At 40.2% G+C, this 242,500-nt stretch overlaps 3 protein-coding genes across 8 annotated transcripts in view; 2 read left to right on the top strand and 1 right to left on the bottom strand.

Annotated features, from left to right (window-relative positions):
* Positions 1-53,105: 53,105 nt before the first annotated feature.
* LOC108258843 (rho GTPase-activating protein 6) lies at positions 53,106-190,437 on the bottom strand. 3 transcript variants are annotated; one of them, XM_017457785.3, is made up of 13 exons: positions 189,690-190,437; positions 90,607-90,766; positions 81,502-81,573; positions 77,856-78,112; positions 73,145-73,340; positions 72,986-73,041; positions 67,864-68,014; positions 67,128-67,276; positions 64,575-64,754; positions 60,363-60,454; positions 58,993-59,273; positions 58,724-58,795; positions 53,106-57,127 (listed from the first exon to the last, which is right to left on the bottom strand). In XM_017457785.3, the coding sequence occupies exons 1-13, from the start codon at positions 190,161-190,163 to the stop codon at positions 56,631-56,633; spliced, it is 2,637 nt and encodes an 878-aa protein (XP_017313274.1). In that variant the 5' UTR covers positions 190,164-190,437; the 3' UTR covers positions 53,106-56,630. The 3 variants fall into 3 exon arrangements, with proteins under 3 accessions (XP_017313274.1, XP_017313273.1, XP_017313278.1); XM_017457784.3 differs by having other exon boundaries at positions 58,993-59,276; positions 189,690-190,436; XM_017457789.3 differs by lacking the exon at positions 189,690-190,437 and adding an exon at positions 129,567-130,019 and having other exon boundaries at positions 58,993-59,276.
* A 13,785-nt stretch (positions 190,438-204,222) lies between these two features.
* LOC108258842 (MSL complex subunit 3) lies at positions 204,223-237,510 on the top strand. Of its 4 annotated transcripts, XM_017457781.3 has the most exons (14): positions 204,229-204,262; positions 204,976-205,270; positions 206,601-206,683; positions 206,977-207,072; positions 207,597-207,694; positions 207,942-208,036; positions 210,635-210,763; positions 211,124-211,284; positions 212,288-212,446; positions 213,481-213,788; positions 214,447-214,556; positions 222,028-222,127; positions 222,732-222,816; positions 236,009-237,510. In XM_017457781.3, the coding sequence occupies exons 2-14, from the start codon at positions 205,172-205,174 to the stop codon at positions 236,106-236,108; spliced, it is 1,623 nt and encodes a 540-aa protein (XP_017313270.1). In that variant the 5' UTR covers positions 204,229-204,262; positions 204,976-205,171; the 3' UTR covers positions 236,109-237,510. The 4 variants fall into 4 exon arrangements, with proteins under 4 accessions (XP_053532307.1, XP_017313270.1, XP_047007260.1 ...); XM_047151304.2 differs by lacking the exons at positions 204,229-204,262; positions 204,976-205,270 and adding an exon at positions 206,266-206,490; XM_053676332.1 differs by lacking the exons at positions 222,028-222,127; positions 222,732-222,816; positions 236,009-237,510 and adding an exon at positions 221,759-222,005 and having other exon boundaries at positions 204,223-204,262.
* Positions 237,511-240,314: 2,804 nt separating this feature from the next.
* Positions 240,315-242,500, top strand: part of LOC108259089 (FERM and PDZ domain-containing protein 4) — a 77,685-nt gene continuing 75,499 nt past the window's right edge. The window contains exon 1 of the mRNA XM_053676327.1: positions 240,315-241,011. Coding sequence (XP_053532302.1) covers positions 240,932-241,011 — 80 coding nt within the window. The 5' untranslated portion in view covers positions 240,315-240,931. The remainder of the gene's footprint in view (positions 241,012-242,500) is intronic.

Below are 242,500 nucleotides of genomic sequence, written 5' to 3'. Positions count from 1 at the left end.
AGATGCCCATTATCTCAATATTGACTGGCTTAATTGTCTGCCATGTAGAGTTGGTTAGGGTTTGCTGTTCACACACATGGTATTTTTTGTGTATTTTTCTTGTTGAAGAGATGAAAGAAAGGAAATGTCTGTAGATAATGATATGAGTGGCCTACATGTGCTTGACCGCTTGTTTGGTTGCTGAAGAGCATTTGAGCTTATTAGTGTTTGGTGATCCATAACGACCATGGCGTGTAGAAGCAGCTAGAAAACATGATGCCAGATTGGAGTTCACGATAAATACTGTTGATGCTGTTCAGAGTCTATAAAAATTTGTATTTCATGATGGATTAGAGACAGACTATTGATTAAAATCTTGAAGTGCCCATTAGTGTTTATACAGGCTAAGAGGTAACTGGAGGCTAGTAATTAATGCTGCAGGAAAATCTTTTAAATAGACTTTTATGAAATCCAATATTCCATTTTATGTCTTCCAATTTTTCATTTTTCATTTTTACTGTGAGAGCGCATGTATTAATCAAAAGCTGTTGTACAAGTTGAGCTGACAAGGTTTGCTGAGCTGAGCATACAAAGACTATGGTGGTAACTAATAAGGTTATATATAATATTTAAAGGAAAATAATTGGAATATTGTTATGCCCTGAATTTAGCAGTTCAGATTGTCTTTGTTAGGAGGTTCTTGTTGTTGTTTTATATGTCGTTGGGATTACCTGGTGATTTTTGCTACCACATTATTCCTATTAGCCCCATACAACTAGCTACTAACCCATGTTAGTGGGTTACTGATGTGTGGGTGCTGGAAGCCTTGCCCACTGTGATGATACATATCTACACTAAGATACCTAATATTGCAGGATTTCTGTAAACAACAAAAGTCAATATTTCTGTATGCCATAATAACTAACTTCTCAAAATGTTAAGGGCATAAAATCCCGGCTCTTGTTATCTCAAAACTTCACGACCGCAACACACTAGGTCTCGGGTCTCCCAGCCAGATCCATCAAACCCCTTCAGATGATTCAGGATGCAGGAGCACACCTTGTTTTCAACCATCCCAAAAGGACCCATGTCAAACCCCTCTTCGTCTCCCTCCACTGGCTTCCTTCATTTGTCACATATACATTACAGCACAGTGAATTTTTGCATATCGAAATCCGTTGCATATCCCAGCTTGTTAGGAAGTTTGGGTCAGAGTGCAGGGTCAGCCATGATATGGCGCCCCTGGAGCAGAGAGATTTAAGGACCGTGTTGGGGCTTCAACCCCCGATCTTCTGATCAGTAACCCAGAGCCTTAACTGTGGAGCCATCACTGCCCAAATTCAAGGCACCCCCCTCCCTAATTCAACAGTCTCCTTGAGCTTTATGTTTTCTCATGCAACCTGCAATGCCTGGTAGTGCCTACTCAGCGAGGCATGAGGTCCCTTTATAACCTTCCAACCTCAATCTGAATAGCAGAATTCGTGACTATCTTAAAAAATGGCTAAAGACCTGCATCGTCCGTCAACACTTAACTAACCCCTAACTTGTCCCCTGGTCCACCCCTTTAAAAAAATCTGCACTTACACTGGCTTTTACACCTCTACTCTGTGCACTTTGCTCCTTTTGCATTCAGTTAAAAATCTTGTATGGTAGCACTACTTGTATTGTTTTCTGCTTGATATATCACATTGCTTGTATTTCATCATTTGTAAGTCACTTTAGATTAAAGCGTCTGCTAAATGAATAAATGTCAATGTAAATGCATAATGATTTTAGACATTGTCAATAAAAACAAACAGTGAACATGTTCCATGAACTGTATCACTGATAATATCCTTGTTCTCTTCTGCGGGAGGAACCATTAGGCACCAAGGTAGTAATCCAACCTGGAGGTGATAAAGGAATAGCCTAGTTACTCTAGATGAAGCAGTGTTACCTCTCTGTGCATCTAACAAATGAGCATAATGAACAGTTACACCAGTGGTCTTCAATGCTACGGCTACAGGCTTTCATTTAAATTGAAGTAGAGGAAAAATCCAAACAGAAGTCACACCTTATACAATAGACTAAATAAGTGGAATAATCTGCTTGGTTGGACTGAAAACTTGCACCCACCCCAGCCTGTTGCAAATAATATAGGATTACTCCAAAGTTTTTCATAGAAACTGATGATAAGCCAACTGAAAATCCACAGAGATTTAAGTTCTGTAATCAGAATTAAGTATGAGAACCTTGAGTTGCAACCAAACATTTATCTTTCGCTGGGCTCAGTGTTATGTCCACCCTGTTGACCCCTATGGTTAACCACACTCTATACACACCTGTGTGTGTGACTCTCCTGGCCTCACACTTTCCTTATTTGGGCATTGCAACTTGAATGGGCTCCTATGTTAATTAGTTTCAGAGTTTGGCTCTGTCCAAGCAGCAGTGGTTAACTTTAACAGAGAATGGTTTTCAGCAAGTATAGTGGAGATCTTGACCACCTAAAGGTGGTATCTTTGCCCGTGTTTGTATATGTATATAGTGCATGGAGTAAAAAGACCCTGTTTTGGAAAATATTAAGTGCTCATTAAGCTCTTGGAACTTGAATAAATTGGGACCTGACAAAGGAAGGCTCTTGTCCTTCTCCTTCTCTGGATCACAGTCAAGTCTTGTTCCGGTTTGATGTGTAGAATCGAACAATGTACCACATTATGTCTCAAACGGACCATAATAGCCAAAAACCAATGATGTTTATTGAAAAAAAGAACCTCTAATGGGCACAAAAGGATAAGCTCAACAGCTGAAAAGTGAGGAAAAAGAGTTGGGACAGGTTATTTTTGTATCATGTTAATGTATGGACGTGCTTATGGAGCTTATTTAGTGTTTTGTTTGGCTGTATGATGGTGTAGAGAATGTGATTTTTTTCTGGCACACATTAGTATCCCTGATATGCACTGAAGAATGCATGAATGGTATGTCTGATAATTGTATTCATCTCTTCATTTCTATAGTTGCTACACTTGGACAAACACTTCCAACATAATAATACACCATGTCACAAAGACCATTACAGTGAGATTTGTTTGCTTCAGTGGCCTGAAAAGTCATTTGCTCTCAGTACTGTTGAGTATTTTTTTATTTTTTTTAAGATGGTCAATCTGCAGCACATACATTATCTTGGTCTGTGAATTCCAAATGATCCCAGGAAAATGAAGCAAGAGGTAGAGAAATGCTTACAGAAATGCCTGAAATAGCTTCGCCATAGCTGTTAAGAGAAGATGGCCTTGGAACATAAACATTCAGCACACAGTTTGTGTGAATATTATTCTTTAAGTGCAACTAAAAGGTCATACATCTAACAATAATATTTATTTATGATGGCATTAAATGTAATGAATTTTCAAATGTCACTGTCAGTTTAATAGGCAGCGTTGGTTGTTTACACTATATCACAAATATATTTATTATGTATTTTATTATGCACAAATTCTAGATAATAAATGTTACATACTTTCATATTCCACTGATCAAACTGCTCCCAAACTTTCCAAAATAAGACATTATAATACACTAATCTATCCCCAGATCTCCCTGCTTTCGATGCATTATTGCAGCAAGCGTCCCTCTCTAAGTCCTGGAGATAAGAGAAAAGAGATAAGTCTTGATTTACCTCTGATGTCTTCTAAAGAAGTGCGCATGTGCTTTCCTCCGAAGCTAACAGACACTACCCATACAACTTTAGATGCTCTAAAGCTTCAGCACACACTCTCCCACTGCACCACTACAGACATCCCCAAAATGGGCAGAAGGTCATGGAGCACATGCCATATTTCTGTTTCTGCCTGAGACTATGCCAGCTGACAGCGACCTCATTTTAGCTGACCTCTAGATTGCTTTAGAATTAGTTGTGAATGGAAAAAAGCAGTGGGTTAGGTCAGCTGCATAAGCCTACAATGGGCAATGACCTGAAACAAACTAATGTTTTGTTGCTTGAGGGCTGTTGAGGGTGAGTAGGGGCAGATGAATCTTATTGCATAGTATAAGGCTCACTGTATTGTAGAGCCACTGAATGTGTCAAGAGAATGGTACAGGCTGTTGGTTTGAATTAATCTTGATATTTTTAATCGTTACTAATTTGATATAGCTGTTATAGTATATAGATTAAATAGCTTTACAATATACATCTAAAATATATTACAATCGATCCCGAGGCATGGTCATTACACAAATAACACCAGAAATACATCTGAGTAATCAGTACAATTAATGATTTTCAGAATTTGAATTGTTTTGAAGCCAGTTGGTAATTCAAGAGAAACATAACCATTCAAAATTCTTCACATTGATAGCCAGTGACTGAAGATCTAGCTACTAGACACAGCTAGTTAACATTGTTCCGTCACCATGGGATGCCAGCCTTGAGTCCAATATTGCACTATTTATTTCCAACACAAAATAACCTGGTTCTTTGCTAGTAGTCTGGAACTAAGAACAGGTCATGTCATAGGTCAAAGGCAAGCTAATGTTGTACTTGCACTTTGAACCTGATCAGAAATTCGGCTTGCATATACTACTTCAGACCATGCATCAAAACAACTGACTTCTCAACATGAGAATTTTGTTGAAATTTGTGTTGGAAACAGCTGATAAAAAATCACTTTAAATACAACATTACATAGAGTTATATTCTGCTCTATTGAGCTAAAATCGTCTCATCTTATTTGGACAGTTTGCACCTCTATGTGACACGACACTTAAAATTCTAAATTATGTATAATACCTTAGCACAAATTATTAATAATAATAATACGCCAAGAAAACTGTATCTGACACCTCCAATATCCGTGGCTAATATTGGAGGTAATATACTACCCATATGAATACCTCAAACCATCAGATTCATCCGCGCAGGGAAGCAGTGCCAAACAGAGATGTTTCAAACAGAGATGGCGATAGAGAGGCAAAAGTTCAGTATTGCAGCTTTAATATACTGTATAAAACTATATATATAAAAACCGATGGCTCTATTCTGCTGTTATGTTATGTGGGGGCATTTTTATTGGCATGGAGCTCACATATGAAGCTCATGGGACAAATAAAGGCCAAAATCATTAACATAGGACATGGACTTACATGGTGCCTCACAACATTTACCATGTTCATGCATTCATTTTCATTAACTGCTCAGGATTTATGGGGTTTATATTATTAATTTGGGAAATATTAGTTGGTTAGGGAACCATTAAGTTTGTTAGAAAATATCACAGGCAGGTGCAAACAAAAATAATTAGCAGTAAACAGTTCCAAACAAACCTCTAGTGTATGTTGACATAGTGCTCGGAAAAAAAAGGAAGGGGGTGCATTTACAGTACTGCCTTATCTCAACTATCAAGTGATTCTTCTGGCGTTATTGGAGTGTTCTGGGGACCGTCTTAAAAAGCAGCTTAAATGGCAAGAAAAGGCACATATTACTGTTGAATGGAAATTCACATTAACTGGGTTTAGGTGTGTTTTTGTAGAGGAATGAAACTAATTTAATTCAAGCCCTCACACTGAATGCATTCACACTAGTTACTAGAATGCAATAAGACTATAAAGGCAAGATAATGAGTCTACAGCTTTCCCTTTGCATTCCTTTTCATCCAGTGGCATGCTTTAGCTTGAGAAGTGATTAGTCCAAAGTGAAACTCATTTCGCGCCAACTTATTTCAAAAACACCAAGCCGGAGAAATATGCTCACAGAAGAGACTTATTTAGATTCTCAGTGCTACATATCAGTGGGTTCTGCTTGCAGCTCTATTGTGGAGAACTGGGTAATTTAATTACATGCTCAGCCTGCTGTGATAGGTTTCAAAACCAACACAAGTTTCAGGTTTTAAAAGTAATACACTTCTTCTTTCTTCTCAGTAATTAACTGCCATGCTTTGGTACAATGTTTATTGTGAATGTGAGATAATATTTTGTTTAGCAGCTACGAAAATGCAGCTCCTAAGTACTATAGGTGGATATGAAATTTGAATATAATTCAACGAAACTATATAAAGTAAATAAACATACAGTACCACTGAAACTACTGGAATGACAAGGCCAATTAATTTGTGCTATACACCCAACACATTTGAGTTTGAGATCAAAAGATGAATATGAGACAACAGTTTAAGATTGCAGATTTTATTTCCTGGTATTTACATCTAGATGTGTTAGACAACATAAAACATATAACCTTATTAAAGCAGACCACCCAATTCTTTTGGTGAAATGTTTTGAAGTAAATTAAAGTAAATAACACTTAATATTTGGTTGCATATCCTTTTCTTGCAATAACTGCATGAAGCCGGTGACTCATTGGCCTCACTGAATTGTTGTTCTCTTCTTTTCTGATACTTTTCCAGGCTTTTACAGCAGCCTCTTTCAGTTGTTGTTTGTTTCGGGAGGGTTTCTCCTTTCAGTCTCCTTGTCAGAAGGTGAAATGCTTGTCAACTGGGTTAAGGTCTGGTGATTGATTAAAACCTTCCACTTTTTCCATCTGAAAAAGTACTTTGTTGAGTTGGCAGTGTGTATTGGATCATTGTCTTGCTGCATGATGAAGTTCCCTTCCAATTAATTTTGATGCATTTCTCTGTACATTGGCAGACAACATGTTTCTGTAGATTTCTGAATTAATTCTGCTGCTACCATCATGAATTACATCATCAGTAAAGATTAGTGATCCTGTTCCAGAAGCAGCCATGCAAGCCCAAGCCATGACACTACCTCCACCATGTTTCACAGATGAGCTTGTATGTTTTGAATCATTAACAGATCCTTTCTTCTTCTATTCTTTGGCCTGTCTTGTGGTATGGCCTCTATATTTCTGCTCTCAAAGTCTTCTTCAAAACGGTGGATTAGGATACCTTCACCCCTGCCATGTGGAGGTTGTTGGTGATGTCACTTAGTGCTGTTTTCTTGTTTTGATGACAATGATTTGGTCATCGGCTGTTTTTGTTTTCTTTGGCTGACCCTTTTGTTGTTTTTTGCTCAGTACACCAGTGGGTTCTTTCTTTTTCAGGACATTCCAAATTGCTGTATTGGCTAAGCCCAATGTTTGAGCAATGCCTTTTCTCAATTTCAAAATGGTTTGCTTTTCTCCCATAGACAGCTCTCTGATCGTCATGTTGGCTTATCCTTTTTAAACAACAAATGCGGTCTTCGCATTTGAATCTGAAGGCATAAAAAAGAGTAGATGTACAGAGCTATTTATTGTTTAAATAATCAATCAAACAGGACACACCTGGGTAACAAGAAACCTCTGTCATTCAAATGTTCCAATATTTTTGCTCACCTACAAATTGGGTGGTCTGATACAAAATGTGCTATGTTCTATTTTGTTTACCACATTTACATCTAAAATTCTAAACTCTCTTCTCATATTCATCTTTTGATCTCAAACCCAAATGTCAAAAATGAATGAATTAGCTTTGCTGTTCCAGTAGTTTCAGAGGGGACTATAATATAATATGTGTTTGCCATTCCTTTCATTTAACTTAATGCCAGTGAACCAGAATAACCTTTCTCATCAGACTACTGTTATAAACCTAATGAAAAGCAATTATTTTTTAGCCACTAATTAATGAATAATAAAAAAGAGAAAATGAGTCATGTTCACTGAAGCTCAACAAAGACTTACTTCACTTTGCCCTTTTCTCATTGTGTGTGAACAGTTAAATGTCATATTTACAGTACATACATACAATAGAATAGTACACATAAAAAATAATGGTTAAATAAATATGGTTAAGAACTTTTTGACTAAAGAACAGTGATGTAAGTGCAATGCAAACATTTTAAAACAGGGTATGGTCACTTGACCTGAATCCAATTCAGCATGCATTTCACTTACTGAAGGCAAAACTGTTAATGCAATATTTTTGTTAAACCCCTTGAATTAAAGATGAAAGGCTACACTTCAATCACATCTTGGTGTATAGAGGCAAAATGATGAAAATTGTGTCACTGTCTAAATACTTAAATACTTATGAACCTGACTATATCTATCCAATCATTTTCTGTACCGCTTAACCTACAAAGGGTCGTGGTGAGCCTGGAGCCTGCCCCAGGGGACTACGGGCACAGGGCAGGGGACAGCATGGACGAGGTGCCAACCCATCACGGTGCATAATTGCACACACACACACACACACACACACACACACACACACACACACACACACACACACACACACACACACACACACACACACACACACACACACACACACTATGGACAATGTAGAGATGCCAATCAGCCTGCAATGCTTGTCTTTGGACTAGGGGAGGAAATAATTGTACCTGGAGGAAACCCCTAAAGAGTACAGAGGAATACATGCTCTGCACACACTTTTTTTTCCAGACATCATGGAGCTGCCATATCACACTGTGATGCAGTTGGTCAGGGTGCTCCCATTGGTATAGCAATAGAAACTTGTTAAGATTTAGGGAGACAGATTTCAGGGAGACAACTTTCTTCAGTCTCTTCAGGAATTAAAGACACTGTTTAATTTTCAACAAATAGTGATACTTGTTGCTGAAAATAAAAAGGTTCTTTTAGAAAGCCCCAAAACCCTGAGAGATCAGGAAATCTATTTGATTGACCTAGAAATGGTAGAAAACAACTAATGGCCACATGGCTCACCAATCACAAGCATTTCAACTGAATGAAAGAAGATGAGCATGGACATGAATTTACACATTAATTCTGATTTATTTAATACAAAATGACTTAACATGTGAAGCCGGGAGAAAAGAATAAATATAATATTAAACAGTTGTTAAACTCTTGTTCACTATATCAATGCAATAATGCTTAATAAGTTAACTGGTTTATCTGCAGCCATGTTCTTACCCTACCAGTGGAGAGGTCTACAGTAACACCAGGAAAAATGACAATAAACTACTCAATCCTTTAGTGAAATGTACACTGTCAAATCCTGTGCATTGCAAAACATATTCATCCACACTGTCAAGAACGCTGGCTAGGCAGAAGATGTAAAATTAGAAGAACAAGTTATTATTGTTTTTACCAACAGGGATTGTCAAAGCCCAAAGTTACAATTGGCCACTTTTCCCTGGCGGGGGTCAGATAAAGCTCACTACCAAATATTATAATAGAAAAAGGAAGCAATAGATGAAATTGAAGGAGAAATAGAAGAAGTGTCAAAATGGGATGCACTTGAAGGGGTCAAAAATGAAGAAAGAATAGATAAAGAAGGTGTGCTAGACCTAACATACCTTAATAATTACAGAATACTCTGGAAGGTTTAAACCACTTGTGTATTAAGCAGATAATGAGCACAAACACACATATAATACTGTAATGAGCCAATTTTAAAAAAGACATGAAACCCCTGATCAAGTCCATTGAGCTTACACAGGAGAATGAATGAAGTAGCAGGTTCAGCACTGCAAATTCAATCACCAACAGTTACAACCCAGCAGGGAGCAGGTGCAGTGAATGAGGGTCAAATACAGCAAGCCACAACAGCACAGAGAAGCATTCATGGTCAAAGCAGTTGGAGAAAGCATTTGTAATGCAGCAAATAGTAGAGCAGCAAAACTGGAAAGTAGGAGACCAGCCAAACAACCACCTACCAAACAGCAGTGCAAATCAGCGGATGATGGCCTCTACAAAGAAAAGAGAATGAGAAACCAATTGATCATTATAATTAGGAAACCATACCAGATCCAAGGCATCAGGCAGATATCACCTTGCACTTCTAGTGCCAATGCCACCCTTCTTGTAATGTTCCCATCCTGAGCATGGCATCATAAATTATTACATTTGAAATACTGATTGCATATACTAACTGATGTTTTGGGGTTTTTTATTGAATGAATAAACCCCATTTTTCTTCTATGAACCAACTGATCTTTCAGCAATGCCACATCTATTACCCCTTGGTCATCGCTACCCCTTTGAATTTCCACAGTTGGCATGATTGGAAGAGAGGGTAAAGGGGTAACCTAATAGGTAGTATCAGAGGGTGAGGTCTGACAACGTGATGGCCAGACACCGCTTCTCTGTCATGCTGTACTTACTCCCTGTTACCGAGAGCTTCTGCTGATGTTCTGCATGGGGTCCTCCTCCCCCTCCACCATCTGGGACAAAATAGTTCCCAGCCTTCTGCCTGATGGATATGTTCGCAGAACAAAAGAGGGGGAAACGATAGGAGAATGCAGCAATGGGCCCCCCACACAAAACCACTTTTACCCAGCAAAAAAACCCCTCACATGGCTCTGTCCACTGGACCAGAAGTGCCTCACCCACTTTGTGGTCTTATCAGTTTGGGGACGCACCTTCCCATGACCCAAATGGATGCCAAGACACTGTATTCTCAGCTGTTTAATTGAACAATTATTTGGGTGTGCTGTGAGGCCTACCTGTTTCAGGGTCTTAGGAAAGCTTGCAAATGTTGTAAATACCGTTGCCATTCTTTGTTATAAATGACTATATAATCTAAATACGCCATGGTATATGTGCTGTGTGCGCAGAGTAATCTGTACATTTACTTTAAAATGATTTTTAAACATTTCTGGGGTTCCAAACAAGGCAAGCAGAAGGGTGACCCAAATATTCCTTCGTTAAATCCAGTGTTGAATAAAAGCGAGCCATGCCGAACTGATTGAGCAGTTCATCAATGTGTGGAATTTTGTATGCGGCATCACGTTGACTTTTCTAAAGTCCACACAGAACCAGACCAACCTGTCAGCCTTGGCCACCAACCATCGTCAGAGCCACAGGATCCAACTCTCTATGGTTTAAGGAGATTAAGATGGTATTTGTAGTGCATCACCTCTATCTGTTTGCCTAACCTCATAAACGACTTCCCCAACTAGCCATGTGACCTCAAAGGGCCCTTGTCACTTTGTGAGTAATTTAGAGCTGAATATGGGAATTAGAACAAACACTTTATCTTGCAGTGCAAATTCTTGTAGCTGAGTTCCCTGACATACACTCGGGTATGCCATTTTTGGGCCTGATGCAAATTATTCTGTGTTTGGTGACTGTAGGTTAGGAGTTTTGCTCTCAAGTCCAGAACATACTGAATTTTGTTTTAACTTTTAGACGGTTCCTTCTCCAAATTTTCAGTAATAATATCTAAGATGCTGAGGGTCTTAGATATCCGTACAATAGTTAGAATGGGGAGAACAACCATGGAAGCTTGCAGGACTTCTCATATTGCAAATAACAGGGATTTGAGCCCAATTCTGAGTGAATTTAGGAATTTATGAAGCATAAAAAACATGCCTCAGTCAGTCAGGATCTCTTTCGGGATTCTGACTCAGTAGATAATTCGGAAGAGTGCCTTTGCAACACTGCGTGCTGAGATGTTGCGCAGAGCCACTGATTTTGGGTATCACGTTGCATAGTTCAATAACACAAACACAAAGCAATGTCCTTGCGCATTCCAGTCTAATGGTCCTATGAGAGTCATACTGTACCAATTCTGCCAAAGGGGATCAGTGTCCTGCATCAATAGATATAACACATCCTTGATAACTGGAAAATAACTGAAAATGGAGAAACACCAGGTCTAAGGTGTCAGTTTCAGGGCCTCAGCTTCCCGGGTGCTGGAACCAGGGGAGGAGAAGGGACAGGGGAGAGAGAGATGCTTGGACCAGGGATCGCCACTAGGTGATCCTCTGTCAGATGAACAGCTTTGTCCAAGGACATGTGCTGGCATCACTGGATCCACCCCACTGTACCTCTCGGGAGCCAAGCAACGAACTGCTCCAGTACCAACAGCCTTATGATCTGTTCGGCATTCCACTCAGAATTAGTTCAGATGCTGTGTGTAGGTGAAGGGGTGGCTGAGCTTGGTGAACTGCAGAGACTAGAAGCGTTGGCTGTGCTCCTCTGGTGTTTGGTCAACCCACTGCAGAACCTAACTCTTGACACTCAGATACATCAGCTGTATCCATGATGGCAGCTGCTGGGCAGCAAACTGGGCTTCCCCAATAGCAAGAGCCAATTCATCCCCCTGGCATCAACTGCATGCTTGAAAAACTCAATGAAGGCCTCTGATTCATCAGAGGAATCCATCTTGGTAAGCGTCACATGGGGGATGGTGGCAGTGGACACAGCTGGGGATGTGGTGAGCTGCAGCAGCTTCTGGAGTTACCTACTGGTTCAACCTGTCTCCTCTATATTTAGAGCTGATGCCCAGCCATGCCCCTGCTGCCACACAAATAATAGTAACTATTAGGTGGTTGGTTAAAGCTAGTCAGGTAGCTAAAATTAGCTAACTTGATGGAGCCATACAGTGGGTAAACTTTGTACACATGCTCGTTAAATTGAATATTAAAAAATTGTAATATATCGCTGTGCAACTTCCAACATTACACTGCTTTGGTAAGTTTCAAGTAGTAGTTAGTTAGATAGGTCATTATTATAATGTATACATATATGACTGTTAGTCAACTATTTTGTACAGAATAGCAAAATGCCATTTGATGAAATGCCATCACAGTTTTCACTGAGATATAAATAGTTAGATTTATAAATGGGGCTAGAGACTGACAGACTAAACTCAACCAGTCAGGAATATCAACTTCACATCAGCTCAGACAAACTGTTACTCCAAGAAAAACCCCTAAAAAATGCTAGCATGACATTCTTTTGTTTTCTTTTAGTTTTGCATTATAAAGGAACCGACTGACTACAGTGCCAACCCTGAATTTCCTTCCATATTCACCAGATCTCAAGCGGAGAGGTCATTATCCTCTTGTTGACATTTGGCCGTCTGGCATAACAGCATCCCATTCAAACACACTGCTGCTGTCGGTGGTTCAAATTCCTAACAAAGGGCAAAGGGCCACTCAGGGAGCTTCACATAAACACATCTGAAAATCTTCATAAAGCATCAATGTTCTTGCTAAACACCAGTGTGCAGCTTTTTTTTTTTTTTTTTTTTTTAGCTTGACTGTATTGCATGAGAACATTCTCCTGTTTGGCCCCACTGCAGATGGGTGAATGTCAGTGTGAGGAAACATGTCCAAAATACAGCAAATTAATACAATGTTCATAGCCAAATAGGGTTGGGTATTGTTTGAATTTTATTAATTCCAATTCCGCTTATACAGTATCTCACAAAAGTGAGTACATCCCTCACATTTTTGTAAATATTTGATTATATCTTTTCATGTGACAACACTGAAGAAATGACGCTTTGCTACAATGTAAAGTAGTGAGTGTACAGCTTGTGTAACAGTGTAAATTTGCTGTCCCCTCAAAATAACTCAACACACAGCCATTAATGTCTAAACCGCTATCAACAAAAGTGAGTACACCTCTAAGTGAAAATGACCAAATTGGGCCCAAAGTGTCAATATTTTGTGTGGCCACCATTATTTTCCAGCACTGCCTTAATCCTCTTGGGCATGGAGTTCACCAGAGCTTCACAGGTTTCACTAGAGTCCTCTTCCACTCCTCCATGACGACATCACGGAGCTGGTGGATGTTAGAGACCTTGTGCTCCTCCACCTTCCGTTTGAGGATGCCCCACAGATGCTCAATAGGGTTTAGGTCTGGAGACATGCTTGGCCAGTCCACCACATTCACCCTCAGCTTCTTTAGTGTGTTTTGGGTCGTTATCATGCTGGAATACTGCCCTGCGGCCCAGTCTCCGAAGGGAGGGGATCATGCTCTGCTTCAGTATGTCACAGTACATGCTGGCATTCATGGTTCCCTCAATGAACTGTAGCTCCCCAGTGCCGGCAGCATTCATGCAGCCCCAGACCATGACACTCCCACCACCATGCTTGACTGTAGGCAAGTCACATTTGTCTTTGTACTCCTCACCTGGTCGCCGCCACACACGCTGAATCAAATAAGTTTATCTTGGTCTCATCAGACCACAGGACATGGTTCCAGTAATCCATGTCCTTAGTCTGCTTGTCTTCAGTAAACTGTTTGTGGGCTTTCTTGTGCATCATCTTTAGAAGAGGCTTCCCTCTGGGATGACAGCCATGCAGACCAATTTGATGCAGTGTGCAGCTTATGGCCTGAGCACTGACAGGCTGACCCCCCACCCCTTCAACCTCTGCAGCAATGCTGGCAGCACTCATACGTCTATTTCCCAAAGACAACCTATGGATATGACGCTGAGCACGTGCACTCAACTTCTTTGGTCGACCATGGCGAGGCCTGTTCTAAGTGGAATCTGTCCTGTTAAACCGCTGTATGTTCTTGGCCACCGTGCTGCAGCTCAGTGTCAGGGTCTTGGCAATCTTCTTTTAGCCTAGACCATCTTTATGTAGAGCAACAATTCTTTTTTTCAGATCCTCAGAGAGGTCTTTTCCGTGAGGTGCCATGTTGAACTTCCAGTGACCAGTATGAGGGCGTGTGAGAGCGATGACACCAAATTTAACACACCTGCTCCCCATTCACACCTGAGACCCTGTAACACTAACAAGTCACATGACACCAGGGAGGGAAAATGGCTAATTGGGCCCAATTTGGACATTTTCACTTAGGGGTGTATTCACTTTTGTTGATAGCGGTTTAGACATTAATGGCTGTGTGTTGAGTTATTTTGAGGGGACAGCAAATTTACACTGTTACACAAGCTGTACACTCACTACTTTACATTGTAGCAAAGTGTCATTTCTTCAGTGTTGTCACATGAAAAGATATCATCAAATATTTACAAAAATGTGAGGGATGTACTCACTTTTGTGAGATACTGTAGATTCTGATTCTTATCGATTCCCAGTTTCGATTCCAAGGTGGTAAAAAAAATGAAGTCAAACATTTAGATATCAATCATATTTATTCTGTTTCTTTTTGCAATACATTTAGTTGCAGCTGAATGCCATGACCATAAATCAGCAGGTTACATAAAAACTGAGGACTCATTTAAGAGCTGTATGTGTGCAAAACTGTTAAATTAAAGTGATTTTAATACACAACACTTGTTGGCTGCAACCAAATAAAGGAAATGTTTAAATGTTTAAAAAAAAAAAAAAAAAATTTTGCTTCATTGTAACACCTACCTAAACAAGAGCAACTCAACGACTGAAAAGGGATGCAATCCGTTGACTATGAATTTTGTGATTGACCTGTGACACTCCTCAGTTTTTTCTTTTGGCAGCTTTCCATCCGAAGTGAGGGAGAAGAGAGTCTCACAGGTAGCATTTGGTGGAGTTGTCACCATACTAGTGCTGGCTAATGACAGGGCAGATGATGAAGCATGCGGCTATGCAAAGCATCAAACACCGTGCACCTTCTACATCTATACAGTGAATCAACCACAGATGCTTTGTCATATTGGTGGTGACACCTCTCTTGCATAATATTAGCTTATCACAAATATTACCCTTAGCATTTTCAGCTTCTGACTTCACAAAGTGTAGCCACACTTTCAAGCGCTTCCCGCGATTAGCAAGGAAGGAGGCCAGATTGACAGGTCGGGTCCTTACAGATGATGTACAAAAAAAAGATCCGGTCTATCTGAAAATGTGGACACAGGAATCGATAAGTAGATTCGAAATTGTAATTTCATACAGAATATTCGATTCCTGATATTAAGTATCCTATTCCAGAATTGTAATCGATTTTCTATTCCCAACCCTATAGAGAAATGATGAGTGTGATGATGGGCATTGGATTATGAGGGAATGCAGGTTCTCACTGGGAATAAATTTGCCTTGTCATTTCATTCTTCTGGTAGTTCAGGTGGAGTGACAACTGACTTATAGCCATGGCTGTAAAGAAATATGAGCATTTTTATGCCAGACATGCTCCATCCCCTGCTGCACAGACTCATTTTTCTGTGCTATTATTCATTTCAATATTTTACCATTTATTCCCTTGTTTTCTCTCGGTTTCACTGATCCTGCTCTTTCTAAATCATTATTACCCATTTATTATCCCTCAGGTGTTACTCAAACATGTTAAGTAAAAGACGCCAGTCAACCTTGATATTAGAAAGTGTTGTGTTAAGGAGTCCACACTCCCAGCATTCTTGGTAGTTAGTATGAGTCCCACATCTGTTTTTATGGGACCCATATGTGCCTTATATATGACCAGAGGGGTAGTCTGCACAGTATCACTACATGCTCTGGTCTGTGCACCATAAAACCTGATATTTTGAACTAGTTGAAGTTTCAGAGTATTTTTGAAAAATTTTTTGATATGCCGTTCTTGGTATTGGATTACCAAGCATTAAAAGCTCCTAATAATGATTTATTGAGGGTCACTGGCAATCATTTGAGTTGTTTCACTAAAACTAAAGTCTTTAAAGCTGTAGATAATTCTTAGATACAGGGTTCTTGCACAGACTTGGAATGCACTCATTTAGAAACTTTATAGATGTTCCATTATGATGTGTTCAAATGGAGCTCATGAATTGTTTATACACACATTATTCCATTGGGTAAGGTCATCTGAACTGTAGGCCTCATTTATTAATTTATTGGTAAAGTTGTCTGTAAATGTTTTCACTGGCTGGACCCAAAAAAAAAAAAATCTGCCAGATTTACAGATATTTTAGTTACACTGATGTTCATAAAACTTGTGTGCATATGTTGATAAATGTCAATTAATCAGCACAGCTAATTCACTTTTAGTGAAGAGCACAAAACTCCATAAAAGGTCAGTCTCACAGAGCTGAAAATGTCAAGAAGACTAAATGCTGAAAGAGTGCCTTGAAGTATGCCATGTGCTAAATCTTTCATTAATGCAGCTCAGCCATCGCAGCGTCAGCTACCATAGACAAACTCTAACACTTCCTTCTGTTATATGGAGTGGTATTTTTATTGTTGTCCTAATTAAAGCTTACTTTTATTTGTCTTCATTTATGGATTAGTTTAGGATGGCTTTCATTCAAGTCATTAATATGAAATAATGACTTTCACAAACTTTTAACTTAATCTTGGTGTGAAATTGAAAGAAAAAGCTATTTAAACTTGACAGTGGAATCTGTGTATATAATCACAGAAACCCATGCCAGTTATATGATTTGAAGCTGAACAATGGATATTTGCATTAGTGAGTCTCATACATACATTTGCACAAACTAACTGGGTTTCACATTTCTTGTAGCATTACAAATCATTTACAGATAAATTTGTTCACCTCCGGCTGAAGCGTTATGTCTTTACCGTTAAGTCTTAAGGCAGCATAAAGACATGGTGATGGGGTAAATGAAACAAAATCGTTGGGAATATCAATATTTACCTCAGATAAAGTGTGGTAAATTATTAAATGAAGACTGTTCTCTATATCTAAAATCACAATTGTATAATCGGTAATCAATTTACAGTACAATCCATATTGAGAAACATCGTCGTGTCAAAAGCTGTTAACTTTGAGTCATCAGAAAACAACTGAAGAGTTGCCCATTAATCTTAAAATTGAAAATTCTTTATGCAAATTTTGTATGAAATATTTGAATTTTAGGGACATTTTGTCAGGAATTAATGTGTGCAAAATTGAAGACATTTACTATATCCAACCACAACCTTTGGTCATTATGAAGTTCTCATGTGATTAAGTTGGGAATCCACTGTAAAAACAGTGAACATGACATGTTTAATTCTAAAGCCAGAGTCTTTAGACATTACTTTTATACTCTGTACAGATTCAAGTCTGGAGATATTACACAAACAAAAACCAAGAACACTAAAAATGCCCTGATAAATCTTGATTGGATTTATAAATACATGATGAATAACTATAAATATAAATATTTATATTACTTCTACAGAATTCTTTTTTTTTTTTTTTAAATCAGCATTTAAGATGTCATCATTACATACACAAACAAAAGTACACGGAGGAGAACATAACAAGCACAAGCAGCACTCACCATGCTCTGAACTTTACCAAACACTGAGGGGGGTTTCATGACAGGTAAAATATTTACATTGATTTTGTAGCTACCAGCTACACTTGTCTAAGTGTCAGGGTTATTTAACATCACAACTGGACAAAATGCAAAATACCTCTATTTCAAAGTGTGAAATGCACACAGACAGACTTCAGCAATCACAGCCAAGTCATATCAAGAAACATCATTTAATCCACCCAGATCCATGCAGCTTTCCGTTCAGTTCCTCATGAAGAAAAGGTTCACTGGTGAATATTTCAATATGTCAGGTAATGCTCAGCCAATTTTAGACAAAAGAGGAAATAACATTGCATCCACTTTTCTACATTCATCTTTTATAGACTCATATTTTCTAAATATGTGCTTTAAAAAAAAAGGCATATATTTTCAGATTTTCCTCATTCAGTAACAATGGTGTGGCAGCTTTTAAGATGCATTAGGAGTCAGAAAACTCCTGCCTCTCAGCGTGCCATGAAATCTTAAACACGGTCTTAGTACTTTTTATTGTTTTTCGAAACGCAGCTAAACTGGGAAGTGTTTTCTGTCTGCAAAGCCATGTGACACTCATAAAGATCCACATATGTTTTCAGTGTTAGTGCTACACATGACACACACATGCATTTGCAAGACCGCAAATGTGATGGAAGCATACAATGCATTGTTTGTTTTCACACATTTCATCATATACATGGGTGTTTGTAACTTGCCGGCTGATTATCCACCACACAACTCTCTGAAATTTGCTATATACCTAAGTAATTAGTAAAAACTATACACATATATATTTCCCCACACACCTGCCACTTGTGAGTTCTTTGCAGCACAAGACTTTTACAGTCTTACAGTTCGACAAATTGTAGGACAACCAAAAGACATCTGGAAAAAATAGAATATTTATAGCTTGACAGGATGAGACAACACAATAGTAGGCTGTTTAAGGGAAGAAGAAAAAAAACAGGTCAAATGAGCCATAAAAAAAAGACGTGAACGTGGAAACAAACTTTTCCTTGAAGCAAACCATCCTAAAACTAAAAGACAACAATAACATGAACAAAATTCAATCAAGTTGTAGAAACAGCTCAGGGATGATCAGGCAAAAAACCTGCAAGGATCACAGCTGGAGAAGTGCAGAAGTTAGTTGTGTCTTGGGGTCAGAAAGTCTCCAAAACTACAATCTGAAGTCACCTACATCACCACAAGTTGTTTAGAAGGGTTTAAAGAGAAAAGCCTCCACTCTCATCCAGAAACAACTCAAGTGTCTTCAGTTTGCCAGACACTACTGGAACTTCAAATGGGATCGGGTTCTATGGTCAGATGAAACCAAAATAGAGCTTTTTGGTAATAAACACAGAGCTGGTTTTGGTGCACACAGAGAGGTAGCCATATGGAAAAGTACCTCATGTCCACGGTTAAATATGGTGGTGGCTCTTTAATGTTTTAGGCTGTTTTTCTGGGAGAGGACCTGGACATTTTGTTAGGATACATGGCGTCATGGAGTCTATCAAATATCAAATATCAACAGATATTAAATGAAAACCTGACTGCCTCTTCCAGAAAGCTTAAAATGGGCCGTGTTTGGATCTTCCAGTAGGACAATGATCCAAAATATACATCAAAATCAACACAAAAATGGTTTACTGACCACAAAATCATTACTGGACCTCGAAATATGAAGGATCTGGAGAGATTCTGTAGGGAGGAATGATCTCAGATCCCTTGCCATGTATTCTCCAACTTCATCAGGCATTACAGGAGAAGACTCAGAGCTGTTATTTTGGCAAAGGGAGGGAACACAAATTATTGACTACAAGGGTGCCAATAATTGTTGCACATCTATACTTAACAAAAAAATATTTTTGGGATAAACCTGTGTTTTGTTTGCAATTGTTTGACATTCATGAGAGCAGAGTATTTTTTATTATGTATTTTTTTAAACAAAAGATCAAAATGTTAAACAATAATAAATAAATATGGCTCATATTTACCAAGGGTGCCAATATTAGTGGAGGGCGTATATACATATATATATATATATATATATATATATATATATATATATATATATATATATATATATATATATATGGTTTAGTTTGAGCTTGAGGGATGTTTTTAACTTTCAATACTTTCCTTACTATTTAAATTATTTATGAATGCTGAAGAAATCACTTTCTCTTCTATAAATATTGCATGGGATCAGAATGCTTTTGCAAATACATAGAATAAATACTGATTCAATTCTGTGTCATTGGAGCTCTCTCTACACCAAGTAACACACAGCAACTAACTTTTAATTTATTACTGAGGAAGATGCGGCATCCGAGTGGCCTTTCTCCTTAAACCAGAATAAAGTCATACACATTACTGATCTTACATTATAAATCTTCTAGTCTTGAGAAGGAAAGGATACGGAAAGGTACACCCATTCTCAGCTGTTTGTCCTTATTCACAGCACTCAGCCTGGTCTGGTCGGTGCATTTCCTACCGCCTTCTGCGACATTGGAGTTTATCTCAAATGGCAAATCACGAAACCCTTGAGAAGTGAGTCAGCATTTCATGCTGAGAAAACAAAATCTCACATGTCTTCCATTTGCAAATTCTGGTGTTTAGAATGGTTACAAGACCAGAAGGAATGATTCATGGAAAAGGTTGTGCATATTGCTGGCTTGATGAAATAAAGTTAATATAGTGCAGACATATGCAATATAATGGTGTTAACACCCTACAGTGCAGTTCTTCCCAATCCGGCAATCGCTTGTAACAGCATATACTTAGGAATGGCATTTTGAGATGTTAAACCAAGAGTGAATAGTAGGGGATCATTTTAAAAAGCTCAGAAAGAGAAAGAGAGCTTGGCAGGGAAGAAATTCAAAGTTTGAGTTAGCGTCTAGCCAGAAAATTGTGATGTCTGGTGAATTAAATGACATAAGTATTTACGTGTATTAGTGTTTCCTTAACTAACATTATCTACTGTATAAGTTAGCAATAATAAGCATGAACATCCGCATTAATATAGTGTAAGTAATGTTAAAGTATCATGGTTAATTGATGTTAAGACCTGCATTGAGTAATATTTATTCAATCCATGAGTACAAATAATGCCTCAGAAATGAAATGAAACTACAGCATGATGGAACTTGCTTTTCGGTCTCAGTTCTGAATTTTGCTCCAGACATGTTCATTCAAGTGTTGTTCATGTTGGGCATTGTGGACTTAATTCTACTCAGTGTTGCTATGAACATTGGTTAATGCAGGGGTTCGTTACTTAATGTTACTTTAATAACATTTAACGTTAATGTCACGTTAATGTTACTTACGGTTTGTTCATGTTAACTAATGTGTGAAATAATATATTTATATATATATACAATATTAATATTGTTTAGACAGAGAGTTCCTTCTATAAAGTCAAGCCTGCAACACAGTAGAAGATTATGTGCTTCTAACAACATTTGGTATATGCTCTTATCTAAAGACTTACAGAAGTGATTTGTAATTTCTGTCGAAAAACACATCTTTTTTCTAAGAAGGTCTAAGAATACTGTCAAGTACGGTCAAGTTTGCTATCAAGGGAAGAGATATTCAGGGAGTTAGTACAGCTACAAAAACAAAGTGTGTGTGTGTGTGTGTGTGTGTGTGTGTGTGTGTGTGTGTGTGTGTGTGTGTGTGTGTGTGTGTGTGTGTGTGTGGTTTTAGTGTTCAGGGAAGAGGTACAGTGTGTATAAAAAGTCTATGCACCCCTGCTAAAACGGCATTTTTTTGTGAATAAAACTAGAAATTAAACTAGAAATCATGTCAAAACCTTCAGTGTGAAATTACAACATAAAAATTAAGTGAAAAACAATTAGAGACATTTTACGGAAAAATGGGGGGGGGGGAGTTACAATAATCAATCTGATGTTCAAAAGTCATTATCATACAGCTATCATTAATGAAATTATCCTCAATATCCCCAAATAAAGACAAGCTGTTTCTGTAGGATCCTCTTAACATCTTCTTGGTTTCATCTGGTTGCTGAAGCCATTGTCTGCAAAGAGCTTACAAAGCAATCATGGTATCTCACTGCTGAAAAAACAGGAGAGGGGGATAAAAGAATTTCCAGAACATTGGATGTATCATGGAAGTGGAGAAAATGGAGCACCACAGTGACATTACCAAGAGCAGGAGATCCCTCCAAAATTTACAAAAGGACAAAACAAAAACTTACCAGGGAGGCTGCCAAGTGACCTACGGCAACATTAAAAGAGCTGCAGGAATATCTGACAAGTACTGATTGCTCTCTGCATGTGGCAACAATCTCTCGTATTCTTCACACGCCTGATCTATGGGGTAGGATGGCTGGATTGAAGCCCTTTCTCACAAGAAACATCCAACCTCAAATAAATCACCCCAAACCATGTGACAAAATGTGTTATGGTCTGAGGAGACCAATTCCAAAAGTTATAATAATTCCAAAAGGTATGTTTGCTGCTGCTGCAAAAAAAAAAAAAAAAAAAAAAAAAAAAAAAGCACATCACCAAAAGAACACCATACCCAGGGTGAAGTATGGTGGTGGCAGCATCATGCTTTAGGGCTGCTTTTCTTCAGCCAGAAATGGGGATTTTTTCTAAGTGGAGGGAAACATGAATAACTACAAATACCAGTCGATTTCAGTGCAAAACATTCAGGTGTCTGCTAGTAAGCTGAAACTGAAAAGGAATTTCGTCTTTCAGTACAACAATGACCCAAAGCATACATCTAAATCAACAAAGGAATGGCCTAACAAAAAGAAGATCAATGTTTTTGACTGGCCTAGCCAGAGCCCAGACCTGCATCCAACTAAAAATCCGTGGGGTGACCTGAAGCAGCTGTGTACAGGAGATGCCCTCACGATTTGATGGATCTACAATGTTTTTGCAAGAAAGTGTGGGAAAATATTGCCAAGTGCCACACTGATAGACTCTTACCACAAAAGACTGAGCGATGTAATAAAATCAAAAGGTGCTTCAAGAAAGTATTAGTTTAGGGGTGTGCACACTTTTGCAACCAGGTTATTGTAATTTATTTCTTATTTTTTATCCCCCCCCCCCCCCTCCCCTAAAAAAAAGTTTCTGATCATTTTTCACTTTATTTATGTACTTTGAAATTTCACATTAAAGGTGGGAAAAGATCTGACATGATTTATCTTAGTAGTTTTTTTTTTTACTTCACAAAAACTTGCTATTTTACCAGGGTTGTGTAGACTTTTTATATCCATTGAAGGTCTGTAGTGGTTTTGTTCGAAGACAGCATGTGACCCAGACAGTTCTTTCCACCACTTTGGTGCCGGGATGGCGGGTCGAGCTGAGCCGTGCTAGTGACTCAAAGGGAATATGATACAGAGCCAGATATAATAAGTGTCTTCTGGTAAAAGGAGGTAATGATTTATATTCTTAACTCTTGTAACTATAAAGTTTTCTTATTAGTTTCACTGTAGTTAATGAATAAATCCTAGCAGTTTACTTTAGGATGAAAAACTCAATAATTTATAGCATTACCTTCACAACAGCACAGCTAAATATTTGGGTACCTTATTGATCCCGGTTAGTGGACTGAACTAAACTTAGACACCCCTGCAATTCTTATTTCATTGATGAAATTATATGGACCAAAACATTGACTGAAATGCTTGACATTCTTGCCCAGATGACCCCTGATAAATTATTGCCATTCATAAAAGATACTGTGCTTCAGGGTAAGTGATATTCTGGTGGCCATTTAGATAAATGTCCCCCATTTTATATTGTAGGTACTGTTACGTTCTGAATTTTACACTTGAGCCCTTCGTCATAGGACTGACACAATTGTATAATTTCCAGTGAAATAATGTTGTCATGTTATATTTATTGTTAATTACGGGTGGCATGACAGCCTTTGGTATGGAGCAATGTTAACTCTCAAGGTACAGTATGTCATATAATAGATCTCATGACGGGTACTTTATAACAACTGGCAAAACATGTTGTAAATTATAATGAGAAAGGATTTGTTTGTGCCTAATTATATACTGTAAATGGAATATCATTATTAACAATTGTCATGACATCTGTCTTGTTTGATTACACTAGAACCTATTTGCAAACTAGCAACCTCTACTATATGGTACCTCTTTGTGTTATATTTTCTTGCTGAAAATTATGGTTCTATAATTGACCTATACATAGTTTCTCATTAAAGGTTATACATCCTTTAATATCACTATTGAATTTGCGATTCTGTTTGGTTAGTAGGTATTGATTCATTGTCTATAACAGCAGCTCTGACAATAGTGCTGACTGCAAGGCAAATTGCTTTCTATTAATTCACTGATTCTAATACAATATAATTTCTATAATAACTCCTAACACAGAGACATATATGGCAGGCTCTCCACATAAAAATATTATTGATATGGCGAACCTTTCTGTGAGGAAATGTTCATTTAGCATTTATGGAAGGAGTCTCCAGTGTCAGCATTTTGCAACAGTCAGAGATAAAGCTGTTTTTTAAAGCTTTCAGACAGTTGTACAGTTTCTCTGTAACCTGACAAGCTGCATTTGTGTCTCATTAATTTCAAGAGAGAGAAATAAGAGGCTGGTGTGAGAATGAATGTTTATTGCTGCGTAAATACACAAAATAATATTAAAAAATGTAATTGTTGGCAAAATGATGTGGTATAATAGGAAGAAAACATGATGAGGTTGGTTTCGTGCCACCAACCCATGCCCTGTTGTGTTATTCCTTACTTATGACAAGTAATTGACATGTCTCTGACAACATCCTGAATTGTCATAACCATATACTAACAAGATCATAGCATTAAACATTATTATACAGTAGCTATAGCTATCATAACAATAGCCCGTAATGAGCACATGATAATGTAAAATTTTTATGTATAATGCAGGGTTAAAGTAAAAGGTTATGTATTTTTAATAATTAATGTATGATGGATGAATAAAAATCTTCAGATACACTTCTCATATCCTCAGAGTATACCATGTCTTTAAGAGCAAATACTGCTTTTTTATTTAAATGCTGTCTAAATTGTATGAATGACTGATATATGACTAAAACTAATTTTTACAACTCTTTTTAAAAGCAAAACAGCGTGTCTGTTCCATTAGACAGAACTACAAATCATGGGCAAACATTCAGTGACACCCTTCACTTGGTTTAAAGCACTTTTATTACCATGTTTCGGTTACAATCGTGCGCTTTTATCTGCTGTAGAACCCCAAGAAACATTCCTGCATCACAGACTCTATAAACCAAACATAGACAGTTTTAATTATCTGTTTAATTATTACATCACTGACCTGTGATGAGTCAAAGCATCCAAACAATGATCCAGCCAAAGATAGGCATCATGTTGTAAATGGGATGGCAAAGATCCATTTAAACTTAAGGAAACAAGCTGAATTATTGTTGGGGTTGTGTTTGGAGGAGTGGAGAAATCTCAGTGCTGTTACTGAATGCTCGGTGTAGAGTAGGTGCCAAGACTTTGGTTTTTTACTAATATGTTTATTTGCATTTTTGCCATTTTTTTCAATTATCTTTTCACTTTTCCTAGTTTTTTTCTTGTCTTGCACTAAATACTGGACTGAAATGAGAAATAAATTCTCTTCTTGGCACCACAGCTGTTATGTTAAAATCAGGTTTTTTTTCCACCAACCATCAGCCATCTTACAACACTCTTCATGCATTTTTATAAAGTATATAATAGCTGGTGAATCAGCTGTAATTACTCCATTCTGTATCCTGTTCAGCAAATGTGAACAGACAACCACTGTTGTTCATGACCTTGAGCTTGCTGTGAGTCTAACCAGTGATGTTTATCATAGACTCAAAGTGTTACCATAAGCATGATGGTTCTTGTTGAGGGATATCCAAGGCTGTGCTGGTTCTGTAGGGGAACTCCCAGCACCATGGCTCTCTACTGACTCACACTTTCCAACACAGACCTTGGCTTTGAGTCACCTTGCTCCAGATCCATCAAGATCTCAGATATTTGAGACACTCAACTGAAAACTCTCGAGGTTATTGGCTTTTAAGTATTTACAACTCATGAATGGAACTGGAGTAAATAAGACCAACAAGGTTTGTTGGAATTTATGGCGTTGGGACACAGAGGCGATATTTAATAGATTCGTTTTTACTTATAACAGATGTTGATGGTGTGCAGTGTTCACACATAAGGAAGTCTATTTGAGATTATATTTAAGTCAAGTGTGTAAGAAATTTGGTATGCCAAATATCTGTTTTCTGTAGCGTGATTGAATTGTTGAAGTGTTGTATTTCCAGTGCAATTGTGGTATCAGTGAGGAAGATTGTGGTATCAGTGAGGAAGAAGCTTGCCCAGGAAGCCTCATGAAAACAATGCACTTGCTGTTTTATTGGCAAACTTGCAGCACAATACGGGCTTGGTGGTTAGCCACAGAGCTAAACTAGCCAGGGAAACCCACTAACAAAGCAAAACCTACTGATGGAAGAAAAAAAAATCCACTTGATGGAAGATTCCACGAACATAAAACAACCTGCTTGCATAGCACAAACACAGCACGTGCATACACTAACAATGAACACTTTGCATCCATCCATCTTCTATACCACTTATCCTTCCTTCAGGGTCAGGGGGAAACCTGGAGCCTATCCCAGGGAGCGTGGGGCACAAGGCGGGGTACACCCTGGACAGGGTGCCAATCCATCACAAGGCACAATCACATACACATTCACACACCCATTCATACACTACGGACACTTGGACATGCCAATCAGCCTACCATGCATGTCTTTGGACTGGGGGAGGAAACCGGAGTACCCGGCGGAAACCCCCGCAGCACGGGGAGAACATGCAAACTCCGCACACACAGGGCCACGGTGGGAATCGAACCCCCGACCCTGGAGGTGTGATGCGAACGTGCTAACCACTAAGCCCCAATGAACACTTTATCTATTAAAATAAAGACATTGAACGTCAATAGAACGTGCAACCATGGGGGCTCATGGGAACACAAATTATTGCCTGCGTAAGCAATATGTAGCAACGCTATATAATACATATTTAATGGTGTGATAATACATATTACTGGTGACATACCTTGTATATCTGCCCTTGTGTACTTATTTGGATATAAATGTATTCTCTGTGGTATAAATAACATAGATAAATAGTAAGTTGAGAAAAGCAGTCATGTTTGATGATAAACAGTCAGTGATTCAGTTACAGCTTCATTTCATATATTTAAAAAATGGATAGTCTTCTTCCCCTCCATTCTTCCCAAACAGTTTAATGTCTAAAAGGCTAAACATATCCATACTGCATAACAAAACAATAATGTAAGTCATCACTTATGCCACTAAGTTGTTTTTGGTTTTTTTATTTAATTATCATTATTTATAATGTTACAATGGACAGTTTTTATGAGCTCATGATGAATTCTTGGCAACAACATCATGCGTGAGGTTTTTACTTGATGAATATGCAATCTGCCATCTTTGAGCTGTGTAAACAATCGAGTACATAACATACTGTATTTCTTTTAAAAGTGGAATTGTTTACTCCTGATCCATCGTAATCTTGGCCTTCAGAAATATCTGTTTATGAAAGTTCATCTGCTACATTTCAGATCCATCAGATAGTGAAATTCATAGAATGCAAACTATTTAGCTGGAATAGGAATCAGATGCAACTTCTTGTGATTGTCCAGTATGTTTGGAACCTAATACAAGAGTGTTCATGAAAAAAAGATGATTTTTGCACAAAAAAGACTGAAGAGAAACCGTGATAAAAGTGAGCTCTTAAATTGAATACTGAATATATTATCCTCTGTAGTGGTAAAGTAATAGAATATATTATCCTCTGTAGTGGTAAAGTAATATCGGGGTCTTATGTAGCGAAATAAAAAAAGCCATAACACTATGTAGATCCCAGGACAGGACAGAATAACACACTATATGTACAGGAACTGTCACAAGACATTTATATGCAACCTTGAAACTCTCTGGACAGATGATGATGATGATGATGATGATGATGATGATGATGATGATATAAGCTGATCTGGGAACAGTTCCCTTGCCTCATTTTAACCGTGACAATGTTAAGTAAACTTCAAACATGACCTCAGATCAGTATCTACTGACACTCAAGTGAGACAGCCCAGTTAGAAACATGGTCTCAGAACACAAAGGACATTGTGAGGGTGGAACGAGCAGAGATTTGAAACATTAATGGGCAAAATGCCTTTCGCATTCTTTAAAAGGAATGAAATGAAGGCTATGAGGTTCACTAATTAACTAAAGCTACTGAATTCTTTATAACATGAATTGTCAAGGGTTATGAGATAGGTAAGGGTTTTCAGAAATAGTTCCTAAAATAGGTTTTAAAAAGGTTGCAATTCTGTCTGGTAGGGAAACACTCGCTAGTAGATGTTGTAGGATTATTCATAGAATCTTTTAAGGCTTCCTGCAGATGGACAAACATTTTTTTGTTGAAGACTATGCTTGTGGAAGGTTATAAATCATGTATGGTTGTAGAAGGTTATACAGCGTATATGACATGTTATTGTTATTCTCTGACAGCGTGATAAAGTACTTCTTATGGCATTTGTTGCAACATTTATTTTGACTATATGTGAAGATAGTGTCATGTGCCGAAACATTTCGGCTTTGAAAATACTGTAAATACTGACGCACTACGGTGCATTTTTGTACACAATGTCTTGGCAGCCTTTTATATGCTGTCAATTCATTTCAATTACATTTTTTTGTTTGTATAGCACTATGTATTGTACCATAGCAGCATTACAATCCACCTAGTTGACATTATCCACTGAAACAAGGGTGAAACATTAACAATTCTTAGATATCCATGTGATTACAACAGCAGGGTGTGAGTCACAAGTACAGCAGCTCCAAGCAGAAATAGAGCATCACAATGAATCAGGCAGGTCTGGAAGGCAAGAGGAGACATGGTAGTAGAAGTGTGCCAGAATCATGCACCGGCATCAATCAGTCTCTATGGGTACACAGGAATGTTTACAACTAAACAATAACTTTTCAAACTGAATACATTATTGATTAACACGTTAGTAGTAGCTAAACAGGGGTTTGCATTTGCAGAATATATAGCGTTAACATGAATAGTTATAATTAAATCATTAAAAGGTATGATCATGTTTACACACTCAAAAATACAAAATATTGAATATATTTAAAAGTGTCAACTTTAACCTTCACGGTTCTAGAGGGATAAAAAAAATAAATAAAATAAAAAAGTTTTTTTTAAAGACCAGCTACTGTTTATATAGACTTATGATTAATGCCCCCAGTAGGGTGGCCTGTCAGATTTTATTACTCACCACACAACATCACAACAGCATCTCTCTCTCTCTCTCTCTCTCTCTCTCTCTCTCACACACACAATGATGAAAATACTCTGGGGAGTTAGGCTGAGTTGACCTGCCTGACAACAGACAGCAGACAGTGCCTCTCTGCCTTGCTATGCCAGCACACTGTCACCACCCATCCACCCAAAGCTAGATTGGAAAGAGTTTGCATTATCACTGGAGAGAAATACTGTTTATCTAGATCTGAATAATTGTTTTAGTTTGACACATTCATCTAAACTCTTGCAGAAGGCAATAATACTGCGAGGCCAAGAGCGATCTGTCTAAAGGCATGTTTCGAATGTTTGGGGAAACTGCTTCTTTTGAGTCAGCTAATGTAGGCCAAGTGATAATCCATCACTTCATGGATGTGCCTTTTATTTGCTTTTATTTGCTTTTGCACAACAATGATTTTTTTTTTTCTCTTGTGGGCCTAGGTATATTGGAAAACTGCTTTGGAAGTACTCCAGTTGTGCAATCATGGCACAATGCGGTCCAAGACGTATGGTAAATGTATAGTAAACTTTATAATTTAAAATATGTCTTCATGATTCATTTGGCCTTGCAACTGCGGTGAGAAAATAAGAAAATAATCAATGACAGGGTAGACTAGAGTTACTCTTAGCATCCTTTAGCACATCCTGAAGTGTTTATTTCCTCTTACACCACAAAAAATTTATTCATTTTTATTAAATAAAGACTGACACTTTTTTTTTTTTTATCTGTTAAGCATTGTCTTTAATGTTGCAGAATTAGTTCTTATTAAATGGTGCACTTATATAGCACTTTTATCCAAAGACTTTACACTGTGTCTCACTCACACATATACACACACACACCAATGGTAGCAGAGCTGCCATGCAATGTGCTAACTTGCCATCGGTAGCAGCTTGGGGTTCAGTGTCTTGCCCAAGGACACTTCAGTATGTGGAGTCACACGGGCCAGGAATCAAACCGCCAACCCTACGATTAGTGGACAACCCGCTCTACCACCTGATCCACAGCCGCCCCATTATTAATGCAAGCATTCTAGCAGCTAATACTTTCCCTCACCAGCCTCTTTTTTCTCTCTCTTGAAGTTAATAAGACAAAAATTGTTTGTCATGTTAGTGAGAAACTGCACATCTGCCCTGAAGACGTTCCCAGTCGGAAATCTTTAAAGTTACCGCTTTACTTCTGAATGTTACAAAGCGCTGACACTGGAGACTCCTTCCAAAAATTCTAAATAATTATCTAATCGCAGTACACGTCACCATATCAACAATGAAATGTTTTTGTTTTTATTTGTTTATACAGAGATTCTTCCATATAATTCCCTGTATAAATTGCTACTGAAGAAACCACAATGTATTAGAAGGAGCAGTGATATAAATCCTGCAGCTGGAACTACTATCTAAGGCATGTTGGTATAATTAAATTAAATTAAAGAAAATGAATCGAGTTAATCTTCTAATCACTTTGAATTGAGAATGCAGCACTGTGGTATAAACTACTATTATGATTATTGTAAATATTATCTTTTGCTTGTGCATGTTAATAACGGGGCTTGTAATGTGAGCACTGTATTTATATTCTGTGCTTCATTCTACATCTTCCTCCATTATTATTATTATTATTATTATTATTATTATTATTATTATTATTATTATTATAATACCTAATATTAGCACTTTTATGAATTATTCAACCTTAACCAATCACAGTTGGATCTAGACTGTGTGATGTGAGAAATATTATCACCTGACTGCTCACACTGCATGACTCAGACCTCTTTATCTGCTGGTGAAAATCACATCACACACACAGTACAACCGTCCAAAGTAAATGCCTCTATACACCTCAGTCTGGAAATGCTGACATTAGCAGTCAGCACTCAGTTTGCAGCAGATTTAAGGCCAATGATAAAGACACAGAGGATGCTGTTGGGACTGTTAAATTAGTGCTGCTTGGGTGTTTTTGTGATCTTTTTATCTCTCTTTTTTGCCATTGAATTCAAACTTGTCAAAATAGCTGGACACTTGCTAAACTCAGCCTACAGAATGGAAATATGGTTACTGAGCAACCTCACTACACCGATGACTAACTGGGGGTGTTAAGTAAGAAATAAAGCATGCTGGGACATGCTGTTATATGCAGGCAGATGTGAAGCACAGTTGCTGTTACCAACCTGAAGTTGATTATTTTGCAATCATAGCACATCCTGAAGTGATTAAATTCGTATAAATGAAAGAACTACACATTGTACTTTTTTAAAATCAGTTTCTAGTAACATTTGATGTCCTGCTATGTAGGTGATACTAACTTGTTTCACAGATATTCCTGTTATCAGTAACATTATAACAGCTATAATTTAAAAAATAAATAAATAAATAAATAAATAAAAAAGGCATTACCCCATCAGTCTCTTTTCTCTCTGCAAAGTGCACTGTCCTGAAGACTTTCTTTTCCATGGCAGGAAACTGACTGACACTCTGTAAACTACACATTACACATAGTGTAATGTCAAATGAGCTGCCTGAGGCTGTCTGAATGGCCCTTCGAAACAACGGGGCATTTGACAATTTTACCCTTCTTTCAGCCAGTCCTCATCTTTCATCTCAAGTTCACCTTTCTCTGGTATAGTTATCCAGTGAAACATTGCTTTTTCAACCTTAACTCAACATGACATTGAACCCCCACTATAAAGCCTATTATGTCATCAAGATAAATCAAATAACAGCACTGGGCTCTTCTAACCTCCCATGGCACTCTGCCCACCGTTATTCCACACAGTCTCCACTTTCACTTGTACATACTGCATTTTTCATCACCAGAGTCACAAAAGGGTATTTTTGGTACTGCGGGTGAAAGGAAATGCCTTGTATCGCAATATGGGATTTCAGTGTCTTCTTAATGGACAACAAAGGGGAGAAATGGATGGTACAAGGGAAACTGTTAATTTACAATTGATTGAATCGCCCTTAAAAAAAATCTGATGTTTTATTATGTTTATGTTAACTATAAAATATACCATTCTTATATCTCCCCTTCTCCCCAGAATATTTAATAAGGTATGTCCTGGCTTATCAGCTTCAACTTTGGTAGATAAGGGTCTAGTTTAATAAATGATAGTCATATATATTTGATGTCCTTTATCATTACCTTCAAACAAGCAGTGTTGCATTCTGGTTATTCTAATCAAATATTCAGCAAGAATTGACCCTAACTTTAAACCACTTTGCTAATAAGCAATTTGAGAATGTAACTATACTACAAGAACATAAAGGAGTTACTGTAAAAGAAGTAGAGCATGCAGACTTTATTGATTCAGTCATCCTAAGTTAGAGGTTTATCCTGGTTTGGGTTGTAGTGGATCCAGAGCCCATCTCAGGATCTTTGGACATGATGCAAGCATAGACCCTGGATGGTACATCAGTGTATCACAGGACACCATTCACACACTCATTCACACCTGGGGGCAAGTTAATGCAGCCTGTCCATGTTTTAAGAGGTGGGATGAAACCATTGAACCCTGAGGAAACCTATGTAGGACTCCAACAAACCACATAGACGGTAACTCGAGCTCAGGATTGAGCCAGGGAACCATGAAGTGGCAATGTAGAGACATTTATTTTTTATATTTTGTAGTTATTAAGTTTTTTGGTACTTTTAAGGCATTTCTAATGGATCTTTAAGTAAGCACTTTAGAGTAAAGGGATTTTTATGTGAAAGGCTGATTTTTTATCAGAAAAGCTGAATACAATCCAACCATATCTAAGTTAAGGGTTAAAGGCTCAGTGGACTTTTCAGGTTTAACTACACTTTTGTCCTACTTTTGAAAAAATAAAATAAAATACCAGTCTTACAGGGGAGGGGTGGTTTAGTGGTTAAGGCTCTGGATTACTGATCAGAAGGTCGGGGGTTCAAGCCCCAGCACTGCCAGGCTGCCACTGTTGGACCCTTAAGCAAGGCCCTTAACCCTCTCTGTATCACGGCTGACCCTGCGCTCTGGCCGTAACCTCCTAACGTGCTGGGGTATGTGAAGAAAATAATTTCACTGTGCTGTAATGTACATGTGATCAATAATTGTTGATCACATTATCATTATTACCTTACATGACAAAATGTATTATCTAATGAATGGAGTGAATTTTAGGTAGGAAAGTAGTCTTACTTTGATAAACAATGGAATTACCAAATATGGCAAGTAGGATGAATCATGGGATGACTCATCTTACAGAGACATTGTTTATGTTCTAGCTGGTGTTATTTTTTGTGTACTACCTACTATTACTAGGAGGGTCTCTAAACGGTCCAGTCTCTGTCATGGTTGCTGTGCAGTGGTGTGTATGGAGAATCCAATGCCTGTGGGGCACATATGGTTTAGTGTCCAGCTAAAGGTCCAAACACCATTAAAGAGAAGAATTTATGGATACATATATTTAGAGCTCTTCAGAAATGTTGGTCAGCTTCTGTGGTGATCGCTAGTTTTTAATTAAGGGTTGCAACAAAATGGCTGGCCATGTAGAAAAATAACACACGTTAGAGACACACATTCTGCAATTAACCATTTCTTTCCCAATTGGGTTTTCTGATTTATGACCCTTGTGTCTTGGTCATAATGGTAAAAATCAATGTTATTCTATTTTCAGTTGCTCTCTTCCACAGTCTATAAAAACGTAATATTATAATATAAATCTAACTCTCCGGAGAATATAAAGTTAAGAATCTTGTCAGAGGTTTTGTATAGTTCTTTTTTTAATTTCTGGCCGCTTGCTTAAGGAATAACGATATGCCACATGAGAGGCGAAAACCAAAAGAATGTTCTGTTAAAATGCTCAGTTTCAGTGTTCAGTGCTGGTTCTCTGTGTCACTTGAGTTTAACGATCCAACGAACATTCTTATGACTCACATCCCCCTCTCCACCCACTCACCAAATCCTCTGATACTTTATCCAGCCACTGTGTGAACAACCCAACCCATAAAACTGGAGTGGCTGTCAAAAAGCCAAAACCAAGAATCGAATACTTAGACAGGGTTGGGAGTATTTCTATGGTGGCTTCGTGCAGTGTTCCCCCACTGTGCACCAAAACCAGAAACAAAAGCACTTTAAATATGTCTCCACAAAAATGTCCTGGTGGCCTCAAATCATCAAGTAGACATGGAAAAATTGTGATTACTGATTTTTTTTTTTTTCTTTTTAAAAAAATTTTTAGCTAGTGTTTTGAAAATGATACTGTGAAAACATTTACTCAGAAGGAATAATTTAGACCTCAAAGCCTGAAGAGTCCAGTCTTGGGAAATATTGAAGATAAGTGCATATTTGGTCCATCTGGATTTTTTTATACTTGGAAATGTTGGTGTCAAAGTCCACAAGGACTCCTATGAAGGAACAGACACTGGAGAATTTTATGGAAAAAGTATTTCAAGTGGTTTGGCTGTTCATGGCTAATGAGAGAGAGAGAGAGAGAGAGAGAGAGAGAGAGAGAGAGAGAGAGAGAAGGAAGAGAAAGAAGGAAGAGAAAGAACTCTCAAAGATCTTAGAGGAGCAATAAGACAAAAGGAATGTCATCCTAAGTGCCAAGTGATCTGCTTTCCAGGTTTCAGTCATCGGTCATCGTTTACAGTGAGAGTGCTCTCTCTCTCTCTCTCTCTCTCTTTCACCCCTTTTCTCTTGCACCACCTCGGTGGATAAGGATCTGTACTTTTCCTGCCTCAACACGTTTATTTCAACGATAAGACTGTTGGATTCATTTCGGACGAGAGCAAAATGTAAGCGTATGTGAGCTGATCTTTGAGTTTACATCTGAACAGGTTGAGTTCTTTAAAGGAACTGTTAGGAGTTTTTTTTTTGTTTACTAAATGGTAAAATCTGAATCTTTTCTCCTTATAAACTTTTCTCCTTATTACATACTGCATGCAGCATGAAATGCAACTACCCATGGCTGAAGTGATACTCCCAAACCAAATCTCTGTGGAAAGTATAATATGACTTTATACCAGGTCTGGATTTGGAGACTGGGATCTGATGGTTCTCTCAGCTACTGTAACAGAAAAGACTAGCATTTTTAAATGTACAGTAATCTCTATCTAATGTAGCATATGTGCAGTTATACCACAGCACTGCTGACTTCTCGAATCTGACTGCTCAGAAGATGTTGCTTCGTTTTCTTTAACATCAGCTCTGACAGTCGTTCTGGCTACACAGCAAATCACAGGTTTGTACTGATTCATGCACTAACAGGCAGTAACACGTTTATCATTTCTATTGTAGTTCACATGGACTGATAAGGCAGACGCGGTACATGATCTAAACTTAATTGCAGATGGATTACAAAATGTGGTGTACAAAGTATGATTGACAGTATGGTATAATGGGATAATCATCAATCAACAACAAGAGGGAATCATACTGTAGCATCCAGGGTAACCACGTGTATGCTCCAGATACAGTGGATAGAGATTAAGTTGATGAAATGCTGGAATATTTCCTTAATTGACCTGATTAATAAAAATTCATGTATGAAAGCGCTGACAAGAAATTGTCAACAAAGCTTTTTAGGATTATGGTGCAACTATAGTCACAATATAGCCATGAAATCCTGATGAATAGTGAGTCAATGAGGCAAAAATACTCTTTGAAACTAAGAGTTGTGATAACGGAAAACATAAGTCACCACTAGAACCACAGAAATATCCTAAGCAGATCCTTGTTAAACAACACAATTTCCTGTTCTTCTGGCTACAACACATAGGTTGTGGCTGAACCCACATCACCCCTGGCTTTGCTGGACCTACAAAGCCAGACTTATAAAGTGTGTGTGTGTGTGTGTGTGTGTGTGTGTGTGTGTGTGTGTGTGTGTGTGTGTGTGTGTGTGTGTGTGTGTGTGTGTGTGTGTGTGTGTGTGTGTGTGTTTGTGTGTGTGTGTATTTGTGAGTACATGTGGGCGTTAGCATGCGAGAACACATGCCCTTGAGAGTTTTCACAGCCTGTGATGTGCATGTGGGGAAACACTCTTGCATTCCATCAGTCTCCATTGACAGGATCTCTCATTCCTGTAAACATGGACAAGATAGAGCTCAGGAACACACTTCATACCTGTCAGATTAATTTCACACTCTCCCAATAAATTGTCCTAACAGTCATGAGCTGGAATCTGGTGGACCTACAAAGCTTTTGAATAAACATATAAATAAGTGATCAGTGATGTTCAACTAATATTTGCCAAAGCATTACTCACTGGTGCATTTGTGGTGGCTCAATGGACCACTGATCAGAAGGTTGTGAGCTCAAATTCAAGTGTCACTGTTTAATCATTGCCTTAATGCTTTAACTGCTCAAGTATATCCTATGTCAGTTCTATTTTTAATCAAATGTTTCAGGCAAAGTAATAAATGTGAATGATTATGCAGTTCAGTTCTTCATCTTAACAATCTTACTCTTATCTAGTTTATTAACCACATACCCTATCTCACACACACACACACACACACACACACATATATATATTTATATATATATATATATATGTGTGTGTGTGTGTGTGTGTGTGTGTGTGTGTGTGTGTGTGTGTGTGTGTATATATTATATATGTATGTATGTATATATGTATACATATATATATCAAATGCTGTTGTTTTTTTTGTTTTGTTTTTTTAAGTTACGTGCACTTGTTCTTCAATTGATGCCAAGTTTTATTCTTGGAATAATTATAATTATTTTGGGTAGGCATTAAGGGTGTAACTCTGCAACTGTATCTGTTTAAATATTCGTATCTGTATTTGTATCAGTATTTGGATATGAACTTGAAGTGGGTGTGACCTAAGCTGGAGGTTTTTAATGTTTTTAATGTTTTTTTGTTGTCGTTGTTTTTTTTTTTTTAAATGTACCCTACCATTGTGCCCCTAAGAACACGGGAAACACTGTTGGGAGTGTTTCCAGCAGTGTCAGAATGGTGTGTGAATTCCTCAACCTCAGCTAGAGATGTGCGGGTGACTGCTTTTAATCCCAGTTGTTATTTTTGTTCGTACCTGCCTCTGATATTTTCTAACATATTTAGTTAGTTTATTTACTTCATTGTATTTCCCAAAATATAAACAAGCTAGTAGCCTAATTTGAACCACCTGACCCTGAGTTAAAAAGGACTGGTGCGCTGTAATGTGCCAGTTATTTGAGCTCTATATCTGACAACTCACTTTCACTTGCATGGAAGTTAAAAAAAAAAAAAAGTTTGCAAGATCCCACTACAGATGCACACCTCTAGTTTTAAGCAGATGCTCTGTGAACCAACCTGAAAGGTTTTCTAAATAAAAAACAGTGCACCTCTTGTTCATATTTATATTTGTACCCATTTAAACACATTATCTTTTCATTCTGAGTAATGTCTTTATATGTTTCCCTACTAGGCAGAATGATATTTCAATTTTCTCACACACACACACACACACACACACACACACACACACACACACACACACACACACACACACACAAAACCCCCGAGCTTGAAAACTGACAAATTACTTCATCTCTTTTTGGAGATGGTTTCAAACTTGGGTCATTCCTTCTGGGGATCTTACTGGACAAGCCTGCATCAAAAGTGATTCACCCTTGGACAGCTGCTATTACTTTCAACCTTAAACATATTTCCAGTGAAAATCCTTTTTTTTTTTTAATCCCCCAACTGAATAAGGGTGTGTTTAAAATCTGCTCTCTGGCAACAATATAACTTTTATTCAGTGCGTCACCGCCTTGATATGATTTGGCTTTTTTCAGTCCCACTTACTGTACACATCAAGTTTTTGAGCTGGAAATAGGTATCCTATTGCTCACAAGGCAGCAAATTAGTGTCTGTTTAACCCCTATTGCTGACACCAGTTTTATACCAATAAGGTCTTTCCATAGAGACACAGAGATGGAGAGAGATCTATTGCATAAAACTCCTAAAGGACAGCTATAACACATGGTAGATTACTGATCTGAAGAATCTTATAGCTCTGAGAACTCATTACACAGCATGACATACTGTAAATCATGGACAGGCATCTGATCCTCACAGGACAACGCTGTGGAAATATAACTCCCATCATTTTGTTCACCTGGAATTTTCTTACAAATTCGTCTATGTGAAAATATTGCGTGCTATATCAAAGTGGTGTCCGAAACGACCTTCTTTCATTCATCTTCAAGAAGCACTTTATCCTGAGGATCTCAGGAACACTGAGCATGAGGCAGGAATACACTTGGACGGGATGCCAGTCCATCAAAGAGGAACATGCACACATTTACACAATCATTCAGTCCTGGTGGAAACTTAAAGTAGCCAGTCCGTCTACCAGCATGAACCCAGAGTGGTTCCCATGTGAAACTCTACAAAGACGGTATCCAAGCTCAAGCTCGAACCAGGGACCCTGGAGCTGTAAGGTGGCCATGCCCCCAAATTACCTTCTAAACAATTTCATTGATTGACCCTCATGGATGCCAAGATCATATCCAAAAATCTGATCTGCTTTTTAGTGTGTGTTTATTGGAATTTGGGTTTACAGGGATTAGTGTCCTCCTCCAAATAATTAGAAATGCTCCTTCATGCTTCACGAACAGTTGTTTGTTTTCTCTGCAAAATGCACGCTGAACTGGCCTCCACCCAAACCAAAAGGCAAACCTTTCCAAAAATACTTGCAAAAAAGATAGGGGGTCGATATCTGATTTAGAAAGCACAAGATCATGTGTTGGTCCCTGTTTCACTATGAATAATCTCGTGACATTTCCGGGGGACAACTGTATGGCCACTGACAGACTTTCTTTCTTTCTTTCTTTCTTTCTTTTTGTATGTGAACATTTTTTGGGCAAAGGAATACTTCCAACTACAGCCAGAATGTAGATGGGACATAGCGTACGTATGTTTTTGTTGGCTAACATCATGGGGCGATCTGCCATTTTCAAACCAGGAACATACAGAGTCTGGACTATACCTCCACACTTGTCTACTGGCCCAAGACCAACTTACTCTACATCTTAACCTTGACTATTGCAAATGAAACTGATCTCAGATAAGCATAATAGAAAAATCTGTGCCAACACCTTAAGACTCCTGCATGGAATTATTTTCTGGAAAGTAAATTGTGCTTTTATAAGATGCCATGAAGGGCACTGAAAATGTTTTCAAACGTTAAGGAATGATTTTTTTTTTTTTTTTTTTAATGGCGTGAGAGAAGCTGCCTTCCCTCGAGCAAGCAAGCTAGTTCCCTGTTTGGTGAAAGGAGCGATCCAAAAATGAGACATCAGGAGTCAAGAATGCAAGAAAAAGAAAACAGGACTCTACTCTCTCAGGAGGAACTCAGCTCATTTGCACAGATGTTCTCCCTTCCCTCCCAACAGTACAGTGAGCAGATCGTTATAGATTAGTGAACATGGGTTCTTTTTTTCCCCCACAAGTACCTGAAGTAAGACAGCAAGTTTTCAATGGAGCAGAGATGACCAAAAGAATGAGGACATCAGCACTCAGTAGACCTGAGAACCAAATATTACGGGTATTGTAGGAGGACTAACTAAACATAATACACGATGATTGATTCTTTCTTGAGAATTCAGTCCAGTCTCACAAAATTTGTAGGTATGAGAATGATTTTGTTCAATTTCATATGAAAGTAGAAAACTACAATTGCTGAAATCGCATTTTTCATTAACCTTATTGTTGAATTGCTGCAGTATATTCATACAATCATGCAACCTAGGAGTCTTCCTTAAAAATCATCAACAAAGTCTCACATTTGCCAGTGTATACCTATTCATATGACTTGGGTAAGTCATACAGAATCATCTGAAGTTTATGGATTAGGTTAGCATTCCTATCTTTTCTCAAAACTTTTTTGCCAATTCCAACATTTGTTCAAACATCTGCTTGAATTCCTACAATTTTAAAAGATCAGGTTGGATATAAGAAGCCAGTCATGCAACCAGCAGCAAGTTGCCATCCTTATATAAAAAATAATAAAAGCTACTTGTTTTTATAATAAAAGCTACTAAAATTTTGTTTTTCAATTCATATGAATGGAAGTAAGACATTACTGGTAGATAACATTCATTAGTGTCTACCAGTATTATTATTTCTTTTGGTAAATTGTTAAATAAATAGGTGCTTGGATCAAAGTTGATGTGAAATCACCTAAAACTAATGCATATTTTTCAGATGTGTTATGCATTCCAGTTCATTTCTGGACAGAACATTGTGAAATATTGTCTGTACTTGACACATGGGATGATGATGATCTTCCATCCATCTTCTATACCGCTTATCCTTCTTCAGGGTCACGGGGAAACCTGGAGCCTATCCCAGGGAGCATGGGACACAAGGCAGGGCAGGGTGCCAATCCATCGCAGGGCACAATCACATACACATTCACACTACCCATTCATACACTACACTACTAGGCTGATTGGAAATGCCAATCAGCCTACCATGCATGTCTTTGGGGGAGGAAACCGGAGTACCCGGAGGAAACTCCCGCAGCACGGGGAGAACATGCAAACTCCACACACACAGGGCCACGGTGGGAATCGAACACCCGACCCTGGAGGTGTGAGGCGAACGTGCTAACCACTAAGCCACCATGCACCCCCATCATGATGATTATTATTATTAGTAGTAGTAGTAGTAGTAGTAGTAGTAGTAGTAGTAGTAGTAGTAGTAGTAGTAGTAGTAGTAGTAGTAGTAGTAGTAGTAGTAGTAGTAGTAGTAGTAGTAGTAGTAGTAGTAGTAGTAGTAGTAGTAGTTAATTAATTTATTTGTTTATTTATTTATTTGGTGTTTTTTTATTAGTTATATTTTGGTTTGAGCCAGCCTTGTAGATCTGTAGCTTAAATAAATGTAGGTAATGTTCAGGTAATCATGCATGACACTTAAGACAGATGTTTAACCGATCAAACTCAACGTCTGGTGCAATCATTGTAAGTTTCAAACTAGACACATTCACTCCTGTGCACTGTAATTGTGTAGGCATGGATTTATGTTTTGACATGCTTTTCAGATAACTTCAACACTCCTGTCAGCCAAGAACAGGAATCTGAGGCTACAGTGGGCACAGGAACTCACTCACTGAAACTGGACAGTGGAAGTTTGGAAAAACATCGGCTGGTCCTTCTTGTCAGTTTGAACCAGTCTGGCCATTCTCCTCTGAACTCTCTCATTAACAAGATGTATTTTGTTTGTTTGTTTGTTTGTTTTTTGCACCTTGCTGTGTAAACAAATAGACTGTCGTACGTGAAAATCCAAGTAGATGAGCACTTTCTAAAATGCTAAACCAGCCCATCTGGCACCAACTACCATGCCACAGTTAAAGTCACAGAGATCACATCTTTTCTACATTCCGATAGTTGACGGCAAGATTAACTAAAGACCCTTAGACCTGTATCTTCACGATTTTATTCATTGTGCTGATGCCTCATAATTTTTTGACTGGATATTTCAATGACTAAGCAGAGGTACAGCTATTAATAAAAAATGCCTGGTGAGTGTCTACTATGATGATGGTAAATCTGAGATAAATGCTCATTTCAATATGATTTTGAATCGTAAGAGAAATCATTTTTTGAGTTATTGTGGGTTCCATATTTTTGTCTCCCTGAGAGCCAGCACCCACAGCTCAGAGCAAAAAAATAAAAAATAAATAAATCCCACATCTGACCAGCACAATCCAACCGCTTCCAGTACTCGTAATAGCTCTCCCCCGCATCACCAAACCACAAACATGATGCAGCTGCACCATAAGGGCAACAATCTGCCACATTGTGTAGTTCTTGTGTACTTGATTTGGGACCATCATTAGGACTTGCTGGAGGTCTTAATTGTTGTCGTCAGCTCATGTGGAAATAGTTAGCGGCTTTCTGCTCATCAGTTTGAGAATGGAGCTGCCAAGTGGAGGGCAGCATGGATGGTTAGCAGCTCCTGCCACATTGTTTCACTCCAAATTGAGGACTTTCAGAGTTGGCATGAGAGAGATATTATGTTAGGCACAGATGCAGAGCTGTTGTATGGATTTTCTAATGATCTGAGATTGATGATCTGTAATAATTAGATCAGGGATTCTTAGCCCTCATCCTACCAACATATTTAATATACAAGGACTACCGACTGGGGGACCCCAAGAATAAACTACTGTAATAAACAATCATCATAGAAAAAACTTACTTCTTCTTAAAACATTATTAGTGATGTAATGAATGTTCCATCCATCCATCCATCTTCTATACCGCTTATCCTTTTCAGGGTCACGGGGAACCTGGAGCCTATCCCAGGGCGCATTGGGCACAAGGCGGGGTACACCCTGGACAGGGTGCCAATGTAATGAATGTTGTCTGAGAAAAAAAATAAAGTTTATTACTATTTTAGGAAAGTTACAGTTAATTTGCATATTGTGTCAAATAAAAATATATACTTTTCTATAATACAAATTGCAGCTTTAATACAAATTGCAACAATCCACATTAGTACTTAAAAGCTTATTTACCATCTTTTGAATCTGGTATCATTTAGTTTTCAGTCATTTCAAGTAAACATTATTTGTGTTATATTTATATATGATGAAACCACCCCGGGACATCTTGAGCCCAGTATCAAATAATTTGCATACTGGCATGTGATAGGAGGAGCAAACATTTGCTACCTTCGTGTCTGTGCTTTTCCCCACACTCACACCAAGGCATGATCAGCTCTGACTGTATGTCAATCATATACATGACACACTATTTTACAGTGTTATCTTGTACAATAGAACATAAAAATTCAATCTGATGGTCATAAAACAATTTATTAAGAAATTATATATTGTATTTCTGACTTTGAACGTCATCTTACCTTAGCAAGAGAAGCATTTAGGGTCGTCATCAGAGCACATGTGTCAGCTGCACCTGTGTTGATCTCCTCCAGAATGACTGACAGAGTGCACCTACCCCCTCTGATAGTTTGTGATGCTTTAAATTATGATCCATGGGAAACATTAACTCAATAAATAGTTCCATTTATTAAAACTGCATAGGCGGAATTGAGTGATTTTGACTGGGGTCCCCCAGGACCTAATAAAAAAAAGCACTAATTAAAACAGAAACAATGAAAACAATGATATGAAGTCATTAGGAACACACTGATTGACAATGTCAAGAAAAAATGGAATGATAGAATAAAGCACCTGTGAGATAGGACAAAAAAGTACACCTCAGGGGTCTGCGGGTACCCCAGTCAGTTAGATGAGGGTTAAACTTTTTGTAGTTAGAGACACCTTCAAATTCATTGACCCCCTCAGTACAGATTTACTTTATGAACAATAACAATTGGAGGGAAAGTTAGTTGTAGTATCTCCATTATCTGTTCACACACACACACACACACACACACACACACACACACACACACACACACACACACACACACACACTCTCTCTCTCTCTCTCTCTCTCTCTCTCTCTCTCTCTCTCTCAAACAAGCCATACAATTGTGTAGATATAGCTGAAGCAAGCAATGCAGTTTGTTGTGATGACAATACGTAAGGGATTTTGCAAAGGATTGTTACGAAACTAACCTCCAACTGTGAACATGTTCATACTGCAGGCGTGTGGTGTTTTGCATTTTTAGGCTAACTGTAGGCTTCATCAACAACAAGATATCTGACCATCTTAATCCCCTCCTGCTGTGATTTCAAATGGACCAGCAATGTGTTGGTCAGATGGGCCTTAATTACTGCCGAGTTCTAAACAATCGCATAAACATGCACACAGAAGAAAGCTGTTTGACTTGCCTCTCTAAAAGTACAGTCATCTTTTTTTTGAAGCAACACAATAAGCGGGACATCTGTTTTGTGTACGCAACAAGAACTGGTGCGTGTGCAACAATGTAACATTGTGATGAAGGAAGGAGAAGAGCAACAGAGCTTGAGACAAAGCAGGAGCCATGTGACACGTCGCTCTGTTCTCTGCGATTTAGCCATAGGCATCCTAAACTAGGCCACAATCCAGACCCACACTGGTTTGGTTTATGGAAAGCCAATTCATTCTCCAGTTATGATTTCATTGGCTTGCTTGCTTTTACAGTCACGGCTTGGTATTTTCAAGCTATTATGATCGAATAAGGTGTCAATCATTTTGGAATAGGCAATGACTTTATTACTGAACATGCAGTAGGCATACCACTGGATTCCAATGGGCCAAATTATTGGCACACATGTCAAAACAATCTGTTTGTCCTATCAGTCAGTTAATTCAGTGACGAGTGGGAAGATTTATGGATTTGTCCATGGATTGATTACAGTGAAAGAGGATTTGTGGTAATAACTGCTGAAGGTTTATGGTCGATGTCATCTGCTACTACCCACAGAAATCAATGAGGGTCTTTGTTCCTTTCTCTCTCATTGCAAAATCATAAAGGCAAAGCTTTAGATACTTGCCATTGAAGGGAACTGGGTATCTGCTCCAGTGCCAAAGCCAAAATGGGAGGAACGATCTGTGGTTTATGCAGGGCATCCAGTTGTGACGGGAATTTCGAACTCAACCGCTACGTTCCAGCGAGCAACTCTAATGACATGGTTAAGCTTCCGTGGGATATTGTTAAAAGGGGAAATTCCATGCAGGAGAAAAACACTTCTTTTTTTTTTCAGAGGTAAGAGCCGGTCAAGTGTCTGCATTCACTTAATGGCAGTTTTAATTATTGTTCAGACTGCTTACATGCATGATTTGTTGCTTACAGTCTGAACAAGAGCTGGTTACAGAACAGCGTATTTGATAAGTACATTTTTAATTACGACCTAATCTGATACTTTATTTTTTTTTTTTTAGCAGTCTGTCATTAAAGCAGCATCTACGCCATATGTTCTACAGAACAGATTAATCTTGAGGATATACAGTATAAGTCAAATGTTTCCTCTCACATTTCAGTGATCCAAAATAATTCACTAAATTGCATGCACATGAATCTACCAGGGTATCCCAAAAGTCTCTATACATAGGGGTCCTCCAAAATTTTTCATACTTGGTTTATATTATATATTTTTTCAGATAGCTTTTAAGAATGCCTTTGATTCGCCTTGCAGACCAACTGAGAAGTGGATGTCCACAAACACACACTGACGAAGGCACGACCAATATGGTGGTGGCATACAGTCCCCTCCTATGTACGTATATATGGACTTTTGTGTCAGCTTTATTCTCCAACACATTACTTCAACTTATGCTTCAGTAAAATGACTAACTATGTTGATCAGTGCAGTATTTGATGCCATCTTGGGGCTGTTATATGAGGTACAAGTGATTTTTCGCGCGTGTGTGTGTGTGTGTGTGTGTTGGGGGGTTAGGTGCTGTGTGTAAATGTGCATGCATATGAATAAAAGTTTGAGCCTATGTCTTGTGATTAAACAGAATTTTCTAGATTCAATTGTATACCTGGAGGAGGCTGTAATTTTTCAGAATAATTTTAGCATGCACATGTCCAGGCATGTCCCCCGAAAGTAAACCAAAATTTTGGGAAAAACTCCCATCTGTTTTCTTGAGTAGACAAGACAACATCTCAAATATAGACACGCTATAGCAACTCCTCACCTATTCTCTAACAGATTCCTATTTCTCAGTTGTTTTGTATCAATCAATAATACTCACACTCACCAGTTAGTGGTATCTTGAACAAAATAGGAGAGGTCCTGTGACGTTTATGTTGACAAAGAAATAAAATAGTGAAGCTAAAATGGAGCTAAGGCAATGCACATCTGCCAGGCATTCGTTTATATATTCTTTTGAATTATTTTAATATCAGTCTAGTCACAGCTCTAGGGTTTGGTCTGAGCTCTGGTTAGGCTGGTCATATACTTCAAATGATGAAATACTTATCAGAAAAGAGCCTCCAGTTGATGTTATACATAAAAAAAAAAAAGCCTCTGTGTCTTTAAGCAGTATATGACGTTGAAAGACGCATACAGTGCTTTGATGTATTCACCCCCTTGAATATTTTTATATTTTGTAGTGCTGAAATCAGCACGTGAAATCAACTTAACTGGGATTTTTACCATTTGATTTACCCAATATATTGAGCTTTTGAAAGTTCTGAATATTTTTTATGTTAATTAAACAAAAATCAGACATTTGTCGGTAAGTATATGCATAAGTATTTACACCCCTGGTCAAACACCCTTGGCTGCGATTACAGCTGCAATTCTTCTGGGATACGGGTCTATCAGCTCTGCACATCTGGATCCTGCTATTTTCCCATTCGTCTTGGCAAAGTTGCTCAAACTCTGTCAGACTGGATGGAGACAATTGTTGAACAGCCCTTGAGCCAGGCCCTTAATCCTAAATTGCTCAGTTGTATAAAAAATGAGATAAATGTAAGTCACTCTGGATAAGGATGCCTGCCAAATGCCATAAATGTAAATGTAAATGTAAATTTGAATGTCTTGCCACAGGCTTTCAATTGGATTGAAGTCTGGGCTTTGACCGGATCGTTCTAACACATTCAGGTTCTTGGAACCACTAAAGTGTATCTTTGCTGGTATATTAAGGGTTGTTTTATTGAAGGTGAACCTCCCCACCAGTTTCAAGTCTCTTACAGACTGGAACAGGTTTTCTTCACCCTGTATTTTCCTCCATCCATCTAGTCCTCAACCCTGACCAGTTTCCCAGACTTCACTGATGAAAAACATCCCCTTAACATGATGCTTCGACATGCTTCACTCTGGTGACGGTGTACTCATTGTTGGGGTTCTTCCAACGCAATGCTTTGTGCCAAAGGCCAAAAAATTCAATTTTGGTCTTATCAGACCAGATAACTTGGTTCCACGTGTTTGCTGAATCATGAGTTTTGGCAAACTCCAAATGCTAATGGCTTTCTTCTCTCCTCTCTTCCATAAAGTCTATCTTTGTGGTGTGTCTTGGCTATGGTTTTACCATGAAGAGCTTCTCCCATCTGAGTTGTGGATCTCTTCAGCTCCTTCAAAGTTACCCTTGGTGTCTTGCCTGCTCCTCTGTCTAATGCCTTACTTACTCAGGCACTGGCTTGAAGTGGATGGCCTCCAGGAGTCGCAGTTCTGCCATGTTCTTAAATTTTTTTAATAATGGATTCGAGGGCACTCTAAAGGATGTTTAAAGTTTGGAATAATTTTTTTATAACCAAACCTTGACTAACAATCTTTCAAACTTTGTCCCGGATACTCATTGGTCTTAATGATACCATTTGTTTAGGTATGTTCTCTAACAAACACTAGGACCTTCCAGGAACAGGTGTATTTACGTTGAGGTCATATGACACTTTATTTGCACACTCCTTTCAACTAATTATAAGACTTCCAAACCAGGGCACCGTATGACGGGCAATTTAGCTGAACAATATATGATTTATGAAATCACTAGTAGCCAGTATAGATTAACCCTGAGATGGAACTGACATGCATAAACCTTTTAGCATTTGAACTAGCGCTTGCTGCTGCATTTTGGACTAACTGCAGAGTGTTGATGTATGTGGCATATTATCTAGCGCAATTCATGTTATTGTAATCTACAGTAATATCAGTCTGCTTTCCCTTCTGACAGTTTATTTTTAAGTAATTGTGGCTTGAGACTTTTTTGAATACCAGACAGTGTTTCCCCTCATAGTAAATGGGATTGAAGTAGAGCTGAAAGTTTAAATTATGCAATAGTATTTATGCATTATTTATCATGGATGCGCAAAAAAGCACTGAAAATTAAGTCCTAAATTAATAATAACAACATTTATTTAAGTCCTAAATTAATAATAAAATCTCATTTATGGTTTCTGTTCCTCACTGCCTATAGACATTGTTTTACGTTTGTTATTTTGATGGTACAGTATTAATTAGACATTACATATCTTATTTGCGCCACACTGTTTATCACCGCGTCTACACTGCGAGTGAGGAGCAATGTGGCCCGGTTACTAATAGATAATTTCCGTTATAATAAACAATAGAATTTACACCACAAGTGTGCAAATACAGCATATAATGACAATAAACTTGCTTTAAACTGAACCTCTTAAGAAACTCGCACCAGTTTCCCCAACCCCTTGCACACGGTGGAGCATTTTGGATATAAACATAAGTTTGTGCTCGTGCAGCACTGTCATGTGTCTGTGCGACACAAGCTCCACTTTGTAAAGTTTACAGGTTACACTCTTCTATGGTACATTTAATTTAAAATTCTCCCCTGCCTTAGAGCACTTGGGTCGCACACTTTTTCCCGCTGTCACTTGACGATTACGCCTCCGTCTGATGGTAACTGTGGTTATGAAAAATGAAAAATGGTAACATGTTGGGTATAAAAGTATCATTAACTCTGGGTATTCTGTTAAAGTTAGCGACATCGAATTATGTGCGATTGATGTCATTGGCCGTCGTCTGGGAAACGGCTTATACTTACAGTTAGTAAAAAAAACCTCGCTAGTTTTCCTTTTGAGACGATATTACCTTTCAAAAATTTATATACTAGACAGTAGAGTACATAATGCATAATGTAAGTGTATAGTAAGTCATTTGGGACACAACTTTAGTATTTACTCTCCGATGCGTGTTTGCGAAACAGAAGTAACGCAGTGAGTAAATGTAACCCGTGCCGCATGCAGACCAACTAACTGATAATGAGATTCGTTGACAAAAATGTTCATAATCCATTATTATCGGTAAATTGTTGCAGCTCTAGATTGAAAGTACTTTTAGACTAGGAATTGTACAAGGTAAAAGTATGTGTCCTATGCAGGAGTTTGAATACAGACGATGCCAAAACCATCTGTGGCCAGGAATCTAAGAGAGCATAATTGTTTGCTCTCTGGGTGGGAAAGATGGCATTCGCCTCTGTTTTGCAAATCACAGTGATGCTAAGCAATCACATGCATCTGTGAGCTCTTATACACAGATGACAGCAGTTAGCATTCTATAGCTAACATGTTCAGCTGCCCTGTACCTTTGTATTAATCATTTTAAATCATGTGGTGGCTTCAGATGTCTTGGCACAAACAACTGTTAGCTTTCACTCTCCCTGGTTGGTGATAGTCACACAGTCGGACAGACTAGCTAGTAGATAGCAATTGCCGAATTTGGAGAAAAAAAATGGAATAAAATAAAATAGGAAACTCATTCACTCTCTTTCAGTAACTGTCTTATCCTTTTCAGGATTGGGGTTGATTGGGTGTTAATTTAAGTAACCACAATCCATCCATGTGCTTCCAAATTTGTGATTCAAAACACAAACAGGTGTTAAAAAAATAACATCAAATAATAATAAATAAAGTAAATAAATAATCTTGTAGGAACTCGTCTGCTTGTTAGGATTTTGGACTATATAGACTTTGGACACTAGATGGCGGCATTCTGCCTTTGTGTTTTCTTCTAGGCTATTTATGCCCTCCCTTTTCTCTGTTCATTGCTCAGTCATTGTTTTCCTCATGTGTATACCTAGCCACCGCCTTTTTCCTTTGTTACTAAGTGCTTTATCTTTTGCGGCCTGCCTTGTTGTATTCATCTGAACCAGTGTTCCATCACCTTCTTGCTCCAGGCATGCATCTTCCCTTCTCACTGGTCAAAGACTGCATACATGATCCTCACCATGAACGCTCTATCCTGGGCCACAGCCATTTGGGAGGTGCAGGCTTTGGGGGTGTTGCTGAGTATGCCAATGCTTCCTAACCACTGAGCCAGTGGAACCAAGCACTGATTACGGCATTCCAGAATGGACTCTCAGACCCCATCAATGATACACAACACTTCAGGTCCACTTGCCCAGGGTTATTGGGAGTTTATCAAGTCCCTCCCCAGTACCATGACCTGAAGGAGGTGTTAAACACGAAGTTGATGCCGAGTCTCTCTCTTCACCACTCCTACAACTGCTCCATTGACCTGCTTGTGGGCACTAAACCCCCGACAGACTGGGTAGGCTATGTTCTTCAATAGATTTCAGTTTACCCACTCCTACTTTCCCGGTTCCAAGATCCTCAAACTGGCTGCCCTTGACAGGCTGTTTCAACCACCAGAGCTAACCCAAGACCCCGAGTTCATTGTCCTTAGTTGCAACATTGTAGCCCCAGTTAGCTGGTGAATTGGTGACACACGGCGACATACGGCGCATGTGGCAGGGCATTCAGGCAATCAGCAACTACAGGACATCACCCGCCTGTGACAGTGATACCTCCCTTCCAGATGCGCTGAACAACTTCTACACACGGTTTGAGGCACAGAATGACGTGGCAGCGAGGAAGACCACCCCTCCTCCCAACGATCAGGTGCTGTGTCTAACCACGGCTGATGTGAGGAAAACTGCAGAGTCAACCCAGGGAAGGCTGCTGGACCAGACAACATTCCTGGCAGAGTGCTCAGAGGATGTGCAGATCAGCTAGCAGATGTTTTCACTGACATCTTCAACATCTCCTTGAGCAGAGCCATTCGTTCCAACGTGCTTCAAGGCTACCACCATCGTCCCCGTGCTGAAGAAGTCTCCTGTGTCCTGCCTCAATGACTACCATCCCGTGGCACTCACATCCATCATCATGAAGTCCTTCGAGAGGCTCGTCATGAGGCACATCAAGACCCTGCTGCCCCACACACTGGACCTGCTGCAGTTTGCGCATCGGACCAACCGCTCAACAGATGATGCCATCGCCACCACCCTACATGTGGCCCTCACCCACCTGGACAAAAAGAACACCTAAGTTCGAATGCTGTTCATAGACTTCAGTTCAGCATTCAACACAATCATTCCTCAGCACTTGATTGGAAAGCTGAACCTACTGGCCCTGAACACTTCCCTCTGCAACTGGATCCTGGACTTCTTGACTGGGAGACCTCAATCAGTCCTGATCGGGAACATCTCCAGCACCACCACGCTGAGCACTGGCGCCCCCCAGGGCACTTGAAATTGAACTTGAACTTGAACTGATACGGTCGTTCAACAGGGTCAGTGGGGAGAGCCAGAACCAGGATGTCCTCCTAACCAACTTTTTGACCCTGCTTCAGGACGTGCCCAGGTACTGCAATGGGGTCATGCCTCGCTAGTCATCCAGATGCAACACGGACCTGGACTTCATCAAGAAGCACTTTTAGTAGCACAGCATAGAAACAGATACATAGGGTTTTGTTGCTGCTTGTACCACCTGTGCCCAGAGCAAAGATCCCCAACAACATCTTGAGGGAATACTCCATCCACTATCCATGCCCAAACGACCATGGTCCCACATATTGCTACACTTCATAACAAGACTATCCACCTTTCAAGGTCATTCTGTCATTCTAGTGATAATTGATAGATTCTCCAAGGCATTCCTGTCCAGGGTCATCAACCCTTACACTACCTCATATCACGGTGTACTGCACCTGTTTTTACCTTGAAATTTACTTTAAGACACAGGTTCTGTCAACCTTGTTTATAGGTTGTACACTGTTCAGCTATAACATTAAAACCACTGACAGGTGGGATGAATAGCATTGATTATCTCATTATAATGGCACCTGTAAAGGGGTGGGATATATTAGGCAGCAAGTGACAGTCAACAGTCAGTCTTGAAGTTGATGTTTTGGAAGCAGGAGAAATGGGCAAGCATAAGGAGCTGAGTGACTTTGACAAATTGTGATGGCTAGATGATTGGGTCAGAGCATCTCCAATATGGCAGGTCTTGTAGGGTGTTCCCAGTATGCAGTGGTAAGTACCTACCAAAATTTGTAAAAGGAAGGATAACTAGTGAGCCAGTGACAGGGTCATGGGCTGCCCAAGTCTCATTGATGGGTGTGGGGATCAAAGGCTAGTCCATCTGCTCCGATCCAACAGAAGAGCTACTGTAGCACAAATTGCTGAACAAATTAATGCTGGGTATGTAAGAAAGGTGTCAGTAGACAGTGCATTGTAACTTGTTGTGTATGAGGTTGCATAGCCACAGACCGGTCAAAGAGTGTCCACTGCTGAAAGTGCCTACAATGGGCATTTGAGCATCAGAACTGGACCATGGACCAACGGATGAAGTTGGCCTGGTCTGATGAATCACGTTTTCTTTTACATCACATGGGTGGCCAGGTGCATGTGCGTTGCTTACCGCTTTCAGTAATGGTTTAAATCACATGACAAAAAAGTTCAAGCTGTGGACTTTGATGCAAAAGGGGGACCTACACAATATGAGGCAGATGGTTTTAATACTATGGCTAATTGGAGTAAATGCAGGTAAAAATAAATAAATAAAAAACCCCCACAAAACTGGCAGTTGCTCATAGTGAAATCACACTGAACACTTGGTCTTAGGTCTCATATTTAATAATTTTGTTAAACTATTTTATTTTGAAAATTTTGAACTACTTTGTGTTCATGTTCTTATTGTAACCGCATGTTACAACAATGTGTTTCTGGTGCACCCCTCAAGCAAGTGTTTCGAGTGAATTCGGTCCCTCACTGCTGAGAGTTTATTGCTCTATAAAGCACAGTTTATATAGTAACGAGTGAGTGAAAGCACAGTTTCAAGCAGAGCTTTGGTTTCCTGTTTTCCACTTCCTGGTTTTCAACCGTTCCTGTTTCTTGTTTCTCTGCTTCATTTTTGCTTTGAACTCACCCCATTGAGTGTTGGTCACACCTCCCTCTGGTTATCAGTCTCGTTGTGTCTCATTAAAGCCCATTTGGCAAAATATTTACTTTTGCTTTTTTGTGTTGTGTTGGCTAAGTTTCACATGTATATATGTTGCGTCTAAATCTCATGCTTCCCTGGTGTTCAAGCTTCCAGTTTATTTCCTCCTTTTCTAGATGCTGTTTTCTGTTTCCTGGTTGTTGTTTTGCCATTTCCTTTCAGCCTATTTGGACAATAATGAATTTCCATACAATTACATTTTTTCTTGTATGTGATCTTATTCTTGCACAAGATGCATCCAACTGTATTAGTCACAGCATGGGACGAAATGAAAACTTGCATTCTCATTTATTTTTTATGAGACTTGCTGAAAAAAAAAAAATGAAAAAGACAAATAAAAAAAATAAAAAAATTACATAAAATACCAAGGCAAGCTTCACAGCAAATATCAGACCATACAAAAAGCATTTTCTGCGTGAAATACAAATGATTCCTTATTACAATCCTAATATTGAAATAAAAACATACCTCATATTTGGGTCATGGATTACAAAATCATGACGTGATTACTTACCAATTTAAAATCGCTAATTAAGATTTCTCCCATGATGATAACACTATTCGTAAAGCTCACAAATCAAATCAGCATGATAGCGCTGTGGTAGAAAGGCAAAGTGCGGTGACTAAAATTCTGACTGAATTTGCATTATGGCTAAAAACCTGTTTTTATCTTGTGACAGAATAAAAAATATGGTGTAAAATCAACCTTCAAAACAAATGGCAGGACCTTTGGAGTCTTCTCTCTCAAATAGTAACCGCTATTAACTCCCAAATGGATTAGAAGATATATAGAATGCAATGAAATTAAATGGGGGGGGGGGGGGGGGGGGGGGGGGGTTGGCATGTTAGTATTATGGTCAATTCACAGGCCTGATTAATAGGAGCAATTCCCAGGCCTGCTTAAGAGTTGGCTTAAGTCTAAGTTATGTCAAGTTATACTCTATTTCTACATGGTGAAAATTACTCATACTCCGGCTGGGGTTATGGAACTGCTTAAGTTGGTTTTCTGGGCTCCACACTTTATGAAGTTGGCACTTTATGAAGTTTATGAAGTTGGCGGATTCTTACAGCTCATATCGCGCAAGGAAACTCAAGGTCAGAATTGTTTGCTACTGTGACGTGACTGTTTTAGGCAAATTCGTGTGCAACTCTCTGAATAGCACTTAACTCCGTAGTTACCTCTGAGACCTGAATACTGTTGTGCTTAACTCAAATCTGAATACGGCAATTCATAAAAATAAATTTTTATTTAAGGTAATAAGAATGATGTTTAGCATCGAAACGGGAGCTGGATTGAGCTGAACAAAGTAAGCGGTTTAAACGTTTGAAGCAGTTATCCTAACCCATGCTAACATTTTTTTTCCCTTTTCATTGGAATTTTGTGTACGTCTAGATACATCACTGCTGACTTAAAACAAAAGGAACATCTCAAAGTGATTTACCTAAGCATGTCTGTATCTGGATACTACATTGTTCTGTTTATCTGTATCTGCTTAGCGTCAACAAGGTTTGTAAGGTCTAAGGGGGAAAAATGAGATGTGACGGCTTACTGTATAAAGAACAGTACAGTGTGCAAAATGGATCAATACAAATAAATAACGCTCATTTCACTCCACCAAGAGCCAATGACACTGCACTTGCTCACAATATACAATAATGGACAATTTGCTTTCAAATTGACTGATAAAAGACTGTACATACAGAGAAAGATCTAAAGGATCTAAAAAAAAAGAAAATGAGTAGGGAATTAAAAAGGAGTTCAGCTTTTCATTCTGGCTGAAATATGTGTAATGTAGTGAGTAGCAAATGAATTTGACACGGATGACACATGAAACGGATTTTAAAACGAGTGCTACAGTTTCAAGGGGTAAATTTTGGTCTGTGGGATTCATAGAAATTCTGATTAGTTTGAGTGATTTAGATTTTGTTGGATTAAATATGAATCGAAACATTTTCAAAAAATAAAATAAATAAAAACAGTGACTGCTAATCCCTTTCTCTCATCCATCACATTAAACAATGGACCAGACATTTTCATATGAATGAATTCCAGTCGATTTGCTATTGTGAAAGTTGTCATTTTTTGTACTCAAAAAACTGAAGTTTTTGAAATTTGTAAAATGTAATGAATCTGAGGTCCTAGTGCTATTTTTTTAGAGAGAGAGAGAGAGAGTGAGAGAGAGATTATAAAACATGACACCATTTTGTAACTATTTAAATAAACAAACAAACAAAAAAAGAGTAAGGGTGCAAGAGATGCCAAAGCATATCTAAATTGTGTTGAGCTTTTTCTCATCCTGAGCCACAGGATGCAACTGGAATCAACCTATAAAAGTTTATTACTATTATTCGAACATACTGCTGAATTCGCAAAATGTAGTTCTGCTCTTAGGCAGGTTGTAAGAGGCAGCTTGCAAAGACACAATTCATTTTAGAATGTTTTAAAACAAGCTTAAAAACAAATCCATCTGAGGAACATGTACCTTCTTTAAGTGCTGTGGAAATAAAAGGTGGATACCAAATGCTAGCATTTGACAAGAGTTCTTAGAGAATTTCTTCTCGAGAGTGACAGTCGCTGCAGAAACTTAAAAAAATCATGTAGTTTGGAACAGTGTACATAGAAAAACACAGGACAAAGTCATAACATTGCATCATCAGAGACTATTCAGTAGCTAGCTAACAGCCTGTGTGGTAGTCGGTTAATTAATGGTTAGCGTACAAGTCAACACACACACTACAAGCTTGGCAGAGGACAACTTTTATATGTTAAACTAATTTAAAATATAAAAAATAAATGTATGCTTTATTTAATTACACAATCATTGTAAACTTGCCATTAAAATTGTCGTACTCTTGCAGTGCATTATGGGAAAACACAGTTCGACAAATCTTGTAAGAATGGGTTCTATGTGTTCTCACATTTGAGATGTGAGAGTTCTAGTAAGCGCACGAATTAGACATATTTTAGCATTTGGGCCAGAGAGGAACATGTGGCCCAAATATTAATGGCCATTTTTGAAATGCTACTGAATTTCACTCATGCGTTATTCATTCAGAGGCTTACATGTCCTTAATTAATACAAAATGGCATTTCACTGTCCTGGTATCCTTATAGCGTTGGAGGTAAGAACAAATAATTTTGTATACATCTGATTTAGCAGCTTTTTTGGCAATATTCTTATGGTGTATATACAAAAAAGGAGCTGAGCCTGTAAAGTTTGACCCCATGTCATACCATTCAGTGCAAAAATTGAACAATTGTTTTTTTTTGTTGTTTTTTTTTTTTTTTTAAAGGAAAACTTGTAAGCAGACACACACAGCAGTTACGCAATAATTTGAGTATAGTGTATTGTTCAATTTGTCCGTATAAAAGTGTCAATGATTTAATGATCTGACAGTTTAGCTTTAGGTTTGTTTGGTAATTAATGTACCTGGTTTAGAGCCTATAATGCTGGATTCCCGTGTGAAGCTAAAAACAGAACGTGAGGAAAAGGCTCTGAGCCATTGGGTTTTAGAAGTGGATCTAGCAAGCAAACATTAATTTTTTTGGGAATGGAACCGATCCCACACCAATTGCACTGTCAGTTGATGATCTGTGGTTTGCTGACTGGAATCTTCCTCAGCTGGAGGAATACTTGCACCTCTTTTAGTTTCCACGGTGCCACTCGGTTCCCCCTACTGCCACAACTGCCTGCAGAGTATAATGAGGAGCTTAGCCCCAAAACCAGTCTGTACATAACACATATAAGGCAGTGGCTTCTGTATATAAACACACTGAACTGCTTAAGTTGGCATCACACCAGTGTCTCAGGTAGCGTATCAGCATTGTCTGAAGACAGCAGCTGCCAGATGTGCCATCTGTCCCTCTGCCAGTCTTGCCACTCTGGGCTCGTGGGCACCAGTGTGCCCGCTGGTGAGGATGAGTTCTGGTTGCCGGTCTTCCCGAGCTGCTGGGGGTGCTGCTGAGACTGTGACACGACAGAATTGGACGAAACTATTGAAGGTGTTAATCTTGAGTGTCTGTAAGGTGGTGGAGGAGGACGTGCTTCATTCTTGTTGGTCGGTTTGGGGCAAAGGGTGGGGCTAGGTGCGCTGTGGCGGCTGCTCACTGGAAGGTCCTCTGAGCTGCTGGATTCCAATTGGCCATTGGGTTTAAGGTTCAGGTTGAGGCATGCATGAGTCACTGTGGTGCCTTGTGGGAAATCCGGTTTACTTACAGTGGGTGGAGTCCGATCATCAATTCCATCCCTGGAGCTGCGGGAGCTTCCGTCTGATATGTTGCCACAGGAACCTGGAACAACAAACCAACAGCCATCTTTTTAAAAACCGTACTCAAATTCACTTCCGACATGTTTTCAATGTTGGACTTGATTCACTTCCAAACAAAAAAACCCCGTCCCAATCCTGAGCACACGCTTCGTCATCCGCGAGCATGTGAAGAGTTCTCATATGTAAATGTAAGGAATGGTACATGATGGGCTGTTCAGTTATTATCCCATTATTTTCCAATAGCACTGTGTTTTATTTGGATCAAAAACTGTTTCTTTATGTTTACACTTTTGTCTTATTGCCATTTGGCCACATGTTAATCTCTTTCATTCTTCTTCAGAAACCACTTTATCCTGCTCAGGGTTGTAGAGGTTCCAGAGTCTATCCCGGGAACACTGTGCGCATGGCAGAACTACACCCTGGATGGGATGCCTGTCCATCATACGCTATTTAAGTGATTCATCTTAAAGTGTTTTACTCAGTAATTACTGTGAATTCTTCAGTATCCACAGTAAAATGAATAGGAAAAGTATGTTGTTACGAGAGTGGGGAATGTCTGGACCACTCCAAGGAGTTTAGGGAATTAATAATCCTTTCAACTGTCCACAAACTCTCTCTAAATCTTAAAGGCTTTTTATGTAGTCTTTAGCAAGCTGTATTTTACATAGTGGCATAAACCATATGAGGCCACGCTTCTCAAAAAGTCTCTGCTGTCTGTGTCTGCAGTTCATGATCTCTTCACCAGTTTTATTTCATACTGAAATCATTTTTCCATCATTCAGTGTTTTCCATGGTCTAAACTTGGAAGATTCTTTTTCTTTGCTAAGTTTCATCTCAGGCTTTTTTTTTTCTTACAGTTCATCAAACTTGATTTTGACACTCCTAATGCTTTAGCTATGTTTCTGATCGATTTATTTTGGGTTTTCGGTTTCCAGAGAGCCGCCTTTAGTCCTTGTTTTGAGATGCAACAGGCTCCATATGCCACATCTGGGAATAATTCCTTTTTAGTCCTGAACATTAAATAATTATGCATTGGCTCACAGATACACAAGAAACAACTGAGCAGCCAACTGTCCAATTACGTCTGATTTCCTAAAATGGGAAAATGTGTAAGGCGCTGTACACTGCCATATATGAATGTATATAAGCATAAATTAAAGATAAAAGTTCTAATACAGTCGGACATCACCAAAAGTCAAATAAATTGGATTAATTATAAACAGTATTTTTACTATTAGAATGTTATCCTCAGTTAAATAAAGGTTGATCCTGAGGGCAGAGTTTCACATGTTCTGCCCCGTGTGTGTGGGTTTCCTTTGGGTTCTTCCATTTTCTCCTACATTCCAAAAACATGACGGGGGATTGGCAATGTTGAGCTGCCCCATATGTGAACGAGTGTGTGTGCCCTGAGATGGACTGGCGTCCAAGCCAGGGTGAATTCCCACATCTTGCTCAGTGTTCTGGAGATCCACTCCAACTCTGAGCAGGATAAAAAGCTTACTGAAGACTGAATGAAAGAAAGAGCCTGGGATAGAATCTTACCAGTGCTTCAGATTGTTATTATATTTAGCATAATCGATTTAGTATAATAGAACTGGAGTCATTTTTGGTATAGTACCTGTATAGGGTTGTTCTTGCAATCCTGGCTTCAGTGTTGTGTGCCACGCACCCCAAATGTTAGCATGCTCCTCTGAAATAAAGAATAATGTATTAAACATTATATCAGACGTGCCTTGTAATGGTTTCGGGGATTGATGTGTATATTTCAATACATATTTGTTCATATTGCTAACGATTCTTTTGAGGAAGAAAAAAAAAAAAAAAAGAAATCTAAAGAAATGTCCGGGGATGTTTTTGCTGAGGCTTTACAAAGCTATTTTATCTCACCCTTGGCTGGGGACCAGATATTTGAAACCGTGTCCCTGCTGCGTCCTGTCACTTGTCCCACCAGACTGTACTGTTCAGGGACGCAGAAAAGTCGCTCCGTGCTGAGGACTCGTCCGGAATGGACTTCGCTGTCTTTCGCCAGGTCTCCCCCTCTCCTCTCAGACAGCACGGGAGAGTTGTTGTCATAGGGAGAGACTTCACCACTGGACGCCTTGTTGGAGTCGCTGGACGATCTGCACTCACTCAGAGAGAGTGATGCCTCAGAATTTAACAAATCAGGACTTCTGAAGGAGAAAGATGCAAAGACGGTGTCACAATAATGTAGGTGGCACGAGCTAGGGCAGCTGTGGATCAGCTGGTAGAGCGGGTTGTCCACTAATCGTAGAGTTGGCGGTTCGATCCCCAGCCCATGTGACTCCACATACTGAAGTGTCCTTGGGCAAGACACTGAACCCCAAGTTGCTCCCGATGGCAAGCTAGCGCCTTGCATGGCAGATCAGCTACCACTGGTGTGTGAGTGTGAATGGGTGAATGAGACACAGTGTAAAGCGCTATATAAGTGCAGACCATTTCCATTTATGTAACTCATAACTGGAGTATAATGTCATAGTATGTACAGTATGTATGCAGCACCTGCATTGTTGAATCATTGTGAATCTTTTGCTTTACTTGAGAAAAACGTGCCATTTTGAAATACAGAAAAGATAACTAGAACAACGAACTCAAGGCATTTAATATGCCACTTTTCTATGCAATTTGCTGCAAGGATCTTTTATATCTTATGTTCAGTTGATTTTATTACTGCCAACTTGATCTTCATTTTATTTATTCTTTTGTATGTTTTCATTTCATATTGCTTACACATTTATGCAAATGTTCTCTTCCAAAAGCTACACTATAGAGAGTATGCAAACAAGTTGGAAGCAGTTAGAAAGGAAATTGGAAGGTAAAGGAAATGGAAAAACTTTTTGCTCCAATATCCGTTTGGTGTTAAATTCCAATATTTGTTCATGTTGCTACTAAATGTACTGTTGGTATATAATAAAAATTCTATGTCTTCTTTTGTCTTAATGTTATGGAAATTTTTGCCTGCAAATGTATACCCCGTTCTATAAATGAGACATCAGTAGGATTATTCCCTGTATAAAAAGGACTGAACGAGTAAATGAAAGCCTCCTGTAAGTAATTATAAGACAGCACTGATGAAGCCTGTTTATTATTTTGGCTGCAATGCTAGCTCTTGCCCAGCAGAGGGCGATACATAGCCATACACTTACATTCGCAATATGGATGTCACATGGTCCTTTCTAGTGAAAAATATGGCCAAGCTGTTTACATTTTCTCGTATTTTACGTTTCAGGATGACTTACTGTGAGGCCTTGCGTCGTAAGAGGTAGTCCACCACGTCAGGATCTGTCTCCAGCAAGCTCATCAGCACCTCATTCTGCAAGTCTGCAGACACCTGCACATAAACGCAACGTTTAACCTTTTAATATCCCGGCTTTTATTACTCAGTAGTAGTCAACATTATGAATTATTTTATGACTACAGGGAGGTAATAGCGTATGCAATTAGCAGGGTCAGAAATTTAATTGTAAAACCCTTGGAGTTTAGGTTTAATAAAGCTTTCCCAAAGCATTAATGCAAGCTATATGTACACACGCATATGTCCTACAGTTTCAGTGGAATGTGAATATATCTATAGGAAAAATGACATCCGGTTCTTCATCCCTTACATTCCACAAAAGTTCTTCTCAGCTTTAAAGAGCTGAATATGTAAAAGAGAGAACGGAGATTTAATCTTTAAAGCCTTCTGGCACCAGCTAAAACCCCCTACCATTTACAGGTGGCTCCTGCTGGGCCTTTCATTTAAATCTCTCCTTTCAGTATGAAATCAGGCCTGAAATTCATGCCAAACACACCCAACACTTCTACATGGCTCTTCTAGTGTCTCATAAAGGTTTTAAGCCGACTGGTTTCGATGGCCTGGGGTTCAAAACCCCATTAAAAAGATAGGAGGAATGAATGAAATAAGGTAACTGTGGGTAATAAACACTTGTGCAATGCATGTACAAAGAGTAACTTGAGAGTGTGTGAGCTCTGTGGTGTGTCTCAGTGTGTACAGTCTGTGCGTATAATCATCCATCTGTCTCATTTTATTCTGCTGCATTCAGAGTTGTCAGCTTAAGTGCTAAAGATAAATCAAAAGTTATGCTGGGAAATGTATCCGTATTCAGACTTGCGCTTGACTGAGTAGGGGTATACCCCCGGTGTCCTGGCGGAAATCCCCCATTGGTCCTTCTTTATCATGGCCCCCTAATAACCCCCCATCTCTGAATTGGCTACATCACTCTCTCCTCTCCACTAATAGTTGGTGTGTGGTGGTCGTTCTTGTGCACTATGGCTGACGTCGCATCATCCAGGTGGATGCTAGACACATGTGGTGGTTCAGGAGACCCCCCCCCCCCCCCCCCCCCCCCCCATACTATGTAAAGCGCTTTAAGTGTCCAGAAAAGCACTATATAAATGTAACTAACCATCTAACTAACTGTATTTTCTAGTTGGTCCAGATTGTTGTTTCAGCCTTAATAATGAACGTTTCCACCATAATAAATAAACGGTAACTATATGCATGCAGTTCACGCTGCCAAGGTTGTCGGGTTTTGTGTAGAGCGCTTTTAAGCAATTACTTTTGATAATGCACGGTGGCTTAGTGGTTAGCACGTTTGCCTCACACTTCCAGGGTTGGGGGTTCGACTCCCACCGTGGCCCTGTGTGTGCGGAGTTTGCATGTTCTCCCCGTGCTGTGGGGGTTTCCTCTGGGTACTCTGGTTTCCTCCCCCAGTCAAAAGACATGCATGGTAGGCTGATTGGCATGTCCGTAGTGTATGAATGGGTGTGTGAGTGTGTATGTGATTGTGCCCTGCGATGGATTGGCACCCTGTCCAGGGTGTACCCCGCCTTGTGCCCCACGCTCCCTGAGATAGGCTCCAGGTTCCCCCGCGACCCTGAAAAGGATAAGCGGTATAGAAGATGGATGGATGGAATAATGCACTGCAACACAATGCAGCACAAAACAAGACGAATAAAAAACAAATTCACACCATTCTATTGTAAAATGCTCCAGCGATGGCCTACAGAGCATCTGTTACTTTTTGCACACTTTTCTGGCCCCAAGCTTCAGAATCTTGTAAGCTATATGCGCACACAAGTGCACTTTCAAGCACTGTAATTTGCCGAGCTTTTCAGAGCAGAATTCACAGCATTCCCACCTTTACAAATAAAGTTTACTAGGAGTTTTGTTTAAAGCAGTTACTGGCAAGGAAACGTGTCTGCCAATTGGTCAAATGACAATTGAACATCGGATGCCATCACCTGATACCGCAGTAGTATACAGCAACCAAGAAAGGAAACTGTTTTGTATCGACAGCACCAGAAAGCTTCAAGCTTAGAGAGGTGGGGTCTTGCAGCATGTGTGTGCACCATTTCATCGCACATATGTATACATATGTATGTACATATTTAATATTGCTCACAAATGTTGTCTGTTGTGTAATTTATATTGCCCAATACATAAATGCCAAGGTGAAATACGGTGGTTATAATGTTGTCAGACAGTGGTGTTAGACTTAATACTTCTTCTTGGCAGAAATGGATATTGCGCAAAGAAAAAGCATTTAAGTACAGAGTCTAAATAGAGGATAACTGAGACATGCCTTCGTCTTGGATAAACTCCACCCTGTGTGTAACTGTCTGAGCAGCGTTTAAATCCATAAATAATTCTGAAGTATTACCTCCTAACTACATGCATTTACTGAATATGGCTTTTTACTCAGCGTTGTGCAAAGGTTTGGGAGGATCCTGACCCAACATTATATTTAAGTAACAAATATAATTTAACATGCAGTACCTACTGTATATGACCAACATTTTTCCATCCTCTACTTTTATTTCATAAGTACACTTCAATTACTCCCTGGATGTGAATAAAATAAACTGTTGGTGCAAAAGTTTGTGGCCCTATGGTTTATGAGGGAACAAATTGAAATTGCTCCTCTATTATAACACCACTCTTTTGCACTGTATAAGTAACGTTAAACTCCCCCTTCTCTCTCTTAATATACAGTCCCCTCCAAAAGGATTGGAACGGCAAGGCCCATTCATTTGTTTTTGCTATACACTGAAGATATTTGGGTTCGAGATCAAAAGATGGATATGAGACTACGGATCAGAATTTTCCAGCGCTTTCATTTCTTGACATTTACATCTAGATGCGTTAAACAACTTAAAATAAACATAAACTATGGCACTTTTTGTTTGAACCCACTCATTTTTCAAGTGATTGAAAATTTTGGAACATGATTTCATTGAGAAGTGCTTCTCGTTGCCCAGTTAGATTGATTGTTTAAACAATGAATAGCTCTGAATGTCTACTCTTGATTTGAGCCCTGTTTTTAACCTGTGAAGACTGCATTTGCTGTTAAAAAGGATAAACCAACATGAAGACCAAAAGACCTATGTGAGACAAGTAAGCCATTTTGAAGCTGAGAAAAGAGAGAGGAAAAAAATGTATCAGCGCCATTGCATAAGCATCGGGCATAGCCAATACAACAATTAGGAATGTCCTGAAAAAGAAAGAAACCACTGATGTACTAAAAGCCAGACATGGAACAGGATGGCCAAGAACAACAACAGCAGCTGACGACTAAAACACTGAGCTGGGAAGAAAAACCTAAAAAATAAATACATAAATAACACAAAACCATCACCAACATCCTCCACAGGGCAGGGGTGAAGGTATCACAACGCATCTCCCAAAGAAGACTTTGAGAGAGCAGAAATATTGATGCCATAGCACAAGATGCAGACCACTCACCAGCAGTAACAGTCAGAATGCCAGATTGGAATTCGCAAAGAAATACAGAGATGAGCCACAAAAGGTTCTGTAACCAAGAATAACCTCTACTAAAGTGATTGAAAGGTCAAAGTGTGAAGAAACAATGGATCTGCTCATGATCCGAAACATACAAGCTTGGTCAAGCACGGTGGAGTCATGTCATGTAACTCATGATAGCAGCAGAATAAATTCAGAAGTTTACTGAAACATCCTGTCTGCCAGTTTACAGACAAATGCATCCAATCTAATCGGGAGGAACTTCATCACACGGCAAGACAATGACCCTAAACACACTTCCAACTTAACAAAGGGCTTCATCAGGGGGGGAAAGTGGAAGGTTTTAGACTGGCCAAGTCAATCACCAGACCTTAACCCAGTTGAGCAGCATTTCACCTCCTGGAGAGGAGACTCAAGAGAGAAACCCCCCTAATCAAACGACAACTGTAAGACGCTGCCGTACAAGCCTGGAAAACAAGAATGCAACAGTTTGGTGATGTCAGTGGGTCACCATCTCAAGCAAGCAAGACTGATGCAACAGTGGTATGAAAAAACTCCCTGAGAGGAAGAAACCTTGAGAGGAACCAGACACCAGAGAGTACAATTACGAGTCATTATTCATTAAACACGGAACATTACAGAAACATTCACTGCTGTATTATTACATTTTGCCCATTTTGTTGCTCACCATAAAAAGCTCCTCGTAGCCGGTGATCATCCTCTGTACCACAGCGATGACGGCCGTGGACTCCTCGGCCCGGGCTGAGCTCTGCACGCTGAACTCTTTATCTGAGCTCTTCTGCTTGTGCAGCAGGTTTGGCCCAAAGATGGTAGCTAAGTTGATCGATGTCATCTTGTTCCCTGTAACCTGTGGACAAACAGTTTATTCTACATGTGTATAATCTTTAAATGTACACATCACGTGATGCGTTTTGGGAAGTGAAATTTAGATATATCCTTGTGTGAATGCATTTCGTTAAATATCGTATCGATCAATATCATTAAACTCCAGTTAAAGACTCAGGAATAAAGGGAGAGAATTACTGCATTTTACTTGTAAGATCACTACGATGTTGTGATCACATTATTAGAGGTTCCTCTGAAGCCACACAGGGATTAAGACTTTAACATTGTCACTACAACTTCATGTACACAGCAGGGTGGAGATTCAATTTTTCTCACAGCAGGACTCTGTAAAAAGAGGATTAACTGTGTGTGTGTGTGTGTGTGTGTGTGTGTGCGCGTTACAAACGTCAAAAAAAAATCTTACCATTCTAGGAAATGCAATAAATCTACCCATCACTTCTATACAAAAAAATACTTCCTTTATTTTACTCCAAGGATCCTAACTAACTAGCGCACTGCCCTGCTTCCTTTCCCCCAAATCTCTCACAGGGTCTCAGCGGGAACGCGAGTGCGATGAAAACGTTGATCAGTGTTCCCCTCCCGAGCGTGAAATGAGTCTGGTTTCCTGTGCAGATAGGCATGTGGGAAAGTACACTTAGAGCGCAGGCAGGAGTGAGAGTAGTTCGGAATGGGCCAAGCAGACCTCTGAGAGTCCACATCATGACGCCGGATTCTCTTTACAGATTAACAATGAACCCATGAAGACCTGCAGCATGGGTTTCTACTCGAGTACGGTGTGCGAACTGGGATTGAAGTTAACACCAAGCCCAGGTTATGATCCCCAAGACTGCACCCCAAGTTTAGTTTTGTGAACTGTAACATGGAAATAACATGGAAATATCTGTGGAACATAATGAAACATTAGATCAAACTATGGGATCAAAAAACGTCCACGCTAGACTCCTTGCTCCTATCGTTACTCTACCTTTACTGCCTAGCAGAGCAAATGTGGAATGTATATTTGGAATGAGGTGCTAAATGGCCACTGGATACAGCTGCTTTTGGGGGAGAAAAAAAAAAAAACACACTATATGACCAAAAGTTTGTGGACACCTGACCGTTACACACACCTGTGCTTATCGAACACCCCATTCCAGATTTAGTCCCTCATTTGCTGTTATAATAACCTCCACTCTTCTAATATTGTGAAAATCATAATATTTATCAAATAAGTTGGGACATGTACAGCATGCTGCCAAAAAAGCAGTACAATTGTTTTTATAGAACAATACAATATAAAAAGGAGAAAAAAAAAAACGAGGAACCAAACACAGTGTATGCATAGCAGTCGATGCTGTAAAAGCACAGAACCTTGATTAAGCTACTCTACTCGAATCATAATGCATCCTGACGGTCGGATTTAGAGCTTTGGCATTGGGCTGGTTACACTGACCACTGGGGTCATTTTTTGGGCTATTCTTGAATGGTTATTCTGGTTTGGTCATGAAGACCTAGTATTCCTTTTAAAACTTTCTACTTAGTTCAATATCAAACGAATAAAAAAATAATATAATAAAATAAGACATTTCCTTGACAATTTGACAACCATTCCTTCTCAGGAAAGTGCATCATGACATAACTGATGATACTGTATAAGAAAAATGAGCTTAAGTTCAGGGTCAGAATTGTATGTAACTGAGACACACCTCTTCTTTAGGCAAACTCCACCCCACGTGCGTGACTCCTACGTAGCTTCTGAATAGTGCTCAAGCCGGGAGTTACGTTATGAAATGAACTTATGATAGGAAATTCTCAAGCGCGCTTAACTCAACTCAAGTATGGCCCCATATGTCTAAAATAAACGGGCTAATTAAGAACCACTGGTCATTAGATAAAAACTAATATGTACCGAAGCCTGTTGAGAATATTTACATGAACGCACGATGATAAATTCAGGCCAGGTGGTTCAATTAGTGCTCATTTTGTCTCAAATGTAGGCTGACAGTTAAACTGGCCTCCACTGCAGACTGTGAGGATCGATTTCACACTGCCTACATAACTATGCACTGAGGACATATTACTAAATAGCCCTTAATCAGACTTTTATGCATTTTCCAGATGTTGGGAAAGCCAAGCTCTACTGATTGACCCACAGCGGTCTATGAAGTACAAAACTAGACAGTAATGTCGGCTCAATAACTATCGCTAATCTTCTTATTAGCTCTTAGCGACTGCCCTCAAAACTTGAAAGTATTGGGTTCACGCAGGTATTGCTGCAATCCCAAAAAAACTCACCAACACTCTAAGCACATGATCTGTGAAGGCTTTTAGTCATTCAGGTAGACAAATATATGAATAAGACCATTGTAATCACAATTTCAGGTCCACAGCTCACCTCCTGTCCATCTTTGCCATATCCATTTTGAGCGTGCCGAGCCACGATGTGCAGAAACTCCAGCAGCCGCTGCAGGGTGTCACTGTTACAAGGCGGCAGCAGGTACACGAGCAGCTGGGTGACTAACTGCTGGTCTTCTGAGTCCAGCACTGTTAAGAGTGGAATCCAGGGTTATAGGTCAAAGATGGCATAGGTTTCGTAATCCAGATCTGACCTACATAGCGAACTTATCGATAGCCTGGTGGTTGAGTACAAGTGACTGGAAGCTTGTTATTGCCAGAGAGCCACTGTTGGGTTTTTAGCCCACAACTGCTCAGCTTTCACTATGAGTTGCTTTGTATTAATACATACGCCAAAAGAATAAATTTATAAAAACTACTCTGTCTTTGATTCTTATTTCTTATAAGTATAAGATTACTGCATTGGTATTTCTAGGTCCACGAGTTCCCAGTGTTTTCATAAAAAAAAAAAAAAAAAAAAAAATACAATTTATTGGGAACTTGGCCAACATTTCCAGACAAACTTTTAACTCAAATTCTTATTTACTTCAGTGAATTTGATATTTGACATTTCACTCTGATTTACTTGACTCTTCCAGACGTTTTTACAAAACCTGATTCTAAACCGATGTGGGTTCAAGAATCTACAGGAGTCTGCATTGCGATTTAGCTTGGCTCAGTTCTCTCTTTGAATTAGCTGCTGAGGAAAAAAGACTTTAGTTGTGTACGTTTCTCACATGTGGTGTTAATGAACGCTGTGTAGAGCTCTTTGGTGAGCAGCGGGTCAGCCATGTCCCGGAGGAATTCCTTCAGAAGCGCGGCCACGTCGTGGACGCTGTGTTCCTCGTCCAGCTGCACGTCTACGCCGCGGTCAAACTCCTCCCGCAGCTGTGGCAAAGGAATGATATAACTTCAATTAAAAATGTTACAATTAAAAACCGGCTCAGGAGGGAAATAAATGGGGGGATTGACGCTGTCTTACTCCATCCGTCTACCAATTAAAGACTGTTTTGGTATTTTACTGGGTGTGTAGCAATGGAGAAAAGGTCTGGTGTTTCTGGGATTCCCCATCAGAGAACTTTTAGTTAAATCCTGTGTTTATATGTATCTTCTATTTGAAATAGTAAATACATTGTTATTAAGCTTTAAACCAGATCAGGGTTTTACCAGGGTTAATCTGTATCCTAACAGAATAATATCATTTAGCCCCTGAGTTCTGTATGCAGAGAAAATACATTAGCATTAAACAGTTTTTGATTGCTAACATTATGCTGGATACGACAGTTGATCTCAGAATGAAACTCAGTAGAATGAACTATAGTATGATTACTTTATAACTATACAAATTTGACCGGTCGAGCGGCATTCCAAACGTGCCTATTTCTCTTTAACCACACAGGGACGTTTCACTGATCGTATCACTATGCTCGTCCGTGTTCGCTTTGTAAAATTCCACGTCCTAGTTACCATAGAAACGTTCACTACGGTAGTGTCGGTGACATCATCAGCAAACATGGCAAACAGTGCTTTTGAGGAATATAACGTTTGGCTTAAAAAATGAAAGCTTAAAAAGTCAAATGAAGATTAAAAAAAAGAAAGAAGGGAAGCAAATTTCACCGGAAGCACGTTTAATGGGAATGTACAAATCAATGTGAGCTAACTAGCCAGCTAGCGACGTGCTATAAAGTGTGTGTGTGGCTTCTCCGGGATCTAGTTCCACTAGCGGAACAAAAATAAACAGGACATTTGACCATATCGTGTCTGGAATGTCAGGTACTAGATATACATTTTTTTGTTGATAGTACTGTTGTATAAAAGCAATATTGCACTCGCAATTGTGTGGTAATACTGAATATCGGTACGGCTGTGATTACCTACGGTAGTCGTTCCTGCGGCGTATCACAGCGGTGCTGATATTCAGTATATCCGCACTCTTGTTTAAATATAACAGAACAGCACATAATGACGTAGGCTATTTATTCCTCTTATTCCACAGTAATTTCCCAATGCTAATTTTTTAATAAGACGAAAAAATGCAGCTGAAACAAGCTTGGAAAACGATTATAAAAGAAAAACGCAACAGTTTGGTGATGTCAGAGGGGCACCGGCTTGATGCAGTTATTTCAAGCAAGGGATATGCAACCAAATATGAACTGTCATTCGCTTTAATTAACATTAAGAGCATCTGACCCAATACTTTTGCCCACCTAAACATTGGGTGGTCTGCCACCAAAAGTGCCATGTTCTAAGTTGTAAATATGAAGAAATGAAAGCTGAAATTCTGACCTCTGGTCCCATTCATCTTTTGATCTCAAACCCAAAATGTCTTCAGCGTATAGCAACAATAGAACTGGCCTTGCTGTTCCAATACTTTCAGAGCGGACTGTATTCGCTCTCATCGGTGGTATTAATACACGCATGATTTTGTAGCGTTCCTTGTCATCACATGGACACGTCTTCGTTAAACTGTTTCGTTGTCACTACACATGTACTTAGACACACTTGGAGCACAAGGAATTCCCTTTAAAGACTTTAATGGTTCACTAGAGTTGACTAGAGTTGTTCATGTCTTGCTTATCTAAGAATGTGTGTTAGTTTAGGAGTCCTGAAGAGTGAACACCCTGAAGCAGAACACGCTCTAGGGATCGCTGATGGAACGAGCAGGACACAGAGACCAGCAAAGTAAAACATGCAGGCAAAAAGGGACAAAAAGGAATACTGCCATTATGAAGGATGTATGATGAATGATAACCTGATTGTCCAGTTCTGGAAAATTGCTTTTGGCTTTACAGGCCACTTACATACACTCACACACTAAGACATGATTCAGTAAAACATAAGACAACAAACATCAAATAAAGGAGCTTCAATATCTTATCATAACGAGCAATGAGGAATTAGGTAGAAGAAAGAATACATTATTTAAAACCTGAATTAAATCTGAAATAAAATCTGAAACGTTAGGAATTCATCAGGGCAATAGCTGCGCTGTTAAACCGGATAAGTTCATTTAACTCAAAAAATCTGAGGAAACTAATTACCTCAAAATTTTTACGTTGATAAATCAATCTCTTTAAGCCAAATACACTTAAATAGAGCAAAAAAATTAACTCAATTAACTCTAAGTGTATTTGGCTTAAAGAGATTGATTTATCAACTTAAAAAATTTTGAGGTAATTAGTTTCCTCAAATCTTGTGAGTTAAATGAACGGTTTTACAGTGTGGTGAAATACAGTAAAAGACTTCCTGACAGGATTTTTTGTAGCTATAGGTAGCCTATACCACCTCCCAGAGGGAAGCTTATTGAATTCACTAAATAAAGGGATGGGATGGATCTCTGAAGATCTGCTCGGTGTGCTGCCTGTTAAAAACCACATGAAACTCGGGTCCCTGTGACTTCCCTATAATTTTCTCTTCCATACCCACATTCCTACAGTTCTTCCCCCTTATTCTCTACACAACGCCATACCAAGTAAAGATGCTGTCAATTAAACTTTCGCATACCAGCTCCAATGTATCTTTACTTAGAAAAAAAACCAAAAAACAACAACCACTATTTAGCTTCCTCAACAGATGCAATCGTTGCATAGGCGTTTTGAAAATATATTTCAAATTAGCTGTAAAATATTATCTGGTATCAAGTAGAATACCCTGCGATGGACTGGCACCCTGTCCTGGGTGTACCCCGCCTTGTGCCCGATGCTCCCTGGGATAGGATCCAGGTTCCCCGTGACCCTGAAGGAAGGATAAGCGCTATAGAAGATGGATGGATGGATGGATCAAGTAAAATAATTAAGTACTTAAAATCCTCCACAGTTTCCAGATATCGGTCATTAATTCTGTCTTGGCTTAAGGAGCATGAAATATTTTGTCGCTGGTTTGTAATTAACTCCTTGGTTTTACTTGTATTTATAACAAGAGAGCTACTTCATCACCTAAACCTTAACAGTCGTCGAGCAGGTAAAATGATCCTCACGGAATTTACAGTCTCAGTAAGCTCATTCACAAAACCTGCCACTTAGTACCTTTAAAATAATCTTACAGCTGATCCATGCTGCTTTCATTCCAAATTTTGATCAGTTTAATAACTGGTTTCGCTTGATTTACGTTTGCCTTAGATTTTGGGAGCAGATTTACAATATTATGATCCGATTTCCCCACTGGCAGATGACACAGCACTTTATATGCATCAGGAACGTTTACAAAACTTTACAAAAGTTTACAGGTGTTAAATTCACCCAGCACGAACACTGGTTGAGTTGGAGAGTGAAGAAGGGCATTGTTTTAGCTCTGCGCTGTACTTCCCACCACCTCAGTGTTATCAGGCCCACATACAGGCATTAAAATAACGGCGATCCGTCGAAATCGTCTTGGTCGATACAACTGTCCAAAGGAAACATGGGTACAAATACGTTTTCGCCTACATTACTGTGTTACTCAACAATTATCAACAAATACTTCTACTATATTGTACTAGAGTGTATTAAATATCATAGAGTGTACTGTTATGCATGTACTCTATGTATCCTTTGTTGTTTTTGCAATCGTATGATCAGCTTTCTGCTGTTTTTGTAGTGAGTAAAGCAAAAAAAATGCTTAACACTGTGTGACCCATGCTGCGGTGTCTCTCCCATCACTCATCCGGCAGGTTCTTCACACAGCGCTTTCCTGTTTCCTTTGCAATTTGATTCTGATGCGCACTGGGACCCGGTGATATTTGTTTACTTTAATGAAATAAGATCACTGTTTGCACCGGGGTGATGTTTTCTCCAGAGTACGGAGAGTGTACATCAAACAAAACATCACTGTATTCACCTACAAGAGGGTACATTTAGATTTAGGGCAAATTCACCACTATTTGAAAGGAAGAAAAATATATATATATATACCATTCATAACTGAGACCAGTTTGGCAACATTGTGAATGAAAGATAAATTCGGCTGTTGTCGGGATTGTGAATTTAGACAAAGACAGAGTTAAGGGGTGGTGTGTGTGTGTGTGTGTGGGGTGTCCATCAGCGGATCTTTTTCATCACGTGTTTCATCGGCAAAAAAAAAGAAAGAAAAAAAAACAGACATGGCACTGTCACCGGCGTCACCCTTCTCTATCTCCCACCGCATAAAACAGAACCTTGTGATTTAGAAATGATCAATTCCACTCTAGTTTAGCCAGATTATCGTGTAGGATTACTAAACTTCTAAGCATTTCATGAAACGAAGCCCTTCTCATATAAAAGACAGTCAAAAAATTAAGTTTACACACACACACACACACACACACACACACACAAAGAAAATCAGTGATCCAATAAAGCAGGTCTAAAAATCTAGTAACAGACAGATTTGTGCCTTAAACAACAATGGATGGAAACCTGCTTATAATTAAAGGTGCGGTTTGTAATGTTTAAAAGTGTTTCTAGAACTGTAATAATACTATAATCTTTAAGATACGTCACTAAAATGGCGATTTGTGATGTTACTCTATAACAGAGTTGGCTACTTTCTTCATTTCGGGCTTTGTTTTACATTTATTCTGTCCGGGTATGTAGCTCCACCCACAGCCAGAGCAGCATCATATAGCTCTTCCTGTAAAAGCCAACTCATGAGGTACATGCTGTGTTTGTTAGGAGAGGTCTCATTAGTATTTTTTCACTTCTACTGCAGTTCACTTTCTAGGCAGCAGAGGGCGATCTAAATGACACACCGTTGCTTTAAGAGCATCCGCAGTGAATTTGAATACTGAAAGCTTTTATTTACTGTTTGGACGTTAAGCACAATAACATAAATGCATGAAAACGCATGAGGGAGATATTATGAGTGTGACGTGTCGTGGTGTGGAGCAAGAATTGCGCTTCCTACCTGCCTCACTCTTTTCTTCGAGCTGCCCACTCTAAAGATCCCCACTGTCTGTAGACCTTAAAGAAAAATAAAAGAATAATTATGCAATCTGTACACAATTTGGATTTTTTTTTTTTTTTTAACATCATGCATAGGTGTGAAAGTTCATAGCATGCGTACCATACTTCTCAAGGTGCTGGCAGCAGCTGTCCAGCACACGTGGCACCTGCCTGTAGATGGGGTTCAGGCTCAGTCTCTTGTCCTGCTGCTTCTCCTTCTTGCTGGGCGTCCCGGCAGGCAGCGAGAGCTGCAGCGCCTCCAGCAGACGTGACTGGTTGTCGTCCAAATCCGTGATGGAGTCCACGGACATACCGCCCTAACAAAGACATTCAAATCATTATGTCTGTCTAGATTTTTTTTTTGCTTTGTGTTTTATTGCATTTCCCTGCCAAACCATATCAAACATCAGAATGAACAGAAAGCGTGATCCCTGTAAGTTTGATCGTGGCGTGGATGTTGGTGGTCAGAGTATTTCAGAAACTGCTGGGAATTTCATACACGACAGTTTCTAGAGTTTACACAGAACGGTTTGAAAAAAATAAAATAAAAAATAAACACTGAGTGAGCGGTCAGAGGAAAATGGCCAGACTGGTCTGAGCTGAAAGGAAATCTATAGTAACTAAAATAATCACTCTTTGCAACCATGGTGAGCAGAAAAGCAACTCATCATGCACAAAACATTGAACCTTGAGGTGGATGGGTTGCCATTCCATGGACTTTTTCTCATTTTCAGCTGTCCAGTTTGGGCGAGTCTGTACCCGCGATTGCCTCAGATTCTTGTTCTTGGCTGACGGTTGTAAAGAGTGATTATTTGAGTTACTATAGACTTCCTGTTAGCTCAGACCCGTCTGGTCATTCTCCTTTGAGCTCTCTCACCAACAAGGCGTTTCAGTCTGCAGACCCTCTGCTCACAGTCAGTACGTTTACATGGACAACAATAATCCGATATTAACCAGATTAAGACGATAGTCTGATTAAAGAAACTATCATGTAAACAGCGATTTTTGATGACCTTAATCCGACTAAAGTCATACTCGAAGTAAACACAAATGGAATTAAGACATATGGAGTATTCCTGTTTTAGTCTCATTATGGACGAGTATTACAGACATGTACACACCTTAATCACACTATTAACGTCGTGTGAGAGTTTTCACCGCATTTTGCGACAAGACACGTACACACACGGCAGCGCTCGACCGTTTTACGGCAAACAAGAGAGCACGGCTGTGTCCGGCACTGCGTACTTACCTGCTATATAGTAGGAGAAACACATGTATATAGTGGGCGAAATACATGTATCTCAGCTACTATATAGTAGAAGAAATATGTCTAGGTAAGTATGCGGTTTGAGACGCAGCCCACGGCTTCAAGCAGTCGTCTATTTGCACGTACAGCGTGACTAATAATCAACTATACATGAAGCTTTCGTAAAATTAAAAATAAAAAACATGCAGGACTGTATACGGTACCATAACGAAGAACAACTGTATGTTGATACGTGAAATTCTGGAGGGACGTCGGACGGCGTGGCGCGGGGACGTAATGACGTGTGCTGTTAATCGAACTATGTTCTATAACATGTAAAACAGGAACATTCTAAAAGCGACTCATGTAAACACCTTAATCACAATATTGTCTTATTCAGAATAAGGTCAATAATTAGATTACTGCTGTCCATGTAAACGTACTGAGTGTCACGATTGCAAGGTGGAGACGGATGCAAGTGCAGATTTACTTTTAACGGCAAAGAAAGACAACCGTAAGACAAAGAGTGCAGTACAAACTGTGGCTTTATACACATAGGTGCTCGTGTATAAAACATGACGTGATTCGGGTGCAGGTGGTCATGAGACCGTGATGCAGTGAGGTACAGTGGCTACTGGGAACTGTAGTTCAGAGTTCCTTCTCTGATATATATGACACGCAGGGTGTTTTTTGTTTTTCGCACCATTCTGTGTAAACTCTAAAGACTGCTGTGTGTGAAATTCCCAGGAGATCAGCAGTTTCTGAAATACTCAAACCAGCCCATCTGGCACAAACATCCACGCCAAGATTAAAGCCACAGAGATCTCACTTTTTCCCCATTCTGAAGTTTGATGTGAACATTAACTGAAGTGCTTGAGTTAACGCTTGCGTTACCAAAGCCCTTGTTTTTTTTTTTTGTTTTTTTTTACAAGTGGATCAATAATGTACATGGGGGTTTTTGGGGTTTTTTTTTTTTTTGCATTGTTTATTGCAAATAGATGTCACAAAATTTTTTTCATTTTTCTACATTAATTTCCATTTCATTTACTTCAAGTGTTCCAGTGCCTAAAGAGTATCTGGATTCGTCTTGAAACAAATTCGATTCAATTCAATTCTAAATGATGCTGCACTTATACTTTTGTTTTCATTTGACTCTCATATGATATATACAGGATACTAATCCATTCTGATTATGATGATTATGTGATTCATGTAGTACATATTCAAGTACAAAATAAATGTAAGAACCTGAGATGCAGCTTGGGAGCGCATGTATTAACACTTGAGTGAAATATATGTTTGTTGTCCTGTAACAACCCAGCTCTGGCTCTGGCCTGGCTTCCAACAACGAACCATTAGTCACACCTTTATTAACTTTGATTCATCGGTATTTTATTATTCTGTTGTTTGTCTAGTGTCTATGCAAAGAAACATGTTTGTCTAACAACTGCATGTACAAAGCGAAGGACAAAGTGCAGTTTTTCAAGCTTACACCACTTCCAAGATTGCACAATCTGCTTTTTCTACTTCCAAATTGTCCTGCTTATGAGTTTGCTGGGTCTCCTGAGGTTCGCAGGGGCCTTTGGAATGCATGTAAGTGAGCTATTGTGCTGTTAAAAGATGGAGGTAAATGATTTAAACTAGAATTCCACTGGTGCTGTCAAAATTGCCCTGTGTTTCACAAGGGCTCCGCGTCCAAGCTTCAGAACCTGGCTAATCCTTTGTGTTTTGAAACACTGCTTCCCTGATTATCTGGCTCTGGTTTCCAGGTGTGGTTTAGTTTCTAGCCCAAGAGATGCCGTAGTTGGCTAATAAGGTTTTTGACACTGTACCTCTTTCTGCTTTCTCTCTCATTTTATTTTCATGCACAGTCTATAGCTGGTTACACTCCTAACATCAATCCTGTCTTATCATCAAGCATGGTTCTGTGAGGTCAGAGGTCACGGATTTGGTCTGAGGTGACAGGAAGTCTACAGTAACTCAAATAACCACTCTTTACAATCGGGGTGAGCAGGAAAGCATCTCAGAACTCACAACACTCCAAATCTTCTAGCAGATGGTCTACAACAGCAGAGGACCGCAACGGGGGCTACTCTTATCAGCCAAGAACAGGATTCTGAAGCGACGATGGTCATAGACGCAACAAAACTGGACAGAACATCGCCTGGTCTTTTTCCAATCTTCAACTATCCAGTTTCCATAGAATATAGCATCAATATTGTACTCTGCATTGTTCCTAGACAGAAACCACGCCCTTGCTGCATGTGGTACGCAGAAATAGAACTCTAATGTAATATTATGTTTGGCGTGCAGCAACCACGCCACTGTGTCCTTACCACGTCTGGTGTAAAATGGGACGTATTCCCAGGCTCTGATCCTGATCCCAAAATCTGTTCCTGACCTCAGCTCCATCACTGGTCAAACTCTGCTGGTGTCCTCAGACTTTCCTCTGACTCTATAGTTTTCACCTGTGCATAGTTTAGTTCACCTGTGTCTTGCTTTCTTTTATCAGCATAAAAATATCCAAATGGTGTATAGTTTTCATTTAGTGTATTAGTCATTTTCACACATTTCTAACTCTAAGTTCTGAGCTGTTCTTTTTTTTCCATTAGCCCATGTTACATGTCCCAGTTTATGGTCTACTGTGTCCTGAGTTTTTATTTTCTTTTAATTTTTTTTTTACCTCGCGTTACAATTTAAATGCTACCGTGAATTCCAGGATTAGCCCCCACCCAAAAAAAACAAAGCACTGCATATACAGTGGGGTCCAAAAGTCTGGGACCACACTGAAAATACAGGATTTAAAATTTGGGATTTAAAATTTAAAACATATTTCTGGCATACGTAATATTCAAGATTCTGCACTATTTCCAGGTCCCTATTTAAAAGTAAGCAAATGCGCGATATTGACCATGTTAACTGCTTCGTACAAAAGGTCAGATTTTCCACATGCCTAATCTCTTCCATTGAAGCGTGTGATCAGGCGACACTCCGGTGGATTTGATCTAAAACGGATCGAAATGTTTTGCACAAACTTGTGGAGTCCATACCAGTTCGAGTAAAGAACAAATGGGACGTACCAAATACCAAGAAACTCTGAAATCCATGTCAATATTTTTTAAAATTCCACTTTTCACTCAAGTTGTTGTGAATAAAATAATTTGTAATGAAAATTGCTATATTAAATTAGAAAAGAATGCAAAATAGCGTTTTCACTAGTGCTCTCAGACTTCATCTTTATCTCTACAGTATGATAGAGGTCTGACAGGACATTGGAATGTTTTTAAATTTCACTTGAAGAGGTTTTCAATTGGCGGTAAATTCTCCGTTTCAAAAGTACTACTGAATAAAACCTGTCAAAACTTTGTGACAGTACAATACAGAGGAAAATATAGCGATATATGGAATGAGCTTACAACCATGTGTCTGTGTATACGACTATTCTGTCAGTTTAAAATATACGCTATTTCAAAAATCATTATTAGAACAGAACATGAGGGTTAAACTCATCAGTTCCACTGCTTTGAAAATAACCAAACACTTTTTTTTTTAATGATTAATGATGAAAGCTGGCTATCCTCACCCTCCTGCGAGCGCGGGGTGCCGCTTCAGGCGTGTTGGATGACGTGGACTCGTTGGCCGTCTCCGAGGTGGAGCTGAGTGATGAGTTGCTGCTGGAAAGCTCCTTGGTGGGTCGGCGCGTGGCAAACTGCAGGATGGAGGACACCAGGTCACTTGGGTCTCTCTGCTCCTCCCTCTGACCCTCTTGACGCTGACGCTGGGTTCGGTCGTTGGCGATCACCTGCGATAAGGAGATGCCGAACGCCTGCGGTGCGTGTTCTGAGGCGACAGGAGAAAGGTCGGGAAAAGCAGCTCAAATTTAGCATGGCAGATTTAGACATGAAACGATATAATGAAGTCGGGTTGCTTTATTTAAATAAGTAATAATAAAAAGCGTACAGAGAAATAAATCATACCAAGAAGTAAACATTAAGCAGAGAAAGTCTGCACCCCCCTTGAATTTTAAAGGGGTCATATGATGCTTTTTTATATTTTCCTCTTCCTTTCGTGTGTAATGTATCTGTTTGTGCATGTATAAGATCTGCCAAGTTACAAATCTCATAGTCTCCCACAAAGGGATTAATTCTATCTAACAGAGAACACTGCTCCAGACCTGCATAAAACGCCTCGATCCAAGTCCAGATATTACTTTTTAATGACTGATAATATCTGAAGTTATATATAATATTATCAGCATAATGCCTCCATAATGTTTTAATTAATAAAAAAAAAAATTAGACAGTATTTTATGTTGTCACTTCAGGACATAAAGTTGTTACAGTGAAGAAGACAAATGAAACCTTTATGACATCGCGTCTGAAAGCTACGAGAGTTACAAAATAAAAACTTACCACTGTGAAACGTTCTGCTCAAGTCGGGATTGCAAAGTTGGTTCCGATTGATTTCGAAGCGATACGGTAAAACCTACGACATTATTAACTGTGTTTATATTTGCTTTAGAAGCCTTGGAAGCTGAAGCTCATGATTATGGTAAGGGCCGTTACATTTCCACACGCACTTGAGGTTCTTTGGCCAATCATAACGCAATGGGTCAGCTGGCCAATCAGAGCACTCTGGGCTTTTCCGAAGGAGGGGCTTTGAAGAAACCGGAAGTCAATCGGAGCGTTTCAGGCAGCCTGAAATAGAGGTACTGCAAGTGTTTTGAACATTAAAGCATGTTAACCTATCCAACTACACCCAATATATATACACACCAAATAATGAACTCTTAAAACAGCATCATATGACCCCTTTAAATGAAAAAAGGAACGTGTACGTCATTTCATAATTTATCCATAGTTGAAGAACATTATAGTCTGAATGCAGTGAACACAGTTATATGGTATTTAGTATACATTATAAATGTCAAGCCATTCATTTCTTTCCTTGTAGAATCTTGGAATGAAAGTGTATCCGCTGTCACAGAGAGTGTGCTCAGTCCTTCCTGTAACAGCAGGTAATGTTTATTGTTTTGGTCAATCAGACAGGCATAACGGTATCAGGGCAGGGGTGGAAACATCAGTAGCCCAGGTGTTGGCAAGTAGTTTTCATGTACAGGCTATTTTATTTTTCCAGACTAGCAGGTTTAACAACCAAAAAATGAAGAAAAAAAAAAAAAAAACCTCTACTCCATATTGACATTTGATTACACTTGATATGTAGGCTATGTTGAAATATAATGTGCTTCACACTGCTGTGATGTCCCTCAAACTACAGCGTGTACTACTCCGTTATGATCTAGCTGACGGCAGGATGGTTTTCACTACTTTACTCGTGTGCATCTTTTCAGAATCAGGAACACGCAGGTTTGTGTAAATACTGACAAAACCCGAACAAAAGCATGTCGAGCGCAAACCTGTCATTTGGGCGAACTCTCCTGCTTACGACATGTAGTCACCTTGTGCTTAGAGCGAATACGGATGCTAGCCGGACTCAAATATTATACAGTATTTGAAGTGCTTAGAAAACCACAGTGTAGCTGAAACACTGGCCAATGACTTGCTGACTTCTTATCAAGGGCTCAAACACAGTGTACTTAACTACTGTGGCTAACTATCTCTCCATGTGTTATTCCGTTATACTAGCTACCAGTTTCCGCCTTCCTCAGTTAGCTTTCCAGGCAAAAACCTGGCGCTTCCTCTTGCCTTGTAGGGTTTAGCTAATACATTTAGGATTTGCCCACGCATTGTATTTTTACAAATTCAACAGGAGCTCGTCTATATAAACAAGGGAAATCCTTAAAACTTAATAATGCAAGAAGTCAAAGTTTTGGCATGAGGTAGAAGGCATCACATTCACAATGCGAGACACCCTTATACTGTATTAGTTTGACACATACTCTACTTAGCCACGGTTTGGTCTTCATTCTGTTTGTAGACAGGACTTTGCGCTCGACCGTACAACACCACTGTGCTGCATGCGTTAACACTATAGCTGCTTTTCCAAATAAAGACACGGTGTAGTTACGTGGAGTGACAGACCAGACTGTTTGTCTTTTCTGTGTGTTACAGTAAAGCAGAAACCTCAGAATGTTCCATAGTAGATGTGCTGTGCACGTAGTGTGTGTATGCATTTCGTTCTATAGTAGTATGAACAGCTGACCCCTGAATATAGCAGCTGGAACAAAGGCCATGTGCTGGCGATACAGACCAGCCGAGACCAACCGGTGTTTCAGACAAAATATACATGCTGGGAGAATGAGCGACTGTGTATGTGTGTGTGTGTGTGTGTGTGTGGGTGCGTGTGTGTGTGTTTTGACTACCAGACCTGCTACTCTCTAATAAGACAGACCATTTCAAAGGAGTACTGGCTTAGGACAAATAACCGTATGTAATTAAAGGAGCCTCTTGGGTATGCATTAGGATTATTACAGTGTGTGTTCTAACATGAAAAGTAAACATGTGCTTTAAAAAAAAACAAAAAAAAAAACCCTACTGTATGTGCTTTAAGAATATTTCCCTTGGCAGTGATTAATTGTACCAGATTCCTGTGCTAAATGCTAGTGTTTATGTTTAACGCTGAACTTTTTTTTTTTCACTGCCACAGTATTTTCCGAGACTTCATAGTCAGAGAATCGACGTCTAATAAAAACATCAACTTCAGACTGGGGTAAACATCTAAAAGTTTCAAGTCTTGTCCCTATTTGTTGACTTCACAACAGCTACGAGGAGTAGTTCAAATCAGGTTAGATAGTAAGGGTATAACACGTGGGCAAACCGTGGGACACGGTGGCTTTCCCGATGTCCCCATGTTTCAATTCTTTTCCCCTCAAAACTGCAAGCCTTGCCAAATATGCTGTGCAAGGTCAGCTAGCTCAGAGCCATGTCCCCTTACAAGGAGAACTTTACACTTCTCTAAATATATCCCAGTAGAAACTGCATCTGTGTGCCCCTGTTTTGTTTCATTTTTGTGGGTTTTTTTTTTTTTTTTTTTTTTTTTGGTCAGCCAGATTTTACACCTGGGATTTGACACAGTAGGAGAAGCCTTGTCTCGTGTGAAGTCTGGAAAAACGGACCACATCAGAGTAAAATAAACTGATGTATTTCTGTGGGAGATGGTTTTCACCATTTTCCCATCATCCTAACATCTAAGCAGCGTTTTTACAAAACATGGTCTGGATTTCCAAAATGTTCATATCAACCTGAGGGCATTGTTGAGATCTGTGTTACCTTTGTCTTTGTTCTTTTCCTTGGACAAGGAGTCCAGCTTCCTCCGTAGCGACTTCTTCCTCTTCTGGCAATCTGCAAACACATGTGCTACAATTTAGCACGTGTTAACGGTTAACCTGTGCTTCTGCACTACGGCAAGGCGCAACTCCTCATGCGGTCACACGTGGGGCGCCAATACTTCTTTCCACAGCGACCAGCTGTTCTATCCTATATGTGAGCGGGGTTCATCGGGTGCACGGTATCTAAAAGGTGAATGGAAGGGTGGAATCTGTGAACAACTGACCTCCCTTCGATTTCAAAACATGCTAAGCTTTCCTGTGGTTCAGGAATGCAGCCAGAGATTTCCTTTCAGCCACACTCGCTAAGATGATGTGGAGCAGAACATGAGATCGCTGAGGAGATGCATCGCACTTAAATCTTACAGTCATCTTGTTTAAAAAAAATGCCTGCTTTTATAGCTCATGATAAAAGGGGACCAATTCGAAAAGCAAAACTTACTACTTGACGTGTTGTGCGATGTGCTGTGCGTTTCTCCATATGACGGCTTCGAGTGGCGAGCCCATACCCATTGTTATTATGATTAAAATGAGTCAGGACTATTCAAAGTACGGGTGGGCAATATGATCAAAATATCACATCATGATACCTGAAGACATTTCTACTATATCGGGAAATACAGCTGGCAGCAAAACAGTGTTGCGTTTGAAAAAAAAAAACCCAAAAAGGTGAGTTTAATACAACTTATACTCATGTATACACAAACAACACTAAACATAAGAAAGTACAAAAAAAAATAGTCAAATCTTGGAGGGCACAGTGGTTTAGTGGTTATCACGTTTGCCTCACACCTCCAGGGTCGGGGGTTCGATTCCTTGTGTACACGGAGTTTGCATGATCTCCCAGTGCTTCAGGGGTTTCCTCCGGGAACGCAGATTTCCTCCCCAGGCCACAGCCATGATTGGCAGAGTGTGTTAATGGGTGTGTGAGTGTGTACATGAATGTGCCCTGCAATGAGTTGGCACCCTATCCAGGGTGTCCCCACCTTGTGCCCTGAGTTCCCTCTGATAGTCTCCAGACTCCCCGCGACCCTGTGTAGAATAAGTGGTACTGAAAATGGATGGATGGATAGTAAAAACGTAACATTTGACAATTTTAAAGCTGTAGTATGAAATTTTATCATTAAATCAGCTGCTTTCAGAGTCTGTAACTGTTATTACAATCAAACTTCCCACGATATCTCAATATCCATAATGACATTATTTGTCCGGATAATATTAGATCATCTTGTACCACAGCACTACGGAATTCTTGAATCTGACCGGACAGAAGTCGATGGATTTCTCACTATAATAGCCGCTCGGACAGCAGTGCCGGCTGTAAATCAAATCACAGGTCTATATTAATGCGCTCATTGTTTCGATAGGAACAGTGCATTTACGACTTGTATAGTGGGCTCTCCATATAATCCATGAGAAAATCTTATCCGGTGAAAATATCTGGTTTATAATGCTCATTCTATTTGCGGATCATTTAGCTTCTTTCTAGAAATAAATACTTAAAATGCTCAAAATGTCTGTTCTAAAAGAACAAGGTTGAAATTTCAAGCTTGAAATTAGTAACGTCCAGAAATAGATTCAATATCGTGTATTCTGTTGACTACAATCTTATACTAGGAAATACTAGATGCATTTGACTATATTAAAGACGCGCGCTAAGACAATGTCATTTCTTTGCCATGTAATAAGAAGAAGACTGAAAAACGTGTTGTTATTCAACAAAGAAAAAATGTACAGCTGTTGACATGGTGACGTTTGTTGAACATTTATGGAAGGAGTCTCTTGAATTAATATAAAAATGTCATCTTTGCCAAATTGCTGTGGTATAAGAGGGATAAATATCGCAAAAGAATCAACTTCAGGATGTTAATAGCAATTCTGCATCACACCACCAGGTCATCGATATATTTATTATTCCTGTTGTGTATTATTCCTTACTTATGTCATTTATGTTAGCCAGCTAGCTTGCACTTTCTGCTATGTGAGCTCTATTCTGATCCTTCCTAACTTTAGCTAGATGTATAACATATCTATGATGCCATATTGTGTGGACGGGCTGGGGGTCGCTGTAGTCCTTTTATACTCATTCGAATCTTTCAGCTTGTTTTTGACAATTTTCATCCCTAAATAAATATCGCTCGATAATGTGAACTGTATAGTTGTCTGATTTTAGCCAGGTCAAACATACACAGATGATTGTATTTTACAAGAATAAACTCAGAACATTCTCCATTTACCTTGAGAGAAAGACAAGGTGGGAAAATCAAGTCAAGATGAGCACCGGCCTAAAGATGGAGGGAATGGTGCAGGGCTTCCAGCGGTCAGTGAATATTGGAGAGTTCAAAACACCTACACAAGTACCATTCCAGATCCACATGTCGATTCGCTCATCTGCCGTTTTTATTGGGGTGGGGAAGGGGTGGGGAAGGGGGGGGGGGGGCAGCTCTTGGCATATTTTTAAGTTATAACTCATAACAGCATACTTTAACAGCAAACTGTGGAGCTCCTACGCGAAATGAGCAAAGTCTGAAAGCTCTGCACATGCCATACTGTAGGTGTTTGAAAACTGTAATAAATTAAATCAACAAATCACATGATCCCAGATGAGTCATAGTTCAGATAACCGCAGACTCCTTGCGAAAAGATTCAGATACCGTTTCAGAGTATCAAGACGAGAATAAGAGAACAGTTTCGTGTGTGAGATGGACTGATACTGTAGAGAAGGGGAAAGACAGAGCAAGAGGAAATGGCTGAAATTCTTCTAAGATGGAGTTTGCGTGGCTGAGTGGAAAACCCAGAAAGCTCTGATCCCCTCCTTTCGGCCCACCACCACATGTAATCATTCAGTGTTTTCTTTTCTCGGTTTTGTTTTTGAGGCTTTGTTTTCACCGAGTGTGTGCTAGACTCAAGATAATCACCCAAACCAACGCACACCTAACACCCACAAGAGCTCCCAATGCTCCAAGTGCAGCGATATATCACTAACACATGGGCACCCTGACTTCTGTGCTCTGGAGTTAATAGGAAACGCAGACCAGCATGTTAAATCATTTCGATGGAAGGGGAGATAGAACCTGTGCCGAGGAATGTGGAGTTTTTAGTGTGCGATTCTGACAGACGGCTTTTATACTGCGGGCTGGGAGCCCATCAACAACACCATGCTTTCTGTCTATATGAGCTTTGATTTTAAAACTGAAGCCGGGTAGTTCTGCTGGTCCTGCTGGACCACTGCTTCACACAACAGCAGCAACAGTTGAGGAACAAATGGCCAAAGATGTTCAGCCATGTCCAATCAGTGGGACTGCGCAATTCTGGTCCTGGAGGGATGGAGCCCACATAGTTGGACTACTCCTCAGTCCTAGCACTGCCACGTCACACCTCCAGTTCAATCCTGAGGTCGGGTTACTCTCCATGTTGAAGTTCACACATTCTCCCAGTGTCTGTGTGGGTTTCCTCCAGGGTTTTGCAGTTTTCATCCCATCTTCCAAAAAACATGCTGGTGGGTTGACTTGATATGCTTAATCGCTCGATAAGTGCATTAAACACATGCTTAAGTTCATACCATCTAGAGGGCATTCCCACCTTACGGCCAGCGCTCCTAGGAAAACCTCTAGATCAACCACGACCCAGGCCAGGATAAAGGAGTATAAATTCCCCTCAGTAATCCCTGCTCTCCATCTGGTCCTACATAAGAAATTAACCGATCTAGTCATGATGATGCAACCAAAATGACCCGCATTGTAACATAGTTTTCAAGCCCTGACGTTGTCACTGTCGGACAATTGGACAAATTGGACCACTAATGAATCTGAGAACCAATGGAGTTTACATACAGAAAAATTTGAATACAACACTGATAAGCTGGTGTAAATCTTGCACCTTGCTTGGTACATACCAATCAAACTTGACAAATGTTAGCACCAATAACTAAATGGTTTAGGTTGTTACAGGTAGGAACAAAATTTTAGGATGATCCACAATAAAATAATGTCATTAAAGAAGACTAAGCACTTATATCACCTCGATGAAGTTAGTTTTATTCTCGAATCGATTTTTGAATACTGTAGTAGAGTTACAGAGATGATGCGCGCCAACTGTGCTGCAATCCCAAAAGAAATTAAACACACCCCTCTGAATTAATAATGAAAGACAAAGACTGGCTCTTCCAACTCTACAAAAACATACTCAGATCGATGCACATACATTTGTTTTTATTTACATGGTGTAAATATTATGTTAAGAAATACTGTACTTTATCACCATAGTAATGATAATGAGTCTTTATTGGTCACATGTACAGTAGAGCACAGTGAAATTGTTTTCTTCGCATACCCCAGCCTGTCAGGAAGCTGGGGTCAGAGCGCAGGGTCAGCCATGATACGGCACCCTATGGAGCAGAGAGGGTTAAGGGCCTTGCTCAAGGGCCCAACAGTGGCAGCTTGGCAGTGCTGGGGCTTGAACCCCCGACCTTCCGATCAGTAACCCAGAGCCTTAATAACGAAGCCACCACTGCCCAAGTAAGCCTAGAAATGACGATAGAAAAGCCAGTGGATACAGCCATTAACAATTACAGCATTCTATTTCTAGTCACTCGTCTTCAGTAAGTGCTTTATCCTGGTCAGGGTTGCTGTGGACCCCGGGAACACTGGACGCAAGGCTGGAATACACCCTCGATGTGATGCCAGACCAGTATTTGAATGAAACCCAAACAGAACAATGGAGAATAACGTGCTGGAGAGCAATGCCACCGTTCCACGCAACAGTATTCTACGTTTTCTGTCTTAAAGAATATACTTGTAGGTGCCTTCCGAGTCCATCTCTATTAGAACAAACAGGAAAGCACACCCTGACAAATTCCTGACCAAGAAACACCCACGCGTGAAAACAATTGGGTGTGCTTTAAAAGCAAATGAACAGGATACAAATATCACAACAGACTCTAATATTCCACTGCACCCACTTAGCCTGCTGGTTGTTCTTATGAGATGAATGTCCAAGGAACAAACAAACAAAAAAACCCTCATCACCGCTGAAAGATTCAGATTCCACAGTGGGACGCAGTCAAAGGTAGGGACGGCAATAGCACAGTTTATTGCTTTACTGAATCTGATTACATTAGCGCAATAAGGACAGAATATAAGAATATAAGAAGTGTCTTCAGACTACAAGTAACCAAGTGTAGAGACTGCACATTAAAGAAAATGGAAGAAAAAGAGGCACGGATGCTAAGTGTACCCGCACAGAATTGACGTTAAATGCATTTGATAGCCCCCTTTACCACAGAATGCTTTGTTGAAACAATCGCTCAAACACGATATATGAACCATAGAAGTTGCGGCGAGGACTAGGTCACATTGCAGGAGTAAACGTCAAACAAAAACAATAAAATAAAAAAAATGGAGGGAAAAAAAAAGAGAAACACTTCAGGAAGCCCAAGAACATTATGTGATATGAATGAAACAGAAGATACTTCAGACAAATAGAGTCATGAGTCTGTTGAGAAGGAATGCGTAAATTTGATGCTGATCCCAGGCTTTGGTCTGACACAGTTGCTGGATTGAAAAGTGGTACAATCGCAAAGTGACACTAGAGCAGCTGTCAGAAGCAATCTACAAAAAGAAGCTGCTACAAATAGTGCCAAAAGGCTGCCAAGCTGACTCTGAGAACACACACACACACACACACACACACACACACACACACACACACACACACACACACACACACACACACACACACACACACACACACACACACACACACACACACACACACACACACACACACACACACACATTCTTGACTTTCCCAGACAGAGGATTTGGCATATTACACTGGAGCTCAAAAGCAGATAAAGTTATATAGTGGTGCTTGAAAGTCTGTGAACCCATTAGAATTTCCTATAGATTTGCATGAACACGTCCTTAAAGTAGACAAAGAGAACCCGATTAAACAAATGACACAAATAAATAATAAACACAAAGAAATAAATGATCAAGTACAAAATATTTTTGTCTCATTTGTTTAAGTGGCTTTTCCTTATCTACTTTTAGTACTTGATGTTTAAGGCTATATTTATATATAGAAATATAGAAAAAAGGGTTCACAAACTTTCAAGCACCACTGTATCTATACAGGAAAAGCATTTTTCTAGTGTTGTTATGGCACGCATGGATGTAAAAGATTAAGCAGAATTGTCAAGACGTGCACGTGGTTGCCAAACATGCAGTAAATCCCCCAAGCGTACGAAATGTGTTTACTGATGGGTTTAGTTGTATAAAGAACATGTGTTACGCCAGACAGTAAGCTGAAAGGCATGAAAGCAAGACCTGTTCCTTACACTATTAAACCTAAAGCCATACAAAAGCACTCTGAAGAAACAGCTATGCTGAAACCAGACAGTGTGAGTCAGTGGATTAGTCTTCATCATTAAGAAGGATGGCACAATTAGACTGTGTAGTGACTATCCTCTTTTCTTGCAGTTTCCTCCAGGAATTTAGCAAAACAGACTTGAGTCAGGTGAACAAAACACTGTAAAACACAGATACCAGAGGCCCCCTTTGGCTTCACATTGTCGCCTTCTTTGTTACAATATACATTGCACGTGCACACCATTTTGTCACGCAGGGTTTCACTCCACCTAACTGAAACGCAGAAAAAGTCCAACTATTTGACTGAAAATTAGGCACAGGCTCAAGAAGCTGGAGCTCCATTACATAAACACACACAGAATGGGGAAGAAAAAAAAGAACATGCTTTTCACAGTCTCAATATTGCACAATACCATGTAACTTTATACGCACACCACAGGGGTTATATGTACTACGGTCGCACTTGTCGAAGCAATCTGCTCTCTTGGATAAGCAGCGAATCTGGACCGTGAACATCTAAACTGTCCATATCATATATGTATTATTATTATTAGTAGGTCAGAAGAAATACTATACGCATGCTCTTTCGGGAAGCTGTTATAAAACTTTGCTCCAGAGACTGGCCTACGATCTTAGAAGAAACGTGTAGTAATCTAAACAGTCCGGTCCAAACGGCAGCGATACTCAGTGGTAACACAGCATTGCATCACACTCAGAACTACCGAGGTCCATTCGTTCATCCTCAATAGCCGCTTTATCCTGATTCTATAGATTATCCTGGGAAGACTAAGTGTGAGGCAGGAATACACCATGGATGTGACACCAGTCCATCACAGAGCCCCATAGACACACACATTCAGACAGTTTTTTTTACGCCAACGGGCAATTTAACATAGCCAATCCACATTCTGCTAAGTTTTTGGGAGGTGGGAGGAACCCGGAGAATAGAGACGTAACGGTATGGAAATTTCATATATCATTATCGTCACCAGAACTATCACGGTTATTAGTATTATCACGGTATTGTTAAAATGTGCTGATATTGTTAAAATGTGCTGTTAAAATCATTTAGTTCAGAGAGAGAATGGACGCTACACTTAAAAACTGCTCAATTCAGCATGTGCTGAACGAGTCAGAGTTGCAGCACGGATCAGCAGGAATCAGATTATATATATTACGTGACGAAATTGAGGCGAGCTGACTGACAGGAAAAGTGAGGCGAGCTGACTGACAGGAAGGGTGAGGCGGGCTGACCGACAGGAGGCGAGCTGACTGACAAGACGATGGTGGAAGATTTGGTTTTGTTGTATTTTTCATTAAGAATAATAATAATTATTCTAGCATCATTCAAGCAATTGCCGCCCCAGAATTGCCGCTAACTCGGAACCGAAAGTGAAAAGCGCACGGCCGCATGGGTGTTCATAAGTGATTTAAAAGCGAGGGGAAAAAGAGGGAAAAGCGCCAACGCCCCCTTTCGCAGCAACTTTCTTCTGGCAAGCTCTGCAGTTTCCCTCAGCATTTTTATAAAATCCAAAATTTGACCACGCTTCAGATTTGGTCCTCTTGGAAGGTTGGAAAATCTCCCGAGTGCTGTCACTGCCCTCCGACGTTTTTTCACGCTCAAAAAACAACAATGTTGCATGCTGCGTCAGACTCATGCTGGGTGTGCGTGGACAGCATTTACCACGAGATTTACAAATCATGATAATCGCACACGGTTTTAATGATAATTACATGTGACACGGTAATGCTACTGGGGCAGTGGTGGATTGACAGTTAAGGCTCTGGGTTATTGATCAGAAAGTCAGGGCTTCAAGCCCCAGCACTGCCAATCTGCCACTGTTGGGCCCTTGAGCAAGGCCCTTAACCCTCTCTGCTCCAGGGCCGCTGCATCATGGCTGACCCTGCGCTCTGACCCCAGCTTCCTGACAGGCTGGGGTATGCGAAGAAAACAAATTCACTGTGCTCTACTGTACATGTGACCAATAAAGACTCATTAACCATCAGGGAATTTCAGCGTGAAACCAGTAACTGTTGGATCCCTACTGGACAACCTGAAGGAAACCCATGTGGACACAGGGAGAAACTACCCGCTGCACCACTGTGAGACCCAGAATCCTATTATTGGCATCGACTTATCTTAACTTGCAAAGGAAATCAAATGCACTGCGTAGCTTACTGCAGATAAAATCAATGCAAATATTCCATGATAACACCGTATCTATATGTACAGCAAGATATTTGTAGCATGCAACTTACTTGGTTAAGAGTCAGGCGGGAGCCACAGACAAATGTAGACTACTGTAGATTACTACCTACCGATCCAGTTGACTAGCTTAGCGCATGATAGCAATGAACAAAACTTGGGTGCTAAGGTATATTTTTACAATTCTAACTTTTGTTATATAAATGATTGTGAATATCAATAAAAACCGAGACAGTGATATTAATCCCACAAGTGGCTACTGGAGATAAATGCTTGGAGTTTACTTGGACTTAACTAGCTGGCTAGTTATTAGGCATGGCAGAGGAACATAGCAACACTGGGATTTGCACATCAATCAAATACATTAATCCTGAAGCACACGAGTACTTTAAGTGCCTGACTCTGACAGCATGCAAGGTTTAAATTTTTAGCCATAATTAGTTTGTAATCATAATGTTAGCGTTGGTCATACCTTTAGGGATGGTGATCTGGCAGCCCAGGTCATAGTCCTGGTGGAGGCGGTTGTAGGCAACCTCCTGTAGTCTGGCTCTCTCCAGCTCGGACAGGCTCTGAATGGACACCGGTTTGAGACGCACACTCCTCCCAGACAGGCTATTCCACGTGAAATCACCCTACGGCAGAAAATTGAAGAATAATATATACTAAGCATATGGTTTACATGAGCGGTCAATCATATGGTGTTTTCCAAGCCATTTCCATTAACGGTAAACAAACTATGATGTGCAGTGTCCAATGTTACCTTTAAAGCATACACCTTTACAGGAAACATACACACACCATACAGAACTGTCAGCAAAATACGTGTTCATTTCTAAGACTTTATTTACTATCCTGGCCTAGTCATTGGTTCCTTCACCTGTTGCTAGCTTACTCTTATCACTTGTCATGTACGGTTCTGTGAAAAAGTATTTGATTTCTTCTGTTTTTGTGTTTCTGTTTCAACCACCATGTTCTTTTTGTGGAATTCGGTATTTGGTTTACGGCAGATGTAACGGGACTCCTGTCTTCCAAACATTTACACTTTCAACTCATCAGTCCACAGAACATTCTCCCAAAAGGTTTGAGGATCATCAAGGTGTGTTTTAGCAAAATTCAGACGAGTCTTAATGTTCTTCTGGGTTAGCAGTGGTTTTCACCTCACCACTCTCCCATGGATGCCATTTGTGCCCAGTGTCTTTCTGATAGTGGAGTCATGAACAGTGACCTTTATTGATGCAAGAGAGGCCAATAGGTCATTTGATGTCCTTGGCTCTTTTGTGACTTCCTGGATGAGTAGTTTCTGTTCTATTGGAGGAATTTTGGAAGGTCGACACTTCTGGGAAGGTTCACTACTGTGCAGAGTTTTTCCATTTGGAGATAGACTCTCTCTGTGGTTCTTTGGAGTCCCAGAGCCTTTGAAATAGCTTTGTAACCCTTCCCAGACTGATGTATTTCAATCACCTTCTTCCTCAGCATTTCTGGAATTTCTTTCAACTCTGGCATAGTGTGTTACTGAGTAAGACCTTTTAACCAACTTCCAGCTGTTGAAAAAGTTGTTTAAGTGCTGATTTGATGGAACAGGGTTTACAGTAATCAGGTCTGGTTGTGTCTAGTCCAGCTGAACCCCGTTACGAATGCAGTTTCATAGATTTGGGGGAATTAGTAACTACGGGGGGGGAAATACATTTTCACACAGGCCCAGTTGGTATTGGATAACTTTTTTTGCTTCAATAAATAGTATTATCATTTAAAAACTGTACTTTGTGTTTACTCGGGTTGCCTTTGTTTTATCGTAGATTTTGTTTTAATTTCTGAAACAATTTAGTACGAGATATACACAAAAACACGTTTTCACAGCACTTTATTTACAATTTTGAATAAAGACTTGCCATTTATTGTGTCATGTGATCTCAATAGAAATACACCTGTTTCTGGAAGGCTCCATGGTATCAATCAGGGTTTGGTAAAAAAAAAAAAAAAAAAAACTTTTATTATTATTATTATTATTATTATTATTATTACTAGACCAATTATTACAAAAGAAAGATGAACAGAGGCAAAAACAGGGCAAGCTAAAAGAAACCCTGTTCCTCTCTGAGACTTGAGACTAAGGTGGAACTTCACCTTTCAACAGGACTCAAATCCAACAACCCGAATGTGTTAAAACGGTCCAATCAAATCCCAGACCTGAATCAGATTGAAAATCTGCGGCGACTTTTTTAAAAAAAAAAAAAAAAAGGTCTCCATGCAATCTGACAAAGTGTGAGCAATTTTGCCAAGACGAATAAGTAAAGATATCAGGATCCAGATGTGCAAAGCTGATAGTGACACAACCCAGATGACCTGCAGCTGTATTTGCAGCCAAAGGTGGTTCTACCAAGCACTGACCTGCAGGGGTTAATACTTATGCAACCCGCAAATGTCTGCTGTTTCTCTCTAACTAAATAAATGAAATGTCCCATTTTAACGTTAGGTTAAATCAAATGATCCATTCCGATTCCAAGTTACAATACTACAAAACGTGGAGAAGTGAATACTCGTGCAAGGTGCTGTATAAATTGTCCATGTGTTTTGCAAAGCCCTCCACTCTTCACATCCTAATGCATGAAATGTACACGTCTTTAATCTTTTTTTCGTAATCGTCCACATTCCTAAAACACATATAGCAATTGTGCGTGTAAACCTTCCTTAAACCGTTTTTTTTCTTTCTCTCTCTTGGCTTGCCTGCACTCTTGGAAGAGTACGTCCTGGCGTACTACTAACTACTTGATGCTGAGTTGACAGTGCATAAAACCACAACAGACGCAGCGTTCAAAAACAGCTTCTAGGGTTAAGATGACGCAATGGCAGCATCCGGAGCCAAACGAGAGCAATGCTGAGCAGAACAACACAGCAACGAGGAAGAGAAAGAGAAAAGTGTGTGCAAATGTGAGCTAGCAAAACAACCGCAGGCACGTAAGCTGGGTTTTTGGGGGTTTTTTTTCTAACCCTACTGTGCTTTTCACCACGATGGACGTCCGACTGATTTTAAAGTATTTTAAAATACCTTATAGGCTATATTCTACGTGTTGATGAATATAGGCTTTGGGAATCTCTGGATGACAAGGTGTGTGTGTGCATTTTGTTTTAACCCTGGAGATAGCGAAATGGTAATTAATCAGCCCTTTTGTTCCTCACTAATCACATCACATCATGTACAAGGCAGGATGAACCACTAAGCTGAGCCACTCCACTGGTCTGAAACGTAGTGTCTACAGACTGCTTTATAAAAAGGAGAAGGATTTAAAGCAGTAGGAGGAACTCAGGCGCATCTGACAGAACCTCACGTCAAAAGCATCTGCACTTTCTCCTACATTCACCAAGTGCCACGCAGCCCTCGGGCTTAACCGTGATTAAAGGCTTTTTGGCCTCCGTACATAAAAGGCGAAAACACTGGTTTGAATTAAATGGTGAGATAATTCAGTTGAGCTTGCCGTAGCCTTCGACCTCATTCTGTTCTGCAACAGAAGTTGTTGGGGTTTTTTTTTTCTTCTTCTTCTCAAGGCATCACAAATTTGAACCCTATGACTGCTTTGGCAGTGCATCTGAAAGTGTAAAAGTGCTCCTAATGTGCAATGTTGTGCTTAGTTAACAAGGTAATGAACCTCATCTTGACTTTAGCTTGATTTCCATCCTAATGTTTCGCAAATTCCTGCAAATCAGCCAAAAGAACGGAAAATTCCTTCGTTTTCAAATCATATAGTGTTATGTCGAGCGTTCGGACGCGACGGCTGATCAAAAGAGCACAAGCAGTCGTAAAGAAACTGGAACACAGCGACGGGTTTTTGTAGATTTGTAGGTTTTTGTAAAACTATCATTAAGGACAGTTCTCACCCTGGCTTTGATCTGTTCAATCTGTTGCGCTCAGGGAGACGTTACAGGTGCATCAAAACAAGGACTAGTAGATTTAAGAATAGTTTCTTCCCGAAAGCTATTACCATGATAAACAAACACATGTACTGAGTCCACAGCATATGTATATAGTGTCTCAAAACTGTGCATTTCATAGTACCTCCCCCATCCACCCCAATATCTATCTATCTTGCATATCTATCCTGCATATATTGTATATCTTGTTTATTTATCTTGTTTATTTATCTTGTTTATTTATCTGTGTATTATCTGTTTATTCTTCTTGTGTATTGAATGTACATGTTTGCAGGGAACAAAAAAGGAGTGGCTCTTAATTTCATTGTACATATGTATAGTGACAATAAAAGGCATTCATTAGGCCTCGTTTAGAAAACTGGACATGAACGGATTTATTTTAGAAATCATACGCAGGAGCATTTACACTAAGAAATCCGTATCCTGGTCCTGCTTCTGGGTGTGTATACATTCAAGCATAAGGAGACTAATTGATATAAACCTCAACCGATTGGCTTCAGATGCTAAAAAAAAAAAAATCACGATGAGTTACTGCGCGTTAATATACGCCGTATTACGCCATCGAGTTTGAATAACGTGTATTTTCTTAGTCACGCGCAACTTTAAGGGGATGTTTGTGAAACCGTCATTTCGTATTAACGGTATTAAGTAAAGAGATATTAAATATGAAAAAAGTAGAGAAAACAAGCCAACGTAAATCAATAAGACCAGACATTCGGTTAAGAATGCCGCTGTATAAAAGGACGACCGTTCCGTTAGTCGCGGCGCGGCATCTTCTCTTAACGATGTGCGATACTTCACTCGAGCCAGCACTACGTGACCGATCGGGTATGTCTCAAGCTGCAAAGTGTTGCGTACTCCCTAGCGTTCTGCAGACCAGCCGTTTCCGGTGGACACATGCCCTTCGGCTTTTCTAACATGGCATTGTTTTATTAAACACTTTTTCCTTTACCGTACATCAATTATCTGTACCGCTTATTCTAGACAGGGTCGCGGGGGAACCTGGAGCCCATCCCAGGGGATTTGGGGCACAGGGCAAACTGAACACACACTTCGGACAATGTAGAGATGGCCAAATAAGCCTACAACGCATGTCTTTGGACTGGTGTTCCTGGAGGAAAGCAGTGAAGCGGAGGCGGGATTCGAACCCCCAACCCTGAGGTGCCTTTTGTCCTTTCAGATGTCGTTAGTCTGTTAAATTGTATGTATATATAGACTTTCTCAGACGTAGAAGCGAAAGTTATTTGGACTCTCTCACATCACAGCAATATAATTCAAAATAACTTTCGCTTCTACGTCGGAGAAAGTCTATTTCAGCCGTGTGAGCGTTGTCTTTAATGGAGTTTTGTGGGGTTCGCCGAATGCAAATAATCTGCTTGGTGTTTAGCTTTCATTAACGTACACACGCGAGTATGAAGAAAACCAGCATTTCGGAAACTTTCCCAAATCCGGCGGAATTTTTCAGTTCGTTTACGCACAGCTTTACTCGACGATTCGTGAATGAGAGGCCCGTTCTCTGTTTCCGATACTCCAATGTAATGTAACTTCGTCCGACTGTAACACTTTATCTTCAATACTCAAGTGTCCGGGGGGGGGGTTTTTCCAGTCGGCTTTTCTCATGCATTTAAATTTCACATCGCGCAACAAGATGGTCAGTGTGGAGTCACTAATCGGTTTACCGACTCCTCTTCCTCAGTTATTTTTTCCCCCCACTGAATAACTCGAAGAGCGCTGCATTCCTCCTAAGCTTCTTTCCGTCATACCTCTCCCTCTGTTTTGCCCCCTCACATAAGATTAATGAGCTGCAAGTCCATTCGCCTGAGGGCCTGAGAGGCCTCGGCCACGTGAGCCTCAGAAGTACAGACTATAGTCTGTACTACGTGCACTACTCAAACACTTCAAGTCTCTACGAATCCGTAAAAAAAAAAAAAAGACAGATCGAGACGAAATCATGAAACCTACAACGGAATCTAGTAACTAGTTTGAGCAAGATGCTGACCCCAAAAATCGGTTCGGTAACACGAAATAAATAAATAAATAAATAAATGAAAGCACTGCTGAAGATAATAGAACAAATATTTCGTGACCACATCATACTTTTGAGCTGTTTATAGTTACATTTAATCTCGTGTAGCATCCATGTAATGTAAGACCGGGTCCTGTTATCACAAGCCTCTCTCTTTAAGTCAGACAAAGATAATAATTGAAGCTTGTCATGACGGTAAGAAACGCACTCGCTGCAGAAAACTGCAAATCGCAAGAAACCGTCTTTAGCCGTCCTCGTGTTCGACGCACGTGAATCGAACAGGGCTTTGGCTGAACGGGAGTCGTGATGATGTCACGTGACGTGCCTTGGCGCAAACCTGTGGAAAATGTGTGGTAATGGTGAGAAATGGAAAGCTCCTCCAAATATCATGGCGTTCGCTTGATTTTACATGGAGAAAGCGTCACTGTATCGACGATTGTCCCTTTTCATTTGTTAAACAACAGCATGCTTTTACATTTCATTAGTCGCATCTAGCCTAGAAGTGAGCGAGTTGTCAGAGCTGGCATTCTAAAAAATGAATCGACACTTTCTGACCAATCAGAATCGAGAATACGACAGCGCTGAGGTGTAATATCTGATCTCGTTTCCCTATCTAGTCTGGCTGCCATGCCCAATCTGATGCGCAGGATTATGGGTATTAGGACGACAAAGGATGTGTATGTAAATGTGTTTCCTTTTTCCTTTTCCTGATGAAGCGATTGCGAAAGGCGGTACTGTATGCAAACGTTTGGTTCAGACATCACGAGATGACTTCCTGCTTAGGGGTTGTTGGGGTATTTCTTTTGGATTCAGATTGGAAATCTATTCCATCTCATCCGCTTTAACGGTATACAGTATTCTAGTCTCTAGTTTGCAGTAAACGTAGTGACAACATAACAAAATAGTATAACCAGTAACCGAATACACCCCAGTTCCGAAAAAGTTGGGACAGTATGGAAAATGAAACACGTCGGCTGTTTTGTCCAAAAACCATTTGGAATGTCGACTCGTCGGACCACGAAACACGATTCCACTGTGCTACTGTCCATCTCAAATAAGCGGGAGCCCAGAGAAGTCGGCGGCGCTTCTGGACAGTGTTGATGTATGACTTCTGCTTTGCAGAGTAAAGCCTTAACTCGCATGTGCGGATGCAGCGGCGAATGGTGTTGACCGACAAAGGTTTACCAAAGTATTCCCGAGCCCATGTCAGGATCTCCATTACAGACTCATGACGGTTTTTAAGACCGGGACGTCTGAGGGATCGGAAATCACGCGCATTCAAAAGTGGTTTTCGGCCTTTTGAGATTTGAGCGGATTCCTAGACGCTTTTATTTATACTGTACACCGTAGAAGGTGAAATGCCCAAAATCCTACCGACTTGTCTTTGGGGAATGTTGTTCTTAAAGTGTTGGATTATTCTTGACGGACTAGGCCTTTTTTGGAGGCTCCTTATATACTGTGATCAGACGATTGCCTCACCTGTTTCACATCACCTTCTTATTTCAACTTCTCACATCGCTATCAGTCTTAAACTGCCCCTGTCCCAACTTTTTTTGGTACGTGTTGCATGCATCAATTTAAAAAATCTATGCAGTTGATTAGGTAACACATCTAATAAAGCTCTATAACCGCTGCTGTGGTGAGCTCTTCATGTGAAAGACCGGAAACAGAAGACACGAGTCGCATTCTGCCTGAATAACTGAAATACTCCGTAAAACACTAAGCAGAGATCATAAAATCTATTCAGAAAATTAAAGAATGTCTTACACCTCTTCTACGTATCTCCTTAAAGATTCCACATGATTACCACCATGCACGCCACCTGCACTTACAGCATCTTACATCACCATATTACACTTTCTCCTTCATCACTTTAATATGAACTCACGTCAGTTCCGTGTTCCACGCTGCGTGAGTGTGGACGATGTGGGTCGGTTTTATCTTTTACAGCCAACAAGGACAAATCATGCAAAGCAAGACAAAAAGAGATGTGCGTTTCCATGGCTACGGATACACAGCCAAGTGTGTATGACGGGATCTCTACTAAGGTGTCCATGGTAACCACTTAGAGCTACAAAAACACTTAATTGTCCATCAGCAGTAAAGGACAGGTCACACAATGAGATCAGCGAGCTAAATTTGTACCAAGGAGCTAAAACATCTTTCTTCTTCTTCCCTTTTTTTGCTCCATTTGCAGTATATCTAAACGTTAAATTTGTTTATGCTGCTTGGTTACGTGGACACTTGTGGGGGTTGTGTTTGAAAAGTGAGGAAATGGAACTCACATGTGCTTGAGTCACAGGCTATTCTTAATTATCAGGCGCTCTTATGTATGAAGTTGGTGTCATAGCATGGATTCATCATTCATCAACAGACAGTGGCATATACAGTGGCACTTGAAAGTTTCAGCATAAATAGGGATGGACTACATATCTGTGAGGGGCAAAAGTATATGAACCTTTGCTTTCAGCAGCTGGTGTGACCCCCTTGTGCAGCAATAACTGCAACTAAACGTTTCCGGGAACTGTCGATCAGTCCTGCACATCGGCTTGGAGGAATTTTAGCCCGTTCCTCAGTACAGAACGGCTTCAGCTCTGGGATGTTGGTGGGTTTCCTCACATGAACTGCTTGCTTCAGGTCCTTCCACAACATTTCTACTGGATTAAGGTCAGGACTTTGACTGAATCTTGAGATTCAGTTCATAGACAGATGTCCTGACATGTTCCTTTAGAGTTCACTGGTATAATTCAGAATTGATTGTTCCATCAATGATGGAAAGTCGTCCAGGCCCTGATGCAGCAAAACAGGCCACGGGGACGATACTACCACCACCATGTTTCACAGAAAGTATAAGGTTCTTATGCTGGAATGCAGTGTTTTCCTTTCTCCAAACATAACGCTTCTCATTTAAACCAAAAGTTCTATTTTGGTCTCATCCATTCACAAAATATTTCTGGCTTGTCCACGTGATCTTTAGCAAACTGCTAGAGAGGGGCGGCAATGTTGTTTTTGGAGAGCAGTGGATTTCTCCTTGCAACCCTGCCATGCACACCATTACTGTTCGGAGTTCTCCTGATGCTGGACTCAATAACATTAGCCAATGTGAAAGAGGCCTTCAGTTGCTTAGAAGTTACCCTGGGTTCCTTTGTGCAAACGCATACTGTTACACGTCTTGCTCTTGGAGTGATCTTTGCTGGTCGATCACTCCTGAGGAAGGTAACAATGGTCTTGAATGTCCTCCGTTTGTACACAATCTTTCTGACTGTGGATTGGTGGAGTCCAAACTCTTTAGAGATGGTTTTGCATCCTTTTCCGACCTTTTCCTCGACAAATTGCTGAGGTGTTCAGAAATCTCCTTTGTTCGTGCCATGGTACACTTCCACAAACATGCGTTGTGAAGATCAGACTCTGATAGATCCCTGTTCTTTAAATAAAACCGGGCGCTCACTCACCCCTGATCATCATCCCACTGACTGAAAACACCTGACTCTAATTTCACCTTCAAATTAAACTGCTAATCCTAGACGTTCACATACTTTTGCCACTCAGATATGCAATATTGGATCTTTTTCCTCAATAAACAAATGGCCAAGTGCAATATTTTTGTCTCGTTTGTTTAATTGGATTCTCTCTGTCTACTTTTAGGACTGATAACGTTTTAGCTCATATTTATGCAGATTTATAGAAAATTCTAAAGGATTCACAAACTTTCAAGAATCACTGTACATAGCGTCGCACATTCATATATGAAACTGTAGTTATATAATAAATATGGCATTCTATCTATGGACCTATATATCATTTTATATATATATATATTTATTTTTTTTTAAATTCTCAACAAATGTTGTTTGTTAGAAAAAAAGTCTTTTAAATTCTAGCATTTGAGACACACCCTATTCACACAGTGGCGTGAAGCCAACTATAGCCAAATGAGAGCTACTTTAGAGAAGCACTTTCAAGCAATGATGTGAAACTTGCGCATTCTTTACATTCCCTTTTTATCTAGCTTGGGCCTACGCAGCACATGTCCAACACCCTGGCTGAAATACGAGCAGAACAACAGCTTGCGCTATGACGCAGAGGACATTTTTTTCTCCTCATAATTGAATTACAGCCCTGGCACGTCCACCACACACACACACACACACACACACATACACACACACACACACACACTCAGCTCTCCAAGACAGATCTCACATCTAAACCTGAGGAACACAGCATGAATCCAGCCTGACTGACGTTACCATGCCGGGGCTGGTGTAGTACGTGGACCATCGAACGTGACCTCTATCAGCTGTGAACGTGCAAGGGATCGATGAACCTGCATGGCTTTCAGACAAGGGCTCATATCACATCAGTACTGTATTTGATATCCATGATGTCATCATTTTTAGGTTTGGAAGAAAAGAAAAAAAAAAGCACTAGCAAAAAATTCTACCACATTTTCAAACTTATTATATATTTTGAGAAATTCAAAAGATTTAACAAGGAAACCGAGGGAAAAGAGGGACACACTTTCAATAAGGCACGCGATATTATTTAAGAAATAAAACACTACAGGGGTTTATTTTCCTCATATATCAGTCCATACAGGGTTTTTTGGTGATCGTTGCTTGATTTTGCTGTGGCTGTGTTAAAAATTTTGTGTTTTTTTTTTTTTTTTTGCGGAAACTTACTCGGATTGGTGAAATCGCAGTTGCGTTAAATTGTTACGCCGTGATGTTTGTTGGTATATGAGACCTTAAAGCGGTACGATGCACGTGAATTGAAGAGGGTTTTAGCTGAATGCGCGTTGTGATGATGTCACATCACACGTCTCTGCCCAAATCTACAGAAAATCTGCGGTAATTTTGAAAAATTGCAAGCTCCTCCGAATATCCTCAGAGTGTTGTATTCCTTGTATACCACAGCAATTTTCAATGAGTGCATTAAAAAAAAGAAAAAAAAACTTAAAGAATTAAAGAATGACACACCATACATTTGATCTATTTATGGTTACATTTAATGTCGTAGAACAAATTAGTTCCTATTATCAGTTATCACTTACATCATGACAGCTATAAATAAATCGCTTCCTTTTAGCCTTAATAAGAGAAGAAAAATGCAGCTTGTCGTGTTGCTGAGAGGTAAGGTCCTCTGTCCTAATGGTTCTCCTGTGGTGGAACTCTGAATACTTAACAGCTTAAAAGCGCTGACACTGGAGACTTCTTATGAAAATGGCAAATAAATGTCCCCTTCATCATGTTAACAGTTTGTTAAAATAACAACACTTTTTTTAAATGGGCTTACAGTTCATGGAAATCTAAAATCCAGTATCTTATAACATTAGAATAAAGAATTTATCATACAGAAATTAGCGAATTAACTCTAAACACCTGCAAAGGTTTCCTGAGGCTTTAATCTCTCAGTCTGGATCAGTACACAACCACAATCACGGGGAAGATGAGAGTAAATGTTGCATTTCATTTGGAAATCAAGGTCCCAGAGTCTGGAGGAAGAGTGGAGAGGAACAGAATCCAAGTTGCTTGAAGTCCAGTGTGAAGTTTCCACAGTCAGTGATGATTTGGGGTGCCATGTCATCTGCTGGTGTTGGTCCACTGTGTTTTCTCAAGTCGAGAGTCGATGCAGCGTCTACCAGGAGATTTTAGAGCACTTCATGCTTCCATCTGCTGACGAGCTTTATAGAAATGCTGATTTCCTTTTTCAGCAGGACTCAGCACCTGCCCACAGTGCCAAAACTACTAGTAACTGGTTTGCTGACCGCGGTGTTACTGTGTTTGATTGTCCAGCCAATTCTCCTGACCCGAACCCCATAGAGAGTCTACGAGAGACACCAGACCCGACAATACAGACGATCTGAAGACCGCTATCAAAGCGACCTGGGCTTCCAGAACACCTCAGCAGTGCCACAGACTGATCGCCTCCATGCCACGCCGCACTGATGCAGTAATTCATACAAAAGGATTAAAGCCCTGACCGAGTATCAGCGCATAAATTAACATACTTTTCAGAAGGTCGACATTTCTGTATTATAAATTCTTTATTCTAATATTTTGAGATACTGGATTTTCGATTTCCACGAGCTGTAAGCCGTAGTCGTCAAGATTAAAACAAAACAAACAAAAGGCTTGAAATATTTCACTTTATGTGTAATGAATCTACAATACATGAAAATCCCACTTTTTGAATTAAATTACGGAAAGAAATGAACTTTTTTTTAATTTTTCCATGATATTTATACTGTATAGTATGTTATCCCAAAAATGAAATCAGCTATGCAAACAAAGTTTCTCTGTATGTATAAGGGCGATATATAATATAATGGCGACATGAGAACGTCTGAAGCATTACATGTTAAAAGTAAAAGTAGTGAGCAAACGTGGCACGGCACACACATCAATGCTGAGATCATGTTCTTGAAATCATGTCACAGAAACATCTGCTCCGTGCACAAGCACGTCGGCTCACAGAATTCTCCGTGGAGGATATCGGACTCGCACATCTGTGCCTGTGAGGTAAGACGTAAGGAACTCAAAGAGGAGCTGGGAAAGGGGCCTCCAGGATACTGAGTAACCAATCTGTGCACGCTACAGAAGTTTAACAACATGCCTGACGCTCAATCTTCCTGTACCCCTTTATTAATATACACGCGGAATGAAGTATATGAAGTGCGTCCAGCTGGAACATCACTTAACAATTAACAGCAGACAATCATGAGGCTGACAGCACTCCCAGCCCAGATTAATGCTCCCTCCACCTGCTGCTGCCGACCCATAATTCCCTGTCTGCGTGTCATTGTTGGGAGGATGTGAAGGAGAAAAGCCATCTATATTAGATTACAAAAAAAACATGTTTTGCCCTGAGAAAGAGAGAAAAATTTCGCTAAATAAGGAACTGACTCAGATATCAGGCTCTTACTGCATTACTCACACGTTTAAAACGTCTAAAAGGGGATGACAAATCCAGTCCCAGCGTGCTACTGTCCTGCACAGTCTCAAGCTCTTCGAAAGCTCTTTGATCATTAGCTCGAGCCGCATCAGACCCGGTTTAAACTCAATAAAAGTGGACATGATCTTCCGACTTAATTAACCTGAACGAGATTACATAACATAACAGGAAATTAATACGTGCAGACATGGCAACCAAGTTTTCACTTTTTTGTGTATTAATAATAAATAATAAGCCAATTTAAAGACTAGGTGTGAAAAGATGGCTTGATGTAAAGTTTGAACACTTCCATTGCATCTGCGGGTCCTGCAAGGCCACACATGTCGCAACGATGTTCCTGTGACATAAACGCTTGCAGAGAAACGACACTCGAGTCCTGGAAAATGCATTTCAATCAGGCTTAAGTCATGGGGGTTTTTTTTTTGCTTGTGACTTCCTTGTTGTCAGGCTTACGTTCAGACTTTGACTCGGACTCTTCGACACATCAACACGAACTTGTGCGTTCGGTATTATAGAGTTCTAACTGGATGAAAAATGAATAGAAGATAGAATCTCGTAATATTTAAGTCATGAGTCATGAGAGTCATGAGCTGAAATGACTCGTGCTGCTGACTATGCAGCAGATTTTTTAGCAGTAATTATTTTGTCATAGGATCCATCCATCCATCCATCCTCTACCGCTTACTCCTTTTCAGGGTCACGGGAACCTGGAGCCTATCCCAGGGAGCATCGGGCACAAGGCGGGGTACACCCTGGACAGTATTTTGTCATAGGATGCTGTAAAAATGAGTCCTAAACCCCAGAAAGGCGTTCAAATTTTTGCACTTCCGATTCCATCGTCCCGAAGTCAACGGGTTTTCTGAATGGGTTTTTGGTTAAATGCCTGACATGAGGTCTGTGGTTAACACAAGCACAAGATATTTTCACGTTTTATCCTACGACATAAAATACATCAGTAATACCCCACTCGTGATTTTTAACATTTTTTTTTTACATGTCTTGAAAATGGCGGTCGCTAACAAGTGGCTAAATGGGACTACAGAGGATGTCGGGGACAAACGTCATCACGCCGAACAGGAAATCTCATCTACAACAGACTTGTTGTGTTTATACTCGTGCTCTTGCTAACTCGTCCTACACAAACTTTCAAAGTTGTAGATTTATCAATTTATAGTATTTTCAAATGGTAGTGTTATAAAGCTTCGTAGTGGTGATGCGATCGAGGTGGAGACTACAGTACCTTTAGCTTTTTTACTTCTGGTGATTGTATTTAGGCTTCAAAATTCATTTGTGAAGATTATCTCGATGAACATAAACTTGTGTTGGCCACAGAGCTTATTTTCTGCAATAATCCGAAAGTCAATGGAAAAATCCTATTGGCTTTTTCTCGAGGGAACCAGAGTGATGCTAACATTCGAGTTGGCCTACAAAAATACGTCATTTCTGCTGCACCCTATTAAGGCGGTCATTAGTGAAAATAATAACAATAATAATAATAATAATAATAATAATGTTTTAAAACCTTCGAATTAATGGTGGAAACTTCCCCACCTCGCCTTCACTCGTTCGGGACGTGACTTGGTTTCAACCTGAGTAGACGCTTAGGGACCTGAATCAGATATGAGAGTGAGGTGACTCAAAATGTTCTTGAGAACTGCTGACTTAAGATTTGGCTTGGACTTAAGAGAAAGTAACTGCATTGTTATGAATCATACTACAACAACCTCGTCTTGACTTAGAGCATTCACTACACTGAAAAAAAAAAAAAAAGAAGTGTTCAATGGATTTACTTAATTCGAACGCGTACACTGGTTCCATGTGATTGAGCCAGTACTGACACTCTTTCTGAGACTGGAACTTGGGTGACTCAGGTCAATTTAATCCTATAGACATCTATTCCTGTCAGTGCCGACGTCCTCTCAAGATTTCAGGATGTCATCGGTTTACGTTTGTGCTACGTGAAATGATCACGTCCGCGCGACATAATTCAATCTAGTAATTAAGAAATTTGTTCCAATTAAGTTTAGTATAAGCAGTGGCATCATGTTGTGATGAAATGTAATATTTTGGTGCGACTGTACGTAATACGTTCTCTTAAATCTGACCGACCACACGTTCCAATTTCTTCAGTGTCCTTTAGGACCAGAAGGAGACACTAACCACTCACGGCTTAACTAACAAAACCCTTCGTAATAACTTTTAAATAAAGATGACTTGCTGTCGATTTTGAATTATATTTCGCGTCCAAAAAAAAACCCCGAAATGTGTCACGGCGTTCCAAAACTTATGAAAACTGGCGTATAGTATTGTGCAGAAAAATGCAGTTGGGATTGGAGCCAGGTGGACCTTCAGGATTCTGACGCTTGTGGCCAAAAAAAAAAGGGTATAAAAGTTAGCATCAGGACCTTGAGCTCTTTTGGCGAGAAATAAGATATAGATAAAGATATAATCAATAAAGCCTGAATCATTCTACTAAAATAACTCTCAAGGAGCAGTGTTAATCGCAATATTGCATATTTTTATAATATTATATATATTTATATATACACACAATATAATATTGTATATGCAACAATAAGCCTACAATCTGGAAATCATTAATGAAGTTTAAAAAAGACTAAGCTAAATGACACGGCATCATTCTTCTAAATGAGCGGGAACAACTCACTTTACAGCAGAATTTATAGCCGCTCTGAAACTTCACAGTGAACCCGATGCGTTTCCTGTCTGATAAAAAAAAAAATATAAAAAAAAAAAGAAAAAACGCAAGCATTTTTCTACATCCTCTCCATCTGTATCCCTCTTCATCTTTCTCCAGCCCATCCCTCTCAATGTTTTTTCTCCTCACGCGTTCCTCCTGCGACCGCTCTCTCCACACTGACGGAATGTGTGCAATCTTAGCCTTGAGTGCCTGATGGTAAATCCTTCGCTTTGGAAATGCAGTGAGTTTACGAAGCTTGTTAATGATTACAACATACAGCATTAAAAAAAAAAAAAAAAGGTTTCAGGAGTTAGTCAGCAGGAAAGAATGGCAGAAACTCCGCTAGCTTTCCTGTCCGGTTCTTACCCCAGTCTCAGATACACATCGCGTCCTATTTTAACATGAGATTTTATTCAGAAATCTCTTTCCGTGTTTAACAAAGGGCAGGGCTGGCTTTCAGTTTGTGCAAGACCACGCAGGGTGATTTCAACAGCACGTAATAGCACCCATACAGTAGCTCTTACCAATTAGCCTTCAACAGAAATATCAGCCAAACAAGCAGAACTACCATTCCATTACATACAGGTCCTGACAAATTCTGAATCATTTGTAATGAGCCACTATTATGCTCAGAACGGAGGATGAAAGACTATCACCTTGTGCAATCCATTCGCGATGAGGCTTGTGTCACATTTAATAAACAGATAGTCTTTCCCCGATGTGGGAGGGAAAACACGGCTTACGAAAACCTGAGCCGTTGCCCCACACTGCAGGCAGCCTACCCAAACCAAATTGCTTAACAGCTGGAGTGTGGGGTTTTTTTTTCCATCTTGGAGTGAAATCCAACCCAAATCCTAATCCTGTTTACCACGGCTACAGCACTCGAGTACAGATGACTCTTTTTATTATTATTTTTTCAGCAATGCAGCTTTCGGGGTGCCTTTTTCTGCACTGTTAAACCTCTCAAATGATCAGCGTCTTATCCTTTACTACTAGGAATCATTTCATAACGACAGTGAATGACAGATGTGAGTATGGACCTAGTCTCGCATTTACATCTATTCGTACAGAAGACGCTTTTATCCGAACGAGCAAAGCGATATATCACGCGGAGAACAATACAAGTAGTGCTACGGTACCATGCAAGAGTTGTAATTGAGTTCTAGAGGAGCAAAGTGCACAGAGAAGAGGTGTAAGAGCCAGAGTACGTTTTTTTTGTTTAATACTGCAGGGTTGGCATTTTAGGGGTTAGTTACGTGCTCACGGAAGAGGTGGGAGAGCTGTTTTTCGAAGATGGGGAGAGATTCTGCGGTCCGGATTGAGGCTGGAAGTTCATTCCACCGCTGACGGACGGTTCGTTTGAAGGTTCTGGAAAGGGACCTTGAGCCACGCTGAGTTGGCTTCAGAAACTCCTCCCACAAGCTCAGCGTGTCTGATATCTTTTCTACACTTTTCTGGCCACGGGCTTCAGGAGCTTGAAGGTTGCTGATCTAATTTGCTTTCCACATTTTTGAACAGGTTTTCCAGAAAAACAAACAGCTACTGCATGGAACATCTCTATGGCATCATGTCTTCAAACGTTATCGGTTTTTGTTTAAAACAGTTAGCGGCGAGTAAATGAAATAATCTCACATTAATCACAGTTTTGCCCACAGACTACAGGTTGTTTGCCATATTTGGTGATAAAATGTAGTATTCCATGGAATGTATCTAAAATTAGTAAAATTCCTTGCTTACAAAAGGTCCAGATACGGAGTCAGCATGATGATAGCAACAACAGCTAGCTTTTAATGCTTAACCATCAGTGTTTAGTTCATAGCTACAGTATAAATAAAACACATCAGTTTCATTTGGTTACAGTTGAGGTCATATAGATCTTGCAGAATCTTGTGCAAGTCGTCCTGTTCAAAAGTTTACATCCCCCTTAATGTATCGTGTTGCCTTCTTGACCACCAGTGAACGTTTGCACCTTTTGTAATAGTCGTGTATGAGTCCCTCAGTCGTCCTCGGTGTGAAAAGATGGATCTGAACATCATATAGCCGCTGTTGGAAAGGACTCAAATATGCAGAATATGCTGGAAAAGTAAAGAATGTGCAGGACCTGGAGGATTTTTCTGAAGAACAGTGGGCAGTTTAACTGCTCAGGACAAAACAAGGGACTCGTGAACAACTCTCACAAAACATAAACACAGTCTCTGATCATCCAGGTAACGACACACAGTATTAAGAATCAAGCGCACGTAAACGTTTGAACTGGTTCATTTGTGTAAATTCAGTTATTATTGTGTCTTTTTAACTATATGTAAACATGTGTTATGTGAAATAGCTTATTCAGGGCAGGACTAAATAAACAACAAAATGCATTTTTTATGATCGCTTTTATTTTATTTCTTTTTTTTATCATTAACATTTCGCAGATTCTGCGAGGTGTACGTAAACTTATGACCTCAACTGTATGTTTTGTTTTTACAGTGGTGAGTCATGTAGGGCTGGGCGATATGGACTTAAAACTATAATCACGATATTTTGTGGTGTATAAATAAATACAATAATGTATTTATAAATAAGTACAATAAATAAGTACAATAAATAAATTTAAAAAATGAAACCTTGTCTCATATCCATCTTTTGATCTCAATGCCAAATGTCTTTGGTGCAACAAATGAACTGGCCTTGCAGATCCAATAGTTTCAGAGGGGACTGTACAGTATATGAAGTGCAAGGCTGTATATTTTGTGGCTGTATATACACAAACACTGATCTTAAAGTAAAACTGATTTTCTGAAACCAAACCAGTTCCAGATCGTAGAGGTGCAGTAGCTCCTCGTTTAGCGATGAACTCCTCCTCGGCTTCACGTCCGCCTTCCGCCGTACTCGTTTTCGCTCTGCACGTGAGCTGAGAATGGGTCGCAGAACGTCACACACGAATACATCATCGACTAGGCTTCGTCGTTATTATCGCAGGAGGACTAATTCTTATTGTGAGGAGAATTTCTACCGGTGTATCGCAAACGATAAGATCACCCATCCCTAGTGTCGTGTTCGATTTTTTCACTAGCACCAGGGAACTTGAAATGGAGAATCAATGTACTTCTCTGTAAACACTGTTTAAAAATGACCACCCCACTAATTCGATAAATGCTGCAGCGGATCATCTGCTACAAAGGCCGCAATGGTTTGTTTGGCTGAGAAAAACTGGAGTCACCGAATTTTTTCCATACGTTGATTGGATCTGCTGCAGCATTTCTTGAGTTCTCAGTTCAATCCATTGGAATACTTTCCAAGGGTCACATCCAGACCAGGTCCACCAATTGATGAGCCCTGTACTAGACTATAGCAATAAGGTTAAACCTTATATAGCTAAATGCATTGTAATTATATTACCTTTTTTAAAAACTCTTTTTATGATCATTCTCAGTTTGAATTGTTTCTTCACACATGATAGTGTACATGATGATGCTGCAGTAGAGTGACTTGGGACGAATCCGACCACTTACCATGATTAAGGAAGGATATTGTGGAGATAGCATTATGGTCTGGTTTAATGCTCAGCTTACAGAGAGAGAAAATGAACCTCTCTACTATGGGCAGAGGAAATCTGTACAGAAGCAAAGAATATTACACAGAAATATGCCCTACTGTAGATATGCAGAAAAGAGCCTATTAAGAACATGAGCAGAAAAGCAGGAAAAGCCAACCCTATCTCAAGCAATATTACAATAAAAGACAAAGAAGATTGATTTCAGTGACTGTTTTGTGCATTTACCAATAGCTTACTTGGAAAGAAAACCAAACAATCAAACTGCAAATCTAGTCAAATGAATGACCGACACTCACGCACAGCTCAGGAAAAAGAGCAAAGAGCACGCAAACCCGTAAAAAACCAAAAAGCCGGACAAAGACCAAAAACATCCAATAGCACGCTGGGATTCTGCTTTTCTCCGCTGTCTTACGTACTCTCTCACACGCATGCAGGCACGCATTAGTCTATCACGTTTCAAAGAAAACTCGCTTCTCCCACCTTTCCCATCCAACCTGAACCGAGATTAGAGATTGATTGTAGATGGCTTGAGCTTTTTCAGATCCTCCACAGCCGAATAAAAGGACTGCTTCTTTTCATCCTAACCTTTAATCATGACCAGCACACTCCCTAGCAGGAAACACAGTCCAATAACAACTCTTTTCCTTTCGGAGTGGACTTTCATTTGATTATTAAACACCGCGACACAGTAATAAAAATAAAAAAAAACCTCATGGTCATGGATTACTTCACTAAGTAAAAGGCTTGTAAATGGAAGCTGTTATCAGACGTACAAAAGCCTGGGGTCACTTTTTTCTTTTTTTTTAAAGCATGTATTCATGTCATAGCTTAAAGTTGCCATTACGACAAAATTTGTTAACACAGCACTTTCAGTACCTTTGGCGAGACTTACGTTTATGACGGTTACAGTTTCGGTGTATGGCTGGACGGTCACTTCACTGCTTTTTGTGGGTTTTTCCATCCATCCATCCATCTTCTATACCGCTTTATCCTTTTCAGGGTCACGGGGAAACCTGGAGCCTATCCCATGGAGCATCGGGTTGTTGGTTTTTATTTCAAAACATAAAATATCTACCTGTTCACTTTCTACCCATCAAGTTCCTTACTCCAGTGGTTCTCATCCCTTTTGTGTCTGGCTCCAATTCCCTAAAAATGTAGATTAGATTTCACAACCACCTCCCTCTGGACACCGTATGAATCAAACGGCAACCTCCGTTTCTCTGTGCAGGGGGTGTGGACTACACTGAAAATCGCTTGTGCAATCCGCTACTGTCGTAAAGATGTTGCTCTGCTAGCTCTGCTGAAAGCCCCGGCATGTTCGTAACACAGAGGCATTGCTGACCAGAGCTAAACAAAGCAAATGTCTAATTTTTGGTTAAACAGTGCTGCACACTGCTCTTAATGAACTTTCTTTTATTTTCACACTATCCGGTGTTACAGAGATGAGGACGGGTTCCCTTCTGAGCCTGGTTCCTCTCAAGGTTTCTTCCTCATATCATCACCACCGTCGCCACCGGCTCGCTCAATTGCGATTAATCCACACACTTAAAATCTGTATCCTGTGATTATATATTTCTGTAAAGTTGCTCTGAGACAATGTCCATTGTTAAAAGCTCTGTACAAATAAAATTGAATTGAACTGAATTTATTTATTTTTTTGCCTCAGTTTATGCAAACGATGTGATAAATACTGACGATGTAAGAGAACTGACAGAAATGACATTCTCAAAAATTAGAAAAAGAAAAGAAAAAACTATTCGGGGAGTTTGTTTGGTTTGCTTTTGTTTCACCTCTTACTTGTATATTTTTAAATGATTGATACCACGATACCCTGAAACGTGATATTTGTAGACTCGGTTAACATCCTGTGAAAATTTCAAACTGTAACACCTCTAGTGACATTACAGCTCAGCTAAACTGACACAATGGCTACGTTTACATGGACAGCAGTAATCTAATTATTGACCTTACTCTGAGTAAGATAATAATGTGATTAAGGTGTTTACACGAGTCGCTTTTAGAATACTCCTTTCATGTACCCGTTTTACATGTTATAGAACATAATCAGATTAACGGCACACGTCATTACGTCACCGCGCCACGCCGTCCGACGTCCCTCCAGAATTTCACGTATCGACATACAGTTCGTCTTCGTTATGGTACCGTATACAGTTTTGAGTGTTTTTATGTTAAATTTGTACGAACGCTTCAAGTGCAGTTAATTATTTGTCACGCCGTACGTGCAAATAGACGACTGCTTGAAGCCGTGGGCTGCGTCCCAAAATGCGTACTTACCGTCTATATAGTAGCCGAGATACATGTATTTCGCCTATAGTAAGTATGCGGTTTGGGACGCGGCCGTGCTCTCTCGTTTGCCGTAAAACGGTTGAGCGCTGCCGTGTGTGTACGTGACCAGTCGCACAATTCGACATTAATAGTGTGATTAAGGTGTGTACATGTCTGTAATACACGTCCATAATGTGACTAAAACAGGAAATACTCCACAGGTCTTAATTCCATTTGTGTTTACTTCGAGTGTGACCTTAATCGGATTAAGGTCATTAAAAATCGCTGTTCAGGGTAGCTTCTTAATCAGAATATTGTCTTAATCGGGTTAATATCGGATTATTGTTGTCCATGTAAACGTACTGAGTAAAACAAACCTTTTTAGCACAGAACATCTGGGCCTTCTAGCTAACTTAGCTAACGTTAGGATGGGATAACCAAACTTCTAATATAGTTGTATATTCTGACAAGTTACTTGCAAAAGTGTTGAAAATATAACAATGCAAATTAAGACCTCAATCTCACCCCTATAGTGGCCTAGCAAAGCTTAGATAATGTTACTAATGAATGATCTCTTGGCTATGATGGTAAAATTTGCCTAAATATACTGTTAAGTATATTGCTGATGATATGAGAATGTGAACTGAGAGCCGGATGCTAGCAGGCAAGATTGTGGCTAATGTTGTGCATTAACAAAATAGTTTTGATTACTGTTAAATTGCTCACTGAGAACATGCCTCTGCAAATCGAGACTCTGGTACTGAAATCCCACTCGTGTACCTATGCTAAACGGGAGTTCATTTACCAGAAGTTTGCTAGCTGGCTAGCTTACTTAGCCACAGTGAGTAGTGCTAGGCGTGCTTGGATGACCATACCAAAATTGCTTAGTCATGTTTATTTTAATTCATGTTCATTTAAAGGATTTTTGTGGTGTTTTAAGCTTGCCTAATATTAGACGTGTAACAGATCAGCTTTATTTCTCGTTTTAAAATCCTGTAGTACCTCAAATGTTGTGAGAACTTTTGCTTCTTTTTCTTTCTTGTGTTACACGCTACATTACATGATAATTACATTACTGGTCATTGGTTTCCTTCAAACTCACGGAGAATGATCTTAATCTAAAATAAGTCAATGTAAAAACAATGAATTGTGGGAAAGAAGCAGAAATAGGCTACGCTGGTAACTGATAACCGTTTTTCCACCTAATAAATGACAAAACTGGGTTTCGCATCACCGCTACGACCAAACAGCAGTACTATCACAAATGCTAGCAGGATATGTCGACCATTGAGAACGAGCTCCGCCCAGTACAAGCCTGAAAAAGGAAGAGGAACATGAAAAATAAAGTGAACAAAAGGGAGCATGTCTATCGTGAATGGCAGTAAGGAAAGAAGGTGCATCGGGCTATCAAGTCTTTCATCTTGTGGTAAAAATTCCTGCTCATATGTCTTGCACAAAATTTTACTTTCCGATAGCATCACATGCATTCAATCAGGTGCCTCAGTACCTAGACATGAGATATGATCAATATCGTTTCAAATAGCTGGCATACTTTGCAAATATTGTAAAACAGTAACTTTTTTTTTTTACCTTACATTATATAATAAGTAAGGATGCGGTTTTGATTTACAACACAGGATGTGTGGCATTATCCAAAAGGTATGTGTGAATCAGACGTCGATCTGATGATAAACCCTGCACACGGCTGAAATCTAAGCTGCACTCCCAAGAGGTACATTAAGCCACGCATATGTTTGCATAAATCTTTGTGTGAGAACCAGCGAGCTCAATTATGCTCCGTGCAAAACAATAAAGTGGAGAGTGTTGGCAAGTTAAAGATAAGGATACAGCCTGGTACTGCACTGCAGATCAACAGAATGTTATGCTGCTTTTCTCAACACTATAAAATCTCCAGGACTGAACTGGAATGAACTGGAATGTGTAACCCAGTTGTGACTGTAAATTTTTGTGCGGGCAAAAGGGCAACTTTTTGATAGGGGCTGGTCCCTTCCCATGTGTTGTTTTTCTGACCCGTTCCTTCGCTATTAGACCAAACCGAATTCTCCCACATGCGGCTGTCTATTAAGACTGCGCTACTTTCTTCTCTGCTCCATTTTCCGAGTACCAGCTATGATGGAAGTCGCAGATGAGCCAGCTGAATCTGTAATGATTACTTTACAACATGGCAGACTATTGAACCAGGCACATGGACCTCTGGTATTCTTCCTGTGACCTAACTGACAACGCGGTTGAATGGTCTATGCATACCGAGCAATCAGAAGTTCATAACCAAGGAATATCAATAGGACGGTTTCATGGCTTCATTTATGGAACTGAAACTTCTCTTAGCTTTTTCTACTTTTAATCAGAGGGGCTGCTAACTACCAGATAATGTTTGCCCATTGCAATTCTTCATTTGGTTTGTCAGATTCCCATTTATAATCGGAGTGACACAATTGTGTCGGTTGTAGTCCGCACAACAGGAAGTAGCCAATCTTGAGAGCTAATCTCATAGTTCATACAATTGCCTATGCTTAAGGCATTACTTCAGCACACCGAGTAGCAAGATTAATCAAAACTGATCTACGTGCACACGAGACGATTCAAACTGATTTACATCCGCTTGATTAAATCATAGTTGCGCGGTGGTGCAACAGTTCCATGAATCCTGGATTAAGCTTAAGCTTGAGTTACAGTCTCCTTGTGTCTGTCTGGATTCTCTGGTTTTCTCCCACCTCCAAAAAATAAAAAAAACATTGGACAGGGAATTGGCTGCACTAAATCGCTCTTAGGTTCTCAGAATAATGGTAATGGCATCCCATCCAGGGTGTAATCCTGCCTCGAGCCCATTCTTTCTATTGGAGCTACTGCGGGCCTGACCACGGTTAAAGTGGTTACTGAAGATGAATAAACCACGTCAGGATGTCTGAGACACATTTTAGCAACGTTACGCCAAAGTAAACGCATCAGCATCGCCAAGACTTAACGGACAACCCCAAATCCTCCTAAAACATTAAGCGCAAGATGTAAGATGATTGGGTGTTCTGAGCAGCTTTGCATATAACATCAATTGCATCAACGCAAGTGTTATTTCGCCACATCTGGGTGTTAAAACATTGTTAAAATACTTGTGATTATAGTATTATAAGCATACGATCATACATGAAAGCATGAAAGGAGCAAAAGTATGCAAAAGTAAGATTCCCACGACTTCCTCTTCTCAGTGTCCTCATGCAAGATGACGGTAGGAGACCGTCTTGATGAGACAGAACCCTATACATCACTTTGGAGCATCTGCACACTGTCACCAAACCCCATCCTGTCTTGCATCCCCTGTTGACCTTGGCAGGGGAAAGACTAAAGTGCTGAGCTCCAGTGCAATTCACCCCATATTTTCTTAGACAAAGCCCCTCCAAATCAAACTCGCCTCTTCCTGAAAGTCAGACGCAGTCCCCAAAAGTGAACTTCGCCTGGTAAGAATTCCCATGAAAGGCGTGAGAGGAAGAACTTCACGTCGCTCCGGAGAATTGTTTGGTCAGTGTCTTTAGTTCAAGCGCCATCATGAGCGGTGAGATAAGATATCATGAAGGCTTTTCACACCAGCATGAAGGCAAATAGGGGTTTTATTCATCGAACGTGTGTTCTCACAGCATTAAGTATCATGAATGGTTTAGTTAGGCGACCAGTCAATTTCTGCTCTCGGAAGATATTTCAATAATCAAAACTCACAGTAGAGGACTGCATTCCTGCGGTAATCCCACAGTGCCCATGGGACCACACTAAGGCTTTTGCAGTGCGGGAATAAATGTAAGAGTTCTGCACTAGACAATGCGCATACCGGCTATAATTATGCATGATCAAGAAAAGAAGAAGAAGAAAAAACAACTACAACAAAACAAAATGCATAAACTGCAGGAGAAGATTCCAAGCTTTATGGGAAAAATCAGTCCTGCACAGATGTCTAATGAACAGAATCAGACCTTTAACCAACTGCAGCGAAAACCTTGAGATTTTCTGGTAAAGTCCATCAACTCCATGATCTCTGCTAATCTTATTCGCATACAGTGACAAGGGCTCCTGCTTCGCAACTAGCTCATTAACTTATTACGTTTAAAAGTCTTTTAAAGTGACCCAATTGCTATAGTTCACTACAGGCACTCATGTTATAGCTAATTAAGAAGATAACTCGGTGGTGTTATCAGGTGGTTTCAAACAGTTGGTGGTGACCACGGTATTGTGGCAACAGTTTCAAACGGTTGTCCGCTTACTAAGTGAACTAGTTTCACATCGATGCATTTATTCACAGAAGGACGACGATAACGTCGCACGGTCAGAGAAACATTGATCCTTATCCTATACCAGAATATCAGAGTTAAGGTTAGATCGGATGTTGAGAGACAATAGCATGCTTCATGGTCTAGTGGACCCTCTTAGACTGGAGACAACTGTTCACATGAGATACACTAGAGATTGTGGAAGGATGGAAAGGGAAGCTTAGATAGGAAGACTAGCTCTCTGCATTATCTGTTGACCTGGGCCTGACCAACCTTATTGACTTGTGAGTCTCGGGGTGCAGTGGAAATAAGTGACGACATGTTCGACAGATGAATGCTGGACGTCCTACTCTGACTTTACAAAATGCAAAACTGCTGAATGATTTGCCTAGACATAGACCTTTCTTATAGATTCTGTAGTGGACCTTCTTCCTTTCCGTTGCGTATTTGTATCCAAACTTACGCGGATCCTCAAAAGGGAGAAAGACGGACCGTAACTGATACCGGAATTAAGAGTTTTGTGTAATTGTGTCTTTTTTTGTTTTTCTCCTGTGCCCTTTGAAAAGCCTCAAAATTGATAGCTGTTATAGTTTCAGAACTCCAGTTGCATGATCACCCAGTTTAGGGCCCTTTACGGTCATAGTTTTTGGCTTTGTTCTGTTTTGCAACAAGAACGTTGGAGATTCCATACAGTGCCTTGCATTGATTTTAACTCCCACATTTTGTAGTGTTACAACCTGGAACTAAAATGAATTTAAATAGGATTTATTATGATATGTCATCAATCTACACAACATTATTTACCGATGGGAAAAAAAAAACAACAACAACAACAACAAACATAAAGTATTTTGTATTACATAAGTATTCACCACATTGCATTCTGGGGCAAGCAGCTGCCATCAGATGTCACATAATTAGTTGAACAGAGTCCACCAGTGTACGCTTAAAGTGTCACATGATCTTAATATAAATACACGTGTTCCTGGAAGACCCCAGAAACCTTTTCAAACAAACAGCATTGTGAGAACTAAAGAGCTATCAAAACATGCCTGGGACAAAGTTCAAATTAGGGGAAAAGGACCAATCAGGGTTGGGTTATATATATAAAAAAAAAAAAAAAAAAACCTCTATCCCAACTTCCAACAGAACACCATTAGATCCATTATTAAAACTGGAAACGACAAGGCACGAGGAGGCTGTCCACCAAAGGTCAGTGTCCAGGTGAGGAAGACATTACTCAGAGAAGCAAACAAGTGGCCAAGCACAACTCAGAAGCAGCCTGAGACCCAGGAGGGTGGATACGATTGGTGGAACCAAAAGTCTAGCCTAAACCTTCAGAAGCAGACACTTGAGCAGTCCTCTCCCAGTCGAATACAGATCTCTTTCTGTGGTGAAAGGTTTTGTGCAAAGCCCAGCTTGCTCTCAACAACGGTGTTATAATTCATGCTTCTTACTGCAAATACAATATGCTGCCCATGAATGCACCAGTCCCTAGGACACACACGGACATACTGTATACGCACGGACAACGAGTAGAAAGTGCACCATTCCAGTACTCTATAACATACGCACACACATATGCAGGTTATTCAATAAATCATCCATATGCAAGCCTGCTCATGGAACAATTCGTGGGCATCCTGGCACCATTCCAGCCGCTAAGTGGTAAGACTGTTTTGTGTCATGTAATGCTGATCTACTTAACATGACAATGTTGAGCTAGAGAGGAGGTTTGGGGGGGTTTTTTTGCATATAATCTCACTTAAGGTCCTTCCTTACATGAAAAAAGGTCTGCGAGACAAGGAAGAAGGTTAACTATCTGCAGGGCTGTGTTTGATCTTCTTCATGGTCAGCACGAGGATGTGGTTTTAGTCGAAGGCTTTAACTGTTTATCATTAACTAAACAACTATTTGCGATATTCAACTCCACATTCGACTTGCGTTAAGCAGAACAGGCATTCCTTCTACATCCACTTCCCCATTCGTGTACGTTTACATCCAGAAATGTTACATTTATAATAACTCGTTAGACCACGAGATGTGCCAATGAGAGAGAAACGTCCTGCTCCGTGTTAAAACACGAGGCATGGCCGTATGGTATTTGACCCCGATGGACTTGGTATTTGACCTCTTGACACCAGGACGCTGGGCTTTCTATAATTAAAAAGCCACAGAAAGGCCTAATAAAACACTTCTTAAAGGTTAAGCATTGTAAATACACGGGTGGTTTAATCTCATCGCTGGTATTTGAATAACGAAGTCTGTCTTGCTTGTTAAAATATTTACAGAAAAGTCTATAAAAGCGCACGGCGTGCAGGTTTTACAGATGTGCTGAGAGCTCGCGGATGTTAAGCAGCTCTGGACGGTGCTAGGGCAAGACAGCAGATGTACAACCAGGTTCGAATGCGTAGCATCGGACCAATTAGGACGTGGCCGATGAACCAAAATTAAGGTTGTACTGATTTTCGGCATGCCAAAAAAAAAAAAAAAAAAAAAAAAAAAGAGTAGATGATATCTTTATAAATGTTGGATATTTTGGACAACAATCAAACGCACTGTTCACGTATATAAAGCGATTTCTGTGTGTTTATCGTGCAATTATGCTCTCTTGCATGAATGTGGTATCACTGAGATAACACTGCTGCAGTGAAACCTGAATAAACTCTGCCTTACATCTTAATACTGTTATATATATATATATATATATAATTTGGAGGACCGATTTAAACAACACTTTAATCAGGACCAAATTTTCCAAAGTCATCTTCAACTGGCATAGCGAGTTTCGCTCTGAAAGATCTCAAGAAGTTAAGATAATCTTAAAATCAGAGCCAGGACTGTTTCTCCCTTGTGATTGTGATCACAGTTACAGTACAAGGTGCCACTCATTGGAGTGTTTAGACTTTCCAAATGGTTGACGTGATACAATTAGAGCTAATGTTTCCAAGTGCTTTCGTACCTTGTTGCGCCGAACTCCGAGCCATTACGCGTAATGCGATTACATGTGAGTGCGAGCGTTTTAAGCTACATCAGACAAGCATTAGGGTTACTCTTATTCTCGATCACGGACATCTCAGCGCCTAACAAGGAAACATTCTTTCTGGCTTGGGTTGGCCTGTTTGCAGAATGAGCGGCAGAGAAAAGTAAACACCCTCAGGCACGGGGCGCGCGAGTCTTAAAGGTTGTAAAGACACGTGCTGTGATGTGCCGAAGATATTCGCAAACAGAAGAGATCCTAATTGAGCAAGAGAAGGAATTTGAGACTTGTCGTTGCTGGCAGACCTTTCGACCGGGGTGGCACATTGCTGAGGAGCATGTTTGAGCAGGAATGTCTCCCTTGTGTGGCTTTTACATCAATCAAGAGAATCTTTACACTGGAATATTCCAAAAAATACTGTTGGTTTAAAATCTCAACATGGATGATTAGGATGGATAACGTGCAGGCAGTACGGCTTTCTGTAAATTACAGTACGTTGCCTGCTCATGTTATTCCCAATATGCAGCCTCAACTAGGTAATATAGGAGGGAAAATGCAGCTCATACACTTGCATGTGTGATATGAGGGAAATATTGGTTAAACTTGGGCTACTGGTCAAATGTTTTAGAAATACGCTGACTAAGAGCCATTTGGTGGAAGTGGCCAGTGTCGCGCTTCCACGACGGGTCCATCTTGGCATTCCTCTTCCCTTCTAAGGCATTGCATGTATAAACTCTAACCAAATGTGAAATGGCAGCAGATAAAGTGGATAAAGTGGAGGCTAATCCGTTGAGATATCGAAGCTGAGGGAGATGGTATGTCTCTAACGTCATTGCAAGGGAAAAAAAACCCTGACTACAAGATGAATTCAAAGTTTATGCTCTGGCAACCTAAGAGCAAGCACGCACTTACTCACTACCCCCTCCTTCTTTTTCGCCGTCTCTGCCTCTTTCTGTCTCCCTCCGAGCGGTAACCAGGAATCCAGGGTATTTGCACAGCGTGATGCCAGAAAACTGACAAAATTAAGTATTTTGTTGACACAAGCCCAAGCTTATGTGAATATAATCCACTGATCAGAGAGAACTCCTGATGTCATGATCCAACGCTTAAGTGTAGCACCTGAAGGCACAGTCGGAATGCCGCAAAGTTCAGACATTTACACACGGCGATGATTCATTCATCATTCGTTCGTTCGTTCGTTCGTCTTCAGTAGGTCTGGGTTATAGTGGATCCTGAGCCTACCCCGGGAACACTGGGCTCGAGGTGGGAATACGTCCTGGATGGGATGTTCATTGCAGGACACCAAGCATCCACACACTCATTCACACAGAGGGGCAATTTTGAGTAGTCAGTCCACCTGTGGCATGTTTTTAGGAGGTAGGAGGAAAGCTAGGAATGCAGGAGGTAACCTACAGGGGCATGAAAAGGACATGCAAACCCTGGAGATGTGAGTCGACAACTCCACCCACTATGCCACCAAGGTAAATACGTCCACAATAAATTTTTGGACAAATGGGCAACAATGGTACATTCTGCATATCTCCGTATGTCGAAAATTCTGCTTGCTTTTCCTTATTATGAAATAAAGAAGAATTTGTCCCTCATTTGCATGTCAGTGGGTGGCGACTTTTCAACAGCTGATGCTCTTTAAATGCACCAATTGCATGGCAAGGTACCGCTGCAATATGTTCCTTACCCACAATTCATCTCGTCACTCATACAGTGGTGGTTCATGTCATTGTCATATACCGTATATATTATTCAAGTTGTGCCATTTTTAGGGTTTTGCTTCCTAATTATAGTCCCATCAAAATGTACGTTTGAATAGAATTACACGTATTTGTAACGCCCTTTAGTTTAATCAGATTAGTTCAGGTCATAACTACATCACCATGGTTAAATCTTGTACTGTTCAGGGATGTGACCGCACTTTGACCCCACCGTCTCTCACCACTGATCCGATGCAGCTTATAAAGAAAGCAGGAGGATACATCAACACGGCCAGTCTCAGCATGTGTGCCGGGCATTTTTCTCCAACTGATCAGAGATTAAAAAAAAAACAACAACAACTTTATTCATAATGCCAGAGAAGATAGCATGTCAAACACTTCTCAGACAAAAAGTCGACTGAATGGTGCAACATTATTTTTGCCATGTGCAGGATTATGTTTTAGCAGCTAAATTAATTCAAGCAAAAACAAACACAGGCTGGATTCCAAATGGCTCCCTACTCCCATTATAAGTGCACTACAATTACAACGAACGATGTCACATGGAAGCTGTATGAGATTTAGCCTTTGCATTTCCAGCTTGCATTTCCCACCACCACTGTTCCCATGGCAATGAAAACCGTGCTCAAGTTGTGGTTCTATTCCTGTCGTTGGTTTGTTACCCGATTGTGTTCACCTGTTTCGTGTTAGTCCTTGATTAGTTTTGACCCTCTTTTGTCACTGTTTATTGCAAAGTCTCATCATGCACTTAGTAATTTCACATCAAAACTATGCTTTGTGAGTTCTGAATATTGTCTTACTTCACGGTTTTGACCCTCACCTGTTTCTGATTATGGATTATCCCTATCGAACTTGTTTGTTTTGACCCTTACCTGTTTCTAATTATGGAATATCCCATAGGGTTTTGACCGCTCCTACAGACTCACTCGCACTGCACGTTACAGTGCGTTGCAATGCAGACAACAAAGCGCCTTTTCGGATAATCAGCACCTCTCTCGGGATTGACTTAGCGGGAGATTTACTCAGTTATCTGTGCTATTTCAGGACCTATGCTGATATGTGTTTGTGATGTCGCGTCAAACAGTTTCAACGTTAACTGCCCCTCTCTCTTTTTTGCGCCCGCCTACACATACACACACTTGGGGGAGCTTACTTTTTTCAAGTCTCCTGAAAGGGTGGAGACTAACAGAACTTAAGGGTGGACATAATCCTTGACATAATCCTGACTGGATCCTGGCCTGAGCTGCACCAATATGCTCCATTTTCCAGGTAATTTTAAAATGATGTCCACGTCCATTAAGATGAGTTACATGTAAAGACATGAATATTTTTAAGACGATACACAAGGGATACAACATGATGGATCATGCTGCTACAAGTAAAACAACATCACCATATGTACACCCTTTATATGGAGGATTATCCGTGCAACTCGTTGTGTAAATGGTTACTATAGAAGCAGTAACCTATTAGAACAAGCATGCTCATGTGTATAAACCTTGCAGCTTGGACTACAGTCAGGACTGCGGTTAATAATAAAATAAACGAAAACCTTCTGAACAGTCATAATCAAGTTTTCTGCAGAGCGAAATGTGGCTGAAGGTTATGCAATTGTTTATCTGTGAGAACTGCCTAAAATGCAGAACATGACCTTATAGAGTGTGATTAGAAACAAGTTATGAGTACAGTTAAGGGGTTTGGGACACTGCATTCGTTCAGCATGAGACACCAGCTTTCAAAATGTTCCGAAATGTGATGGAGAGGGGTGAAAGCATACACGATGTTCCTTTTCCTCCTCCCACAAGGCTCTGTGGCTCACTTGCACTGTCTTCCATATTCCTGCTTCTTTTTTTCTTTTTTTTTTTGAAGGATTTCAAACAAATACAAGGATTTTCCATGGATGTTGAAAATATATGAAAAAGCCTCGACTGCTGAAGCGCATCAGGTCGGAATTGCAGTAATTACAAACTTTTGATTCATGAAAAAAGAAAAAAAAAAAAGAACTGTTTTTCCAGTTGGGAACGGTGAATCTTCGGAAATTTTCTTGATTTTACAGAGGATGGTGTCATTTGAAAAAAATGGAACAATGACAGTGGCCTCCACAACTGAAGTAAGTAGTAGAGAGAATTTAACTCTTTATGTCTAGCACCAGGGAGGACACGGTGGCTTGCCCCGGACCTCCAGGGAAAGGGGTTCGAATCCCGTCTCATGTTCTCCACCTTCTTCGGGAGTTTCCTCTGGGTACTCTGGTTTCCTCCCCAGTCCAAAGACATGCACTGTAGGCTGATTGCCCTGCCCTGTGCCACCAGTTCTCTGGGACAGGCTCAATTCTCCCCCATATAAGCAGATACGCGGTATATAAAATGGATAGATGTCTGGATGGATGCCTAGCACCATTCCCATCGAGCAAGCCCTTTCCTTTAATCGTTTTCTTTCATTGGCCGCAGATTACCCCGTATAGCTCAGTTTACTACCTTAGCGTGTCGCGTGCGCTTCCACGGAAACGTCTCGTTTCCAAGTTTGACGGCATGAACAGCGCCGAGAAGACTCTCCAAGCCTTCATCTCATAATTACAGTAATTCTGTAATATGAAACGAACGCATTATAACCATTACACACCATCCATAACTTTACGTACAAGTCGGGTTTTCAACATGATGATGATTCCCGTACTTTGCTTCTGCGGGGAATAAATAAATAAATAAAATCCTAACGTGTACTACGTGAAGCCCTGCAAAAAAGCGTTTCTCTATCAGAGACCTCTTTCAAATGCTACGGATCTTGAATTATCCAACAGACCCTCGAGCGACCTTTTTAAACCCCGTAAGAGTGCCGTGTTGAAAAGCTTTTAAAACGCATGATCATTTCTGATCCACTGTTGACACCTTTCACTGAAACTACTTTTGGCCAATTGCTTGTGTGTTCCAACTTGAATCAAAACACTCATAATAATGCCAAATTATCAAAACAATCCAAAACAATGTTGTCAAGGACTTTGTTGACTCCAGCTCTCCAAGTGCATACCACTATGTTCTGCATCTTTTCAATAGCAGCCCTGACAGCGCTGTTGCATAACAACAACTTGTTATTACATTAAGCTACATCTGAAAACAGCCGAGAACTCGAGATGCACTGCAATTACAATTACACCCTTTCTTTCATGACCGACTGGAGCACCTCTGATGTGTTATCTCGTGTTGGAGGCCATGCTATCATGTTTTCTCTCCTGTGTGGTTGGTGTTGGACTTTCATAGTGGTGTCACAGGCCAGATCAGGTGGCATGGATAATGCTTCCCAATGCAGAAAAAAATTATAATAAAGCTCTGGAATGGACGTTCTCATGTTCGCTAACAGCTCCCGAACACGTAACACACATAAAAGTTACTGTGCACACAGGCTTGTGTGTTCAAACCCGCACTATTTATTTGTAACCTACTTTCCTTTCCATTTTCCTCCAAACAAAGATTTCAAACTCAGCAGAAAGACACAAAGTCCTTCAGCGATGACATCTAGATAGGAGAACACTGAGCAAGTCAAGCACAAGATCATAAACAAAGCAAGTCAACTCTATAAACATACTTGGATAGGGTTTGCGGATTATCAATTTGATTACAAAAGCTGTTTACTCAAGGTGACTCGGTGCACGATTTATCAGAAATATTATTTACCTTCCAGACTTAAAAAAAAAAAAAAAAAAAAAAAACACGCCGCGAGACTTAAAGAGCTCACATCTGTCTCGGTCCGAGTGCAGCGCGGCTTCAGACAGGAACTCCTCGTCGAGTGTTAAAGAGAAAAACAGCAGAATGGTCAACACTGAACCCGATATTACAATATGATACTCATGATGACTCACAGTCCCATAATCAAGTCAAACATTTTGCCTAATAATCCATGAAAATCTGTAAATCAAAGTTTAGAATATAATGTGGATTTAAAATGCACGGTGTGAATCGAAGTGTCTCTATATTAATCATTTAAACTGTTCAAATATGAAATATCAGATCATACACTAAGTACATTCAAAGAAACACGTCGCGTTGGTTTGATGTGGTTAACAAAATACCTCCACGGCTATTCAAAATGGCCGCTGAGAGAGATCAATGTTGATGTACAGCAAAGCATGAAAAAGTCCTATCTATAGACAAAACTGTATTCTTTCAAATAAATTAAGCATCATTCATGGTCCTTTTTTAGAGGAATCTAACCGCTTCAACAGCTTATTGTTTCTCATTTAAAAGGTACCATAAGACTGACATGAGCCCACATCACAGGAACAAGAGCTTCAGCAATAAAAAGAAACAAGGTTAATGTAAATAATCACCAGGTCACCAAGAAGGATCAAGGTTCAGACAGAAGTCTTGTATTTCTAGGTTCAGGATTTTTGAGTATACATTTGACATAACCGGTGTGGCTTTAAATATCAGGACTGCCAGAAAGCCACCACTGGGCACCAACATTTGCAGTAAGCAATTTAATATTATAGTTATGATCTCGATACTCGACTTAACATCGAGGGGTTCTTTAAACTCATTTGGCTGTCCCTTTTATCCAAAAACGTCTTAAAGTCGAGACAGGTGAAGGTTAAGGGCCTAGCTCAAGGGCTCAATTATCCTGGTGTCTTAATCACTGAGCCACCAATGTTTGTCCATCCACCCATTTTCCATACCGCTTATCCGACACTGGGTCACGGGAAGCCTGGAGCCTATCCCAGGAGACTAAGGTCACAAGGTGGGCGACACCCTGGACAGGATGCCAATCAGCCTACAATTGCCATACAATTGCCATGCATTTCCAAATTGTCCATAGTGTGAAAATGTGTGTGTGTGTCCTACGATGGGTTTGCACCCCATCCAAGGTGTTCACTGCCTTGTGCCCAGAGTCCCCTCGGATAGGCTCCAGGCTCCTCTGCAACCCTGTCTAGGATAAGTAGGATAAGGAAAATGGATGTATGGATGACCTTGCTCTGACCTTGACCCTTTTTGGATCAATTTCAAAATCTAATCAGTTGCTGGTTACAATGATAATTCCATATCAATCCAACAAACCTTCAACCACTCGTTCTTGAGCTATTGTGCTAAGGAATATCTTGCATCTCGGACGCACGCATGGGCAGACACACAGATAACTCGACATGGAGTTTCCTGAACATGAATGTGTAAGTAACATCTTTGTGTGACAAACAGGAAGGAAAGTATTTAAGAAAACGTCCGGTAGGAAGCAAAGGTTTCTGACAGCTACAAAGCACTGACACTGGAGACTCCTTCCATAAATGCTGAATAACAGAAACCTTAACCATATAATATAACTCATTAGAAACAATGCATTAATATTCAATTCAATTTGTTTTTTTAACAATGGACATTGTCCCAAAGCAGCTTTACAGAAATATATCAATTCAGGATATAGATTTAAAATGTGTGAATTTATCCCTAATGAGCGAGCCAGAGGCGACGGTGGTGAGGAAAAAATCCCTGAGACGCAATGAGGAAGAAACCTTGAGAGGAACCAGACTCAAAAGGAAACCCGTCCTCATCTGGGTGGCACCGTTTTTACTTGAAGTCTGAATATAAACTGAATCAGATTAATCAACACCTTCAATCCGATCAGATTCGAGAATTCAGATTCAAAATCCGACAGTGCTGTGGTATCAAGCTGATTACTGGCACATGCCTTGAGTGTGTGAGTGACTGGGACTGATAGAAGAAAAAGAAATCCTCAACTGTATGAAGTAATGACTGGAAAAGAGCGAGACAAGCAACAAGCACACCCAATCATTATTACTCATGAATTCCCTGAACTTAATCCCAAAACGAATCTATTTTAGTCAGACATTTGGTGATTTATCATCTAGCTTGGGAGGGGAGGCTGTGGGGCGACGACCACCTTTAGTCCTAAGATGCCAATGAACTAAACACACACTCTTGAAGAGTTTAAAAGGACTACACTGTTCTTCTTAACCTGCTTAATATGAAAACCTTCATGCTGTCAGTAATAATATTTATGAAGTATGGCTACATCATCGTTACACAACAGTGTACAGTAATGTTTACCTCAGGTATAACGGTGACGCCGCCTGAGGCACTGAAAACTAAACAAACAGAGTGAAAAGCTCAGGGTTTCATCACCGCTTACTTAAAAGTGGGGCATTCACTCCTACAGTGTTCACTGGGGTCCAGCTGGACTTCTAAAAACATGTGTACGAGAGCTACTCCAGGGATATCTAATCTTGCTGTCAGACCTTCTTTAGTTAAATCACAGGTCAGGTCGATCATAGAACACTTCAATGTCGATGGAATACAGACAAGTACTAAGCAACCATTCGAGGCTGTTGTTTGATGAATTGTTGTATGTGTGACAGTCAATTCCAAAAGAAAGAAAGAAAGAAAGAAAGAAAGAAAGAAAGAAAGTGATTAATTTCGGTTTCTCATTTATATCAGTAGCAGTGAGCTGGCACAAGTGCAACATGGTTATGTTCTCTAACCTGTGTAACTACCACGTCATTATATTGATAAACAACTCCATCACTTTTCCATGTCCTTTTGGAAAAAAAAAAAAAGAGAGCAACAACAAGATCTTTCCACTCTTGCTAGAGATATTTATGAAAATCCCATTTTGTTCCAAGTAAGTAAAAAATATATTTATATTATTTTTGTCTTCCGTGTTCAAAAATCTGTGCACCTGTGTACACTTCACTCTACACTAACTGCTACAGTTTACATGGTGTGTGCATGCTAAATCTGTGTGTGATTGCGAGAACGCATGGTTGCAACTACAACTGCAGTGCAGTTTCAGTGCAATTGTAACACCTGTTTTAATTGTACAGGTGGCAGCGCTGAGACAGAAAAGACACACCGACTACTAATTCCCGTGCTCGAAAGAATGAATTGCAGTTGATGCCGTTGGCATTGAGTATAACTAGTTTAATCATAGAATTATCGGTAAACCGTAATAACCATATAGCATACCATGGTCAATATCCATCCGTTCATTTTCCATACCACTTATCCTACACAGAGTCGAGCGGAGACAGGAGCCTATTCCAGGGGACTTGGGGCACAGGGCGGGGTACACCTTAGATGGGGTACCCTAATCGCACACCACGGACCATGGACAATTTTGAAATGCAAATCAACCTACAACTGTTTTTGGACTGGAGGAGGAAAGTGGAGTAAAAAAAATAATAAAAACTCCGAAGCACATGCAAACCATGCACTCATGGGGCGGAGACGGGACTCAAACCCCCAACGTCGGAGGTGTGAGACAAACATGTTAACCACTAAACCACCAGGCTCCCATAGCCAGCATGATATAACAAAAAACAGACGTTAAAAATGAAAAGAAAAAAAAAAAAAACAGATAATGTATACGCAGTCAATTACAATACATCTTTAAATGGGCTCTGTGAACGCTTCTGCACGTTCATCCAGTGATGTTTGGTAATAATGTAAAGAATACTTTCCAAGCTACCCTCAAAGGTATATCCCACAGCGTAATGAACATATGTTGGTTTAGCATAGATTTTTTGATGTGCATGCAACTTTTTTCTTGAGTGGTGTTACAGTTACATAGATAGATAGACAGATAGATAGAGATAGCTAAAGAGTACTTTATTGATCCCCCAAGAGGAAATTTTGACCCGTGCATAACGCAGGATTCCTTTTAGGTTTAGTGAATATTTACAGTACTCACTGACGTTATGGCAAACATGCAAACATAAACATGATGCTTTGTGGAAAGTACCATTCAATACCTTATCTCTAACCAAAGTTCTGGCCCTCCCGCTATACACATTATACATTTCCTATACAGATCGTATCAGATTGTCGTGGAAGCCAATCCTCTAAACATCAAAATTTTGGCAATGTGGACCAACAACGCAGGCGTGTCTACAGTGGCCACCAGACAGGGTTTCAAAACCACAACAAAGCCGCTGTAACTGATTCACTCGTACCAGCGCCACGCCTACGAACATACCACTACCTTATCAGAGTCAGTGATAGAATCGGGATCGTGAATCTGATGGATCAAAAATAAGACTCTGAGAGCCAAGTTCAGACACATTTCTCACAAACAAAATACACGGTTGCATCCTCAGTGTTGGATACACTGATAGAATCACAATCATTGTATTCGCCACATGCATGTGAACACGAATTTTTTCTTGGTGTCGCAAAAATGGTTTACAACACGCACATCACTGACAACACAAGTACCATCCTAAATATCCAAACACTGCGCCTTAGAAACAATAGAAAGCATCATTTGTAATGGTTTTAATGGGAATTGTATTGATTTTAATGGAAACTGTAATGGTCCCTGTGGGTCTCTAATGGCAATTTGTTGGCTTCTATTGGTGGCATGGTATGTCTAGTGGATACTATTGAGGACCATTAATGGTAATGGTAATGTTTTAAATTGTTAGCTGACGGTTTGTAATGGTATTTGTAGTGGAAACCGTTAGAATGTCTGTCACGGATATTATTGTTTTGTTTTGTTTGTTAGTACAAGGTTATATCACATAGGCCTAATGTGATGCACGTGCAACTTCGAATTTGTTTATTTTCAGGAAACGCTGGTACAGACATCAAAAAGATGACCCGAGTTGCTTCGACGTTTTCTGTTTTGTTCTGTTCACTTGTGTCGCTCTTTAGAAACTGTGCTAAATTTAAAAAATAAAAAAAATAATAATAAAAACAAAATTAAAAAAAAAAAAAACTATTTCCTCACAGGAAACGCGCTGAAGAGTTTTGTTTTGAAAAGCGCGCGACCCCGCGAGCTCCTCATTTCCACATTTCATATATATATATATATATATATATATATTTATATTTATGTATTTATGTGTCCACCTTTTTCAATATTTCACTTTTTTTAAAGGATCCAGCGGTGTATTAAGACGTATTTAAGTAAAGTCGAGAAGAACCAGAAGAGACCTGAAGCACAGCAGAAGAGCTTGTTTAAGGCTGAGTTTAACGCACGCGCGAGTTAACAGACAGGAATTGAGAATACTCACGAGATATGAGATGTGCCTGTCGACGAAAACCGAGTCCCCCATGTCTAAAAATCCACATAGAAGACGAGTCGAGAAAGAAAAGTGGAAGGTGGAGGGGGAAAAAATCAGCCAGTTGGATCAAACTCCAGTGGAGATGAGAGAGAAAGGAGAAAAATAAACGAGCTTATAATAAACGCTCAGGTGCGTCAACGCCTGGGCACGCGCACGTCAAGGAACCGACAGCGAGCAGAAGCGAGGTTGTAGTCGCTCGTCCATGTTTATTATTATTATTATTATTATTATTATTATTATTATTATTATTATTATATTCCGGTTTTTAAAGTTCTGTCCTGTTTTGCGACTTGTCTTGAGTATTGCTCTTCACTCCGGCAGTGCAGAGCTGAAGTTCCTCAGATGCAGAGGAAGCACTATAGGCGGAGCTCATCACTCAGGGGAGTGAAGTAAAACACACATGCACATGCACACGCACGCGCGCACACACACACACACGCACACACACACGCGCGCGCTCATCCAACCTGCTGACGAGCTGGCGAGGTTATTCCATTTCGTACGAAATAAAAATAAAAAAATTAAAAAGAAAAGAAAGCAAGAAATAACAGCCCTCTTTCTAATCTTTCCCTGCTGTTAAGCTTTATCAGGAGTCAGTGATGTGAATTCTTACAACTAGACTTTGCAAAATCTGACAGATCGAGTGCACTACCATTGAGGATATATACAGTGCTCTACACTAATACTGGCAGCCTTGGTAAATATGAGCAAAGGAGGCTGTGAAAAATTGTCTTTATTGTTTAATCTTTTGTTTAAAAAAAAAATTTGCACAAAAATACCATGCTCTCATGGATAACAAAGAGTTGCTAACACAACACGGGTTTATAAAAATAAAAAATAAAATAAAAAATCAGCTTTGTTAAATATAGGTGTGCAACAATTAATTCATATGAGGAAAATATATTGGAAGTATATTCCCATTAATATTTAAAAAATAATACTACTACTAATAATTGTACACCTGGGTGACTAGGAGTGGTAGCACAAAGTATCGAATAAAAGGATGCCGATAATTGTTGCACACCTATATTTAAGAAAGAGTTTTTTGGGGGGATAAACCTGTGTTTTGTTTGCAATTGTTTGATATCCATGAGAGCAGAGTATTTATTTAACAAAAGATCAAAAGGTTAAACAATAAAGACAATTTTTCACAGCCTTCTTTGCTCATATTTACCATATACACACAGTATCTGACAAAAGTGAGTACACCCCTCACATTTTTGTAAATATTTGATTCTATCTTTTCATGTGACAGCACTGAAGAAATGACACTTTGCTACAATGTAAAGTAGTGAGTGTACAGCTTGTGTAACAGTGTAAATTTGCTGTCCCCTCAAAATAACTCAACACACAGCCATTAATGTCTAAACCGCTGGCAACAAAAGTGAGTACACCCCTAAGTGAAAATGTCCAAATTGGGCCCAATTAGCCATTTTCCCTCCCCGGTGTCATGTGACTTGTTAGTGTTACAAGGTCTCAGGTGTGAATGGGGAGCAGGTGTGTTAAATTTGGTGTCATCGCTCTCACACGCCCTCATACTGGACACTGGAAGTTCAACATGGCACCTCATGGCAAAGAACTCTCTGAGGATCTGAAAAAAGAATTGTTGCTCTACATAAAGACGGCCTAGGCTATAAGAAGATTGCCAAGACCCTGACACTGAGCTGCAGCACGGTGGCCAAGGCCATACAGCGGTTTAACAGGACAGGTTCCACTCAGAACAGGCCATGGTCGACCAAAGAAGTTGAGTGCACGTTCTCAGCGTCATATCCAGAGGTTGTCTTTGGGAAATAGACGTATGAGTGCTGCCAGCATTGCTGCAGAGGTTGAAGGGGTGGGGGGTCAGCCTGTCAGTGCTCAGACCATACGCCACACACTGCATCAAATTGGTCTGCATGGCTGTCGTCCCAGAAGGAAGCCTCTTCTAAAGATGAGCCTCTTCCCACAAACAGTTTGCTGAAGACAAGCAGACTAAGGACATGGATTACTGGAACCATGTCCTGTGGTCTGATGAGACCAAGATAAACTTATTTGGTTCAGATGCTGTGAAGCGTGTGTGGCGGCAACCAGGTGAGGAGTACAAAGACAAGTGTGGCTTGCCTACAGTCAAGCATGGTGGTGGGAGTGTCATGGTCTGGGGCTGCATGAGTGCTGCCGGCACTGGGGAGCTACAGTTCATTGAGGGAACCATGAATGCCAACATGTACTGTGACGTATTGAAGAAGAACATGATCAGTATGCAGTATTCCAGCATGATAACGACCCCAAACACACCTCCAAGACGACCACTGCCTTGCTAAAGAAGCTGAGGGTGAAGGTGATGGACTGGCCAAGCATGTCTCCAGACCTAAACCCTATTGAGCATCTGTGGGGCATCCTCAAACGGAATGTGGAGGAGCACAAGGTCTCTAACATCCACCAGCTCCGTGATGTCGTCATGGAGGAGTGGAAGAGGACTCCAGTGGCAACCTGTGAAGCTCTGGTGAACTCCATGCCCAAGAGGGTTAAGGCAGTGCTGGAAAATAATGGTGGTCACACAAAATATTGACACTTTGGGCCCAATTTGGTCATTTTCATTTAGGGGTGTACTTACTTTTGATGCCAGCGGTTTAGACATTAATGGCTGTGTGTTGAGTTATTTTGAGGAGACAGTAAATTTACACTGTTACACAAGCTGTACACTCACTACTTTACATTGTAGCAAAGCGTCATTTCTTCAGTGTTGTCACATTAAAAGATATAATCAAATATTTACAAAAATGTGAGGGGTGTACTCACTTTTGTGAGATACTGTATATATATATAAATAAATATATATATATATATATATGTATATATATATATATATATATATGTGTGTGTGTGTGTGTGTGTGTGTATGTGTATGTACATATATATATATATATATATATATATATATATATATATATATATATATATATATATACACATATCTGTGTATGCACAGCACAACCTGCATCTACCTAACCATCACTGGAAATGGACCCAAATTATTAAAAGGAAAATACACTTCTTACATTTTGGTGTTTATCTGTGTTGTGTTTTCATCAGTTACAGTAATAGGAATAATTAAGGGATAACAGTCAGGTTTCACTTTTAGCTCCTAAAAACAAATTGTCAGTGGATTAAAGCTCTGCTGCATCGCTCTCGTTAAGTAAAGTCAGTGTTATATTAATGGGAAATCCATCGTAAATGTGGATTAAAGCTCTGCTGCATCTGTCTTTAAGTAGAGTTGGACTAAAGTAGGGCTTCGACTTGACCGCGCACTCGGCTTTCCTCGGAAGTGGAAAGTCGGAACTCGGAATTATTTCATCTTCGAAATCGTCTGTCCGTTCGAGTTAAAAAGTGCCGAAAAACCACGGACGCATCCATGTTCGTCATTTGTTAGCAACGCCAAAGCTAGCTAACTGTGATGGGTGATGGATATTCCGACCCTCAAAACAGTGAGCTGCATAGTCAGTTTGTTGATGGATCTAAAGCAATTATTTGTATACACAGTATAACACGTTTAAAAGTAAGAAGTGCTACTTTGTTTACTGTTCCATTGCTGTGAGCAGCCATGTTGATTTGGTGTCACTTGCTGAACTCGGGGTCGAGGAGACCGTCTGAAGTTGACGAGTAAGAGGTGTGGCGTCGTCTTTGGTTTTTCCCAGTCGGAGGTTGTAATTACCGTAGTTACGAGTTTTAGTCTAACGCGACGTCATGCGCTGCTGCATCGCTCTCAAACAGAGATAAAGCATGGACTAAATCGCACTGGTGCCACTATCAGCAGGTCCAATGGCATTGTGGGTTATGTTGGAAACCGTTAATCAAAGTGGAAATAGGCAGTAAATAATAGTATATGACAGTCAATTCCAAAAGAAAGAAAGAAAGAAAGAAAGAAGTGGAAATAATATTATAATGACTTTTAAGTTTTTGAAGAAAAAAAAAGTTCCATTACAAAATGAATGAAACATTTATAAAGATCACACGTTATTTATAAAGATGGATATGCAGGTCTTCCACGGAGGATTTTTCCTGTGACGCACACACGCTGGCATCAGAAATATTGTTATTGACTGTGATATTGAGAAATGTTCACTTTTCAGCCGATTTCACTGCCTACGGTTGTTCACGACATGTATTTTTCATAGATCTTTTAATAGAACACAAGGTGGGGAGTGAGAGGAGAAGTGAAGTGTGTGTGTGTGTGTGAGAGAGAGAGAGAGAGAGAGAGAGAGAGAGAGAGAGAGAGAGAGAGAGGAAATGTACTTAAATGTATCTTCACTATAACTTCAATAACTTCTGCAGCAGCCTCTTGAAAGTAGAAAATGCCTCGTCATATGTTGGAGATAGTTTTTGGTCAAATTCAGAAATAGGCACAGTATAAAAGCTGAAACTCTGATTTAAAAAAAAAACAGCAGTTTCTGCATCTTTTGAACTCAAAGTCAAACAACTCAAAGAATTCACAACGTCTGAATCAGTCGTATTGATATGATGTGAAATGAAACATTTGTGTTCTATTGATATTGTTATTTTTTTCAACCAACTCATCTAGCAGGTAACTCCCCTCTTGATTAAAAAGAATGAAATTAGGGGCATTCCATGAATTTCTGGACTTTTTTCCTGTCAGAATGGATTTTAAATAAAGCATTTCTCTACATAATGCCCTGAATATCACATCATGTGGCTGTCATTATGAGTTTTCTGTCAACTGTCAGATTATTTTTAGCTTTCTGCTTTGACTCAGGCTCACATTGAAAGATATGCTTCTTTCTTTTATCGACTAAAGATCTCGCTGTGTCGCAATACCGCCACCCCCAACGCTTATTTCAACTAAAGAAATACTGATATTTCATTTCCCGGGGTTGCCAAGTTTCATCATCTCGTTTCTTGTCAAATAATTAAGACATTATTTCACCTGACTTGGAATTAGCTGGCATCTGCAGTCAACCAGTGACTGGCTTACTGTTCAAGAAGCTCCCTGTTCTGAAGCACTCCTCTGTTTGTGCAACTCGGCTGGAGGGTTTAGCGATCTGGACAGCATTACCGGCAGAGAGAAGGAGAGAAAAGAACAACAAGGCTTCTAATAAACCCTCCGTAGAGTTTCCAGAGTTTCCAGATTCATATGTATGCAAGTTAATACAAAACATTTGCTGTGCTTTAGCGAGGGATGTGCGGGTTTAAGCTCTTACAAATTTGGGCCGGCTTAAAGTGTGACACTATCAAGAATGAATAAAAGTAATTAAGTAGTAATTAAAGTGGTACACTGTAGACGCAGGATATACAGCATCCAGTGCTGTGAAAAACTATTTAGTGTTTTATTCTATTTTGTGTATATCTCATTCTAAATAGTTTTAGATCTTCAAATGTACACACTATACAGTTTTTTTTAAGTGATTTATTTTATAGAAGTAAAGAAAGTTGTCTAACACCTATCACCCATATGAAAAACAAATTGCCGCCTTAAACTTAAAATCTGGTTGTGCCAACTTTTCCGATACTGGAGATCAGTCTTTCACTTACTTCTAGGACTAGGACTTACTCCTATGCTTTGGATCGTTGTCTTGCTGCATAATCCAGTTGTGGTAGAGTTTCAACTTACAGACTGAAGACCGGACGTTCTCCTTTAGGATTTTCTGGTAGAGAGCAGAATTCATGTTTCCCTCAATTATTGCAAGTTGCCCAGTCCCTGGAGCAGCAAAGCATCCCCACACCATCACACTTCCTCCACCATGCTTGACCGTAGCTATGATGTTTGGTTTACGGCAGATGTAACGGGACTCCTGTCTTCCAAACAGTTCCACTTTCGACTCATCAGTCCACAGAACATTCTCCCAAAAGCTTTGAAGATCATCAAGGTGTGTTTTGATAAAATTCACCCGAGTCTTAATGATCTTCAGGGTTAACAGTGATTTTCACCTCGCCACTCTTCCATGGATGCCATTTTCCCCCAGTGTCTTTCTGATAGTGGAGTCATGAACAGTGACCTTTATTGATGCAAGAGAGGCCTGTAGGTCCTTTGATGTTGTTCTTGGCTCTTTTGTGACTTGCTGGATGAGCAGTTGCTGTGCGCTTGGAGGAATTTTGGAAGGTCGACACTTCTGGGAAGGTTCAGTACTGTGCAGAGTTTTTCCATTTGGAGATAATGGCTCTCACTGTGGATCTTTAGAGTCCCAGAGACTTTGAAATAGCTTTGTAACCCTTCTTAGTCTGATGTATTTCAATCACCTTCTTCCTCAGCATTTCTGGAATTTCTTTCCATTTTTCCACTGTGTGTTACTGTGTTAGACCTTTTAACCAACTTCATGCTGTTGTAAAAGTTCTGTTTAAGTGTTGATGTGATTGAACAGGGTTTACAGTAGTCAGGTCTGGTTGTGTCTAGTCCAGCTGAACCCCATTATGTATGCAGTTTCATAGATTTGGGGGAATTAGTAACTACGGGGGGGAAATACATTTTCACACAGGCCCAGTTGGTATTGGATAACTTTTTTTTGCTTCGATAAATAGTATTATCATTTAAAAACTGCATTTTGTGTTTGTTCAGGTTGCCTTTGTTTTAATTTTTGAAGCAATGTGGTATGAGATATACACAAAAACACAAAAATAAATCAGTAAAAAATACTTTTTCACAGCACTGTACATATTGTGTATTTTTTAATAGAATTAAAAAAAAGAATAATGTTATTGCATTATTTATTTTAAAAAAATTAAATACTGTTATTGTTATGTATGAAATTATACAATTGAAGGTTTTTTTTGTTTTTTTTTACAACATAAAACACTGAGATTACTCAGAATATTTACAGTATACAGCACAGCAGTTATCACCCGTACGCCTGCTCAAATCTTGACAACAAAGGCGATACGAGACGTTTCCCAATCCTCCTGTCAAGGCTGATAAAACAAAAGATGGTGGTTTAAAACCCTGGAAGATATCAGGGCATTACACATGCACCCAACATTTAAGTGTACAAATGTACACGTTCCCTTTTGCAAGACAACGTGTGAAACGATGCTCATAAGGTTTAACCCTAATTATACGAGTGAGAAATCTATAAATAAACTGAAGAGCATCTACCATTCTGTCGTGCTAATTCATGATCAGCTTTTATGTATAAGGAAGGGATTTGGTGAGTAGAGGCTGGTCCTACGCTAGTGTTAAAGGAGGCCGCTGTCTCCTAAAATGGAGCTCAGGCTGCTGAGCCGAGTGACTGTATCTGACACAAACCCCTCTGCTCCTGGCTTGTGTATATACAGTTGAGAAGGAACTTTCCAGAGCACCAGATGTGCCGCATCACAACGGAGCCACTTATCTCAGGCGTATGAACACAGCCGCTTACAAGCAGTGATGAAGAATATGGGCCATAGATTATGAAGGAGAAGTGCAAATGTTTGGGTAGAGAAGGAATGTTACAGGCTTCACAGAGGAGTTTAGGAAACTTTTGTTTAGTGAAGTTAATCTTGTTCTGTCTTCTTAGTGTTGCATACCAACAACCTTGAACTATTATTCATTCGTTTCCATTTTAGGATGTGAAATAATAAAAAAAAAAAAATTGAACTACATTTACTTGTAACTTAACAACTTGAACATTCCAAGACTTAAACTTACATTTCTTACTCCTGTAACTACATGCACAGTTCTATTCATTTCACTGTAGTCACTGATTAACTCTTGGTTATTACACGGTACGTAGTAATAATTCCTAGTTACTATGTTGTTTTCCAGAGAAATAACTTAATAATGGGTGTTAAACTACAGTACACTCTTAAAAATAGTTTATCAGGGGTTCCTCAAGAACTTACACTAACAGTATTACTCTTTCTGAGAAGGTTGATTCTGCATTTCATTCTTCTGCTGGAATCCTCGAAGTTAAATAGTCACCTACAACCCAGTGCTCTATAAAGAGCCCTCGACTATCCAAAGAAATCTCGAGAAACCATGTTTTTTATTCTAAAAGTGTACACTATTAGAAAGAAAGGTCGATTCTAGAGGTTGCTTTGGGTTGTCCCTCTGGGTAAGCCAAATGTCCAAGTCAAGTTGAACCCCTTTAGGAAGTGTAGAACCCTCAGATTTGATTGGCCATGCAAGGAGTTCTGCCTGGAAACAAGTGAACTAATGCAGTGATTGGTAGATAATTGCAAAAGGCGGTCCTTTCCCTCTCATCTGTTGCTGGGACTGGTGTTGTGAAATTCAAGAGTTCATCATGAGTAGGCGCGACGACTCCGTGTGTGTTTACAAAGAAATCGTGCAGAGGATGATTTGTAAATAAAATGACTTTTTGCTAAATAAAAAAATGTGTTCATTTAAGTACACTTGAAATGAACACCAAGTTGAGTGAACTTAACGATTTAAGTACAGTCTACATGAGCACCAAGTTAAGTGGACTTAAACATACAAGTTTTGGGAGACCCCATTACTCAGTTAAATTGAGGGAACGAGTTTACTCAATCGTTTGAGTACAGCCAACTGGTTAGGGTTTTCATTGAACAACAGTGTTTTCTTATCAGTGAGAGTTCCAAGTGGAACTGATTTCGGACGTCTGAGTAAAGAGCCCCTAACATTTTTAAATAGTTTAGACCAGGGGTGCCCAATCTTATCGGCAAAGGGCCGGTGTGGGTGCAGGTTTTCTTTCCAACCAAGCGGGAGCCGAGAAAGTGAGCAGAACCCCTTTAGGAAGTGAAGAACCTTCAACTTTCCACAAAAACCCTAACATTCCAAAAGAGCAACCTTTTTTTTTTAAGCGTGCAGGGACAGTTATTTATCAGTTATTACAATGAATGCAATTTTGACTCATTCTAATACTTCCTTAAGATAACTGGAATAGGTTTATTATTTATTGAACACACTAGTGACAAATTAAGGAACAAAACAACACAAGGTGCACTATTATAAGAGAATAATCAGCTATGGGGTGTTGTGATAGACCGGAATGCGATGCAAAGTTACTGTCACTACCCTGAAGTTGATTCTTTTCTGAGAACACATCCGGAAGTGTTTGATTCCTCTTATACCGCTCTTATACGCATTATTACAAACTGCTAACACTGGAGACTCCTTCCACAGATGTTAAATAAACGTCTCCTTAGAGAAAACGTTACTATATCAACGCCTTAGACATTAGATAGACAGGTCTGGTCCAGTAATTTGATTGGACAAGAGGTGTTCCAAGAGTGCTGATATTTAGTATAACCGCACTGGTGTTGTATCACTCTGTTTGTCTGTGTTTTTACATAAACTTCCATTTCTAGCAATAGTTTGTTACACTGAAACCGCTACTACACTTACTACAGGCTGTCAGTCTACGTTGGCATGGCAACGCGCAACGCTCTGTTCAGCCGTGGCTTCTTTGGGAACTATTTTCATTGACGGAGCAATGAAGAAAGAATACAAATTGGCCATACTGTGTCTAAAATGTCAGTTACTCCATATTAATTTCTTGTTTACAGAACCGTTATATAAAACTCACAATCATGCTGTTGTACTGAATATCAGCACGGCTGTGATTACCCGCGAGTACCTGATATTCAGCACAACAGCACTCTTGCCTGTGTGATATTGCTTAAATAAAAAAAATCTGTTATTTGAAATACAGCCGGTAAAGTGCACAATGCTTAAAAAGAGTTGTTATGCCATTCAAAACGATGGACCTTAAGAGTTCCTTAGCACTCTGTTCAGATCAGATCATCTGGATGTCAGCTGTTTCCATCGGTCGGCTATAGAGACGGCATCTTTGATCTAAATCCCGCTTGTAAATGACTTAATTCCATCCCTTCTTCAACCAAGTGGATGGCTTTCCTTCTTTTTCTATGAGCTAAGCGTTTCCTGCGATACCACAGCCATGGCCAAACCATGAATAATAAACGCCAGCCAAAACAGATTGAGACAAGACCATAAAATCGAGCCTTGCCCAATTCTCCCGTTACTACGGCTGTTTTCCCTCTCCTTAAAGCCAGTCTACTTGGAGACGCTTTAAGCTCTGGTGCGATTAAAAGAAACAAAGACGAATTTGCGGGATGAGAGGAGCAAGAGAAAGGCATGGTGAAAGTTTAAAAAAAAATAAAAAAAATAGAAAAGCTAGTGCAGTAGGAGCACAGAATGGCCCATGGTCTGATCTCAGCGCTGGGGAATGTGCTCTCAGCCATTTCTTGGTGGGTAAAAGGGGAAAAATGTGTTTTATTGCGCAGGCCTGAACCTGACATCCTTGAGGCTGAGGCGGTCAGACTGTTCTCCTCAGCTAAGCAGGAGAGGAACAACAGAAGGGTCAGGACTGTTTGCGGTCAGATGTTTGTAAACAGAGTCGGGACGATGTTGCGATTGCAACATGTGAACGGCCCGACGCAAGAAAGGTCAGTGAATTAGTAGACCCCGAGTTCCCGTTCTTTAAATGGATTCAGCATTTATTCAAAACACACTGATTTATTACTTAACAGATGGCTTATCCAAACACATGGTTTCAAATTGTGGTCCTTATGGGATCTTTAATATTTTATTCACTACAATATATTTGTCCAGAGTGAAGAACATGTGGGTTTTGACGAAACAGCTGGTGCTCTAATAACATCTGGAAGACATTTCGTATCCGGGGAGGAACTCCACAACCCAATGTCACGTATTTCTATATAGGTGACATTACATGTAATAAGGTCTCAGGATAAGCTTTCTACAGCAACATGTCAGTCACTGGATCGAAATCTGTAATATTTTTTTTTCTACAGTGTTATTTAAAAGTGGTGAGTGAACAAGATATTGACGTGTTTCCCAGCAGGTTAGCAGAAAAATCTGTGGTTTTTTTTCAGTTGCAGAGTCAGTAAGAAGTCTTCGTCCTGTGAACGGAGACGGTTCATAGCCACGTTCAGTGACGAAATGTAGAAATAGCTACAAATCTGGCTTACATGATTAGATTACTACAGTAAATACAGCAGCAGTGCAAGTATCACAGTATCTCATTCCTCAGTCTGTATTGGTTTATTGCAAACGTGACGTCATTAAAAATCTGCACGATTTTGAATGATCGCGTCAAGAAGAATTTTCTCATCTGGCTTGCGAGCTGCTACTGGCAGAACAACTGGATCATTTAATCAATCATTTAACCGGCTCCTTAATATACACTATTGCTGGTTTCATGTGAACTTTCCATTTTACACTGCGCTCTTTGTGTCCTGTCATGACTAACGCGTTTTAGTAGGATAGTTTAGGATTTCTGCGATTGCACTACAAATAAATGGTCAGTAATCAGCAATTCAAAACACAGGCAAGCCATCATTCACAGACATGTGCTTGGAAAATGTAGCTACGCCGTGCTCTGCTACAGTAATATAAGCATTTAATAAACACGCGTATTGTTCAAGGAATGATGAATGTGAAGCGTAAACTCAATTTTTAAAAATGTCATCTTTATATCAGTATTAGCAATCGTGAAGCCCTAAGGATAGTTTCATTTTGTTCAATATCTTATAAGCCATAAGAACAAGTTTGAACCCTAACTCTGCCACTAATCCTAACGGTATTTATTTATTCACTTGCTTACTTACTGTTTTGTTAAAGAAGCGTTTTTGTTCAAAAGTAACGACTTTTAAATCTATCCACAGGTTAAACTGTAATATTTTTCCCCATTCCCAAGCAAACCAAACAGGATTGTGTTGGATAACACTTTGCCACAAAAGTTAACCTCTAACCCTAATCCTAACCCTGAGTCATGGGAATTATTATCCGTTTGCAAATGTCCCACCCAATAAGTACTGTATATTAATCGCTTCAGATCCAACTGTCAAGGTCACAAAAGATTTCACCTAATGATGTCTTCACATGGAGGATTTAACCTGCTAAAACAGATCGTTCCGCTGATTTTCCCACTAGCACTGCCATGCTCCTTTCAGAACGATAGCTTTATTCTCATTGGTTACTGGTATAACTGGTAATCGACAGTAAAACTAATCAAACGAGTACAGGATTCTGAGTTGCTGCGGGATTCTTTTTTAGATCAAAATGAATTCAAATCTTTCGTATGAAACTTCCAACGTCCGGAGATGATCTCACCACTGAACGTCCGCCTTCTTCATCCCCAACCATCAAAGACGTCTTCTTTACTCTCTTCAGGTTGGAACGTGTGGTGTGTATTGTAAACTTCAGCATTGTTTACGGGAACTCATCAGCACGTTTAACCTCTGTAACTCTTTCTACACAAGAATTCATGCTGTTACAAATATGACACCATGACGGTTTCCCTTGATTAGGAATATTGACAGTATATTGATAATATTCATTTCCTTGATGGTGGTATATTTAATTCGAAAGACTCCACGCCCACTCTGAGTTCAAATCCAAATACAGGACACAGAAACGAATATTTGGAGCGCTAAACATACACCAAAACAGATCCAGATAGTGGCATCGCACTCCACCCCTAGTATCTACATATAAAGATAACATATAACAGTAAAATGCTTCAAGTTTATTCTGTAGACTTTCTGTTAAGACATATGTGCGGCAAAGAGTGAGACAAATCTATATTGTTGTCCCATGAAAAAAGGAAATTACGGCCACTTTCCTTGTGCATGTGAAATGTGAACTACCTGCTAAACTGGTCATGTGGTGCCATGCAAATGACAGAAAATAAGACCAATAGCACATTTCAAATGTCCATTTCCTTTCCAAACGGCCATATTTTATAAATCATTCTTGTATACATGAAAACCTGATGTTATTCTGAGTCTAGATTAACCATCTTGCTTTTACTAAACACCACTCACAGAAGAAAGAGGGTTTCTATTCCCCTTTCCCAAATCCCTTTTTGTTATCTACTGTATAATAATATCAGAACTGGCTGATTGTGTGGAGAGCGCATACTCACTCCATCCATACCGTAATAATAAGATAATCCAGATAATTGATATTCTCACACTTTCCTATGCATGGGTAATTATCATTAGACAGTTCCTCCAGGATTTTGTGGTCGCAGAAATGAACGTAATACTTGGAGGAGCGATTTTTCAAAAGGTTTTTTTCCACGGATTTGGCCCGAGACGCGTCATGTGACGTCATCACGAACAGCATTCTGCCAAAGCCCACTTCGATTCACGTGCGTCGAACATAAAAAAGGAGAAAGTCTGAACGTACTGACTAGAGTGGCAGGGCAGGTCAGTTCAGTCCACTTTGAGCAGTCTGCAATGAACAAGGCTTGATAAGGGACACTAAATGAGACCTTGAAGATCATTGTTCTGGTGCTTTTTGTGAAAACCTGTGTCGTGACTGACCTGAAGCGGAGATCATCTGTTACTTCACCACCCACAGTTCTCTTTCTCAAGCCATGCTCTGTTGCCATGGCATTAATATTCAGCCACTGTCACCGGTGAAGATTGAACATTTGGATCCTCTACATCTCACTTCAGTTGTGAATAGGATTATCTAGTCTGGCATATATTAATATTTATAGAAAAGCACGGTTTAATAACACATTAGTTGAAGAAGCAACGTGTGGTATGCCTGAAGTGTGACGTTCTGGCTCGTATACCATAAAACTCTTGAGAAATATTTGTTATCTTTAAGTAGCTGAATAATTTGTTTTTACTCGATTATCACTCGAATCCGTTGTGTTCCTTCCTGCCAAGTTGCTGCCAGAAATTTCAGCCTGATCTAATCTGAGAGGTTCATATGAGTTCAAATGAATGCGGGCAATGTGTTTAGATTTCATTTGAATTCATTACGAATTCATTGCGCAAAGAAAAAGCTACAAACCCGAACCACAACCTGCAAATTATTGCAAGTCATGCAAATTATTATGAATTTGCAATCGTGAGGTCATTTTTCCTAATTGTGTTGCATAAACGGATGAGTATATTTAATCACTTCAGATCTAACTTTCGATTTTTTCATTTTTTTTTTTTAAATGATTGCTAATTTCACCTATTAACGTTATCACATAGAGGTTTCAACCTGCTCAAATGTATAAATCCTCATCGTGCTCTTTTTTCACCGGAACAACGTTGGTTAAACAGCATGTGAGTATTCACTTATTCATATTAAAGCATGCTATTCAGTAACTATTATGAATTATTCAGCAACCTACAGTGAAACTAACAGTACACTACGTGGCCAAAAGTATGTGGACACCTGACTATTACCTGACCACATCCATATGTGGTTCTTCACCAAACTGTTGCCACAAAGTTGAAAGGACACGATTGGATAAGACGTCTGTAGCTTTACAAATTCCCTTCGCTGGAACTAAGAGACCCAAACCTGTTCCACAATGTTCCTGTGCGCAAAGCGAGATCCGTGAAGACATTGTATGCCGAGGTTGGAGTGGATGAGCCCTTGACCTCAACCCCACTGAACACCTTTGGGACAAACTGGAACCCAGTTACCTAGTAACTGAACCCCAGACCTCCTCACCTGACATCAGCGCATGACCTCTCTAATGCTTTTGTGGCTGAATGCGCAAATCTCCACAGCCACGCTCTAAAATCCTATGGAAAGCCTTCCCAGAAGAGTAGAGGTTATTATAACAGCCAAGGTGGACTTAATCTGGATGTTAATGATAATGAGTCTTTATTGATCACATATAAATCATATCACAGTGAAATTCATTTCTTCACATACCCCAGCCTGTCAGGAAGTTGGGGCCAGAGCGCAGGGTCAGCTATGATACAGCGCCCCTGGAGCAGAGAGGGTTAAGGGCCCTTGCTCAAGGGCCCAACAGTGGCAGCCTGGCAGCGCTGGGGCTTGAACCCCCGACCTGTAACCCAGAGCCTTAACCGCTAAGCCACAACTGCCCCCAACAAGCACATCCAGGTGTGATGGTCAGGTGTCCACAAACCTTTGGCCGGACAGTGTATGCCCTTACATGAGTGAGAATTTACTTGAAACTATTCACTATGCACACTCGTGAGCTTCGGATATTTCTGATATATGCTACACTTCTGATATTTTTTAAGCCTTGTGGATCCTTGCGTTAAACCAAGTATTACATCACATCACAGTGCCACCTCTTTAAAAAGGAACACAGGTGACAGACATTTAGCTGAGGACTGCATCGAAAACGAAGACTCGGTAATGACTCATTATTATGTACCAGCTTAACAAACCAGGGCCCTGCTAGAGACGCACAAGGCAGACAGGACGGTTCGTTATAGCTGGAGGGGGAATTAAAAGGTCAGCGCTCAGCAGGAGGAGGCGTGTCTTAAACACAAATGAGACGTTTTACTGCGTGCCAGACTCACACACACACTGAGTGTTTACACTTGAGTGTTTAGAGCGTTCAGAGCCATGCCTTTTCCTTTTTTGAGTCAGGAATGAATAAGCAGGCAACTTCGCATACTTTTATTGCCCCGTCGTATTATATTCTAAAAGCAAAGAAATATCCAATGCATCAAGATGTCGTTCATGAGAAACTAAACCGGGGACCTGTTACGAGAAAATAGTCAATGGCGATGTGATGTGACGCATTAACCCTTCAAAAGTAATTGTCTTTCAGTAACGTGCGAAAAGTAAAAGTAGTTTATTTCTCTTATACAACAATGATATGTTAGTGCGAGCGGTTTCTTTCACATTAAACTTTTTAACCATTTATATCTACATTTAACGTTAGTTCAAACAAGTTAGTTCCTGTCTTCACTTTCCTTATAATAGCTATAAACAGTAGTTCCGTCACCAGTGTCTCTTTTTTTAATAAGACCAATAAAACTACAAAGTCCTCCATCCTGGGAACTTTTCAAAGTAGCTACATCTTGAAAATCATCTTTTTCCTGTTTTGTTGTCGTTTTATTCTAGACTTCAAGAATTTGTAGCAACGCTGTCTCTTCAGTTCATTAATTCCCTAATTCTGTCATGTTTAACTGCCTTGATTTGGTTTCCTGTTCGCTGGTAAATAGTTATTGGTGGATAATCTCAGACTTTTCTAAAGATCCCGATGGCCTATCCTATCAAATCATAAACAAGAATGACATGATTCTAATGTTTGCATTCCCCTATACTACCAGAAAGCTTTTCCGCAAACAGAACACACGGTGTGCCACTCTGTTATATCTGATCAAAATCTATGGAAATGGCAGCACGGCATCGTGACAATGTTAAAGAAAGGTCCTGAAAACCAACAGGTGTGACAGATAAAGGCAGATACAGATCAAGCTTTACATTTCAGAGGTTCAAAAGTGGAGGAACGATACACGCTTGCACAAACTCATGCATGTACAAACACACACACACATTCACTGCACACACATGACTTTTATCTATACGCCGAGTGATGTAGCGTGGCATAAAGCTAACACGGACTGCTCAAGGTCGGACACGAAGGCGTGTTCACTCATGCAACCGTTACGTGTGCTACATATTGACCTTCCATGAGAAGTTTGAAAAGAGGATACCACTACTACCAATAATAATAATAATAATAATAATAATAATAATAATAATAATAATAATAAGTGGTTAGCATGTTTGCCTCACAGCTCTGGGATTGGGGATTCGATTCCTGTCTCCGTCTTGTGTGCACCGAGTTGGCATGTTCTCCCCGTGCTTCGGGGGTTTCCTCTGGGTACTCCGGTTTCCTCCCCGGTCCAAAGATATGAACTGTAGGCTGATTGGCATGTCTAAATTCTACGTAGTGTGCGAACGTGTGTGCGATTGTGCCCTGCAATGGGTCGGCACCCCATCCAGTGTGTCCCCCGCCCTATGCCCCAAGTCTCCTTTGATAGACTCCTGGCTCCCCTGCGACCCTGTGCAGGATACGCTATACTGAAAATGAATGGATGGATGGATGGAATAATAATAATAATGATTACACTTTACATTAAAGGCCCCTTCACACCAAATGCCTGGCGGCACACACCACATCCAGAGTGAAGCTCTTCATGAAGTGAAGCGTAAACTCCACTAGAAATACCGCACTAAAATCATAAAAGCACACTTCCTATATTCTGTGCATATCAAATCAAAATCTACGAAGATGTCATGACTGCAGCTGCACAACAAAGGGTTTGAACCCTATGGTACTCATTTTACACAGACAAGCGGAAACAAAATAAACCACTTATTCACTGTCCCACTGTGTCATGTCACGTTTTCAGGTGAACAGTTTGTAATTACTACGGACAAAATGCAAACAGACCAAATGAGACATATCAGTGTGAGCTCTTGTTCTTGATTTTGGGCTGCTTTACATCCAGGCCATTTAGCTCAGAACCTACTATGGTACATTTACATTTTTAAAAAGAAATTCTACTTTGTTTCCTATCTAAAACTTGGGTAACGGGTTTGTACGTTCAAAGTGACCTCAACAGTCAATATCACAACATCATTGAAAATAAACCAACAGGTGAAAGAACTTACTTTTCTTCTTCCCATGATCTTCAGAAAATTCGGATCATGCGACTTTCTGAAGTTTACACAAACATTCTGTCTGACAATTTACAGAGAAATGCATCCGGTCTAATCGGGAGGAACTTCATCATGCAGCGAGACAATGATGAAAAACACACTTCCAACACAACAAAGGACTTCATCGGAGGAGAAAGTGGAAGGTGTTAGACTGGACATGTCAATCACCAGACCTTAACTCAGTTGAGCAGCATTTCACCTCCTGGAGAGGAGACTGAAGTGAGAAACCCCCGAAACAAACAACAACTGAAAGAAACTGTGGTACAAGCCTCACACAAGAAGACTGCAGCAGTTTAGTGATGCCAGTGGGTCACCGGTTTAACGCAGTTATTGCAAAGGATATGCAACCAAATATTAAGTGTTATTTACTTTAATTAACATTAAGACTATCTGTTCCTATAATTTTGCTCACCCTCACCTAAATATTGGGTGGTCTGATACAAAAGGTTCTAGGTTTGATGTTATTTAACACATTTAGATGTAAATATCAGGAAATGAAAACTGATCTATAAATTCTACTCTATCGTACCATATTCGTCTTTAGGTTTCAAACCCAATGTGTTCCAATACTTTCGAAGGAGACTGTAGATCCCCATGGACGCTAGAGCACAAATAATAAATTTTTTTTAAAAAACGCATTACGTACACGCAAAAACCGTCACACAATCTAACTACAATGGTGAATGTGAAATGTTCACTCATTCTCATTGTTGTGTGTCTATGTGCTACACTCGGTCTTTAATCCAACAAAATTCCCACAACTCAGCTACACGCCCAAATATTTACCCAACTATAAACAAAAGGCTTGAAGAACAGCCTGAACCAAGACTAAACGCTCTAGAACTAAACTTTTTCTTTTGTCATATAAAAAAAAAAAAAAAAAACCCAAAAAGCTCAATGTCAACAGGGAATTTGAAGAACTGCATTGTACCACTCTGTTCTGCACGTGTAATCATAACAGCAGAACGAGAACATAGTGATGACATCACGGCGTGTGAGCTGTCATCCTCACTGCCGGTATGTGATGCATTAACAGACAGGTTTATCGTTCTCATGTGAAATCGGTGAATATGATGAATGAGCTTAATCGCGCTGCTTCCTTTGGTTTTCCCCGTTATGATGTCAAACAAACGGCGGTTTGACGACTTTCAGCGTGTAATTACCCGCTTGGATGGAAAGGGTGAAGAAAGCAAGACGCAACAAGACGAGAGAGAGTGAGAGAGAGAGACAGAGAGAAAACGAGAGATCCCGCCTGGCTCTGCTCTCCCTGGGAGTTGATGTAGGAATGCAGCTGGAATCTCAGCCAGACTCCCTCAGGTCTTCCTCCCTCTTTCGCTTGATCCCTCTAACATCACACTTACATTTCAAACCTGTTATGCACTCATATCCAACCACACTAAATAACTATATATATAAGTGTAAAAAAAAAAATGAATTTTTAACCTACTTGAGCTAAACACGTTACAATCCAATCTAGCTGGAGCAGCGGCATGAAACATCGTTCGATAAACAAACTGAAATTATTATTAATAGTAGAAAGGTAAAATGCTGCTCTATACAATAGTTAGTTCCGGTCCACTAATTTGATTGGTCGAGCGGCGTTCCATGATTGCTTATATTTAGTATAACCGCACTGGGACGTTCACTCTGTGTATCAATCCGCTTATCCTTATAAAACGACACTTCCTAGTTTGAAACGATTACTACAGTAGAGATAGTGGCATCATCAGTGGACAAGGTAAATAGCGATTTTCAGGAATATAACTTTTGACTTAAAATATGAAAGCTCATCAGATGAATGGACACGAATAAACACTGTGGGTGATAATTCAACACTGTGGATTTGACTGTGTAGTAGGACTATTACAAACCCTTAGAACAAAATGAAGAATTTATTTTGTAGTAAATACTTTTAGTGTGTAAGGTTTCACAGATGTTACTTTATTATTATGAATAACATCCATCCATCCATCCATCCATCCATTTTCTGTACCATTTATCCTACACAGGGTTGTGGGGAGCCTGGAGCCCATCCCAGGGGACTTGGGGCACAAGGCGAGGGACATCCTGGATAGGGTGCCAACCCATCGCAAGGTACAATCGCACACACATTCACGCACTATGGACACTTTAAAGTGTCAATCAGCCTACAGTGCATGTCTTTGGACTGGGGGAGGAAACCGGAGTACCCGGAGAAAACCCCTGAAGCACGAGGAGAACGTGCAAACTCCGTGCACACAGGGAGATGTTTTAAGAAAAAAAAAAAAGAACAAACTTACAATAATCTGGTTACACAATTGTGCACACCCTTCTATAATGGGCCATGTGACCGTGCTCAGAATGAACCAATCACATTCAAACTCGTGTTGAAATGTAATTGTAGTGAAAGTAATTATCCTACACCTGTCATCATTGAAGTGATTCTGATTAACCCCAAATAAAGATCAGCTGTTTCTGTAGGAGTTTCTTCTCGGTTTAGCTATAGCCATGGTCCACAAAGAGCTTGCAAAGAATGTACGGGATGTCATTGTTGAAATGTATCAGTCAGGAGAGGGGTACAAAAGAATTTCCAAAACATTCCATCTACCATGGAACACTGTGAAGGCCATCATCAACAAGTAGAGGAAATGGGACACCGCACTGACATCAAAAAGAACAGGACGTCCCTCCAAAATAGATGAAAGGACAAGAAGACGACTTATCAGGGAGGCTTCAGAGAGACCTACGGGAACATGAAAGGAGCTTCAGGAATATCTAGCAAGCACTTGTCGCTCCCTGCCCGTCACAACAATCTCTCATATTCTTCACAGGTCTAAGTCATGGGGTACAGTGGATAGATAGAAGCCCTTTCTTGCAAAACTAAACAAAAGAAAAGAAAAAGACATCCAGTCCTGTCTAAATTAGCTAAATCATGTGGCTGGCAAAATGTGTTACGGTCTGATGAGACCTCTTTGGGCATAATCCTAAAAGATATGTTTGATGCAATAACAAGCTCATCACCCATGAAGCATGGTGGTGGAAGCGTGCTTCTCTTCGGCTAGGACTGTAGCTATAATCAACATGGAGGGAATCATAGATAGCTCCAAATCAATTTTGTCATAAAATCTGCAGGTTTCTGTTAGACAGCTGAAGACAAAGAAAAATTCCACCTTTCAGCCCAATAACAACCCAAAGCACAAATCCAAATCAACAAATGATGAATGGCTTCATCAACGTCATCTTGATCAACATTTTGGAATTACTCAGTCAGAGGCCAGATCTCTGGACTGACTTGAAGTGGACCGTGCACAGGAGATCCCCTTGAAATCCGATAGATCTGGAGCATATTTTTTTCCCCAGGAAGACTGGAACAAAACTGCCTAATCAAGAAGTGCTCTATAAATAAGAATTTTGATTAGGCTGTTTTGTTTGGTAGGGTCACTTCAGGTTACTGCTTTCGACCAGTGAGGACTCTGAACAAATACTTATATTTATACACATATAAAGACTTTTAAGATGTTTTATAAAGCCGGAGAACTTCGAATAACATTTCACGACGAGACCTAATGTCGGCCTGCTCAATGGCGTCAGGCTCAACGTTACACTCGACAATAGTCATCTTTCTCAGGGACCAGTACTACATGAAAGATGTGTGCTCAGCTGACTCTTCTGCCTGTCAGTGTGTTTATACCGCTATGCTCACTCACACACTTTCAGCTAGCATGTTTACAGTGCCGACTGATCACCATGGCAACAGCTTTCTGACAGCAGTATCTGTGTGTGTATGTGCGGGAGTTTTGGCTGCTGGAGTCAGCATTCTGACATTTGCACTATATAAGCCCACATAATAAATGCCGTGCTATCCACGAGCGCAGTACAGCTTTCTCAAGGATCTGAGTGCACGAGTGGAAATCGATGAGTTTTTATGCACAGTGTGTTATACCACAATGCTGCTGAATTCTCGAATCCATAACATTAAACGCAACTATATATATATATATATATATATATATATATATTTTTTTTTTTTAAAAAGCCCAGTGGATCGTTCTTTAATAAATGAAAGTTGTAATCAATCTCAAATCGTTTTGGTATAAGAATGTGGAAATAATTCACTGTGTGGTTGTATCACACCATCCTGCTGTTGATTATTTTTCTGCAAAAAGCTTTACTAATGTTATATTTACCCTCCAGGGAAGATAATAAAATGACTAAAATTTAATATGTCATGCCCCCTTTAATAACTTTCTCTTAAACCAAACGACAAAATCGCTAGAAATGTAAATTCATACCAGACAATCAAATTCTGGAGAGGTCAAAACAGATTACAAATCAAAGCACATCGCCTGTTGCTCTTTCTCTTGCCAACAGCATGCACGGAAACGCAGCCATGAATCATACAGTGTGACTTCAGGGTAAGTCAGCAGTGATCTCTATTACTCACTACAGAAAGTTCATTTATTTTAATGTTCCTGGTTATGGCTCAAAACAGTTAACACATGCACTTTATTAAGGCATGAAAAAGTTCAAACATGCTGAAAGTCTTAAGCAGGTTGCTGTGAGTCATCGAATTACGAATCGAGAGGATCAGGGAAATCGCAAGTCGGATACGTTAGAAACGTGGCCACCGAGACGCCAACCAAAGATAGCAAGAAAAATAACTGAAAAGAAAAGAGAGCAAAAACCCAGAAAACCAGCAGCGTGCGTAGAAATATTCGGAAGCATGTGGAATAAAAGTCATATACAAAGTTAGAAATATATATTGTGATTTTGTACTGAAATTCTGACATGTTGGTCATACAACACTTTGGTGCCAGTAGGATTTTGCCCTCGTTTCATCTCTACCCATATAGAGCGATGCAGCGGCACTTTAATCCTTTAGTCTGTCCAGCTCTCTCACCTCCTCATCTGTACACTCTGCTAAAACATATGAGGTTCCAAATCTGCAAATTTCATGCTAATCCTGCCAACGAGTCCATTGTGCTCGCCATTTCGTAGACCACTAACTAGACGAAAGTCTCTGCAGTAACTCGGCACGACTGCGTCCTAGGACTGTGATGCATTCTGACATTCCGAGTCCAACCTTTGTTTCTTGATTTCTCATTAACACGGTATGATGTTGAACATTGCTAGAAAATGACCTGACTGTTATCCCTTACAGTATATCTGAGATGTAATAATATCATTATGCCTATTAAAAGTCATTGTAACTATGCTAGCAATCTCACCCTGTGGCATCAGAGCAGCACACAACCACTAATTTCTAATGAAAATAAGCATCAAGTAAGAAACTAGCCCCAGAATGACTACACACATCAGAACCAATGCAAATCTAAACATATTTAATGTGTCAGGGTGGTCCTTTCCTTTAAACAGTGATGCTTTTTAGTTGCTGCCAAGTGCTTTTCCTGTGCCCCGCCCCTGTTCGCCCACAGCGCATGTTCTTACAATAGCTTACACAGTGCAAGAGTGCAAATCATTATCAAAGTTGTCAAAAACACAGAGTTTGCTCCAGGCGATCATACGCCGCCCCCATTCCCTTTCCCTGACTGTCTTCCAAATGAACTCATGCCAAACACAAAATACTGGAGGGATTTAATCCAACCCAAGCAAGTAAGCTATGTGCACCTGTCTAATAACTAACACGCATTTCCAAATAGGTCAGACTGCCAGTAAGCCTATATGACATAGTAAGCAAAGTCAATTTTAACCAAAGCACCAAATAGGTCATGTCTGTCTTTGTACGGTCCCAAAGCTGTAAATATATTATGGGTTCGAGAGTGCATGCTGGTTAAGAGAAAGCATCAAAACAATCATTAATACATTAACTAACAAGCACGTACTCAAAAAAGTACTTAAGGTGGCCGTTATTCATGCATGAATTCATCAGACTCACAATATAAGACTAGCTTTTTCATGATTAGTACATGCCTTAACTCATCATTCGTTCATATTTAAGTAAGTATTAATTCAGGTATTAGTGTAGGATTATTCATGTACTGTTATTGTAACGTATTGAAGCAAACAACAAAGAAAACATGGCTAAAAAAAAAAAAAAAAAACGTTAAGTCCACCATCAAGCGCTTATCACTCATTCAGTCAAATTATTAGTCAAAAATATTATTCAATCATTTTAAAATGTTTCCTTCTTTATTTAAATTGGTGTCATGTGTGGTTTGGTCAAATTTATGCCACACTGTACGGTTGAATTCTCAATGCTGATTGGTCAGAAGGTGTGAATTTTCCATTGCAGCAGCTCTGACACTAGTGCTGGCTGCAATGTGCTCGTTCTAATACGCAGTTTTTGGAAGGAGTCTCCAGTGTCGGCGCTTTGTAACAGGTAAAGCTGTTAAATGTACAGTTTTCTGACACGGAAGATTCTTCAGGGAAGATGCTGTTCCGGTTTCTTGGTAATATAAGTATGGAAGATGCATTTTTCAAGAGAGGGAAAGAGAGAGGCTGGTGAGGGAACGACTGTTTGTAGCTGCTATAACTTAAGTGTTGATGAGAATGAACTTGTTTCATGGATGTCCCACAACATTAAACATAACTATAAACCAGTCCGTACAGGATTTCACAGAGGTTTTTTGTGTTTGTGTGTGTGTGTGTGATTGTTACTTTTTTCAATTTGTGGAGCGTTTCCTGCTCTTTTTTGCGGAAAACTACTGGAATCGGTGAAATTGCAATCGCACGAAATTGTTTTGCGCCGTCTTTTGCAGTGATGTTTGCTGGTAAATGTTATTATGTTATATAAGACCTTTTAGCTGTGCTCATGTTCGAGGCATGTAAATCAAAGGGGATTTCGGATGAACGCGCGTCGCGATGACGTCACATGACGTGTCCTGGCCCAAATCTGCAGAAAATCTGCGGTATGTTTGAAAAGCTCGTTGTAAAGCTCCTGCGAATATTGTGGCGTTTCCTTGATTTTGCATTCATTTCTGTGATTGCGAAATCCTGGAGGGACTGATAAACATGTTTTAAAAAAACGCATCATTTTTTAAAATAAATAAAAATATATATATCGCTTGCAAATTGCCTTGGTATGACAGGAACGTTTCTGGACATTGTTATAGAAAAATAATAAACTTCGGGGTTTTAGCGCATCGCACCACCCTGTCCATTGTTTGTCCAATAACACCACTCCAACTCACGCTGTGTTTTATTCCTCACATAACACATAACACAGGCTGTAACATGTAAACATTGGCTTAGTGAAGAACAATTTTATATTCTTTGATGAATATCTTTTTTTATTAGTATTATTTACTGTAAATGTAAAAAAAACATATTTATGACATTTACTTGTGTTTATCTAAAAGTCAGGCACAACCATATTTTTCCAAGCCGTTAATTAAACTGTACTTTAATACAGTTTATTAATACTTTGTTTAAGGATCAAGACAGAAGCTGCACTGCAGGAGAATCCTCTTTACAAGCCACTAACTGAATGTTCTGTGGTGTACGATGGAAGAGACTCAAAAAAGTACAACACACGCATCATTTGTTCATCAAATGTAGTACACCTTGGTCTTTTCTTTGTCCTAGATTTGTTCGTATTCCTCATCATTAAAACACTGTAGATTAGTACATACTGTACAGTGCCGTGTAAAAGTATTTTATTGTATTAGTATTATATTGCTTCCCTCATTTTTTGTCACATTTTCAGATCCTTGTACAAAATGTAACGTAAGACAAGGAGAACATGAGGAAACACAAAACAGTTTTTTTTTTAAATGATCATTTCATTTATTGAAGGAAAAAATGTTTTTGTCCCTCTAAACTTAACAAGTGGTTGTGCCACTGTAGCTTTAGTGGCACACCTTAACGACCAGCTGCGACAAAACACTTCCAAAAACTGGAGATCATTCTGGAGGTCTTTCACATTGCTGTGGAGGAATTTTTGGCTCACTCTGCTTTGCAGAATTATTTTACTTCAGCCACATTGGCAGGTTTTCATGCATGCATGACCTGCCCATTTAAGGTCCTGCCACAGCCTCTCAATGGGATTCAAGTCAGGACTTTGACTAGGCCACTCCAAGATGTTCTTTTTTTCCCAGCCATTCAGATGTGCCTAGGATCGTCGTCTTGCTGCATAATACTACTGCACTTCCGCTTCAGATCACAGATAGACGACCGGACATTCTCATTCAGGATTTTCTGATAGAGAGCAGAATTCATGATTCAGCCAATAATTATGGCAAGTTGCCGAGGCCCTGAAGTAGCAAAGCTTCCTCACACCATCACACTACCACCACCATGTTTGACTGATGATATGATGTTCTTATTGTGGAATGGTGTGTTAGCTTTAAGACAGACGTAACAAGACCTGTATCTTTTCAAATGTTCCACATTCGACTTTATTCCAAAACATTATTCCAAAAGGCTTGAGTTTCAACAGTTGTTTTTGGCAAATGTGAGACACTCTGAGAACAGGAGTCATCACCTGGTGGACTGTGATCCAGATGCAAACCCGACGAAGTATTTCAGTAGATGAAGCCAAACGCTGAAAAAATACTAACAGAACTGAGTAATGTATAAAAAAAAAATGGTAGGAACTCCAGGGCAGTGGTGGCTCAATGGCAGGTCAGTGGTGGCTCAATGGGAGGGCAGTGGTGGTTCGATGGGAGGGCAGTGGTGACTCGATGGGAGGGCAGTGGTGGTTCGATGGGAGGGCAGTGGTGGCTCGATGGGAGGGCAGTGGTGGTTCGATGGGAGGGCAGTGGTGGCTCGATGGGAGGGCAGTGGTGGTTCGATGGGAGGGCAGTGGTGGTTCGATGGGAGGGCAGTGGTGGCTCGATGGGAGGGCAGTGGTGGCTCGATGGGAGGGCAGTGGTGGTTCAATGGGAGGGCAGTGGTGGTTCGATGGCAGGTCAGTGGTGGCTCGATGGGAGGACTGTGGTGGCTCGATGGGAGGGCAGTGGTGGCTCGATGGGAGGGCAGTGGTGGTTCGATGGGAGGGCAGTGGTGGCTCGATGGGAGGGCAGTGGTGGCTCGATGGGAGGGCAGTGGTGGCTCGATGGGAGGGCAGTGGTGGTTCGATGGGAGGGCAGTGGTGGTTCGATGGGAGGGCAGTGGTGGTTCGATGGGAGGGCAGTGGTGGTTCAATGGGAGGGCAGTGGTGGTTCAATGGCAGGTCAGTGGTGGCTCGATGGGAGGACTGTGGTGGCTCGATGGGAGGGCAGTGGTGGTTCGATGGGAGGGCAGTGGTGGTTCGATGGGAGGGCAGTGGTGGCTCGATGGGAGGGCAGTGGTGGTTCGATGGGAGGGCAGTGGTGGCTCGATGGGAGGGCAGTGGTGGTTCGATGGGAGGGCAGTGGTGGTTCGATGGGAGGGCAGTGGTGGTTCAATGGGAGGGCAGTGGTGGTTCGATGGCAGGTCAGTGGTGGCTCGATGGGAGGACTGTGGTGGCTCGATGGGAGGGCAGTGGTGGTTCGATGGGAGGGCAGTGGTGGTTCGATGGGAGGGCAGTGGTGGCTCGATGGGAGGGCAGTGGTGGTTCGATGGGAGGGCAGTGGTGGCTTGATGGGAGGGCAGTGGTGGTTCGATGGGAGGGCAGTGGTGGTTCGATGGGAGGGCAGTGGTGACTAAGGCTCTGGGTTACTGATCAGAAGGTCAGGGGTTCAAGTCTCAGCACTACCACTATCAGCTGCCACTGTTGGGTCTTCGAGCAAGGCCCTATGTGCTCCCGGGGTGCTGTATCATGGCTGACCATGCACTCAGACCCCAACGTCCTAATAAGCTCGAATATGTGAACAAATGAATTTCGCTGTAATGTATATGTGACAGATAAAGGCTTCTTCTTCTTCAGTTTTTAAAAATGAACTGTTGCAGCTTCTGTAGTAAATCATCTGCTGTGGTCAATCACTCACATTTATGTACATTATTCAGATGAAGGCAGATTATCGAGAAAAAAAAAGTTTTTACAGCACTATTCACTGCGAACAAAACATTACCACTTATACATAATGGCTGAGAAAACAATAAAAAAAACAGTTGTTGCCTTCAGTCATGTTCGATGCTAATCCAGGCAAAGATATATTGCAAACTTTATGCTCCTGCTTTAGTTTTATATATTGCTACGCTGAATGGTGCCACCTTTCCATTTTAGCCTCCATTAGAACTCTATTAGAGTCAGACTCACCCTGCTGTTAGACTAATCCTACCCAGGTGTGATACCATTACACACACACACACACACACACACACACACACACACACACACACACACACACACACGCACGAACACACCACAAAGCAGCTTTCCCACGGTTGCTCATACCTCAGCAGGACCCTCCTCTTCAGCACAGCCCAATCAGTGAGCCTCTTCACGCCTTAGTTCTGGGCTAATAACGTACACACTCGCATTCTTATCGTCCTTAGCAAACATCTCTCACGTCTTAACTGTGCCAGGCACTTACCTCTGATTCTGCATGAGTGTAACCCGTTTGAATGCGGTGCATGTAGGTGTGTATTTGTGAGTAAATCAAATAAAGGGAAAAGCATTGAAGGTGTGTTAAGTACTGCTCAAGTCAGAGTACATTTAGAAAAAAAAATCATACATTAGCATAACACTAAATGCAGAAATGTTATGCAAACAAAATCCAAAGAAATCCCAGCATGCACTGCTACCATCAAGACAACACTGCAAAAAAAAAAAAAAAAAGAAGAGGTGGTGTTTTTGTTGTGTTGTGGTTTTGCACAATTTATTGTCAGGAATTTACTTCTGTGAAGCTTTAAGAAAAGATAAGAATCTTAATAGTGCTGAAATACCAACACTGTGGATATATATAGTGCTGTGAAAAAGGCAGATTTCTTCTGTTTTTGTGTTTATCTCTTACTGTAGTTGAAGATCTTCAAATGAAATACAACATGAAACAAACGCAAGCTGAGTAAACACACAATACATGCATCCATCCATCCTTCCATTTTCTGTACCGCTTATCCTACACAGGGTCGCGGGGAGCCCGGAGCCCATCCCAGGGAACTCGGGGCACAAGGCTGGGGACACCCTGGACAGGGTGTCAATCCTTCACAAGGCTCAATCACACACAAACACACACACTCACACACTACGGACAATTTAGAGATGTCAATCAGCCTACAACGCATGTCTTTCTACTGAGGGAGGAAACTGGAGTACCTGGAGGAAACCCCTGAAGCATGGTGAGAACGTGTAAAACTCCACACACACAGGGCGGTGGCAGGACTTGAACACGTAACCCTGGAGGTGTGATGCAAACCTGTTAACTACTAAGCAAAAAAACCAATTGCTCCCTTAAATTTAAAATCTGGTTGTGCCACCTTTAGCAGCAATAACTGCAACCAAACACTTCACTTTTGACTCATCCGTCCACAGAGCATTCTCACAAAAGGTTTGAGGATCATCAAGGTGTGTTTTGGAAAAATTCGACCAAGCCTTAATGTTCTTCAGGGTTAGCAGTGGTTTTCACCTCACCACTCTTCCATGGATGCCATTTGTGCCCAGTGTCTTTCTGATAGTGGAGTCATGAACAGTGACCTTTATTGATGCAAGAGAGGCCTGTAGGTCCTTTGATGTTGTCCTTGGCTCTTTTGTGACTTCCTGGATGAGCAGTTGCTATTAATAGACTATTATCTAATGAAATATAACTGAATACAAAAATGGATTATAAAGTGAGTTGTAATGATTAAACATGTAATTATTTAATTATTTCCTAAAATCCTTATTCCATACAGCTGGATAATTGGAAAAATCGTGGTGCTGTAGCCCATTCGCCTCAAGGTTTGACAAGTTGTGTGTTCTGAGATGCTTTTCTGCTCACCGGTGTTGTGAAGAGCGCTAATTTGAGTTAATGTAGACTTCCTGTCAGCTTGAGGCAGTCTGGTCATTCTCATCAATGTGGTGTTTCCACCTGCAGAACCTCTGCTCGCTGGATGTTTTCATTTTTATCTTTTTCGTATAATTCTCTGTAAACTCTAGAGACTATTGAGGTTGTGTTTGAAGTATCCAAGGAGGTCAGCAATTTCTAAAATACTCAAACCAGCCTGTCTGGCTCCAACAACCATGCCACGGTCAAAGTCACAGAGATGTGCTGTGAACATTAACTGAAGCTCGTGACCTGTCTCTGCATGATAGCATTCACTGAGCTGCTGCCACATGATTGGCTGACTGGATCATTGAATTTAATTGAAAATTGAAGATAACAAGGCGGTGTGTTCAAACCTATCCTGGTATTAGATTGGTCCAGGTCCCTATTGTGTTTGCCAAGTGTGCTGATATTCATTCTTGCATATAGTATAACACATACGTCTACAAAATAATATATTCTATTATGTTCAAAACCGCTCTTATTTCATTTCATTCTAAATGGTTTTGAGTGAAATAATGCTGGAGCGTTTTTTTTTTTTTTTAATAAAGAAAATAACTAAATAAACCGTTTCTAATCCCTTGCTACAAATCAGCACTGCTAAGTTGAGCATTTATAGCCAAACACCCACAGAGTGTTAATGAGCTCATTTTTTTACCTTAAGCAAACAGTATGAAGTTTAATAGCTTGTTTCAGGAAAACTCTTCATTATGCAGCTGATATCATTAGGAGAATTCAAATGAACTTTATTAAGCATGTTTAATAATATACAATAAAAACAATTGTGGTCATGTTGCTGGCCAAATACGACTAATTACAAAAGTCCAGTCATGGACACACATGCACAGGCACACACGCACACACAGAGAGCGAGAGAGAGACAGAGACGGAGAGACAGAGAGAGACCCAGAGAGCGAGAGAGACAGAAAGACAGAGACAGAGAGAGAGAGAGACAGAGAGAGAGAGAGACCGAGAGAGAGAGAGAGAGAGAGAGAGAGAGACCCAGAGAGTGAGAGAGACAGAAAGACAGAAAGACAGAGAGAGTGAGAAAGAGACACAGAGAGAGAGAGAGAGAGAGACAGAGAGACAGAGAGAGACCCAGAGAGCGAGAGAGACAGAAAGACAGAGACAGAGAGAGAGAGAGAGATACAGAGAGAGACCCAGAGAGCGAGAGAGACAGAAAGACAGAGACAGAGAGAGAGAGACAGAGAGAGAGAGAGAGAGAAAGAGAGACCGAGAGAGAGAGAGAGAGAGAGAGACAGAGAGAGACCCAGAGAGCGAGAGAGACAGAAAGACAGAGAGAGAGAGAAAGAGAGACAGAGAGAGAGAGAGAGAGACAGAGAGAGAGACAGAAAGACAGAGAGAGAGAGAAAGAGAGACAGAGAGAGAGAGACAGAGAGACAGAGAGAGACGCAGAGAGCGAGAGAGACAGAAAGACAGAGACAGAGAGAGAGAGACAGAGACAGAGAGAGACCCAGAGAGCGAGAGAGACAGAAAGACAGAGACAGAGAGAGACAGAGAGAGAGAGAAAGAGAGACAGAGAGAGAAAGAGAGAGACAGAGAGAGACCCAGAGAGCGAGAGAGACAGAAAGACAGAGAGAGAGAGAGAGAGAGAAAGAGATAGACCCGGAGTTCAAGAGAGAAAGAGACTGACAGAGAGAGAGAGAGAGAGAGAGAGCGAGAGAGACAAACAGAGAGAGATGCAGAGGGAGACAGAAAGAGAGAGAGAGAGATAGAGAGAGAGATCTTGGTTTACTTCTTTAGTAATGTGATCTCTCTCACTTTCTCGTTCCTTCTATTTCTCTCTGCCTCTTTACACAAGGCCATAACTTCTGAACAAAACAAGAGTATATCACTGTGTCTCCCAGAGACAAACACACAAAAGGTATGTGTTATTGCACTGGCATTTTGGGAAGAGCACCAGCAGTGCTGAAAAAAGCAATGCCTTCTGGGAAATGACACTCGTACATTTTGAATGTAAACATTTGGTACATTAAAACCTCTAAGAAGACAAAGCACTTTTTTCCCGCAGTTGTGAAAACTCTGTTCGGGTCTGCTGTAGCGTGTGATGATGTCAGTGACCGAACACTCCTCTTTCCATTATCCTGCATGAAAGGTGTGGTCTAGTGTAATTATACTATTGTTAATGAAACACATATGATTCTGTTGTAAAGGATATATTCAAATTAAGTGAGTCATTGTAATGAATACAGTTGACCTATATTAGGCCTGTCCTAAATTCTAACGTGGCATGTCACCTAAACTGTATGCTATGGATGTATGAGTGTTCATTCTGTAAGGAGTGCACAGTCGATACAGTACACTGCAATAATGGTGTATTATAATAAGCTAATGATGATGATGTCACAAAATTGTAAATATTCTACAACATTTTTAAAACAAACATCCATCCATCCATCCATTTTCTGTACCGCTTATCCTATACAGGGCAATGAGGAGCCTGGAGCCCATCCCAGCGAACTCGGGGCACAAAGCAGGGCACAAGGCGGGTTGCCAACCCATCACACACCCATTCGTATACTACGGACAAGTCAGACAAACACCCTACCGCACAAGTCTTTGGACTGGGAGAGGAAACCGGAGTACCCAGAGGAAACCCCTGAAGCACGGAGAGAACATACAAGCTCCACGCACACAGGGCGGAAACAGGACCCGAACCCCCCAACCCGGAGATGCGATTCAAACATGCTAACCGCTTGATGTTCATAACACATTATTATACCACTACTAGTCAAACCAACCACCTTTGATTTGTACACCATTAGACCTGTCTTGATATATAATTTTAAATAAATAATTTATACCTAAGAAATTACCAGGAAATCATACTACTCACTTTACTACTTATCAGGAACTTCTACCACGAACTTGGCAGTGTGTCTAGGCCTAAACACAATGTACTAATGAACTGGGGTAGAATTGATTTGGTACTGGCAAAGTAATGTGTTATAAACACTGCTTATAATACATTCTGTGCAATTTATAAATGCATTGCTATAAAATGTAATGCCTTTTTTTTGTACATAATTATACGATTCTGTGTATGTATATATATATATATATATATATATATATATATATATATATATATATATATATATATATATATATATAATGTCTTATGAATGCATTATAGCAGGTTATGAATGTTTTCATAGATCATTATACATATAAGATTCACATGTAGTGTTACCAAATGGTCTTTAAGGGTTCTTTGGATAATTGAGTTCTTAGCTTGCTGAAAGAAAAGAAGAAGCTGAATAATGCTTAAAGGCTTTTCATTTAACATTTTATTTTATAAGAGTGTAGGAACTCCCAAGGATCTGGGGAAAGGTTACTACTGCCCTCTGTTGGCCAGACGTGTTAAATAACTTCAGCTGTGTACCAGAGTATATTAGAGTTTAAAGTAAATGATTTTTAGCTTTACTTTGATGGTATTTACATCCAACTTGGGTGAGCAGTGCAGGAATCGCAGCACATTTTTACATGATGTCCTCTGTTTTAAGGGACCGAAAATAATTGGACAAACTAAAAATCATAAATTAAATTGTCCTTTTTTTAAATACTTGGTTGGAAGTCCTTTGCAGTCAATGACTACCTGAAGTCTGGAACGCATAGATATCAGCAGACAGTGGGTTTCTTCCTTGGTGATGCTCTGCCAGACCTTTAATGAGGCTGTCTTCAGTTCCCAATGGTTCTTGGAGTGTTTTGCCTTCAGTTTTGCTTTCGGAAAGTGAAACGCATGCTCAGCTGGATCAGGTCAGGTGATTGACTTGGCCATTGAAGAACTTTCCACTTTTTAGCATTAAAAAAGTTTTGGGTTGCTTTCGAAGTATGCTTTGAGTCAGCATTTGCAGCGTTTGGCTGAATCTGAGCAGATAATACAGCCATATACACTTCACAAATCACCCTTTTTTGTCAGGATTTCCATTGGAAAGCATACACGCCCACACCATAAGATGAGGTGGTGCGCTTTGGATCATCATTGCCTTCCCTTCTCCATACTCTTCTTCATAGAATATTGTTCCGGACTAGTACAAGCTTTTTTTTTTTTTTTTTTAGATGTTTGTGGTGAACTTTAATCTGGTCTTCATGTTTATGAAGCTTAACAATGCATCCATTTTCTCTACCGCTTATCCACAGGGTCTCGGGGAGCCTTGAGTCTATCCCATCTTGGAACGGGGTGCCAGCCCATCGCAGGGCACAATCGCACACACATTTACATTTACACACCCATGCACACACTACAGACAAATTAGAGATACTAGTCAGCCTACAACGCATGTATTTGGACTGGGGGAGGAAACCGGAGTATCAGGCGGAGACCCCTGAAGTGCAGGGAGAACATGCAAACACCATAACAACCCCTCCCCAACAATGGTTTACATTGTGTGGTAAACTCACCGACTGCCACAACACCGACTATTGACTGTGATGAAGTCTTCTCTTGATTGTTGACTTTGACACGGAAATGCCTACCTCAATTTCTGATAAAGTAAGCCAACAAATGTAAATAATGAGGGAATTACACACACCAATGGACACAATCCAGAATTTTTTACATTTTATTTTCATTTTTATGTCCTGTATTGAGTGGAAAGCACTCAATAACGAGCCCTGTACCTACTGTATATTTAAAGCCATGTCCCTTTTTGTTGATTTATAAGACGTACCAGCAGATGTCAGCATATCATAAGTAGTCTCTCTGAAAAGTTTTCTTCACTCTAAAACCCATGAAAACAAGCACAGGTCCATTAACACATCCAAAACTTCAGCTGCTAGGATGGAAATTCGTGCTGAAATATTTTCTTTGATGTATTTGTTTCAGATTGTTTTCACGGGACACATAAGGACCAGTAACGTTTGTTTTTAGAGAAAATGCCAATTGCAAATATCAACAGTCAAACCGAAAGAATCCGTTAATATCAACAGCATTCATGGAGTAATATCGAAGCCAGCTGTTTGGAGTTTTCTAAATAGTTGCATATAAATGGTCTCTATGCGGTTATTTGTTCTTTTTCTGACGTGTTGCCGTTTAACTTATCCTCCTGCTGCTCATTATGCTGTGTGTTTAGTGTTTACTGTGTTTTCAGTCAAGTGTATCTGGAAGGAGTCTCCAGTGTCAGTGCTTTGTAACAGTCAGAGGTTAAGCTGTAACTTTAAGTTTTCTGTCATGGGACATCGTCTTCAGGACAGAGGACTTGTGGTTTCTCTTTTTGTTTCATATTAACTTCAAGAGGGAGGGGATAAAGAGACTGGTGATGGAACGAGAAGTTTATAGCTGCAAGGGACTGATTATTTATCTGGAAAAATCCCCACTTGTACTTTTTCCAGGTCGCGTTCGTTGCGGGACCGGCTGAGAAGCGTCCGCTGTCATTATACAGTACGAGATCGGCCTCTAGAGGTGAAATAAAAACTGACAAATTTTGTCGTGATATTTTTTGATTCATTTTGAATGTCTCTATTTTTATTCGTTATTTGGAGTGTTACTTTCTGGTTCAGTTTGGAGGTATATCTTTCACGTAATTGAATATTTATTAATAGTTAATATGGATCAATATTTCTATATTTATCTCATTTTAAAAACTACAGTACATTTTCATGGTACAGTCAGCACTGTTTATTTTTGTAATAAACTTTTTTATTAAAAGTTTTAAAAGCTCCATTTTAAAAGCTATCGCTTGATTAATCAGCTATCAGCAGGTACCGTACCAACTTACTTATCGGTATCTGTAAAATTGGTGGACGTCTAAAACATACCATTAAATCTTAACAGACCATTGTTAAGCCTTTTTAAAGGGTTAAAAAGTATGTGTGTTTTTTTTTAATAAACAAAAATTGGAATCGTTAGGAAAATGATGCATAAGGGGAATAAAACACTTCAGGAAAATACGAGCACATCCCAAAACACAGCAGTGATTAGTTTCATATAGCAGCATTCTCTGTCTGTTTCATTTCTTACTCACTGTGCGCTATTTACTCTTAGAATTAAGCGCTGGCTCAATATTTTTCACCACCATATTTGTATATGGAAACAGACTAAATCTGACAAGGTTTTAATCCATCTTGTTCGTCTAAAAAAGGCTGAGCACTATTTTCAGCTCTATTCTAATTTGATTGGACATGCACCAGTTTTCCCATTTGAGCTCTGTGGCTATTTTTATGGTCAGAAATAAACACACCTGCGCTTTTTATAAGTTGAAATCTACTGTTGTAGTGGGTTCACTATTGTTCACTTTTAACTCCTCTTGTGCACCCACTTCACACCAATGTACTGCCAAAACAGTATTTTCCTGGGTTTTTTATTTTTATTTTTTATAATTCCATATATTCTTAATTATTTTCTCTGTAATAAATAGCTGAACAAACAACTCCATCTATCTATCTTCTATACCGCTTATCCTTTTCAGGGTCGCCGGGAAACCTGGAGCCTATCCCAGGGAGCGTGGGGCACAAGGCGGGGTACACCCTGGACAGGGTGCCAATCCATCACAGGGCACAATCACATACACATTCACATTCACACACCTGTTCATACACTACGGACACTTTGGACACACCAATCAGCCTACCACGTACGTCTTTGGACTGGGGGAGGAAACCGGAGTACCCGGAGGAAACTCCCGCAGCACGGGGAGAACATACAAACTCCGCACACACAGGGCCACGGTGGGAATCGAACCCCCGACCCTGGAAGTGTGAGGCGAACGTGCTAACCTCTAAATTCTAGATTCAAATTTGTTGCCAAGAAATTCACCAAGATGTTGTGTCAGTCAGACGGTTACCTCTACTACTAGGATACTAATAGGATAGTCGAAATCTATACGTCAAACATAATCATAATCATTTACACAAAATTACACTGTGCTAATTCTAAGCTGCTTGTTATTTAAAACGGATGAAAGGTGCCGATTTGCCTGGATCTTACTTGCATTTCTGCATTGCATTAATGCATTAATCCTAACCACACCCACACGCATATTGGGATGAGTATTTCAGACACCGATGATCTCGTGGGATTTTCACCCGCAGCAGTCTCTTTACATGGAATGCTGCAAAAAACAAAAAAACATCCAGCGAGCGGAGCTTCTGCAGGCGGGAAATGCTTTGTTGATTAGAGAGATCAGAGGAGAATGTTCCGACCGGTTCAAGCTGACAGCATGGCTACCGTAGCTCAAATAACCACTCTTTACACCCGTGCTGAGCAGACAAGCATCTCAAGCAGAAAGCACAACACGTCGAACGATGAGGAGGGATGGGCCACAACAGCAGAAGACCACATCAGGTTCCACTCCTTCAGCCAAGAACAGGTATCTGTGGCCACTGTAGCTTCAGTACATCAGTCCTAGTATAGTTACACTGTCTAAACTAGTAGTACCGGTAGTACTGAACTGGTTAGAGGTGGTAAAAGTATGCAAATTGTTTACTCAAGTAAAAGTGCAATTATTCATCTAAATAAATATTCTGGTAAAAAAAAATAAAAAAAAAAAAAGTTGAAGAATAGCTTCAAATTCTTCACTTAAGTTAAAGAAGAAAAGTACAAACCAAATATTAAAATGATTTAAGTATGAAAGAAAAGAAAAAGATTTCTGCATCACCAGTTTTATACGTTCTTAATCTCTAGCTAGCAGGATAATAATTCTGACGCTACAACCGAGGTGGCACAAACCATGTACACAGCAGCAGATAGTTTACAGTGATGGGGTATTAGGTCTCATTCTTGCTGGAACAACACGATTATAGAGGAAGGATGTAGTGCTTTAAAATGTAGCGAAGCAGAAAGTACACATTTTTTCTTTTGAAATGCAGTCAGTAAGAGTCTTCGGAGAAAAGAATTAGGAGAAAGATAAACCCGAGTTAAGAACAGATGCCAGATTTGTCCTTCTAAGCACATTGTGTTAATTCCCATCTACGGGGCTGACGCATCGCAAGCTATAAAAGGTCGTTAAAGGATGTCAACTTTATATCAGTATGTTCTCAAATGCTATTCAGAAAACGCACATGCACACAAACGCATACTGGAGATAGAATCAAATACACTGGAGAGAAAACACACACACTGGCACAAGAAGAACTTGAGAGAAACTGTTGAAACAGCACATGCTGCATGCCTTCAGCGTTCTATTTATAGAGCTGGGCATGGTTTATATAAAGCGTCTCTCCGTATCCTGTCTTTCATCTTCCAGGGTGAGAGGGCAGTGTGTTGGGAGCACTGTATCACGTTCACTCGTATTTATTCACCCCATTAGTGAGGTTTTGATTGGCCTCAGTTCAGATGATGCACCAAAAATTAAAAAAAAAAAAAACACACAAAAAAAAGAGTATTTCTTGTCATTTATTATTTTTTTAAAGTATTTTTATATCCCAACTACACTTTCAGGGCAATAAGCAAGAATTTGCATGAACTGCTGCAAACAAAGTAATATAATGTAATTACTTAAAAATATTATTTTACAATACGATGTCAATTACAATACGATGTTTCACTGGGTATGCAAGTAAAATGAAACTTCATTCTTGAAATAGCATATGCCATTAAATATAATGGTAAATCTTAATATTTAGAGGAATAAATGAAGGTAAAGTTTGAATTTTTTAAATGACTAAAAAGGTCTTCTTTTATTTATATACTTTTTTTTTTTAAAGCAAAAAAAAAAAACAAGTAAGTCATTGAAAATAATTAAACCCTTTTTTTTTTTTTTTTTTAGCTTGGAGACATTGAAATCCTGGAAATTCTGAAATCTGGAAATCATCTGCAGACTTTACCAGGCTCTCTGATTTAATGCCGCTCAAATTAGAAAGAAATTAAACTGAACAACTCGAACATTCGAATTTATTATTTCATCCAGCTTCCGCTGAAATGATAATTTATGATATGTTATACACTCCTGTGCAATAAAAAATGCAAAAATATTACGTTTTGAAGGATCTTAAGAACAAATCATTGGTCAGGAAATCAGCAAGAATGAAACAAATAGATAAAGTAGCTTAGTATGGGATAGCTTATCCCTTTGATTTCCCTTTGAAATGTTCGAGCCTTGTGGGTAAACTTGCAAAGTTTACTTCATTTTAATTTTGTACACCGAGACATGTGTTAGTTTGAATTTGACATCAAACATTTTAATTATTACCATGATTTTTACCTTTGCATACACAAAGTGAATTTCCCTGTTTCTAGCAGTTCTAACAGTTCACTGCAGCTACAATAAACGAGTAAATGGTGGCACATGAAGTCTCAGGAGTTCAGTTGTTTAATTCTTGCCAATTTTCTGACCAATGATTCGTTGTTAAGACCATTAAAGCTTAATATTTTTGCCATTTTGGGCTTGACCTATCTAAGTATAACTGTTACGCAGACAGCTCCATATCTTGTACGTGTGCTCTGACGTGTGCACAGTCAAGAAGACTAATTCTCAAAGACTGCATATGGGTGGACATTGTAACAGAGGTACAAAAAAGTCAGTCCTGCCAGGATTTTGTGTTCGCAGAAATTAACGTGAAATCACGTAAACCCCACAGTATTCGGAGGAGCTTACGATTTTTCAAAAGGACCTCAGATTTTCTGCAGATTTGGGCCAAGACGCGCGTGACGTCATCACAACACGCCGTGTGACGTCATCACGATGCGCATTCGGTCAAAGGATACTTTGATTCACGTGCGTCGAACATGAGTACATCTAAAAAGTCTGATTTACCAACTAACATCACAACTACGAAAGACCGTACAAAACTATTTCGTGCAGATTTGCGATTTCGCCAATTCGAGTAGTTTTCCGCAAAAAAAAAAAAAAGCACAAAAAAACTCAAATTTTTTTAAAAAAAGACGCAGCAAAATCAAACATCTTTGCCACAACAATCACAAAAAAACTCCTGTGAACTCCTGTATGGACTGAACAGTAAAGTCATAATGTCCCTGAGACCCTTCAGTGAGTCGCTACAGTACAATGTTTAACCACGCGCATAAGAGAATGGAAAACAAGCCAAACGTACATGCTAAGTTACATCTCCACTAATGATTTTGTGGGAATAGTGTCATGTTTATATCATAGTGTCATATCTCCACCATTACTTTTCCTTACAATAAGTGCAATTTTATAGGAACGTCTTCATGATAACTAAATGATGAAATGGCGCACGTTCCAACAAGCACATGGAGCTGTTACTAAGATTACAGCCCAGCAAAATTCATTTGACACTGTTCAAGTTTTGGAACAAGATTTACAGTGGTGGCAATGTAGCAGAGCGTAAACTGTTCTGACAGACCTTCAGCGGGGAGTTCTTTGCAGTTTTTCTGGCATGTGGCTCGGTTTGATGCCTAAGCTAGCTTGCTAACTAGCTAGCTAGTTGCTAGATAACATTAGCAAACTGAAACAACTTGGAAACTGAAAAATTAGCTTGCTAGCTAGGTGTCATAATATTAACTCAGTTTGGATATGAAAATTACCCGAATTTTGAAATAAATTCCATGAACATTTAAGTAGCTAGGTTTGCCAGTCACTCCTTATTTTATTTTTTATTTTAAGTACCACCAACAGAATGTGAAAATATTCGTACTGTATGTGATTAATCTAAATCTGACAAGTGGTCAATCACTGGCATATGAATGAATTGTGCCATTAAACATAGTCATTTGCCACAGGTTTCCCTTAAAAACATGTTTTAAAAGTTCTAAACCTTCTTTAACATGAGCCAGCTATTGTAAGAGAGTGAGCTTGAGAGTTGATAAATGTGTGTGACTGGAAGACCTGGTTCTCCAGTAAGGATTTGCGAGTTTTGTGGTTACTATTAGCTACAACAGCACAACCCATAAAAGCTTGTATGACCATAAATGGATATTTTTAATGTAACACCAACCTCCAAAGGGCGAACACCTTTCTGTAAGAAAATACACAGTGCTCTATGCAATGCCTCGTCTGTCATTTGACACAAAAGAAAGCCGTTTAATATCCAGGCTGATAGTTTCTCTTGAAACATCAAAGCCTTATTTGACACGAGCTGGTTTTATCAGAGTGAGATAAGTGTCAGTGTGATTGTGAATGAGTAGGAAGGGTGGAAAACAGTGGAGGAGGACATGCGAGGTCGGGTCACTGCACTCAGCGGAGATAGACCACAACTCTCAAGGCAAAACTTAAAGCTGCGGACATTTTTCATTATAGCCATAGGCGATGCTAGAAAAATAACAAAGGGTTATAATGAATGGATGAACGATAAATACATTTCCATACAAATAAAAACTTGCAAAAAGACTAGACACTCAGAAATCAGGGTTTTTTTTTCTTTTCAGACCACGTTATTACAGTACTGTGACCATGTTTGAGTGTCTGTCCATATAGAGAACAGCCAACATACTTTCAACCTACATACTGCATTTTTAGCGTGATTACCAGTGATTACCACAGACAACAATCTCAATGTTTTCCCTGTATGGAGAAGATAAACTCACTGATAGTACATGCTTCTTCGGGGGTTCGTTACAGCATCATAGGTTCTTCAAAGAATCTTCTTCTTGTCAAGAAGCATTTTTCATTGCACAGGGGACTTGAGTTGAGCTATATGGTACGTTGGAGATTACAGAAGTTCTTCATGTTTCATTATAGGTTCTTCAGAGCAGTGTATTGGTTCTTCAAGGTATCCTTTAACAGGTTAAAGTAAACCCTGTAAGGTTCTTTGTATGACTGGAAAAGGTCCTCCTGGCATCACTCTTAAGAACTTGGGTTCCTTGAAGCACTAACTGTTTTTTAGACACCTTAGGATAACATGGTTCCTTGTGGCACTGCTGTGAAGAACCATTTGTGGGTTCTTTAAAGCATTGGTAAATAGGACCTGAGAGTAAAAGGTTCTTTGTGCAACTTAAAAGGGTTCTCCTATGGCATCAAGCTGAAAAAAAAACCCTTTTTGGTTCTAACTGGAACCTTATTTTTAAGAGTGTAAGTCTAAAGGCAGTTACTTGGGCAGTTAATAAATGTTTATGCAAAACATACAGTGTTTTTTTAGAATGATTTCATTCATTCTTCAGCTAAAGTTATCTGTAAATGAAGCTATAAATCTGTATAATTCATCATTCCAGATATGTGCCTACTTCTGTAGTTCTTTTAGTAGTACTTCTGTGCATGATGAACATGCCATTCCAAAGTCGTCACCCGCCCCCACACACTCACCCCCTTTGTTGTTATAATAACCTCCACTCTTCTGGGAAGGCTTTCCAATAGATTTTGGAGCATAGCTGTGGGGATTTGCTCATTCAGCCACAAGAGCATTAGTGAGATTAGGCACTGATGTTTGGTGAGGAGGTCTGGGGTGCAGAGTTCTAGTTCATCTCAAAGGTGTTCAGTGGGGTTGAGCTCAGGGCTCTGTGGAAGACACTCAAGTTCTTCCACTCCAACCTTGGCAAACCATGTCTTTGTGGAGCTCGCTTTGTGCACAAGGGCATTGTCATGCTGGAACAGGTTTGGGCCTCTTAGTTCCAGTGTGTCAGGTCTACGCAGTCTTGGAACTCCAATCCAGAGAATGCACCATCGCCTACCAACATGGTGGAAATGGACTACAACTGCCAACTCGCTCCGGCATGCTGTCAGTCTCCAGAGTACTAATGACTATCGGCCTTTACCAATCACACACACCACCCTTCATTCACATAGACATTGCGAAGTAATGCTCAGTTGTTCTCACTCTGACGTACCAAGCCGTTGTATATCTTGCTGTTCTGGTTTATTGACGTTTCTCTGGTTCTCCTCTGATGTCCTGATCGCCTGACCCTTTTTGCCTGCCTTAACCTTGATTCTGCCTATTGTAATCAATATGTTTGTTGGACATTGTGTTATTAAACTGTCTTAACTGCACTTGCATCCGTCTCCGCCTCTCCATCATGACACAGTGAAGGGAAATTGTAATGCTACATCATACAAAGACATTCTTATCAATTGTGTGCATCAAAGTTTGTGACAACAGTTTGGGGAAGAACCACATATGTTGTGATGGCCAGGTGTCCACATACTTTTGGTCATATTTTGCATAAATAAATAACATTCCTATTTGATATCAGTGATCATAGACTGGAGATATTAACACATTTTTTTTAAATCTTATATTTATTACAGATCTCAATATGGGTTTTTGGATAAGCTCTACCCTAGCTTACAGCATTTGTGTTTGACAGACAACAAGACATTTTCAATAGAATTTGACAAGGAATTATTATTCCAACTATTCCAAGTATTAATGGTTTAATACTTTTATTATGAACTTCCTGTCATGGCAAACTGATGACACAGAAGATATTGGATGGGCATCTGCTGGATAAATTCTAATCAGCTCCAGAATTATTGGGACCCTTTGGGGGGGTAAAAGTGTCAGCTTAAAAGTTTCACTCTATCAGCTGGAGATTGTGAGTTTGAATCTCGACAATGCCTCAGCCATCTGTGGCCAGAAGTTAAGATATATAATAAGTAAATATATATATATATATATATATATATATATATATATATATATATATATATATATATATAATAAGTAGATATATAGATAAATAATCCCCAACTTAAAATATGATAAAAATATAACCAACAATTGATGTAACTTTATTCTAGAAAAAAAGCACCATTGTCAAAAGCCGCATGTGTCACAATTATTGACATCCCTGTGTGACCTCCCTCTTTCAGCAGTAGAGTCTCCAATTCAATACAAAGCAAGGAATCTAAAAGCACTCCTCAATACAGAATCTCTCCAGATCCTTCAAGGTCCTAAGACCTCTCTTGTTGACTCACTTCATCAGCTTACCCTACAGGTTTTCAATGGGGTTTAAGTCAGGGGACTGGGTTGACTTAGTCAAAAGCTTGATATCTGTGTGAACAGTGCATATGGACAAACATGTCATTAAATCTGGAGCTGATGTAACTATTGCTACCTTAATATAATGATTAATACATGGCTGACTAGCATTGCGTCTTAGATGCTTTATAATGTTTATCATTATAAGCCACACCAGCTGGCATAGTGCTGTCAAACCTCATGTGTAAAAGGGCACAATCATATTTCCTTCTCAAAATGTGCAATGTGAGCCGAGAGCAACAAATTATCAGAAGAAGAAAACTGTTGAAGTTAAAAAAAAAAAAAAAATAGACAAGGAACTTAACTGGATGACTCTCAGTGTTACTCTGCAATGTTATTGTTGCGCTGTTTGTTTGTTTTTGTGTGTCCAAATATTCTCAAGGAATTCCAAGCTTGAGTCAACATTAAGTATAAACTATAGCAATATTCCATGGAGACCTCATTCTTGGAAAAGGGTTTTTTTTGTGTGTGTGTTGTTTTTTTGTAAACTGCATTTAATGGTCAAAAATCTAAAGGGCAACGTGTTTAAGTACTGAATCACTTCACTCTATAACTGAGTCAGCTTCAATTTAGCTCTTGGAGATATTATAGGTATTATAGATATTATGGAGTTGAATCATTCCAAAATCCTTGCAGCTTTCACAGCATTTTTCACTCAACGTTTCATTAACGCAAACAACTCACTCTGTGTTTGACTCAATTCACAATGCCCTTTATTTTTTTTTTATTTTATTTTTTTTAAAAGTTCTCTGAAGTTCTGTGGGCATGAAAAGGTCATAGAAGTGCAGAATTTGCACAGGAAATGTCTGGATACATGGATGACCTGACTTTGAGGGTGTGTCAAAGGAAGATAGTAAGTAATAATGATAAAGGGAAGAAAAAAAAAATCCTGGTTCCTTTCCCTTCAGGGCACTAAACGCCTGGAATTTCAAACAATTTGACCAGACCCTCTTGTATTAGAGGATAAAAAAAATACTAAAGAGAAAGAAAAACAAAGACAGAGAGCCTATTCTGAGTGTCTACTACTGCATCCGCAAATAGAGGCTTAACAATAAGAATTTTAGCTGGAGCCATGATAATATCGCAAATATTTAGGGAGTGAGATGAATCCTTTCCAGGCTGTTGCTTTTTTTTTTCTTCTTCTTCTTTTTTCTCACAGTTGATATCACATCAGGGGGGAACAGCATGTGAACGGAAACTCACTGTCAAAACTCTCTGTTCTGGCCAAACAACTACAAATCATGCTCTTGCAAATGGTGACTTGAGAACAAATTTGGCCTTCGTTTTGAAACTATTGGATGAAGTCAATATTTACTGTAGTTACAAGATCATGTTTTACTGCAAAAGTTCAGGTAACAGGAGTCCTGTTAGCGTTTGCCGTGGATTTGCCAAGGCAACACAGTCACAAATTCATAACAATGCTCACGGGCCAACTAGTATAAAAGGTTATTAATGACTAAGATTGCACTATAAAAGATCTTGTATAAACAGTAAAACATCTAGTTTAGATCTATGAAGGGGTTCAAAGGGGTTCTTTGGTTTGTCTCTCTGAGTGAAGGCTTAAAGATTCTATGTAGAACCCTACAACAGGGAATTTTCATTAGATATAGTTCCATGTAGAACTCTGTTAACACCCTAAGAACCCTAACAAATCAATATAGAAAGGCTCTATGAAAACAAAAAATACTACCACATGGGGATTCCCAGTAACTGAGGATTTCAAGTTGATCCCCTTTAGGAATGTATCAAAAGACCCTCTGAAGAATCCTTTTCGAAAAATGTGCACACTTAGAAAGCGTTTTTTTTTTTTTTTCCAGTTTGTCCCTTTGGGCGATCTGAGTTGATCATTCTGAGTGATCAAACCCTACAATATGGAGCCTTCCAGGTTGAACCTTTTGGATGCAAATAATCCTTAACTTTTAACAGTTAACTGTTAACCATCTATCCATCCATCTTCTATACCACTTGTCCTTCCTTCGGGTCACAGGGGAAGCTGGATCCTATCCTAGTGAGCATGGGGCACAAGGCGGGGTACACCCTGGACAGGGTGCCAATCCATCGCAGGGCACAATCACACACCCGGACACTTTAGACACGCCAATCAGCCTACCATGCACGCATACTCAGGGCCACGGTGAGAATCGAACCCCCGACCCTGGAGGTGTGAGGCGAACGTGCTAACCACTAAGCCAACATGCGCCCCTCAGTTAACTGTTAACAAAACTTTTTAAAAAGTTAATGGTCTAAAAAGTCCACTGTGATATATTGTTTTGGTTGAGAGTTATTAAAAATCAATGAATTTAGCCAAACTATATTTTTTGGCCTAGTATCACTGTCTTAGTGGTCCTCAGTTCCTTCTTGACTCATACCGTCTGTTTTGCACGTTCTCTCAATGACCATGTGGGTTTCCTCCAGGTTCTCCAGTTTCCTCCCACCTTCCAAAACATGCCAGTCGACTGGCTGCTCAAAATTTCCCGTAAGTGTGTATAAATTTGAGAATGTGCGATGGACTAGAGCGTGTAGCCTTTCCACAGCGTTTACAGGATAGGCTCTGGATCAACTCTGACCCCCGAACAGGATAAAACAGTTACTGAAGATGAATAAATGAATAAAAAAAGCATTCCTGCGTAGAGTGTAATGGGCAGGGCAGGGCAGGATGGCGTGGGGTTATCAGAGTCTCAGTATAATCTCAGTAGAATTTGGTTCGTTTCGTTGATCTGTTGTATATCTGAGACTTTAGCGGAAATGTTTTAGCTGATTTCATTTACAAAGCCATTACAGAGGTCGCCGGAATTGATGAAGAAAACAAAGTGTCTTCAAACAGAACAGCAGTAATCTCAGAGAAATTGGAGACACAAACTTGTCTTAGCTTTAAGATTTAGGTCAGGAAATGAAAATGGGAGCTGCCGGAACCTTTTTCGAGGTTATATGAGATGTTGTGTGCAATGAAAGGTCATAAACGTTATTTGTGCAAGAGGCATCAGTACTTTGTCAGATGTATTTCATATTTATTCATTTGTTAGACGCTTTTTATCCAAAACTGATGTAAGAATATGACTTAATCTTGTTTTGGGTAATTATTTATTTATTTATTTTTATTTATCTTTTATTTTGAGTTTGATTATTACTATCTTTTACTTTTATTCTCATTATGTGTATAACACATATGTATATATTTAATGTATGTGCTTATGTATGTATGTACGGTATATTACGTATTATGGCTTAACAGTTGATGGTTAAGTGGCTTGTTGTATCTCTCTCTCTCTGGAAGTCCTGGGATTTGAACTGTCTGATCACAGAATTTTAACCTGTGAGATACCAATGCTCCCAGCAAGTTCACTTTATATTGTATGACAAAAAATTATAACGCTCTCAATTCTGAAAACAACAGATAATGGCTAATAACTAATTGTTATGGTCTGTGCAACTGTGTATAGTTGAATTTGTGACTGCAAACACATCTTTAACTAATAGTGTGGCATTGAGAGTGATTATGAATGTAACAGGTGAGGAACTTGGGCTGGAGATCTTCTGCTTGACAGCCAGGAACCCCCACTGAGGAGTCACATGTAGGAGTCATTGATTAGCATGGAGGAGACGTGAAGGTGGTGGGTGTATCATTAAAAAAAAAAAAAGTGAAAAATGGGAATTTATATTGCCTACTACTTCACGCACTCCATTTCTGTTTAATATAAGCCGGGAAGTCTTTGTTAGTGTTCTTAATACACAGTCACCATGGTTTCATGTGTCCAAATGGTCTCAAAGAATTCTACGTATCTGACGTTGCTTTAACTGTAGTCAGTGACGTAATTGTACCATTTGTACTAAGTATAGTAAATGTACTCTACTATACTTAAGTATTATTTTGCCCGTTTTTATACTTTACTTGCGTATTATTGAAATGAAATACTTGTGCTCTTACTTTTCCAAGAAAAATATATATATTACTCCTTATATTTTTTATTTAGACCTTCAAAATACTCATTACAAATCATGAAGTCTCTTCTTCTCCCATCCAGCCAATGACTGTACACTATACATCAATCGAATGAGCTCAGTTTACCATCCGATCTTTTATATTTAGCATCCAATTAAGGTCATAGAAGGTTAGAACAAAACTATCAAGAATTGTGTCAGTTCATCATCTGCAGTGATCTTCTCACAGGGTTGAAGATGGATAAGCCACAAGACTGCAGTGTTGACCTTGAGGATGAGCGCCCTACCTCATTAAAATGCTTCAGTATGCTGGAGTAAGCAAAGAGGTGTCTCCTTTGCCTCCCTAGAAGGAATGTATGCCATCTGATTAAAAAAAAAAAGCATGTTGAGGTAAGTTTTGCTAATTTGCTAACATTACCTGGCTATATTAAAATACATTAGCCTGTTTTCTTTGCTAGCCAGGTTAGACTAGCATTGACTCCAGTAGCTAACATAAGGTGCAATCTCAATCAATCAGCTCCCTAGCTCCGTAGGCGGTGAATCAGTATATCGTGTGCACAAGTTTGTTGTAAAACGTCACCACTGGTGTTTATCAACACCAGACAGGACTGATATCTTTTTGATATCACATGTCAGATAAATTTGTTAGCTTAATCGCGCGCGTTTCTGTCATGCTACTTCAAGCAGGATTGTAGGCTAGCTAGTGGAGGTTTTTTAAATCATTAAACACTTAAGAATTGTTAGACTCAAACAAAACGTGCATAGTACAACAAATAAAGTTCAAAATCGCTAGCGTAAGTAATCATTTCATTTCAAGATGAGAGGCTTCAGAAAACGTGATGTCGTTTCCAGTAAGGGAACATGGTGAGCATCGATGCCCCCTGGTTTTTGCAGTGCATTGTGGGATTTTTTTAGGGAGCGAACGTTCCAGTGTACTGGAAGGATTTTACGATTGAGACAGCCCTTAAAATGACCGACTCCCTGATCAGTGCCCTGACTACTGAACTCGGGAGCTGATTGAGACCTGTTAGAGAGCAAGTCGAATTCTGTAAATTGGTTATTTACATGATATTTTAACTCCTGATTAATTCATTCTGAATCTATGTGGCATTAGTCATGCATATGAGCAGCAAACGTAACGTAAAGAGACTGAATGATATTTTCAGGCAAAATGGCGTAGTTGCTTTTTAATACTTTTAAAACTAGCAACTTTTTGCCTTTCACTTAAGTATTATATGTCAGTACTTTGTCAGTACTACTCTGACTGTAGCGATATTCCACGGAGTTTTCTTAGAGTCCATTCCTGGAAATCTGTGCATAACTGGGTCAGCTTCCATTGAATTATGATTTAATTATAATTATATGATATAGTGGTTGAATTTTAAAATTAAGATATTTCAAAATCTGTACAGATTTCACAGCATTTTTCATTCCTTAGCTCTTCACTCTCTAGACACCAGCTTACATCACAATGGCATTTTTAAGGTTATCTGAGGTATTGTGAGCAAGGAAGGGCAGAGTGCAGAATTTGCACAGGAAATGTCTGGATGTGTGGACGACCTGACTCAAAGGAAGGTACGTTTAATAAGATATGAAGTCAAAATCTAGTTTGAATTGCTCCAAACCTTTAGCATCCCATCTGCTTTAAAATTTGTTTCCCCTTTTGGGTTTCTGGTACAGATATTTAAAAAAAAAAAAAAAAAAAAAAAAGTCTTTTGCCTTGTTGAATCATTAGTTAAAGTGCGCACATGCTGTTCATTATGTGGTCGTAAAGGGCTGATCATTATCACTATCTCACAGTGATACACAGGTCCTACACGTTTTGGTTGTATAAACAGTATCCAATGATCTAATCTGAAACTGGGCCTTAAACAGATGTGAGCTGGTCCAGACCACCAGCGCTACATTCAAACTCCTCATCAGCGAGTCAGCAACTAGCAGTTTGTCTGTAACAATGTGTTTGCTAACATCATGGTGTGTGGGCTTTATGCTTCTCTACACAGCTGATTTTTCCACCTACGCTTCTGAGATGTAGTGCCAGTGCTCAGTGCGGGAACAGTAGCATCGTGCTCCACTCATCTTAAATCAACATGTACAGTATGTTTATCTGGTAATTAAGACATAATTTAATAGTGACACTTGCTGTGCATCTTCAGTGTTTTTTTGTTGTTTTTTTTTTAATTTATATTTCTGCATAAATATGATCTAAAATATCATCAGATTTTCACACAGGTCCTAAAAGTAGATAAAGAGAACTCAATTAAACAAAGGCGACAAAAATATTATACCTGGTCATTTATTATACTGGGTCAATGTTATACTTGGTCAATATTATGACCAAGTTGGACGGGGGACAACGAAAGGCTGGAAAAGTAAGTGTTACCTTAAAGAAACAGCTGGAGGAACATTTTGCAACTAATTATGTTAATTGGCAACAGGTCAGTAACATGAGTGGGTATACTGAATACACCCAAATATGTGAATGGCAGTATAACTGCATTCATAATTGCCCCACTGTAAACTTGTTTCAGCAAATTGTGGCTATGACACTGAGCATGGCTCATCATAAATTTCCAGATGTTACTGTTCTATGCCCTTCCTCTACCCTTCCTGTGCCCTTCAGCAAGCTATTTAACAAGTTGTCAGTTCCAGTTCCTCTCAGGGGCACTTTGCACATGCCTGATGGAAGGGTTAAATCACTCTTACTGCAGACAAGATTCTTTAGACAAGCTATTTCACTCATTTGAAAGATGTTTTCCTTCATAAATCCAGCTTGCACCTTTTTAATGGGTGTTTTCAGATTTGCATGTTTTTCCCCAAGCAAACCTTTAATAAATTAGACCCTTGGTGTCTTAATCACAAGTAACAAAAGTGCTCATATAATGTATGCTCATGTAAAATAAGCACAGTGAAAAAAGAAATGGTACGCTGACCACTTTCCTTGATAACTGAGTGCAGCCTTTTCCTCCAAGCAGCTTCTGGAACCTCTGTAATATTCACCCAAAGAACACTTTTCCTTAAATATTTCTTCTTTGAAATCCTAGAATAATTAACCAGTCTTTCATTCATTTTGACATAACTCTGGTCTTCAGACTGAGAGAATAAAGACATTCGGTTTTGGCTCTTTTCAGACTATTTTTCTGTTGCTTTTTGCCTTATGTAATGTACTGTAGGTTTGTTGCACAATATACATTTCTTGGAATTTATTTGTAAGTCAGTTGTAAAAATCCTGAAAGTACAAACCGTTGCACCTAATAGTCATTTTATTAGGAAATTACCTCACATATATGCCTCACAGATTGCTATTAAGCAAAGGCTACTACAACTACTACACTAGTCAACCAAATGAAAATTTAACCCAGAGCTTGATTCATTGAAAGATTATTTACAGTCAATAGATTTGAATGATATAGACTAATACGAAGACAAGTGGACCACCATAGTGAATGTTTCATGGCTTCAGTGGTCATGCTGAAATCCTTACACTGGATTGCGTGGATTTATGGAGTTCAGTTTTCACACTTCACTCATTAGATCCCAAATATCTGAGCCGGCTAACTTTCCTTAGAGAACAGTAAGATTTATAGAGTACTTCTTCTGAAAGATTTAATGTCAGCATCAACATACATATTACAGGCTTATAGTATTACAAAACTAACTGCTAACTTGGTTAACTTAGTGCCCTGCTGCACATGATAAAAGTTGCAGCCCAAGCTTCATAGTTACATTTTTTCGCCTTTAGTCCTCACATTGCCCCTCTGTTCTTGCTTTTCCTGGTGAATATCTGGACCAGCCAAACCAGCTGGGTATTATTACTACCATATTGTGTTTAAAATCATCAACAAAAAGTGTTTCATGACAGCAGGTTCCTATTTTCACGAGACATTCAGGCACGCTCAGACACACATTTAGGTATGCTAACACTTCCTTCACTTTGAAATTAGAAAGCAACATTTCCCGATTAACAGGATCTGATGATTTATGTTTTGGTGATTATTTTTGCTGGCCAGATTAGCCTAAAAAGTAACTTTGGCCCAAGTTTCAAATCTGATATTACATAATGAAAGTCTGATTATTCACAAGGACATTATTAAACTTGAGTGACTCGCTAAATAGACAACAGAAGACTGCAGGAGTTCAACCGTCATAGCCAGCATAATATTTTCCCATTAGACGTTTTCGCGTCTGTTTCTTTAAAACAGGTGTGCACACCAGGTACATCGCCTTTGAAAAGTCTCACGTTCATTTTTAATCACTCAAGCTCAAGCACCATTCTTGTAAGAAACTGCTAGCTACATTTGTATCTATGGTTCTGTTAACCACAGATACCTGCCAGGGTATATGCCATGAAGAACCAATACACACCTTAGGACTAACTGGAAAGGTGTTCAGGGATGATGGCTGCACTCACACCACAGTGAGAGGAAATATTAACATCGTAGAACCTGGAAAAGGGACATGGTGACACCCGGGCAGGAGGATGATGATGTCCACCATCCAGTGAGCCAGTCTGAACTTCAATAAGGGAGCCTCTGGTGTCTTTTCTAGAAGACAGATTAAGATTTGGCATGATGATCAGACAACCACTGTCCGGGTTCAATAGTACTGGGTACAACAAGGAATGCTCTTCCAACCAGAAGGTCACCCAAGAGTCACCTGGCCACCAACACATGCAAGGTAAACTTATCCAAAAAATTATTTTTTAGACTGTTTTTGCTGATGTCATTGCTAGTAAAATTGCTTTCAAAGAGACCCATCTTCCACTGACATCTTGCCTAAGCTGGTAAGTTGAGACTTAAGAGATTCCAGCACAAGAGGGAGATCTGATGCTGGGCTCTTAGGGAAACAGGTCAGACAGAACCGCCATGCCCCTTTCAGAAAGTCCATAATAAGACCCTAAAGATATGCCATCCTCGTTAGTCTTTTGGGAATCAGGTGATGTAATGTATCCAGTCTATGCGGTGCACACCATTCAGATCTGCATACAAGGGGCTCTTGCATTCAAGAGTGTTTCCTGGGCTGTTGGATCACAGTCCTTCAATTGCCCTGACAGGCACAGTTGAGCATGCCAAATCTTTCCGTCAATCTGGGACAGGAGGTCTGCACAGGGACGAATCTGCCAGGGTATTCCAACCACCAACAATTAGTAGAACCAAGGTCTTGCCTGCCATCTTGGTACCACATGCAGGACTAGTTGCTGAATTCTTGTCAATATGGGAAGATAAAGTGGCAGAAAAGGAAAAACATATAGTAATTGGTAAGATAGTCACAGGCCAATGTATCCTGTCCCAGCAGACTGCCATTATAACCCCAATCAGATAAGCTGTCCTCAGTGAGGCTAATCATAGATAGATGCATCTGAGGAGACTCAATGCAGGCAAGTGTAAAGAGTCACGTGGCTTTGTGCCTGAGGGTTGGTGTACCTGACTGTAACAACATTGTCTGGGGAAACAAGCACACAGTAACGTCTCAGAACCAGTAAAAAAAAAAAAAAAACAACAACAACAACAAAAAAAACACTTGCGAGTCTTTATGTGACGGACATGGCAGATGATCAGACCTTCTCTCTTACCCTGTCTGCAAAAATCTATGATTATCTTGTTTACTCATCACTATGTGCTTCACACAAAACTTTTTAACAACCTTTTCAGTCCAGTAACTATATTGTGCTCCACGATATAGTGTCAGTGTCAAATGCTAATTGTCACAGGGTTCAAAAGTTTGTTTTCCTGCTGACAACCAGCACATAGAATTGTAGAGAGCCAATCAGATTGCAACCTTCAAGATTCTGTAGGTTGGCGCCAGTTAAGTATGTAAAAGATATAAGATACTTTGTATCCCTTGGGCAGAGTGTATGGGGTTGAAAGTGCAGGCCCACTGGTTGGTTAGACGACAAGTGATGTGGAATCCAGCAGACTCAGCAATGCACGTAGTACGGCAAGAGAAAACCACTAGTCAGTTCAATGCCCTGAAAGGATAATGCTGCAGGATAACCAGATCTGGCAGAGAGAAATAGAGGAGTAGATGAAAACCCAATGACACCTAACTTAGCTGTTGGATTGTCATGAGAGAATCCCGTTTTTTGTTTTTTTTCTTGACCATGTTTACAAGAGGCTAAGCGGATAGCTCCATGAGGTGCACGTGGTCTATCGTGTGTACGAGATGAGATTAATTAAGTAAAAAATGGTTGCATGTACAGGCACTGGCCACTTTATTAGGAACACTTGTAAACCTGCACACTCTTCACATTTCAAACTGCTGCACTATCTACCCTCTTCCCCATTCACGAGCTCACAGATGCCCATGATTGACTAACCTCACTCTGATTGACAGGCAGGAGAGAGTAATACCATAATTCCCACCCAGACAGCTTGGCCGGTTTTACTCTCTTGACTCCCATTTCTCGACAATAGGGCTGTTTGCACCACTCAGAAGGGAGTCACCAGATTTTAACCCAGTTGAACACCTCTGGGAGATTTTGGACCAACATTTAAGATAGGGTTCCGTACCACCGTTATTGAAACACCAATTGACAGAATATCGTTTGGAAGAATAGTGTTTATCCCTTCAGTACAGGTTTTCTTTTAATGTGTCACCCATCTGTATGGTGCTGACACCTGCACATGATTACAACTATGACTCTATACAGAATCTATCATTGAAACAAACATATTATTAGTAATACAGTGTGTCGGTAATATAGTGATGTATGGTATCACGATAGAAAAGTATGTAGGAGTTTGACAGCATAGCAATTTACGTATATCATGTAATATAGTAAATAATATAGCAATTTAAGGCGTTTTGGTTCGTTTGGTTTATATTTGGTTCATTTTGGTTCGTTTGATTCTTTACATTGTAGCTTAATGCTGAAATTGGCCCCTCATCCTCGACCCTGGTTTCTGATACCAGTCAGCTAAACAATTTTCAAGATTTCAGAAATCCTCAGTGTTGTGTCTATGTTGGAGATGAGAGAACAAACTGAATCGAGATATGCATGTTTTGAGGAAACAGGGCACCAGGACAAAATTCTGGCCTTGTGCATGACAAATACAGACAGAATTATGTATCACCTGTAAATCTTTTGTTTGTTTAATATATTAATGGGTCAATGGAACGTAAGAAAAACAGCCAACTAATGACCTTGGTGTGATCGCCGATGTGCGTAAAGCAAAGTTTGAATAAAAGCATATGGCAAGCATTGACTGGAAAGAGGCATGTGGTTAATGATGAGCACTTCTTCTTTATAAACTCACTCGCAGTGGGAATGTTCGCTGTAATGTAAACTGTCCCACTCTCTTCTCTGTCTCGCTTTCCAATATAAAGGAGACATATAAAGGAGAAACCCATGGAAAAAACTATAGCTGAGATTAAGAAAATGTCCATAATCAGATATGTGATAAACCACAAATCAATGTGCACATTTTTATTTGTGTTGTTTATTATTAGTCAATTTTGTGGTCAAAAAAAAAAAACACTGTCACAACTTCCAGGTAGGAATAAACAGGAAGTAATTTATGGCAATGACTTGTAATTCATTAGCTATTTCTAGTTCTTCATTACAAGTAGTATCTCTGTTTAAAACGATGAGTGATTTCAAGAAAGAAAAAAAAAACCTCACAAATCCACATGCATAGATTGCATTTTCCTTTTTCTAATTTCATTTACTAACGAGAACAGGTATGCTCCAAGACAGTGGTCACCAACCCTGTTTCTGGAGATCTATCTTCCTGAAGACTTTAGCTCCAACCATAATCGTGCCCACCTGACCATCTAATCATTGCCTTAAGAAGTTCTTAGGTGTGTTCCTAGGTGTGTTAGATTATGGTTGGAGATGAAACCTGCAGGAAGGTAGATCTGAAGGAAGACGGTTGGTGACCACTGCTCTGAAATACAAAGGTACCAAACGTTACTTTTCCTTGTTGTTGTGGTGGTACCATCAAAGGTTCATCTTTTGTACATTTAGTATGTATCTTTTACCTGGGAAGGTGCATGCGCTGTATCTTTAATTAGCTTTTGGTGTAAGGCTTTAAAAACGTACATCAATGATCCTTAAGGTCCAATTATGTACTTTTAAATAATTTTTAAAGGTAACACAATATATTCACTTTTTTTTCCAGGTGAAAGCTACATGATAAAGCTGTAAAACATGCACCCTTGATGGTACGACTCCAGCAACAGGGAAAAATACAGTCTGGTACCTGAGAGTGTATAGCTAAACATGTAATATTTGTTTTAATAAAACAGCATAACCTTGATAAACTCTTGGGCAATTCTCATGATAAGAAAGGCACATTTCTACCTTAGGTAGAAAAATGTTTCACAACCGAACGTTGGTTAAAGATCAGTCCTTCGTTCAGAACTGAAGTCTGGTTTTTTTTCCCCCCTGCAAATGATAACTAGTGCTTTGCTAAAATCAAAAACCTGTGTATGTCTATGTTGGATAAAGGGAAAGTAATCTTATTGACGCAGGCATGTTTGAGGAAGGAGGGCATGGGGTCAGAGTTATGGCCTTGTGCTTATGAAATGCAGATTATGTCTCGTTTCTAAATCCTCTATCTGCTTAATCCACTAATGAGACGGCACGAGATGATAAAAACGGACTGCGACATTGAATAACGATTGATCTCTGTACACAAAGGGCGCATCTGTGCACTCGATCACATAGTGCCTGTTCAATGAGTCATATTTCCCATCTTCTATGTAAATGCATCATTAAGATACTCGACAGAAACATGAATATACAGCGTTCGTCTGTGAATATATTTGCATGGAGTAGGTCTGCTCTGAAATGATCTTTAGAATAGAAACGATGCTCAGGTACTGGAGCAATTTGTGAAGTACCTGGATTACGAATACACTATTGTGTATGCTCAAGCGTCCCGATAATTGATATTCAGGTTTTAACGTTTCATTTCTAGAGATGGTAAATATGAAGTTTGATGAGGACGGCTTGAACAATATAGGCGATGTTAAAGTTCCACACACTTACAGAAATCACACTGATAAGTGTAAAAAAAAATGATTTAGCATGTCTGGGGTCAATAGAATAAACTATTATCAAAATAATATACACAACAAGAATAGTTTGTTTTTGCATCAAAACCTAGATCATCCCTTCTTAGCATATAATTTGAAGAAAAAAAGAAAGAAAAAAACGATAAATAATCCAAACAGAAATCACATGGATCATCACAATTTAGGCTTCTTTTGAATCATATTGTCAACAAATGATCAGCTAGTAATCCAGTTGGACAAGTTCAGCACAATCCTCCAAAAGCACAGAAAGCAAATCTTTTTCTTTTGTGCTTATAAAAATATTTAAGTTTGGTCATTTGTCAAAAGTTTGTTTGCTTATTCTGAATGTCACTCAGGCAGGCAGCCAGTGGTGTGTGCAGTCACAGCTGTAAAAGCGCAGTGTGAAAGCAACAGTCATGCACTTCACTTTGATCAACTGTGTGGCACAGACCCACAGCACCCAAGCAGAAAGTCAAATTTGGGTTTGTTTCATCTACTTGATGTTTACTTTTATATTGCTTTACGCTATTAATATATTGTGAATTACTGACATTATTATTGGCTTGATTTTTTCTTATTTTCTTTTATCAGTGTTTGTGTGACTTCTTTCTGCTGCAGCTCTTGGACAGTTTTGAGAGAAGAGTAGAAATAGCAGTAGGTTACAGCATCGGCAGTGATGCACAAATCACTGCCACTGATTGCCACATGGATGCCTGGAAATTATATAACACTATTGACGTTAGCCTTTTTTTTTTTCCATTCTAGACGTTTTTTGTTTTAATTACACACTGTGTGGATTATTCGTCTATACCCGTATGTCTAATGAGCAACTGGTGTTCGTTTCCTGTACATTATAAGCATAACGCACTGACTGTCCTGGGTACTTATATTCATTGTGTGTGGTACACACACTTCTCAGTGTCACTGCTATGCTGAGAATGATCTACCTAAATAATATCATTTGTGCTTCTGATGGTCTGAATGGTGTCTTGCTGAAAATATTAGCATAGCAACAGTCAGTAACTGTATACCTACATGGATGTGACCTATATGTGTCCCTATGAAACTTACATGTTTCCCTATTTAACCGATGTGTGTAACTATTTAATCTATATGTGTCCTTATTTAACTTACATGTGCCCCTATTTAACCGATATGTATAACTATTTAACCTATACATGTCCCTGTTTAATCCATATGTATAACTATTTAATCGATATGTATAACTATTTAACCGATATGTATAACTATTTAACCGATATGTATAACTATTTAACCGATATGTATAACTATTTAACCGATATGTATAACTATTTAACCTATACATGTCCCTGTTTAATCGATATGTATAACTATTTAATCGATATGTATAACTATTTAACCGATATGTATAACTATTTAATCGATATGTATAACTATTTAACTGATATGTATAACTATTTAATCTATATATGTCCCTGTTTAATCGATATGTATAACTATTTAATCGATGTGTATAACTGTTTAATCGATATGTATAACTGTTTAATCGATGTGTATAACTATTTAACCGATATGTATAACTATTTAACTGATATGTATAACTATTTAATCTATATATGTCCCTGTTTAATCGATATGTATAACTGTTTAACCGATATGTATAACTATTTAATCGATATGTATAACTATTTAACTGATATGTATAACTGTTTAATCGATATGTATAACTATTTAACTGATATGTATAACTATTTAATCGATGTGTATAACTGTTTAATCGATATGTATAACTGTTTAATCAATATGTATAACTGTTCAATCGATGTGTATAACTGTTTAACCGATATGTATAACTATTTAATCGATATGTATAACTATTTAACTGATATGTATAACTGTTCAATCGATATGTATAACTATTTAACCTATACATGTCCCTGTTTAATCGATATGTATAACTATTTAACCGATATGTATAACTATTTAATCGATATGTATAACTATTTAACTGATATGTATAACTATTTAATCTATATATGTCCCTGTTTAATCGATATGTATAACTATTTAATCGATATGTATAACTATTTAATCGATATGTATAACTATTTAACCGATATGTATAACTATTTAACCGATATGTATAACTATTTAACCGATATGTATAACTATTTAACTGATATGTATAACTATTTAACCGATATGTATAACTATTTAACCGATATGTATAACTATTTAACCGATATGTGTCCCTGTTTAACTTACATGTGTCCCTATTTAACTTGTGTCCCTATTTAATCTATATGTGTCCCTATTTAACCTATTTGTGTCCCTATTTAATCTATTTGTGTCCCTATTTAATCTATTTGTGTCCCTATTTAATCTATTTGTGTCCCTATTTAACCGATATGTTTTAATTATTTAAACTATATGTGTCCCTATTTAACCAATATGTACACCTCAGTGACTTAAAGGCCTCATATATGGGTTATATGCGACAATGGTAACTCTGTATACAATTGCAATTAAATTATAATATAGAATGGAAGTATATATTTTACCACCTTTAAGTAGCACCTATTCCTGTTTGCTAATACGACCAATAGTAATACATAATAATGTATGTTATGCTCTCATCCATGTGTTTTGGTTGCTGTAATAAGCAAAATATAATTTTTTCATTCATTCTTTCATGTCGAATAACTGCTTGATCCTGGTCAGTGTTGTGGTGAATCTGGAGCCTATCCTGTGAATACTGGGTGTAAGGTGGGAATACAGTCTGAATTTGATGCCAGATCCTATCCACTCGGGAGGTGAGCAGAAACTGGAGAACCTAGAGAAAGTCCACGCAAAAATGTGGAGAACATGCAGAGAAACTCCACATAGACCGTAACATGAGCTCAGAATCAAACCGGGGACTGTGGAGCTGTCTATAACTATATCTATAAATCATTTCTCATTAATGGTTATTTATATGCATACCAAAAGATCTGACATTAAAAAAAGGATAAAATCTGACCACAAAACAAGAAATTCAGACCTTTTCTATGACTAACATGGCTCCCACCAAAAAAAAAAAAAAAAAAACAGATTAAATTTCCAAACTGACAAAAGTTTGGATTCCACCCGAGCCGATGTGCGTGGCTGAATTGTGATTGCTTCAACCGCACACGTGTAGTTTAGCTGGTGTTTAAATGAGAAAGGAAAGGTCTGACATGTCCCAACCACAGCATGTGTGTGGACAGCAGCCAAATATTTAGCCATTAAAGCCTTTCCTTGTCTGAAAGTATGTTTTTGCAGGAGTTCATTATCTGCAGCAACTTGATTCATTCCAACTCCATATGTCTGGTCTGGCAGTATAGTCACATACCAGTGAATAATACTTCCCGAATAGACACTAACGTGGAATTTTTGGCATGTTTGGTGTTATTCACATTTCCACTTATACATATATACTAAATGGGTTAAAAGGCTGCAAAATCAGAATCACTGTCAGGAATGGGTTGCGTTGAATCCAGGACTGTGTTTGGAAACCGACAGCATATAAAGCAGTCATATAATTATCTACACACACATCAGGCATAATCCTGGGATAATTTACAAAATCCACAAGGATTCGCACAATGGGGGGAGGGGTTGGGACATAAACCCAGGATAATCTGGATAACTGGAAAACTGGTTTTCTGCATGTCATACCTGGTAACAATTAAGTGTCTAATGAGTCACAGGTCAGGATTGAGCAATGGCTTTACTTGACAAAGGAATGTGTTCTTTTAGGATGCTGTCAGAAATGACTAAATGAACTGTACATAAGGATGGATTGAGATTGTGGATCTAAAGGATACAATATGTATGATAGGCATGCTATTGATACAACATATTCTCAAAAGAAAAAGAAAAAAGAAATAAGAAAGGAAAAGGTTGTTTTCTTGAGATTATAGAATTTCCAAAGGATTGTAGAAGCTAAAACTGGTCAGAATTATTTATTTATTTATTTATTTATTTATTTATTTATTTATTTATTTATTTAAGTGGATTATCATTTTTCCTGACCTAATTCTAAACTAATGAATTTACCTCCGACCTCCAGACGACGTACTCGTGAGCAGTGGTGTGCTGCGCTTTCCTCTGAAGCCACCTTCTAGGAGAGAAGATGGTGCCCGAGGTGCCAGAATTGGCGAGGAAGGGCAAATCCCAAGCCGTGTTCCTCTTCCCACTTTTAAACTCAAAGTCGAAGTGAAAGCTGGACGACGGCGACGTGTCCAGAGGAGTCGCGGGACTGGAGAGGGATGGCGACAGCGACGGGTGCGTCCACTTGAGCGTCTGCGTCGTGAGCTTGGAGTGCGTCTGCGCGTCGCCTGGGGACGCGTCCGGCTCTTCGTGCCCTCGCTCGGACAGCTTGGCGCTCTCGGACTCAGAGTCAGCGTCGCAGTTGCGGATTATAGCCGGGTCTAAACTCCGGGTTTGGCGCAGTCGCCGCTTGGTGATGCTCCTCGAAGCCGGGGACGAGCACGAGAAGACGCTGTGGAGAAGCCCTTGCGCCGACGCCATGGCCGGGCGGTTTTTCACTTCCGAAATATCACGCGTTCCCCATGGCGTGGACTAGATTAAAATCCGTTAATCCGCGCTGCATCACTTCTTTAATTCAAATCCGACCCTAATAGACTTAGGCTGCGTGTTTATTCTAAGGCGGAGAAGCGCGCGCTGTCAGTGGAGGCTTCCTGTTCCTTCCTCCAGGGAGAACTGGTGGTCGAGTTTGGGAGGGAGAAAGTGGTCTGGAAACTCCTGTCGTCTTCTCCCCTCCCTCCACAATCTCACTTTCATTCAACTAACCACAGGACAAACCTTTCAGTTTGTCTATGTTTGTATGAGTCCTGAGTACTCAAGAATATGTCTAAAGACGGCTGCTTTTAGGTATTTGTTTACGGCTATGTGTTTATTGCTTGTGGGAATCACATCATGATATCTATCAATCATTTTGACCACGCTGTGACGTTTTGTTTGTCTGCTAAAGCAAAAAAAAAAAAAAAAGTGATCTCTTATTTGAAAAACAAGTTTTTGAACTAGCAACAAGCTTTTGTCAGAATAAAAAAACAACAAGAACTTGAAATGTCCAGTTGTGTTCTCTAAATGCCCGAAAGTATCTGGATGTCTGACCACCAGAGGGTTTTCCACTTTGTATAGTGTAGCATGTAGGATTAAGATTTCCCTTCCCTGGAACTAAGGTATAGATGGGTAATTCTGATCATGGAGGGCCACTCTACTGCGGCGTTTAGCTTCATGCTGAATCAAAAACACCTGAAAAAATCTAACCGAATTATTCAGGATTACTTGAAAATTACAGGCAGATATGTTTGATTAAGGATGGAGCTAAACTCACCAGGACTGGAATTGGGCATCCCTGAACTAAGGGGTCGAGCCCAAAACGGTTCTAGCATTATCTCTGTGCACAAAGCGAGCTCCATGAAGACATGGTTTGCCAAGGCTAGAGTGGGAGAACTCGAGTAGCCTGCACAGAGCCCTGACCTCAACCCCACTGAACACCTTCGGGATGAACTGGAACTCCGACTGCGACCTCACTAATGGTCTTGTGGCTGAATGAACAAATCCACACAGCCAAGCTCTAAAATCTGTAGTGGAAAGCCTTCCAGAAGAGTTTAGGCTGTTTCAGCAGCAAATGGGTGACCGAGTCTGGAATGGGATGTTCGACAAGCACATATGACTGTAATGCTCAGGTGTTTGGCCATATAGTATATAAAAAACAGGTTAAATCTCACATCCTAAAGACTTCTTGGGTTTGTATTTCTAGGTGACATTCGTTCATGTTCAGGGTCAAGGTTTATCCAGAGCCTATCCTGGGAGAACACTGGGTGTGAGGTGGGAATGCACACAAATTTATTCATGCTCATTCACACACATGGGCGAGTTTAGCATAGCCAGTCCAATTACAGCCATGTTTTTTGTGGAGTTGTGCGAAGAACTCGGAGGAGAACCTGTAAAACTCCACACAGACAGTAATTCTGGACCGCGGAGCACGGCGTCGACATAAAAGAGCCAAATATTTCCTTGTGGGTATGCGGTCAAAAGAACAAGTTTTCTTCTCCATGGCATAAACAACACTTTTAGAAAGGTTAACTCTTCAATTTGTCTCTTCTGGTGAACACTTAATCTAATATAAATCCAACAGTTATTAACATACGGAGAAAAACTTCTGCAAGATCCTTCTAAATAGGTATTGGAATGAACACAACATTTCATGAATGCAGATCACTGTGTTTTGTTTTGTTGTTTTTTTTGTTTGTTTCTGAATATGTGTGAAAAGCGGTTTTTAAAAATGTGATTTTATGTGTTTCCACAGTAAAGTGTGCTTTGTAGGACTTATAATTGAAATTATAATGACACATAAATTGTCACACAGCGTGTAGGAAACATGCTTGTCAGGGATTTAAGAAGAAAAAGAAGAAGAAAAAAAAACGGCTACACAAGTGTTCATTGGATAGTTAACTTTTCATCACCCCACCCCAGGGTTCTGCTTTGAGGTACAAGCCAAAGATCCCATAAGGGTTCTAGATTTTATTTTTATTTTTTTTACATTACATTTCTTACATTGTGTTACATTGTGCACTACACCCTAATTCAAGGAAATTAGGTAAAGATGTACACTTGAGGCCACCACATGCAAAATTCGTACACTGAAAAGTACAATTTGTTACCAGAGAATGAGGTTACAGCAAGTTACCTCAAGGGACGGAGTTAGATTAAAGCATAGAATTATTTTGCTACACCCGAGCACCTCTGAAGGAACCTTTAGAGTGCTATATAGAACCCTACAACAAAGGTGTCCTTTAATATAAATAGTTCCAAATAGAACCTGTTTAAAAATCTAGAACTGTTCATTAACCAAAGAAACTCAGACTTTTTCCAGTAGTGTACAGCACTACACTACACAAGTCAATGGAAATGTTTAAAATAGTAATAAAATAGTAATGCAAGTGTGTGTGTGTGTGTGTGTGTGTGTGACTTTTTAGTTCCTGTTATAATAATATAAGCTATACTGAGCCACGGAATATTACTCAAGTAAGATAATATCACCTCTACACACAAATTACACTGAGTTTGTAATGTGTAATTACAAACACATGTAAAACATGTCAATTTCAAAATGTAGCTAGCAAGAAATATGACAGAGTATGAAAATATATAAATATGGTCGTGCGTACCCCGGAAACATTTTCTTTGGCTGTGCATGAAGGGAGATGTGTCATAATTTGTGTCTGACACCATGTGTTTGTGAGTATGAAAAAGGGCGACTGAACCACAGGCCACCGGGGGAGGGAGTGTCCTGATAAAGCTGCTTATAAAGAGAAACTGCCTGATAGTGATAAGAGTTCAGTCAGATTCTAGCAGTCTAAAAACAGAGAGAGGAAAGAGGCAGGGAGAGATAAAGAGGGCATGAGACAGGACATGAATACAGGCAACATGCCGATGGTTGACTGGCTTTTCTTTGTAACCCCAGATTGAAGTCATAAAGATATAGACAAGGGTCAGGAAAATCATGGTCTCTCTCATCGACTTAACAATTCTATCACCATATTAAGGACTGTTCAGATACTTTATTAGCTGAAAGTCTGACCGAACAACCAATATTATTCTAGTCTTCAGATGTAAATCCTTCTAAGTGCAGAATCCAAGACGGAGGTGAACAGTTGGATGAAGGACATTCTGTGTAAACTCTATCACTATCTGAAATACTCAAAGCAGACCGTCTGGCACCAACAACCATGTCATGGTTAAAGTCACAGAGATCACACACTTTCCCCATTCGGATGTTTAATGTTAACACGAACTGAAGATCTTGACCTGCATCAGCATGATTGTATGCATTGTGTTGCTGCCACGTGATTGGCTGCATAAATGAGCAGGTATACAGGTGTTCCTATTAAAGTGGATGGTGAGTGCATATTCAGTATCTAACCTCAGTGTGAATTGTCCCTTTTGCAGCATTTACAAATCTGAGCTGTCTCGGATGTGCCTCGGTGACCTTTGGACATTTCGATTTTGGCGTTTTCTCCTAATCCTCATCACAGATTTTCTCCAACTCTGCCAAATTAGATGGAGAATGTTGGCAGACAGCAATTTTCAGGTCATGCCACAGATTTTCAATTGGATTTAAGTCTGGGCTTCGACTCGACCTTTCCAAAACACAAACCTTCTTTTTTTCAAGGCATTCCTTTGTAATTTGTGCCCTGTGCTTTGGCTCATTATCCTATTGGAATATATATTTTGATTCTAAATCACTTTAGTACTGTTGCACCTAGTAAGATGCTAAATTGCATTTCATGGTACAAGTACTTGTACTTTGTGAGATGACACAAGTTTAATCGAATCGAATCTAATCACATTACTGCATAGTTATCAGTAGTGCAGTATTGCATTAGCATTTCGTCAAAAATGTACAGTTTTGTACTTGTGTTTATACAATATAATACCAATATATAAATACACTTGGGTTTATACAATATAATACCCAGTAGTGTCAGCTGGTCATGATAATATAGTTTTATACCTTTTCTTATGACCTCATTAACATGAAATCAAGCACAATCCAAACATATTGCCCTGTCTCGTTCACGTTTGTGATGTGGTTTCATCTGATCAGGTTACAATACATCATATAATTATTGGAGAATGTGAGCATCTGATACCATTTATACCACCAGCACTACCTCAATTCTACGGTTCTGGTACAAGAAATGGTTTTTGTTTTTTTTATCGGAACCTTTTGCTGGGGAATGCCTAACGTGTTTTTTTTTTTTTTTTTGGAAACGTTGACAAAATGACAGTTAAAGGTGGTGTTTTTCAAAGTTCCCTAGAAAATAAGGTTAATACGCAAGGGAAAATTGACATGTATGAGTCTCATGAGTAAATGGCCAGCACTTTGGATTCCAGGTCTATGAAAGAAATTTGAAAGCAGAAATATAATTTCATTCGGATACTCCAAAGAATCTAAAGATCATTCTAAAGAAGATTGGATTATATATACACCAGAGACAAGTTTCTTGTACTTTCAACTTTCAAAAAACAAACAAACAAACAAAAAACCTGAAGGTAAAGTAGCAAGCTAAAAATGACTGTATTGAGCCACCTAACATTATCTCACTAGCTGACTTTAGCAAGATTTTGCATTTTGGCCACCAATCGCAGACCTAGGGTCTGCATGTAACGGTATCATTTGTAAAGCGTTTCAGACAGCTAGCAAAAAATTCAAACAGCCCCTTTATATCCACCCTAGTCTATTAGTGGTAGTTATTCACATTTTGCCAAATGTCTCTTTTGGGGGTTCATTTCAAAGATATTGCTTGATTTTCTAAAGTCAAACTGGGTTTTATGCAACCAATCTTTTCATCTGTAGAAACTGGTTTCGCTTTATTACTTTACTCTCCTACCCTATTGAATAGTCCACCTCAGCTAGTCAACCAGCATGCATTATGGAGGTGTATGCTAATTTTCCAGCAGGGTAGCTAGTTAGCAAGCTAGTTTTATTTAACACATAGTCTAGGAAGGTGGTCTAGTTAGCATGCTAGTTAGTTGATGAGCCTGTGACTTAGCACATAAGAATATTGAGTAAGTAGATCTCCAAAGAAAATCCTCTCATGTGACATGTTGTAGGTGATACACAAGTTGATGAGGTGTTAGTAAGTCTTTTTAACTCAAGACAACTAACAGCTTTGAAATGCGTGTGTGTGTAAGAGAGAGAGAGAGAGAGAGAGAGAGAGAGAGAGAGAGAGAGATCTGAGAAGCCTGATATATTTGTAGTGCAGAGTTCTTTACAGAGCAATTGATATCAAGTTGTACACAAAAGTTGAACGCAACATGAACAAAAAGCCATTTAAATCCCCCCCCATACACAGCAGTCTTGGGGTTTATAAGATGTAAAAGAGCATAGGAAGTTAAATTACTAAGAAAATATAAACATTTACCTCAGAAAAATATTTCAACATGCTGGGGTAAGCGAATACTCGTATAAAATGAAGAGTCTCCTTTGCTTCTCTAGAAAGCTTGGACTCATGGCTTGGAAAGCATTTAATTTGAAAAAGCATGTTGAGGTAAGTTTAGCTAATTACCTGCCTGTATTTAGTAAATTAGCATGTTTTTTCCACTAATGCCAGGTTAGACTAGCATCAATTTCAGTAGCTAACACAATTGGCTAGGCAGCTAGTCAAATTCTAGCTAACTGTATATATGGGTTAGTATGTAGCAATAGTCATGCATATGAGCAGCAAACTTACAGAGATCAAATAATAACAACATTTTAAGTAACAAAAGTTAGTTTTCACACCAAAACATGGCAATAACTTAAATTCATTAGTTAAAATATGTGTTTTTTAGTTAGTGAATACATTTAAAATTAGCAACCTTTTTTTACTTTACTGTACATAATAATGGGAATTTATAATGGGAATTTTTAATGGAAACTGTAACAATCCCTGTGGGTCTCTACTGGTAATTTGTTGCCTTCACTGGTGGCATATTAGGTCTAGTGGACACCATTAAGAACCAATAATGGTAATGGTAATAGTTTTAATAGTTAGCTGATGGTTTGTAATGGTATTTGTAGTGGAAACCATTAAAATGTCTGTGATGGTTTCTATTGTTTTTTTCAGCAGGGTTTAAATTGAGTAAGATTTTGAATTGTTATTATATGATTTCACTTAAGTATAATTTCTCAGTACTTTTTTCAGCCCTGCTCACAAGGTGGAGAACGACACTGCACTCTGCGTCATCAAGTCAAAAAATCCCAAATCCTTATATTTAACCTTTGGTATTACTAGAATTACTCAAATTGTTCCTCTATGCCTCGTACGGTGAAGACTATTCTGAATATTATTCTAGACAGCAAAGTAATTGAGTACTGAAATCAGGATGAGAGTGGATTTACATCCAGTATGACCATACATTACTGTGCATGTAGCTTCAGTGTAAGAAGCAATTTTTATAGATTGAGGGAAAGAGGCCCCTACCTCTTTTGCTCTCTCTACACACATGCACACACACACACACATACACACTGGGTGGGACATGGAGAAAGCAGCCAGTGGTGAAATCAGTTGAACAGAATTCAGCATTGACCCATGGGTCAGAACGAAGGATGACATCACTGCACGCTTGAGCCCACACGGCACACAACAAACTCAAACAAATACTGTACCAAGAGACACATTGTTTCAATAGAACACTGCAGGACAAGGATGTGTGATGGGACATAGGACAGATATAAATAAAATTGTGATTTTATATACGTATATTGATATGAATGTAATCATGATGTACATGATAGCAACGAAGATGTTTCTAAGTGCAGTGTAACTCCTGAAATATGCTTCAATGTTTTCAAAACATTGTTACATTGTAAGGAGATATCTTGATTTGCCAAAACTCATGATATTGGGTTGGACAATTATTGCATCGTAAATGTTTTATAACGTTCCACCCCTGAAGTGAGGAGCACCATGAGGAATTATTTACAACCACGGCAATAAATCACGAAGCTTGACTCACAGGCTGTTGGCCTGAGAAAGAGCGGCCTTTCTTGCATCGTTGCCTAAAGATGTTTGTGTAATAAAAAAGTAAATATCGCAACGCATCATATGGGATCTTCCAAGGAGAGCAAATGGTTACTATGTTCTTGTGTTTAGGGATGATGTAATATGACTGTTATGTAACTAATATTAACAGATTCTATACAGGTTGAGTATAAACAGTGATGTGAAAAAGTGGTTTGTGGAATTGCACTTACAGTAAAATACAGTCGAGTACAAATGTATGTGTAGTCTTACAGTGCTCTCTAGAATTATTGGCACCCAGAAAAGCGTTCGCCCTATCGTCTGGAGATCACGAGTTTGAATCCTGATGACGCCGTATCCGCCTGGGACTCTGAGTGAGCAAAATTGGCTGTGCCGTCTGTTAGAGATGGCGTATTCTCTCATCCCTGTCAGTCACACGACACTAGCCAATCATGGGTGCCTGTGAGCTCATGCATGCAGAAGGGGGCAGATAGCGCTTTCCTCAGAGTGTGTTGCACTGCCCTGTGATGCAACGTGAGCAGCAGTTCATGTGTCTCAGAGTAAGAACACGATAGTCTTCCCCTTCCTTGCTTGGTAGATGTTGTATGATGGGGAGACCTAATTGGTGGGTGGGAATTGGCCAAAAGCATTGATAGATCACTGGTTAAGACAAGTACTGTCTGCCCTAGTCTGCATACACGAGTTCAGGAAGCGTGTAATTGGCGAGTATTACTATGGCTGACTTGGGAGAGAGAGTATGCCATTCCTTCCACCCAGTATAGATAATTTTGCTGTCTTGGACTAACAGCCATGGGATGGCTGTGACATCATCGGGATTTGGACTTGCGATCTTCAGACAACAGAATGATGCACTATAAATTATAAACAACCCCGGGAGCTTTGCTGATGCCATTAACAGTGGCACGCATCCATTTTCCGTACTGCTTATCCTGCACAGGGTCACAGGGACCTATCCCAGGAACCTTGGGGCACAAGGCAAGGGGACAGGGTGCCAACCCATGACAAGGCACAATCACACATCCCATTCACACAGTACGGGTAATTCCTACAACGCATGGAAGGAAACCTGGAGGAAACCCGCAAAGCATGGGGAGAGCATGTAAACTCCCTGTACACAGGGCCAAGGCGTGATTCGAACCCCCAACCCCGGAGGTGCAAGACAAACATGCTAACCACTAAACCACCTAAGGTCATGTTTCCCTGTCGTATAAATATGAGGTTGCACACATGTCCCTTTGTCATCCATTACCATGAAGAAAAAAAAACGAAGAACTTTCAACAAAAATGATTGTTGACCTCAAACGAAAGCCATAGCAAAAAGATTTGGACCCATGAGCACACGTACCCCCACACAGTAAGAAGGATCGACATCCAGGTTTAGAACTGCACAGTTATAGTTGTCAAGGTTGTCAAGTTTCAAAATCAACTGTTGCAGCGCTTTCATAACAACAAGCTGCTTGGTAGTGTTGCAAGAAACAAGCCTTTCCTGAGAGAATTTCTCAAAATGCAGTGCTGAATTTCACCAACCGTCATTAGAACCAGAACTGGCAACATGTATTGTATTCAGTTGAGACCGAATTGAGATCGAATGGTTTTCTCATGCACACCACGAGCATGTTTGGTAATTAAAGGGGACTGCATATAAAAATGAATCTGATACACACTGTAAATTATGCCGGTGGATCAGTGATGCTTTGTGGCTGGTGGCTCGGAGGCTCTAGTGAAGATTGATGGCATTGTCAGTGCCTGTTGTTAAAAGCTCTACACAAATAACACCGAACTTATGAATTCTGCTAAATAACAGGATATTTTAACTCAAAACCTGGTTGCTATGCCCAGGACATTCAGACTTGGCCATATATTTTCAGCAACACGTGGAGCTAAATATACTTCAAAATCAACTCAAAACAAGTTGAAGAAATGTAAAATCACACAAAAAAAGAGCATACAATGTTCTGCATGGACTGATTAGATCCAGGCTGTATGCAACCAACCAAACCTGGAAAGAAGACAGTCCTTGAGTATCCAAACAATTCCAAACATCAACCTGAAAATCAAAACACGCTCAGAATTAGACGTTGATGTCGACAGAGTCCTCGCTCTACAAGGAATTACAGCAAGTGAGTCAGTGTTGTTATTCTATCCACAAATAAATTCATTGTACGGGTTGAAAATCTTCTTGTTTGTATATCACTTTTTTTTTTTTTTTTGCATGTTATTTATCTTATAGATTATGTTTTGGATGTTTGTAAAAGGGGCCAATAATTATGGATATCACTACAGGACAAAATAACGAAGACAACATCAAGACATTTAGTCTTAGGTTTTGCAGATGTTTCTTCATTATCACAGGTTATACAAATGGTCAGAGTATTACTATAACTAAAATGATGCCAGTTCAAAAGTTTGTACCCCTCTTTTTGAATGTGATATATGTAAATATTATCTAATAACTTATTTGTCCATCCTTTATAGCTCTTTATTACTGCATTTAACTTCTTTTTGTGTCCACCGAGTAGCTATTTTGTTATTATCAGTTGTAATATTCAGTCCAAGAAGTCATGGTGAATCTTCTTTTTCTAAATATTCTAAATGGGGTTTTTTTGCCTTACATTTTTTTTTTTTTTATCTTGTTGCAGGATACACCAACATTTCATTTGGAATGTCTTGGAATTCAGTTTATTTGTACTTATACTACAGTGCTGTTGAATTCTCGATTCTGATTGGCTGACAGACATTCTGAGGACTGTGCAGTTATTTTTCAGTTAACGCACAGATAAAGTAGTTCCAGGTTCCGCTTCGCGTCGTTACCACCGCATTACCACTTCGGATTGTGCATTATTGTCTAATAAGTCAACAGACCGGAGTCAACTTATTCCTTACATATATCACAAACCATAGGTACATTTTTGTATTTTTGCATTTAAAAACCATGATCGGTGCAAAACATTTTGCACTCACTGTACTTAGAGTTGTATTAATAAACTGATGTGGTAAAAGGACAAAATGAAATCGTCTCTTTCGCCCTTTCCCAAAAGAGCTATCTGTCTTTCTGTGTGTAAACTCAGTTTGAGGTTGAAGCTACGCCAAGAGCTTCTAAATTTAGAAAGGAATGCGCAGCTTTAAGCTGACTGAACATATTTAATCAGAAACACATTCGGCCATCTTTTTTTCTTCTTCTTCTTCTTCTTCTTAAAAAAAAATAAAAAATTCAGATGTAAACAGTGTGTAAGGGATGAAGCGTTCAAGATGTGGCACTTACTAGGTTTAATCGGGGGATGATTATCATTCAGACATACGGATGATTATCATTAAATGAATATACAGTTGAAGGCAAAAGTTTACGTACGTCGAGGCTAAAGACATCCCAACTCAGTTTTTCACAGCTCCACACATTTCTTCTGGGACGTCAATTACAGCATCTACTTCGTTCACATCAGGGGTCATTTTAAAACAGTCAATCAATGACATTTATTTCAGCTTTAATGAACTATATCAGAATTCCTGTGGGTCAAACGTTTACGTTCACCATGTTGCTTCTTTAAACAGTCTGGAAGATTCCAGAAATCGACTGAATCACTTTTAGAAGCTTCTGATAGACCAGCTGTCATAATCACGTAACTGGGAGTGCACCTGAGGCTGTAAAAGGGCCTACCGTTAGATCCAGTGCCGTTTTGCGTGAGGTCAACCCATAGTGGATTTACCGATACCGATAACAAAGCTGGGCGGTACCTGCCGATAACCGATTAATCGACCGATAGTTTTTAAAATTGAAACGTAACACTCACAGTAAAATATTGCTGAACTTTTTTTAAAAAATAAATAAATAAACAGTACTGACTCTACCATGAAAACGTACTGTACTTTTTAAATGAAATCAATATAAAAATATGAATACATATGAAAAAAATATTACAGTAAATCAAAGATATACATTCAAACTGAACCAAAAAAGTAACACTCCAAATAATAAAAAAAAAATAGAAATGTCCAAAATGAATAAAAAAAAACACGATTGGAAATCCCATTGGTGTGGATATTTGCCGATAACCGATATTTCCAGCCCTCAGTTATCTGTGCTGATTAATCAGCAAAACCGATCTATCGGTCATCCTCTACTTTTTGCTCTTCATACTATGGGGGAAGAAAAATCCCCCACCAGTCCAGTTCCTCCTTAGAATCATTTTCCAATCAGCTGAAAGTACCACAAGCATCTGTACAAACAATTGTATGCAAATTTAAAATTCCTTGAGACCACACAGACCCTGCATCATTCAGGAAAGAGGCCCAAATGAACTCCCTGGCATGAGTGAACTTTGGTCCGAAAGGTTAAACTTAACCCTAAGACAACAACAAAGGAACTGGTGAAGGAGTTGGAGGCATCAGGTTCCAAAGTATGTACATCTACCACTGAGAGTCCTACATCGCCCTGACCTGAAAAGGCTGTCACGCATAGAAGAAGCCCCTATTCCCAGACCAACATTGAAAAAGACAGACTGAAGTTTACAGGTGATGACCAGCCTTCTGGAGGCGTGTTCTCTGGTCAGATGAAACAAAAACGGAACTGTTTTGCCTTAAAGATCAGCACTATATATGGAGGAAAAAGGGTAAGGACACCCTTACCACAATCCAAAGAACACCATCCCAAATGTGAAGCATGGGGATGGCAGCATCATGTAGTGTTGCTGGAAAAGGGACTGGTGCACTTCAAATACAGATAATAGTAGATATCATGAGGATGGAGGTTTATGACGGAATACTAACGCAAAACCTCAAGGAAGTGAAAAATTGGTTGTCTTCCAGCAGGACAGTGATCCTAAGCGTACCTCCAATGTTAAAGACAACAAAGCGGAAGTACTGAAGTGGCCATCAAAGCCCTGACCTGAATCCTATAGAAGATGTATGGACTAGGCAAGCAGTGAAGCACATTTTACACATGTATAATCTCGGAGTATATTTGTCTCCCTTTGTCTTCCTATCCTTGTGAGGACCTTCTATTGATATAATAATTCATGCAGTTAATTAATGCTACGATGCACCTAAACTTAACTCTAACCATAACCTCGGTAATCAAAGGGAAAGCTTTTGGTTCTTGTTTGTGTGTTGATTTGTTCATTTGTTTTTAAATAAAAGCTGGTGTTTTTGTTAAAAATATTTTTTTTTAGATATTCCTATCCTTGTGGGGATATAAGGTATAAGAGATATAAAAAGATGTGAAATACAAGATTAGATCACACAAGCATGCACACCCAAATTTCTCCTCTGGGTAATAAAACAGTTCTAGCTTTCTAGAACTGTTAAAGAAAACGTCCCCACAAGCTCAAAACTATCCCAGTGCTACATGAGGTTTACATAAGAGCAAACTGATGGCTTGTATTCTTTGACAGTTAGTCTCATTATACTGTATATACAGCATATAGCGACATCGTGCTTATTTATTTTGTGTATTCATTCATTCATGAAGTTAAAAAACAGCAGGGTTTATTTGCATGTTGCTGCTTACCAGTTCTCTGAGTCTACCACACACACACACACACACACACACACACACACACACACATTGGCAGGAACAACCTGAAAGACTAGAAGCCAAACACCATTACAACTTTGTTTGGAAGCTAATCTGATGAGATGAGACCAAATCTAAACTCTGACCACATGTTGGCACTGGCATTGGATCGACTTTTCAAATCAGTAAAAATAAAATAATAGTAATTGATAGAAACCACCCCTTTAACCAAATCATATTACGCAAATCATATGATAAACATTTTTTAATATAACATATTATAATATAAATATCATTTTTAAAAACATTTTTTAAGATAAGACACAGTAGCACACACAGGGGTACATGGAAGAGGAAGCAGTGGAGGCTTAGTGGTTAAGGCTCTGGGTTACTGATCGGAAAGTTGGGGGTTCAAGCCCCAGCACTGCCAAACTACCACTGTTGGGCCCTTGAGCAAGGACCTTAACCCTCTCTGCTCCAGGGGTGCTGTATCATAGCTGTCCCTGCGCTCTGACCCCAGCTTCCTGACATGCTGGAGTATGTGAAGAAAAGAATTTCACTGTGATGTAATGTATATGTGACCAATAAAGACTCATTAATATATATAAATATGCATATGGGTATTTTTACTTGTAGGTTATTAAACATGTATACAAAACTGTATATTGTTCATAAATGACAATCTGAACATCAAGGATACTACTCTTTTTCCTTTAACTTTATTTTTTGAGTTTAGTTGTCTGATAAGAATATACTCATGTTCGACGTATGTGAATCGAACAGGGCTTTGGCTGAATGCTTGTTGTGATGAAGTCACATGGCGTGTCTTGGCCCAAACCTGCAGACAACCTGCTGTAATTTAGAAACATTGCAAGCTCCTTTGAATGTTGCAGCGTTTGCTTGATTTCGCGATAATCTCTGAGATCGCAAAACGGCAAAATCCTGGAAGGACTGGAATATTGTCTTAATCTGAATCGGGCAGTCGGATTGTGGCGTATATATATGACTCAATACCAATTAAAATATTGCCAAACTTCGATTCATATCGGAATACTGATGTGCATGTAAACCTAGTCACTGGAGGGTTTAAGCGTTATGATTTCATTAAGACAGTGGTTTTCAAATTCTCACTCTCAGACAACCACACACACACACACACACACATTCAATTCATAATGTAATGTAATGTAAAGATGAAAGAGGTAATTATTAATAAAAATTAAAAAAGGGGGGGATATATTCAGAAGTCTGTATTTTAAATGTGTTTATTAAGGACATCTTGTAAAAACGGGGCCTCGGTCAAATGTTAATGCCATCTAGGGGGCCTTGCCCTGGAAAAGTTTGGGAACCCCTGCATTAAGACAAACGTGGGTGAGAAAGAATGAAGGTACATAGCGGCCTCTTGTGGATAAAAAGCATATAGTCATATAGCCTATATACCCTTATAGATTCACTCTCACAAGTATAACAGCACACAAACCCCATCATAGAAGTACACCATACATGCATGTAGTGTGGCGCATTTCCGACAGGCCTAACGTGGACAGGTTAAACAAGTAAACGACTAAAAAAAACTCAATTAATGTTACTTTGGTTATGAATAACACAAACCGAGTCTGATAGAAACAGCAGGCTTATATGAATAGCCACAATATGAATACGCCATTGTTTGTTAGTTTTTTCCCCCATTATTATTATTATTATTAAATCATTCATATTTAGATCATAGCATATTTAAACAACATAGAATATATACAAATGTATTAGGATTTTTTAATCGCAATTTTATTTATTTATAGCTTTGCAAAGTTATTACAACTACATTATAACTACATTAAAGTAGCTAATCATGTCCTCCCAGGATCCATAACACGGAAATACTACCGTGAAATTAATATTTAAATTCAACTAAACAGTATAAATGAATGCTTATTGTATTTATTTATCTATTTATTTTTTTAAAAAATACGATTGATACAAAATATTACATTTAGGAAATAAAAAACGTTGATACGTTTATACATTTATTTGTTTGTTTATTTTTAATTCTTCACAAAAAACGCACAGAAAAACTGCAACGGAAAATTACGACACTGTTGAATGGCACAGGAACACATACAATAGCTCAGAAATATAATTAGCAGATTTCATTACTCTTATTTATTATTATTATTATTATTTATTCAGTAACAGTGGGATACAGTGCAAAAAAAGTACAAAACAAATGCATAGCAATGTTTAGTTCTCATTACTCTTGTTTACATTTCAGCGACTTCCTGGTCGTTTGACGTCACGGCTTTCTACGGATCCCCGGAGGGACAATCTTTGTGTATTGCTTCGTTTACCTCAGGCAGTACTGCGCAGCCTGGTCTCCGTAGATTTTCCTTTGGATAGCAGAGCGGCACAGAATGGGTTAAGGAGCGGAGGGTCTGGATTCCTCCTCTCCTGATCGCCATGACGAACAAATGAACTCTCGGGGAATGAAATTTAAATTCCATAAAGGAGAAAAAGTTCTCTGCTTCGAACCAGACCCGTCCAAGGCCAAAGTGCTGTATGATGCAAAGGTAACTTTATGCCGGAAACATGAAAGAGCGCAGTATTTTTTTTTGTCAGCATTGAGAGCTTGTGAATCTTGCTTCCTGGTTAGTGTGGTGCAATAGCAAGTGCGTTCTAGTTGATTTCAGTAGTTTAAGTGAATTTGGGAGGCGCTTTCAGCGCGTGCTTACTGCTGCACGGCGTGTTTACTTGTGTCTGACATGCACGATGTAGTGACTTCAGAAAGTTGTGATGTTAATCAGAAAGTTATACACTTAAACAAGCAGTGCAGTTATTTATTTACTTGTTTGTTTGCATATTTTATTGGCGGTGGAATGTAGCTAACTAACTCAGCTAGCATGAATTAGTTTCCTTATCTAGCTACCGCAAGGCCTTTTCCGTGTGTGCGCGAGACAGTAGTGCACTTCTTCAACTCAGCATCGCACGCGCACCCATTGAGGGATAATAACAAATACACTCAATGGCTCAATAGAGTTCAAAGAATATATACTATTTTCTATTCTATTTTAATAACTAGCATTATACTCACAAAGATCAGTTAGCATAGATGTGTTTGTTTATGTTTGCTTGTGTCCTAATTAGTGCTCTACTTCCTATTCCTTACAGACCACCGTGCTTTATGGGTATATCATATGAACGTTGAAGTATTGCAGTGCATTGTGGGAATTCATAATACGCTGGATATATAATATATATAATATTATATCTCAAAATAGTGCACTACTTACTGAATGTGTTGTGATGTTGAATAAACAAGTTGTACTCCAAACAAATCATGTTTCCTTCACGTGCTCTCACAATTGTGGTTAAAACGAGTTTCCGAGCCACAGAACAAGTTTCTCACTTGTTATGACCGTCATTTTTCCATGATTTGAGAGGTGGGGTTATTTATTATGGTGGCCCGTGTTAATGATTCTTTTATTTATATATATTTATATATATACTAATATAAATAATTTATTTTCCTCTTTCTAAATACAGACATTGACACGTCTTTCTAACAGCATTATACACACTGGACACTAGGAATGTGTTAGGAATACACCTAGAAATGTCGATAGTCAGCAAGCTAAAGTGAGCTGCTCGCTCGATTGCGGAACAATCCGTAACTTCAGCGCATGTGTAATTGGGAAACAGTAAATCCGCGGACCACGTGAAGGAAGCATCAGAAGCCGTTTGGCTAAAGGGAATCCGATGACGTCACCCCGGAAGCGCCTCGGCTGGAGCGGTGCGGTTTGTATAGCAGCAGCGGGACAAGGGAAGCAGTGTTGGGAAACGGTGTGCGATTTACCCGGATTACATCGCAGTTCTAACGCATAAACCGATTGTGTTTTGTAGGTGGTGGATATTGTAGTGGGAAAGGATGAGAAGGGAAAGCGGATCCCTAAATATCTGATTCACTTCAACGGCTGGAACCGAAGGTGAGAAACACAAACACTGCACACCAGCTGAGTTAGCCGTTAGCGTGTTAGCAATCAGGCCGGCTTAAAAAAAAACTCGCTGGTGCTAATCAAGGCCAAGCTTCACTACATGGAGACAGGTTGCTAGCTAAAGCGTTCAGCTAGTAAACTCGTTAGCTCTTCCTGTTGTCTATGACCCGGAGTTCAGAAACGCACCAGCTCCTCCTGCTCTCACACACCGGGACTAGCTTTGCTTCCTTTCTCCACACAGTTCCTGACTCACCGTGTCAATATTGTGTTTGTTTATCCCACAGCTGGGATCGCTGGGCTGCAGAGGATCATGTTCTCCGAGATTCCGAGGACAACCGCAAGTTGCAGCGTAAACTGGCTCGGAAAGCTTTGGCTCGCATGTACGTTTGAATTAAAACCGGTGTTTTTATGTTGTTGTTGTTGTTGTTTTATTTTTCTCCCAAGTGACATGTACATGCTGTTCCTGTGGTTTGGTTTGACGTGACGGCTAAGTATTTAAAAACTCGTTATAAGCCGAGAGCATAAAGTACATCCACACAAACACGCTGTTGACATTGTACACAAATCTGTTCACCTGCATAAAACAAAACCAAAATGGCGCCGACGAGTTTAAGTGACCTGTCCGCTGATTTTGATTGGTTGCGCTGCATCACGTGACACTCCGGGGCGTGTCGCAAGAAACCTGTCCATGGCGTTCTGTGTTACAGAGCGTTTTCAAAACACTCAATGGACATGAAGTCCGTTTCAGTGTACACGGAAGCACAAAATGGACCATAAATAAATAATGTATTCTTAGTAGTGTTTCTATTTATTTAAATGTTTACGTTGACACTTGATCCAAAGCAGCACAAGTGTAAATTTCATGGAATTGTTCGTGTCGAGCTAAATACCTTGTTCCTCACAGGAGGAGAAAAGGATGGAGGAAGCGACGTTGTCGTTTGCCAGGTGTTAACTCAGTGTTAAAAAGCTTACCTGAAGACGAAAAGGAGGAGAGCGATGATCGTAAGTTTTACAGACTATTCTAAACGTGGTTCATAATGACATAGTGGCTCTTATTAACGCTGTTTTCATGCAAAACATTCCGCTTTGGAGTTATTTGCCACAAACATGTCCGTCACTGAGAAGTCCTTGTCTTGCGAAGTCTTTCCTGTTGACTTATCAGTTTCTGTTCCCAGCTGAACTTTGTGATAATTCTGTGTTTTTTTGTTTTGTTGTTTGGTTTTTTTTTGTTTTTTTTTTACCTGAACAGCTTTGATTTCATCATCTGAAGACGGTGACGACGACAATTCAGACCCGGAGACTATAAAAAGCGAGAGCGAGTCGTCTGAGGATTTAGATGAAATGGTACATAGTTGTTATTGAATTATTTTCATGTGTGTGTATATATAGCTGTTTGCAAGTTCTTTGTTAGAGGGCGTAACGTTGCATTACACCCCCTCCCAAAAAAAAGTTATGTACAGTGGATATAAAAAGTCTACATTACATTTATGGCATTTAGCAACTGTCCTTTGTCCAGAGCAACTTACATTTATCTCATTTATAAAACTGAGCTATTGAGGGTTAAGGGCCTTGCCCAAGGGCCCAACAGTGGTAGCTTGGCAGTGCTGGGGATTGAACTCCTGACCTTCAGATGAATCCAAGATGAACCACGGCAGATTTTTTTTCCACGAACCTTTTAGGGAAATAAAAGAAAAAGAGCAAACTTTTAGAAAAATGTTAATAAAAGAGAAAGGAATGGGGGGGGTGACAACCTGGTTGCATAATCATGCACACCCTTTTATAATGGGCCATGTGACTGTGCTCAGAATTTACCAATCCTGTTCAAAAGTAATTATCTTACACCTGTCATCACTGAAGTGACTCTGATTAACACCAAAATAAAGACCAGCTGTTTCTGTAGGAGTTTCTTGACCTCATCTTGGTTTCACCTGACTGCTGAAGCCATGGTCCGCAAAGATGTACGGGACCTCATTGTCGAAAGGTATCGATCAGGAGAGGGGTACAAAAGAATTTCCAAAACATTAGATGTGCCATGGAACACTGTGAAGGCCATCATCAAAAAGTGGAGAAAATGGGGCACCACAATGACGTTACCAAGAACAGGACGTCCCTCCAAATTAGATGAAAGGGCAAGAGAAAAACTTACCAGGGAGGCTTCTGAGAGACCTACAGCAACATTAAAGGAGCTGCAGGAATGTCAGGCAAGTACTTGTCGCTCCCTGCATGTGAAAGCAAGCTCTCGTGTTCTTCAAATATCTGGGCTATGGGAGAAGATGGCTAGACGGAAGCCCTTTCTCATAAAAAAAAACTACGTTTTGCCAAAGCGTGTGAACGAATGTGTTGTGGTCTGATGATACAATGGTAGAAAATTTTGGGCATAATTCTAAAAGAGTAGTTTGGTACAAAAACAAAACAAGAGCACCATACTCACTGTGAAGCATGGTGGTGGCAGCACCATGCTCCGGGGCTGCTTGTCTTCAGCAGGGACTGGGGCTTTATTCAAGATGCTCATAGTCAGCATAGTCATGGATAGATCCAAATACTAATCAGATTTTTTACAAAACCTGCAGGCCTCTGTTGAAGCTGAAGATGAACGATTTCACCCATTGCCTAAAGCATTTTAGTTGTTTTTCATTTGAAATTTGATTGTTGCTATATCCCATCCAAGGTGGCAAAAAGATCTGGTGTAGTTTATCTTGGTTTCATTCTTTTACATGGCACAAACCTGCAGTTTTAACAGGGGTGTGTAGACTTTTCATATCTGCTGTACAATTTTTGACCCCTTGCCACAGCGATACAGGAGACACCGTACAAAGTACAAACTTTTTGCCATTTTATTTTACTTATTTATTTATTTGTTTGTTTGTTTTGACTAAAGCAGACACACCCAGTGGAAAAGTCATTTCACTTAAGTGGAACGAAAGTAGCAAGAAAATGACCCATTTGACCTGTGACATTGTGAGACTCTGTTTTGTGAGCCAATCGAAAACGAGGGCGGAGCCGTGCTCTCTCCGGTCAATTGTTAAGTAGCGGTCACAATAAACGTTTTGCTTTTCGTTATTTTTAAAGCCTAACAAATTAGCTAGCTAATGTTACTTCACCTTTTGCACGTATTATAAGCTTTAATAATCAGTTTCAACATGAACTGAATGAGTGTGGAATAAAACACAACTTTTGCTGAAAAGTATCCACAACAAGCTGACCAAATGTGATGACACTCCCACCCCATAGGTGGTGATTTCGGTTTCTTTTTATTCCCCAAAAAACTTTATTCTGCTTATTCCATGGCAATTCACCAGCAACTGTACATTCCTATTGTAATAAAGAATGGAAATGTTGCATTACAACAGCTATAAAACCCATTACGCGTTTTCTTTTTCGTCTGTCTCACAATGCAACAAACTATAGAGCTGAGATAGTCTTCTGTCCTTAAACGTCCCCATGGTGGAAAATGTACCGTTGCAGCTTTACTTTTGAGTGTTACAAAGCACGGAAAATGAGATCCCTTACCGGAATGGTAAATAAATATTAAATATGCCTTTAGTTACGGACGGCTTCTCCGCAGAAAATGAGGTGTTGCCGTAGAAACCATAAGACGGAAGAATGAGTGCGTTAATATAATTCTGTGATTCGAATTACAGCCGAGCTGCTGTTACAGGAAAACCTTCTGACCAATCAGAATCGATCATTCGAGAGTGCCGTGGTATAACGAATAATAAAGGAAGGAATCATAGAGTTAAAGCAACTTTCAATAAGGTTATTAAAGCAATGAATTTAAAGCATTATAGACAGCTGTATTGTGGCTGTTTGTTAGGACTTTTTGTTTGTTTGTTTATTTATTTTTTTAAATTAATTTGTTAAACGTTTTTTCAATATTCCTACCAGCACAGCACATTCATGGCTCATTTGATGAGATTGTCTGTCGTTTTTTTTTGTTTACAGAAAGAAGAGCAGGAGGCCCACACAAAAAGGGAGAGTGAGGAGAAGAACATCACGATCAACATCGACATCCCTGATGTGCTGAAGAAGAAGCTGGAGGATGACTGCTACTACATCAACAAGAGAAAAAAGGTTATTCCCAGCATACGTTATGTTGCACATTTCGATCTTCTAGACAGAACAGCATTTAGTGTTACTGTTACCATAGTGACAAAGCGTGCGAGTCCAGTCAGAGCAAATAGCAAACGTTAGCGCGGCGTGCTAGCCGAGTGGCTCATCGCACCAAACACGTTTGTGTTTTATCAAGCTGTAAATGATCTCGCTGGCCTCTGATACTGTATTACTATTTAACACCATTTAAAATGGCTTTGCGGAGCATTCACAGGGTGATGGGAAGACGTCATGGGTCTGTTAACGTGATTAAACCCAGGCAAGGAATTGCTGCTGGTGAGTCACGTTTGAACATGTGACTCTTCTCGTGTTTGTCTGTAGCTGGTGAAGCTGCCGTGCCAGATGAACATAGTGAACATCCTCGAGTCGTACGTGAAACACTTCACTATCAACGCCGCTTTTTCTGCCAACGAGCGCTTCCGGCATCCTCAGAGCTCCACGCAGTCCAACATGAGCCCACACTATGTACCACCTGAGAAAAAGTAAGTAAAACTAGTGCACTGTTTCGCTTTAGCCCACAGACTGAAGTTTCCAGAAGTATCCTTGACTTTTCTCATAGCGTAGATATTGTAATAGTACAGATCATATGGATTGTATATTAGGGATCAAGTGAAATTACATTACAATACATTAAAAAAAAAACAACAGTAAAACTAAAAACACGTTTTTTTAAAAAAAAAACAATAAAGCTAAAAACATACCGCATAAAAGAAGAGGCCGAATCGGAGAACACCACAGTAAGGGTATTTTCAGACCTGTAGATCTGAGCTTTGTTCCGAAACGGGGACTTAAACTGTCGCAATGTTGTATTTTGTCCTCGGCTCGGTTCGCTTTCACAGAGTAAACTGTCCTCTCGTCGGTCGGAGCGCACCTGTTTATGTTCCGGGGTTCTGCATAGCGGTCATCCATCACGATGGATATGCAGCAGCTCCGTGAGCTTATTGTGGCTTTCGTTTTCTTTTTTAAAAGTGCACCTATTATAATTTTTCAGACATTACTTTTCATGTGCCATGAAACGAGTCGTCAGTAATTCCAGACTTTACTTCCTGTAATAACCCACGTAGGTTTATAACAAAAAACCCCGCCTCCGGTCTTCATCGGCTGCTCGTGAACAACGTGTGCTTTGACCCCGCCTTTGTTGTTGTTGTATCTGAAGCAAAGGCACAGCCCTCTTCTGGAAAGGGGGCGGAGAACAGCAGCTCATTTGCATTTAAAGTGTTTTTGCTTCCACCCAAAAAGGGGCGTTTTCAGCACGGTATATTAAATGATCAGACACATTCTGGGAACACCTGAGACTTATTACATCTTGTAAAAAGGGGCTTAATGGGTCTCCTTTAAGCTGTAGCTATTTATTTAAAATAGTTTTATCCAGTTTATCTAATGTTTCAGGTTTAAAACACAGCTTTAGCGGTTTAAGGGTTTTTAAGGAGGAGGAAGCGATCTCTATACGTTTCTAAAAGTTTCCCGTGCGTTCTGCGCCCACAGCGAGGAGCTCTGTAAGGAAATGGTGGACGGCTTGAGGATCACCTTCGACTTCACCTTACCCATGATCCTCCTGTATCCCAACGAGCAGGCCCAGTTCAAGAAGGTCAGCTCGTCCAAGTTCTTCCAGCCGATCGGAGACGGTGCAGGATGCTCTACTAGGTAGGGTTGTCACGGTAACAACATTTCAGTACCAGTACGATTCCTCAGGACTCCTCACCGTATTAGCGTTAAACGCGAGTATGCTAACCATTAAATAAGCAAAACCGAGGATGTTTTCCTGCAATGATGCACTCCAACTAAACTATACTACAACATTCATAATGCAGCCGCTTCCATCATTTTAAACTCGCCTGCTTGTGTAAATACTGCGGGTAAGCAGCTGCTCTTCTGAAAGCCCGGTTAATCTATCCACACTGAAATATTACGGGCGAGGCTTTTAGACACTTGGCGGTAGTAGCACCACGAGCATCCTAAAGAAATACATGTATTTCGCATGCTATATAGGAGGTAAATATGTGATTTTGGACGTAGCCATGGCGACCGGCGGAGCTGCTGCTGCTTTGGCTCCAATGGCTTCTTGTTGCACCCATGAAAAGTTCCCGGCCAATTACTTGTCCGACAGCGCGTCAGTACCCGGTTGACCCGATATTTATGAAAATCTGGTACCGTCACCTTTTTCTTTTTACTTGGTACTGGTACTTTTGACAGCCCTACTTCTAGGTGGTGTGGAAATCTGAAACGAGACTATACGGTTTGTTGTTTGGAGGAGGGACCGTATACGTCGCTCGTCACGGTTAGCCGGCTAGATTTTCACTAACAAAAGACAAACGTGGAGACGTCCGTGTTTTTTTTTTTTTTTTTTTTCTTTTTTCTTCCCCCCACTTTGTAGCTCGGAAAGATGTAATTCCAAACTCCAAGGCAAGTCGAACGCAGCATTTAAACCCCCCACTGCAAGTTCTTTGTTGGTTCCTGCGAAATCCCAGTCGTGATACAGAACTCTAGTTCTCAGTGTCTTGTACATCCTAGAAGTGCTGATAAGTTTCTGAACATCTGTTTTACATACCAGGCGAAAGCCTCTGTGACACTGAAAACTCTTCCAAAGCTTTTCGAAATGTTCATATTTAATCATCTGAGTACAGGAAACGAGTACATATCGATGTTCTAATTGGTTGTAATTGGTGGTCATGTGTCAGGTCTCTCGGTGAGCGCTCCCCGAGTCCAGGCCTGAACCCGTCCACTCCTCAGTCTACAGACGGACACTCTGCTCACAACGAGACCTCCATCTCACCCGTTATCACAGCAACAACGCCGAAACGCCGCCGCTGCACCAATCCCGATTCAGACAGCACGCACTCTCTGAGACGCTCCACGCGCAACACCTCCGGGGGAGAGAAGAGCGCCGAGGGGGGAGGAGGCAGCAGTAACACCTCACCTCAACCCAAACGCAGGCTCGCTGAAGTCCCGACTCCGCTTCCCAAATTCTTCCTCAACCTGGAGAAGAGTGAGTGAACCGTCATCCTTCCATCTAAAGCCATATTTGGACATTTAAACCGTAGCGATATGGAATGTCTCGCTTGTCTCATAGTTGTTAAATGTAACAATAACTAGATAAAAACTACACGACGTTCTTTACTCAGTAAAAAAAAAAAATGCACAAATTGTCGTGAATACAAATAATCAACTTCAGCTCATTGGTTATTTTCCTATAACAGAATGCCCCATTGTGTCTGATGCATTATTTAAAATATAGTTAAGAAACAAAAAATCTGGTTTAAAAAAAAAAAAAAAAAAAAGAGGTGTCGAATCTTTTCACTAGAGAAGTACAAGAGCTCTGTGAAGGGAATGAAATTCTGGAGATTTTGCACGTCAGATATTTGAATCCAGTGCGAACGCTGTCCATGTGCTGTTACTCCGTTCTTATATATCAATAATTACCTAACCTTTCATTAGAATACATTAGATTATGGTTTTATTATGACATTCCCTTCAAGTATCCACTCTTTACATATAAATAATTCCATGACAGCTTTGATCTATCCACCAGATGGTGCTGTTTGTCACCAGATATCTAGATCTTAAATTGCTTGTTTGAAGGAAAACATCGAGAGGCTTTTCGTGTTTGTGATATTTTTTTTTTACTTTTCTACTTTTATTTACAGGAACACCAGTCCACAGTGGCTCGTCCTCGCCGCTACCCCTCACACCAAGTAAAGATGGCAGTGGCGTGTTTTCAGGGCTCGAGAGTCGCCGGAACAACGAACTGAACGAGGTGAGGTTTTAAATCGAACTGCCGAGCCGAAGTTTCTGTTTTGAGACACGAGCCGACGTGAAAATTCAGGTTTATTTTTATTTGTTTGGATTTTGTTCATATTGTTTTAGGCTACGTCCACGTTAATCCGGATAGATCTGGAAAACACCATTTTTCATTTTAAAAATGCCGGAGTTTTCAAACGTTTCCCAAAAACCGCTCGTCCACGCTGAAATCAGTCCGTACTGGATTTCACAGTGTCTCATTTATTTATTTATTTATTTATTTATTTATTTATTTATTTATTTATTAGCAATTGTTGCGGCCAAAGATGCTTGATCTGCCTGCTGCTTGCCAAGTTTATTGTGTGTGTGTGTGTGTGGTTTTTTTTTTTTTTGGCGCGGTAAACTACTCGAATTACTCTAAATAGTTTTGCGTGATCTTTCACAGTGATGTTTGTTGGTAAACGCGACTTTTTAGCTGTACTCATGTTCGACGCCCGTGAATCGAAGAGGACTTGAGGACTTGGCCGAATGCACGTCGTGATGCCGTCACATGACGCGTCTTGGCCCAAATTTCCGTGGTCATTTTTGAAAAATCGCAAGCTCCTCCGAACGTTGTGGCGTTTGCTTGACTTTGCGTTAATTTCTGCGAGTGCAAAATCCAGGAGGGACCGCCTGAAAACGCTTACATCCGTATATGTGCAGAAAAGAATTTCACTGTGCATACGTGTATGTGATGAATAGAGACTCGTTATTCTGCCCATACATAACAGCGCTAGAAGCTTTGGCCCGTGTCATGTCCGTCAGGCATTTATTTACTTACTTATGTTCGGATGCATCTTTAAGCTTTAACAACACTATCAAACTGGATAGCAGGCACAACAGCTGCAGTACAACATCGTCCACCGTCTTGTTTGTTTCGAGTTGAATGCGTCACATGACTAAAAAAACACATCATGGTGTTTGGAGCGTTTTTCTCGGTCCACACCGCAACAGGAAAACCGCGTTTTCAGATTGATCCGCTCGGGTGAGCGTTTTCGAAAAGCTCCATTTTCCTCTGGACAGAAACGCGGTCTCTGTGTGGACCGAATGCCAAAACACAGGGAAGAAGGGTTTTCAGGTTTATCCGAATTAATGTGGACGTAGCCGGGGTTTGTTTGTTTTGTGTATTCCAGTTTTTGAATACGGCTTAGTTCTTCGTGGTTGCCATAACACGAGTGCGTAACGATTTATTTCCTCATCACGATCCTTATTTTAATTCTGCGAAACCATACACTGATGTTTATTCTGTAGCAGAATGTAACTCGAACACCGGATCCAAGGCTGTGCAGAGAAATCGGTCTGTTTGGTCAAGTGTAAAAGCTATTTTCAAGCCTTAGAGCCATCCGAGAACCGGCATTGTGCGCCAGCTGGGGGGAAAAAAGTGATCCGGGGTGAGTGAACCCCAGTGCAAACTGCAGCATGTGTGAAAGTGAGGTGTTCCAGTGACTGGTTCAGCTGGTCACGTTAATTATAAAGTTGAGGAAAAGCCTGATATTGGGACAGAATGCCTAGAGTACCTACAGTAAGCAATTTGTTTGTTGGAGGAAAAAAAATGAATTCCCCAAGGGGCAATGAAGAAATTCCCCAAGGAGCTCTGAATGTATTCTGGGTACTGATTGATAGTGCTCTACACACACACACACACACAGAGCAACAGCTACACAGTTTTGAAAATGCTATTAGTTGGATGTGCTATAAGAAATACTACGCAGTCAGAACTATGGTATGTCTTGTGGTGGTGTTGCAGGATACACCTTATTATTTCTTTCTAGATTAATCACAAAATACATTTCTGTAAAACTCTGTAAGAGTAACCCCGACGTTAGGCACTGAGGATCTCTGTCTCATATAATGTTCACATTTTCCTATCGCGGTTCATTTAAACAAGTCTCGAAAAAGATGCTTATCAATAGGAGCAAGCAAGAGCCAAAGCGAATGTAATTTAAGGAGGTTTTGCACTTCAGAGACATTTATTTATATATATATATATATATATATATATATATATATATATATATATATATATATATATATATATATATATATATATATAATCTGCTGCGAACACTAGGCGCCTGCTGGTATTGCGTTTTAACATTAGATTATGATTTCATGTTAAAGATGTTTTGATGTTGAAGAATTCCAAGCAAACCCGCATCACGCAGCCACTAGATGGCACTAGTCCTCAATTTCTTGAAATCACTCGCACGTGGGAAACCATTATACTTGGCAACCATGGGTTGGGGGGTGTAAACTTTTGCACTCACAGGTCCATCACCTCTAAAGGTATGGGCCTGTAGAGATGAATCAGAGAATGTTCTGAGATGAATCGCATCTGCTATGTGATCACTCACTATGGCGTGCCAAATATCCTGTATCCTGCAAGCTGTGGGGAAATCTGCGGAGAACATCTGCATCGAGTAGGCATTCCGCGGAACGGCGCGTCCGTTTAAGTTTACGGATGATTAGAGCCGTGTTTACGTACGGCAGTCCAGACGTCTAGCTTTCATTACAGTGACTGGTTCATCACTAAACATGGCCAAGATCCTCCCACTTCTACAGGAAGAGAGTGCCTGCCTGACACTGCCAACAACCCCACCCCCACCATCCAAGCCCTGACGTCAAACACGTGATGTCATGCTTACTCACTGCTCACTAGACAGGACATTGTGGATATTTTTCAATCCAGTGACTTGTTCTGGCTCCAAAAAAACGCAGAGTCATGATGTTTAAAAGTACTCGTCGTGAGCCGAAGCACGTATACGCGTGGAGAGCAAATCAAATTGCAACCTTGAAGGTTCTGAAGCTTGTGGCCAGCAAAGTGTCCCTTAAGTATCAGATGCTCTGTAGAGCGCTGCAGAAATTACGTATTTTTTGATGTAGGCCAACCAGGAAGTTAGCGTCACCCCAGTTCCCTCGACAAAAAGCCAACAGGCTCTGTGACCAAGAAAACTTTATTATTCTTACACGTTTTGTTCATCAAGATGATCTTCACACATGAACACATTTATTGGATTTTGAAGCCTGAAGACGTTCGCCAGAAGTGAAGAGCTGAAGTTAGGGTATAAACGAACTACGCCGCGGTCGAACATCACTGCCGCTACGCTTTATAGCACTATCATTAGGAAAATACTATAAATTGTTGGAGAGTTTGAGCCACTTTTAACAACCATCTTTTTCAAGACATTACATTATATTGCATTACAGCATTTGGCAGACACCCTTATCCAGAGCGACTTATGATTATCTCATTGGGTTAAGGGCCTTGCTCAAGGGCCCAACAGTGGCAGCTTGGCAGTGCTGGGGCTTGAACCCCTGACCTTTTGATCAGTAATCCAGAGCCTTTAACCACTGAACCACCGTCCCCACACCCCTGAACCACCACCGCCCCCACACCCCTGAACCACCACCATCACCGCCCCCACACCCCTGAACCACCACCGCCCCCAGACCCCTGAACCACCACCACCACCGCCCCCACACCCCTGAACCACCACCACCACCGCCTCCACACCTCTGAACCACCACCATCACCGCCCCCACACCCCTGAACCACCACCATCACCGCCCCCAGACCCCTGAAACACCACCATCACCGCCCCCACACCCCTGAACCACCACCATCACCGCCCCCAGACCCCTGAACCACCACCACCACCGCCCCCACACCCCTGAACCACCACCATCACCGCCCCCACACCCCTGAACCACCACCACCACCGCCTCCACACCCCTGAACCATCACCGCCCCCACACCCCTGAACCACCACCACCACCGCCTCCACACCCCTGAACCATCACCGCCCCCACACCCCTGAACCACCACCATCACCGCCCCCACACCCCTGAACCACCACCACCACCGCCTCCACACCCCTGAACCATCACCGCCCCCACACCCCTGAACCACCACCACCACCGCCTCCACACCCCTGAACCACCACCGCCCCCACACCCCTGAACCACCACCATCACCGCCCCCACACCCCTGAACCACCACCATCACCGCCCCCACACCCCTGAACCACCACCATCACCGCCCCCAGACCCCTGAACCACCACCACCACCGCCCCCACACCCCTGAACCACCACCACCACCGCCTCCACACCCCTGAACCATCACCGCCCCCACACCCCTGAACCACCACCACCACCGCCTCCACACCCCTGAACCATCACCGCCCCCACACCCCTGAACCACCACCATCACCGCCCCCACACCCCTGAACCACCACCACCACCGCCTCCACACCCCTGAACCATCACCGCCCCCACACCCCTGAACCACCACCACCACCGCCTCCACACCCCTGAACCATCACCGCCCCCACACCCCTGAACCACCACCATCACCGCCCCCACACCCCTGAACCACCACCATCACCGCCCCCACACCCCTGAACCACCACCGCCCCCACACCCCTGAACCATCACCGCCCCCACACCCCTGAACCATCACCGCCCCCACACCCCTGAACCATCACCGCCCCCACACCCCTGAACCACCACCACCACCGCCTCCACACCCCTGAACCACCACCATCACCGCCCCCACACCCCTGAACCACCACCATCACCGCCCCCAGACCCCTGAACCACCACCACCACCGCCCCCACACCCCTGAACCACCACCACCACCGCCTCCACACCCCTGAACCATCACCGCCCCCACACCCCTGAACCACCACCACCACCGCCTCCACACCCCTGAACCATCACCGCCCCCACACCCCTGAACCACCACCATCACCGCCCCCACACCCCTGAACCACCACCACCACCGCCTCCACACCCCTGAACCATCACCGCCCCCACACCCCTGAACCACCACCACCACCGCCTCCACACCCCTGAACCACCACCATCACCGCCCCCACACCCCTGAACCACCACCATCACCGCCCCCACACCCCTGAACCACCACCGCCCCCACACCCCTGAACCACCACCACCACCGCCTCCACACCCCTGAACCACCACCATCACCGCCCCCACACCCCTGAACCACCACCATCACCGCCCCCACACCCCTGAACCACCACCATCACCGCCCCCACACCCCTGAACCACCACCGCCCCCACACCCCTGAACCACCACCATCACCGCCCCCACACCCCTGAACCACCACCATCACCGCCCCCACACCCCTGAACCACCACCATCACCGCCCCCACACCCCTGAACCACCACCGCCCCCACACCCCTGAACCACCACCGCCCCCACACCCCTGAACCATCACCGCCCCCACACCCCTGAACCATCACCGCCCCCACACCCCTGAACCACCACCGCCCCCACACCCCTGAACCACCACCGCCCCCACACCCCTGAACCACCACCGCCCCCACACCCCTGAACCACCACCATCACCGCCCCCACACCCCTGAAGAACCACCACCACCGCCCCCACACCCCTGAAGAACCACCATCACCGCCTCCACACCCCTGAAGAACCACCATCACCGCCTCCACACCCCTGAAGAACCACCATCACCGCCTCCACACCCCTGAACCACCACCGCCCCCACACCCCTGAACCATCACCGCCCCCACACCCCTGAAGAACCACCATCACTGCCTCCACACCCCTGAACCACCACCGCCCCCACACCCCTGAACCATCACCGCCCCCACACCCCTGAACCACCACCATCACCGCCCCCACACCCCTGAACCACCACCATCACCGCCCCCACACCCCTGAACCACCACCATCACCGCCTCCACACCCCTGAACCACCATCAGACCTCATTCCAGGCGTTTAACCAAAAACCCGTTAACTTCAGGATGATGGAACCAGAAAATCCCATGTGCAGGTTGTAGGACTCATTTCAACAGCACTCCCTTTATAGACATGGTCACACACTCAGAGTATAAACAGAATTTTAAAATAGTTCACATGCATATAAATTTGAAGTTTCATGCCACAGGAACTTGGAGACTCGAAAGCTATTGGACCACTTTGGACTTCGGATCATGGTTGTCTTCAAATGTCCTACGTTTAAATGAGAGGATGATTGAGATTACTGCATCCACTGCATAAGACCTGCATCCACTGCACCAAATTCAGTACTTAACCTGGTTCAGTATTAAACTGTGCATTTGAAAATCTGGGCTTTTTACTGGATGGAGATCTCAAACATGGCAGCAGATTAATGCGTTTGTTCAAGATCAAGCTTTCTTTCTCATCTTGGGCTTTTAACCAAGGTCAAGTCCTTTTCTAACTTTTAATGATGTTCAGAAAGTGAGTCGCGCTTTTATCTCTTCTCGTCTGGATTATTGCAACTCTACACTGCAGTCCCTTTAGAACTCTCAGGTCATGTGATCAAGCACTACTGCCCTATGGGTAGTTTTATATTGGTTAGATTGATTTGTTATGTCTATTTATTAGTTTAGGTTTGGTATTTATTGTTGTAAAGCACTTTGGTCGACTTATGTTGTTTTTTATACTACAATATAAATCAATTCGACACCGATATTTGCAAACGTGTAAACATTTTAATCAGGATACGCGTTGATCGTGACTGGAACAAACAAAAAAAGTTACGTTTTGAAAAGAACCGTGGGGTTGAATGATGGGTACTGAGAGCATGAAGGTAATTAATACATGCACTGAGGGGAAAAAAGTGCCATTGTTTGATATCTAATTTATTATGTAGGGAATAACATCATCATAATTTTAATAAGAACATGATTTCAAGGAAAGGCCGCAAACTTCAGAGGAGCGTAGAATTTTCCAACTTTCCGCAGATTTGGACCAGGACGTGACGTCATCTCAACGCGCACACTGCTAAAGCCCTCGTCGATTCCTGTGCTTCACACGAGTACAGCTAAAGGTCTCGTTTACCGACAAACACTGCTGCGATACAATTTCCTTCAATTGCAATTTTTGCAAACCTCCAAGATGCGTCGCGAAAATGTAGAACAAAGCCACAGCAACATCAAGCGTTTTTATCAGCAACAATCGCAAAAAAAACAAAAAAACAAAACCTGATTGAAATCCTGTATGGACTGATATACCGCATAAATTTGCAGCAATATTTAAAAAGTTATGTAACGTGTTGGTTTTTATTTTATTTTTTTTATAGTCGAATTTAATTGCATGGTCACGTTGTGAATATCTGCAAAACAAGTTATTTACATTATAATTAGTCAAAATGTCTTCCCTCACCAGCAAAACAATGCAGCTGGTCATGTTCTCGAGAAATCTCAGCCCTTTCCGTCCTGCAGACTTTCCCAGTGTCTGAAAACACAAACGGAAAGGAAATTAAAGGAACGTCTGACCGTTCCAGACACCGGAGACTCTGAAGCATGCTTTTTAAAACAGGGCTGTATTTAGGGTACGTGATCAGCCGGCGCGTATTTATACGACGCGACGTTCAGAGACGTGTCTTAATCCGTTTGTTATCTGAGAGACCGAACGTCGTCCTGTTCCCACTGCAGGTGCTGAGTTGGCGTCTGACGCCCGATAACTACCCCCTGAGCGACCAGCCTCCACCTCCGTCCTACCTGTACGGCTCACAGCATCTCCTCCGCCTGTTCGGTGAGTATTTCCAATCGGAGCACAGAGGATTCTTTTAGTCGGCTTGCTCTATGGAATAAATGATTTGATCATTTCTATAAATCGCTAGTTTTACCTTTGTCCGTTTGCTCCTCAGTTCAAAAGTATATATAAAATCACTCTTAAGAGGCTGCCGTCTGTTATCGAAATGTAATGCTGGAGCGTTTTTATTCCCAGAGGGAGGCAGCTGGTCGGACTTGGTTACCATCGTTATCAGCGCTATAGGAAATCTACCTGTATGTATATAAAATTAGCATCAGCTCTTCCGTCAACTTGGACTCTTCCGTGCACTTTGCTTAATGTACTTCACCTTGTGTCTGGCGTATCCGTAAGATAAGAGTCCAAGCCTTTGTAAGTGCAACACTCGGGATATATAGCGTGCATTAGAAGTTCTAAAGTGTTAAAGCTAGCGCGTCCGGTCTCACGCACTCGAATTTCATCGTCTAGACGAGAACAAGACCAGCATCGTCATTTGAAGTGAAGAATTAAAGCGTAAAATGCCGTACATTTCAAATCAAGTGTCGCTCGTATTAGAAAGCGATTTCCTTGCCGTTCTTAACGTTGAAACATTTGCGTTGTCCTGCAGTGAAGCTTCCGGAGATCCTTGGGAAGATGCATATGCCTGAGAAGAACCTGAGGGCCTTGGTGAAGCACCTGGAGCTTTTTCTCAGGTACCGAAAGGTTGAATCCGGTCTCAAAACACAACAGGTTAAAATTCTGGACCAGTGGTCATCTGGTGCACTAGACTTGAAGCGATTTGGTGACTACCAGAAGGAAGTTGGGGGCGGGGTTTTGGTACCACATGTTCACTCGTACTCATGTTGCATATGCTGCTACTACAAGCTTGAAGCGTTTACCAAAAATATAACGGCCCTGGTGTCTTTGCCGCAGTTTACGTTTTCATGCACGTCAAATTCCATTTAAGGGCCGTGTTCGGGTTGCAGCCATACAAGCCCAGTTCCAAAAAGGTTGGACGCTGTGTAAAATGTGAATATAAATAAAAAACAGAATGCAGTGATTTGCAAATCTCATAAACCCACATGCTATTCACAATAGAACATAGAAAACATCAAATGTTTAAACTGAGTAAATGTACCATTTTAAGAAAAGAAAAAAAAAGGTCATTATGAATTTGATTGCCGCAACACGTCTCAAATAAGTTGGGACGGGGGTAACAGAAGGCTGGGAAAGTAAGTGTTACTAAAAAGAAACCGTGCTACACTGTTTCTAATTGAGCTGCCGAATGGCGCAGAAACATCGCAAGCGTATAAAGAACCAGAACTTATACAGTGTTGATCTTACAATCCTGCATTTCCTGGAGTGTTCAGAGCGACTATCGATCTGCCGAGACTCTCGGAAAACTTGTCACTCGAAGCTTTTCAGAGCAATGCACCCTCTTTCAATCAATGAGCTCTGTTTATGTAACTCATAATTACTTGGACAATGTTAGAAAGTTTAAACGAATGACTTCATATTTCATTGGAAATCACCTGAATTCATTTAGCTCTGGAAAAGGCGGAGGTCTTTCTAATTAAGCGAAAATAGCACAATGAGTATTTGTTTAATACTAGCACTACCTATGAGTCTTGTTCACAGGGTTGATCAGTTTATCAACCATGTGCACATGACTTTAATAGATATATTTCGAGTCCCATTTAAGAGGTTCTGGCTGTTAAGTGCCTTACCTCAATGATGCTGAATTCTCCATTCTGATTGGTCAGAACAGCGGACAGTAATTCGGCTTCAAGGAGTTCCTATCGTTTTGTGCTCGTTTTAATACGTTATCATTTCGATAGTAAGCGCTCCTTCACCGGGACTTGAATGGCAAATGCTCGACATGATTTAAGACTAATGGTAGGTTAACGAATGAAAGAAGTGTTTACGAAAGGAGACTGCAGTGTCGGCGCTTTGGAACAGTCCGAGGTACAGCTGTTTAAGTTTTCCACTTCAGGAAAGTCTTCAGGGCCTTTAATCGTTTTAAATCTTTAGTTTTGTGTCTCGTGAACGACGAGAGAGGAGAGAGAGAACCTGCACCGTAACACTGTTGATCAATTCTCGAAACCTATTATACGTGTTCTATAAAACCAATTAGGAAAAGCTATCTCCGGTGATTTGTATATTTGACTAGTCATTTACTTAACCAGTAACAGAAATCAGGGCTGGGTAATGCGACCAATTTGGCGAGTCGATTCTTGTTTATATGGGTTTGATTCGATTTCGGTTCAATATCGATTTTAGTGCTCAGTATTTCATTTCAAATGTTAGATTCGCACACATGGAATCCATATTTTAATAGAAATGCTGGTAACTGAAACCCTCCTACTTAACTATATTACTGAAATACACATTTACATTAATAATAGGGCCCATACAGTTATGTTTAATTACTTTTACTTTGAGTAACAAACGCTGTAGTAAGAAATCATAAATATGTGCATAAAATGCACACAAGGTAAGCACAGACGGCACAATGCAGGTTACTGTAAAAATAAAAACATTGTGACAGTAAAAACATGTGCAACAGTGAAATAAATTAACAACCTCAAACACGTTTAAGAAATAAAAACGTTTTTCGAAATTCAAAACGTGAAAGATGGCGACATGTTCAGGACGAGAGGCGAACAACAGTTCATTTTCACGTCCTCTCGAGTGGATTTGAAGCGTGCCTAATTTTGTTTTAAAGGTCTCAAATGATCGATTTACGTGCATCCAAGGTCAAAAAACACTTTAATGTGCTCATAATTTAAATTGCAGCATTACTTTCCGCCCAGTGTCACAAGCGACTCGTTAAATGATTCGTTCTAAAGGATTCATTCTAAACTCCTCCTTTCAGAGAGCATACTCTGCTCTGATTGGTCAGATGTCCCAGTCTGTTGTGATTGGTCTACTGCTGTCAGCGTGTTTCAAAAAGGAAACGCCACTAACATAACGAGTTTCTGCTCCGTCTGTTCGCGAGCAGCCGATGAAGACCAGAGGCGAGGCTTTTTGTTATAAACCTATGTAGGTTAGAACAGGAAGTAAGTCTGGAATTACGTACATTAGAACAGGAAGTAAGTCTGGAATTACGTAGGTTAGAACAGGAAGTAAGTCTGGAATTACGTAGGTTAGAGCAGGAAGTAAGTCTGGAATTACGTAGGTTAGAGCAGGAAGTAAGTCTGGAATTACGGAGGTTAGTGCAGGAAGTAAGTCTGGAATTACGGAGGTTAGCGCAGGAAGTAAGTCTGGAATTACGGAGGTTAGTGCAGGAAGTAAGTCTGGAATTACGTAGGTTAGTGCAGGAAGTAAGTCTGGAATTACGTAGGTTAGTGCAGGAAGTAAGTCTGGAATTACGTAGGTTAGTGCAGGAAGTAAGTCTGGAATTACGTAGGTTAGTACAGGAAGTAAGTCTGGAATTACGTAGGTTAGTGCAGGAAGTAAGTGTGGAATTACGTAGGTTAGTACAGGAAGTAAGTCTGGAATTACGGAGGTTAGTGCAGGAAGTAAGTCTGGAATTACGGAGGTTAGCGCAGGAAGTAAGTCTGGAATTACGTAGGTTAGAGCAGGAAGTAAGTCTGGAATTACGGAGGTTAGTGCAGGAAGTAAGTCTGGAATTACGTAGGTTAGTGCAGGAAGTAAGTCTGGAATTACGTAGGTTAGTGCAGGAAGTAAGTCTGGAATTACGTAGGTTAGTGCAGGAAGTAAGTCTGGAATTACGTAGGTTAGTACAGGAAGTAAGTCTGGAATTACGTAGGTTAGTGCAGGAAGTAAGTGTGGAATTATGTAGGTTAGTACAGGAAGTAAGTCTGGAATTACGGAGGTTAGTGCAGGAAGTAAGTCTGGAATTACGGAGGTTAGCGCAGGAAGTAAGTCTGGAATTACGGAGGTTAGTGCAGGAAGTAAGTCTGGAATTACGTAGGTTAGCGCAGGAAGTAAGTCTGGAATTACGGAGGTTAGTGCAGGAAGTAAGTCTGGAATTACGTAGGTTAGTACAGGAAGTAAGTCTGGAATTACGTAGGTTAGTGCAGGAAGTAAGTGTGGAATTACGTAGGTTAGTACAGGAAGTAAGTCTGGAATTACGTAGGTTAGTGCAGAAAGTAAGTCTGGAATTACGTAGGTTAGTACGTCTGGAATTACTAACGACCTGTTTCAGCTGTTCAGAATCGCTTCATTCTTTTGGGAGTCGATAACTTGTCACGCGCTTTGATTTTTGAAACTTCGCAGACGGTTTTGCATTCACAAACAGCCGTATAACACACTACACGAAAGGTAGTATTTGAAAAACCATAATAGGGAAACCCCCGAATCGATATCTCTTCATTAAATTGAAGATCGATTAAAATCAGAGAATCGACTATCTATCTATCTATCTATCTATCTATCTATCTATCTATCTATCTATCTATTTATTTATTTATTTATTTACCCAGCCCTAACAGTAAATCGCCTATTCCTGTGTGGAATGTAATACGTTAGTGTGGCCACTGGGGGCAGCAGTGCTGACACTCCTGCAGCACACAGCACTGTGTGCAAAACTGTTTTCAGGCCCAACACTAGGGCAGTTTTAAAGAACACAAAAACAGTCTGATGGATTTCATTTGCAACATACAGGCTTCGTGCTGAGAGAACAATCAGAAGCAGGAGCTCTTTATTTGGCCAAGTATGTTTCACATACGAGGAATTTTTCGTAGTGTACAGACACATGTATGACCTACTAAACAGACCGGACAAGTGCACAGACTAACAACATTCAAAGAAGTAGTCGTTTAACTAGGGGAAATTTTCAGATAAAAATAGTTGATATTATTTATGATAAGTTATACCACAGCGCAGTTGCATTCTCGATTCTGATTGGCTGACAGAAGTTCTGAGATGTGCAGTTATTTTTCCGTAAACGATCGGCTAAAGTAGTTCCAGTCAGGTCGTGACCGCATTACAGTTCCATATCACTTCGCCAAGTTATCCGGAATAACAATAAGTTAGTTTACAATCCGCCACAGCACACAGATCGAACAACAAACAAAACGACAAACAATTTTGATTTTCCAGAAAATACGTAAGTACTAATTGGCGACAGGTCGTTGAATTATTAGATAAATGACGCACGTCTGATGTGGTAATGCGGCCACGAGGCGAAGCGGAAGTTAGAGCCATTGATATGCAGTTACTAGAGAGAGAGAGAGAGAGCGAGAAAAAAGAAAGAAATCGCATGAGAGAGCATGTGTGATTGCAGTAATGAGACAGAAAAGCCGGCGAAGTTTATTTGTTGTATTTTCTGCAGTAATAAAAAAAAAAAAAAAAAAAAAAAAAAAAATGAAAACCCTGTGAACAAGTAGGACTATTGAGGTTGGTTTGTTTATTTCGTCTACTGTTATATTATCAGCATGAAACTAGAAAAAAAAACCTGTTCGTTTCTCTCTCTCTCCCTCCCCCTCCCTCCGTCTCCCCTTGATAACCGCACATCAGTGCTCAAGCCTCTAAAATGACATTTTGGAATTAGCACCGGTGGCTTGAGATGGGACGCGTAATAAATTAATTCCACACACGAGAGAGGGTTTAAGGACAAGAACCTGACAAATGTCTTGATGTGAAACATCTTGAGGCGTGGTAACTGTGGTATAAGCGGAATAATTGACTCCGGTCTATTGAATTATTAGAAAATAAGCGCACGCCCGAGGTCTAAGGGCATTATCACAGCATTATGTGTGTGATCTTCTAATCGTTCATTGGATGCGCTGCCTATAAACATTTGTAACCATAGTAACAGTTACCATCGCATACCTCAGTTAAACTCTCAGCTTCATTATTAGTAGAGACGCAGCACAGACGCAGGTAAGTCACACACGTACGATCTCTCTCTCGCTCTCTCCTTCGCTATCTCTCTAATAACTCTATTTTTTCTAAGTCATTCACATAAGTGTAATCTTTCTCGCTTTACTTTATCTCCGTGTATGATTTCGAGCATCGAAAAATGAACCGCTATTTTTATCCTTTCAGTTAAATTTTCACTACAAACATCGGTGACTGCTTTTTCATGGACCGCGGTAATCTAATTATCGTCTGAATGAGACAACATTGTGATGAAGGTGTTTACACGAGTCGCTTTTAGAATATCCCCGTCGTGTTCCCGTTTTACATGTTATAGAACATAGATCGATTAACAGCACACGTCATTACGTCACCGCGCCACGCCGTCCGACGTCCCTCCAGGATTTCACGTATCGACATGCAGTTGGTCTTCGTTATGGGACCGTATACAGGTTTGGGTGTTTTTTATTTTTAATTTTACTAAAGCTTCAAGTGCTAATAGGCGACCGCTTGAAGCCGTAGGCTGCGTCCCAAACCGTGCACTTAACTACTATATAGCAGCCGAGATGCATGTATTTATCCTACTATATAGTAGGTAAGTACGCGGTTTGGGACGCAGCCGTGCTCTCTCGTTTCCCGTCAAACGGTCGAGCGCTGCCGTGTGTGTACGTGTCCTGTCGCGAAATGCGGTGAAAACTCTCACACGACGTTGATCGTGTGATTAAGGTGTGTACATGTCTGTAACGCACGTCGATAATGCGAGTAAAACAGGAAATACTCCACACGTCTTAATTCCATTTAGCCGGATTAAGGTCCTCAGTAATCGCTGTCTACATGCTAGTTTCTTAATCCGTGTATCGTCTTAATCGGGTTAATATCGGATTATTGTCGTCCACGTATACGTCCTGACTGACGGCTTGAACTCGTCAACGCTGGTAAGTGTCCGCGGTATAATCGGGGTAATCGCGATAGGTGTGCGTTACACCATTTTAATGCGCTCCACTTCGTGACTGGTGGATCTTTTCCTCCACGTCGTGCATTACGATCGTGTAACGCGCACCTAGCCGTGGATCTTCCCTTACACGTATCGTCGCTATTAATAAGATTCGATATAGAGCGGCCGTTGTGAAAGTAACCAAAGGATGAAGACGTGAAAATATTTACGTGTACGTTTAAGAAGCCGAACAGAGCGGTCCGACCGACAAGAACAAACGAAAAAGCAAGTGTCGATGCGGACGTGACCATACCAAGCATGTGAGAGCTGCTCTCGTGCGCTCTCTCTCTCTCTCGCTCTCACTCTCTCTCTCGCACACTCAGACACCGAGCTTTGATTTATGGCAGCAACGGAAGCAAAACAAAAGCAGAAACGCTGGTAAATTCAGTCAGAAAACAAGTAAAAGCATGTTACGATGCACTTCTGTGCAACGCCGAGGTTCCTTTCACGCTGATGATGATGTACGAGCGTTCAAAACAAAATCTGCCGAAAGAATGGTTGATGTTATAGCGTCATATTACTTTCTTTTTTTTTTTATCATATAGTACAATATGTGTAGCAATCTCATAGTTTAAAGAAGCCGGTCAGGTTTATCCTGTTATCCTATTATACTTTTTGGCCGGTGAAATTGAATGTTGATTAAAGGTGTATCTGAGAGAAGTGCGGTTTATAGATAAAGAGCTGGGAAGAACGCATGCGTTCGAGTCCACAGTTGGCAGCGTCATAAATTCCTTCGTTTGTAATTTATTGTACCGGGGGAGTGATCATTAGATTCGCCCTGAAGGAGGAAGTCAGTAGAGTAAGGAGATGGGAAAAGCTTTTCCCCCACAGTTCCGTTTTACTTTCTAGTCTTGGAAAAGCACTAAAGAACAATGTCAAATAATGTTTTTCATCCGTTCTAGTTCATCCGACGCTTCAGCTGATTAATCAGTTGCTGGTATGAGGACGATAATCGCGATGTCTCGATCGATTTCTCGGTCGGTGTGTGTGTCTCGGTGCACACAGCACGTTAAACTGTCGGATTTGTGTCTCGCCGCTTTCATCGATTCGGAAATAGCGACGGAGAGCCGCTGCTTTATTTTTACGGTGAAATGATCAGGTGGTACATTTGTGAGGTGTTATGTGGAGTCAGCGCTCATTTCCTGTCTGGAGAACTGTGTGTGTGTGTGTGTGTGTGTGTCTGTGTGTGTGTGTGTGTGTGTGTGTGTCTGTGTGTGTGTGTGTGTGTCTGTGTGTGTGTCTGTGTGTGTGTCTGTGTGTGTGTCTGTGTGTGTGTGTCTGTGTGTGTGTGTGTCTGTGTGTGTGTGTGTCTGTGTGTGTGTCTGTGTGTGTGTGTGTCTGTGTGTGTGTGTGTCTGTGTGTGTGTGTCTGTGTGTGTGTGTCTGTGTGTCTGTGTGTGTGTGTCTGTGTGTGTGTGTCTGTGTGTGTGTGTCTGTGTGTGTGTGTCTGTGTGTGTGTGTCTGTGTGTGTGTGTCTGTGTGTGTGTGTCTGTGTGTGTGTGTCTGTGTGTGTGTGTCTGTGTGTGTGTGTCTGTGTGTGTGTGTCTGTGTGTCTGTGTCTGTGTGTCTGTGTGTGTGTGTCTGTGTGTGTGTGTGTCTGTGTGTGTGTGTGTCTGTGTGTGTGTCTGTGTGTGTGTGTGTCTGTGTGTGTGTGTGTCTGTGTGTGTGTGTGTCTGTGTGTGTGTGTGTCTGTGTGTGTGTGTGTCTGTGTGTGTGTGTGTCTCTGTGTGTGTGTGTCTGTGTGTGTGTGTGTCTGTGTGTGTGTGTGTCTGTGTGTGTCTGTGTGTGTGTGTGTCTGTGTGTGTGTGTGTGTGTCTGTGTGTGTGTGTGTCTGTGTGTCTGTGTCTGTGTGTGTGTGTGTGTGTCTGTGTGTGTCTGTGTGTGTCTGTGTGTGTGTCTGTGTGTGTGTCTGTGTGTCTGTGTGTGTCTGTGTGTGTCTGTGTGTGTCTGTGTGTCTGTGTGTGTCTGTGTGTGTCTGTGTGTCTGTGTGTGTCTGTGTGTGTCTGTGTGTGTCTGTGTGTGTCTGTGTGTGTCTGTGTGTGTCTGTGTGTCTGTGTGTGTCTGTGTGTCTGTGTGTCTGTGTGTCTGTGTGTCTGCGTGTGTCTGCGTGTGTGAGTGTGTGTCTGCGTGTGTGAGTGTGTGTCTGCGTGTGTGAGTGTGTGTCTGCGTGTGTGAGTGTGTGTCTGCGTGTGTGAGTGTGTGTCTGCGTGTGTGAGTGTGTGTCTGCGTGTGTGAGTGTGTGTCTGCGTGTGTGAGTGTGTGTCTGCGTGTGTGTGTGTGTCTGCGTGTGTGTCTGCGTGTGTGTGTGTGTCTGCGTGTGTGTGTGTGTGTCTGCGTGTGTGAGTGTGTGTCTGCGTGTGTGTGTGTGTCTGTTTGCGTGTGTGTGTGTGTGTGTCTTTGTTTGCGTGCGTGTGTCTGTTTGCGTGTGTGTGCGTGTGTCTGTCTGTCTGTGTGAGTGAGTGTGTCTCTGTGTGTCTGCGCACGTGTCTGCGCGTGAGTGTGTTAGAATTCACATTAAAAGTTAGAGAGATATCACTGGGCATTACACAAGCCTCTGAACTAATCTCTAAATCCGGTGCAGCGAGCGATCTGTATCTGGCCTCAAATCCACCGGATTTATTATTCCCTGCTCTAATTAAAAGCGCCGCAGCGTCGCCTCCCGCCACTACGCGGCGCTGTGGAGCACCGTGTGTGAAACCTCAGTAGATGAGAGCGTTTTGTTTTCGATTTTAATTTCTGTATTCTAACAAGTTAGTTCATCTCTCTGCGTTTATTTTTCGCCCACTGCATCTTGTGTTTTTCCCGCTTATTATACAGTAATGCCCCGCCCCCCCCACCGCCCCCCCCCCCCTCCCCCCGCCCCATCAGTGTTCTAATACATTTGTCTTGTAATGAAAAACCACGAATTAGGTCATTGTTTTAAACCGTGCCGTAACAGTGGGAAGCTGTGCATGATGGGATGCAGTTAAATAGATCTCAGCAAGAGTGATTGAAGTTAATCCCATCTGTTACGTGTGAGGCTGATTGTGTGTGTGTGTGTGTGTGTGTGTGTGTGTGTGTGTGTGTGTGTGTGAGAAACTGTGTGCAAGTTGTGTTGTATATCAGTTAGGACTGTCGAATTTGCATTTCAACTGTAATTGCTGAAAAGATGTAGTGTCTTAATATTGTAGTACATTTGAATATTATTGAGCCCATGATTTGATGCTGCAGAAGCAAAACATTTCAGTTGTGTGTTTTTAAAAAAAAAAAAAAAAAGAAAGAAAAAGTGAAGGTTAAATTACAAGGTGCCAATGTCGTTTTAAAGTTTAACACAACTATTAGTATTTCCATTTAGTTTTGTTTATTAATGCTAGTCAATGATATTTTGCTATATTTATACCTAGATGCTGTTATCTTTCACTATTTCATCTTCACGAATTATCTTACTGTTTCACCATATTATCGTGGTCTTGTTTTAGATCGTAGGGAGTTCAATTTCAGCAATAAAACGCGATTGAACGCGAGTGTATAATTCTTATATCGTTTGCCGTTTCTTTATATGCGTTCGGCCGAGCTGACGGTACGACGGACACGCCGGATTCAACCGAGAGCTTTTCGCCCGCAGACTTTGTTGGATTAGGGTGTTTAATTGAGAGTTTGATGTTCCGGTCATGTCTGTAGCCTGGACAGGTTTCTCAGGATCTGTGGCGGTTTCTGCTTCTCATGTTCGGTGTGGTTAATTAAGCTCTGAAGTGTCTCCGCTCTCTCCCGAGCACAAAGAGACGCAACGCGCTGCGGTGTCTGTCAGATAATTGGTAATTATCATAATGTGAGCTGCTGTGATTTCCTTCTCATCTTTTGAAAGCGAGGATCTGTCGGGACAGCTGGTGCTAGTGACCGAACACTTCTAACGTAGGGGTGGGTGGTGCAGCCAGACTTTTAGATCAGGATGTTGTACAGCTGAGTGTGGAAGTTTGTAAGATGTTGTACGTGTAACGATAAATATTAGAGGCATGGCGCGATGCCACTTCCTGTGTCTGTTTGGTAGAGCTGCAACAACTAGTCGATAAGAATCGATTATGAAAATCGTTGTCAACGAATCTCATTCTAGATTATAGTCGGTCTGCGCGTGGGACAGGACACGTTGACTCATCGCTTTACTTCTGTTCCGAAAACACGCTTCGGAGAGTAAGTACTAAAGTTGTGTCCCAAATGAAGTACTGTACACTTACACTATGCACTCTGTACTCTACCGTCCAGTGTGTGGATTTTAGAAAGGTAATATCATCTGAAATATAACACTAGCGGGTTTTTTACTAACTGGAAGTAAAAGTCACTTCCTAGTCGTCAGCGCATGACGTAAAGCGACGCCGCTAGCTTTAGTAGACACCCAGAGTCACCGACGATGACCTTCTTCAGTTTACTTTCTGTCAGCGTTACCTTTTATTCCCAACATGACCTCGGTCACCATCAGACGGAGCCGAAATCGTCACGTGACCGAGGAAGAACGTGTGCGACCTCTAGAGCCGGGAATCATTTTATATTAAACACCACGGAGAAGACTGTAACCTGTAAACTTTATAAAGCAGAGTCTGTGTAGCAGGGAAGCACGACAGTGATGCACGAGCACACACTTACTTATGCACAAAGTTATGTTTATATCCAAAATGCTCCACTGTGTGTAAGGGGCAGGGAAACTGGTGCAAGCTGCTTAAAAGGTTTCGTTTAATTTCAGTTTATCGTGATTATATGCCGTATTCGCGCGCGTGCAGTGTAACTTCTGTCGTTGATTGTAACGGAAGTGATGTGTTGGTAACGAGGCCGCGTTGCTCCTCACGCGCGGTGTAGACGCGCTGATACAGAGAGAGTGTAGCGCGAGTAAGCTCTGTGATGTCTAATGAAAACATTGTGATCAAAAGTAAACACAAGTTAAATAATATATCTAAAGGCAGCGAGTAACAGAAACCACAAGGTGCTGTGAAAGTGAGTCTTTATTATTCATTTTGGATTATAGTTTAATTCAGTGCTTTTTGTGCAAAATAAATAATGAATAAATACTATTAAATAATATAAACTACTATAAAGTAATAATTATGCTTTTTTTTTTTTTAATGGATGCACCAAAAGCACTGAATTAAACTACAGTCCTAAATGAATAATATATATTCTGGTGTGCGTGTATTGTGTTCTTTTCAGTCTTGTATAATGGGACAAACGGTCGTGTAAGGTTTTAGTTTATATTTGTAACACTCAGTTTGTGGGTTTTATTTTAAATAAATGCGGGGGTGGGGGGTGGCACTGAAAGTTTGCCCCCACCATCCGATTAATCGGAAAAATAATCGGCCAACTAATCGATTATGAAAATGTTCATTAGTTGCAGCCGTAGTGTTTAGTGCACGTATTCATTTAGTATACTGCTGAGGAGGACATCCTAATGCTCAGCGTCAGTTTACTGTACACGGTATTGCATAGAAACCGTAAAGATGGCTGTGGATGTTCTTCGTCGGATCGCCATAGGACTGGAATTGCTACGAGCAGTTTGCACGCAAGTCTCAACTCAAAGTCAGTTCCATACAATAGACTTTAAGTTCGAACTATAATGAATCGTATGATGCTCGTACTCATTAACTGCTCCGAAGATCATATTTACACAGTCGCACTTTTTGACTATATAGTATACAGTTATAGAAGAGAAATCGCTTATAATTCGCATATCGTCACGCAAGATGAAGACGGGTTCCCTTTTGAGTCTGGTTCCTCTCAAGGTTTCTTCCTCGTGTCGTCTCGGAGAGTTTTTCCTCACCACCGTCACCTCTGGTTCACTCATTAAGGTTATACATTTTTTTTAAAATATACCTGGAATTTAGATAGTTCTAGAAACGACGTCTATTGTTAAAAGCGCTGTACAAATCAAATGAATTGAAACGAACAGTATCCATATCTGGATCTGTATTTGGATTTAAAGCCGAAGTGGGTGTGGCTTAAAAACAGAAGATGATGTAGAAAAGATGGCACTGGATCTGACGGTTCTTCAACCTCAGCTACACGGCGTTATTTTTGTTTGCACCTGCCCGAATTATTTTCTAGCAAATTTAACTGGTCTCGTGTCGCAAATCATAAACAAACCAGCAGGAGGTTTACGGAGGATTGTTTGAACGCGTTGCGTAGCACCTCATGTTATTGAACATTGTCCCTCAAGCTTTATATCCTGAGCTGTAAGTATCAGTGTAAAGCCAGTGTTACGCATCGCATCGTGTAACACGATTGTACAACACGATCCCAATGAGAATTCAGTCACAGGCTGCTCTTCATGGCAAATTAAACTATGAAAATGGCTACTAGAGGTCGAATGATTGTGGATTTTACAGATTTACCCGTATGTAATTTGGGCGGTACCTCCGATAACCGATTAATCGGCGATAGTTTTTCAAGTTGATATCAAATGAAAACGTAACACTCAAAGTAAAATCTAGCTGAACTTTATTCAATAAAATAAACTGTACTGACCGTGCCATTCCTGTTTCAAAGAAATGAAATAAATATTAAAATATTTGAACTATTAATAAATATTCAATTAAGTAAAAGATGTGCATCCAAACTGAGCCAAAAAAGTAACACTTCAAATAACAAATAAAAATAGAGCTGTCAATATGAATTTTAAAAGCACTTCAAATAGCACAGCAAAATTTCTCAGTGCTGGTTTTTATTTCGCCTCTAGAGGCCGCTCTCGTACCGTATAACGACAGACGACCTTTCTCTGCCGCTCCCGCAACGGGGAAAAGCTATCGGTGTGGATTTTTACAGATGACCGACTGTTCCAGCGGGCGGTTATCGGTGCGGATTAATTGATCAATTGGTCTTTCATGGTATGATAACTTAGTCCCCAAAAAATCACAATAACAACTGAGCTAAAAAACACACCACCCGGCGGTGAACATTAAAGGAGGGTTTTTTGTTTTGTTTTTGTTTTTTTTTCTAAAATAGAATCTTTCTACAGTCATGTCTTTGCGCATCCTGGTGTATATTACAGTGCATTGTTATTACTGAGAGAATTTTTAGAAATTGTTCAGTAACTGATGTTTTTGTTTTGTTTTTTTCCTCCGGTAGGTTTTTGGCTGAGTTTCATGAGGACTTCTTTCCCGAGTCTGCGTACGTATCTGCCACCGAAGCGCATTACTGTATGAAGCAGCCGAGGCCCATCTGCTGAGACTAAAGCGTCATTTCCCCTTTGTCCTTCATGACTTCCAAGATCTTTTCATTTTTTTTTTTTTTTTTTTTTGGTGCTTGCTTTGTCTAACTTCCTCTCTCTAAAGGACCTCGTTGTATGTCTCTCTACCTTTTTTTTTTTTTCCTTCTTCTTTTGGACATGGAGTCTTCAGAAAGGCCGTCTTCATCCCGCAGTTCAGCTTGCTTCCATAGATAGATGCGAGTCGCGAGCCGTTTTTCCTTTCCCTCAAACAAAAAGCTTTTTTGACTTTCCTTTCTCCAGACCTCTGCCCTGCAGTCGCTTTCCCAGCTTCTGGCTTTTCCTTCTCTTTGCCACTAAAGCAACAAGAACGACTTCATTAGGACTCGTGTGAACTATGAAACCTTCCTGTAAGCTGGGATTGTTATTAATGAACACAAAGGCAAGTGGTGTTTTCTCTTTTTATCGCTCTCTACGCTGTAGCGGTTCCTATAGCGTAAACGATCCCAAAGTTACAATTTGAGCCGGAGATTTATGGTTTGGGCTTTTTATTTAACAATACGAACAATGTATTTGCCACGCTCCTGATTTTTGGATGGTAGGTTTAAATACATCCATAACCAAAATGTAGTAATAAGCTCACCATGATGACATTTTTACAGACTCGTGCTTGTCTAATTAAATTAAATTGGTCTGTATTGCGTAATGTTATTATCAATTACTTTAATCACTAAAAATTAATACTGTTAAAGACATGTTTACGATTTTTTTTTTTTTTTTTTTTTGGCCTAGGTTACCTCGAAATAGTAGGTCTATTTAAAATCTGATCTACATCTACGAACCAGAGAGAAAGAGCTCAGGCGCCTCTGTGGCTGGCTTTAGGGCATTCTGCGCTGTGCTTTGAAGGAATATGATCTTACCTTGGAAACTAGGCACATATACTCCATGTATATCGTTTCTTAAAGACCTAAACACAAAATCTAATCTTTGGTCTGCGTTCTTTCTGAAGTCGTTACCTTTATTTTTATGAAGCTTCTCAGAGTAAGAGCACCGATCGAGGATCAGCTCCGCTGCGTTGTATGATCATGGACGGAAAATGATCCCGGATCAGCACTTTTTTTTTTTTTTTCCTTTTCCTCCCCCCCACCGCCCCCATTAGAGCCTTTTATAAATAACATGATATGATGTGATATTGTCTTGTGTGTTATGTTATTCTCAAAGAGGAAGTCCACATGCCAGTTAAGTTCCTGGGTGTTAATATAAATCCATTACTTGAAGTGAATGTAATTTTTTTTTTTTTCCGTTTTGTTTTATTTTTAAAGGTTGTATATTTCACAGTTTGTCCAATGGACATTTTTTTTTTTTTTTGTCACTCTCTGTTGTGCGTATCTTGCCTCGTTGTATAATAAACCACTGCAGAATAGCCATGGTTCTGTTTGCTTTTTTTTTTGTCTTGAGAGGAACGTGTCAAGATCTTGCGTATGTATAGAACATATGCAGAACAGACCGTTTAAAGAGAATCCTGAAACCTCTTTGCGGATCAAGACCTTGTGGTGGAGCGGGTTGTGTGTTTCAGTGAACGTCGTGGAGCTAAATAGGATCTGAGGAGAGAGAGGTCAGACGAAGAGTGATCCTAATGACCCCCATGAAGGTGAAGTATAACACACCCGGATTATAGGATTATTGGGATTCACCTACAGTAGGCCTAGCTTGTAGAGACTACAGGTCATACCCTGATGATCCTGCCATGTCACCGCTCAGTAGTAAGGCTCGGCCTGAAATGATGATGCAGAGCCATCTTGTGTACTCGCGACCTGTTGGGTGGGGGTCCGGTGCAATGCCGAGGCGTGTGGTGGATAGTGCTCCCCTGTTCATACTAGTAAGCGACAAAGCAACAAGTGTATATCTGTGGCAGGGAGCCGCCATTTCTGTGCGACTTTCAAGTGACCTTTGAACTGGTATTTTCTCAATTCTAAATCCGTTATAACAAGATAACAAATCCAAAACAACTTGCTCAAGCAATTCCTTGGACCAATTTAATGGCGCATGGATGTCGATCTGACGTTAATCGAGTTCCCCACTCGACTTTAGTTCCTGTCCGAGTTCCCATCCATCACTTTTCCATAGACCTTCGCATTCCGTTCACGCAGTATGGACAATTTGGAAGCTCCAATCAGCTTACAGCTTCTGTCTTTGGACTGGAGGAGGAAACTGGAGTACCAGGAGGAAACCGCCGAACCACAGGGAGCACGAACAAACTCAGTTCACACAGGGCGGCGTTGGTATTCAAACCCCCAACCCCAATGGTGCGAGACGCACGTGCTAACCCAATTATTTCCCAGTTACTACGTAATGCTCTAGAAGACAACCCTGTAACCAGGTTTCATCTTATCCTGTTACATACATACGACCTCTCATTAAATGTGTATAGAGACGTTATTGTTAAATCAAGTAAAATAAAAATCGACATAATTTTCGATGGGGGTTTTGCAATGCTAATACATAGAGGTGATCACTCAAACATAGAAATTAGACAGTTACACAACCAACTTTGCAATTATTGGACCACTTGAGCTTGGATGACCGTATGAGGAGGAATAAAGCTAGCAGAGATCGTCACTGCCGCCGGGGAGTTTCTGTTACTTTTTCTTATTATTTTAAATTGCTTTGCTAATCTGCCAAAGAAGCTAGTACGAAGCCTAGCGTGCAAAATCAATTTTTTTGTGTTCTGCCACTGATTCAGTTCTCCACTGATTAATTCCCATTTACAGTTTAATACACAAAAATGGAATCAAAACCTAGAATGACACTGTGAAGAAAAATCAAGCGAGAAGAGATCGTTCGGCTCTGGCGAGTATACACGGCTATTACGGTTAGATTGCTTTTCTAATCTGCCCAAGAAGCTAGTGTGAAGCCTAGCACGCAAAAACACCGAACTAGCATGAACCGGTTTGAGATTTGACCATGTTCTGTTTACTACTTCGCAATGGATGTCCTAACTATCCAGGTCTTTTGACTCGGTAGCATATAATAATAATAATAATAATAATAATAATAATAATAATAATAAAAAATGTAAAAAAAAACACACACCAAAATAAAATAATATTTAAATAAAACAATATTTATGGAAATAGGAAATGTATGTGCTTGAGAATTCTCCTGAGAGGTCATTTACAAGGGACAGTCGTACAAAAGTGACCAATTTAATTAGAGAAAATGAGTCGTTTCATTTAAATATATTTTTATGATTCCAGACAAAAATGAAGGTAATCCTAAATATTATTTTGTTTACATATCTTTTTTTTATTTAGAACTGGAATTAAAAAATTGGAAGCTAAATAAGATAGTATTTTGTCGTCTGGAAGACATGTAACTAACAATGTACACCGATCATCCTGTTTAAAAGTTTACACCCCCCTGGCTCTTAATGTACCGTGTTGCCTTCTGGAGCATCAGTGAACGTTTGCACCTTTTGTAATAATCGTGTACGAGTCTCTCAGTCATCCTCAGTGTGAAAAGATGGATCTGAACATCATGTAACCGCTGTTGGAAAGGGCTCAAATATGCAGAAGATGCTGGAAAAGTAAAGAATGTGAAGGACCTGGAGGATTTTTCTGAAGAACAGCGAGCAGTTTAACTGCTCAGGACAAAACAAAGGACTCATGAACAACTCTCACAAAACATAAACACAGTCTCTGATCATCCAGGTAACGACACACAGTATTAATCAAGGGTGTGTAAACTTTTGAACGGGGTAATGTTTTTATAAATTCAGTTATTTTTGTGTCTTGTGGACTATATGTAAACATCCGTTATGTGAAATAGTTTATTCAGGACGGAACTAAATAAACATCAACATGGGATTTTTATGATCAATCTTATTTTGTTAACAGTATTAAGATTTAGCAGATTCTGCAAGGGGTATACAAACTTTTGGGCACAACCGTATATCTGTATGTGTATCTGCTTATATATATATGAATGAGAGGGGTATGCATAGATAGAGGTCTTGTCAGCTCTTGAATCTGTCAGTTAAGTGATATTGTATGTCAGATTCATTCATTTGCACATCATTCTTCATGCTCCGTTCTACTTTGTTTCTACGCAACTTTGATAAATATTGCTTAGTGTAATTGTTTTCTTACATTCTTCTTCGTCGTCGTCTTTTATATTATTATGCCGTGTTGTCTTTCATTTCCATCGGATTATAACGCCGGAGTTCAGCTCTCTTTGCTGTTCTCATAAACTCGGCTCTCTCTCGAGTCCTTGCTAATTTAAGCCTTGCCCAACATGGTCGTATGTATTGTTCTTGTTAAACAATGACATAACTGTAACCCCTGACGCTGGATATGTTCGACATGCCTCTGATCGATGATGTAAGCTAAAATACATTCCAAATTACCATTTCCCATCACTCTGCACCAAGATGGCCCCCCAGTCCCGTAATGGCTGCTCTCAGTTCATACAGAACGTCTCTCTCCATTATAATAAGCCAAATGGACAGAGTGCTAAGTGCTAATTCGATCGGAATGCCATCACGGGGGCAAAACGAAGCACTTACGAAGGAAATTGGAGCTGCTCTTCTCAGCCCTGTGGTATCAGATAGCGGAGAAATTTCAGACCGGCCGCACATCTGGGGCTACGCTAAACCGATTTCCCCCGCCCAGTCCTCTTGATATCAATTCCTCTTGATTTGATTTCAAATTAGAAGGTCTGCAAATGCATCTGGAGCTCATCTGTCGGTTCGTCCGCTATCATTCTCTCTTCGTTCCTTTCTCGTTGCGTCGTCGTCGTCTTCTTCTTCTTCTATGCATGAGCTGTTGGATTTCTAGGCTTCAAGCATGGAGTCGAGGGCCACTGCTGAGACGGCTCTAACCGCCGCCGATGTAGGATGGGTAGAGGAAGCTGTACAGATGCCGATGTGAGTGTTTACCATTTGCCTTGTTTGTTGTTGTTTTTTTCATTATTAAAGATGGACTACAAACAATAAAGAAAATAATAATAATAATATCCAGCAATATTACAGTTTTCTGTGAATTGTTTATCTCCAGCTAAAACAATGGCAAATTCATTTCAAGGCTTTATGTTGACTTTGTGACCTCATGGAGTTTTTGCTCTACAGGAAGTCCATGGCTTCTATTTCCTTTCTCGACCGAATCATTGCTGCATAAATCGAGCCAGCTTTAAAACAGATCACTCTGAAAGCAGGATCAAGTCGAGTAGTGATACTCCGCGTCCTTACCGTAGCTGTTGTTATGATGTGGTGTGTGTGTGTGTGTGGCTTTGTTTTGTAGAACCGTAACTTCGTGTCGAGGTAGCCATGTCGATACTGATACACTGCAGCATTTTGAATGTTCAGATCAGTTTGATGATTCACCATGTCGTTAACCCGCGTATGTTCGCTGTCTCGGTGGAGAACACGATGACACGTGCGGTGGTCACTGGTCAGATGTGTGCATCCCTACATCATTATGCTCCCTTGATCATTACCTGTGCCTCAGAGCTCTTCGTTTTACTGTAACGCAAGTTATATACAGATTAAGGAAAAATGAATTTTGCGTAATTTTTCTTGCACAGCAAATGGAGCAGGTAACGACGTTTTGTCCAAGCCACACTACTTGCGTTTCAAATGTGCCAGGTTTTGTTATTATCAGGCAAACTAATAGCTTACACTAATGTTAATAGAGTATAGGGTCGATGTTGGGTCCACTGTGAGTGGGACAATGAACTAACTGCATATTTGTGTTTATTCTGGACGTACAGTAATTAGAGTACAGTCACTTTGCTCTGAAGCGACAGGCCGTGCGACTTTAAATAAAACGCGTCTTTTCTGTCAGATGCACAACGTCAGAAATTAGCCTTTACGTCGAATGTAGATATATTTGCTGCCCAACGTTGGATTCTTTAGTTTTGCACTAGAGCTAATAAGTACGGGGGATGCCTCTAGCTATCAGTTTAGCACACTTGCTAAACTCAAGACACTCGTTTAGCTCAGGACTGGTTTATACTTCTGCTTGTGAAAATTTGCGAACATGTGAACGCATCGTGCGCAGACTTTCGCTCGGGTGTCTGCCGACATGCGTCCGATGTGCACTAGGGGGCAGTGTCGGACGTACCAACCCAAATTGTACAGAAAATTCAAACTGTGAAAGAAAGTCTTGTGATGGTGCAAAGTACTGAATGTGCTAATGAAGATCGTAGCTGTTAGCATTATACTCCGAGATCACTGCAGCGATATTACGCTGACCTTTACAGATGAAATACATGTGAAGGACAAAACTGGTCCTGCTTTGTCTTTATTCATGCATACTTCCAGTTATTATTTCATGGTTTTCCTTATGACTGTACCTCTGTGAGCTATTCCTAACAATACACCCCATATGCTTGCATGCTTTTCACAGATGTGCTGA

This window comes from Ictalurus punctatus, chromosome 26 (genome assembly GCF_001660625.3).
Source record: "Ictalurus punctatus breed USDA103 chromosome 26, Coco_2.0, whole genome shotgun sequence".
NCBI lineage: Eukaryota > Metazoa > Chordata > Actinopteri > Siluriformes > Ictaluridae > Ictalurus > Ictalurus punctatus.
The sequence above is the reverse complement of the archived record's forward strand: the minus strand, read 5'-3'. Positions and strand labels throughout refer to the sequence as shown.

What these genes read in the sequence shown, in the direction of transcription:
- LOC108258843 (XM_017457784.3), bottom strand. Translation starts at nt 190,163, where the DNA reads ATGGCGTCGGCGCAAGGGCTTCTCCACAGCGTCTTCTCGTGCTCGTCC. An exon ending in GGAAAAGAACAAAGACAAAG is followed by an intron (nt 78,113 to 81,501) that starts GTAACACAGATC and finishes CTGTCGCCTCAG; the next exon opens with AACACGCACCGCAGGCGTTC. An exon ending in ATGGCAAAGATGGACAGGAG is followed by an intron (nt 64,755 to 67,127) that starts GTGAGCTGTGGA and finishes GTTTGTCCACAG; the next exon opens with GTTACAGGGAACAAGATGAC.
- LOC108258842 (XM_017457781.3), top strand. Translation starts at nt 205,172, where the DNA reads ATGAACTCTCGGGGAATGAAATTTAAATTCCATAAAGGAGAAAAAGTT. An exon ending in AAGTGCTGTATGATGCAAAG is followed by an intron (nt 205,271 to 206,600) that starts GTAACTTTATGC and finishes TGTGTTTTGTAG; the next exon opens with GTGGTGGATATTGTAGTGGG. An exon ending in TATGTACCACCTGAGAAAAA is followed by an intron (nt 211,285 to 212,287) that starts GTAAGTAAAACT and finishes CTGCGCCCACAG; the next exon opens with CGAGGAGCTCTGTAAGGAAA.